The sequence below is a fragment of the Hyperoodon ampullatus genome (assembly GCF_949752795.1).
Source record: "Hyperoodon ampullatus genome assembly, chromosome: 12".
NCBI lineage: Eukaryota > Metazoa > Chordata > Mammalia > Artiodactyla > Ziphiidae > Hyperoodon > Hyperoodon ampullatus.
In genome coordinates this window covers 6,326,821-6,603,745 of record NC_136925.1, presented here as the reverse complement: position 1 = coordinate 6,603,745, position 276,925 = coordinate 6,326,821, and the positions used below count along the sequence as shown (strand labels likewise).

Genomic DNA, 276,925 nt, shown 5'->3' with positions numbered 1-276,925 from the left:
AAGTAGCACAGAGGACAGTGTGTTAAGATGACAGTCTAATAAGTTACCTTATTTCTAAGGTGGACTTTTTTTAAGGTGGACTTTTAAAAAATCACATTTGACCCTAAATTAAGGCTACATCTTATTAAGAACGAGTTTGCATTGGAATCACCTGCAAGGGTTGATAAGACATATTACTGGGCCCCACTCCCAATTCCTGATGCAGGACTGTCTTCATTCAGTGAGGCCTGCAAATTTTCATTTCTAACAACGCAGGCAAGAGCACACCTTGAGAAGCCCTAATGTATTTCTTACTAGCATTTCCAGCCAGGTATGCGAAAACCTGATGCAGGTAAGACCAAGAGAGCACCAAGCATAAAGCATCCTAGATTCAATGAAATACTGTATGAAATTATTTGATGATACCAGCTCAATAATACTTTATTTGTAATTACAATTAAATATGAATAACTCTGAGGCATGTGATCACACCACCCATCTTAGCTTTTATTTTTAAACTGTTACAGTCTAGATTTATCTTTCCTTTGTAGCCTCGTTGAACAACTTTGTATTTCTTCATATATTCTCCATATTCATATAATCTCTATATATAGTAATATATGTATAAAGATGTATTAATTGTTTTTCTTATAAAAACTGGGATAATATAAATGTTTTTAAGCATCTTTCTTTTGTCTTTCAGCAATATCTTGTGAAAATCAACCCAAGTCACCTGGTAGAATCAAGGTCAAGGTTAATTATATGATGGACCATAATTTAGCCATCGCCTTACTCTAGGAGTCCTGATAGGCTTGGTTATGCTATAGTAACAGTTCCAAAATCTCAGTGGCTTACCCTCTCCAAAAGTTTTCTTTCTTTGGTTATGTTACATGTCCAAAAGAGGAGGGCAAGTGAGTTCTGTTCCCCAGTTACTCGGCTGGCCAGACTGATAAAGCTCTAGGTTGATACAAACTTCCACAGCCACTACAGGGTAGGAAGGAAGCCTGGTGAGCAGCACATGGACCCAAAGCTTCCCCTAAGGAGGGGCACATCACTTCCACTCACAGCGCCCTGGCTCAAACTAGCTAGGTGACACTCCTAGTTTCAATAGGAACAAAGTTCACTTTTAACCATATTTCTAGAAAGGAATATTTTTAGCAGCTTATGTGACTACCACCCTACTAATGGGCATTCCCTTTGTTTCCATGAGCATGCAACCATGAGCATGTAGTATATTTCCTTGTTTTTATTTTTAATACATTGGTAGTTTTAGCTCTTTGGAATAGATTCCCAGGGATTGCTGGATCAAAGAACCCAGGTATTTTTATAAATATTATCTACTTATTTCCTAAAAGAATGCAAGAATTTATATTTCCTCCAGCAATTTATTAAAATACAATTTTTTCCTGCATCCCCAGCAACAATAGGTATTATCGCTCTTTTTAATTTTGCAAGTCTTGTGCATATAAATCTGCTTTCATTATTACTTTGATTTGCATTTCCCTGAGCTCTAGTTTAAATGTGAGCATTTTTTCATGACAGCTGTGCTTATCATTTGTCCATTTTTCCATTGGATTATTAGTTGTCTTTTTTTCTATTAATGTTTAAACCTTCTGCATATTACATTGTCATCTGTGTTATAAGTGTATCTTTTCATAATCTATTATTTGTAGACCTTGTTTACATATTTATTATATCAACATTTGTATGTATTTTCTGAGTTTTCAATCTTGGTTAAGAATCTCCTTCTCGACTCATGATAGTACATACAGTCACACGTTTCTCGCAAGATTTTTTGAAAATTTAAGTAATGAAACTGTGAAACTTATTTCTGTGTATGGCAAAAGATATGAATGTTATATTCTTAAATTCATATTCCTCAAAATAGCCATTTGTGCCAACATTTATTAATCTTTTTTGGCATTAAAATGAATTTCCATCTTTGTCATATTAAATTGCTATAACACTAATATTTATTTCTGAAATTTCAATTTTTTTCTTTAAGTGATCCCATTACTTCATTAATACCTAATAACTATAAGACACAGTGAAAGCTGTACCCAAAGAAAGTTTATAGACTTAAACACTTTCATTATGAAACAATGAAAAATAAGGATATTAAAACATGTTAGAAATTAGGAATCGAAAAATAAAATAACATTTTTTCAAAAAACTAAGGAAGAGGAAATTAAGGAAAATGAAAATTAATGAACTAGAACTTCCTCCATCACACTACCGTACCCTGGCACACGAATCTGGGTTTTTTGAAAAGATAATAAATTAGGTAAACTCTGAGCCTGATCAAGGTAAAAGGAGAAAATGAAAAAAGGAAAATAAAAAGGAAAAAGGAGCCATGTCGCAGATACAGAAAGAGACTTTAACTATGACCACAAATTTGAAAGCTTGAAGGAAACAGGTGAAGTCTTAAAGAGTTAGAAGATATCAGAACGGGTTCAAGAAATAGACAACTTGGGGCTTTCCTGGTGGCACAGTGGCTGAGTGCTGATGCAGGGGACAGGGGTTCGTGCCCCGGTCCGGGAAGATCCCACATGCCGCGGGGCGGCTGGGCCCGTGAGCCATGGCCGCTGAGCCTGCGCGTCCAGAGCCTGTGCTCCACAACGGGAGAGGCCACATCAGTGAGAGGCCTGCGTACCGCAAAAAAAGTAAAATAAAATAAATTAATTAATTAATTAAATAAAGAAAGAAAATCTGGTACATTGCCTGGATAAATACAAAATGAGAACCTAGAAAAGAAATTTGCGGGAAAATTATTCACAGTTATGACCAAGAACTATAAAATACTTAGGAATAAATTTAAGAAGAAAAGCATATGACCTGAATGAGAAAACTACACAATTCCATCAATGACCATTGAATAAGAGCTGCAGGAATGGAAAACACAGATAATCATGTTCTCAGACAGGAAGGCATAATACTGTAAAAAAGTCAGTTCTCTCCTAATAGTGTATAACTATAATTCAATTTTATATAATACCAGTAGTGTTGTTTTAGACTTAAAATCTCAAAGCTTATATAAAAGGAAAAATGCCTGAGAGAAGCCAGGAAAAGAGGTTTCAGAATGTATGACAATATCACTATAAATAATTTAATATGGAAACCGGGGGGGAAGATAGAATAAAATGAGTTGTGTTCAGAGAAACAGACTGAAGCAGAGGAAGACAGAAGAGACTACCTGCAAAAGAGATTGTCATACTGAGTGAAGTAAGACAGAGAAAGACAAATATCTTACGATATTGCTTATATGTAGAATCTAAAAAAAAGGGTACAAATGAACTTACCTGCAAAACAGAAATAGGCTCACAGATATAGGAAACAAACTTATGGTTACCAGTGGGGAAAGAGGGGAGGGACAAACTGGGAGAGTGGGATTGACATATACACACGACTATATATAAAATAAGTAAGTAATAAGGACCTACTGTACAGCACAGGGAACTCTACTCAGTACTCTGTAATGGTCTATATGGGAACAGAATCTAAAGAAAAGGTGGACCTGTGTATATGTAATATAACTGATTCACTTTGCTGTACCCACCTGAAAGTAACACAATATTGTAAATCAACTATACTCCAATAAAAATTTAAAAAATACATATATGTATTTCAAATCATCACATTATACACTTTAAACTTACACAATGTTAAAAAAAAGAAAAGAAACACCAACAACACACAGAGGGTGAAAGAACGTTGCAAATACTGAAGTGAGCCAGTCATCCAATTGTTCATTGTTGTCACCCCTCTACCTGCTGTTCATTTAGGCTGTGGGTTTTAGAATAAACTGCTGCTGTCATCAGCAGTGTTTGAAGTGCTAATTAGCATATTATAATAACAGTCCTTTAGTTGTTTTTACCCTTAAATCAATAGAGGCTTGTCCCTAAATAGGAGAACCACAGGACTCCTGGGGAGAAATTGTTCTCTAGACACAGCACTACTCATGATTTCTCCAAGTTGCCAAGTAACCTACAAAGCCCAGGGTAAGACTAGATTTATGAACTAGAGACTCCATCCCTTATGGGACAGGCAATGGCTGTCAGACTTTTCCTTCCTTTGCCAGGCTTTTTGACAGTGACATCACTGACAAATGTATTCTAGATTTTGCCCAGTTCCGTATACACTCCCTCCACTCCCCCCTTTGCCTGCCGCCTGCCTTTCTCACACATAACTGAAAAGTTTCAGGAGGAAACCATTCTTTTTTTTTATTTATTTATTTATTTATTTATTTATTTATTTATTTATTTATGGCTGCGTTGGGTCTTTGTTGATGCACGCGGGCTTTCTCTAGTTGCGGCGAGCGGCGGCTACTCTTTGTTGCGGTGTGCAGGCTTCTCATTGCAGTGGCTTCTCGTTGCGGAGCACGGGCTCTAGCTGCATGGGCTCAGTAGTTGTGGCTTGCAGGTTCAGTACTTGTGGCTGACGGGCTCTAGAGCACAGGCTCAGTAGTTGTGGCGCACAGGCTTAGTTGCTCCGCGGCACGTGGGATCTTCCCGGACCAGGGATCAAACCCGTGTGCCCTGCATTGACAGGCAGATTCTTAACCACTGCGCCACCAGGAAAGTCCTGGAAACAATTCTTATACTTTGTAAAGAGATGCATTCTGGTATTTTCTGTTTTACTCTTTTTAAAAACGCTCCTTAAAAGCCACTACATTGATACTATCATCAACAGTTTGAATAACACCAAGGTTTTAACCTTATGTGCTTCAAAAGATTTAAACACACAAGAGTAAAATTTTGTCTAGTGACAACTAGATAGATGTATCCTCGTTGCATACATTATGAAAACTAATTTTAAATTCTCAACTTTTGGTTTAAAAAATGTATCACTTATTTGAAGATGATATTGAACTTTGGAATTTGGGGGGTATATATTGAGGCAGACTGTTTTCTAATTCTTTTTATTATAATTGTTATTGGCATGATCATATTATTTTGGCATGACCAATACATTTGTCAACAGACTTTTTATTTTTTGAATGGGCAAAATATGCAAGGAATTTAATAAAATGTGAATGACAGGGACTTCCCTGGTGGTGTAGTGGTTAGGAGTCCGCCTGTCGATGCTGGGGACACGGGTTTGATCCCATATGCCGCAGAGCAACTAAGCCTGTGCGCCACAACTACTGAGCCCGTGTGCTGCAACTACTGAAGCCCATGTGCCTAGAGCCCGTGCTCTACAACAAGAGAAGCCACCGCAGTGAGAAGCCCTCACACTGCAAAGAAGAGTAGCCCCTGCTCACGGCAACTAGAGAAAGCCTGCGTGCAGCAAGGAAAACCCAACGCAGCCAAAATAAATAAACAAATAAATAAATGAAGCTTTAAAAAAATGTGAATGACAAACATGAAAAGATTTTCAACCTTATTAGTAATCGGAGAATACAAATTTAAACCACAATGATATTGGCAGATCAGTCTGACATATTTCTGGCAGTAATACAGAAAAAAGGAATACTTATGTCTTTCTTGTATGAGTATATATTAAAACAACCACTTGGGTAAACAATTTTGCATTTTCTAGGAAACCTGAATATTTACATAATCTAGGAAGCAGCAATTCTGCTCCCAGATTTACACTCTAGAAAAAATTTTATATAAAAATGGACTTGGAAACATGTAAACAATATTTGTAAGAGCAATATTCATAATAGCGTAGACAGGGAAAAGCCCAAATGTCCATTGACAGTGGAATGGATAAATAAATTATGGTTCATTCATACAAAGTTATTTTACACAACAGTGAAAATGAATTCCATCCACATGTAACAACATGGGTGAATCTTAAAAACAATATTGTGAGCTGAAAACAAGTATCAGAAGAATTTATAGTGTAAGATACCATTGATTTCATGTTCAAGAACATTCAAGTTAAAAATTATATTGTGTAGGGATGCATACATATGAAAACATATAAGAACATAGAAGTCAGAAAATACTAAACTAGAAATCCAGGTTAGTAGAAGCCTCTTGGGGGGAAAGTGGAAGTTGTGATTGCAGAGGGATACACAAGGTACAGACGTTTATTTTAAAATATCTGAAAGCAAAATTTAAAATTTTGATTGTACCCAGAAATGAGCTTAGACATTTTTCATGAATTTGCTTGAGTTAATTAACTTAGCCTGGTTATCTTCACATTATTAGTAAATACGCAAATATAATATATATTTCATCTCAGGAATACATATTATTTCTTTGGAAAGACATAAGTTTTCTCACAGCAATTTTTTAAAAAAGACTCCTATTCAAGAATCATGCCATTTATTTCAATCTGACTCTTCTAAGAGAAAGTAAAAATTCAGAAAACTAAAATAATACTGAAAATGTCTCAGAGTATTTTTTCTTTTTTAAAAGATATAAGCTCTATTTTAAGTATTACAGACTTACAGAAAAAGTACACAGATCATGAATGAATGAATGAATGAATGTATAACTCAAAGAACTATCACCCAGTGAACCCACCTGTGCAACCACCACCCACCCAGGTAAAAAACAGAACATTACCAGCATCGCAGAAGCATTCCACACGCCTCTTCTTAAACTACCAACCCTTTTTAATGTATCATTTTGAATAACTAGTAAGTACAATAGATTAGGTTATTTAGATTATTAGATTATTGTTCAGCAAACATTCACTACCTACACATCCATGTTAAGACCATTCATCCTACCCCACTGATGCTAGACTTGGTCATCTGATCTTCTTCATCTAATGGAACGGGGGCAGAAGGAGCAGTGTGCCAATTCTGAACCTAGGCTTTAGGAAATATAGCAGGTTTCTGACTTCTGAGACAAGGAGAACGTCCCTCCAGGTAGCCACTGTCCTTTCATCTTGACCCCCAGAATGAGACACATAGAACAGACCTGAATATACTAGCAGCCTGAATTAGAATTGTCCCAGGGGACCTACATACATGCCAGAGAGAAAAACGAATGTTTTTTGTTATACGCCATTAAGATTTTATTGGTTACACAGCAAAGGCTGACTGATATAATAAGCATTTGTTAAACTCAAAAAAGCATAAGTGAATGAACACAGGTTATTACTCTGTGAATCCATTTAAGGCTGTGTTCACTTCAAACTCACGTTTATTATTAACTGTAGGATAATATTTAACTCTGACACATATTTAATTAGATACTTCCTGGTCAGATATTACTTTTTTTTTATAATAGTTCTATTATTTGATTAGTGAATTTCTTTCTTGTTTTTCCTTTTTTTTTAAAAAAAGAAGATGTTGGGGATAGGAGTTTATTAATTAATTTATTTATTTTTGCTGTGTTGGGTCTTCGTTTCTGTGCGTGGGCTTTCTCTAGTTGCAGCAAGCTGGGGCCACTCTTCATCGCGGTGCGCGGGTCTCTCACTATCGCGGCCTCTCTTGTGGAGCACAAGCTCCAGAAGCGCAGGCTCAGTAGTTGTGGCTCACGGGCCTAGTTACTCCGCGGCATGAGGGATCTTCCCAGGCCAGGGCTCGAACCCGTGTCCCCTGCATTAGCAAGCAGATTTTCAACCACTGCGCCACCAGGGAAGTCCTCAGAGGTTACTTCATACTTCCTTGATCTGTTTCAAGATACTACTATTTTTAAGGCAAGAAAGCCAGCCACTACCAATCTTTTCATTTGTTTAACAAACATCATAGCAGCAACATGATGTTTAACCATCTGAATTTGAAGGAGAGTTGGTAAAAATAAAAATAAGTATTGTTACAACTCAATAAATATTTAATTATGTGTGTAATGGTGCTTTAAGTTTCAAGTACTATAACGCTTCTCTTCTATAACAAAGTTCTAAAATGTTTTTAAAATATTCATTTCTGAAGGATTTCTACCATCAAGACTATGGACCAAAGCTCAAGTGCATTCAGCTCAGTTCCATTCCACAAACATTTCTTCAGTGCATGCCTTTTATGTCCCAGCCAGCTCTAGATGTCCAAAGACAGGTAGGAGCTCTGTGATCTCACAGACTTGTAAATAAAACATCCTATATTATTAGGAAGTGTGTTAATGTGGAGATCTGCACAGGATATTCCAGTGGACATTAAATTCAACCTGAAGGCTGAAACATATTTATGATATTAACATCTAAATAAGGATCAATAAGTCATTGAAAATGATTAACTTGTAATCAAATTGGTATTAATATGTAAAAATACAATCTTGAAGATTTTAAACACCATTAATTTTTTGGTGTATTTTTCTGGACTATTTATGTAGGCTGTGGAGAACTGACCTTTCTGGATTGTGTCACTGAATACTTTAACAAATATATATTTACGGTTTCCTTTCTCAAAATTTAATTCAAGCTTGTTTTTATATTTTCTCAAACCTTCTTTAAACTGTACATTTTGTTTTTTAAATTAAATAATATCCATAAATGCAACTGTAATCATTTATTCATAATATGCAACAAAAATAGATAAATCAACTACTTTTCTCATTATATTCCTGGAAGTTGTATAGCTATAGCAGGAAGACTTCTCTAGAATGGGAAAATTTTTAGAAGTTATCTGTTTTATATACATATTTATGGATTTTTTTTAACATTCAGATTTCAGCAAAACTGGACCTAAAAGAAACTCCATAACTGACTTATACTAATTTCTAAATTTAATACAAAGCTAATTTCAAATAAATCTTAGCATTGGTTTTATTTTTAAAGATTTACGTTTTTCTTGATCAAATATATTTCAAACTTTTCTAGCATGTAACAAGTTCAAGATTATATGGGAATGTATTCTTACATTTATTATTGTTTACACGATCTATACTTCGGATTGCTATTATGCTGTTTGCAAACCTTTTAGTTTGCAAAATGCTTTCATTTTTGTATTATCTTATTCAGTCCTTTCCCTGAGGAGGAGGTATCATTATCATTGCTATTTTATTGATGAGTAAATTGAGTCTCAGTAAGATTAACTGTCTTTACAGGTCACAGGCCTGGACCCTGGCTCCTCTTCACGTTATTCACCTCGTGTTAAGTAAGTTTTAATATAAAACTGCACCTCCAGAATGGCCTTCACTCATTAAAAAAAAAAATTTCTACAAGTTGGTTAGGTTACATTTGACCCAATGAAGTCTGGAAAAAAAAAAAAATCGACTCTCCTCTGCCTTTCTTCAAATTACCCCACTCGAGCTGGAGATCACAGGATATGGCAAATTAGATGAAATATTATTTTTAAGACATTTGACAGTTCATTAAAGTGTTTGAGGTGATGATCTTTGGTTAGACTTGTGCTATGGTTTCAGTTTTAATGATAATGCCACTATGACAATTCAGGAAAAACTAGCTGGAAGTTTAAATGAGAGAAAAACTATAGTTACAGAAATTTCCGGGAGCTAGAATGATGAAATGTGTGTTGATCTGGTTAAGGAATTTTTTTTTTTAAGCATCTATTGATAAATGACATTTCAGCTTTACTTTTTGCCCTTTATATAGAAAATATTTCTAAGATATATTAGCCTACTTTCTTTCTAGAGAGTAAGTTCAGGAATGATGTTTAAAACATCATTTAATTTTTTTAAAGAAATGGTCTATGCTTTTATAGTGATTACATTAAGCATTCGTTTTTCCTGATAAAGTATGGGAGATATGGATGTTGATGGTGTCTGAGGATGGGCTAAAATATACCCTAAGGAAAAAAATCATAAGACTATCTTTTCAGGGACCTGCTTATTCTCTGTACTTTATTTCCCTATAAATTCCAGATGATTACCATTAGTGCAAACTTGCTAATAACTAAAGAAATGATCAAAACTTCTTTTAGAAGCTATAATGTAAATATCTCATTTATTCATTAAATAAACACTTGAACACCTACTCATTCCTCTTTTGTAAGAGGGGGATAATGACAGAATTTTCTGTATCAATTAGGGTTCTTTGTTGAGGGCAATAGAAATAAACTCTGGCTAACTTATCTAGAAAAAGAATGTACTGGAAGAAAATCATGTAGCTCACAGAATCCCCAGGGATGGTGAACTCAGTGTGTAAAATGGGCAGGCCTATCACTGTTGGCACTGTCACAACCAGAAGCCAGTCGCCACAATGATCCACACCACTGGGGATTATCTCTGCATCTTTGCATCGCTTTATGCAGATTCCAGGTTTCAGGTGAGGGCATCCAATTGACTTAACCTGGGTCCCATGCCATGACTACACCCTAGTTGCCAGAGAGTGGGGAGAAGGACTTTGGCCAAACTGTGAAGTGGGCCCTGTTCCCACCAAGACTCAAAATTAAGGCTTCTCCACACATAGGATGGGAGGTCAGAAATTAGGCAGGCACAAAGCCGGTGCTCATCGTATGACCTCACAGGGCTGTGAAGGTTTAGTGGGATGACCTGTGGTGCGGTGCTGGCACGCAGGAGGCACTCGATCAGTGTCGGCACTATTATTAGTATTAATCCAATGAGGCAGGCAATGTGCTAATCTCTAGGGATAGAAAAGTAATAGGGCACAATTTCTCATCAAAAAGCTCAACCTTCTGGAGAGCTGTTACAGTGAGAAACAAATATAAAAACATCATTATAATACCAGTTAATAAGTGCTACAGTATAGGTACCTATGAAGTGGGTGCTCTGGAAAACAGGGAGAAGAAAAACCAATTCTGCCCGAGTCAGGACAGAGAAAATAGTCAGACTGGGCTCTGAATATTGGGAGGAGCGTCATGAAAGGGCTTGGCGTGTTTGAATTCCTATGAGTAGGGTGGGCTCAGGATTGTGAAGGATTCTGTATACCATCTAAATGAGTTTTAACTGATCTGAAAGTCACCAGGACTTGGTGAAGGGGATGACATAGTCGATGACATAGTCAGATCTGGGGGTGGGGTAACCCTTTAAAGGACGAGAGTGAGCAGAGGCAATGTCAACAGTTCAGACAAGGGAAGATGATGGCCTGTTCTCGGGGAAGATGGAGAGTAAGACAACAGCTTAGAAATAATGTGTGACATAGAATGAACTGCATTCAGTGCCTCCACCACTAGGGGTGAGAAAGGGAAGGAGTCCGGGGTAACGTAAAAGACCACAACTTTTTGAGATGAGTGGATGGTAATGCCACGATTGTAATAGACTCGATTGGCAAGGGAATCACTTGAGGCAGCTGGGAGAGGAAAGAGAGTGAGTTCCTGTGTGGGTTTCAGCCTGCCTTACTTTAGGAGTTGGCAACAAAGATGCAAGCTGAAGCTATTAAAGTGGGTATCAGCCAGGGAAGGTGGAGAGAGACTTTAAATACCCACGATATTGACTCCTGTAAAAATGAAGGAACCAGATCATGAAATTTTGCATATGATTTCTGAGGGAGCTCTTGGAGCCCCCATCTATGATAGGAGGTCCGTGGATCTCGGTTTAGGAATCCATGGGCTAGCACAAGGAGACTGGGGAAAGAGTCTTACAAATATTTAGTGGGTGAGAGCAAAGTTGAAAAGCTTACAAACATAAATATGGAATAAATTGTTAAGATGAGTTTTGGCAGCAGATATGATACAGTTATATCCACCATGCTTAATGACATGGATGCAGTTTCCTAGAGTTGTCTATTCTCCTGCTGTTTGTTCATCCATCTATACCATTTATTCAATAACAATAATGGTAGGCACTGTTCAAATGAGATGTGAAAGCCACCATGCTTGGCACTAGGGACACAAAGACAAACGAGTCCCCTACCCTGCCCTCAGGGAGCTTACAGTCCAGGTGGGAGGTACTTGTAAGTACACTAAAATAGAGACAGTGAGATAAGTGTTGGAAGATATACGTGCAACGGGTGCTAAGAGAGAGATGGGAAAGCGCACCAAATCACACCTAAGGTTTGGAATAAGGGGCTTAGGGAAAACTTCTTGGAGGGGACCCATAGGCTTTGTTCTGAAGGATTAATTGGATCTAGCCTGGCGACACTCCAATGTAATAGATAGCATAGCTGTCTGTTCTGGAGAGCAAGCACTTCAGAATGGCTTGAATGTAAAGTACAAGAAATGGAAAACGGCAGTGGGTGGAAGTGAAATTGGACAGGTAAGCAGGGCTAAGACCAGTGGTCTAAAGTGCCAGTGATTCCCAAGAGAGGTAACACTGTGTGAGGAAGCCTGGTTTAGGACAGCTTTATGGAGTTTAGAATGGTAATGAACTGGGGAACAATGAAAAGGCATTCAACTTCAATGAAAAGAAAAAAACAAAAGAGATCTCCACTGTGCTAGCCAAACAAAAACGGCTGAAGGATCATGTAAGACATCTTAAGGAGTTTGGACTTTATACTAAGGATAGTGGAGTGCCACTGTAAGAGTTTAAAGAGAGGAGTACATAATCAGGCTTTCATTTTATAAAATATAAATCTGAAGGTATTGTAGACACTGGATTAGGAGGGGACAAGATTGCAGCCTGGGAAATTGGCTAGGCGGCTATAGCGGTATGCGAGACATGAAATGATGGTGGCCTGAAGCAAGACAGTAGTTGCTATGAACTGGATACATCAGACAGATGGGGAGCTAGAAGCAGAGTCTCAGTAATGAATTGGAAGTGGAGGAGGAAGGAGAGAGAGAGAGAGAAAAAAAATCACAAGTCGTTGCTCACAATAAGCTGTATGGGCTTCTATTGGTCTGACCAAGCCGTTTAATCTTAAATCCGAAATGAAGTCAAAGCAGTGAATTGAAATCCTCTCCTCGTTCTTATTTTTTTTTTTTTTCCGATCCGTTTTGAAATCTAGTTTTATATACTTAAGATTTACCTCCCGGTAATCTGGAATTACGTTTCTGAGATTGCTGTAAATTATTTCCTTTCTTGCTTTCTCTTCCTCTTTTTTTACTTCCCTACTTTATTCTTAATATTTTATTGTTTTAATTGTCTGCTAAAATACTTCATCATAACTTAGCTTTTCCTCCGAGAGAACTGTGGAACATCTGAATAACTGAAACTTGTCCCCTATCAGAATCTTGTAGATTTCCTGAAGTTTTCCCGTTGCTGCTTGGAATGTTTCCGGGGTAATGTTCTCAGGGTAATTTTCCTGTGTAGGTGCGGCTAGCTTTTTTCAGCGGAGACTTTTAGCATTTCTAGTCAATCACCATTTCATTTTCTTAAGAGAAGCTTCTTTTTGTCGTAAAGGCAGTATATGTTTTCATCATATTTCACTTTCAAATATGACTCACAGGTATGTCCCTTATAAAAACAGTAAAACTTAAATGACAAGAGAAGATCTGGGCTCTAATCAGTATATACGGCGGCGGCGGGAGGGCCGAAGAAATGCCAAATTTCCCGCTCAGACCCGCCCAGCCACCGCCCCCGACCCCCGCTCCCAAAGGCGGAACAGGGAGGTTACTACTCTGCTAGGGCAGCCCAGCCCGGGGCGCCTGCTCCCTCCCTCCGCAACGACGCCGCCTCGCCCCCTGCCCGAACAACATTCCCCCTCCCGGAACGGATTCCCGCGGCGGCCGGTTCACGCTGCCCGCACGCAGTCCACGGGGGTGCGCTGCAGGCGCCGGGAGGAATAACCCCCACGAAGGAGGCAGTTTCGCGGGGGGCCGGAACGACGGCTGTGGGCCAGGCCCGGGACGGCTCCTCCCCGCGCCGCCGCACGCCCTCCCGGTCCCGGAGGCTCGGCGCCGTGGGTCGGCGCGAGGACGGGCGGGGCGGCCCCGCGTCGAGCGCCCCCTCCCGGCGCGCCCGCGCCCCGCCCGCCGGACCGCGGCGCCCCCGCCCCCTCGGGCGCTCCGTAGCCGTGACGTGCGCGCGGCGGGGCTGGGGACTCGGCGGGTTGCCGGCCGGCGGGCGGAGACGGACCCGGGATCTGTCCGAGCAGGAAGCGAGCCGGAGACTGGTCACCGCCGCCGCCGCCCCGTCCCGGTGCTGGTCCGCGTCGTCGCCCTCTCTCCTCGCCCTCCGCATCCACCCCCCCCCGCCCCCGCCTCACCGGCGACAGGTAGCCCCGCCGCCGCGCACCTGCCCTCGCGTCCGCACCGGTGAGTGCCCCGGGACGCCCGCGGTGGGGCGTCGGCGCCGGGGCCCCGCTTCCCGGAGCCTCGCTCCCCCAGCCTGGCCTTGCTTCGGGGCCTCCTCCCGCCGCCCGGGGCAGACGAGCCGGCTTGGTTCATCTCCCGGGGACGCCGCGGGTGAAGCAGGTGATGAGTGGGCCCGGGCGGCGGCGGCGGCGGCGGCGGCTCCCGGTAGCGCAGGGTGGGTCTCATTTCCACAGGACAATGAGAGTCTCCTTTCAAGAGTCAGTTACCAGCAGGATGCCTTCGTGTATCTTCTTCTCTGGCTCCCAGGTAGAAGCTGAGCCCTCAGGTGTCCAGCTCTGACCTGGACGCCCCGTGATAGTTTTCTCTTTCGTAAACAGGCTTAAAATTCAGTGCAGGAATAGTGCTTTTTGTTCTGGGATGTGAGGATCAACTGCTGTCCCAATTAGTTTAATCTTGTAGGAGCCCAGGTTGGGACTGTATAAAGCCGTATTTTTCGTCTTTAATTGGTCTGGTGCTTTGGGTACGTTAATTTATATATCTGCTACTGAACAAGAGATTTTTACATTTTTTAATTTCCAGAACTCTTTAAAACGATTAAAATGCTCAAACTCTGGGGTAAGAAAATAGTTTGATAGGGTTATTACTAGAACATCCGTGTCAGAAATATTTCCATACAGCTTTAGAAAACGTGTTACATTTTATCTGGGGTGAAGTTTGTAGTGGAGGAATGCTAAATCCTAATCTACAGATACAAGGAGCTAGGAACACTGCCCCAATTTAATAGGCTGCTGTACATGGTAGATAAAAGTTTTCCTTGTTATGCTCTGGCGGTGTGGATGCAATATAGTTAAATGTCGTCAGGGTTTGAGAGTTTAAAAGATTAATATTCTTAAGATTTAGCTGAGCACTGTTCACACCATAAAATGTGAATCTTGAACTTGGGCTGGTAATGGTCATGGTACAAAGGTTGGCAGCAAAAGGACATTTCTGTACAAATTAACTAAACTTAGATGTCTTGGGTTGTGGTTTGCATTGGAAATTGTTTAGTGAAAAAATTACCTTGGTGTCTTTTACTATTAATTTTAGAAACACCACAAATTGGTTTATAGCCAGAGCTTGAAACAAAGCAGCCTTTTAAAATAACTCGTTGACTTTTAAATATCCATCTCATTTAGAGTATTTTCAGTTGTGCAGAATTACTTGCGTAGTGATAAACAGAAGTTATTTTAGTCTTATTCAGGTTTGCCTGTTGCATTTGTATGTTCTGTGTGACATGCTGTTTAATTGTTGGCTTTTTTTTTTTTTTTTTTTTTTTTTTTTTTTTTTGCGGTACGCGGGCCTCTCACTGTTGTGGCCTCTCCCGTTGCGGAGCACAGGCTCCGGATGCGCAGGCTCAGCGGCCATGGCTCACGGGCCCAGCCGCTCCGCGGCATGTGGGATCCTCCCAGACCGGGGCACGAACCCGTGTCCCCTGCATCGGCAGGTGGACTCCCAACCACTGCGCCACCAGGGAAGCCCTAATTGTTGGCTTTTTAAGTTACATTTTCGTTTTCAAAAACTAATTTTAAAAGGGAGTAATGGAAGTGATAAGCAACTTTAAGAAAAGGTTATGATTAAAAACTCACTATGTATGTAATATTTAAAAGTATATATACTATACATATATTCTTCATGAGTGCCTGGAAACATGGACAAGAAAAATGTAATAAGCTATTGCAATATTTAATGTAAATTCATGCAGGGTCTTAAAAGTATCATGAATCATAACCCATGAAACTCATCTGAAATGGATTTTTTTCTCTGTTTATGTTTGTGTGATCAAGTTTTAAAATAACAGTGGCCAGGAAATCTGAGAGAAGCTGAAGTCTCTTTTTTCATCCTGTTGTGACCTTGCCTGGAGACTGTGGTGTATTATGTAGCCCATTGTTTAGACAACGGGTTGTCTCAGGGTTCTAAAAATACAACTAAAATTTTTTAAAAATTTGACTATGTGAGGTTTGAATAAATATAAGCACCCCAGACATTAAAAAAAACCCCTGATTTTCAGTCTGCTGATAATTGAACCTCCATGTCTGTTATGTAAAATGTCAGCTTTATAAAGATGTTTAACCTTTGTGAATTTTTTATTTCTATATATTAAAACACTTTAAGTAAAAGATTGAAAAAAGTATGACAAGTGTAATAAATCTCATACAGTTTAATTTTGATCCTTACAATGAGATATTTGGTAGCAATGTGACTGGCCCTTTAGTAGGATAAGATCGTCACCCATTTATTAGGCATCTGCCATAATCAGAACACTAACTGAGGAACTTGATCTGCAAAATAATTTTCAAGGTTGGTGGTCTTGTCCTTTTTACACATGAGGAAATTTAGGCTCAGAGAATTGAATATTTGCTCAAGGTCATGAGGTCATGTAGCTCCAGGGAGAGTCTGGATTCACACCCAAGTCTTCTGACCATAAAACCTCAGTCCTTTCCACCAGAGCAGGTTGCCTTGATCTCAGTGCAATTGGTAGACTATTCTGGTAAACCTGCAGAACTGGTATTGTGTTAAAGAATGTAACTGGAGGTTTGAACAAGGTACAGAGGAGTGACATTAAGAAAGGCCAGGAATGGGGCTCGGAACTAATTTTGAATTCTGTGTCTGTTTCTTCATTCTTAAGTAGACAGCCTTGAGCAGTGATATGATGTTGCTTTATCATTGCTGGGGTCAATTCCAGAATATTATACATATTGTGCACTTTTAATTTTGATGGGCTGTAGGAACTAGAATTAGGCTGTAATGTAACACTGGTTTTCATTGTAGCTAAAGTGAATAATATAATGTACCTGTTAGGGTAGAACTTAAAAATGAGGTAGGTTATTGCCTATAAGTGCAGTAGCTGCCTTTTAAATATTACGTAATTAACTGTGTAATACTAAGGGGAACAGTGGTTTTCAGATTATGATTAAATTGTGACCTGTTAGATCAGGACAGTTTTTTTTTTTTTTTTTTAATGTCCTGTGTTTATTTCAGGAATGTCCCTTGAGCTGTAATAGACCCAAAGAACAAAGTGAGCACACAAAGTCCATCTTTTGTAGCAAATGAGGAGTCATTTCAGCAGTAGAATGTAGTTGGGTAAATGAACAGAAAAATGGTAGGAAGGCGGAGTTGGGTGACTTCTGTTACGGGTGTGTCTTTGTTTTGAACTATTAGGAAGGATACTCATATTCAACTGTAAATACAAAACCATCATCCAAGGGCTTAATGTAAATTATTAATGGATGATCTGTATCACATCTGCTTTCGTGTGTGTGTGTGTGTGTGTGTGTGTGTGTGTGTGTGTGTATAGATAATCAAGAACTAACTAAAGTGAAATAAGCTTAATTCTGTTTTTGAGGCATTATATAATGTTCAGAGGAACCAGGATGTTGTACATTTAAAACAGTTACGCTTTTATTTGACAGATTTAGTGGACTGTTAATAATCTTAAAATATAAGTATATGGTTTTCAAAAATAAGCTTTTTTTTCTCATTGAGTAGTGTAAGAATGACATAGTGGTTTGAGAAATGACCACAAGTCCAGCAAAAGTTCGCCCTGTGAGTATTGAAGTATGGGAAGTAAAGCCAGAAGAACGGATCTGGCATCTTTAGAAACCTTGCTAGTGTTGAAGAGAGGGGAAGTCCTTTTCTATTTATAAAGCGTGTCTCTTCCAGTGAAACCAAAATACTGAAGCACGTTCCTTAGGTGATACTCACATGCCTGCTGAGTAATGTGCACAAAGCAAGGTGGTGGTCCTGGCAAAACCACAGGCATCTTTTATGTACCTTACGTCACTTGTTATTTTATTTGAAGGTAACCTGCTGCTTAACCTTTACAAGGTAGGGTATTATATATCACAGAATTTAAAAATGTCGTTATATGTGGATGAGCATCTTTTTCAACAAATATTTATTGATGGTTCATTGTGTTTAAAATATAGCTGTTGATGGGAGCTGGTTCTTCCCTGTTCTGGCAGATCTTTGGATCTAGGAAATAGGAGTGGGACAGATGTGAAAAGAAAGATAAACAGAAACATCCATTTAAAACCTGAAGCTGTTTATGTCAGAAGTTAGCACCCCACATGAATGACACTTCACTCTTTTGGAAATCATTTTATGTACATTTGGTCCTAGAACAACTTGATGAAGTAGATGTGGTAAATCTGTTCTTACTCTGCACATGAGAAAATGGAGACAAAAAAAATGAGTACTTTGTTCAAGGTCACATGTGAGGCTGCTTAGAAGCATCACTGAGAATGGAACTGCTATCTGTGTGTTCCCATAGATCCCTCCCTCCCCCAGATCTCTAACTCCTAGATTTAGTAAGGGTTAACCTCTCAGCAATGACTTATTTCATTTTATGGACTTAATTCAGATGGTTCAGGAAATTCTGAATAGTCAGGATAACTAAAGTGATAATTATTAAATACGTAGTTACACTTTCTTCTTTTTTTTTAACGTAAGGTAGAAGATGAGCATGATGTAGTATTATGGAACTACTTTAACATTTTTAATAGATTAATGGAGTCGAGGTTGGTAATTAACTTTTCTAGTAGCAGTGTTTTTAAGGGAAAGCCAACAATTAGTTTTAAAAAAGGAGAAAAGTATTCTGGAGGAATTTTGAAAATAAGTTTTATTATTTGGCACGTTGAAATTGATCTGATTACTATGCTTGCGTTTGTAAAGACTCGCTAACGAGCTGAGGTGCGTCTCTGTGGGTACCTTCATGCCTTCATTCATTTCACAAATATTCGAGTGTCTGTCACGGGCCAGGCACTGTTTTGAGTGCCTACGATAAGGTGATAAAACCAAGTCCTTGTACTGAGTGACATTTTATTGTTGTTTTGAGTTAAGTTAATTATAGACTCATCATTCTAGTATGTGATTAACAGGGCTGACCCTAAAGTTGGGAAATAGTTGTCAAAGTGGTACAATTTGAGGGCTACTAAAAGCCTCATTTGCTCTAAAATATTCCACTCCTGGCCTTTAGTCCACTGAGTTACAGCACTGTTACCAATTGCTTCCTGATAAGTAAGAATATGTTCCATCTTTTATCACAGTTTCAGGAAGTAAGGCTGAGAGAAAGTAAATGGGACCCAGGACTGATAGGTTGGCTTTCGTAAGAGAGTGGGTTGGCAAAGTATAATTTTAGTAGCCGCTGTTGTCTATTGAGCTCTTGCTGTGTGTCAGGTACTATGTCAAGCAAGTACTTTATGTACATTAGCTCAGTTAATCACTATGTCAGACTTCCCTGGTGGCGCAGTGGTTGGGAATCTGCCTGCCAATGCAGGGGACACGGGATCGAGCCCTGGTCCGGGAAGATCCCACATGCCGCGGAGCAACTAAGCCCGTGCGCCACAACTACTGAGCCTGCCCTCTAGAGCCCGCAAGCCACAACTACTGAGCCCCTGTACCACAACTGCTGAAGCCGGCGCACCTAGAACCCGTGCTCCGCAACAAGAGAAGCCACCGCAATGAGAAGCCCGCGCACCACAACGAAGAGTAGCCCACGTGCAGCAACGAAGACCCAACGCAGCCAAAAATAAATAAATAGAAGGCATTAAAAAAAAAAATCACTATGTCACTTCAGTGCACCTGGCATTAAGACTCTCGTGTCTTAGGAGAGAGAGGCACAGGGATGTTAAACTCGCTCAAGCTCCCAGCCAGTACTTGGTGGAGCTGGGATTGGATCCCTTGTCGTCCTTAGCATGTGGCTGTAGATCCTCATGTGGGAAGAGTGCAGGTAGACTTGCGACGTGCCCCCAGTATGTCACGGCACACCATGTAGGTGGAAGGGCTTGGTGAGCGAGGGATGGGTGCGGTGGGAGTTGGGGGGATGGGGCGTTAGTGCTTGCCCAGCTACTGGCCCCTCAGGCTGAGCCTCTGTGTTCCAGCCCCCAGGTTCCAGAGCTGCATTTGTGCATAAGTGCTTGCTTGTCCACCTCCAGGGTAAGAGGCCAGGCAGAGGGGAGGGGATCCTGGTTTTGCCACTTATTACCTGGGTCAGCTTACTTAGTTTCTCTGGGCTTCAGTTAGTAAAATGGGGGCTACAATATTCCTTACCTGGTGTGGTTCTTGTGAGGACTGGATTAGACACTTAATACGTGGAAAGCACATATCACACTGGCACATAGCTAGTGTGCATTATTATTGTTACTGTTTTGGCTGTTTTTTCTTTTCCATGTTTAATGTGGAATGTTCATCCAAAAGGAAAAAAGCTATGTATTGGAGATTTGGGTGAAATCCTGAAGTTAACCAGTTTCAAGTAGTTCTGAAATTTAGGTGTGTACCAAGAATTATCTGGGGAACTAGTAAAAACACGTCAGAGAGGTGTGGGTGGGGCATGGGCAGTAGCATTTTAGCAAGCTTCTCAGTTGATTTATTTGTGTACCAACATTTGAGAACCACTGGTTGAAACCTTTTCTTCATCCTCTGTTTTGGGAGGGTGTTGGCAATAACAACAAAAAATTGCTCGGATTAACCAGGCAGCATATGGTAGAAGGAAGTGAAATATCGGTTACCAGAATCTCTTCATTGATTTGCTTTCTTCTTTTAAGCTTATTTGGAGCTCATAACATTTATCTTGAGATGACAATGCAGTGTTAAATTTCACACCTAAATTTAATTGTAGTGAGTATTTCAGCTTATTAACCAGCTTCATTTGGAAGTGAGCTACTTATATTTAATTTTTAAATGACTATACAAGTAGCAGTAATATAGAAGTAGTGCTCGGTTAGATCTTAAGACCTTTTTGAACTATTTGTTTGGTTGCTCTGGGTCTTAGTTGTGGCAGGCGGGCTCCTTAGTTGTGGCATGCAGTCTCCTTAGTTGTGGCATGTGAACTCTTGGTTGTGGCATGCATGGGGAATCTAGTTCCCCGACCAGGGATAGAACCCGCAACCTGCATTGGGAGTGCAGAGTCTTATCCACTGTGCCACCAGGGAAGTCCCCTTTTTTTTTTTTTTTTTTTTTTGCGGTATGCGGGCCTCTCACCGCTGTGGCTTCTCCCGCTGCGGGGCACAGGCTCTGGACGCGCAGGCTCAGCAGCCATGGCTCACGGGCCCAGCCGCTCCGCGGCATGTGGGATCTTCCCGGACCGGGGCACGAACCCGTGTCCCCTGCGTCGGCAGGCGGACTCAACCACTGCGCCACCAGGGAAGCCCTCACTTTCTCATTTAATCAAACAGTTATTTCAGGAAATTTGATGATCCATGTAACCCAATGAAAAACATAATCTAGGTCGGTTAACATAAAGCACTTTTATTAATATGTTGTTATGCCTTAATGAGGTTTTCTGAAACTTTCTTCATCAGGTAGTCTTGTTTTGATAGAATAAATGTTTTTCATTAAAAATATCTTTTAATAATTAAGTTTAAAATATTTTGGCAAAAAAAGTCCCTTGCCTTCTGGAAATTATACTTCCTGTTCACCTGGACTCCTGAGCGCAAGAACACCAGGACACAGTTCATAGAAGTTAGACTCTTATGACATAATTGTTCTTCCTCCCCAAGTCCTTTTAAAGACACATTAAATTTCTGTATAAATCTGTCGCAGTTTGCTGTTATTCAACTGTCTTCTGCTAATGCCAGTTTTACCTAGTTAATCTGATTTCTGGCTAAAAGTCTAAATCCATGCTCTTCATTTTGGATAGATTCCTGAGGATTACTAAAGAAAAACGTTTCTCTCCTTAAAGAGATGGTATGAAGGTCCCTAGTGTATGAGCATTACTACCCCCAAAACAATTAGAATAGTTTATATGTCTTCTCTTGAGGGTTCCAGGGAAAAAGAGTCCAAGATTTTACTCAGATTAAGCAGCAGCTAGACTGGGGCTTGTTCACAGTTTCCAGAAAAGGAGAGCAAATTAATCAATAACCAGCACCTGGCTGTGAGACTTGACCGTACAAATAAAGGCTGCAGGTAAATGTTATATTTGGGGTTTTTTTGTTTTGTTTTTTGGAACAAAGAAGCTTCTCAGCTTGTCTTTAAAAGAGTATGGTGGAAAACAGAAAAAGGTTCGGAGTAAGCAAAATATCACCTATGCTTGGAAATCATGCATTTAGATTTTATTCTTCTGTAAGTGGGCCTTTTTCTTTCTTTAAAAGGGGAGAGTTCAAACTTCTGTGGAATCTTTTAAAAACATATTGTTTATTTTGATTTGATGCTGATAGAATTAGTATCCCGCAGGAAAGAATTGAGGCTGTCGGTTTTTCCTTGTTATGCTCTTTGAATTTCCCTGATTTGAGGCTTGAGTTATTCCAGAGAGAACTTTTCTCTGGTTCCTTGTTATTTTTTTTCTAAAATTAGATGAAGCAGCTGTGTTTTGGTTTGTGGGCAAGATTTACTGTCTGTTATCCTTTTGGTATTTTGCGGAAGAGCAAAGTATACATGTGTATGTGTTTTGAAGAGGAATGAATTAGTTTCTCTGCTTTTCTGGTCTATCATTACTGAGATGAAGATGAGGACAGCAAGGCGGTTTATGTATCTGTTGTGCTTGAGGGGAGGGGAGGAGGAGAACTGAATGAATTTGAACATATGACCAGATTCACTTCAGATGTTTTAGAAGCCAGAGAAAAAAAGTGCAGTCAGAATTTTGTATTTTCTAGAGATAGATTCTACTGATAAGTTTGCTTTTTTGAAGGGGGGGGTGCAGCATAAGTTAGGAATTTATGAACTAGTTTAATTTGGTGATTTTAATGAGTTATTAGCAAAAATGGAGATAGTCTGACGGCTGCATACAAGAATGCTAGTGTGTCAGAAGGTGGTCTGTTATTTATTAAAAGTGTGCTTCTGGAACTGGTCCAGAATCTCATGCACTTTGGTCCTATTCTCTACGATTCTACTGTTTGGTAGCAACATGGACCTAGATTACTTTCGGGACATACAGACACCTGAGTACGTCAGCAAGCTTGAACAGTGGAAGGTGGCCATATATTATGACAATGTTTTGAAGGAGTGGCCCCAAACGACCCTAGAACAGCACAGTTCTAATAGTTCCTGAGGGCCAGTGATATGCCACCACTTTGGGGACTTCACAGTCCTTGTCTCATTTAATTCTAATTGGTGACCCGTGTGGTGGCTTTTCTTACCCCATTTTGCAGCTGAGAAAACTGAGGTCTAAGTAACTTGCCAAGGTGACACAAGTAGTGAGAGGCAGGTCTGAGGACCTTCAGGTGGTCTGGATCCAGAGCCTTTGCCCGATTGAGAATTTTAGGTTACCTTTTTCTGTGTGTTCTTTTAAAGAGTCAACAAACCCTTCCAGATTAAGCTGTTCTTCCTTCTCTGTCTAAATAAGGGCGGTAACACCCTGACACTCGGGCAGCAGTTGCTTGATTTCAAGTTCAGGGCGAATAGGTCCTCTGCAACAACCTTGGGTGTCCCCACCCGCTGGTTCTTGCTGTTCAGAGGGCTCCAGCCCCTCCTAGGACTGATGAGAGGGGGACTTTGTGGACAGGTAGAGTCTAAACCATTCTGGATGCGTTTTCAACCCCTGAACAACTACCCCTTTTACTTACATCATTAATTTGCTTTAAACAAATGTATTGCTGTAAAGTTTTGTGTAAATTAAATAACTAACTAAATTATATATATTTTTATTATCCTTGGAAAGCTTCTTGTTTAAAGGATCCCGATAGTGACTTCTTTTGTAAAGGGAAGAATCTTTTTGTAAAACAAATGATTGTTTTCTAGATTATACTAACAAGTATGGATCTTTCACATATTACCTTTGCATAAACATGGGTTTGGCTAAACACACATTTCCTATAAATATGCCTAAATTAAGTGTGACTTCATATTGTGCTTGCTACTGTTAATAAAGAGGGATTGGATAATGGTTTTCTTTTTTTTAAACCAATGCTATTTGTTGAATTTGTACTAAAATGTACTATAGTAGGCTTATCTCGACTAAGAAAAATGTTCTTATAAGCAGTAGATTGAGGTTCAATATATAGCACAGCAGTAAATTCTTTTTGTGTCATAAAATTTATTAGGTAAATGTTAATGTTCTGTTTAAATGCTAAAATTGGTGTTTTACGAGTCTGAACTACATTCTCTGAAAATAACAGGCAAAGTTTAGAGTGAGAGTTTTTAAAAAAAATTGTTACGGTTGGAAGGCAGACGAGCTGTTGTTTGGAAAACATAATTTCCATGTAGCCCTGGGTGAAATGTTTATTTCCTGTGCCTAATACCTTGCTAATGAGGCTGTGAACCCAGTTCCATTGTAACCTGTGTTCTATCCCTGAACGCTCAACAGAGACTACTCTGTAACCGCCTAATTAATAGACCCAGTGGCCTCATTTAGATCATTCTTCTTCTCCAACCTCTTCAGCTACTGAGCAACTAATCTTCCTTGAATTCTTTCTTCTGAGCGCCTGTGGTCATGCACTTCCCAGGTCTCCGGTTTTTCCTATTTGGTTTTTACTGTGTGATTTTGTCGGCCCATGTCTTTACTGTTCACGTCTCATAAAATCCTGTGCGTGGCACTTTGCTCTACTTGCTCTGTTCTTATTTCTGATAATTAGATCAGCTCCACGCTTCTGACGCTTATGCAGAATTCCCCCCCCCGATTTCTTTTTTTTTTTTTAATTAATTTATTTTTGGCTGCGTTGGGTCTTCGTGGCTGAGTGTGGGCTTCCTCTAGTTGCGGTGAGCAGGGGCTACTCTTTGTTGTGGTGCGCGGGCTTCTCATTGCGGTGGCTTTTTTTGTTGTGGAGCAGGGGCTCTAGGCACGCGGGCTTCAGTAGTTGTGGCGCATGGGTTCAGTAGTTGTGGCACGCGGGCTCTAGAGCTCAGGCTCAGTAGTTGTGGTGCATGGGCTCAGTAGTTGTAGCTCGTGGGCTTCGTTGCTCCGCGGCACGTGGGATCTTCCCGGACCAGGGCTCGAACCCGTGTCCCCTGCATTGGCAGGCGGATTCTTAATCACTGTGCCATCAGGGAAGCCCAGTTCCCCCCAAATTTCTTTCTGCATAATCTTGACTAGCATTTCCAAATTGATGCTCCATAGACATCTTAAAATTTCACATATTTCCTCGCAGAAACTCTCTCTCCTCCTGTTTCCCTTAGGATACCCTCATTACCCTAACCGTTCATGCTCAGAACTTTTACTCACGTTTTCCCGCCTCACTTGTCATGTTCTGTCAGTTGCCAGGCCCTGTCCCGCTTCCGGAAGGTGGGCCGTCACTTTCGCCCCCCTCTGACCGAGTGCAGGCCTCTCTCCGTTTTCTCTCTACGTAGTTCCCTATGCTTGACCCTTTCCCTGGTGTACGGTCTGTCCTGTGCATTGCCGTCAGCGTTCTATTTCAAAGTAGAGATCTGATTGTAATAATCCCTGGCTCAATAAGAATCCCTGTTAGCCCTTTATTAATACATTGGATAGTGCAGACTTGCACTGTGGGATCTGAAACCCTCTGAGGCCTGATCTCTTGGCCCACATTTCCACCTCAGTCCTCGTCACACTTCTGCCATTGTCCTGCGCTCTGGCCCCACTGACCCGTTCCGCAGACATGTCCCCGTTCTCCCACCTCCTTACTCGTGTTCAAACAGGCCCTTGTCTGGAAGACTTGCCTTTAGTCAGGCTTACCCATCTCTCAGGACCTGCTTGAATTAAATCTTTCAAAGTAGCTTTCCCCAGTTTACAGTTTGGAAGTACACCTGTATGATAGTATTCATCACCAGTTAGGTAATATATGTGTATCTTCTTTCATTCTCCACTGCTCATCCTAGATCGTGAATGACTGGAGAGTATGCACTGCCAGCAAATGATTTGGTGAAGTTTTATGTAGATCAGCAGAGGTCAGAGGTCTTCGGACTTCTTTACACTCTTAATTATTGAGGACTCTGTAAAGATTTTGCTTATCTACTTGGTTATACCTGTTGATATTTACTGTATTAGAAACTTTAAAAATATTTAGTCTTTAAAAATAATAATATATGCATTTTAACAGAAATGACATATTTTATGGAAAATGGTTATTTTCCAAAACAACAATTAGTGACAAGAGTGCCACTATTTTACACTTCTGTAAAACTCTTTCATGTCTGACTTAATAGAAGGTAGCTGGGTTGTCATATCTGCTCATGAGTTCAGTTTGTTGCATTATTTTTTTTTTGGTTGAACTGTGTATGAAGAAACTCTTCCCTGACATAGATATCTCATTGGGAAAGGAAATATTAACTTGACCTTTTCAGTTAATTGTGTGTATATTCTTCGATCCTTCACCACCACTAACCAAGTGGTAATTTCTTTAAGTTCCAAAGTGGAATTTTAAGCCATATCAGTGAATTTTCTGTACCCTGTTACATTAAAATCCATTGTTCAGTTTTGCACTTTGAATGGATCTTTTACCCATGTGTGATTTTATAATATGGTGTAATGATCATTTGGAACATACTGTTCCACTGAATTATGCAGATCTTCGAAATATATGTAATATATTTTGATCTCATCAGAAAAGTCTTTTAAGTATTTAAGCTTAAACAGTGTAAGCTGTTTTATGTTCAAGGTGGCAGATGTGGGTTTTCCCAGATTCTGCTTTCACTTGAATCTTATCATTGTCAACAAGTACTGGCAGTTGCTTTCCTTGATGTGGCAGGCTTCACTCAAAAAACAAACAAAACCTCCTTTGCCAAAAACTCAAGCTTGAATAACCAAGGTTTTGTTAGTCATTCTGTGCAGTGAAAATAGTGTTTCATGAAAAAGAGTCAGTTCCTGAAGGTTACAGCTCAAACACTCCCGGAAATATTTTCCTTGGGGCAACATCATACCTTGTTTTACAGTGAAAGTAGTTTATGCACAATCCCCATTTTGTCATATAGAGTATTAAAAAGATGTGTATTTGAGGATCAAAATGTAATAAAACCAATACATTTTACTGCTTTATCAGAGATATTCTTTTTCTTATTGAAGTATAGTTGACTTACAATGTTGTGTTAATTACTGCTGTACAGCAAAGAGATGCAGTTACACACACACACATATATATATCTATATATACACACACAGTCTTTTTTTAATATTCTTTTCCATTACGGTTTATCACAGGATATTGAATAGAGTTCCCTGTGCTCTACAGCAGGACCTTGTTGTTTATCCATCCCTTATATAATCGTTTGCATCTGCTCATCCCACACTCCCAATCCATCCCTCCCCCACTCCCCTTCCCCTTGGCAGCCACCAGTCTGTTCTCTCTGTACATGATTCTGTTTCATCGATAAGTTCATTTGCGTCATATTTTAGATTCCACATATAAGTGATATCATATGGTATTTGTCTTTCTCTGTCTGACTTACTTCACTAAGTATGATCATCTCTAGTTGCACATCAGAGGTATTCTTACATGAGGCAGCATCCTTTTTACTGTGACAGCAGTGACCACTGCTACAATTTGGTGCCCCTGCCTTGATTTTAGCTAAAGTGGTAGAAGTTTTACCCATCATTGGTTGTGCATTATTAGGGCAAATGTCTTAGTATTACTTTAAAAATAGTTTTGATCTTGTTGACTCTCTGCAAGGGTCTCAGGGATCTCCAGAGGTTCATTGGCCACACTTGGAGAACCGCTGGTCTAGATCATCCTCCACTGGAGTTGTGTGTTCAGGTTTTCTGTAGACCAGACCTAGAGCCTGGACAGTTAGAATTAGACATTACCCCACAGTTAATTTAATTCCAATTCCTATCAAGAAGTTGAGGAAGCTGAGGTTTTGAGAGGTTAAGAGACTTGCTAAGGTCATACAGCCAAATTAGTGGCAGAACTGGAAAGATAATTCCTCTTAATTCAGGAATACCTCTTAATTCAGAATTCATTTTTTCTATCAGTATTGTGCAGTTTAAAAATTTAGAGGTGATTTCAGAGATATTTTATATAAAGCTATGGCTAGAAAATAAGCATTTCTTTTTAAGCTATAGTGTGGATACTGTCCAATCGAATTCTTAGGGGATAGATTTTTGAACTTTGTGACCCAGAACTCTGGGATCAGATTGCATCTATTTTTTTCACCTCTTTTTTTCATCTAGTTGACTATGAAATTGCTTGCTGTGATCAGACGGAAGATTAAGTGAGAAATTGAGATAGTTCAGCAATTAGTGTATAATCATTTCTAAGAAAAAACTCAGTTATTTACCGTGGTAGAAATCAATATCATCAGTTTGACATTTGAGAGAGAGCAGGATATGATTATATAGAAAATTGAAAAGTAATTGAGCATCTTTTGGAGAGTATTTTATTTTTTATTTTATTTTTTACTTTTTAATAGATCTTTATTGGAGGATAATTGCTTCACAATACTGTGTTAGTTTCTGTTGCACGACAAAGCGAATCAGCCATATGCATACACATGTCCGCATATCCCCTCCCTCTTCAGCCTCCCTCCCACCCTCCCTATCCCACCCTTCTGGGTGGACACAAAGCACCGAGCTGATCTCCCTGTGCTATGTGGCTGCTTCCCACCAGCTATCTATTCTGCATTCGGTAGTGTATAGATGTCGATGCTACACTGGAGTTCCTAGGCTATTGGGTAGAGCTGGGTCTTGGTGCTGAGATGAGGAACTGCGTGAGACCTCGCTCTGATGAATATTCCCTGGAGTCTGAGGTTCTCTGTTAGTCCAGTGGTTCAGACTCAGAGCTCCCACCGCAGGAGCTTCAGGCCCGACCCCGGGCTCGTGAACCAAGTTCCTGCAAGCCGCCAGTTCGCTTTGGGGTTCCTCCCGTCTCCTTGGGCATCAGAGTCCCCTACCAGCGGCTGGCAGGCGCCCTAGTTGTGGGGAGACGCGAACTCCGCGTCTTCCCACACCGCCATCTTGACTCCGCCTCCTTGGAGAGTATTTCTTTTAGAAATCACTTTATTGTGGAAAGTTTTAAGCGTATTCAGAAAAGAAGAGCATGTGAACCACTGTGTACCATCACCCAGATTCAGCAGTTAACAACTCATGGCTAATCTTATTTTACTTTTTAAAAAAAAAATCTAATTATTCCCCCTCCCCCTGCATTATTTTGAATCAAATTCCAGATAGCATTTAATTCATCATCTATAAGCATTGCAGTTTGTAGGAGAGAGTACTTCCCAAAACTTGTAATCAGGGGACTTGGTATCTAAAATAAGTTTGAATTAACCTCTCAGAGGTCTTTTCCAGCCTAACCAGCAAAGCCAGAAACAGACAAAAACCTCCTCTTTATACCCTGTCATCTCCTTGTTCTTTTGCCTTATTTCTCTTTTCCTTACTATAAAAATGTCTACTAGCTGTTTCTGTTTTTCCTCTGTTTACTCTCTTATTCATTGCAGTATCATTTCTGCTTCAACTACCGTATACTGAAACTGCTCCGATATTGCCAGTGCCCTTCCATTTTCAAATCCATTAGCTTATTTTCAATTATCAGCCCCTTCTGAACCATTTGATGACGCTGACAACCTCCTCTTGTTCAGACTTCTTTCTCCTTTGGTAAAGTACTCTCTCCCAAGGTGCTTGCTACCTTTCTGTCTACTTTTCCGCATTGTTCCTTTCTTCCCTATTCTTCCTTTAAAATGTCAGGTTTCTGGCCTCAGTCCTGGTCTCTTTTACTTACACTAGTGATTCTCTATTCTGTCAGACTTGGGACCCCTTTTTCAAAGCAATTGTTTTGTAATACCCCATTTACTACACTGAAAGTAAACAATCTACTACACATACATGTATATACATATATACATGTATAATTAAGAATTAATATAGTGATGTAACTTAAAAGAAGTAATTATTATTTGTATTTATCACAAATGTAATATATTAATAAATATTAATAAACAATATACATATAACTTAAAAATATATTTTATATTAATTAGGTATTAATGCACGTATTTCAGTATGTGAAAGCTTAGATGCTCTTATACTGTAAGTCAGAACAAAGTAATCAGTCTCTAGCATCCGTTTGTAAAATAGTCATGAATGCAGCTACTGCAGATTAGACTACTGTAGAGGTATGTTATATTGGTGACTCAAGTACCACGATCAGCATTGCTCTGTAACATGGTTTTCTCTGAAATAATAAACATCTTTTGGTAAGGACCCAAATAAAAGACAGTCTTCTCTCAATTTATGTGATATTTTATTTCTGGAAAACAGTATATATTAAAACAGTGCAAAAATATTTTAGATTTGATTCTGGGCTCTACTATCTTCTCTAAGTTTGCTATGTATTTTGCCTTCTATATATCATTAATGGCATCGGAATAATTTGAAGTAAAATATAAAAAGCTCTTTATACCTTTTCCACAGGAGCCATATCAGTTTGAACTGTCCTTTTAGACACTTGTTTTGGCTGCATTAATTTTATTGGATCATCTTCTTTAATTCATTCTTGAATGATGTGTAACTGTCTTCAAGTGAGACACTGAAACTTTTAAATTGAGTAGAAAATACAAATAGTGAAATAATAAAAACATTCTGATGTAAATTAGAAAATATGATAGTTGTAAATAGTATATATGTAGTCCTTCCTTCCTTCCTTCCTTGAGCCTGCTTCTTCCATCTTTCAGATTTACAATTAAAAAAATTTTTTTTAAAATTATTTGGCTGCGTCAGGTCTTAGTTGTGGCACGTGGGATCTTCGTTGTGGCATGCGGGCTCTTCATTGCTCCACGCGGGCTTCTCTAGTTGCAGTGTGCGGGCTTCTTTCTAGTTGTAGTGCGTGGGCTCCGGAGGGCATGGGCTCTTCGTTGCAGCATGTGGGCTCTCTAGTTGTGGTGCACGGGCTTAGTTCCCCTGCGGCATGTGGGATCTTAGTTTCCCGACCAGGGATCGAACCTGCATCCCCTGCGTTCAAGGCGGATTCTTAACCACTGGACCACCAGGGAAGTCCCTGTGGTTCTTTTTAAAAATAGCACATGATTCACAGATTCCACTCAAATTAATAGCAGTTCATTGCACTTAATAATGAATTTATTGGGGACTTTTTAAAAGGCCGTATCTGTTGCAAAATGCATAAATAACTTTTTATATATACTTTTAGAATATTAAGTTGCCAATAATCTGCCCTATTTTGGATCTGAATTTAAATACAAGAATTTTTCTTTGTTTTACAAGAGAAATTTGCCCCAGATGTAGATAATCTATTTATTTATTTATTTTTTACCTTCAAGGGGATTGTGAGTCTGAGAATGAAGAAAGGTTAGAAGTAAATGATTGCCATAAAATATGTTAATTATTTTGCCATAAAGAGATACTAGAGAGAGAGATTGTCATAAAGATACATAAAGAGATTCCTATTTGAAAAGATGGCCAGAAATAATGTTATCATGTTTTTTATTATAATAAAGTATCTGTTGTGCTCTATTTAGTATTTGAATTTCTAAACTACTCCTTTTTATATACACTTAGTTTTATAGACATTTTCCGATGACTATTATTTGTGTAATTGAAAGCTAGATGTGTTTTAATTGATTTATCTTTCCTGATTTTTTTGATGTCAAATTGACAGTTTAGCTGAACCTTGACAGATAAAAATATAAAGAATCTTAGTGTTGTAAACAACGGTAGTGTAGATGGCTTTGCCCAAGAAATGTATAGAAATATAGACTTACAAGATACGCATATAAGTTAGCAATGCTTTTCCTTACAAAAGTTTTCTTTGAAAAAGGATTCTGCAAAGTGCCCTTTTACTGGCCTCTGCTAAGGTGTGTATATATTCCAAGAAATTGATTAATGAACAAAAGGGATATGAATGAATGTATATTTTTAATTCGATACGTTTATCTGTAATTGTTCCTCATCAAAGCCCCAGTATTTACATTTGGACACCAGATGCTAAATGTTTTCTCTGTGAATAAAATTTAAGGGGAAAAAAAATCAGATTTACAATCTGAACATTAAAAATTCTCCCGAACTTGTATAAGACAGTATGAAAATTTCCCCTTATTCCTCTCTGCAATATAAATGAGAATTGGGGGTGAATTTCCAAATAATTATTGTATCAACATGAAAGTGATTGAATTTCCATTTGTTTCTGTTAGAAATGAAAGAATAAACTGTATGGCTGTTCTCAAAATCCTGATGCCTGGGCCACAGCCTCGCCCCATTAAATCCCAGATCCCGGAGGGTGAGACCTAGGTGTCAGTACTTTTCCAAAGGTCCCCAGGTGACTACAATGTGCCGTTCAATTGTTTCTCTTTTTTATGTTGAATCTGTGTAAATAAAACTTCCTGTCAAAAACTGAAGGAACTCTTGGTGACCAAAGTGTTTTAAAAATTCAGTTTTTATACACTAATTAATAAAATGTTCAGTGTCTCATGGAGGACTTAAAAAATAGAGCACATTCTATGTTGAGACTTAAGAATTATTGAAAATTATTAAAATGGTATACTTGTTAGTCATTACAAAATTTGGAAGTAGAAGTTAATTCTTTCGAATCTAGTATTTTGTTTCCTGGCAGACCATATTTAAACCACCCTAAACAGGTCATTCACGGTTTTATCTTTAAGAGCTCCTGAGATGAAGTTTCCATCACCTCTTTTTGTCTCTGATTCTTCGCGAAGGTTCTTCATGTCTAACCTAAATCACTCTATTTTTATATTTTACCTTCTGGAGATGTAGGCCATTTGATCGTTGGGGTGTGTGTGTGTGTGTGTGTGTGTACAGACACATACACCTACATAAACACATTTTTAATCCTTATCATTCATATACTTGAAGACTGATATTACTATTTTTTTAGTCTAAATAGCCTAAGTTAGGTAAAGTTCCTTCATACCAATGAGAAGATTCTCCATTTTGACTGCTATTTTAGGTTTTAATGTAAAGGAAACATTCTACACTAGAAATCATTGTTTTTACTGATCTTGCTGATAAAGAGAAGGCAATGGTGAGGAAATGACTAAAACCAGTTCCGAAACAGTGTGGAGCCCCCAGATTCTGGAAGGGCTGGGAGCACACAGCATCACGAGCACATGTGGAGGAGTCAGCTCTGAGAAGAGTGGGGACGTGTTCAGGTGTGGGTGAAGTTACAGATGTATTTTTGGCTGGAGAGGCAGAATATTGAGTGATGTTATGCCTTATTGCCTGAAACAGGGAGACATTAGGTCATCACAGGTTTTTACAGGGTGGAGGTAATATTGGGGCCTTATTGAAACGCTAAAGTTTGGAGATGGTATGTGAACTGTGTCAGTGATCTTGTAATTTTAGTAAACATACAGATAACTAAAGCAGATTGTTCAATTACCTTGTTCAGAGATTTGGATTTTAATTTTATTTACTTGACTTTGCAGAAAACATTTAAATTGATTCTGTGAGGTTAGAAAGTGACTATACATTTATGTATATGTGTCTCTTAAAAACAGACTAAATAGTTGTCATAATTATGACATAGAATCTGTAAAAAGTAAAATAATACCGTTGGTGCAAATACTATGCTAGTGATGGTGGTGAAAGGGGAGAACGAAAGAGAGTCTTAGCAACTTGAGATTTCATATTCTGGGAGAGGAGGATGTTTACGTATGGAGGGTCTTATAAACACTTGATTGAATTTGCCCAAATTTATATAAAGTTATGCCTATTCCTCCAGTTATAATAAGTAGTAAATAAGAATTGAAATGTTTTGCTTATTAACCCTAAACTTCACAGCTGAACCATTGTGGAGAACTAGCGTTCAGAATAAGAGCCACATATTTGGGGAAAATTTTAGGGGACTGGAATTGATTAAGTCGAAAAAAGGACTGAGGTGATTCAGATATGTTTTCAAAGACAGAACACAGTGATCACTTATCAATCAGCATTTTTTAGTGAAGACAGAGGAAAGCTTGATCTTCAGTTGCATGATGAGGGATTTAGACCAGTTTGTTCACTGATTTACTTAAAGTCACCTGTCTGCCTACTATGTAGAGGCACTATGCCAAGTTCTAGAGATGCGTTTCTGATCAACATAGGCACGATCTTACCGTCATGAAGCTTGTGTTTTGGCAGGGATACAGACGTTAAACAACTGTTTATCCTATGGCTGGCTGGGCTTGAATGGACCAGCTCTGCGGGTGCTGTGAGAGCACTTGATGGGCAGGAAGAACGGTGCAAGGTGGTGCTGAAACGTTAGGATGGTTGTAGAATACCTTGTGGGCTAATCAGTCCTCTTTTCAGCTCCCTTCCTCCTATGAAATTAACTCATCATTGGTTCATTGTGCAGAATCCACATAACCTAAATGAAGTCAAGAAGAATCTTTGATCTTTCTACCATGTAGACAGTCACTATTGTTGGCATTTTGGTGGATGATATTTTAGGGGTTTTTTTTTGTGTGTGTGTGTGTATGTGTGTGCCTATATATATATATATATATATTTTGGCTGCGTTGGGTCTTTGTTGCTGCGTGCAGGCTTTCTCTAGTTGCAGCAAGCGGGGGCTATTCTTTGTTGCAGTGTACGGGCTTGTCCTTGTGGTGGCTTCTCTCGTTGCGGAGCACGGGCTCTAGGCACGCGGGCTTCAGCAGTTGTGGCACGCGGGCTCAGTAGTTGTGGCTCGCGGGCTCTAGAGCGCAGGCTCGGTAGTTGTGGTGCACGGGCTTAGTTGCTCCGCGGCATGTGGGATCTTCCCGGACCAGGGCTCGAACCCGTGTCCCCTGCATCAGCAGGCGGATTCTTAACCACTGCGCCACCAGGGAAGCCCAATTCTTTACGAAAATGAAATTAAAGTAACCCCTACGCCCTTTTCGGAAGGCCTTAAAAGTTAAATGCATTTTCATTTCCATAAGGTGATTTGGGAAACTTCATTTCTATACCTGGAATTTATGATTCTTGGGTTCTCTGACTACTGTTGCTGTATAAAGAACAGTAACTACCCTTAGATACCCAAGTGCCGTAATACTTTGCTATAGCCCCAGTTAATAACTACTTGATAACTTAAGTAGATGAATGTCCATTTATAGCCCAAGGCAAGTATGTTCTTATTGAGGTGTTGTAGATAACATGTAATATACATGTTTGGTGTTTTAATTTTTATATAACAAAATGGTTGTGAATTTTGTATTTATTTTTCTAAGGATATTTCAAAGCATGAAAATGCAATATTTTTGTACCAACTAGGATTAATGAATTTATATTAATTATAGCCCTGTACAAAGTTAAAGAATTGTCAATTTCCTTCCTGTAATCCAATAGTTTGAATAAACTTACCTTTTATTTTTGACATATTCTTTTTATATATTTGTGTGACTTTCTGCTACCAAATTGCTGATATCCCTTTATATTTTATGGATCTTTTTTTGCCAGTAGTAGAAAATGAATGTAATTTAGTGTTTTATGTTGCTATTGAGATCTTTAAATATTGAAATATACTGAAGCAGCATGGGTGTTTTTAGTTTTCTTCCTTTTAAAAAATGGCTTCTTAAGTAAGAATTAGAATTTTACAGTGTATTTTAGAGAGTTTTCCACTTAGCTTTTTTTTTTTTTTTTTTGGCCGTGCATCAGGGCTTGCAGGATCTTAGTTCCAAGACCAGGGACTGAACCCGCGCCCTTGGCAGTGAAAACGTGGAGTCCTAACCACTGGACCGCCAGGGAATTCCCTCCCCTTAGCTTTTTTTTTTTTTTTTTTTTTTGCGGTACGCGGGCCTCTCACTGTTGTGGCCTCTCCCGTTGCGGAGCACAGGCTCCGGACGCGCAGGCTCAACGGCCATGGCTCACAGGCCCAGCCGCTCCGTGGCATGTGGGATCCTCCCAGACCGTGGCACAAACCCGTGTCCCCTGCATCGGCAGGCGGACTCTCAACCGCTGCGCCACCAGGGAAGCCGTCCCCTTAGCTTTTAATATCACCCCTTCCCTGACTTTTGTGAGGTGGCGCTTAAAACCTTGGGGGATGATTTAGCTGTAAAGTGTGCAAGATTATGCTTTGATATTATCACTTATGCATTGTAACAAAGGTGCTGTTTCTGCAATCCTTAGTTCTGTCCCAAGAGACCAGTGTGCTGTTGCCAGTAAATATGATCCTTCTAGGACTTGGAGTTTGTGGTTGCTGGGTTGCCAGTGGTCAGGCTAGAGGCTGCACAGTTACTGGACTGAGCAAATTCCTGTCTGGCTATTAGCAGGCACGGAAGAATGCCTGCAGGTCAGCTCCGGGTTGGGAGTGCGAACAGAAAGTGCTGCCTTGGCTCCTGGCCTGGGGGGCTGGGCTGGCGTTTGTCCCTGGATACTTTGAATGAGACACGCTGGCAACTGTCCAGATTGGAAATATACCTTCTCAGGTTCCAGGCCTACCTTGGCTCATCTGCGGGCTGTATGGGGATAGCAGCAGCCAGTGGACGCCTGGCTCTGCCCGAGCTCAGTCTCCTGCCTTGAGAGCTGTGTTGCTTATCTGCGGACAGTCTGGGAGCAGCTTGCCAAATACAGGTCAGGAGGTGCATGTGACCTGAAAAAGGGTCCTCTCCTTTTCCAGTTAGGCTGTTCAAGGCTTGAGCTTTATTTGGTTGTTATTTGTTAATGTTATTTTGCTATTGGTTAACAGTTTTGATGTTTAGCTATACGTTTGTTTGAGGGAATATGGCTTGTGTCAGAAATTCGTAGTGCTACCCTTAGAGACCTGTGGAAAGTGGCTTTTTAATGGAGTTAACTCACGCATTCCTGGGAACAGTAATGAGTGATACTTACAAGTAGTTTGAACCCTGACATGTAGAGCACACTGGAGTTCTGTTTTATTTTCCTGGAATGTGGAGCACATCACTGCTTTAGGATTTCATTCTGCTCCTCTTTTAATACTCTGTTCAGAATGGGTCTCCTTTGTCCTGGTCCTTGTACTTCACTGTCCCTACCCCCCGCACACACACACCCCCCCCACCCCGGTCCCTACCCCTGGCAATTCTTTGAGCACTTTGTGTCGCTCTACAACACAGTTTGCCTGCCTTTCTCCTTCGGTAGGTTGTGAACACTCTGATCTTATTCTTGTGTGTTTAGGGCCTAGTACTTGGCCCCGTTGTAATATAGATGCTCAATAACTGTCTATTCAGTGAATAACTGAATCACAGACTTGAACTGTGAATATATTGTCTACTTCTTTTAAAAAGTTTTTTCTCCAAATATAAATTCTAGGTCCTCTCGTCAACATAAAACCTCTCAGAGGAGTTGAGATTAGGCTAGTCAAGGGGTTAATGAGCCCAGGTACCTAGAATATTGCTTACAAAGAAGCCCTGAAACTGGTAGCAGTGGTAATAAAGGACTTTTTAAGGAAGATGAAACTAGAGCTGAAAGAACCCTTTCTTTAATAATTACGGAGGATGATGTGATACGGGATACACTGGGGAGACAAGATCTGCTTGTTTGCATAACTGTTAGGGTTCGACCGATCATTTTGAAAAATTAGAAAGCTAAATGTATTTATTTGTGTGTATTCCCCTTTTTGACCTCCATCCTGAAGTTTTATGTACTACTTTTCCCAGCCTGAACAAGTCCAGCCATGGAAGAAAGACTGTTAAACTTGTTAACACATACACACTTGTAGCACCAATTAGAGTTTTCATATAATTTATGGTACTTTTGGATGAAAGTTACTTTAAAGATAACTTTTTTTCTGATTATAAAAGTGGTAGCTGTCCTTCAGAAAATTTGAAAACTGAAATGTGTAAAGGAGAAAAGAAAAATCATGTATAATGCCATCACTTAGAAACAATAAGTATTCCTATTTTAATATATATTTAAAAAACATTATTAATTAAATTCTTATTGTGAAATCAGAGAAGTGTTATGCTCTGCTTTCTTTTTTCCTAATTAACTAATTTATCTGGAATTTATTTTGGAGCACGGTTGAAAAATTATTTTAAAATTGTAATATTTAATCATCTGTCTTTTATCACTAAGAAAAATCTGATCTTTTGGATCGTTATTGGGGAATTTTATTTTTTAATTCCTCCACATTCCTTTTTTTTTTGCCGCGGCACGCGGGATCTTATTTCCTCAACCAGGGATCGAACCCGTGCCCCCCAGAGTGCAAGCTTGGAGTCTTAACCACTGGACCATCAGGGAAGTCCCACTTCCTCCATATTCTTTATTAAAGCCTCATAAAAATTTTTTGAGTAATATCTTTTACACTGTGTTCATTTTAATCAACTAATAAGTGATCTGCCGCAACCGATCAAAACAGTACAGTTGGAGTCCATATTCCCCTGGACACTACCTGGTCTCCATCTGGAAACTAAGCATTGTTTTCATTTTGGTGTGTATACATTTGTATCTTTTACTGTTATTTACAGCTTTAGGCTTGTAGAAGTATGTCGTTTTGTATGTGTGTCTTGACCTAAGAATACTCTGCAAAATGTTCCGCAGCTTCATTTTTTCATGTAAGGACAGGCCTTAGGTGGCCATGTTGAAAGGTTAAGATCTACTTTACTGCTTTTGATTGTGCATGGTTTTCCGTAGTCCAGATATTGCATAGCTGTTCAACCATTTTCTTTCTTGCTAGACCCTTAGATTGTTTGCAGTTTTCCCCTCTTATTTACAAGAGCTACAATAAATAGCCTTGGTGTGTCCTAAGAGAAGTGCTGGTTCAGAGAATTTACCACTCTGTAGTCTCACTAACAGAACAACTCGATGTTATTGGATTTTAATTTTTAATCACTGTGATGAGTGAAAAAAGTATCTCGTTGTTTAATTATATATAATAATATTTTTCTTAAGGGGAAATATCAGAATGTAATGATAAAGATGCAAAAAAATATGGTTTTCTGGTATAAGTCTTTACAGAGGCATGGCTGGCTGTTTGAAATAGAGACTTTGTGTTTGAAAAGTAAAAAATATTGTTTTGAATTTGTGATTGTGTATAAAGAAGCACTTAATCCCTCCCCCCAATTCATTTTAGTTAACTCCGTTTTCATTTCACTCAAGCTGTAACACAGGGAAAAAAGTATTCTTTGCTTTTCAATTTCTAGAATCAGATTTTTTAAAGTCTAAGACCTTGGGAAACATTCGCAAACTTGACAAAATGCAGCTTGTTTAATAAAATATGGAACCAAGATACCATATTATATTCTGATTTAGAGGAATGGAGAAATAAGAATATATTTTAGTAGTCTGGAAAAGTGGCAAGTAATGGATTATTATTAGAATTCAAATATTGTACTCAAGAGTGTAGCATTTGTAGTGTTAAATTTATTTAAGTATTTTGTACGTGTATCAGTGATTTTTGGTTAGTACTGGCATGATCTATATGATAAGTTAACTGAAACAAATATGAATATGGTATTAAAAGGACCTGATCATAAACTACGCAGCTAAGTTTGTAAATAGTTCCCTCTGGCATAAAGTTCACTTTTGTTAGTGCCTTTCTATCTCCATTTCGATTAAGTTACTTATTGTGATCAAAGTCTAAAGCACCTTACAAATATTGTACAATATAATATATTTTCTTCTGTATCTTATGGTCTCTTGAGAATTGAGCAGAAATGAATTGTTTTGTTTAATTCTTTTTAAGGTAATTTTATATGTCTTATATTGATTTAATGAAAATAAGTAACAGGAAATCTCTGCCTACACTTTTCTTATTTCCTGGTGTGAAAAAAAATGCTTTAAAAGTGAATCAGAATATAAGGTAATCACTCCCCTAACTATTTTTACAGCTGTTTAACTTTGTTAATTAAATTCTTTTTTTTAATTTAATTTTTATTGTATATTGGAGTATAGCTGATTTAGTTGTGTTAGTTTCAGGTGTACAGCAGTAACTTTGTTAATTAAATTCTTATCAAAAATGCTTTTTAAAAAAGATAAACACTTTTTTTTTTTTTTTTTTTCGGTACGCGGGCCTCCCACTGTTGTGGCCTCTCCGGCCGCGGAGCGCAGGCTCCGGACGCGCAGGCTCAGCGGCCATGGCTCACGGGCCCAGCGGCACGTGGGATCTCCCCGGACCAGGGCTCGAACCCGTGTCCCCTGCATCGGCAGGCAGGCGGACTCTCAACCCCTGCGCCACCAGGGAAGCCTGATTTGCTTGATTTTTGAAGCAGCGAGTAGAAATGCAGTACGTGAAGGATAGGGGAGAGGCCTTTCTGGCAGGAGGGAGTGCAAATTGTGTGCCTGGGAGGGCGACTCTTTCAGGGTGTTTGGGGCACAGAATATACGCGACGTGCAGAAGCTGCCCGGGGAGAAATTGACCCGGTCCGGCTGGTGAGAGGGAGCCCACCCGGGCGCCTTCGTCTCCAGGATGGAGTCAGCACATCGAACTGTGCTGGACGATAACTCAGCTTCCCAGCTTTGCAGGTCTGCATGTGCTTCTTCTCGTGTCACTTGGAGAAACTGTTTCTCTTCGAGATAAGATAAGACAAAGGCTCGGGAGGGTGGGGACGTCACCGAAACCGCACAGGAACAGGTGAGCAGCTGTGCTGGAGTTCAGAGCGAGACTAATTATTCTGAGTAACCCAACTCCGAGTATTCCAGGGAGGCGAGCCTTACAAAGTGCAGGCGATTGATGGAGATCGCTTCGCAGTGGGTTTCACAGCTCTCCGGCTTTAAGGGAATTTTCCTAAGCACATTTCCCTTGCCTTTAGAGCTGAGTTTGTGCTGGGCCTTTTGCTGCAAGTTAGAGACAGGTTGAAATACAATTAATATTCATTAATTACCTGAATTCGTATCAGTTTCAAATAGGTTTATGTTGTGGTTTTATCTTGGTTTCTGTCTCTTCCTTGCCCTTTTGTTCAAGATGATGGTATCTTACTGCTGCTTCTTGCACAAAGTCTTGTTGATCTTTTCTCTATAGCTGGTTAAAAAGAAAAGTGGAAAGATGCCTTGTGATTTATCATTTATATATGGTGATGATTCCAAATCCCTAATGTCCCCTTGCCTGCCGTTCATTGACTTTGGCGCGCTGAGTTGCTGTTTTCCTAACCAGTGAGTTGCCCTGGTTGTGCACCTTTCATCCTTGCTCTGATACCCCATCCCTAGATTCATGTTTCCTTTCTCTTCTTTCCTTTTTCCCTTTTCAGCCTGTTTTCCATCTGTCCTTGTTTCCTTGCCCTATATCTATTATTTCTGTGCTAACTATCTCTTAAGCTGAAAACAGATTCTCTAGTTGTCTGACCAGGGGTTCTGGCTGTCTTCATGAAACTCTCCCAAAGTGTGCTTGCTGCAAATTTACCTTTTCACAAAAAGATGAGCCATAGTGTCTTTGATGTCTTCTGAGGGCTTTTTAGTCTCTCTTTCCTCAAAGTGCCTCTAGTTTTCTCCCAAAGCTTTAGTTTTGCCTGCTGTCATAAGGTCTTGTTTTGATTTCAGATGAGAAATACTGCATGGATTACGTGATTGGGTGCACTGAACCGGTAACCCCGCTTGTGAAATTAGGACATCTAAATAGCCTTGGTCAGTGGGGCTTTCAGCACTCCTCCCTCTGTCTCTCCCTGTATTTTGGTGGAGCTCTTTTTCTTTCTTTTTTTTTTTTAACATCTTTATTGGAGTATAATTGCTTTACAATGTTGTGTTAGTTTCTGCTTTATAACAAAGTGAATCAACCCCTCCCTCTTGCGTCTCCCTCCCACCCTCCCTATCCCACCCCTCCAGGCGGTCACAAAGCACCGAGCTGATCTCCCTGTGCTATGCGGCTGCTTCCCACTAGCTATCTATTTTACATTTAGTAGTGTATATATGTCCATGCCACTCTCTCACTTTGTCCCAGCTTATGCTTCCCCCTCCCCGTGTCCTCAAGTCCACTCTCTACATCTGTGTCTTTATTCCTGTCCTGCCCCTAGGTTCCTCAGAACCATTTTTTTTTTTTTTTAAGATTCCGTATATATGTGTTAGCACATGGTATTTGTTCTTCTCCTTCTGACTTACTTCACTCTGTATGACTGACTATAGGTCCATCCACCTCACTACAAATAACTCAATTTCGTTTCTTTTTATGGCTGAGTAATATTCCATTGTATATATGTGCCACATCTTCTTTATCCATTCATCCGATGATGGACACTTAGGTTGTTTCCATCTCCTGGCTATTGTAAGTAGTGCTGCAATGAACATTTTGGTACATGACTCTTTTTGAATTATGGTTTTCTCAGGCTATATGCCCAGTAGTGAGATTGCTGGGTCGTATGGTAGTTCTATTTTTAGTTTTTTAAGGAACCTCCATACTGTTCTCCATAGTGGCTGTACAAATTTACATTCCCACCAAGAGTGCAAGAGGGTTCCCTTTTCTCCACACCTCTCCAGCATTTATTGTTTGTAGATTTTTTGATGATGGCCATTCTGACCGGTGTGAGGTGATAGCTCATTGTAGTTTTGATTTGCATTTCTCTAATGATAAGTGATGTTGAGCAACTTTTCATGTGTTTTGTGGCAATCTGTATTATCTTCTTTGATAAATGTCTATTTAGGTCTTCTGCCCACTTTTGGATTGGCTTGTTTGTTTTTTGGTTACTGAGCTGCATGAGCTGCTTGTAAATTTTGGAGATTAATCCTTTGTCAGTTGCTTCATTTGCAAATATTTTCTCCCATTCTGATGGTTGTCTTTTCATCTTGTTTATGGTTTCCTTTGCTGTGCAGAAGCTTTTAAGTTTCATTAGGTCCCATGTGTTTATTTTTGTTTTTATTTCCATTTCTCTAGGAGGGGGGTCAAAAGGGATCTTGCTGTGATTTATGTCATAGAGTGTTCTGCCTAGGTCTTTGTTTTAATAATGAAAGATTTTACAGAGGGGGTAGTTTCCACCTCTGAGATGGCATTTGATGCCTCTTTTGCTACTGCCATTGTAGCCATCCTCTTTGCCTCAGTAGTACTGGCACATGCCGTCATCAGAAGAGGCTTTGGGCTATGTCAAGAGGTCAGTAAAATCAATTATTTTGACGACAACAGCAAGGCTCCTCTACCAATGTCTAGGATCCACCCATCTGTGGTCAATTTTATTACCATTTAGTGTTCGCTAGCAGTTTTGAGAGAGTAAGAAATTTATCATCTAGATTGGAACACAGTTACATGAACTTTACTTATATTTGTGAATCTTCTAAGTGGGGGAGAGCAGAAAAGGCAGGCTGTGTTTAAGGGCAGAGTCCGATTTCCGCCGTAAGGTGAAAGGCTGGGCAGGAGAAGTTAGCATATGGTTCCTGTTCACCCCAGTTTGCCTTCAGTAGGACCGTGGTGGAAGGACCTTTTGTACGGATGGATTAAGAGATCCTGAAGGGGCGACTTTATTTGAAGGGTTGGGAGGGAAGTTTGAAATAACTAGTGTTGGGCACAGAGAATGTAGGTGAAGTTGAAAGCCAGAATTAGGTGTGTAATAAAATCAGGCTGGGGAAAACCAACAGACCACAGGGTGTGGCAGTAAGGAAGAGCGCAGGGTGAAAGAGAAGTTTGTTCTTTACGGAGGTAAAGAAAAAGAAGAGGATGGGGCAGAGGGATGAAGTACCAGCCTGCTTGAGGTGGAAGAGTGCTTCTGTGGTTTGAAACCATTGTGGAAAGAGTGAAAGCCACTTGCTGCTTAATTTGTTAATCCTTGGACCTGGTAGAAGAGGCACAAGTGTAACTATGTAGGAGTCCCTTTGTAATTCATTATGTGTGAGTACTCAGTGCATACTTCTCCAAATATGCGTTTGTCGTATGTATAACTTTTTCACTAAGTAAATGTAAATTTTCATTTATTTATCTAGTAGTTTACCCAATGACTATTTTTTTCAGGGCCAACCATGTGGTTTTTCCAAGTTAATCATTTGAAACCTTTCTCATATTGAAGAAGAAAGTCATAGCAGCATAATACAGCCATAAGAAATACTGGAAGTTCTGCTAAAGTGCCTTCTTTGGGGGAAAATAGTATTGTGTAGTAATTAAGATCACAAATTCTTAATTTGTCACATTTATGCATCTTTTTCTTTGCGGTTAATTTTTCCCCCTATTTAAAGTTCTTCCCTGTTCTGGGGTCATGAAGATAATCTCCTGTATAAACTTCCAGAAGCTTCATTGTTTGCTTTGCACATGTAGATTTATAATTCACCTGTGTATAATTTTTGTGTATGATGTAAGTCTCAAATTTCATTTTTTCCCAAATGTATTCCAGTTTTTCTGGTGGCATTTATTGAAAAGTTAATCTTTCCCCTGCACTGCTACTGTTACTCTGTATCGCTACTTTTGTTGTTAAGCAAGTATTCATTATACTTCATATGTGTATGAGTCTTCGTTGTGTTCCGTTGGTCAATTTGTCTGTTCATGCACCATTATCACACTGTCTCGTTGTAGCTTTATAGTAAGTCTTACCTTTCCATCTAGTTCTTCTTTGAGGATATCTTGGCTGTTCTTGGCCTTCACATTTCTGTATAAATTCTAGAATCAGCTTGTAGAGTTTTTAAAAATAAATAAGTAAATAAATAATTTATGTTTGGCTACATTGGGTCTTTGCTGGTGCACACGGGCTTTTCTCTAGTTGCGGCGAGCGGGGGCTACTCTTCATTGCGGTGTGTGGGCTTCTCATGGAGGTGTCTTGTTGCAGAGCACGGGGTCTAGGCACGTGGGCTCAGTAGTTGTGGCTTGCGGGCTCTAGAGCAAAGGCTCAGTAGTTGTGGTGCACAGGCTTAGTTGCTCTGTAGCATGTGGGAACTTCCAGAACCAGGGCTCAAACCCATGTCTCCTGCATTGGCAGGTGGATTCTTAACCACTGCGCCACGAGGGCAGTCCCTCAGCTTGTAGGGTTCTAAAAAAAAAGATCTGTTGGAATTTTCATTCGGATGCATTGAACCTACAGGTCACTTTGAAGAGAACTGACGTCTACTGTATTGAGTCTTCTCATCTAGGATCATAGTGGGTTGCTTAATTTATTTAGGTCTTTGTTAATTTCTCATAATGATATTTTAGAGTTTTCTATGTAGTAGTCTTACTTATATGTTTTTTTTTTTAACTTTAACTTTGCTCTTATCTCAGACTTTCAGAAAAGTTTTAAGAACAGTACTCTGCAAAAACTCCTGCGTACCCTCTACCGAGATTCCCTACATAAACACATTACCACATTTTCCTTCTTGCCCTCGTCATGCTTACAGACTTAAACCTGTTCCTTTACCCCTAAACACTCCAGTGTGTGTTTCCTAATAACCAAATGTTAGTTAAAATTTGCAGGTTATAATCAGAGCTCATGCATAGCAAAAGTAAATCCCAGATCATGCATTATGTTTGGTTGTCAAGCTGCTTTAGTTTCCTGTCACCTGTGACAGTTTCTCATCTTTCTTTGTTTCATGACTTTGAAATTTCTGAACAATTCAAGCTAGTTATTTTGTATAAAGGTTCTCAATTTGAGTGTGTCTAATGTTTCCTCATGGTGAGATTTAAGGTGTATGTACATTTTCGGCAGAAGTACCACAGAAGGGGTATGATGTACTGAGCAGAAGTTTGATCATTTGGTTAAGGTGGTGTCTGCCACTTTACATGTAAAGTTACTGTTTTCTGCTTTGTAATTAAGTATCTTTGGAGAGATGCATGTATTTTAAAATTAGATTTATTCTTAGGTATTTGATATTGTTTGGCGCTATTGTAAATGATATCTTTAAAATTTTTTTATTTTTAAACTATTACAGTGTATAAAAATGTAATTCACTCAGTACATTGATCTTATATTCCACATGTTTACTAAACTCACTTATTGTAATTTATCTGTAGATTGGAAAAATATTTTCTTTGTATACAGTCAGGTCTGTAAATAAGAGTTTTATTGCTTCCCTTCCAATCCTGCTATCTTTTGCTTTTCCTTGCCTTACTGAACCTACTAAGACCTCAGCTGAAGTGTTGAACAGAAGTGGTCGTAGCAGGTTTCCTTACATAGTGTCTGTTTTTAAAGGAGAAGCTTTCTGTGCTTAACTCATAAGTATCATTTTTCTTTTTTCATAGATTGTTAGATCAAATTAAGGAATTTACCTTTTTTTCTGAGTTCTCTGAGGGTCTTTTAAAAAAAATAACAACTGGCTGTTGAATTTTACTGAATGTTTGTAGTGTTAATGAATCCTAATAATTGATTTTAAGAAAAAATTCAAGTTTATGGAGGTATAGTTTACATACAATAAAATTCACTTTTTTAAGAGTACAGTTTGAGATTTAGAATAATTCTGTTTCCCGCCGAAGGTCCTTCATTCCCCGTTTTGTCAGTCCCATTGCCCTTCCTCAGCTCCTGATCCCCTCCCCAATCTGATTTCTGTTATTTTAGATTAGTTTTGCCTGTTCTGGCATTTCAGGTAAGTGGAATCTTACACTATATATTCCTGGTGTCTTGTGTCTTTCACTTAGCATAATTCATGTTGTTGTGTCTATCAGCACCTCAGTCCTATTTACTGCTGAGTAGTTTTCCATTATATGGATTTTTGTTTATGTGCTCATCTGTTGATGGAAGTTGTAATAGTTTCCCGTTTGGGGCAGTTACAAAAAAAAAAAAGCTGCTGTAAATATTTGGATATAATATTTTGTGTGGATATCTCTTTTGGGTAAATTCCTAGGATAGTAGGATTTCAGATAGTATGGTAAACAATATATGAGAGTGTCAATTGTTCTGCATCCTTGCTAACACTTGGTAGTGTCAGTTTTTAAAATTTTAGCCTTTCTAGTGGATGTGTAGTATTATCTTATTGGGGTTTTAAGGTGCATTTCTCTGATGATTACAGTGTTGAACATTATTTCCTGTGCTCCTTTGCCATCCATTATAATTTTGAGTATCTTTTCATAGATTGATTTTTTAAATGTTAAAACAAAGTTGCATTCTTGGAATAAACCAAATATGGTTGTGATATGTTGTACTTTTTACTTATTACTAGATTTGGTTTGCTGATATTTGTTTACGATTTTTGTATCTATGTTTTGTAAATTTTATTATCAAGGTTACTCTACCCTCAGGATGAATTGTGGAATTCTTTGCAGGATGGCTGTATAAAATATGCATCAGTTTAATTCCTTGACTATTTTCTTTTGAGAAAATATTGGGTGAATAAAGTATAGAGGAAAAGTTGAACTATGTTCATGTTTTGTCACATAAACATGTAGGACTAAAAATTTGCTTCTGATGCCAATTTAAATATTTCTGGAGTATCCAGGGTACAGTTAGTTCTTCAAGTTATGTATGGTGCACTCTGAACTCCTCTGTGTATGCAACATTTATAGAAGGTTTATTGTGTCCTTGGGTTGAGGGCTTGAGGGCTTGAGGATACACAATCAAACGCCCCCATTGTCAGTTACTTCAGTTTAGGGGGAAGAGCTTAAGTAAACACTAGTAATAACATTTTCTCATGCTCTATTTGGAAAATTGCATGCAGGATGAAGTGGGGCCAAAGACAAGAAAGAGTGGTGGGAGGAGATTGGGCCGAGGCAGGAGAAGCTTCAGAGAAAGGTGATGCCAGAGCTTTGGTTCTGGAATGATTTTGTCAGAGGAAGAAGCCATTTGAGCAAAGGCTTGGGGATCGGCTCAGCCTGGAGTACTTGGGTTGAAAATGGCCGCAGGAAGGAGATGAGAGAAAGTATTTACCCAAAGAAATAAGCATTTGCCATGCTATTAAACAAATGAAAACAATTAAGGTAATGTGATAGTCCTTCATATGCAGTGTATACTTCAACTAAAAACAATAACGGAAGTTCATCTGTATGTTATGTGAGGTACAGCTGGTGAGCTGAGGGAAGATGCAGGAATGTCTGCAGGCTCACTTGCTATCCAGATGACTGGTTCAGGTCACCAGTCTCACTGTGTGCTATGCCTTTCAAATTTGTGCCAGGCTCTGCGGTCCATTGCCAGGTTTCACTGAATCTAAATTCTGTCCTAATAACCATCAATTCTAAGGCACACAATTATTTTATGTACTTCTGAAAGAGAAAAAATAACACTGCCAATTAAGTCATGACACACCATTGATTGCTAAATGCATCTTAGTTCTAAACACATTAGCACATGAAAAAGGTACATATTAGAATTGTGGAGATATGTGGTATTTCGTTTCATCCTCACAATAACAGTGTTGGTAGGTATCACCCCCTTATAAATCACTGTCATGGTTTTTCAGAGTAGTTGTTATTGGGTATTCAAATCTGTGGTTTTGACTCCTCAGATGCTGAATTACACAGTACTATAATTTAGTTAATTGCCCTTTATTATTAAACATTTAGCTTATTTCTAAGATTTTTCTTTTTCTGTTTTCTTTTTCTCTTCCTTGTCTTTTTTTCCTTGTTTTTTTTTTTAAGTACCACTTCAGAGAATATCTCTGTAGCTAAGCTTCTGATTATTTTAAGTATAGATGGCTAGAAGTAAGAAAAGTCTAAACATTCTTAAGACTCAATATATGCATATAGCCATGTTGATTTTCAAAACTGTAATACCAGTTTATATTTTTCACAACAATGCTTGAAGGTGTAAGTTCCACCATAACTTCTTTAGCGTTGGTTATTACTATAAACTTTTTTTCTAATTCTGTAGGCAAGAATGGTATCTCATTTTCATTTGCATTTTTTGGATTATTAGATTGAAGACTTGTTCACATTAATTTTTATAGGAGTTTATCATTGATGTGTAAGTTTCTGGAATTTTTTTGTTGTTATAAGTAAATTATAAATAAAGTAGAGATGTAATTATGCAGCCATCATGACATTTTTAATTACTAGATTTATTTTTCCCCTACAGTAGCATAATAGCCAGATTTTTAATTTTAAAAAATAATTGGTGTAGTTAGAAAATTTTTGGAGTCCTGTTGAATTTCTTATTTTGATCTGTGGCTCAATTGTGAATTTTTCTAGGTAAGATTTCATATTTAGAAGAATTAATGAACTTAATATGTATAATGTTTATGATCCTGTTAATGGTGGGATAAAATTGTAATTGCTGTGAAACCTGATTAAGTCTCTGAAAAAATTTTAAATTGTAATGGTATATGTTTAAAATGTAATAAGATGTGCTACACTAGGTGGTAAAAAAAATTTGGGGCACTTAAGTAATAACACAAAGATTCTGTTAAAATCTTTTCCTCTTGATTTTATTCCATTAGTAACAGTACTTCATCAAGGAGACTGATTTTTCAGCTGATGTAAGAATGAAAAAAAATATTTTTCACCTTGATCTTTTATAAGGATCTGTTTGAATACTTGTGAAGTAGAAGCATTTGGGTTGAACATTTAAAAAGATTTCTCTTGAGCCACACTACCTGCTATTTCTAAATGGCTTTCAGCAATATATATTGACGTGCATACTTGAATCCTTTTTAGGGAACAAAAAATTGATTATTAAGTAATATATATTAAATTGCAGACTTTTCTTGTGGCATAATATTTCTATCAGTGGGCTCTGATAGAAATAGATTATTGAAAGAAAGTTGAAGGGTTGGCACAGTTTAATGGGAAGCAAATGGATAGACAAAGGGGAGCCTTGTCCAGTGCTCTTTGTTAGGCGGCTATGGATGAGTCACTTAACTTTTTTTTTTTTTTTTGTGGTACGCGGGCCTCTCACTGTTGGGGCCTCTCCCGCTGCGGAGCACAGGCTCCGGACACGCAGGCTCAGCGGCCATGGCTCACGGGCCCAGCTGCTCCGCGGCATGTGGGATCTTCCCGGACCGGGGCACGAACCCGTGTCTCCTGCATCGGCAGGCGGACTCTCAACCACTGTGCCACCAGGGAAGCCCGAGTCACTTAACTTTGCTCTGTCTTTGTTTTTGTATTTGGAAATTAACACAGTAACACAGGTCATTGATTGTTCATATTGTAGAAACAGTTAAATTCTGATATTCTGCTGAAGAGTTGGTCCACCAGTCACTATGGTTATTTCGTTCTTAGTTTTTAGTTTTGGGTTAAGATGAATTTATTTCATGGCTTGATCCAATCTAGCATGTTTTAAATGATTTTGCTCTATTGATATTAATGGGGTACCTTGGATGATGATATGGGCTATCAGTATCTTGTTAACAAGGTAAGAGTAGATTATTCTCTAGAAGATAGGTTGGACTGTATAATTATTTTTACAGAGTCAAAAAGGAGAATTTGTGCCACAGAAGTTAAGATCCCAAACGTGTATTTTTGTCTTGCCAAAAAATAACTAAAGTGTTTTCTCTCAAGCTTATTCACAGTGGTAGAGCTTCTCTGAAGCTTCCTGAATCTTTCTACATCTGTTTTATCCAGCTGTTGAATCTCAGAATGTAGCATTTGAGAATACTGAAATAAAGCAAAAATGCAAAAGTTGTAGGACTTTTATGGGATTGGTACCATGTGGTGGGTCCAGTAAGTGAAGAATGATGGGCGGGAGTTCTGCTAGCTTTGGGTACTTACATTTTTCCTTTATTGTGCTTTTTCATTTATTGTATACATTTGAGTATTTCTGCTAACATTTCTGCGAAACTTATTTGCTTTTCATGATTTTGAAATTGAAAAGATACTGTATGATTTTACTCTACCTGGAATTAAGCCTCTTTCCCCTTAGGGAACACATTCCCAGTTTTATAATGACAGTGAGAATACAAGTCAGCAAGACCACAATTCACTTACCTGAAATGCATTTAATGGCAGACTTTAAAAAATTAAGTTAAAAAACTCTTAAATAGGGCTTCCCTGGTGGCGCAGTGGTTGGGAGTCTGCCTGCCGATGCAGGGGGACATGGGTTCGTGCCCCGGTCCGGGAGGATCCCACGTGCCACGGAGCGGCTGGGCCCGTGAGCCATGGCCGCTGAGCCTGCGCGTCCGGAGCCTGTGCTCCTTAACGGGAGAGGCCGCAACAGTGAGAGGCCCGCGTACCGCAAAAAAAAAAAAAAAAAAAAAAAAAAAAAAAACTCTTAAAGAATGAATAATTGTGTTAATAAAGTATTGGGGCTTTTTAAAAAAACAATGATTAAAAGTTCAGATGTTGTGAAATTGTCAGATTAATAGGCTTTGTTAAACATTCCCGATTGCAGTGATGAAAATAATTAGCAGTGAGTTATTCTATAAAAATATTTTGTTTGTTAAACATGAATTTCTTGTTTGCATACATTTATCTCTTCTTTCTCTCCTGAGGCTTCATTAAAATGATAGCACAGGGATAAAAAAAAAGGTAGAAGTCTGTAGCAGAGAGATCAGAAGAAGGTAGTAGCAGATGAGGAATTTCAGCAAATTGGGATAAAGGAATATTATCTGACTTAGTTAACTAGAGGAATCTGTATTCTAAGTTCTTGCAGAGAAGAAAACCAACACGAACAGATCAGATCAAACTGAAGGCTCCCTGCAAGGCTTCGGGTTTGGGGGTTTCAGTTAGTACAGAAGGTGAGGGTGAAGACTTGGCAGAAAACCGGGGGGCTTGACTGAAAGGCTGTGTGTGAAGAGGTGAGGCCCCCAGTTCCGTGACTGTTTTGCCAGAGACCAGAGGCCTTGTTCTCTGGAAAATGGCCCTTTACCAGAGTAAGATGAACAGATACTACCAGTGGGAACACGCCCACAGAAAGGCTGAGTGCTGCCCGGGTACTTGAGAATGAAGACTGCCTACCAGATGATGGTCTTGCTCTACAGAACTGCTGGTCAGCTTTTACGTGCCTTGTGAATGTGAATGGAAAACAAATGTGTTGAGGAAAGCCTTTCCATGAAAGAGGAAGAGCAGAAACAATAGGAAAAAAAAAAAACAACAACAACAAGAAGGAAACAAAAACAGTGGAGGGAAATTAGAAATGTGATTGTAGAAGTAGAAATTTCAACAGGAGGATTAGAAAGTCAAGTGGGGACATTTCCAAGCAGGTGGAATAAGGAGGTAAAGGAATGCATTATAGAAACGAGGAGGATTCGAGCAAACTCAGGAGCAGCATCCAATTAGAGAGCTGGCAGGATGAGGACAAAACACGGGGAGGCATTTTAAAGAAATAACATCAGAACACTTGTCAGCTTTACGTGCCTCATGTCTCCAGAGTGGCTGTGCTCTCAGGGTGCGCAGCTCAGTGAAGCCAAGCACCGCATACCTCATGTGTCCTTGGGGAAGTTTAGATCCTTGACGCTTGCAGTTCAGAGGGGAGAAGAAAGAGGAGATAAAGGGATGGGGCATCTGAAAGGCAGAACAGTCGTGGATGCTAATTGTTACACCTTTAAAACCCTGAAGAAAAATGACTTTCATCCTGGAATTCAGTGTGTGTGTGTGCGTGTGTGTGTGTGCGCGCGCGCGCACATTGTCTATCAGTAGGTATGAAGGTGGACGTGAAAGGACTCCAGTGTGTACCCAGGAGGGAGGGTGAAGGGAGCCCAGGATGATGCTGGGTAGCGGGTCCAGAGGGCAGCTGGGCACGGGGGAGACGGGAAGGCAGGGCCCTGTGATGGTTATATAAGCCTTTTAAAATAGTATATCCGGCTTAAAAACAAACCCGTTCTTTTATCACTTTAATAAAAACGTTAATATAAAGTGCATCTTCTTGAAGTGCTGTCAGTATTGAATAGGACTGTGAGACTGTAATTCACACAACTTGAAGTGAACAACTAACTGGAAGGGAAAAAAGCAGAGTGAAATCAGGGTGAGAAGCAATTCTTTTCCTCATGAAGAGTACTCAGTAGTTCTAATGGATTCTATTCAAGGACAGTAATTCTTGTGAACTGAGACTAAATTGTAGCTGAGTTGAATTTTAATTGTTGAATAATTACTGTGTAATTATGTCCACAAGATGCATGCGATTATAAAAATAGTAACTGAGTTCAAGAACTACTTTGACTTAAAGTTTTTGGACTCAGTTGACCGCAGTAACTAGGGACTTGACAAATCAAGTTGTTGTTGTAAAAACTCAAGATTGAATTTTGGTGTAGGTGGAAAGCAGCAGCTTTAAAGGAAACCATTCATAGCTATGTTGGAGTAAAGGCAAAATGCCCAAAGTGCGGTGGAGGAGAGGGTTTTCACTGGGAGATCTAATGAAAAAACAAAACAGCTTGCTTACTTTTAACTCTGTTTAGGAAAACTGAAGCCCTTTAACCCTGTAAGTAGCATTTCTTTGAGATGATGTCATGTTTTATGAGCTGGGAAGCTGCACGAATCTTTGGATCATATAATCACTCTTTTACATTTTAGAGTGATTATTTTTGTTTGTGAAAAGTTAACTATTTGATTAACTTTTTAAGTGCCTTGACAAAACCATTGTAGTTTCATAACACATTTTGTATAAGGGATCACAGTAACATATAAATTGTGTTTGTCTCAAGTCTTGCTCTGAAAAATCAAAAATCCAGGTAGATTTTTCCACTCAGAGAAATCCCAGTTGGCCATGTATACTTTTTTAAAGTCAAAATCTACCTTTAAAAAAAAAACTAACTTTCACCTAAACTTTGCCAACTGGTAAATCTTTGTGTTTTTATCCATGTTTTGAGAATCTATTATGTTACCCTATTTCCTTAATTTTATTTATCCAGCACATTTGTGGGAAATGCTAAGTTGGATGGCCAGCAATGAATATATCTGATTGGAGGGGTATGTACAGTCCAACAGATTGTAACAATCAGTTTTCCTTTAATTTTGTTTGAAACACCCAGTTGGTTACTAACCCTCTTCCGTCTGTCTGTCTGTCCTTTCATGCCTTCACTAATTATTTACTGCTATCTCGTTTCTGTCCCATTTTGTCATTCTCTCTGATACTGCCCTAATTGGATGTTTTTTTCCTCATCACGTTGGATCCTTACACAGTCTTTTCTGCCAGAACACCGTGATCTTTCTAATATGCAAATCTAATTAGACGGCTCTCCATTGCCTGTGGACTAAAGAATCAGAGTTAAGGCCCTTTATGCTTTGGCATGGATCTGCCTTTCCAGCTTCTTTTTCCTTCTTCTCCTTTTCTATACACCCTCCAGCTTCAGTTTTGCATTTTTGAATTTCTCCTTTTGTTCTTTCATTGGTCTGGAATGCTCTTCCCTGATTCTCTATTTGTTGAAATCTTTGGACCTTCGAGACCCAGCTTACCTCACTTTCTCTCTGCAAAGTCGAGGCCCCCTTGGGTTGACATCAGTCAGGTAGCCAGAGTCATCCTGTCTTAATGTTCCCATATAAGAGTATTTTACTTTGGTCTCTTATTTGCGAAGGACAGCATGGCCAGGGAAGAGCAAAGGTGTTTGTAGATGGGAGAGGGACCAAGATGATAGATCCAGGAGAAGCAACCTGAACATCATGAATGTCACCAGTGTTGGAAATGTTCAAATTAATATTTCAAAAGAGTCTGAGCCCTAGGCAGTTAATAAGGCAGGCAAATGTAGACTTGTTTATAAAGCAAGGAAATCCTTGCTTTGGTTTATTCCCCTGTTTTACTTACTAACACGTAAGTTTGTGTAGCGTGGGGTTAGAATCTTCATCTCGAGGCATTAAGGTAGCCACTATGTTTTGATTTTTGCCTGTTTTGGGGCCTGCGTTAGTGTCCTCAGATGGGGAAAAGGTGAGGAAGGAGACGGTGGTGTAGACTAACCGTACCTACTTTATAGCACTTAGGGGCAGTGTTGCGGGGCTGGATTTCTGACCACCCTTCCCCGCCTTTATCACTTCAGTTATTCTCCCCTGACCCTGCCGTGAAATAATTAGTTTGAATCCTTTAAATGGCAATGGAGATAACTTTGTAATTTTCTGGAGTTTTTAGGATCTTATTTCTACCTGTGTTTTGTTTTTAAGAAAAAAATGTGCTTTTGTTTTTTGTTTAGGATGAGAACTACTAGTTTTTTTTTTTTTCTGGTGCTATGCCTGACACATAATAGGAATTCAGTAAATTCAGTAGAATGTGTTTGTAATCAGGCCACTTCATGATTTGAAGGCTCCTTCAGACTCACTCAAGAGCCGTGTGATGTTATGTGCTGAAGAGATTACATTTTGTAGGAAGCCATGTTTTTAAAGTATTTATACAGCCTCATCATCCTATGGCTACCTCGAATCGTTAACATTTAGGATAAGTATGGTTCCGCCCGTTATAAAAGTGAGACGAAGTGGAATTAGGTGAATCAGTCAGTGTTTTCTCTGGGGGCTGTTTCGGCATGGATTTGTCAGAGGCTTAACATCTTAGTGCTCTGATGGTCGCCTGTCCTACTAGTGGTTGGTAGTCGAGAAGGAGAAGTGGTTCCTGAAGTCCGTAAATAGTTTCCAGTTTGTCCTTCCAAAGCTGGTGAAATTCCTATTAGAAGATAATATCGAACAGTATGGTTGACTCGTAGGCTTACACCTAGAAATCCTAGGATACTTGGTTGAGGACTAATTTTGTGAAAAAGATTTACTGATTCTCTTACACTTGCTTGCTTGTTTTTTTTTTTTTTTTTTTTTAAACTCAAGTGTCCAAGGCGTATTTACTCTATGACTTTAATTAAAAGTTACAAACAGAATTCCTGCCCTGTTGACAAACTTCTTTCTGTAAGTCTTTGTGGTCGTCAGGAACATTCTGTTGTGACCCAGCTCAGTCAGTAATGAGCTCACCTATGTCAAATGATGCTTCCTATTCCCAGGGCCTGTGGAGAGGCGGGAGTGCCTTCTTCCTGGATTCTTGTTTGCTTTCTGTTGAGTCACATGAGACGCGTGACATCAGCCCTTAACTTTAACCAAAGAAAATTGGGAATTTTAGCATGAGGCCAAACAAGATGTGAACCGGTCAACACACCACACCGTTCAGAAACACATCCCATGAGGTGTGTTCCCTGATGAATCAGGAGGGGCAGGGACCTGGGAGCTGCTGAAAACGTGCTCAGGCTCCCGTCTCAAGGGCCCTCAGGCACCAGTGGATCTCCTTGGTCTGTCTTCCGTGTTTCAGGAAGCCTGGCGGCAGGTTTATATTTGCTGCGATGGCACTGGCGTAGGCTCACTGAAGTGTCCCGTTTCTTCGTTGTTGGTTTCTCCTCTCACGGCAGTAACACTGGCTATTTTTATAGGTGGCAGGACCGTAGAATTAGTCAGTTTAACAGATACCTGTTTTGTGCCAAGCATTGTTCTGGGCATGTAGATTCATAGCAGTAAATAAAATAAAGTCCCTGGACTGAAGAAACTTGTATTCTAAATAACTGAAACACATAGTAAGTTTGCCAGATGTTAAGTGCTATACGAGTAGCAAGGCTGGGGAGAGCCTTAAGCTGTGCTGGTTTCGGGGGGACGGGCGGGCTTTCTGTTTTCAGGAAGGTGATGCAGGAAGCCTTCCTGAGAAGGTGACAGTGGAGCCAGGTCCCGAAGAAGTTACGGAGAAAACCGTCTTGCGGGCAGAGGGATGGCCTCGGTCAGTACCAGAGGCCTGAAACACAAGCGTGCCTAGCGTGTTTAAAGAACAGCCCGGAGACCACCGCGAATGAAGTGAAGTGAGGGGGCACCGGTGGGGCGGCATCAGGGGGGTTGGGCAGCGGGGAGCGTCTGTGACGGGTCCGCGGGCCCCCGGGAAGACTCGGGCTTTTATGTGAGTGAGGAGGGCGCCAGTGGCTTAGCCTATGCCAGGCTCGGATTGACTGCTGTACCGGCCCTGACTGCGCGGGCCGAGGCGGGGGAAGGGAGGACAGCCAGAAGCTGTGCGGCCCACGGTTGGCTTCCCTGGTCGGGCCTCTTCAGGTTCTGCAAAGAATTTGAAGGTGGCGCCAAGAGGACTTGCTGGATGCAGACCGGGAGAGGGAGAGGAGACTGGAGGATGACGTCACAGGTTTGGGCGCGTACAGCGTGGGGACGAAGCTGTCGCTGGAGGACAGGGGGAGGACCCAGCGAGGAAGGCGCAGAAAGGGGGGCTTGGAGGCCGCCGCCGGGTGAGGCTGGAGGCGGCCGCTGTCTCCTGAGGGGTGGACTGGGGCAGCCCCTCGGCTCGAGGCAGCTGGAATTCAGGCCGGAGGAGGCAGCTGTGGGCAGCACCCGCCTGTGGGCCATGCTGAAAGCCGTAGGACTAGATGCCACAAGACTAGGTGGGGGAGGAGGGCGGGTGGAGAGAAGGCCCGAGGATGGATCCCCAGGAGTTTCTGATGTTGGAAAGATGAGGAGAACGCAGCCCGGGGAGCTGAGGCGATCCAGGGGACAGACCAGAAGAGTGAGGGATCCTGGGGTCCGCTGCTGCAGGGCAGAGCCCTCGCTCTGTCAGCTGAGGCTGCTTCCTGGGGTGAGACCTGCTCACGTGACTTAGCAGGGGGGAGGGTCGCCGGAGGCCCTGAAGGTGGGGATGCAGGTCCCGTGGGCATGGGTTCAAGAGAGGATGAGAAGGGAGGAAATGGAGGCAGTGAGTGTGGACAGTGAGTGGGAAGGGGGAAGTGGGTGATGAGAGGGAGGGAAGGAAGCCGAGATCCACGTTGCTGACGCGCTGTCTCTGCGTGGCCCGAGGGGGCAGGATCCGGTGGGTAAATACAGGGGTTGGTCTCAGGTATGAGGAAGGCTCGTGTGGCCTCAGTAGTAAACAGGAAAGCAGAATATATGGACACACGTACAGACCGGTAAGTTGACGTGGTGATGAAAGCTCGAGGAGCATTTGGTTATTTTAAAAAGTGAGAAAATTTGAATTTTTACGGATAGTTTGGTAGACACTTTGGTAGATACAGATAGTTTGGTCGACACTGTCATCAAAACACGTGGTAGAGTGGGGTTAAATAAATTTGAAAAGAAATTTGAAAAGACAGTTTGTTTCTCATTTTGTAGAATATCTGAACATTCTTACTGCATATTTTTATTGATAGGTCAGTTCAGAAAGAAACAACAATATAAAAATATCTCATAACCGCATCAGTAAAGTAAAAAATTCCAGCAACAGCCTCCAGTCCCTTTCGTTATCCCGGATTCTCAGCTGGTCATTTAAATGCAGTATTAACTGGAAGACAGAATTACCCACCATGTATCACCATGTTTACCTTGCAGCACAGACACCCAAGCCAGAAAGTTCTAGTTTGTGCTTCCCTGTAATCTACCCATGAAAGAATTTAAATCCAAGTTAAGGCTTTACAAATAAGAAATAATAAACATTTTAATGTTTATGAAAGAGGTGGTGAGACGGTTTTCATAAAGCCTTTACATATCTTTTAACCTTCATGTATTTCTTATGCCATTAAAACATAGTTTAGGACAGCAGAGTATTATACAGCTGGGGGTTTTTCCAGATCTGGTGACAAATACAAACCACTGTGTGCACAAGAAGCTTGAAGCAAAGCTGTGCAGTGCAGTGCAGTGATTATGAGTTTGGACTGGGGGTCACACAGGATTCATATCTCGCCTCTACACTCATTTCTCAGGTGTCCCTATTTGGGCAACTTCCCCAAACTTCCAAACCTCACTTTCAAAACGGGGATGGTAGCTGCCTCCCAGAGCTGTAAACATGAACTGAGGTAACATGTCGGAGTGTTCTAGTGCGACGCCTGTACATAGTGAAGGTCTGTGAAATGTTGTGAGTCTGTGGTTTCCCTTGACCACTTGAATGAACTCCATCCCAGCTGTGAGAAGAAAAGTCACTGTGTCTTCAGTTCCTGTTCTGAGTGATGTATGTGTGCACATACCCACACACACAACCCAAGTTAGTAGAGTTAAAAAACAAAACAAAACAAAACCGTAGTCTTATAAATTACATGAGAACTTCATTGAATATCCTGGACTGTATTGGCTCATTTATGAAGGAATGATAGAAATGACAATGGAGCCGCACCTTCTACCTTTCCTTTTTAATTAGTGTGTCTCTCCTGGTTTATTCCTCCTAATCATAGCATTTGAGAAGTTTGTTGGCTTGTCTAATGAGTTCCTACCTCAGGAGAACTGTGTGGCCTGAATTGGATTGGACTTGGGAACCCCTCTTAAAATGACCCTGCTGCTCAGAGGTGAAAATATTCAACTCCCTGCTTTGGGACATTTCAGGAGAGTTCAAATGCCAGAGATGTCACAGATGTGTTTAAAGGCCTAAGGATTGTCCAGACTTCTTATCACCTTGATTGATGATAGTGTACAGTCTAGACTGTGGTTTTGATCACACACAGACCTTTGCTTCCTGACAGATTTGAGTAAAATTGAACTGGGGCCTGCAGTTTAAGCTGCAGAATGTTTCAGTTTGAGCAGAGAAGGGCCATTTTACACAGGCAGGGTCATCCTAGAGAAAAGGCCTTTCTTTGGCTTGAAGACCAACGTGGTTTCTTGAAATTTGATTGCTCTTTTCATTAGCCACTTACTGGGAGGCTCACATGGTCCCTTGGTGGAGAAAATGAAGAAGGCTTCAGTCTTTTACAAACTCCTCTTTTGAAAGACCAACAAACATTTAAGAAGTAACTTTTAAATCTAGCACTAATTATCCAGGGAAGGTCTGGATGTAATCATTGGATGATAAATAAAATCTTATTATTAGTCACAGGATGTGGAAAATTTAAATCACCTGGCATAAATTAATATCTTGCTGCTATATTCTGGTATTTTAACATCTGTAGAAGAAATTTTGAGCTTCTGAAGTAAACTGGGATGTGCAGTCTCTGAATAATACAGAACTTTCTTTAGAATGATCTAAGCTGTGGCCAGGTTATCTTGGTATATAGGTTGTCTGCATGTACTATTTGAATTATGTCTAAATTCAAATCTGTTTTGTGATAGTAATTTATGTAGGAGTTTACAGCTTAAATATAGTCATGATTTCTTTTCTGTAAAACCTATAAGAAAATCATATAACCAATTCTCATAATTCAGATTATATGTATTTGGAGTAATCTGCCTGATTGTATCAGTTTTCAGATCATCTTATAAAATATCTTAAATATTTAATAACCATATAATAAACTTATTAATAAAATATTTGCCTTATTTTTTATCCTCTTTTTTTGTTAGCTAGTTCATCTTAGCTATACCAGTTAAGCTATTTAACCTTGGTGTTCTGAGGCTGTTTCGGAAGAGTCAGGTGGTAATGGGCTTAGCTTGAAACACCAGTGGATACACTGGGCTTTCTGAAGTTATATTTGGAAGTACAATATAACCTTTGTAAAAACGGTCACTCATTAGGATCACTCACTAGGCTGTGATTAGGTCACTCATTACGCTGTGATGAACTGGACCTAGTACCACCGAAATCTGAAGGAATGTCATAGCTGGTCTAGACATTGCTCCTTTTGTATGTCTTACACTAAAAAGCATTAGAGCTCCGTATTTTCTTGTCGATATCTAAGCCTAAATAACAGTAGCTAGCACTTAGTAGGTACTCGGTGAATACACATTGAAAAAGTCAGCGAGTGAATACCAAAATTACTTCTTAACTGAATTCAGGTAGTCAGGTTTTAGAACTTATCTTTAGATGTTTTCTTATTTTATTTCTTTGTCAGGAGTTTGTATTTAGTGGTAGATATTTTCTCCCCGTTGTTAGTGAATATTTATTGCTGATAAAATCAAGACAATCAATTTTAATATGAATGTGTTGCAGTGAATGCATAATACCGTATTATGGCAATTAAGTAATTCCCATACTTTATTACTAGCTGAACAAGGTTAACTGGGAAGTGTTTTCTAGGAAGGCCTTTCAAAAGGTAATTTAGTGACTAAAGGGAAACCTGCTGAAATATTTTTGAGAATTTTGGTCTACAAGTAAGTTCTTAGGGAACTGAAACGCTCAATGAAAGATTGTGCTAGGTAGGTACACACAAAATGCACCAGCCACTGGCCAGCGGTTACCTGGTGCCCAGTTTTCTCACAGTGTCTGGACACCAGGGAAGCTAATAGCCTTCAGGATACACTGATACAGATGAGAGAAGTTGCCAGTTTCAAGCTTGTGTGCCAAAGGTGCACATAACATTCTTTTGATCAACAGGGCCGGGGCCTGGCCAGATGAAAGAGTAGTCCTTTTAAAAGGCAAATTTGATACATCTACGCAGCTCCCTTACCCCCAGGTAGAATTTAAGATCCTGGAGGGCAGGGATTTTTGCCAGTTAGGTTTACTGCTCTATTCCAAGTGATTGTTTTCCTGTTGGAAGGCTCCGTGAGGCCAGCCCATGTCTTTTTTTTTTTTTTTTTTGGCCTATCGTTATATCTTTAGCAGCTAGCAGTATGTGTTATATACTAGGTGGTCAAATAAATAATAGTTTACAGAATGAATGACTGTGGAAGGCAGTCTTATAAGGGTTCTTCTTTCCCTGTTTAATGCTTCTTCCTTGCTTTTTTGGTATCTTATGCCAGCTCTTTCAGCTCAATTCTAAATTAACTTTAGCTAGTACTCAATTTCTAATACCCTAGCTAGTAAAAACAAGGCATTGTCATATATCACGATCACAATTTTAAAAGGGTAATCTTTGAAGGTGATGGCGGCATAGCAGGTGATGGCTCTTATTTGGTGGGCTGTGTCTACCTGTTCGGCTCCAGGTACATGGTTCCCATTGGGATCATCACTGGAGTTGCCGAGAAAAAAGAATATTGGATGTGTATGTATTTGTCACCCTGGCCTCCAGTACGTTTGCTCTCCAGGGAGCCTCTTGGTGATCTGCTTTTCTCTTTTCAACAAAGCCTATATGAAAGTTCGCATAGTACGTCTGACAGGCTACAGATTGCGTTTCTATCGATTGCTATAGTGCTTACTTTAAAAATGTCAGTTTTCAGTTAAGTGCTAAAAATGAGATAATTTTCAGTTGATGATAGCGTATTATAGAGCATTCCCTCTCTTCCTGAATAACTTAAGGAATTGCAAGAATTTTAAATTTGCTTAGCCAGCCCCAGTGCTTATCATTTTTTCTTTTGTATTCCTGCAGTGCATATGTATAGTACAGTAGCACCTGTTTAACTGCTCTTCCTGTGCAGACCTGCTTAATATGTATGAGTGTTGCTTGTATGGGTTTTCTGAATGCTTTTATGGGGACAAATAGTAATATGTCAAAAGAATTTTCTTTGGTGGAATGAATAAATCAGACTTCATTAATGAAGGGTAATTTATGTTATAAATAATTAGGATTCCAAAACTAATTAAATGAAGCCTTATTTTAAAAGAGGTTTTATTTTAGTGAAAGCCTTGCACTCAGTATAAGATAATCTTTAATTTAATAGAGGGGGGAGTGAGTGTCTACCGCTCCTCCAGGTACAAGTTACATCATCGACTCAGAGTTACAGAAAGATAAGTTCAGATCAGAATCTGGGCCAGACTGGCCTGGTCCAGAGGCAGTGGGTGTGTTTGATAATGGTGCTCACAGTGGCTCCTCTGGGGTCATACTGCTCCAGTTTGAACTGGTAATTTGCCTAAGTACTGAGTTCTAGGTTGGAGATCATTTTCCTTCAGAATTTTAAAGGCATTGCTTTATCGATTTCCTGCTTTCATTGTTGCTGAAGCCATTTTGCTTCATGATCCTTTGGATATGACTCATGTTTTTTCCCCCCTTTTTCTCTCATTTCTCTGAAAATGTGCAGCATCTTCTATTTCTGGTGTTCTGAAATGTGACATGTTGTCCTTTTGTCTGTCTTTTTCCAGTTATTGTGTTGAGGACTTAATTGGCATTTTGGCTAGACTCTAGAAAATCATGCCTTTCAGTTCTGGTGAATTTTCTTTAGATATTGGAAAGCTTTCTCCCCTCTATGTTTTGAAGGGAGCAGGATGTCTGTTTTACCTGGTATTTTGATGCTGAATCTTTTTACTTGTCTCATTTTTGTATCTGTTTTTCTTCTACTTTTTCTTTTTTGCCCTCCACTTTCTAGCTCTTTTTAAAATTTTTCTTGGCTTTCTGAAAAAGATTGTCTCAACTTTATTTTCTGTACCTTCTAGTGACTATTTCATTTCCGCTATTACGTTCTTAAAGAAAAATTATTCTGACACTTGTTAAAATGACAAAGACGACTTTATTCATGACTCTTGCAGTAGGAGTGTATTAGCCTGCTTGGGCTGCCATAATAAAATACCATAGACTGGGTGGCTTAAACAGCAGACATTTATTCTCTCACAGTTCTGGGGGCTGGAAGTCTGAGATCAGGTGCCAGCGTGGTCGGATTCTGGTGAGGACTCTCGTTCTGGGTTTCAGATGGCTGCCTTCTGCAGGCCACTCACGTGGCCTTTCCCTATAGTGTGTGCATTGAGGTGGAGAGATGTCTCTTTTCCTCTTTTGGTAAGGCTACCAATCCTATTGGATTAGGACCCCACCCTTATGATGTCACTAGCCGTGATTACCTCCTGTCTCCAAATACAGTCACGTGGGCGATTACAGCTTCAACATATGAATATTTGCGGGGGGACACAATTCAGTCCATAGCAGACACATACACTCAGCCTATAACAAAGGAGTATTACAGTAGGGAGAACGATTGGGCTCCACTTTGAATGCAGCAAAGACAGCTGGGGATTTATAGCCAGTGAGCAGAGTGCAGGGGTCAGTGGATGAAAAAGACTAAGTGGAAACAGCACAGGTAGGGGATTCTTGCTCAGCTGACTTAAAAGGATTCTTTTTGAAGGCAGATTAAGGATTTATATACCAAAGGTAGGGGATGAGGAACTTGATAAGCTATCAAGGGTGAGAGAATTTCTCTAAACCGGCTTAGCAGGATTCTTGCTAAAACTGGCCTCCGTAGGCCGAACAAGGACAGCACAGACTCGAAGGCCTAGTGGAGGCCTCGTCAAGAAGAGGGCTCAGAGGAGCCTAACTGAAGCTCGGTCAGGAAGAGAGTTTTGCCAGCACGTGGCAGTTCCGGTATGCACAGCCTCAGTCATCCCTGGTGTCTCTCTTTCCGGAGACCCTCTGTCTCCTTCAGAGAATAACCTCCAGGCTTCTCTTGGGGTGATGGTGGGAGGGAGGTGGCGTTTGCCCAGCTGTGTGCCGTGTGTACGGCTGGCGTTAGGAAGTCTTTTTCTCAAACAGCTTTCCCCTAGTCTCCCTGACGCTAGACCCCTCTTTTCACCCTTGCTTCGGTGGTGTAACTGGGTTCTCTTTCCTGTCTCCCCATCCCAGATTTGGGGTTTGGCTCTTAGGTTTGCTAATTCAGTTAGCACACCGGCCACTCGCTTCCCAGCTTCCAGAATCTCGTTGCTGTCGTCTCCTCTTGGGCTCTCCCCGTCCTTGTGCACTGATGTCTTTAATTTAAAGACTCTTTTTACTGTAGATTTAGGGGTTTGAAGAAGGAGCAGCGTTGGATGTGTAGCTTTAAATCTGTTTTCTTAACTGGGAAGCTGCAGCAAGTGGTTCAGAATGGGAAAACAGTTTAAATAATTCAAGGAAATTTGACATTCTTTTTTGATTTTGTGGGTTTTGCTTCACTGTGATTTTTTCTTCAGACACCTCATGATTCCTAAACAATCCCTCATGACTATTCTATAATTTCCCGTTGTATTTAGAACGATCACAAGACCGTTTACTTGAAATTTAGTGGTGGCTTCGAACAAGGGCTATGGGGGACTGTAAGGGAAGAGGTGTCGCTAGCATCTGTTGGGTGCCATTAGAATGGGGATCTCAATTTTACGTCACTTAATCCTCATAGCAATTCTGTAAGGTAAGTGATATTGTCACTTATGGGTAAGGATAAAGATAATGATCAGAGAGATTAAGTAACTTACTTAAGAGCTAGTCAGACAGCGGTGGAGCTTAATTTCAAGCCTAGGTTTTAAGACCTTTCAAGCCTTTCTAGGAGAGCATCTCCTTTTCCTCCTCGCAAGCTGCGTGAACAGTTCATTCAGTCACTCGGTGCAGGTTAGGTTGCCTGCTCCGTGCTGGGCCTTGGCGACACACGAGGGCTAGGCCGTGCCCTGATACAACAGGAATGTCACCGTCAGACTTACCGTCAGTAGGATTTCTGGTGGTCTGGCGGCTGAGTTAATTACAGGAGTCCTGGTGAAAGGCCATGTTGGTTCTGACCAGGAGGGCACAGCAGATCCAGAGAAGTGGGTGGATTTGAGATACCCTATTGGAGGTGGAGGCGACAGGACTAGGGGGTGATAGGGGTTGGGAAGGAGCTTTGGAAGGAAGAACTGAGCATGGCTCTGGGTGTGATTTGAAATGAATGGCGTTGGTGCCTTTAGTGATATAATGAATAAATGAATCATTATATCCCATTATATGTGATATAATACATGTGACATATTATATCCCGCTGAGGTGCTGAAACTAGGACGTCTGGGATCACTCACTGTGTGATTCATTATAACACGTTAGTCTCACAGAATCCAAGCTCATTAAAATTAAATATTTTATGTGTTATGGACCCTTTGGGATACTCTCAAAAGACAGAATTGTAAATGTTAGGTCTGAGAATGTCAAGCATGAAAGCAGCTTTCTAGGAATGCTTGAAAAACTAGCCTCGAATTCAAAATAGGCAAAACCTGGAAACAATATAAACGTTCATGTCCAGGACAGCAGGTAGACAACTGTGGCATGTGATTCAGCGGGTTAGTGTACACAGCAGCTTGGCTGAACGTGAGAACGTTTTGTTGAATAAAATAAGCCATACACGGAAGCATGCGTACTGGACAGTGGGTGCCTCGGGAGGTAGGGATTGACCAGAAGGAGGCACAAGGGAACTTTCTGGCGAGATGGAAATGTTCTGTCTGTTGATTGGGGTGTTTGTTGAACGGGAAGGTCCACATGTGGAAACTCATCAGCTTGTATCCTTAGAATTTGTACATTTCACTGTATGTAAGTTTTATTACCTCAGTAAAAAAGTAAGAAGACAACGGAGCAGTATGCTCAGTGGTTCTGTGGGTATCCCTCTAGGGAGCACAGGGGTGGGGCATCCGTGTAGTCTCAGCTTGTCAGGGAAAGTCTCCCAGAGGAAGTAGCCTCTCCTGTGTCTCGTTTTTATCCCTTAGGTCTAAGATAGACTTATTGTTCAAGTCTCAGCCAACTCCACACAATAACATCTCCTCTTCGGATGACTGTTTAATTTATTGTGCGATCGGGAATACTTCAGGCAGTAGAAAGGAGCGCTAGTATAAATTACAGTGGGCAAGACGCAAAAACTGGGACCGCTGGCTCTCTCTTTCTGCGCTGCTCAAAGTGTAGCTGGTTCTCACTGCAGGCACCACCGAAGGAAGACGGTGGCAAAGCAGGCGTTCCGGGCAGGTAGAGCAGCCTCTGCTTGGTCCCCCTGTACAGGCGGTACAGGGGGGTGGGTGCAGCGGGGTGGCAGGGGGCGGGGATCACCCCTGCAGGGGTGCTCGTGTGTTTCTAAGAATCGCGATTTACATGTTAACTGAAAAAAAGATTGTTATCTTTTTTCATCTCCAGAGTTACTCACGTTGCTTTGTTCATTCCTTTGAAACAGGAGACAGTGGATAGCTCCCTTCAGAAATGGAGGACGGGAAGCCCGTTTGGGCGCCGCACCCTACGGATGGGTTTCAGATGGGCAATATCGTGGATATTGGCCCTGACAGCTTAACGATTGAACCCTTGAACCAAAAAGGCAAGGTAAGAAGTTTCTCAGAAAGATTTCAAAATTTGATTTGTGTCTGTAGGTATCTCCCTTTTTCAATGAAGTAGGTATTTTTTTAGCACAGTATAGGGGAAAGCAGTTTTCTGGTCAGTGAATCCTAGTCTTCTCCTGAGTTGTGTGATTAAATCAGAAGTGCATACCCTAGGGGGAAAATGGTGTCCCATCGTAAAATCAGACAGTAATTTAGTGAGCCTTTCATTAGCATATTCGTAAGAAGAAATAGCTATATAACAAAATATAAACAATAACATTTTTTATTCCTTAAGCCATATAACTAAAGTTATGAATATATCTGTGATGTATTCAACATGTTACCAAGTAAAAATATAAAAAGTGAATGGGATTATGTTATGAAATTTTGCTTTTTGCTTTTTAGCTTCTGGATAATTCTTTTTTTAATCTTTTTTTATTGAAGTATAGTTGATTTACAATGTTGTGTTAATTTCTGTTGTACAGCAAAGTGATTCAGCTATACACATATACACACTTTTTTTTAATATTCTTTTCCATTATGGTTGATCACAGGATATTGAATATAGTTCTCTGTGCTGTACAGTAGGACCTTGTTTATTTATTTATTTATTTTAAAGTTTATTTTATTTTTGGCTGCGTTGGGCCTTCGTTGCTGCGTGCGGGCTTTCTCTAGTTGCAGCGAGCGGGGGCTACTGTTTGTCGTGGTGCACGGGCTTCTCATTGCGGTGGCTTCTCTTGTTGCGTGTGGAGCACGGGCTCTAGGTGCACGGGCTTCAGTAGTTGTGGCTCGTGGGCTCTGGAGCGCAGGCTCAGTAGTTGTGGCGTACGGGCTCAGTTGCTCTGTGGCATTTGGGATCTTTGCGGACCAGGGATCGAACCCATGTCCCCTGCATTGGCAGGTGGATTCTTAACCACTGCGGCCACCAGGGAATCCCGGACCTTGTTGTTTATCCATTCTCTATATAATAGCTTACATCTGCTGTTAATTATTTTTTAAAAAGCTTTTTTATTTACTTAAATTTATTATCATGTGATTGTAGTAAAAATATTTCTAAATAAATAAATAATAAAATAAATATATTTAAGTCTTAAGCATAACCGTCTGTTATTATTTTTGTTTTAATGGTACTTTTTAAAACATAAAAGCATACTTTAATTTTGTACACATGGTGTCTATTTCCTTTTAGGCTTAGACATAGACTAGACAATATAACAAAATGAAAGTATGGGGGAAAAGTGACCTGGAGTCTTTTCAGCCTTCATGGGGACTGTAGGGCCTACCTATTTTGTGGGAGAGCTTAACACTTTTCACTTTAATAAATGTTCCCGTTAAGCAGGACTTCTGACTAAATTAAATTTGTTGATGTCATTTCTGTTTACTTTAGACTCTGCCAGTGTTCATGAATAATTTATGTTCTACTGATACAGGGTTAACTAGTGCCATATGACTGCCATCCTTCTGGGAACCTTAGAAAAACAAGGTGGATCTCTCATGAGGTCTGTTCACAGAGAAAACTATTCTGTTACTGTAAACAACCCAGGAACCTAAATGCATAATATATAATGTGCCATGTTAGCGACGGCCAATTAAAGATACCCTCAGGAAAGAAAAGACAAAGTGTTTCTAGTTTTTCCTCTTATTAACAAGTACCTATTTGTACTTACAATGCAGTACATGTTCTAAAAAAAGAAAGAAAAAAAACCACCTCAATTATTTTTATATGTTTGAAGTTGTAGGGGAGGAAAATTTTTCCTCTACCCTTTTGGGTCTCTGGCTGGGCCTGAAAGTTAAATTGACATAAGACACATTCACAGTGGGAAAGTGTACAACTTTTATCAGATTTTTACACGTACATAGCAACCTTCACAAGAGAATGAAGAGTTGAAGTGACCAGAGCAGGAAGCTTTTATATCTTTTAGACAAAGAAACAATACATTTGTGAAGAATTGATAAGGCAAAGGGGTCTGGGCTAGGGTGGTAAATGGTGGAGAAGTGGTTAGGAGGGTAAGGGTTAGTCTGACAAGACAAGGTTTGTTTGCACAGATTTCTCTTGGTCTCCATTCCCTCCGCTGGTGATAAGAATGTCTTCTTTCCTCCTGGTAGAGGGAGGGCACCTTGCACGTGGGAGTTTTATCTCCTGCTCTCAGGACTAAAAAGGGTCAGAGTGCCCTTCTTACAGCTGTTGTTTCTCAAGTGCCTTTAACTCAAGATAATCAGTCCGCCAAAGTAGCATGTTTTGGGGTGACAGAAATTTAGTGAGCCTTTCATTATCTTTCAAAGTCTTTTTTCATTTTTGTTTAACATATCTTATAAGCACAGTAAATCAGAAGCCCCAAATGAAATGAAAAGTATATTTCCTAGTTATATTTCGTTCTATGTATTCTCTTATATCCATAAGTAACAAAATAATTCAGTTCAGGGATAGAAGAAACCTTATTTACGGGTATATGCTTTTTTATAGTTTAAGTATTTTGTGCTTTCGGCTGTGCCTTATTAGTATTAATCAGCTGCACACATAGAACCAATAAAAACACTTAAAATTCAAATTGTGGCGTCATGAAAACTTTATGGATCCTAGATTATAAACTAAAGTTGAAGCTTCTTTTCACAAAATCTTTTTGAAAGTTAACAAGTTCTCAGGGATTTCTTTTCATCTTAATCCCCTCCCTGCCCCCACTTTCTGATCAGGGTCTTAATAAATTGTAAAGTGTCCTAACAACCGTGTGGTTAAAAAGATCCATAAGAGAAGCAGTCTTTTGTGTAGATTCATGCAGTAGAGGTCATCAGCATTTAAAAATGAAGGAAGTGCGTAAAGCAACGGACAAGTCAAGTAGATCCGTTTGCTGATACAGTAGAAGCATAGAAGAGGGAGTGATGAGCTCTGGTGGGGAACCTGTCTTTGTTGATAGCAGTGCCTTTTAAAGTTTTTCAGTTGTGGCCCGTCGTAAGAAATAGATTTGAAATCGCATTAGGTATACATATTATTCATGCGTGTGTTCGTGCGTACTGACGACAAATAGATTTTACATGTCAACAAGTCTATGTATCGTGTGTGTGTATTCAAATGCAACATCCTTACCGTCTGTGATGCGTTCTGATATTTTCTGATATCTTTTATTCTGTTAAAAATGCCATCTTGAACCTCTCAGTTGATTTCATGTTGCATATTTGCAGCTGACTGGCCTGCAGGCTACAGCCCTAAACACATGGCATTTAAGGGTCTACATTTCCTTCTCCCTGTCTGTGTTGCCCGTCTTGTCTTTTGTCGACCAGCAGTCTCCCCCTCACTCTCCTGCCCTTATGCTTAGCCTTATGTGTCCTTTTCCTCCCCTCCCAGCCTTCCTCCCAGGGTCTGCCAGGTCCTCAGGGAGCCAGGTGGTGCTGGGCTCTGTGTGTGGCCACTCACAGTACTCCTTTTGCCTGGAATGCCGCTCTCCGCAGCTCTGTGCTTATTTAGCAAATACTCACTCCTCTCTCAGGAGCGACTGAGGTCAGCTCCTTTATGAAAGTTTCCCACAGATGCCCTGTGGCGTCCTCCTCCTCCCGCGCAGTAGAGCTTACCGCTGATTACTCTTTGCTTTGAGGAGTGGTATACCTTCTTCGCCTCCCGTACCGTGACTGGAGACATTCGTTTACATTTCTCCCCTCCCTGCTAGACTGTAATCGTCTCAAGTGCAGGCGCTGTTTTCTTTGTCCATGTGGTCACGGAGCTGGGTGCACTGCGTTGGCTGGGTGGTAGGTGTTTACTGTGATCTCTTGATAGGAGAAAAAGCCTCCTTCCTCTAAGAGAAAACAGTTGCCTTAATGAAACAGATGTCCTCCTTCTCACTGAGTAGGTAGTAGAGGGGAGAAGAAGATGGGGGCTGATGATCATTGGGGGGGTGAAAAAGGATCGAGAGAAACAGTTTTTTAGACTCATTACAGGCCTTTCAGCCCCAAGATGATTAACCTTCCCATTCTAGGAACTCTGTGTCCTGCACCCCATTTATGGAGCCAACACCTGGGGTCTGGGGAGGCTTTAGCCCCATTGCTGAGGCTGTGAAAGTGGCACGTAGATCTGTGACATTAGCGGTGATTTCTGAACGTGTTTTTTCCTGTAGAATCATTGTTATAAATTGTGGATTGTTTTATAGTACCATAATATACTTAATGTACATTATGGATTAGTTCTGAATTTGTGATTTATCCTTTAAACCTTTCTTCATTTATAACATTAAGAACATGTGTAGTGGGTTCCAACCAATTAACTCCTAGAGTTTTCAGGGCATAACAGTTTTCTAATTTGGGTATGACTTTGAATTGAGGTAGCACTAGCAGCCTGGATTTTCCTCTGTAAACTATAGCAGTAGCCTTGTCTTATACTCTTGCATTTATATACATATACAGACCTACAAATATTCTAAAATAATTAACAGGTTTTCCTTAGAGATTGGTTTGATATGGATGGAAACTTCAACCACAGGAGTAATTGTAATTGTTTGAGAAATAGAAATGTATAGGTAACTATTAGAATGGCATGGAGAAAATTTAATTCTCTTTAGATGTAATTTGAGATCATTTCTTCTCTCTTACAAGATACTATCTTAATTCTAGAGTTTCTACCATAGTATTTAAATGATATAATAAACACCAACTTATTAATGGATATCTGTAATGTTATGGACCTAATAGTTTTGGATACTGTTTATATTTTTGCCACATTTCTGTATAGGAATTTGTGTCTAATGTGTTTTACTCAGACAATAGCATTAATTAAATTATGGTCTGTTGGTATATCTGATTGATTGATTGGATGCTACTTTTTTCCTTTTTTAAAACAATAAAATTGCCGTATACATAAACATTAAAATTTTTACTTTTTAAAAAAGTTGTTAAATAACATACCTATGTAAATGTAATATACTTCTTGTTTTGTCCCACTCTAGGTGTTACAACACAGGTTTTGTTTCTGTTTTATTGATTTCCATGATTGATTTCATGTTCATAGTAATAATGGATGATATATTTGAGTAATGACTTGTTAAGTAGTAGGATCTTGTATTGCATTTTAACTAAGAGCATATTATCGCCATTATTTTCAACGTATGCAGTCAGTTAAGCTCCTTTATCTTTCTTATTATTTGTAAGCTTCTAGTTTAATGAGCTCTTGTTTTGTTTTTCAGACATTTCTGGCTCTCATAAACCAAGTGTTCCCTGCAGAAGAGGACAGTAAAAAGGATGTGGAAGATAACTGTAAGTATCAATTTAAAAAACAGCTCTCATCCTAGAAAAGGAAACTGTTCCTTCAAAAAATATATGAGTGATTACATTACAGGGCACACTGTCCTTGTCCGGAAGAAATGTTGCCTTTTGACCTGAAGGTTCCTGTGAATGGAGGAGCCCCACAGTCCTAGATGCATTGTTCGCTCACATTTGCACTTTGGTGAAGGGGTCTCCTGAATATCTTTTTAGTGTTATCTCAGTTGTGTAAATACAGGGAATGGTAATCATTTACTAACTATGAAGCCTGAACTAAAGATCTCTTGGTTTTATGGGTTTTTCTGTTTTTTGAACCTCTGAGTCATCTGGAATCAGATGATTTTTATAGCACTATATGTGGTTCAATAATTTGGAAGTTGAGCCAGGAGGACCCATTTAGTGTCACCCTTTAAAGGAAACAAACATTAAAAAAATACTATGTAATAAGTACTAATTGAAAACTGATTTCAGAACATTGGATTAAATTGCAACATTAATTTGACTTACAACTATCTTAGAATTTTTGGTGAAAAAATACTGTATCCAGAGCAATAGGCCATGTTTATTCTTACATTTTCAAGATATAGTGGTAATCATGTTTCATTTTTTATGTGGCGATATTTAAGAATCATGTCCAGTCGTCATGGGTTTCGTTCAATGTATCTGGCATTAAAAACTCTGCAATTAAATAAGAGAGGTAGGAGAAAGGAATATATTTTGTCCTTATTGGTTTTCTCAGGAGTTCGCATTTGAGTAAGCCTGTAAGATCCCCCCTGTGTGACGTGGAATACAGGAGTAATGGGGGAGCCCCCAGTTCAGATTCTCACTGTGCCATTAGGAAGCTGTGTGCCCGTAGGCAGTTTCTCTCTCCCCTTTGAGCTTCTGGTCTGGAAAACAGGAGTAATGATTTTTATGTTTCATGCTTAGAGATGATACATTTAAAATGCTTGGTGCAGTGCCTGACCTCTAACAGCCTCTCAGTAGATGGTATCTGTTGTTGTCAGGTGTAAGAGACTGGGAGAAACAACGTGGCGCTCCCTTCCTGTCCAAACTTGCTAGAGAGCTTGTCTGATGGGATAATATTTTTCTGAACAGCAATCAGAACAACAACAAAAAGGAACGAGACTCTATCGTATCTAAAATAAGAGAAAATTCTTTTCTGTTAAAACTTGAGAGGGTATTCAGGATTGGAATCAATCCTTTTCATATTTCAAAATAATGTTTTCTGGTTTATATATCCACGTAGAGCTAAACATAATAAATGATGTTGAATTACTTTTAATCCATTTCTTAAATATTTTAAAGCAGTCTCCCTCTGATTGTTTCATGGTGGTGGACTTGTCTAACCGTTTAGTTTTCCTGGTCTTAGTGGAGATTTGCCGCTTCTTGCAGGTGTTGACTCTGGTGATGCCAGACGGCAGGAATGTTGCTGAGGATGTCACCTGTCCTCACCACACAGTAGTCCAGCCCTACTTGATGTCCCCTTTCTGAAGCCACATCATGAATGCAGCTCTAACTGTTGAGTTTAGAATGCAGGTTTTCCAGCGAAAGTGGTTCCATCACTTACTAGTTTAGTCCTTTTGCCTGAGGCTTGGTTGCCCACTACACCACTGTCCTCCGCCAAGTGACGCATGGCGTTGTTTGTTTGGGTCTCACGTGCATATTTCTTTTTTTTTTTTTTTTGTGGTACGCGGGCCTCTCACTGTTGTGGCCTCTCCCGTTGCAGAGCACAGGCTCCGGACGCGCAGGCTCAGCGGCCATGGCTCACAGGCCCAGCTGCTCCGCAGCACGTGGGATCTTCCCGGACCGGGGCATGAACCCGTGTCCCCTGCATCAGCAGGCGGACTCTCAACCACTGCGCCACCTGGGAAGCCCTCACGTGCATATTTCTAAAATCCTTTCCTCTTCTCTGTATCGCGGTAATAATGTGATGATTAAGAGCTTGATGTCTGTAGAGCATCCTGAACTATGTGATAAAGGTTCTGTTGAAACAGACACACGAGTGGACTTCTGATAGTGCCCTCATAATATAGCAAAATTGATTACCTAGCTTTAGCTCCAGGTTTTCTATGTGAAGGGTTTTATGTGTGGAGTTTAGTATGTTAACTTTGCCTTTTTACTTGACCCTTGAGGATTAATGCCAGAATAGGAAAAGAGTTCAGGAATGTGAGGTTGGTAATTAAAATAAGCATTTTTTGGTGCTAATTTTTAAGCTACTGTTACTTACATGGCATATAATAATCTTCATGAATGATCACTGTTAGAAGTCGAGAATAATAAAGTATAAACTATAGTATTGGAAAGAATCCCCGAAGTTGCCTGGTTCAGTCTCTTTTTCAGTAACGGAATGACTTCTACAACAATGTAACGATAGAATTGATTGACTTCTACTGCGTTGAAGTTGTTTGTGGGTTCTTTTTTTCTCTCTCAGTGAACCAGAACTGTAACAAATAAGCAGAATCTTAAATGCTTAGATAACTCCCTAGTCAGATTCCTAAATTTAAGAATTGAGTGATATCTAGTCTTCATTAGAAACTTTTAGTGTCCTCAGTATATATTAATTATACCAAAATTCTTCTTATGGAGTTTATAAAGAAACAAAGACGTTCATTCTTTTATTATGTCTTATTTAAAAACTTTTAATATTGAGTGTATAGTTAAATCTATGAATAATTAGGCATAAAAGGCAAACAGTTCACCTAAAGTATTGCATGTCAGTAGCCAAACCAAGTAGTCCTGGGGTGGCCACTAGGAGAGGAGGGGAGGAGGGAATTTGGTGGAGCGGGAAGTGATGTCCAAGACCCTCTGAGCATCCCTAGGTCGTGCCTTCAGGGATGCAGAGGCCACTGAGACTTACCATTTCCCATTCTGGCAAGCTGAGGGTCGTACATGTTCCTTTCTGTCTTTCCTTTTCTGTGTCTTTATTTAAATGGAGTAGTCTGAGTAGCATAATTTAAGAGGAAGACCCTCTGGTCCAAATTTTTATTATCATTGGCAAATATTTCAGCAGTGAGGGATTTTTTTTCCACAACTTTATTGGAGTATAATTGCATTACAATAGTGAGTTAGTTTCTGCTGTATAACATAGTGAATCAGCTATACATTTACAAATATCCCTATATCTCTTCCCTCTTGCGTCTCCCTCCCTCCCACCCTCCCTATCCCACCCCTCTAGGTGGTCACAAAGCACCGAGCTGATCTCCCTGTGCTATGCGGCTGCTTCCCACTAGCTATCTATTTTACGTTTGGTAGTGTATATCTGTCCAGGCCACTCTCGCACTTCGTTCCAGCTTACCCTTCCCCCTCCCCGTGTCTTCAAGTCCATTATCTACGTCTGCGTCTTTATCCCTGTCCTGCCCCTAGGTTCTTCAGAATCATCTTTTTTTTTTTAGATTCCATATATATGTGTTAGCATACAGTATTTGTTTTTCTCTTTCTGACTTACTTCACTCTGTATGACAGACTCTAGGTCCATCCACCTCACTACAAATAACTCAATTTGGTTTCCTTTTATGGCTGAGTCATATTCCATTGTATCTATGTGCCACATCTTTATCCATTCATGTGTCGATGGACAACAGTGAGGGATTTATTTAGTTGAATTACCAGATATCCCTGAGAAGGCTGGTGGTCAGTATGGGAGGAGGTAAAGAAAGAAGGGCAAGCAGCCATCCACATGCCGTGTAGGTTTATATGATTAGCTTTTCTAGGGGAGCCGTATCGTGGGATCAGGCATTCTTACTTACAGGAAGCAGAGAGAGTAGCAGAGAGAGCATCATGCAGCCAGGCAGTTTCAGAGGAAGCTGAGCCATGGGCGAGTGGTTCGATGTTGTAAGGCAGCGTGTAGATCAAGCTTCTGGGGACGGGGGTGGAAGAAGTGCAGGGGTGTAGAAAGCAGGGGACCGAACCCACACGAGACACCCTCTGCTGCCTGCCTTCTCTACACCTTTCCTCAGCTGAAAGGAGGGCTGCCGTTCTACTGTTAGGGGCCTCCACCCACTTCTTGCTCTGTATTTTTCTGCTGTAAGTGGCATTAGAAAACAGTGAGGCCTGTGTCCTTGCAGTGTGACCTGGCTGCATCGTGTGAGTGTAGAAGCATGGGCAGTCTGTTGAGACAGGTAGAGCAGCGGGCTCTTGTTCGACAGAATTGGTCGGGTGTTGAATTGTAGGTTATGTATACATACAGTGTAGGCATATATACAGCTTCAGTGAGGGATCAAGCAAACAAGCAAATGAATCAGGCAGGGCCCTGCCCTCAGGGATCTGGTATAGAAGCCAAAACCAGATATACAAAATTGTCATCACAAGACTGGCATTCTGTGGTACGCACCATAACGCAAGTACACAGGAGCAAGTAGTCCTAGTGGTGGTGGGGTCGTGAAAATGGGGAGGTGTCATTTGAGGGATAGTCTTTGAACTGACTTTAAAGGATAGGTAGATTTTTGATACCTAGAAATAGAGAGGTGCAGCCCAGTGCATGCATGATAGTTGAGTTTGGTAAATGGTTTAGTCTGCCTGCAGGTTAGACCATATTAAAGGGAGTTATGGAAAATTATATGGAAAGGTCAGTTGAATGCAGGTTTACTAAGGGGCTTGAATATCAGACTTGAACATGGATTTGGTAGTTGACGGAGACCCACTGATGAGTTTTGAGGAAGAGAGAGATTTAGTCAGGGCTCTAGTGTGGTTAGATTAATGCACTGAGCATTCTGGGTTAGAGAGGAGAGAGACTGCGGCGGTAGACAAGTGAGAGGCTGCTGTGATTACAGAAGAGGTGACGACGCCTAAACTGGGATTGGGGCTGTGGAAATGGAAAGAAAGGGGAGACACTTCAGAGACTCAGATTGTGCTAATTCTGAGTGCCTACCATGAAGCTGGTGCTGTGTATAAAGACTTGGAAATGGGCTTAGAGCAAGGAGGGGGGAGAGAGGATGGTCCTAGTATTGACTAAGGCTTGCAGAATAGATGAGTGAGAAACGGTGGTGCTGATAATGGAAACAGAGTGGTTGGGGGAAGAGTGGGCTTGTCTGCTCAAGTGCGTGGTGGAAACGTGGAAATGGAGCTCAGGGGACTGACTGAGGGCCGGGGCAGTAGATCAGGCTGGGAGAACAGGATGTGTCAGAGCGTTAGGAGAACAGACGTTAGGAAAACAAGATTCTACCCTGATGCTGCTGTTAGTTAGCTGCATATCCTGGTTTAAGCCGTATAGATTTCTTCAGGATTCTTGTTTAGTCTATCACTTATGAGGCACTGCCTGAATGACACGATCCCTTCCCGTTCTAAAATTTTATCTTTTGTGTTTTTCCTGTAAAATTCTGAGCATCAGATGGGATTAGTGTCGCCTACTAATCTTTTTTGTGTCAAAATGTATTAAAATCAGCACCATCTAAAGTAGTTCTTTTTTTCCACTTGAATTGTACTCGGTTTTTTGTACTCACCTGGTACTAACTAGAGGCACTCACCTCACTGGAAATTCATTGTTTAAAAATATCACTGTAACACATATGTAAACTAGATCCATTTTACATCAGCCTCTGGGGTTTATAAGTACCAGGAAAAAGATGGAATTAAATCTAACGTAACAGGTGAATTTTAGCTTTGGATCAGAGTGATTCAGATTAAGATGGCATGGTTTTATTTTACTTTCTTTCTTCAAATAGCTAATGATTTACAAATTTTCCATCTCAGGTTCATTAATGTATTTGAATGAAGCCACACTGCTGCATAATATCAAAGTTCGATACAGTAAAGACAGAATTTACGTAAGTATTTTACCTGTAGGTTAAGTTTTTGTGGGAATAATTATTTTACGTGCTACTGTTTGATTTTGTTGAGCTTGAAATTTTCTAACAGGAAATCACACTTGATTTGAGCCTACTGAACGGAGTGTGAGCTCCATGAGGATAAGGATTCTTTTCTGATTTATTGCTCTAACACCAGGGCTTAGACCACACATGGTACAAATATTAATAGATATTTGCAGAATGAAATAATGAATGCAGAGCATCATCTAATATCATTCAGACTTAAAACTATCCAATTTGGATATTTTAAAAAAAACACTAATTATTTTGAGTTTTGATTTTTTAACTTTTGGCATATATCTGTAGATCTGTTTAATTGATGCAGTTTCCACATTGTTCTGCAAAACGTTTAAGGCAGACTATAAGGCATAAGTATGGAAATTAAAAACTTGGAAGACAAAACGATGTGGATTAGAATAGAAGGCAGTACGTGAGGAAATATCGAGAACACTGAAGTGCTGATCATAGAGCCTGAATAGTTGCAAGATTTCATTCCAAATAGATAACTTACCCTAAAAACCCAGGATACTTAAAAATGAAAGACAATGCTTTTAATGGAAATAGGGTTTGTACCACATCATTCAGATGGATACTTAACTAGTCTGTTTTAATTATAATGATTCACTGGGCACGTATGAGTTCTGTATATCCCTTTGTTGGCTGGAGGTAAATTACCGCACTGTAGCCCTCCTATTATAAAGATGGGACTCTTCATTATTTTTGAACGAAGAAAACACATGGCTTCTTTGACACTTCCTAGATCGAATGACATTCTTAATCTTTTATATCACTATCAATTTACCTAATTGTACTTACTTAATTCTGACTAAATTACCTTTAGTCTTTGCCATCTGTCCAAGTAATGACAGCTGGGAAATAGAGCTAATCTAGTCTTTTCCAAAAGAGTTTACTTGCTGTTTTTTGGTTATACATAGTTATTAAGTCTTTACTTTCCTCCTTGATTTTTCTCAAAATCAACTAAATAGTGTATTTCGGTTAATATATATATATATATATATATATATAATACACACACATATATATATGGCTATTCTTATTTAAAAATATATTTAGAAGCAAAAGTCACTTAATCAGCATATTAATATTGAGTATCTAATGTGTGCTAAATGTTGTTTTAGATACTAAAATAATACAAATTTAAAAAATTTGTTTGTTAATGCAGCTTAACTTGTAATAAGTCAGTAAAAGTTGATTTAGATGTAACCATCTTTCAAGAAGAACTGGCCGCTGTTTTTTCTTTACATGTCTAATATCACTTGGTGGTAGTGAAACAGTCTTATTTATTTGAGCAAGTTTTAATTGTTTTGATATCTTTTTCTTGAAGTTTACAAATTTTAAATTACCTTTACAGAATGATCTTATTCAAAGAAATTGAGATACTTTGTTTTTATTTAGGGTGTTTATAGGAAAGCTTCACACCCATGGGATTTTCGTTGGTCTTTTAAAGCTTCCTGTGCTGCAGTGGTGCTACATTTGCTGGCTGTGATCATTGATAGCTGAAGGTTTACGTGCAGAATTCATTGTACTTTCAAAAAAATTAGTTGTCTTTTTTTCACGTTATGTTTAGTTGACCTACAAGTCTTTGCTAAATCACATGCTTGATAGAAATAATTACCTAATCATAATTTGTGAAATTTAAGTTTTTGTTTCTCATGTATAATGTCTGCATCACTCTGGAGAATTTTAAGGTTATTCCTAGCTGTTATTGCCTTCTTTTCCTAAGATGTGTATGCGGTTGGGCATATGACCTCTGTGTTAGATAGTGGCTGTTTAGCATCGTCAGCTCCTCTTTGGAAAACCAGTATTTTCAAAGTTAATGAAAGCCATGACTGGTGGGTTTTTGCCTAGCCAGTTATGCCTTTTAGTTATAAAACCATTAAGTATCAGCAATACACAAATAGAGTTATTGTTATCATAATATATGTAAGAGACGGGAGCAGTTCAGAATAGTTTAAATTGGATATTTTTATACGTCTCAACCAACCAGAATTGCCACCATTCTCCCTTAGATTTGAGTAGAACAGTAGCTAGCTCACATTTAACATTTCCCTTGGTTACTAAAGTCTCTATTACTTTCCTTTTGTTTCCCATAGAAACATTATTATCGGGAATTTCTTTTTTTTTTTTTTTGCGGTACGCGTGCCTCTCACTGCTGTGGCCTCTCCCGTTGCGGAGCACAGGCTCCGGACGCACAGGCTCAGTGGCCATGGCTCACGGGCCCAGCCGCTCCGCGGCATGTGGGATCCTCCCGGACTGGGGCACGAACCCCTGTCCCCTGCATCGGCAGGCGGACTCTCAACCACTGCGCCACCAGGGAAGCCCGGGAATTTCTTATTTTTTACCCAACTCCAGGGAACATCTTTGGGAACATTCGCGGAATTTTAGATGCGTAGGCTGAGAGTTCGGGGTTTCTGCATGATTTCCCTTCCACAACTAGAAGCAGAAAAGAGAAAAACATGGTCTTGTGTGCCCTAGTTTGGCCAGTAAACCACAACAAATTGCTAAACCACAACTCTCTTTCTACACACGAGGAATTTTATAAATCCTGCTGGTGGCATTTTTCTGGTCTTTTGAAGCCACAGTGAAATTTCAGATTTAAAAGCAAGCTTCACTTGCTCATTAAACATTTAGCCCGTCAGTATTCTAGGCAATGGTTAGCGCATATGCTGTTTTGCAAAAATCTGGGACCAAGTGGTCACCACCGAGCTAAACCAGTCCTTGGCTTTCAGTGTTGGGCATAGGCCTAGAGGGTCCTGTGAGCTATGTTAAAGTCTTCAGGGCCTAGAGGATCCTGTGAGCTATGTTAACCTGTTTAGTAGCAGGGTGAGGAAAGTCTAGGCGAGGAATACAAATAAACAAAACTCAGGCTGTAGGCATAGAGTAGATGTCATAAGTGGAGTCAACAGGAGGTGTCTGAGATAGAGGTGTAGACTCAGCTCTGCCCACGCAGACCTGGTGGTGGTGAACCTGGGAGGGGGGATGCGGGAGGAGCATGTTTCCTTTGAGGCAAAGGGAGGTCAAGAGAGATGATTTTGATTTTGGATGTGCTGAGTTTTAGATGGCTGTGGGTTAAGAAAATGTAAATATTTTTTAAGAGTTAGAGAAATATGGGTCCTATAGAGATCAGGGAATATTTAGGTCTAGAAATGCAGATTTAGGAGTTCTACTTATAGAGAGAACTGGGGGTGTCTATTTGCTGTGTGTTCTTTCTCCCATGACCCTTGTTTGGTTTTAAATGAAAACAGTAGTTGGAAAATTTTATGTTTATGTCTTTCCCACTTAGACATATGTGGCCAACATTCTGATAGCAGTGAACCCCTACTTTGACATACCTAAAATATATTCTTCGGAAACCATAAAGTCGTACCAAGGAAAATCTCTGGGGACGATGCCACCTCATGTCTTCGCGATTGGTAAGTAACTTAATTGTATCTTAATATTTATTTATCTTTAAACTGTACAGATTTACTCAGTTTTTCTTTTGGATTAATCAGAGATACCATGAATCGAATACGTATTTTGGAGGGCTTGTGTGCCTTCTGAGTGTATCACCATGTCAGGAGCATGTATTCACACAGGGTGGGGAAGATACTTTTGCGGCCAGCTCATGGGGCGGTTGTACCTCATTACCTTTGTTAAAGGCCCGTGTCATCTTAAGCGTGTCCACCCAGTTGAAAGTAGGTTATATAATAAAAGCTGACCTATTGTTTTCTTCTGACCCCACCTGAAAAGTGTCCTCCTTCCACAACTAGGAAGGAGGCCCGGGCTGTCTGCCTCCTGATGACCCAGGTCATCACTAGTGAGCGCGTTCCCTGGGCTGGAAAGGAGCTGTGGGAGCAGACGTCTTCCATGCTTCGCCCCGCATCAGGGCTCTGTCAGATGTAAAGGATCGACAGTGATACATGCTTCACATCTCTGGGGAACCCACGTGGGAAGGCAGCAACATCTGTCTTTGTCTTTCTCAGGCACTCTCTCATCTCAAAGCACTTTAGCTCTGGGGAGCAGAGAGGGAGTTATTTGACAGGCATCCCCCATAGCTGCTGACTGCAGGTACAGAGATGTTAGCTAAGCCTTGGGATTCAGACATAGCTGGCAGTTAAATGATGACACGTTCTGGTTCTGGTTCTTAGTGCAGTTAGTTTCTCTTTGGGCTTTCTCTTTGTACCTGTATTATGGCCTAACTGGGCTTCACCTCTAGATTTGGCTGACCCTGTACTGTGTGCCACTAGGCAAGCTTGAATGTGTACACCAAGTCCAGTGCAGCTGCACATTGACTTCTGGTTCTGTGACGCTCTGATGGGCATGGGTATGTGTTCTGTCAGCTGGCTAAATGGTGCAACATCCTTAGAACCTCAATGTGAGCAGGTTACGTGCTTAAAATGTAAATAAACCAGCTTTTATTTTTAGTTGTTTACTGCTAAAAAAGTTTTTACAAGGATTCCACAAAAGCGAGTGGAACAGATTGCTGATAAATTGGTCAAAGGGATGTGTGAATACTCTTGTGTGTAGTTTGCATTTGGCCCTTAGAGTAAAAGCCATTAGTAGAGCTTTCTTCACTGGTATGGGTAGCACATGCCTGAGGTGAGAAATAGTTGCCTTATAGGGCTAAGTTTGTCAGGACCTAATTTTTAATCAAGATTGTTTTAATTTGAGCCCACTTTAATAGAATTGAATTGTGCTCATCTTGTCCGGGGAGTCTTAAAGACATTTTATACTCTAAATTGTTGGAGTGTAATGAAGATAGTTAAAAATTGTATATATAAATAATCACAAATCTAAAAAATTTAAAGCAGTTAATTTTGCCTATTTTTGAAATGCTGAAAAATTCTACACGATGTTTAAATTTAATAGTAGTATTACAGAAAAAAACCCACAGATTTATTGTGCAGTTATGTATTTTTTTTTCTCCAGCAGAAATTTTGGCTGCCAGATTTCTTAATTGGTAGCTTGTTAACTTCTTGCTTTTTTCTCCGGGGATGTCATTAGTTATGCATAGTGAGCGTTTTTCATCTCTCTGCAGGTCTGCTCTAGTATTAGGAAAAGCTGAGCCACAGCTCATAATATGGAGACATTCTAGTACAAACATAAGAGTTGTTTATTTGATTTCATATTACTTAGCTGTCAGGATAACTAGAGAGAACATTTAACGTATACACCTTTAGAGATGTTTTGAACACTTTTCAATGATTTTATTTAAAAATTTTGGTAACTGTAAACACACATTATAATTTCTTTAGGAGCAAGTGCTTTTTGATAGTAAATGGACTTTCTATCATTTGGAAAATTTTGTATTTAATACACTGTTCATCGTTAATGTATTATTTTGACCCCAGCTGATAAGGCTTTTCGAGACATGAAGGTGCTCAAGATGAGTCAGTCTGTCATTGTATCTGGAGAATCAGGAGCTGGCAAAACGGAAAATACAAAATTTGTTCTAAGGTGAGGAGTGTTTAGCTGACCTAGAATATTTTGAGCAGGTTGATTTTTCTTAATTGTGGTAAAAAATATATATAACATAAAATTTACCATCTTAACCACTTCTAAGTGTACAGTTCAGTAGTGCTAAGTATATTCACATTGTTGTTCAGCCAGTCTCCAGAACCTTTCACCTTATGAAACTAAAACTCTGTACCCGTTAAACAACTCCCCGTTTCCCCTGACCCCACCCCCTGGCAACCACCATTCTACTTCCTGCCTCTATGATTTTGACTACTCTAGATACCTTCTATATATAAGTGGATCATATACTTTTTGTTTTTCTGTGGTTGGCTTATCCCCCATAGCGCGTTGTCCTCGAGGTTCATCCATGTTGTGACATGTGTCAGAATTTTCCTCCTTTTTTAAGGCTGAGTAATATTCCCTCGTGTGTTATGTATCACATTTCGTTTACCCATTCATTCCTCAGTGGGCACTTGGGCACTTGGGTTGCTTCCATCTCTTGGCTCTTGTGAATAGTGTTGCCATGAACATGTTATGAGCAAAGAGTTACAAAGATCCCCTTGAGATTTGAACCCGTTGACTCTGAATACTCTTGCACGCTTTATGACATAGTTTGAAATGGTGGGTTCTATCCCTTTTACAAAAACAGACATGTGGAAGCTAAGCTGCAGATTGTTGAAATCTAGCTCTGGTATGCTCTTCTCATGAGGATCCTGGGGAAGACCAGTGCTGGTTAGGCAAAGGGAAATCTTGAAATGTTCCTTCAAAATCCAGCCTTTACGTTCTTTTTTTTTTTTTTTTTTTTTTTGCGGTAGGCGGGCCTCTCACTGTTGTGGCCTCTCCCCTTGCGGAGCACAGGCTCCGGAGCACAGGCTCAGTGGCCATGGCTCACGGGCCCAGCCGCTCCGCGGCATGTGGGATCTTCCCAGACCGGGGCACGAACCCGTGTCCCCTGCATCGGCAGGCGGACTCTCAACCACTGCGCCACCAGGGAAGCCCTACGTTCTTTTTTCAATAGTTCTGCCATTAGAGTGGTTGAAGCCTTTTTTTTTTTTTTTTGCGGTACGCGGGCCTCTCACTGTTGTGGCCTCTCCCGCTGCGGAGCACAGGCTCTGGACGCACAGGCTCAGCGGCCATGGCTCACAGGCCCAGCTGCTCCGCAGCATGTGGGATCTTCCTGGACCGGGGCGCGAACCCGTGTCCCCTGCATCGGCAGGCGGACTCTCAATTGAAACCATTTTTTACCTTAAGTTTATGATGACTGGCCTTCTTATTTCTACCTCCCCACAACCCTCCTCCCAGTGTCAAAGGTGAATATTTCTGTGTGCAATGTGTGGCATATTTACAACTAAACAGTTGGTTAAAATCAGAATATTCCCAAAAAGTTTTTAAAATAATGCTGATTTAGACGTTAAAGGCCATCCAAATAGAATTTTAAATGTTTAAAAGCTATAACAGAATAGTAGTTGCATCTAAATATAAATTTGTAATTTTTAAATAAGCCATTCCAGTGCATGATTTAAATTTTAGATGTATTAAATAATATTCAAATTAGAAAGATAATGCATGCAATATCATTCTCATCCAGCATTTTTTTCATCCTGTATTTTAAACAGATATCTGACTGAATCGTATGGTACCGGTCAAGACATTGATGATAGAATTGTCGAAGGTATTGTTAATTTTTAAAATTCTTATTTTCCATTGTTAGATATGTACTGAAATTAACTTAGAAGAATCCTCTAAGTGGTCTGGCGTGTTCTCCAACAGATCCAAAAGACTCTGCCATCTCCTACAAATCTTTGCTCAGATGTTATCTTCTCATTTACTTATTGTCTGTTGTCCTCCCCTCCGCCACCCCCCGACCCCATGTCCGTGCTAAGAGGGCAGGGATTTTATATATTCCAAACTCCTGGAATAGTGCCTGATACATAGTATATGCTTCATAAATGTCTGTCGGATGAATGAGAGGAATATAGGAAGCCCTCCTGCCTCCTGTTTATTTTGTTGACCTTGTTTTTGTAAAGGAGAAAGGGAGACGGTTATTTGGAAATGAGGTGCTGGGGGAAATCATTTTAATGAAAGCATACATACACTTGGAAAGCAGGAGTCTGTAAGTTGACTCCCCCGGGCTGTCCGTGCTTGCTCACCGCTTAGAGACTTCTCGGATCCTGTTTGGTCTCCGCTGCCGTCACGCTGAGTCTGCAGCATAGGTTCCTATCTGGTCTCCCCTCTTATGGTCTTGCTGCCCTTTAACCTGTTCTCTGTGTGGAAGTTGGAATGACCTCTTTGGCTCTGAGCGCTTTATTGGCTTCGTATTTCTCTCAAGCTAAAACCCCAGATTCATACCATCACCTCCAGTGCTCTGGGTGGCGTGCCCCGCCTCCTCTGGTCTGTTTGAGCCGTCGTTCCTCTGCAGCCTTATGCTTTAGTCACACTGGCCTCCTTTTAGTTCTCTGAGGTGTTTCAGGCCTCTTTGGACACTCTTCTCACCCCTTCAGTAAGTATTTAATAATGACGATGATACTGACATGTGTGGGATGTGTTAGGTGTTGTCTGATTTGCTTAAAATCTGTTACCTAACTTAAATCTCCATAGAATATGAGGTAAGTACTATTTTATCCCTGCTTCACAGATGAGAAGCTAAGGGAGAAAGAGTTTTAGTAACTTTCTGAAGAGTAAATAACCTCATTAGTTGTGGAAATGGGACATAAACCCAGGCATCTTAACTATATGCTCTACTAAGTGCATATTTTAATATTCTTGACATTTTTTTATTATTATTTTTTTTTTGTGGTACGCGGGCCTCTCACTGTTGTGGCCTCTCCCATTGTGGAGCACAGGCTCTGGACGCACAGGCCCAGCGGCCATGGCTCACGGGCCCAGCTGCTCCACGGCATGTGGGATCTTCCCAGACCGGGGCACGAACCCTCATCCCCTGCACTGGCAGGCGGACTCTCAACCACTGCGCCACCAGGGAAGCCCTATTCTTGACATTTTAAAGAAAAATTCCAGTTGAACAAAAATTTATCAGGGGCCTTTTATGTTCATGCATTTCTCTATATCATGGCAGGCAAATGTTACATACTTTTTTTTCACAATTATGTAAAATATGCATGTAGATGAATATAAATTTGAGTCTAATAAACATTTTTAAAGTTTGCATCCGTAAGGTTTTTCATATTTTTTGATATAAATAATTTTCTAATTTTTATCTACAGTTCTCACTGTGGTACTGTGACACACACCTAGGTAGAGTCACAGTAAAGTGCCTTTAGTGAGGGAATTGCCCTTTAAAATTGAATAAATAAATAAAAAACAAATAATGGGTTAATTTAATAAAATACTAATTAATACTCGGACTTGTTTACTTGAGGTACAGATTTGCTTTGAAACCAGATAAGCCTGGTTTCTTCCATGAGAACGTACTGTGCAATGTGTAACGTGCTGTAGTTGAGGACAGTTGGAAAGTGTTATTCCAAATGTCTCTACAGCCCCTTACTGGAGAATAGTTTATGTTAACTGGCAGGGCCATAGAAATCTTTAGGTGGGAATACATGCTAATATTTCTTTTAGTTTTAATACTTTTTTATTTTAGCAAGTGAAACAACCTGGGAGTGATCTTTAAAAGGGTTTTGTGACTAGTTAAGCTTTCTACTGTGGATAGAATAAGAGAAATGAACTTTAAAAGATTTCATAAGAGATACTCTAGCAGTAAACATATGAAGCAATTTATGAGGTTATTGAAGGAATATGTGAGTAAGATTGACACTAATCTGGTATGCTTATAGTTAAGACTGGTGAGTACCAGAATAGACTCTAGGAGCTCTTTTCCAGTCAGGTAGAGAGAGAGAGAGAGAGAGAGAGAGAAAGAAAGAAAGAATGTGTGAAATTATAAAATGAAGACAGTTAAAATTTTACATTTGTTCATTGGGATTTCAAGAACTATTGTTCTGAGAAGCTTTTGTAGGTAATTCTGTAAACACTCATTTGTTAGATTTTGTTGGATGTGCATGTAAAAATGTTAAATCTGGAGGTTTTATTAATATATATTTTTAAATGTAAGTCAACTAAGAACTTCTTCCCTGTATTTCATCACAGAAAGCTTGCTGTTTTCTTTACTATCATCACTGCTCTTGTAGGGCTGATGTGAAAACCATAAAATTTTTAGGGAGTAATTTTTAAGGTTGAGTTATAAATTTTGTAACCTAGTGACTTTTGAAAATTTAGTCTTTCTCATAACACTTACTTTTTTTTTTTTTAATAAATTTTGAGTAACTTTTCCATCTCTTGCACTTTAATAAGGCCCGAACATAGTGGGAGTCAATAAATATTTGTGGGATTTGACATTACAAGTGAATTCATTCATGTTAATGTTTCTGAGAATATTTTTCTAGTTATTTATGTTTATTAATAAATGAAACATACTATGCATATTGCTTTGTAATTTTCTTTCATGCTAACTTTCTGATGGCGTATTTTCATTTCTTTTTCAATAGCTAACCCACTCTTAGAAGCCTTTGGAAATGCAAAGACTGTTCGCAACAATAATAGCAGTCGATTTGGGAAATTTGTAGAAATACATTTCAATGAAAAGGTAAGTGAGAGTGAGTTTCGGGGTAATATATTTGGGGAGTGTTTTTGGAAATACAGGGTCTTGATAGAATATTGGTGCTGCACTTGAACTCATGGCAAATATATTTAAATTTTCCTCTTTTACTTTTAAACAGTTAGGATAATATATACGTTCACTGTGATCTCTATAAATACTATAAACTTACATTTAGTTATCTGTTTTTTCCCCTTTATTTCATAAATTACAACCTCTTTGATAGACAACTGATTATTAGAAAAGATAATTTAACATTGATAGGTTATACTTTAAGACTTGAAATGCAAAAACGTAATTTCTCTGTTTTGTTTTTTAGAGTTCAGTTGTTGGAGGATTTGTTTCACATTATCTTCTAGAGAAATCTAGGATCTGTGTTCAAGGCAAAGAGGAAAGGAATTATCATATCTTTTATAGGTTGTGTGCCGGTGCTTCTGAAGATACTAGGGAAACACTTCATTTGAGCTCCCCAGATAATTTTCGGGTAGGTTGGATGAAAAGAAATTTCATACAATTTTTGCAAATTGAGTTGCCTTCTATTCTAAAACTTATTTCAGTGGATTTGATGTCTAGTTGCATATAACTTACATTAAATTCAGTGTAATATGATAGAATGACTTTCGTACTAAGTAGATCTGTATTGAGATTTACTGCTGAGTTTATAACACTACAGGAGGAGGTACATAATGGGATAGGTAAAAGGATAGATGCTAAACCCCTTAAACTCAATAAGAAGTTTATAGTAGTTCTGTAATGCTAGCTTTAGTGTTACCTTTGACTTATTTGTAAAAAAAAGTTTGACCACTGAATTAATAAAGGACCCCTACTTAATTCAGTTCAACAAATATTTATTCCTTACCCATTGGGTACCAGGCATTGTGCCAGAGTTAAAAAGATAAATGAGACACAGTTCCTGCTTCTGAGTAACTTAAATTGGTGATTGGTGGGAAACACACACACACACACACACACACACACACACACACACACAGTCTGACTGATATGTCAAATGATAAGTGAGAGAGATGCATAGGGTGCTAGTGATTTTGGAAAAACTTTACTGGAACAGTTGATGCTTGGTCAGAATCCTGAAGGATTTTCAAGTGTTAACTATAACTAGAGGGAGAAACATGCAGAGGTATTCCTGGTAGATGCAAAAAGATGAACAAAGAAAGGCAGGAAATAGCTTAAATGGTAGGACAGGAAGGGGTGGGAGGTGAGGCTAGAGAGTTTGGTCTTACTTCTGTGGTGAGTAAGGAGCTGATCGAAGGGCATTAAGTAGAAAGTTGGCTATCAGGTCTGTACTTACCTCTGGGTTTAATATGGAAGATAGCTTTAAGAGGGTAGGGCAGGGGATGGATAGAAATTGCAGCCGTGGGTGAATGGGTTGGGAACCTGTGGCTTTAGGTGATGTAGCAGTTACTCAGTGCCTGAATTTGTTTTAGCGATGGCAGGGTTACTGAGGAGGGGATGTGTGAAATAGGAGGAGGTAAAATTGACAGGACTTGGAGACTGAATTAGGTAAGGAGAAGGGGGAGTCTGGAATGATTTTCCAAAACACGATTAGGGTAACTGGGTGGCTGTAAATACCATGTTGGGGCCAGATGGAAGATTGATAGCGTGTAGGTTGAGTCCAGTTTTGGAGCCTGTGGGTCATCTGAGTGGAGCCGTTTGGAAGACTCTTGGGTGGACTAAGATCCGGTCGGTGCTGCAGGGACAGGTTTGGGAGATGTCAGTACCCTGGTGGTAGTTAGAACTATGACAGTGAGTAGTTGAGGTTGTCCAGAGAGATTGCATAATGTAGAAAAGCATGTGCCAGGATCCAGACTCTGGAGTTGAAGAGGATGGGCAATGAAGAGTTGCCCAGAAAGAAAACACAAGTGGAGTTGTGAGAGAAGTACAAGGAGATCAGGAGTGCCAAGGATCACAAGTCAGTATTGAGTTTCAGGAAGTGGTGACTGGGGGATGGCTAGCGTAATGACAGATTCTCAGCTAGAAAGTAGTGTCCCTGTGTGGGATATGGGAATCACGGGGTGCGGGTAGGAAATGCCGTTTGTGTGAAGTTCTCGAGGCGATTCTCATAGTCCTCTTTGGCCAGAAGTCCTCCATTTGAGAATCGTGACACGCATTTATACTTAATTATTGTTCTGTGTGTGAGTGTGTGTGTGTGTGTTTGCAACCGGCTTCTTCTTAATTACGTCAATCAATTTCTTTTAATGTATATTTGGAAATTTAAAAACTCTGTTGTTTTAAAATGCTTTATAACTGCATCTATTTATATAATTCTGAAATGTTTAACCTTCTCTAGAACTCACCAAGTTAATTGGAATTTGAAGTTAGTTGCCCACATTATCTTCATGACAGTGGAAGAGGCATTTCTCTACAATGATTTTTAGAAAAGGAATATAAATTAATATGAATCATATAAAATTTAATAATGATGATGTGGCTTTGTCAGCACTGAGTTAATGATAAAGTGATGTGACTATTCTTGTCTTAATATAGCATTTCTTTCTACCTGGGGGCTTGAGAACATAGTTTCTGTGTCTCAGAATGTACAGTCTTTCCTGGCACAAGGACAGCCATCCTAAGGGGGGCAGCCACTGTAATGCTTTATCAGGTCAGAGAGTTTCTTGTGTCTGTGGCATGAACTGGGAGAGTCCTTTAGGTGGTAAGAGGAAACTCGTGGAACAGCATTACCTTTCACCCAAAAACACCTGCCATCTTGGATATTCCTCTCAGGCAGGTGTACACACACCTCTGTATTCCTTCCCCCAAATGATTCTGCCTTAGAGTGACTTAAAAGTGTGTTGGTCATTTCAACAGGTTTTTCTCGGGTTTAGTTTAGGCCTCCAGTTATAACTCAGGGGTAAAGTTGTAAAGACAAAGGAGAAACTCTACAGCAGGGTGAACGCTTTCCCCCACGTTTTTTTGGTCACTATTCTATCCAACTTAGTATGTAAAGAATTGTAGAGATACATCTGTTTGAAAACACCCATATCAACTCCACATGTACTTTAGAAAATAAAAAGTTTAAAATGCTTGCATTATTCAAAAATTTGAAATATTTTTGCACATGTTCCATGGAAACATTAGTTATAGTCATGCAAGAATCCTTGAATATAAATAAAGCTTGGATAGAATGAGAATGGGTGACAAGAATATTTATAGCTTTCTAGTTACAGAAAAGTTAGAAGAAACAAGTATTTTTCTTAGGTTTTAATATTAAGTCCAGCTGTCCAAATGCCAAGTATTTGATAAAACAGTTGGGGTGGGTGGATAAAACTCTTGCTAGCAAAGAAAACATTTGTTTTGGCTCTATATAGTTAAGCTACTATTATCCTACTAAATAAAAGAGCTCTGTTTTGAAATAGTCAATTGAAAATGCTTATCAGTATTATTCCCTCTCCCTTCTATTTTATTCTTTCCTCCAAGATTCTAGGCTACAAAGAAAAATTCATTGCATATTCTTTTCTGGTTTTAACTGTATTTTAATATTTCACTGTAATGGGGGGAGATAAATGCATTGATCATCTAAAGTATTAATTTATCCCTAAATCATTCAAAATTTACTGTAAATTTTTTCTTGGTATATAATATGTTATCGATATATTTAACCTTGGCATTGATGCCAGGGGACAGTGGAATCCTAGTGACCTGATTTAAGAAAAGCTGAGATGTTTAAAATATTTTCTCATCCTGTTCCCTGTGCATGTCCTTCCTGAACGACCCCCACCCCTTAAGTGGGGGTAAAAGATTCTCTTCAAGACCAGTATATTATTTTCTTCTCAGCTGCTTCTCTTATTCTGTGTTTTCAAAGCACTTAGCCTTTAAAGGCTTCTGGGCAGAAAAGTAAATCATTGAGATAAAAGCTGAAATGGTTATTTGAATACCTGTGAAGGTTCATAAAGCAAGTGTTGTAATTTATGTACAGTTAGTGTTAACTGTCAGTCCGTATGAAAGGCATGTTTTGAAGGACTGATTGTAAAAATCAAAAATTAAGAAACTCAAGAATATTATTTGTTAATTATTCAGATTTGAAATAGTACTCAAAACATTAAACCACAGTGTGGGTCCTTATTTGAGACTTTTTACATATTTAGTTCATATCTTATGAACTGTATTTTCAACAAGATTTAACCCTGAGAAGATTTAAAATTGCTACCTTTGAGGTGTAAATTAGGGGCCTCAGACGTAAAACCGGGGTCACTGACGTAAATCTGGGGCTCGGACATGAATCCGGGGTGCAGACGCCTGTCAAGCCTAGGCAGAGTCCCTGGTGCCCTGGGCGGCGTGGGCGGCGTACATGGCCCAGTTCTGACCCCAAGGACACCAAGCCGCCCTGTGTGCCTCAGGCCACCACCCTGCCCCTCCGGTGACTCCAGGTCCCCATCACCGTGCCCCAGCCAAGCAGTTCCAGGGATTTGGATGTCCGTGTCTTTGGAGGACCATGACTTCGCCTGCCACATGCTTGCAGGATCATGGTCCCCAGGCCACAGGTTGGGCCTGAGCTCCTGGGGTGGGAACTCCGAGTTGAAACCGCTGAATTAACAGAGAACCTCAGACGCCAGGGAATATCAGTCGGAATGTGGCCTCCTGGAGGTCCTCATCTCAGCATCAAGACCCAGCTGTATCCAACTGCCTGCAAACTCCAGTGCTGGATGTCTCAGGCCATACAACCAGTAAGACAAGAATACAGCACCACCCATCAAAAAAAAAGTGAGGGGGCTTCCCTGGTGGCGCAGTGGTTGAGAGTCAGCCTGCTGATGCAGGGGACACGGGTTCGTGCCCCAGTCCGGGAGGATCCCATGTGCCACAGAGCGGCTAGGCCCGTGAGCCATGGCCGCTGAGCCTGCGAGTCCCAAGCCTGTGCTCCGCAATGGGAGAGGCCACAACAGTGAGAGGCCTGTGTACCACACACACACAAAAAAAAGTGAAACACCAGAAACATATGTTACAGATGAAGGAGCAAAGTAAAAACCTACAAGACCAAATAAATGAAGATGAAATAGGCAACCTACCTGAAAATGAATTCAGAGTAATGATAGTAAAGATGATCCAAAATTTCGGAAATAGAATGGAGAAAATACAGAAAACATTTAACAAGGATCTAGAAGAACTAAAGACCAAACAAACAGGTATGAACAACACAATTACTGAAATTAAAAATACTCTAGAAGGAACCAATAACAGAGTAGCTGAGGCAGAAGAATGGATAAGTGAGCTGGAAGATAAAATGGTGGAAATAACAGCCAGGGAGCAGAATAAAGAAAAAAGAATCAAAAGCATTGAGGACAGTCTCAGAGACCTCTGGGACAACATTAAACACACCAACATTTGAATTATAGGGATCCCAGAAGAAGAAGAGAAAAACAAAGGGTCTGAGAAAATATTTGAAGAGATTATAGTCAAAAACTTGCCTAACATGGGAAACGAAACAGTCAATCAAGTCCAGGAAGCACAGAGAGTCCCATACAGGATAAATACAAGGAGAAACACACCAAGACACATATTAATCAAACTATCAAAAATTAAATATAAAGAAAAAATATTAAAAGCAGCAAGTGAAAAGCAACAAATAACATACAAGGGAATCCCCATAAGGTTAACACCTGATCTTTCAGTAGAAACTCTGCAAGCTAGAAGGGAGTGGCAGGATATATTAGAAGTGATGAAAGGGAAGAACCTACAACCAAGATTACTCTACCTGACAAGGAGCTCATTATTCAGATTCGATGAAGAAATTAAAACCTTTACAGGTAAGCAAAAGTTAAGAGAATTCAACACCACCAAACCAGCTTTACAAAAAATGCTAAAGGAACTTCTCTAGGCAGGAAACAAAAGAGAAGGAAAAGACCTGTAAAAACAAACCCAGCCATGGAAGTTAATTTACAACTGTATAGATATTGAAAACTCTATAGAGATTTACCTAACTACAGAGGTACCTTTTCACACTTGAAGAAAAAATAAGTCATCTTTGGATTGTAAAGCTTTAGGCAATGGTCTTATATTTTCCCTGGAGAGGATTATTTAAATTCCAACATATTAGAGTAGAAATTTTCAAAAAGATTATGATGAGTACAGAGAGTTGACTTCTTATTTTTTCTGTATGTAAGTACAGAAAATTCATTTTCTATATCCCTTGTCTACAAGACAGACTTTGTATTTGTAGGATATTTGACCTGGCTCTCATTATGTTGGTGTAAGTGTAAGAACTGAGACACAAGGGCACAACACACTTGTTATTAGCTATAAGGTAAATAAAAAGAAATCTGCTCTGATTCAGAAACATCATGTATACATTCAGGGCAAAATAATAAAGACAAATAATAAAACTTCACATTCTGTCAAAAAATTTCTTGTGGAAATTTTCATTAAAATTTTATTATCCTGTAAAACAAACAAACAAAAAAACAAACCCGAAACTATTAAGAAAACAGTAGTAGGAAAATACATATCAATAATTACCTTAAATATAAATGGATTAAATGCTCCAACCAGAAGACATAGACTGGCTGAATGGATACAAAAACAAGACCCGTACATATGCTGTCTACAAGACCCACTTCAGACCTAGGGACACATACAGACTGAAAGTGAGGGGTTGGAAAAAGATATTCCATGCAAATGGAAATCACAAGAAAGCTGGAGTAGCAATAGTCATATCAGACAAAATAGACTTTAAAGTAAAGAATGTTACAAGAGACAAGGAAGGACACTGAAATGATCAAGGGATCAATCCAAGAAGAAGAAATAACAATTATAAATATTTATGCACCCAACGTAGGAACACCTCAATACATAAGGCAAATGCTAACACATAAAAGGGGAAATCAAAAGTAACACAATCATAGTAGGGGCTTTAACACCCCACTTTCACCAATGGTCAGATCATCCAAAATGAAAATTAATAAGGAAACACAAGATTTAAATGACACATTAAACAAAATGGACTTAATTGTTATTTATAGGACATTCCATCCAAAAACAACAGAATACACTTTCTTCTCAAGTGTTCATGGAACATTCTCCAGGATAGACCATATCTTTGGTCACAAATCAAGCCTTGGTAAATTTAAGAATACTGAAATCGTATCAAGTACCTTTTCCTACCACAACACTATGAGACTAGATATCAATTACAGGAAAAGATCTGTAAAAAATACAAACACAGGGAGGCTAAACAATATACTACTTAATAACGAAGTGATCACTGAAGAAATCAAAGAGGAAATAAAAAAATACCTAGAAACAAATGACAATGAAAACACGACCCCAAACCTGTGGGATGTAGCAAAAGCAGTTCTAAGAGGGAAGTTTATAGCAATACAATCCTACCTCAAGAAACAGAAAAATCTCAAACACCTAACCTTACACCTAAAGCAATTAGAGCAAGAAGAACAAAAAAACCCCAAAGTTAGCAGAAGGAAAGAAATCATAAAGATCAGATCAGAAATAAATGAAAAAGAAATGAAGGAAACAGTAGCAAAGATCAGTAAAACTAAAAGCTGCTTCTTTGAGAAGATAAAATTGATAAACAATTAGCCAGACTCATGAAGAAAAAAAGGGAGAAGACTCAAATCAACAGAATTAGAAATGAAAAAGGAGAAGTAACAACTGACACTGCAGAAATACAAAGGATCATGAGAGATTACTACAAGCAACTATATGCCAATAAAATGGACAACCTGGAAGAAATGGACAAATGCTAGAAAGGTACAACCTTCTGAGACTGAAACAGGAAGAAATAGAAAATATAAACAGACCAATCACAAGCACTGAAATTGAGACTGTGATTAAAAACCTGCTAACAAACAAAAGTCCAGGACCAGATGGCTGCAAAGGTGAATTCTGTCAAACATTTAGAGAAGAGCTAACACCTATCCTTCTCAAACTCTTCCAAAATATAGCAGAGGGAGGAACACTCCCAAACTCATTCTATGAGGCCACCATCACCCTGATACCAAAACCAGACAAAGATGTCACAAAAAAAGGAAGCTACAGGCCAGAATCTCTGATGAACTTAGATGCAAAAATCCTCAACAGAATACTAGCCAACAGAATCCAACAGCACATTAAAAGGATCATACACCATGATAAAGTGGGGTTTATTCCAGGAATGCAAGGATTCTTCAATATATGCAAATCGGGCTTCCCTGGTGGCACAGTGGTTGAGAATCTGCCTGCTAGTGCAGGGGACACGGGTTCGAGCCCTGGTCTGGGAGGATCCCACATGCTGCAGAGCAACTGGGCCTGTGAGCCACAACTACTGAGCCTGCGCATCTGGAGCCTGTGCTCCACAACAGGAGAGGCCGCGATAGTGAGAGGCCCGCGCACTGCAATGAAGAGTGGCCCCTGCTTGCCACAACTAGAGAAAGCCCTCGCACAGAAACGAAGACCCAACACAGCAAAAATTAATTAATTAATTAATTAATAAACTCCTACCCCCAACATCTTCTAAAGAAACAAACAAACAAACAAAAAACTTCTTTCTCTTCCTAGGAGCATACTAAAAATCACCCAGTTTTGTAAAATACACCCTAGGGAACAATTACAAGATGGAATAGAGCTCTCCTTACCCATTTAAAAAAAATATATATATATATGCAAATCAATCAGTGTGATACACCATATTAACAAATCGAAAAATGAAAACCATATGATCATCTCAATAGATGCAGAAAAAGCTTTTGACAAAATTCAACACCCATGTATGATAAAAACTCTCCAGAAGGTAGGCATAGAGGGAACCTAACTCAACATAATAAAGGCCATACATGACCCAAAGTCAACATCATTCTCAATGGTGAAAAACTGTAACCATTTCCTCTAAGACCAGGAACAAGACAAGGTTGCCTACTCTCACCACCATTATTCAACATAGTTTTGGAGGCTTTAGCCACGGCAATCAGAGAAGAAAAAGAAATAAAAAGGAATCCAAATCAGAAAAGAAGAAGTAAAACTGTCACTATTTGCAGATGACATGATACTATATATAGAGAATCCTAAAGATGCTACCAAAAAACTACTAGAGCTAATCAATGAATTTGGTAATGTAGCAGAATAAAAAGTTAATGCACAGAAATATCTTGCTTTCCTGTACACTAATGATGAAATATCTGAAAGAGAAATTAAGGAAACACTCCCATTTACCATTGCAACAAAAAGAATAAAATACCTAGGAATAAACCTACCTAGGGAGACAAAAGACCTGTATGCAGAAAACTATAAGACACTGCTGAAAGAAATTAAAGATGATACAAACAGAGGGAGAGATATACCATGTTCTTGGATTGGAAGAATCAACATTGTGAAAATGACTATACTACCCAAAGCAATCTACAGATTCACTGCAATCCCCATCAAACTACCAATGGCATTTTTCACAGAACTAGAACAAAAAATTGCACAATTTGTTTGGAATCACAAAAGACCCCGAATAGCCAAAGCAATCTTGAGAAGGAAAAATGGAGCTGGAGGAATCAGGCTCCCGGACTTCAGATTATACTACAAAGCTACAGTAATGAAGACAGTATGGTACTGGCACAAAAACAGAAATATAGATCAATGGAACAGGATTGAAAGCCCAGAGATAAACCCATGCACATGTGGTCACCTTATTTTTGATAAAGGAGGTAAGAATATACAGTGGAGAAAAGCCAGCCTCTTCAGTAAGTGGTGCTGGGAAAACTGGACAGCTACATGTAAAAGAATGAAATTAGAACACTTCCTAACACCATACACAAAAATAAACTCCAAATGGATTAAAGACCTAAATGTAAGACCAGACACTATAAAACTCTTAGAGGAAAACATAGGCAGAATGCTCTATGACATAAATCACAGCAAGATCCTTTTTGACCCACCTCCTAGAGAAATGGAAGTAGAAACAAAAATAAACAAATGGGACCTAATGAAACTTAAAAGCTTTTGCACAGCAAAGGAAACCATAAAAAGATGAAAAGACAATCCTCAGAATGGGAGAAAATATTTGCAAATGAAGCAACTGACAAAGGATTAATCTCCAAAATATACAAGCAGCTCATGCAGCTCAATATCAAAAAAACAACCCAATCCAAAAATGGGTAGAAGACCCAAATAGACATTTCTCCAAAGAAGATACTACAGATTGCCAACAAACACAGGAAAGGATGCTCAACATCACTAATCATTAGAGAAATGCAAATCAAAACTACAATGAAGTATCACCTCACACCAGTCAGAATGGCCATCATCAAAAAATCTACAAACAATAAATCCTGGCGAGGGTGTGGAGAAAAGAGAACGCTTTGCACTGTTAGTGGGAATGTAAGTTGATACAGCCACTATGGCGAACAGTATGGAGGTTCCTTAAAAAACTAAAAATAGAACTACCATATGACCCAGCAATCCGACTACTGGGCATATACCCTGATAAAACCACAATTCAAAAAGAGTCATGTACCACAATGTTCATTGTATCAATATTTACAAGAGCCAGTACATGGAAGCAAGCTAAGTGTCCATCGACAGATGAATGGATAAAGAAGATGTGACACATATATACAATGTAATATTACTCAGCCATAAAAAGAAACAAAATTGAGTTATTTGTAGTGAGGTGGATGGACCTAGAGTCTGTCATACAGAGTGAAGTAAGTCAGAAAGAGAAAAACAAATACCGTATGGTAACACATATATATGGAATCTAAAAAAAAAAAATGGTTCTGATGAACCTAGGGGCAGGACAAGAATAAAGACGCAGACATAGAGAATGGACTTGAGGACACGAGAGGAGGAAGAGTTAACTGGGAGGAAGTGAGAGAGTAGCATGGACATATATACACTACCAAATGTAAAATAGCTAGTGAGAAGCAGCTGCATAGCACAGGGAGATCAGCTCGGTGCTTTGTGACCACTTAGAGAGGTGGGATAGGGAGGATGGGAGGGAGACACAAGAGGGAGGGGATATGGAGATACACATATGCATATAGCTGATTCACTTAGTTACACAGCAGAAACTGACACAACACTGTAAAGCAATTATACTCCAATAAAGATGTTAAAAATGAATAAATAAACTGGAGATACATATTTTTTAAAAATTGCTACCTTTGAAAAATAGGAAAGCTTTATGGTATTGGTTTTTATGTTAATCATGTAATTTAATCTATTTTCAGGTTAGGATTTTCACCATCCCTGCTGTGATTAGTAGGAATGAAATGTTTATGATATATAGAAGTATTGATTTTAATTGAGATATTAAATGATACTCAGGTTATGTTTAGAAATTCTTTAGAGTTAGCACTATTTGATAAGTTGTGTTTTCCTTTGTATTATTTTCCTGTGGTTCATATTTGTTAATTATATTTTAAATTTCTTTGTCATAGTATTTAAACCGAGGCTGCACTAGATACTTTGCTAACAGAGAAACTGACAAACACATTTTGCAGAACCGAAGAAGTCCTGAGGTAAAGTAGCCTTTTAAAAAAAATTATAATCTTCAATACAAAAAAACTGTGCTGAAAGATGTATTCTATTTTTTATTTTGGAAACCAAGGAAGATCTCTTACTTTTAGGCTTATGCTTAAAAAACCTAAATATTCATCCACACCTCTCGCCGAGAACACCTCTTTTGGTATCTGCAGAAGCCACAGGTTCTGGGTCTTCTTGGTGGGACCTCAGTGCACTGCTCTCCTCTTGTTATTTTCCCTGCATGAGGGCATCAGATTGCCTAAGAATCATCCTTTGCTGACGTTTTTGAAACTTACTTTCATATTACCCATTTGTGATTAAGTATAAAATATGTCCTTTATAATTTATTGTGTGTCAAGGCTGAAGTAAGCTTTGATGTAGACAATAAGTAGAGTGAGCATTCTTATGAACTAATGCTTATGTATTATTTAATATTTCTCTTTAAAATATCATGTTTCTGTAATATATTATGAAAAGTTTTATGTATAGGTCTTACTAAATCATTGTTAAACATCATGTTTCTGTAATATATTATGAAAAGTTTTATGTATAGGTCTTACTAAATCATTGTTAAAACATCATGTTTCTGTAATATATTATGAAAAGTTTTATGTATAGGTCTTACTAAATCATTGTATTTCTAAGAGTAAGTAGATATAATTATACCATTAAGTATTATTTTAAAAACATTGTCCTTAATCTAAAAATCTACTGCAACTTTTATAAATTTTAATATGCATTGTTTAAGTAGTAAGTGGGATTAAGTTGTATCTACTCAGGGAGCTTAAATTATGAAATACTAAGTCAGGATTAATTATAGGGAATAGTTCATATTGTCTTTATTTTATTAAAAGATTTATATTTAAGTGAACAAGGTTTTATTATACTCAGTTTTTAATTCCCCTGCATTTGTGAGTCAGATGTTTTTGACTACCTTCAAAATGGTGAGGTGAATTATATCTTTAATGTATTCATAGAAAAGAACAGAAAGCAACTAAAAATTCCCATTAATTTGAATTCTAAGCAGATGAGTCTGCAGTTAATTTTTAAGTTGACATTTTATTTATCATTTTAGACACAGATGTCTGTAAACTTTATATTACATCCATGGTTGGAACTTTAAGAAGTGACATTAATATTTATTATGGTATCTTCCTTTGTTATGATAACCTATATTTTTATAAGGCATCATTGAAATATAGAAATTGTATTATTTCCACTAAGATAATGGGGACATTTCCTTGTGGGATACTGCAGCTATCCCAAAGGAAAAAATATAAACATATCTAAATTTGATCTTTTACCATGGAAAAAACTGAGTGGAGAGGAAAGAAAACTGGATTTTACTCTCCAAAGAGTAGCATTCTTTGTACTGTCTTAGGAAGAAAATGTACACTTTCTGATTTTAGAGTCAACATAGTTTGTTAGGAATCATACTCATATTACTGGGTTTATATATAAAAATATATAAGTGAATAATGGATTTAATATGTTTAAATTACTTTTTATTGTCTTCTTTATCAGGAGGATGAGGTGATCATTTTGACTATTTAGAATCCTTTGCCTAGTTCCACTGGCATGTCTTTAAGCGGTGTGTTATTTTTAGGAAAATGCAGTATTTTTAGTCTGCCGTGATAGCAATATATTCATTGACATTTGATTAGAAACAGTTTTTAAATGAAGTTAACGGTTCAATTGCAAGACTAAAAATTCTGCACGATATGTGCTTTGTTTTAAATTTGGCTGCATGTGATTGTTTTCTTTAAGAATAAAATTAAATTTCTTTGTCTAGACATTTTCCAGAAATTTTACACATGCATAATTAAACATTTTAAAGACTTATGTGGAAAGGTAATTACAAATTTAGCTGGGAAGCAGTTGGCAACCTGGAGGAAAAAAAAACATCTCCTAGGGGCGTCTTTAATGACCAGTTAATTCTGATGCTGTTACCTAATGTTTAATTTTACTTCTCATTCATTCTCAAGTTCTGGAAAATTGCTAGTCCAATCTTTCTGTGTCCAGTAATTTTTTTTCCCTCCTTCTAGTTTCTGCAGGGCTGACTTTTCTTCTTTCTTTTTCTGAGTTTGTTATAGGTTCTAGTAAATGAATACTTTAGATGCACATTCTTTTAGGAGAGAAAGCAAATTTTCTCTTCATTTTTTCAGAAATGTTTTCAGTCATTGCATAAATTCTTAGCATAAGCATAATGCTTACTAATACACTTTACCTCATATATACTAATACAGAAAGGTTTAAAAATTAATTCCCAGGCCGTGAACATTGTTGTTAGCCTGTCCACTGGTTACTGCTGTTGAATATTGGTGCAGTTGATGGCAGTTAACCTGAAGGAGTGTAATGCTAAGTGTCATTTAAATTTTTATTACAGTTTTTTAAAACCTCAGTTCTTTTTGACCTATGGTTTCATGTTGATTCATTTCAACCACTGATATTCCCTTCATTTTCACTCAATTTATATTTTTATATAATATCCTAGTTTTAGAGTTAAAATTGTAATTGGAAAACATCTCATTCCATTTTTGACTGAAATTTTTATTGAGATAGTTGCAGATTCACATGTCATTGAAAGAAATAACACATAAATCCTGGGTACACTTTGCCCAGTCGTTCAGTTTTTGAATGTTTTGGAACACTAAAGTTTTATGATTGACACATTTTATTTTTGCATGTTATATAGTGAATAGACGTTGTGTAGTTGTGTTAGTATACTTAAATAATGTAAACCACAATTAATTGATGTCTTCTTGTTTTGTAGTATCTTAAGGCAGGTTCCTTGAAAGATCCTTTGTTAGATGACCATGGAGATTTTATTAGAATGTGCACAGCCATGAAAAAGATTGGTTTGGATGATGAAGAAAAGCTTGATCTGTTCCGGGTAGTAGCTGGTGTCCTGCACCTTGGAAATATTGATTTTGAGGAAGCCGGCAGCACTTCAGGTTTTTTTTTTTTTTTCTTGTGGTCTTTTTGCTTTGCTTTATTTTAAAAAGGAGTAAAATTAGAAGTTTTGTCATTTAATTGTCATATGAAAATTTACTCTGTGTGCAGGCTTGTTAATACCCTACATTTCTAGAATATACTGTATTATGTGATGAATCTTGCAACTGCTGGATGCTGCGTTATTAGTTATTATGAGCTCTTTTTGAATAAATCAGTGATACTGATGAGGAATAAACTCGTCCTGTGAAGGATAAATAATCCTGACTACCAGGGTCATATTTGGTTAAATTTTTCAACTGATATTAATCTTTTCCAATAAGTGAACATAATAATTCTCTCTACCATCTTTTAAGGTATTTTGACATTTTTCTGGTTCATTGATCTAAACTTGGAATGGTTAATTAGGATAATTGAATACATGAAAGCCCATATACATTGTTACTGGGAAATGAAAACAGGTTAAACTTTTTTTTTTTTTTTTTTTTTTTTTTTTTTTTGCGGTACTCAGGCCTCTCACTGTTGTGGCCTCTCCCGTTGCGGAGCACAGGCTCCGGACGCGCAGGCTCAGCGACCAGGGCTCGCGGGCCCAGCCGCTCCGCAGCATGTGGGATCTTCCCGGACCGGGGCACGAACCCGTGTCCCCTGCATCGGCAGGCGGACTCTCAACCACTGTGCCACCAGGGAAGCCCGAAAACAGGTTAAACTTGATGCAGATTGAACAGATCATTTAAATGCCTGCACTATAGTAACTTTTCAACTGTATTGTTTCAGTCTCTACGTAAATAGTAAGGCTTTTTATATGATCTTAAGTTTGATCCATGAATGCGGGAGTTGGCAGGCTGTGGCTCATGGTCAAATCTGACTCGCTGCCTGTTTTTGTAAATAAAGTATTGTTAGAACACAGCCACACACATTTATTTATGTCTTGCCTAGGCCAGCTTTCGTAGTGGCAGAGTTGGGGTTGTGACAGAGACTGGATGGCCAGCAAAGCCTAAAACCTCACTCTTTAGAGAAAAAGATTGTTGACTCCTGCATAAATACATTGTTTAAAAGAGTTTTAAAACAATCGAAAGCATCATTTAATATAGTAGTCAATAATATGGGCTTTAGTGTCAGATCCCGGAAGCTCTCTAAGCCTTGGATTTTTCATTTGTAAAATAATGAAGAAATAATCCATGAGAAGTGTTTTCTCCTAGCAGTAGTTTGCATATAAGGAAAAGGGCACAAGAGGAAGGCAAAAGAACATTAAAAAAAAACGCTACGTGCAAGACCCTTCATATACTGTATTTCATCATAAACATCATAATCATAATCTGAGCTTAATAAAGATAATGAGGTAGAGGATATTATCTCCATTTTACAGAAGTAGGACCTGTGCAGAAGTTTCAGTAACATGGTCATCAGTGAAGTTGTAGGTGTGAGAGCCGGTTGTACCCATGTCTGACTAACTCCAGTACGGGTGATAACTGCCCTCATTGCCCCCGTCACTGAACCTTCTGAGCAGATGGAAGTCAACAGTCTGAGTGGCTTTCAGACTGCGTGTCCGCGGTGCTGTGACGTCAGAGTGTGGTGCGTAAGAGCACGTGGTCTTGGGCCAGGCTTTTCACCGTGTGTTACCTGCCTGTGTGACCTTGGGCCAGGAACTTAACCTCTCTGTGTCTCAGTTTTCCTCACCAGTAAACTAGGAATAATAAATAACAGGCCTTACCTCATGTTATAAAGAGGAATAAATGAGTTAAATATTTGTAGAATAATGTGAATACTTATGTCTGGCATGTAGTAATCACTCTAAGTGTTTTTTAATGAATAAGAAAAATAAAAATGCAGATTACTCCCAGATTAAAATAAAAGAAACAAAAAGAAAAACCAAGCAGAATCAGGTATGTTCTTAGTATGCATTAAAATTGTTACTAGTTTTTTTTGAGGGATTTGAAAAGGTAATGAATGTTAGAATACACTTTCGTTTGCTCTGTAGCATCGTTATACCAAGGGAGCATGTAGGAGTTCTAAGTAATATCCAAAAAAAGTTTAGAAAAATTAATGCACAGTTTGGACATGTTGTTAGAAGTGATAGGTGGCATTTTCACACACCTCATGTTATTACCGTGTGGTAAACATGCAGATGTACACAGAGGATCATAAATGTGGCATGATCTAGTTAGTTGAAAAGCACTTAAATGGTCAAAAGGCACATAGCAGATATTCACATTATCGTTTATTTTTCTTCTCAAACTTCCTTCTGTTGAAGGGAAAATGAGCAGAAAGCAGAGCAGATTGGAATGAGGCAATGAATCCAGAGAATTAATAAACTGGGCTATTTTTATTTTAATAGCTAAGATTTTATTATATAATCTTCATCCTTTCTATAGATTCAGATGGTTTCTTTCTAATCAGAATTGATTTTTCCTGCCCTAGAGAGCTCAATTTTGGCATGACCTTGCAATTTGAAAAAGCTCTGGATATTCATAATTATTTTATCAGAAACTTTATTCTTCAGTAAATGTTTAGACAGCTCCCACTGCTATTTAAAAGTTTTTTCATGATGGAAATGCAAAGAATGCCTCTAGGGACTTCCTATGTTTTTAAAATTCCACATAACAAAAAGATACATTATGGGGCTTCCCTGGTGGTGCAGTGGTTGAGAGTTGGCCTGCCGATGCAGGGGACACAGGTTCGTGCCCCGGTCAGGGAGGATCCCACATGCCGCGGAGCGGCTGGGCCCATGAGCCATGGCCGCTGAGCCTGCGCGTCTGGAGCCTGTGCTCCGCAACAGGAGAGGCCACAACAGTGAGAGGCCCGCGTAACACACACACAAAAAAAACAAAACATTATTATAACAACTAAAGTAAAAAGTGTTCAGAGAAGTTCTTTTTTGGAAGGGGAGTGACATGAAAAGCCTTGCGTTATTTCACAGTATTTTGCCCTTTTGAAACTTTTAAAATAAATCTTTTCTATGCTAGCCTTACATAATTCCTGGAAGTGTGTAAGAAACTTTGCAGAATAGTCAAAAAAAAAAAAAAGAGAAGTATTTAAATGAATTAATTATCGTTGGTCAACTTTTTGAGTTATATAATTTTAGATAATGTGTGTGTGTATAAACTAGAAATTAGTAGTAATCTTACTTTCATAGAATTAAAGGTTTAATATATCTTCTAAGTATTCCTCTCCCCTTATTCTTTTTTTCAGCTTTATTGAAATATAATTTATATTGAGTTGTGCAACAATCACTATATTCAGTTTTAGAATATTTTCATCACTCCAGATACAAACCCCATACCCTTACCCCCCGCCCCATTTCCTCCCAAATCCCTAGCCTTTAGGCAACCACTGTTCTACTTTGTCTCTATCAATTTGCCTATCATGGGCATTTCATATAAATGGAATCATACAATATGTGCTCTCTGTGACTGGCTTCTTTCAGTTAGCATAATGTTTTCAAGGTTCATCCATGTTTTGACATGTGTCAGTACATCATTTCTTTTCATTGCTGAGTAATATTCCATTGTATGGATATACCACATTTGTTTATCCATTTGTTATTTGGTGAACTTTTAGGCTGCTTCCACCTTTGGCTATTATGAATTATACTACTATAAACATTTGTGTGCAAGTTTTTGTGTGGACATACGTTTTCATTTCTCTTGGGTATATGCCTAGGAGTAGAATTGCTGAGTCATATGGTAATTCTATATTTAACCTTGTGAGGAATTGACTTTCAAAGTAACTGAAGGGCTTTACATTCTTACCACCCTAGTGCCTGCGAAGTGCTACCTCATTGTGGTTTTTATGTGCATTTCCTGATGGCTCAACTGTATTGGCCATTTGTATATCTTTCTTTGAGAAATGACTACTTATGTTCTTTACTCACTTATTAATTAGATTGCCTTTTTATTATTGAGTGGTAAGAGTTCTTTAATATGTTCTAAATACAAGTTCCTTATCCGATGTATAATTTGCAAATATTTTCTCTCATTCTGCGGGTTGTGTTTTTCATTTTTGGATAATGTTCTTTGAAGCACAAAAGTTTTTCGTTTTGATGAAGTCCAGTTTGTCTGTTTTTTCTTTTGTTGCTTATGGTGCCATATCTAGGAAGCCATTACCTGGTCCAAGATCACAAGGATTTATGTCTGTATTCTTCTAAGAGTTTAATAGTGTTACTCTTACCTTTAGGTCTTTTATTGATTTTGAGTTAATTTCTGTGTATGGTGTGAAGTAGGGGTCCAACTTCATTCTTTTACACGTGGATGTCCAGTTGCCCAGTGCCATTTGTTTGAAAAGCTGTTCTTTTCCCCAGTGAATTGTCTTGACAACCCCTTATTCATATAAGATCTCACGGTTTATTTCTCCTGAGAGCAGTCTGTTAAATAGTTTATTAATTTGTCATGATAAAATTCTCATTATGATTTCATACGTTCTTTGTAATTTTGAAATTAGTCTTCAAATGACTCATTTATAAGCACTAAACCATAAAAATGTTAATAAAATGTTTATTATTTTTAATATTAGTAGTAATAAGATAATAATTGGTACCTTCATAGAGTGCTTATTATGTACCAGACACTGTTCCAGGCATTTCACGTATATAACCTTATTAATCTTCATAACAACCTTATTAGGCTAATCTTCATAACAACCTCATTAGGCTAGTTATTATCCTCATTATATGGGTGAGGAAACTGAGTACAGAAAGAATAAGTAACTCGTTCAAGGTCACACAACTAGTAAGCTGTAGAGCCGTCACAGCCCTGAGTCTAAGCACTGTCGTATTCTGTCTTTCTAGAAAAAACTTTTTGAAGCAAGCTCCATAAATAGAAATCTATAGATATGATGTACAGGAAATAGCCGTGGCCGCCTCACCCTCGCCCTTTGTCCCCGAGCCTCACGAGCACATGCATGTGCACACACACACCCCCACACACATAGACAAACGTCCACACCCACACTGACTTACTACAGTGCCTCACAACATCTACCACTGAAATGACTCCTTGATGTTTTCTGCAGTCGTATGATTTTAGTGATAAGGCACTCTGTTATTCCAGAGATTTATTTTAATACATTAACAAGGATTATAATCTATCATTAGTATATTTTGCTTGCAGGGTCATAAAAAATGAAACTGTGACAGGCTAAATTGATGGGCTGAAAGGATTGTATCATGGGCCGCCCTGAGTGAGTGTCTCCCACTGACCTTGGCAGTGTGAGTGTCTGACAAGGGCGGGGAACAAGCGAGGTGAAATTAAAAGTCACAGCTAAGCCTTGTCTAGTCCATAGTTTTATGTAAGTGAAGTGTACTTCTAAGAAATGCATCTTGAAAATCTGGTTTACATAATGTTTATTAATTTCAAATTGAAATATGTGTTCATTAGGTGGCTGTAATCTGAAGAATAAATCTACTCAGTCATTGGAGTATTGTGCTGAATTACTGGGTTTGGATCAAGATGATCTTCGCGTAAGTTTAACTACAAGAGTCATGCTAACGACAGCAGGGGGCACCAAAGGAACAGTGATAAAGTAAGTTCCCTAACTCGTGGCTCTGTAAAAATCCTGCCTTATGGGGAAAAAAGCCAGGTCCTCTATCGCTTGCTGAATAAGGCAGGCAGTGAGTTCTAGTGACATATTTCAAAAAATTTTCAACAAATTAAAAAAAATAAGGTTAAAAAGATCTTTTAGCCACTCAGAAAATTCGGTAACTCTTACTTTGGGAAATATTAGCGAAGTATGCTTAGCCTGATTCTTTGCTAAGTCAACTCCAAATTATTATTATGAAGAAAATCTCAGTGAGGAGGATGTATATTAGTGCCCTACAGTTGCGTGGTTCCTTGGAGAGATTTCTGGAACCCAAGGGAAGGCTGGTAAAAGCACAGGTGGGTGGTCCTCAGCAATCATGTCCTCCGTTTCCCCTGTGTTCCAAAGCAGTTCTTTTTCGTGTCTTAAGTATGGCGTGTCCACATAAGAGTCCCTTTAGGAAAGGGTTCTATTACAAGAAATATAAGTTGGAAAATCACCGTTTAGAAGAGATTCAAGTATTGGTCTGACCTGAATGACTTTTAAGGTTACTTCCAAATTTTGATAATTTTTTCTGGTATTCCCACAGGGCCTCACGCTTTATGACAGCATTTAGCACAGTGTTTGGAAATTCTTTCCTGTGGCAGCCTCTCTTCATCGGACTGTGTATATGTATCTGCAGCGTCTAACACTGTTATACCATGTAGTTATTTCTATGAAAGAGTAGAGTTGGACAGTTTGGATTTTAAGATGTAAACATTTTTTTCCTTCAACAGTGTTAACCGAGTTTCTGACCTTTAAAGTGGTCTTGAATTAAACACAGTTTCTTTTGCATTTAAGAAAGTCACATGGAAGATTATTCCTCTGAATAATTTTTTTATATATTCAGCATGTACAGTGACGTATAAATTAAGGTTAAAAAGATTTTTTGAGCCTAATGTTCTTTTACTCAGTGATCAATTTTAATCTAATTATCTTGTAGATAATTCTCTTGTATTCTACTTAGCCCCGTTTATCTGTCTCTATTCACGAATGACATTTTGTAACTATTTATTTTGTTCTTCACAGTGAATATGTACTTAGTTCTTGGGAATATGGCATTATTTCCACAACATATTACTATGAAGAATTTCTGTTGGTATGGTCTTCTTTTACAGGGTACCCCTGAAAGTGGAACAAGCCAACAATGCCCGGGATGCCTTGGCAAAGACTGTCTACAGCCATCTTTTCGATCACGTGGTCAACAGAGTAAATCAGTGTTTTCCTTTTGAAACATCAGCCTATTTTATTGGAGTCCTAGATATTGCTGGATTTGGTAAGTATAGTTTTGTTTGTGAGTTTGTATCTGTTTGATATTTTCACACATACTTAAAATAAAATTTTAAAAACTTCTTTTCCCTTGTAATACCTTTCACTTGATGTATTTCCAGTTATATGTCCATACCACTATTTCATTTCATAATACGATTTAAGTAGGAAGCTAATGCTTCAAAAAAAAAAAAAAAAAAAGGAAAGGAAAGACTCATGGATTTTGGTCACACTAATGCTTAAATTAAAACATGTTGATTGGGGCTTCCCTGGTGCCGCAGTGGTTGAGAGTCCGCCTGCCGATGCAGGGGACACGGGTTCGTGCCCCAGTCTGGGAAGATCCCACATGCCGCGGAGCGGCTGGGCCCGTGAGCCATGGCTGCTGAGCCTGCGCATTCGGAGCCTGTGCTCCGCAACGGGAGAGGCCACAACAGTGAGAGGCCCGCGTACCACAAAATTAAAAAAAAAAAAAGTTGATTGAAACTACTATAGGTAGAGATGTCTGTATACTCTTAAATGAATACAGCTGATAAAGGTGAAGTCTTGAGTGCTGCTGATAAAGAGAATTCAGTCATTAAAACCATTGGCTCCAGCCAATGGACCTGGGTACAGGTTGACCTAGCACACAAGCCAAACTTATTACTATGTGTAAAAATTCATCATTAGTGTTAGTTGTCAACAGGTAGCTATTTCCAATTAATTTCCACCAAATGAGTAAGCTATCAAGATAAATATTTGAGAACAACTGTGGAGGTGTATAACCAGAAATGAAATGAGTCACTGATATCTGAATGTTGCTTTGTTCGGAATTACCGTGTTGTAAAAACCTCAAAGTAAGTTTGACCGTTTTTACATTGGACTTTATCAGTGTGGGCGTTCCCTCTGTGCAGAAGTGGTGTCCTTCGTAATTTGTTTGCCTTTGTCAAGGGAAGATATGAGTGTTTACATTTGGGAGGGGCAGAGTTTTGTTTTCGCTGTAATACATATTTTAAAATTTACAATAAAGCATTACCTTATGATCAAAGGTAGAGAAACACTCGTCACTGACTTAAGATTTCGTAATCTTTAGACATTTGTTTCCTGGTCTGCACCGTTTTAGCATAACACTCACATACACAGAGTCATAACATTTTAGAGCTACAGGGATCGTAGAAATAATGTAATACAATCCCTTAATTTTAGAAATGCATTAGTATCCATAATATTTTTTCTAACTATAATTTTACAGATTATATAGAAAAATATATAGTACTTACATTTTAAGTCATTTTTCTTCTTTGATTTAGATTGCTTTAACACCTGTGCTTTAAAAATCTTTACAAGTGACTTATGTTTTCCATCTTTTACTATATGACATGTATCTTATCTGACAAACACCTTTTTGTCAAGCGAAGGTATTTTTAATACTTAATTTTAATGCATATAAAAATTTAAGTCTTGAAATAAGAGCATTTGGGGAGTATGGAAAAATTATATGTATATTTTTAACCTAATGTTAAATTAAACATTGATACAATAAAATTTTATCCTTAGTTAAATGTATTAATGTGAAGATCTGATGATGACTCTTGATTCTGGTTTTGTTTTCAGAGTACTTTGAACGTAACAGTTTTGAACAATTTTGCATCAACTATTGCAATGAAAAACTTCAACAGTTTTTTAATGAAAGGATTCTGAAGGAGGTAATTGCCATACAATTTAGATTTAAGAACTGCATTAAGCTATTTTAAATTTCAAGGTACAGAGACATACTGCATGGGGTGTGATGTAAGGTGGCCCAGGGAATCAGAGATGCCCAGTGCAGGTCCCAGTGGCACATCAGAAGTGTTAATGGTACAGCTGAGGCTTAGGGACCCAGTGAAAACTCTAATAGGCACCTCCTCAGAAGTGACTGTCTCTTTGCTTCTTACTAGTGACTTTTACTAGACTTGAAATTCTGCTTGTTCCTTTTCCTGATCCTGCTGTCTCTACTCCTGCCACAGCTAAACAGTAGTCTGCTCTCGGCCCTGACCTGGGCACCTCCCCCTGTTCCTCTGTGTCTCTGCTTCTGTCCACTGTGCTACCTGCTCGCTCTCTCTCCGTATGGCAGGAAAGCCACCAGGCCAGGAGATTCCCTGGGGCCGCTGGCCTGGCCCACCTCCGGGCAGCTCTTTCCCTGCCAGGATACCTTGTGCACTGCCAGTGGCCTGTCAGTGGGGTGCTTTTATCTGGACACCATCTCTGGTCCAGTAAGGACTTCCTACCCCTGCTTGTAGTAGCTGACTGGTGGCCTACACTCACGGTCTCAAGTCTAGGAAAGTTCCTTTGTAACACCTCAGAGTGCACAGTGAGTAAAAGTAGCTTTGGATCAGTGGATTTGTGATTAGGCTAACCATTTTTTGCCTTGTATCTTGAATTCTCCACCTACTGATCCCCTTGTCTTTCCTTCCTTTGAGCCGTTGGAGATATGTCTTACTGAATGAAGAAAGCAGAGTTAAAGGGAACTCAGAATTAATCTGTTAATCTAGTGCAGCCCTTTGTTTTACAGAGGAAGAAACTGCAGAAGTTCAGTGACTCCTGCAGGTCTGAACCCTCCTTCCCGGTTGCTGGCTCACAGCACGGTTCCCTTCCTATTAGCACTGCTGCGTTCTGAGTTCCCCACTGTCTCTGGACTTGAAATGTGAAATATCTTCTTTCCTGTTCCCATCCCATTCATCTTTCCCCCATTTTTATTGTGTTTTGTCTTTATGGGTTTCCTAGTACATTCCAACTTTTATACCTTATCTTATAATATCTTATATATTATACCAATTCTGGCATAAATAAAGCAGGTTAAAACAAGTACCTGTCAGTTAAGATAGTTTCTCTGAAAAGTTTCATCTGGCAGCCTTAGTCCTTTCATTACTGTGTGAAGTTTTGCATGTATGCTTCTCACTTAATCAGCCTTAGTTCTTCCCTTCCACACCAGCCCAGCAAGCTTTATGTAGAAACTACATGAAGAGGAGACAGTGCCTTGATTCATGTTTATTTTTATAATAATTCTTTAAAGTAAATGTGCGAATTTCAAATTCAGATTGAGTTCAAGGAGACAGTGCCTTAAAGAATGACAGAAACCTTTTCTAAATGGTACGTCTCATGGGAGGAAATATTTAAACATTCAGGGGAAAAAAAGGTTGAAATATACATCACCCTAAGCTCATTGCGTTGCTCACCCATCTGTGATAAAATCCCTCCCTCCTCTTTTTTCTTTTTTTTTTTAATTTTAAGAAGATACCAGAATTACATCCAGGAACTTAACTTTGATTTGTAAATTATTCTTCTAAATTATGTTTATTTTCCCCAATGATATACTCCTCATATATATCACTGTGTGGGTATTAGAGCCCATTTGCAGGTAAGTGCTCTTTCCTTGATGTTCGTGCTTGTCTATAATGTTATAAATCTGCCCCACCTCTCCTTAGACGACGATTGAGGGCTGTTGAGGATATATAATAGGAGAGACAAATTCCATGTCAGCAGGGAGCTTGTTTGTTCAGCTGTTTTCTAAGCTTTTTAAAATTATCAAAGCAAGTTATGTTCCTTTGTGTATTCCAGGGGTAAACTGTGGCCTTCAGGACAAACCCAGCATGCCGCCTAATTTTACAAATGAAATTTTATTGGAAGACAGCCATGCTTCTTCCTTTACTGTTATCTGTGGCTGCTTTGGCCCTGCAGTGGCATAATTGCACCGTTGTGACAAAGACACTATGGCCCACAGCTGAAAATATTTACTATCTGGCCCTTCCAGAAAAGTTTGCTGATCCCTGGTCTATTCTGCTGGGAAGTTTGACTTTAGAATTGCTAAAAAATGTTTCAAAGCCCTGGTCTTGTCTTGGGTTTGAATGGTTATAAACAGATCCCTGTGTCTGTGCCTGGCTGCCCAGCGTATTTCGGGAAAAGCGTGCTTATCTGCAGGAGGGAACATTTCCACATAATGTGAATCATGTTATGTTGGCCATGTAAGTTTTGATTTCACCTTGCTTTAGGGGCAAGGGTTTTTCTTCCCCAATGTTTGGTAAGACTTCTCAGTCCCCGAATCAGCTGGTGTGAACCCTGTACACTGACTAATCAATAAATGTTATGATTGGATATGGCACAGTGAATCCATTTCCTATCACACAGTAGCTCCATATCTATGATTATGATTATTTCATTTTAGGAACAAGAACTCTATCAAAAGGAAGGTTTAGGTGTGAATGAAGTACATTACGTGGATAACCAGGACTGTATAGGTATGTATTTTTTTTTTGCTCTACTTTTGGGAAATATGGGAAGATACAGTGAATGATTTCACTAGTAATTTTTCTGTGCTCTGCTGGTTATGGGGCTTGAAATTGTGGCACTTGAGAGAGGTTTTACTTCTCTAGTACTGCTAGGAAGTTATTTTTCCTATGAAGGCATCGAATTCAGCTATACTGAAAGTTTTCGTAAAATTCCTTCTATCTACTGTGAGGGATATTTTCTTTCTTAAACAGTTAACGTGAATAAGTTAAGGAGGAAACAAAATTGCTTAAGCAGTGAAGGGATTTCTTCTCTCGTGTGAGGAGGCCTGAGGCGTCTGCCAGGATTTGGCTTTGCTCCGTCTGCAGTTCTTTGTTTCTATTCTCTGCACCCGCACCCTCTGGCGGCAAGTTGGCATCACAAGTTCCACGTGTCCCATCCAGATAGCACCCTGCAGCAGAACAGGGTCTCTGTTTTCCTTGTCTGTTTTTATCGGTAAAGAAGCCTTTCCCTGTCCCACCCAGGGAGTGCTCAGTCTGCCTTTTCTTTCCCACCCACCTCTGAAATCAGCTGTGGGGCAAGCCTTGCTTTGAAAATGGAATCTGACAGTTGAGTCAGTGACTCATGTGCTAGGTTTGGACAAGATAGTGTAATAATAACAACAACAACAATAATAACAGTACTTTCCATTCGTGGTACTTCTCCAAGCACCTTCACATCCTACGTGGTCCACTCAGCGTATCCCTGCACACACCATATCCTTTCGCAGGGATATCTGGGCTGGAACTCCTCCTCTTCCATTTCCCCTTCAGCCCACTTGGGTCGTGCATCTGTCAGAGCAGTCTCAGTTATAGCTCCGTTAGCGCGTCCCCCTCCACCTCCGTTAATTGCCCAAGACGCATCATTCTCTGACCAGTGCAGTCAGAGAATCTTGATTTCTCTTCCTGTGTCCTGCGGCTTTTAGAGTCTGTCTCATTTAGCACTGCTTATGTATTTAAGCAGCTTACATTTTATAGTTATTTTGGACAGGCAGGAAATTCAAAAACATGAATGGAAGGAGCATAAATATGTGCTGTTACTGACGTTTTGCTGGAAAGTTTTTGAATCCATAGCTATAAACAGTTTCAAAAAGCTAAGCCTGCAAAAACGTCTGTAGTTTTACTTCAATTTGAATATAGTTGTCATGTGGGAGAGGAGGTATTTCGGGCTCTTTAGCCTCAGTCCTAACTTACAGATGGAATGGTTATTATGTTAGTTGCTTTCTTTATGGAGTGGTTTTTCTAAAACCTATATTAAATATATGATGTTATTTTCTAATAAATTGCGGATGTGAAAAAATTCATTTGCTCTCTGTTGCTTGTGAGAGAATACAATACTTACAGAATCATGTTACATTGTTTCTGATCTGTCCTCAAAATTTGTGATCAGTAAGTTTAAAATGTTATGTTTTTTATCCTGTCATATTCTGATTTTTTGAAATAGATTTAATTGAAGCAAAATTAGCGGGAATACTGGATATTTTGGATGAAGAAAATCGCCTTCCCCAGCCAAGTGATCAACACTTCACATCTGAAGTTCACCAGAAGCACAAAGACCATTTCCGGCTCTCTGTGAGTTAGCTACTTCAAAATTGAGCCTCTGGTGGGAAGAAAAACTTTTAGAAAGATGTACTAGACATTAGGTATTAGGTAATTAGACTCATAAGTTATGTAAGGCTTTGAACATCTATAAGCATCTTCTGTAATTCAGCACAGTATCTTCTATAGATGACCATTTAATTTGTATCTATATATTTTTGCTGCTACTGATCTATGTAATCAAGGCGATTTTAGCTGGATATAAAGTACATTTCACCTATCTAAAACATATAAAAAGGTTTACCTGTTTTTATGTTCTCCCTTCTGAGTTAAGTGGCCATGAGTTGCTCTGTTTTGTATCATGTGACCTTGATCACTTCCCAGGGGTTAGCACCTCGAGTCACAAGCAGCTACCTGTCTGCACATCTGTAAGACCAGCAAAGCTTGTGGCTAAGAGTCTGACTGGTGGAAGCAATTCATTTAGTGATCGGTAAATTGATTTTGATGCTCTTTCCTTGGGAGTTTTGAATGGAAAAATGTACTCAGAGAGGGTCATAGAAGCTGCAGCAATAGAAGAATTAGCTAAAGGGAAAAACAGGTACAGAAGGCAATAGAAATAAATGAGAAGTAAACTTCTGAAAGGGTCAGAAGACCTGGTTCCCTAAACTGCTGTGCTTGACTACCTGCTTGCAGCAGTGAATGGTAGGGCCATTCTCCGTAAGGCTGGAGTGTGCGGCTGTTGCGGTGTTTTCCATGTTCACCTAGCTCTGGGTTTATCTTTACACTCAACCACCATCACCTGAGGTAATGCAAGCACAGCGTCATCCGTGCACCCAGAAAGAGCTGACTAGCACAGAGAAATGTGGATGTTAATTTCACCCACGAAGATAGGTGCTGCCTCAACAAAGAAAGGAAGGAAGGAAGAAGAGAAAAGCTGCTTGGAGTGGCAGCTGCCTCCTGTACTGTTTATTGTTTTGAGCCTGTAGCATAGTATAACATTCGCTGCCTTGTTGGGTCCAGGATTTTAAGTGAATGAAAGCAAATATTCTTGTTTCCGTACTCATTAACTAAATCAAGAACGTGAATAGGTTGAAGGCATTAAAAAGCTGATATAAGTATGATAACCTTCTCTGGGGACTGCATCTCACAACTACCTGCTCCATTGACTTGGAGTTCTTCCGTATCCTTAAATAAGTCTTATGATGTGGAGGCTGCCTCTCTCACTTCAGTGGAGATAGAAAAAAGCAGTCTGCGTCCCCAACAAAACTTGCTGCTAGGATTAAAGACGTACATCTAGTCCTGTTTATTCACTGCTCTCTGTGAAGACCAGTCTGTGGATGCATGGTTACCTTTACCAAGAGTACTCACTGCTAGCCAACAAATCATGACCAGGGTTTCAGAGACATGTAGCTCCAAGGACAGCAAACTAAAGCATCAGGAATGGACTATGGCCACTTTCCTCAAAAGAGAACAAGAGCAAGACAGAAAATTCTGAGTTGTACAGATCATTACTTTTATTGTATGTCTTTGACAATAAAATTATTAATAACCATTTATTGAACCTTTAGCACATGCCAGGCACATTCTAAGAGTTTTGCTTGAATTACTTTATTTGGTCCTCATGATAATCCTTTGGGGTAGCTCCTGCTTGCATCCCCCGTGCTAGAGATGAGGTGATGGGCATGGAGAGCTCAGGTGACCTCCCTGTTTAGCATAGAGAGAAAGTGTTGGATTTGGGCATCGGGCTGGCGTCTTGACTGCAGGGTCGCCCTCTGAATCGTGCTGGCCTGCTGCCATGCAGAGGGGGGCTCTGTGATCTGCTAGCTCTCTCACCCAGCAAAAGCCTGGGAAGGTTCTGATGTCTTAGCTTGTTCATTTATTTTTTTTGTGGTATGCGGGCCTCCCACTGTTGTGGCCTCTGCCGTTGTGGAGCACAGGCTCCGGACGCTCAGGCCCAGTGACCATGGCTCACGGGCCCAGCCGCTCCGCGGCACGTGGGATCTTCCCAGACCGGGGCATGAACCCGCGTCCCCTGCATCGGCAGGCGAACTCCCAACCACTGCGCCACCAGAGAGGCCCTGTGTAGTATATTTTTGATAATTTAATAACTGGTGTGTGTATTATTTTTCAGATTCCTAGAAAGTCTAAGCTGGCAGTTCACAGGAACATCAGAGATGACGAAGGCTTCATCATCAGGCATTTCGCAGGGGCGGTGTGCTATGAAACAGTGAGTATAACTTTTACCGGGAGAAAACCGTTTGATGTTGAAGCTGCGCTGTGCAGTATGGTAACATCTAGCCACATCTGGCTATTTAAAGTTAAATAAAATTTAAAATTCAGTTCCTCAGTACACCGGCCACCTTTCATGTGCTCGATGTCCCCACTGCCTGGTGGTGGCGATATTGGACAGCACAGCTACAGAACATGTCCGCTACCTCAAAAAAGTTCTATTGGACAACACCATGTTAAGGAATATTATCACAGGATGGACCGAATCATTCCTGTTTGCTTTATTTTTCAGACTCAATTTGTGGAAAAAAATAATGATGCTTTACATATGTCTCTTGAGTCCTTAATATGTGAATCCAGGGATAAATTTATCCGGGAATTATTTGAATCATCCACAAATAACAACAAAGACACTAAACAAAAAGCAGGAAAACTTAGCTTCATCAGTGTGGGAAACAAGTTTAAGGTATTTGTGCTAAATGTATTACTTGAATTTTTTTCTTACTGCATTAAAATTGTAATTGTTTTATACTCTACAGTGGATAGTGTAAATCACTCTGAGAAATCCCACGAGTGAGATTCAAGAGCAGACCCTGAACTGTCGATGTCTGTATGCAAAGTAACACAAAGTAGGCATAGTAATTGACCATACCGAAACCCTGTAATTTTACGAACATGCTCTTTCTCGGTGCTTAACATGTCTGATTGCTTCTCCTCATGTTCTTGCTTCTGCTTACTGTCTGGTTGACCTTCAAACCTTCTCTTTCCCATGTGTTTTCTGTTTCCTTCCTCATTCAGCAGTTTTGTTTTAGCTGGAGTAGTCCAGCTCCAGATGGCTAGAGAGGACTAGTTGAGTTGAGAGAGGAAAAGCAGGCACTGCCAGGGGCTTCAGGTAAATGATCACCTTCGTGGACTCCTACTTACAGCGTGGCTGCCGTGTTAAAAAGAGCCCAGCTCGAGTTAATGATTTCATTTTGTAATTCATTTTTAACGTGTTTTCTCTCATAGTGCATTTTGGGTGTGCATATTACACTAAAATTTGATTAAAGCTTTTAAGAACTTCTGTAAAAGATAAATGCTTTGTGTGGCAAACCCTTCAAATTGCTTATTCGACATTGAAGAACACTTCATTTGTTTCATTAATTTTGGATCAGGAATTTATTCTTTGAGGTCTGATAAGGAAGTGTCACATGATGTGCCTTAGAAATGCAACACTGCTATTTGGTTCTAACTGCTGAGTATTTCGCATAGAAAAAGATAATTTAAAAACTTTGTGTCACGTTTAATGAATAAAAAATTATAATAAATAGATCAAAGAAATAGAATTAATTTCTCTTTTATACATTTCCACAAAGTCTTTTTGTCCTGTTTACAAGAAAACTACATATGCCTTTCATTATGTGCACTTCAAATATTAAAAATGATGTAATTAGGAACAATATTTAAGACTCAGAATACTAGGATACTAACAGTGTAAGCTTCCTGAAATCCCTTGTGGATTGAAATGGGCTCTAAATAACTAACTTGATAAAATCATGTTTATAAAACAAAAGCTGAAACATAGATATAGGAGAATTCCGCTTATAACACATTTTTTCAGGTAACTGAATAAAAAGTCTTAAACTTTATTGTAAGTTATATTCATTAATTATGAGTTTCTTCTTCTCTTGACAATACTCTTTCTCTTATTTGGATATTCTTAGATTCTTAAATAGACATAATGGTAACAGATTGGTTTAAAATAGTACATTAGCCTGTATGAAACGGATATCATTTATTAAGTATTTTCCTACTGTGATATAGTAGTATTGCTGGCAAGAACATACTTGAAATTTTAGACAATATAAATAAAACAAAAAACATTCTTAAAATTCTTTGGACTAAGGTATTTTATGTTGAGACTTTAAGTGCCTTAAAATTGCTTATATGCAATATAATGTATTTTTCACATCAAACTGCTTGAAAACTGTAACTGAAAGATGTAACATTGTTAATAATAAAATTTCAAAATGTTTTTATTGAGATACTTTGAAATGAAATATTAGTAGTAATTCTTGTTTTTAAATATAGTAGAATAGCTCATTAAATTCAAATTCAAATTCAAGTTATGGGAGGCAATAAAACAACACAGGCTAGCATTTACAGTAATACTTCAGTTATCAAACATGACCGAGAATCAGAAGTTTTCCACTGAAAAGTGACATTTTCAGGTTATTGAAATAGAACTCTTTTACTATTAGTGTTTTAGAAAAAGTAATTCTTTTTGATGAAAATCATATTCTTTTATTATATACATGAATAATTGTACGCTTCAAAATAAAAATAAAATAAAAGTAAAGCATGCGTTGCATCAGGCTATTATGCCTTTTGGTCTTTGACCGCTGTTCTTTGGTAATTGACGTTCTTCCCTCTTCTCTCAGATGCTATAGTTTATTTTTACTGCTTCTACTGACTTAACTTTATGTCCATTTTTTGGGCGAATACTGTGCTATGGATTAGGAAGCATGGGCTTTGTCACAGTTGTTTTCTTTCCAAATTAGTGGCTCTTACACTTGCTTTTCATTTGTGTGCTGGTCTAGACTGGTTGAGGTTGTCAGAACTCTGTCAAGCAGATCAGTGGGGTGTGACTGTATTTTTTTAATCCAGTGAGAAATTCACTCCGTTTTTATAACTTATGCCTATAATGTCTGAAGTGTAGTGTAGTATCACGCTTAAGAGAATGAGCCTTGGTGTTAGGTCCTTGTTGGAATCTTGGTTTTGCCATTACTAGCTCCCTGATCTTGGCAAGTGATTTATCTCTCTGGGCCTCAATGTTTTCACCTGTAAAATGAGACTACTAATATATCCTTAATTAGAGTTGTGGTGCGGATTAAACATGATAATGCCCGTGAAAAGCTTTGAGCAGTGTCTGACTCATAGAAAGCATTCAGTAAAGTATACCTATTATTATTATTAAGTATAGCTGTGATTGAATAAGTATGTTAATTGAAGAATTAACATCTTAATTTCTCTTTTGTTAACTAGTACAATAAGCATCCCAATATAAAATCAGTATAACAAGTTAAATTTACTTTGCAGAGAAGTAAAGCAAATGCATGATTTTAATGTACTGAACCAGAGTACATTAAAATCACTTAATATTATTAAGAAAAGGAAAGGACAGTAACTACTTGTACTGTCCGTTGTGAAACTTTTTCTTGAGAAAACTGTCCTAGCCTTTAAAAATAATTGAAATGTGAAGTTTTAAAATAGTAGAGAGGGTTTCTACAGGTAGGCAGTTCAGTTTCATTTATGAAAGGTGTTATATAAAACAATCCTAATACATAGCATTCGTGTATATTTTAAACACGTTTTCATTCTTAATGGAGCGTGACACAAGCTACACCCAGCTTGCCACGAGTTCACATACTGCTCCGTTGATCCCTTATTGAATGCATCCCCAGCATTTTCGTTTACTTCTTGCATTGCCTGTATTCTTTTTCCTCATTCACCCCACCTGCAAGTGTGCATGGATGTTTTCTAGTATTGCTAATTTTCAGTCTTTTAATTGTATAAGTTCTGTATAAGTAAAATAAGTTATTGTCCTTGGCATCATATATTAGCCATACATTTCTGCATGTTACTGTCTGTTAAAGAGATTGTGTACCAGAAGCTGTTAAATTGTAATGTGTTATACATATCAGTGTTATTGCATGTTATTTTATTCTAATGTTGAAAAGCTAATATTTACTTATGGCATTACATACTTTTGCTCTTTGAAATAATGAAGTGATTTCCTTTCTTCTACAGACACAGTTAAATTTGCTTCTGGATAAACTTCGAAGTACTGTGAGTACACGTAAAAAAAAAAAACCACAGGGATTTTTGTTTGTTTGTTGTTGTTGTTTTTTCCGGCTGTGCCGCAAGGCACATGGGATCTCAGTTCCCCAACCAGGGATTGAACCTGTGCCCCCTGCACTGGAAGTGCCGAGTCTTAAGCACTGGACTGCCAAGGAAGTCTTCAAAAACAGGGTTTTTAAATGGTCCTCTTAAACTATTATTAGTAATTACTCAAATAAGCACAGTAAACCTGGAATAATTAGAAATTCATTTAAAACCAAATTTCATCATTAAAAAAAATCAGTTTTTAAAATGGTTGTCATTTTGGTTAGGTTTTTTCTGAAGAAGGGTCAAATATGTATGTGCAGTCAAATTGGTTTATAAATGTATAGAATTCTCTGAGTGTTATTAAGATTATCCTGTAGCTTCAGGAAAGTGAAAATAATTAGTTATCATAGGGAAGGAAAATGTATTTTTTAGGATTAAAGATAACACATATAATTCATTTTCATTTTATTACTCTGGTGGTAACATTCTCTAACATGACAGTGCTGATATGGAAAAAAATGGACATAATATTTTTATGCCCTATTATAGTGGCAGTATTTCCTAGGAGCCTTTTTTTTAACTAGACATTTTAATTCTCTCTGTTTTTTAAAGAAAAATTCACCATAGAAAGAAATTTCGTACGTGGGTTATATAAATGAGGCATGCTTTCACGAGAAGACTTATTTTTTAAGCAAATCCACAGAACTTAACTGATTACTCTTTTCATGTAGTCATTTGAAAGCCAAATATTTAGTCTCTGTGCTATTATTGCTTAACTTATTGTTAGATTTGCTTTTGAAACCATTAAGAAATTCTTTTAACCATCCTCATTGTTTGCAAATATTTCTCTCTTAAGGACAGACCTTCTTTAAAAACTAAGTCTGATGAGGTATTTTATTTTTGTCACCCAAATATAATGCTACTGTAAAATGATTAGATTATATTTGTGATTTTTAAAAAAGGCATTTCTAAAAAGTGTTCTAAAAGTGTTTGCAGTGAGCATCATTGTTGACATTAAGTATCCAGTTTTGCAAGGTGGCTACTTGGAAGCAAAGCTGTTATTTGGATGTATTAGCTTCAGTTCCCAACAGTTTCACTGTGTACTTAGCAGTATTCTCTCTCTCTCGTTCAGCAAAAATCTGATAACGGATTGTAAATGAATGCCTTTAAGCTTTTTAAAATACATATCATTTAACAAACAAAACTTTAAAATGTGCAGTGGTGCAGCTCAGGGACCTACTGTATGTGTTTTTTTGGGGTTTTTTTTTTGCGGCACGCGGGCCTCTCACTGCTGTGACCTCTGCCGTTGTGGAGCACAGGCTCCGGATGCGCAGGCTCAGTAGTTGTGGCTCACGGGCCCAGTTGCTCCGCGGCATGTGGGATCCTCCTGGACCGGGGCACGAACCCGTGTCCCCTGCATCGGCAGGTGGACTCTCAACCACTGCGCCACCAGGGAAGCCCACCTACTGTATGTTTTTAAAATAGAATGATGAGAAAGGTTGACTTTTTTTTTTTACTTTTTTTTTTTTAGCACTTTGGCTTAAATTTTAAGAGACATAATTTTATGCCATCTTGTCATAGGGCAATTTTCTTATCACAGAAACACAGCATATAAGTATATTTAAATGTAGAATAAAATCACATGTATGTCATGCTGTGAAATGTATTGTTTAAATATGTTAAAATATTTTACTAGGAGAGACTTTTCTTTTTACAATAACACAGTTTTTTGGCACTCAAATCTAAAATGTATTTTTCTAATATTAGTATATAAATGCTTTACATTATAAAAGTATGCTAATGGTCTTAAGTTCCTTAGTGATTATTTTAAAAGAGGTTCAGGGCTTCCTTGGTGGCGCAGTGGTTGGGAATCTGCCTGCCAATGCACGGGACACGGGTTCAAGCCCTGGTCTGGGAAGATCCCACGTGCCGCAGAGCAACTGGGCCTGTGAGCCACAACTACTGAGCCTGCGCGTCTGGAACCTGTGCTCCGCAACAAGAGACGCCCGTGCACCACGATGAAGAGTGGCCCCAGCTCGCCACAACTAGAGAAAGCCCTCACATAGAAACGAAGACCCAACACAGCCAAGGATATATTAATTAATTAATTATTTTTTTTAAAAAAGAGGTTCAGAAGTTAATGATAATATGCTCTGAAAGTAGCTGGTATTCATAGAAATAGAAAAATAAGAATGCCATATGGATCATTTTTAAAAGTACCTTTATTATTCTAGGGAGCAAGCTTTATTCGTTGTATCAAGCCTAATTTAAAGATGACAAGCCACGACTTTGAAGGAGCTCAAATTTTGTCTCAACTTCAGTGTTCAGGTATTTCTCTATTTTTGTAATCTGTATCAGGGTGTGTCGAGAGTTTTAGTTCAAATAAAATTTAATATATGCAGTGTTTTCAAATAACTCACATCTATCTTGATTATGTTTAAGTGCGGTAAGACTTTTATATTTCCTTTCTTTATAAGAAAAGAAGGGCTAACAAATTATTTGAGCAGTATTGGGGTAGATGTTTTACATCATTGAAGTAAAATTTATAAAAACTCTTCAGCTGTGAACCCAGGTCTCCCTTCGTGGGTGCTTTCTGTGGCCTTCTCAGTCCTGCAGCGGTTCGTTCCCCACATAACTGGGTCAGGCGGTGGGTTTTGGTGTCCTTTTTTTTTTTTTTAATTTATTTATTTAATTTGTTTTTACTTTTGGCCGTGTTGGGTCTTCGTTGCTGTGCGCAGGCTTTCTCTAGTTGTTGCGGTGAGCGGGCCTCTCATTGCAGTGGCTTCTCTTGTAGCGGAGCACGGGCTCTAGGCATGCGGGCTTCAGTAGTTGCAGCACTGGGGCTCAGTAGTTGTGACTCGTGAGCTCTAGAGTGCAGGCTCAGTAGTTGTGGCGCACGGGCTTAGTTGCTCTGTGGCATGTGGGATCTTCCCGGACCAGGGCTTGAACCCGTGTCCCCTGCATTGGCAGGCGGATTCTTAACCACTGTGCCACCAGGGAAGCCCGGTTTTGATGTCCTTCCTTCCCACTCCACTACTTGTAAAAAAAAAAAAAAAAAAAAAAAAAGAAAAAGAAAACAGCACAGTACCCTCGGCGTCTGTGGAACTTTTCTGCACTTGGTTAAACTATCACCTTCTACCCCTCACCCGGCCACATTCTGCCTGTGCTTAGTCACCCAAGTCTTGGGCCCTGGACTCCCTGTTTTCCTTCCCCGTGCCCATCCTCCATCCCTCCCACACCACCCCTGCCTCTCCCGCTGATTCGGGCCTGGGACACTTCCGGAAACTCTCTTGCCTCCCTGACTCCTTATCTTGCTCCTCTTAGAGGCGGATTTATTAGAAAGCTACGGTCGCTTGAGCTTCAGGGTGCCTTATTTAAATGAGCTCCTATCAAAACCCTGAACCTGATTTTGTATGCTTTTGTAATTTGTAATTTCATACTATTTTTCTTAAAGTGCCCTCCCCTGATTATATAAGCCTCGGGCTCCCCACAGCTGCGTCTACCCTTGACCCTTCTCACAAAGCCTTAGCTGCTTGTGAATCTAATTTTGTCCTTTGTCCTCATCTGCACAGAGGAAGTGGGCACGATAGATGGGCACTGTTACAAATTCACGATCACTAACCTTCAGAGGGCTCTCATGACCCGCCCCACCAAGTTTCCCCGGCCAGCAGCCTCTGTTTCTCCCCGGACCCGGCAGACCCACCCTGCTCTCCTCAAGTCTCTGGGCCTCTGCTAACAGGCAGCCTCACCTCTTTTTACTAAAAAGCTGAAAGCCAGGTTTACCTGTGTGCTACCAAGCACTTCTTCTACCTGCACAGCCGCCCTCCTGGTAGAAAGGAGGAAGTGCCTCTCTTCCTCATCGAGACTGTCGTTCTTTGGACCCATCCCTTCCTGCCTTTTCACTAATCTTCGGTGTTGATGATCTGTATTGAAGCTCTGAGATGGTTTCTCCCATCGAAACCTCATCTTCACCCTCTCACCGACATTCCCGTCCAGCTGCCTCCCTGTCTCTGGCCTCACTTTCTTTTCTCCAGTTTTTGCTTTTCTCTCCAAGAATATTCTCTTCTTGCTTTCTCAGTTTCCTGCCTTCCACTTGCTCTTTAGCCCGAGGGAATTCAGTTTCCAACAAAATAATTCTTGATAAGGTTTCCGGTGATTCCCTTGACCCTGAATCACATGTTTCCTCAGACCTCATCTCAGTGGAGTCCGGCAGCATTTGCCTCCATCCCCATCCCCATAACATAGCCTTTCCTCAGCGCCTAAAGCAGCGTGTGTCCCTGCGTCTCCTTTGAATTCTCTGGCCATTCCTGCCTCCTCTGCAGGGTCATCTTCTACCTAGATATTATTTGTTAGAGTTTTTTAAGCTCTGGGTTAGGCCTGTTCTCCTCGCTCTTGATCAGTGCTGTTCCGTATAACTTTCCATGGAGGTGGACATATTCTATACCTGTGTTGTCCAGTATGGTAGCCACTAGACACTTGTGGCTACTGAGCTCTTGAGATGTGACTAGTATGACTTAGGTACTGAATTTTTAATTTGTATTTGATTTTAATTTAAAAAATTTAGATATAAATAGTCACATGTGGCTAGTGCAACTACAGAGCATGTGCCTAGCAACTGTCACACTGGACCACCTAGCTACATCTTCTCAATCTAAGTCTCCATGTCACACTGGACCACCTAGCTACATATTCTCAATCTAAGTCTCCCCAAGGCCCTTTTATATGACCTGAAGAGTGTGTCTTTTACTCCTCCAGATTTACTGAGATATAATTGACATATAACATTGTGTAGGTGCAAGCTGTGCAATGTGTTGATTTGATACACTAACATTGTAAAAGGATTGCCACCGTCGTGTTAGCTAAGAGTCCCATGAGGTAATATAATTACCATTGCTTGCTTGTTGTGAGAACATTTAAGGTCTACTCTCCTAGTAGACAGTGAGCCTTAGTACTCCCTAATCCAAGCTGTCACCATCTTTCACCTGGCTTTTTGCTGAAGTTTCCTAAGTATCCTCCTCACACCTGCTCGGTCTGTTCTTCACATACATCCAGAATTACTGCTTTACAGCTCAAATCTGAGCATGTCTTTTTATTGCTTAAAATGCTGCAGTGGCTTCTGATTATGATTAGGGTAAAGAGCAGAATCCTCATAGCTTATGAGGCCCCATCTGGTCTGGCCCGTGTGTCTATAGCCTCCTCTGTTTTCTCTCTCTCCTCTCCATTCTCCAGCCACCCCAGCCTTTGCTTTAGTTCCTTAAATGCTCCGTATTCCCTCTGTTCACGGGGCCTGTGCACACGCTGCTTCCTGTTTCAGAAGCTCTTATCTCCCCTTTGTCTTATTTTTCACGTTTGCGCTTGGTTGTCATTTCTTTATGAAAGCCCCCAACTAGGAAGGGGGCCTGAGTAAAGGGTGCCTAGCACCATCATTTCACAGTCATAAATTTTATTTATTGTCTCCTTTCTCTAATCTATAAACCTCTCGAGGGCAGAAACTGTGTCTGTTTTGGTTTGTATGCATGTTCCTGCTTCCTGGCAATGCAAAGCACGTACTAGACTTAGAAAATATTTGTTGAATGAAATGCACAGTCTAGGAAATAAAAAGATTTATTTGTGACTAATTTTAACAAATAGTAGAAAGTTAAATAAGTGATGTCTGTTTTATTCCTACATATGTATAGATGTATTTTTGTAATATTTTCTTCAGATCATTTTTACTTTGACTATTTTTCTCATTTAAATTTCTCTTTACGATTTCTTTAGCCTAATATAATGTCATTTATTTTCTAAGTGAGCATCCAGTGTCCTGGCAAGTCAAGTGTGTTTAGATTTAGCTATATATACTATTAGATTAGCAGAGTGTGGGCTCACTGATGCTTTAGCTGGGATTCCTCTTTCAGTAAGCAGTATATTTTAACATGTTAAGATCTGTTGGCAGCTTAATAGATGCCACCAACTCATAATAGTTTGATTTTTTTTAATAGTACTTATAATAGTAAAATGGCATAGAGTTGGTTCCAGTTATGTGGCTAGGTAATGAGGAAAAGCAAAAAATACCAATAACTGGTGGAAAGAAAAATAATGATGAAGTTTTCTAAAAAAAACGACATTTAAGATTTGATTTCCATAATACCTTGCCTTTCCATTTCTGTTTTTTTTTCCAATTTAAGGAGAATTAATTAATTGAGGACAGCTTTTACTAAAGTGACTATCTTCTGATCAGCCAACCCCAGGGCAAAGTAGGGGGGAAGGTGAGAGAAGGCAGGTCTTCTTTCTTTAACCTCGGGGCTCTGCTGCCCGTCTGTGGTAGCAAAGAGGGGTTCTGAGGATGACCAGCTGGGACTGCAAACCTGGCTCTTCACCAAACTCCCCGAGAAAGAGCCAGGTCATGGGAATCTCTAGAAGGGAGAGTGATTGGTGATTTTTACTTTTTTTAAGCATCAAAAGATCTTTAGAGTAAATTAGCTTCAAGTTTGGAGAAAGCAGCGTAGACTTGGTAATTTGTTAAGCTCCATGAAATTCTTGATTTACTTCTGTGAGCCTAGTTGTCTGCAGCTACAGGGCAAGCCAAGGGACTCAGAGGTTGGGATGCACACATTTCTAAGGGTACTTGTTTTTTTGATATAAATAAAATGGGCAACAATTGTGACAATATCAACCAAACCTTACTTTTATTTCTCCAAGCAGAGCCAAAAACTAAATCTAGATCTGAACTCTCCATAGGAATAATTGCGTTTATATGTTCCATTATATTATATTAAATTTAATTTAATATTATGTTTAATTTAATACTAAACTTTGTTTAATTATAATACATAATATGTTATACATTATAGTATTATATATAAATTATCTATTGCATATAATATATATTTATTATATTTAAGTTATAATAGCTATATATGTTCACTGTAACAAAAATGACATGGTACAGAATAATATAAGTAAAAAGAAGTCTCACTTCTCAGGGGTGACCACTTAACTCTGTGTCTTGGACATATTTTTCATACTTGTTAAACCTCTGCCCTGTTATTTTTAATAAATATATCATATTCTATCATACGGTTATAACATAATTTAATTAATATTTAAGTGATTTCTGTGTTTTCTATTACCACCAGTGACCCAGTGAACACGTAGACCTTCTCTGTGCCCACATATGTGACAAGTTGTAGGATAGATTCATCAAAGTTGAAAATAGTCAAAAGGATAGATATCTATTATTAACACTTAATATTAATTTAATAATATAAATAAATATTCCAAACTGCCGTCTAAAACTGTTGCACTGGTTTACTCTCCCACTAAGAATGTATGTGCATGTTTTCCTATACTGTCATCGTCCCCAAGTACTATTGGGGTTTTACATCTTTGCCAGTCAGACAGGTTAAAATTCAATCTGATTGCCTAGAGAGGCTCTCTTTCCAATGAGATTACTTTAAAATAAAAATCCACTCATTTAAAAATATTTTATAATTTTATTTTGCTAGTTTAACTTTTTGACCAGCAGAAATTTATTTTGGTATAAGGAGTGAGGGAAGGATCTGATGTTATTTTTGTTCTCTAAATGTCTAGCCATTTGTCCCTAACACTTTTTATTGAATAATCTTATTTTCTTCACTGATTTAAATAGTCCTGTAGACTGAAATCCAGGTCTTTCTATAAACAAAAGTCCTGGCATTATCTATAGTAGTTGAGCCTTTTCCTATTTTATGCTTTTCCTGACGTGAAAAGCTCACACTGACTCAAGGCTCAAATTAATCACTTAGTAGAGTTATACTGAATATAGATAGTCATCCTATAGACTCTTTACCCCAGTCGACTAGTTCCTTTGAGAGGTGAGTGAAAGAGGGTCTTTATAGTGAGAAAGTGTGCTCTCCTATCTTCTCCGTTTGCTTGAAGCACTGGTGAGAATCGGGGAATGTAGTTTGACTTTGTCTTGGAGACTCTTACCAGGAATCTTGTTCCAAAAGCAGCCTCAGGACTTGGAAAATAGCCTAATGCAGGTCTTTGCCTTGTATACCATGATTGTGACACAAAGGCTTCCAGCAGAAAAAAAAGATACAAACTACATTTGAATTTTTTAGAGACCAGTCATTCGTCTGTAGAAAATAGTTCGTCAAGCTAGTTTTAGATGAAATTTGATTACAGTAGTTTTTAGGTAGTGGGTAAGCTGGGACATATTGAGTATAAGTATGATATTTTCTATGTGATATTTCATTGCTGATAATTTCTGTAAATTACCCCTTTTAATTTATAAAATTCTTTGATCATTTGCAAGTTATCCTTGGACTTCTGCACAGTGATTGGCAGTAAAACTTCTGTTTGTTTATGAATGTAGGTATGGTGTCTGTTTTGGACTTGATGCAGGGCGGTTTCCCATCGCGAGCTTCGTTTCATGAACTCTACAACATGTATAAAAAGTATATGCCAGATAAACTCGCAAGATTAGATCCAAGACTATTTTGTAAGGTACAAATACTACCTAAATTGAGATATCTTAGCTATAAACTATCTTTCTTATTAATTCCTAATTGGCATTTAAATTTTATTTTTCAGGCTCTTTTTAAAGCTTTGGGCTTAAATGAAATCGACTACAAGTTTGGGTTAACAAAAGTATTTTTTAGACCTGGCAAGGTAAATACATTTTTATTTTAAACTTTAACATAATTAGTATGGATAGTCGGAGTCAGTGAATATTTTTAAGTGTTCAGTGATTTATATTATTCTTAAAGGACATGCATATGTGTGTGACACACATACACACAATTTTCCCACTGGTGAGAAGTTTACAATGTATAGTACTCTGTACAGGGTTTTTTTTTTTTTTTTTTTTTCCCAGCTTTGGAAGTATTGGAATCAGAGGATTGTTTAGTTGAATTTTTTACTTAAATAAGGGTTAACCTGAGATACTTCTGTTTTAAACAAGTTGAAAGCTTTTCTAAAACATATTCAGTCTTCAACAATTAAAAAATTCACAGTACTTTTGAGTCTTCATTGTGAGAATGAGATCTATTAGAGCTTGGTAGATGTGTAACATACAGAAAATTGGACTGGAGTCTGTGCTGACTTCCGTCAAATCGTAGAAGGAATGACTGTATAAATACTTTCGTATGTAACATAATTTTCTTAGGCTACCCATAGCTTTAGTATTTACAGATTCTTGTACTAGTCCTGTACTAGGATACAAAATTGAGTTATAGAATATTTCATAACTAAATATATACAATACAGAAATACTTAAATGCTCTTCACAATCTGTTCATAATATTTTCACCATTCCTGACTTCTTTAATATTGATTGAATATTGCATTCTCATAATTTTAAACACAATTATTATTATATGATAGACAACTATACTTGTTTGACTTAGCAAAATCATTAATAAATATCTCTAGTTCCTTGAAGCCTAAATTAATCATAATAAATAAATCTGATTTCACATCTTGGGGCATGAAATGAAATCTGTGTAATGCATTACCAAATGTATGCACTTTCCTGTGAATATTTTTACTGCAGAGAACTTATATGATCTCTTATAAAAGAAAAAAAGTTAAGAATATAAGTATTCATAGTTGGCTTAGCTGTAATCACACATATTTATCATAAACTCAACATTTCTCATTTCAGGACTGTAGTAATTATTTTAGAATTAAGAGCTTGGTAGAGAAAGCACTTGGTCTTATTTGCGTCCAGAAAAATTAATCAGTCAGGATACAGTGAAAGCGCAAGGCAGATTTTCAAAGATCTTTAATCTAATTATATTACCTTTAATTTAATTTCAATTATAAGAAGCTGTTATTTTGATAGATGTGTGACATCTTCAATATATTGTAGTGAGATATTTGGTAAAGGATAGAAATCAATATGTAATTTGGTGGTAAATTGTGGAAATAATGCATTTTCTTATTTAATAACTTAGTAGATGTTTTGTTTTGTGTGTCTCTTAGTAGCAGTTTCTTATCTCTGACCAGAATAAAGGTGGGGATTGGGAGAGACACAGTAGTTTTGGTGGTACCTGATTTTGTAGAGCTGACCTTTACTTCTCCAGTGATCTGAGAATATGGATGAGCCAGTTCAGAGAGATAGTAGACCTTTTTTCATTCTTTTTTCCATAAAACCTTTTTGCTAACCATCTGCAGTGGTCATTTAAGATTCTTTTTCTACTTTTCCTATTGAGTCTGCTAACTAGCAGTGAGTAACCCCCCAGCCCAACCACTGCAAAAACGATCCTGGAGGAAGGAAGAGAAAGGCAGCAAAATTCAACCAAGTGTGCTTGGGTTTGCTGTGTACCCCACTGAGACATGTCTGTGTAATAGGCTTGTGACCACTTCCAGAAAGCTAGATTTTGGATTTGAGTTCCAGTTATTTTGTATCTCTCTGTATGTTTAAACACATCTGTCTTTTGATACTGTTAGCCAATGATTTTATCTCCTAGTTTGCAGAATTTGATCAGATTATGAAGTCCGACCCTGACCACTTAGCAGAGCTGGTCAAGAGGGTCAATCACTGGCTCATCTGCAGTCGCTGGAAGAAGGTTCAGTGGTGCTCACTGTCCGTCATCAAACGTAGGTGTTTCCTTCCACTCCGAGATGCGCAATTATTTTGGAAATGACCTGGTTTGTGGAATGTTATACCTTTGTCTCAGTGGTGAGCGCTAGACAACAGGGACTGTGTCGCTTCTTCATGCTGTGTCCCTGGTTCCTCCCCTAACGCCTTACATGTAGTATGTAATAAATTAGTACCTGTGGGCTTTTTTTTTAAAGTGTTTTGAGTGTATGATACTTACGTTCTTTAATCGCATGCATTATATGATAATTAATTTCATCACGACCTAAACCCCCCCCCAGAACTCACTACCTTGATTCTTCCCCCCTCCTTTCCTCTCCCTTTCTCCCCTGATCCCCACACCGCACCCCAGCCTCTCAGACTAAAACCAGAACTTTTCTTTCCACCCCCATGGCATCACCAGAATACACACGCTAAAAGTGTCACAGTCGTAACTGTCTCTTCTTGTCCCTGAAATCATGCCAGTCAGCAAGCTCTGTTGATTCCCCCTCCAGACAATGTACATTCTTTGCTCTTTATTTATTGCCACCGCCTTACTGAAGTCCCTCTCCCCAGCCTGCAGAGTAACTTCAGTGGCTCCCAAACTGGTTTTCCTGGCTTCCCAGACTTACCTTCCCAGAGTCTCTAACTAAAAGCCTTTGATTATAGCTTCCTTTAATAAAGGGCAAAGTCTAAAGTCTTAAAATATTGTAGCAACTACTTATCTCTGACCCAAAGCAAGGATGAGGGACAGAATAGTTTTGGGTTACCGGATGGTCTATAGCAAACCTTTAGCTGTAGGGAGTATTGTTAGTAACTTGATTACATTTATAATCCCCCGCCCCCGCCATACTCTCCACAGTACCTGGAACAGTGCTAGGCACATGAAGAGGATTCAGTACATTGCTGCTTATTAATAAAAAAAAATTCCTTTGACCTAATGAAAAGGAATCGTGCAAGCAACGTGCATGCTATCATGAGGTCTTTTGTTAGTCAATTGTGATATAAATAAAAACAAAACTATAATAATAAAAAGACAACAGAAGCTCTTTTCCCATCACTTTCCAAGTGAAATATGAACATACTTGTCACTATAGTTAAATGCCTTCAGCTTTAAACATTGCATTATGATGGAAAACATACTACAATTATTTCTGCTGTACTGTTCATTTGTGGACTGTGTTGTGCAGTGGTCAAGTCAGTAAGTAGACAGGATCTTTGCAGCATGTTAATGGGGAACCTCTGAAAAAAATGTCTCCAGGTCAGATCAGTCTAGGATATCGAGTAACTGAAGTTAAGTAGAGTCCTTTACTGTAGGATTCTTAGAGGCCTCACTCAGTATGTTCATCGTGACTCTCCAGAAGGAGGGGTAGCGCATAGCTTTTCCTGAGTCCATTTGACAGGTGGATTTTTTTTCAAGACACACCTGTTAACATTTCCTAGACCATTATTACCTAGGACAATTTGGCATGCATTAATGTAGCATAACAAGGAGATAATATATTTAAAACGTCCACCTAGCCATATACATGATATGCTTTTTATTTTAAGAAGTATAAAGAACTAAAGAAATGTTAAACTTGCCAGTTTTGATGTCTAATATAATATGTTCATCAAGATTTTGTGTTTCTTGAGAATTGCTTTGTAGAAATGAATGTTTTTAAAAACCCTGTATGTCTGATTTAAACTAAATAATTATTTCTGTCATTATATTTTCCTCTTACACATAGTGAAAAACAAAATAAAATATCGAGCTGAAGCCTGCATTAAAATGCAGAAAACGGTTCGAATGTGGCTTTGCAAAAGACGACACAAACCTCGGTAAGATGAATAGAGCCTAAAGAATCCAAAAAACCTATTTACCCTAATATAAAATGGCATAAAGTCATACTGAAGAGCAGTTTGCATACTCACAGAGTTTCCTTTTTTCTCATGTTCTTTGTAAAAGATGTATTAGTCTATTATTCATGTTATTTATTGGACATTAGTTAATTAATTGCTTCATTAATTCATTACTTGCCTCATTCTATAAAAGGATTTGAAGTAGCTTAGAAAAATGTAAACGCTGTAAAAGGTTGAAAGAAGCTGTTTTATTCTGATTATTTTAGTGACTTGAGTTTATTGATAAATATCAAATTGACATTGTTTTTAAAAATATCTCATTAATATTTTGACCATAATTTTCAAGATTACCTGTAGGAGTTATATTGTCTCACTGTCAGTTTAGTCTTTATTTCTTATTTGATTCTACTCTTTTAAGTTTTTCTGTAATTTGAATTCTCAAATTTTTCAGTGCAAGTATAGAAGGCTTAAATCTTGCTGACACATATTAATGTCATTCACATCCATATTTGATGAATCCTTTTACCCCCAACAAAAGATCTAAAAAAAGAGACTATTGAATAACATGAAAACAGAAGTGAAATACTCTGTTTAACAATATGTTTGGTATTTTATTAAAATGAAAAATCTGTCTGCAGCATTCAATGGTGAAATTAAACTCTGATGAAGTGTTGTTATCTTTACAGCATTGATGGCCTGGTTAAGGTGGGCACACTGAAAAAACGGCTTGATAAATTTAACGAAGTAGTAAGTGCATTGAAAGATGGAAAACCAGAGATGAATAAACAGGTCAAGGACCTTGAAATTTCTATTGATGCTTTAATGGCCAAAATTAAGGTATGTAATTTTAATCCAAATGACTTTGACCTTTAAAAATAATTTTTAATACCTTTTGTTATTGGTATTGTCCTTTTTTTAAAGATACAAAACGTTACAGACATTGAGTCTCAGGGATAAGTGATGCTCAACATATTATTTACTCTATATTTGAAATTTTTCATAGTAAAAAAATTAAAAAGAAGACAATTTTTGTGCAGTTCATCTGTTGCTAGGAAAGATTTTTCCAAAATACTAAAATACTATACTCTGTTGGTAAGCTTTTGCAGAATCATTACTGAGAGAGGATTAATGCATGTTAATTTTGTTTCATCTTTTTCTACTTTCAGAAACTAATTTTTAAATTATAAAAGTAATGTAATATTATTGAAAATCTGGAGAAAATCACCCCCAAATCCTTACCCCCCCCACACTAACACATTCAACTATTATACTGTTGCATATTCCTCTCAATCTTAGTTTATATGTACATATTTTTGCATAGTTCTTATCATGTACATTTAATTTTGTATCCCTATCCTTATGTTAGTGCCTCGTTCCTGTTATTCTGTTAGCTTCATATAGGCTATATCATAAATTACTTAACTGTTATGAAGTAACAGTTTTCCTCCATATTTTGTAGCAGAGAAAAGGGGGCCTCTTTTTTTTGGTTTTGATTTTCATTTGATTACTAGTGGGACTGAAAATTGTTTCTATGTGCTTGTCTGTTAGTTATATTCCATCTGTCCATATCTTTTTCTGTTGTACTTTAGGGTCTTGATGTTTTTCTCATCTACTTTCATAATTCAGTGCAATTTTGTGGGATATAATACCTCAAAGCGAGGCTTTTACGATGTTTTCTACAGATATTTTATGTAGACAATGATGAATCTTGGAGGAAGAATGGAGAAAGAAGTCAAGAGAAAAATGAAAATGCTTTGGATAGCCTTATCTGATTTTGCAAATCTGTCAAGAGCCATCCCCATTTATGTGGTATTAAATCAATTAAAATCAACCCAGCCACATTTAAGAAAATCATCCATCAGTTTTGGGTGTAGTTGATAATTTCTTAAATATTTCTGAGGTATTATTTGAACATTATTGTTAAAGAGTAGTAAACTCTGGCAAAATTAGCTAATCATTCCTTAAAAAATAACTTTGAACTACAGTGTATTAGTCTGTGCACAGTACACCCTTAGATATTTGATTACTTGATTGATAGGAAATAGACTCAAATATTTGTGCAAAGAGATAACTTAAAAATTTTTTTTGAATATTTAATATTTAAACAGTATGAAAAGATAATGGGCTTACTGCTTACCAGCTTTTCCAGTCTTTGTATATGTGCGTGTTGGTTTTTTTTCATCGTGGTGAAAACACATACCATTAAACTTACCATCTTAACCATTTGTTAAATGTACAATTCAGTAGTGTTTAGTATATTCACATCGTTGTGCAACAGAAGAGATAACTTTTTAAGTACACGTCCATTGTTTTGTTTCTTTAAGTCCACCATGATGACAAGGGAACAAATACAGAAAGAATATGATGCGCTAGTTAAAAGCTCAGAGGTCCTCCTCAGTGCATTACAGAAAAAAAAGCAGCAGGAAGAGGAAGCAGAAAGGCTGAGGCGTATCCAAGAAGAAATGGAAAAAGAAAGGAAAAGACGTGAAGAAGATGAACAACGTCGAAGAACAGAGGAGGAGGAAAGGCGGATGTAAGGGTTTATGTTGTCGCCTTGAATTAGAAGCTGACAGGACAGTGATTCTTTGTGTTGATGGTAGTCAATGAATATTCTTATTTTTGAAAGTCATATTCTTATTTTTAAATACTAGTTTTAGAATAAGGTTGAAAATGGAGAAAGTAAGCTCGTTTTACAATCATAACATAAAATGATTCTAACTATAATCTGAATTTTGGTTAAACTCTTACCCCTGAGGATTACTTGAGTTCTTTTTAAAACTATGACTTTCATATTATTTTATAATCTAGGAAGAAGGTACTTCTTTTCTGCAGTTTAAAAACTGATGGCATTTTGGAAGATTGCCATAGTAGGGCAGACGGAAGGAAGCTAAGATTGTCTAATTGGAGAAAGAGTAGAGAGAAGCAGTGTGATCAGGACCTTACGAGTAGCTTGGTAACCGAGTTAATCCAAAGATGTTAAAGGTTATGGAATATAATTGTATTTGTTTTGTTTCTGAAGAGCTGCTGTCAGTAAAGTTAGATTTTATTTTATTTTTCAAAATAAGTTGATAATGTATATAGCCAGGTGGTTAATTTGACTTTCCATTTTGTAACCTTTGTTTATTAATAGTTAAACTTTCTTCTGAAGGATTTCTTGTTTTATATTAAATTTTTGAAGAGTATTCTGCTTTTTGTTAGGAAACTTGAGATGGAAGCCAAGAGAAAGCAAGAAGAAGAAGAGAGAAAGAAAAGGGAAGATGATGAAAAACGTATTCAGGTCTGTACTCAGTAGGCAATCAGACTGAATTTCTATCAAAATGAAATCTACAAAATTACAAAACAAGATCTTGATTTACTAGGTATAAATTGTCATTGTTTTATTCTAGAGATGGAAGGCAGTTTCTCAAGTGGTTATGGGACGGGACTTTGGAGTTAGGGAAGTGGGTTCAAATCCAGCCCCTCCCTGACAGAAATTGTGACATTGCACAAGTCACGATGTGGGCCACAGTTTTCTCTCTCTGGAATGGAGATAAATAGTGATTGTGAGCATTAAATGAGTTAACACGTGTTAAGGCATTTAGAACAGTGCCTTGTTCAATAAGTATAGGTGGTTGTTATTCATAGGGGGAAAGTCAGATGCATATTCAGTTACATTATATAATGTTTTAAAATTGTTATTTTATAACTTTGTACATACTGATATTAATAGGTTAGGATTAAGATAGTCTCCTTACCCCCATCTTTTATAAAGTCCATGTCTGAGAATAATTGATTCCCTATTTGAGTGTCTGTCTGTCTCAGCTTTCTGATTCATCCCGAGCACAACCAACACTTTAAATTCCTGACCTCTGCTGTGTAGGTGTTGGTGTTAAGGTGACACCTAGGATACGATGTCTGGGAGACTCATACTCTAGTGATAGAATGGTGGACTCTTGGTTTGGGGAACGAGGTAGCATTAATCATAATATAGAAGAGACTTCTGGTTAAACAGTAGGTATTTCTTAGTAAAAAAAAAAATGTGTATGGAACAGTTTTACGTGGTGAGGGGAATGATCAGGTAAACAAGTGGAGAGGCCCGGGTGCCATGGCCTTCTGTGCCGGCAGGCGGAGGTGGAGGCGCAGCTGGCCCGCCAGCGGGAGGAGGAGTCCCAGCAGCAGGCCGTCCTGGAGCAGGAGCGCCGAGACCGGGAGCTGGCGCTGCGGATCGCGCAGAGCGAGGCGGAGCTCATCAGCGATGAGGCGCAGGTGGACCCGGGGCTGCGCAGGTACCGCGCGGGGCGTGGCGGGGGCGGAGGGGGCGTGGCTCTCCGCGGCGGAGGGGGCGGGGCTTTGCCGCTGGACCTCCCTGCCTGCCTCTTTGCAGCGTTAGGGTAGGTGAGAGCCATCGTGTTCCTTAGGTCCTGGTACAGTTGCCATTTAAAAATGATTTATATTCACTTTTACGCCACCCAAGTGAATGAAGCTACTGATTTCATCAAACTGTTAAACTATTGAAAGTTAAAGCTGATATTTCAGTTCTTGAGTAGTTTAAGAAAATATCTTAAGTTTTACTCTGAAATTATCAGAGTATTGTATAAAGGGTAGACAAATAATTTCTAAGTATCTGCTGTTCAACACTGGCATAAAAATCAGTGAATATGTTATAATCCAGTTTAATATTTTTGAGGTTGGAATTCATTACTTTCCTAATGCAAATTTTAAAAATATGTCATATACCCTAACACTTTAGAAATTTTACACGTACACACACGCTCCCTCCAGCTTCCCCATGATTTAGAATAAACAGATTTCCCTTTCCAAGAAGAAAGCTTAATCACATTGAAGTATTTTGACTCCTCACGTTTCTGAATTAGCTCAAAATACTATGGAGTGTGGAGGAACGCGGAAGCCCTTATTAAAAGTTGCAGGAAGGTTTTTTTGTTCTTTTCGGTACGCAGGCCTCTCACTGTTGTGGTCTCTCCCACTGCGGAGCACAGGCTCCGGACGTGCAGGCTCAGCGGCCATGGCTCACGGGCCCAGGCGCTCTGCAGCATGTGGGATCTTCCCAGACCGGGGCACAAACCCGCGTCCCCTGCATCGGCAGGCGGACTCTGAACCACTGCGCCACCAGGGAAGCCCGCAGGAAAGTTTTACTATAACAGATTCATCCTCTAAAAATACAGAATGTAGAAACAGTAGTTACTATTATTATTTATTTGTAAAAACAAAGTAAACTAGTTTGTAGTGTTCCTTTATGTGTAGGTATATTGTGTATATATTGAGAGGCACATAGATGGGTGTAACCATGCTTTTCAGAATGTCAGAGCACTGTTTATGACAAAATAATTAAAATACAACCACTACATGTTGCTATTTCCTTGTGAAAGAAAAAAAATACTTGGCCCACCACATTGTAAGGTGGTGATTAGGTTTTATTTAGCTTAAAACAAAGATAGGGAAGGAAAAGAGTATGTTAAGTTGCCTTCACACTTTTTCTAGTAAATGATTATGTCGGGGAGCTCTGGAGTCTGAATTGCATATGAAAGTTATATTTAAATAAACTGAATATGCCTATGTGTTATAATAATTGTTGTCTTTGGTTTGGGTTCACTGTTTGGGTTCTTTATTAACATTTCACTATAATTAAGATATTTTTGCTCGCCTGTGGCTTTTGTAACTGCAGACTTCGCTCAGCTGCTGTTCGGTTCCTTCCACCTGTGTTTGGGTGGCTTGGCGGAGCCTTTGTGGAAAACTGACTAGTGGCCTAGGCCAGGCTCCTAATGAACCGAGCAGTGGCCCTGATGTGTGTGAGGAAGTCCTGCACTTGACCGAGCTGACTTTGTTATGGTTGAAGCTTGTTAGGGAGAGACTCATTAATGGAGTCATTGTTGGTGTTTATGGCTTAACTCTATGTTTAAGCATTTGAAATATTTAGCTCTGTCCAGTGTCATTCCAGCTCATATGTGGGCTTCTTCTCATCCTCAAAAAGATGCACTTCTTCCAATGTGAGTGGACCATTTAGGACCTTTAGGACCTTTAACTTAAGGGGGGAGTTACCTATGATTTAAGTTAAAGAGAATTAACTAGGGAATGGGACCACTCCCAAGTAATTAGGAGATACTCAAGCAGTTATGTCTTGAACCGCAGAAGAGTTAGTTTAGTTCTCCTGTGGGACAGCCTTAGGAATGGTGTCCCTCCCTGGACTGTCCCTTCAGGTCCTGCCTGCCAGCTGTCTTCCAGGAAGAGAGCTGACCCTCAGGTCCCCATGAGCTCCTTCCCTTCTGAACTGCCAGGTTATTTTTTTATACACTGTCCTAAAAGCATTAGCACTTCCATTGTGGATATGATGTTCTCTATAGATTTTCCGAGTTCGATAATTTTATCTTACTCCATGGGCTACATCTAAATGTTTTTGAATGTTTATGTTACCTTTGTTAGCACTGAATTCTTTCTAACATATTTATGAGTAAGAACCTCTGTTCTTAATATATGGCATGAAAATGTTCTTGGGTTCTGTGATACATTAAAAAACAATTTCAAGTTACTTTTCCAGCTTGGATTCCCATCCAGTAACTTCTAAGTAAGAATTGTTTCCTGCATACGTAACATATTTTAAAATATCTCAATCAATGACACATATGATCCTGATGCAAAGTAATGATTTCACACTACCTTAAATTATAAAGTAATATCTAGATTCTACTAAAAACAAACACACAAACCTCACATGAATAGTTTTTTAATCTAGATGTAATATATTCACTCTTTAATTTTCACAGAATGCCTTCAGTTTATTTTTTTCTAATCATTTGTAATGAAGATTTAAAAACATTAAAATTCTGAGTGTTCTCATACATAGATTAAATAGAGATAATGGAGTTTTTAAAATCAATTTGCAAAGTCACTGAAATACAAATTTGGCACAATCCAGATTTTCACAGTTCAGAATTGGTTATGGTATTGACTAAAATATACACATTCTTTTCACAGGATTAACGGAGCAGGACCCAAAATGACACCGTATGTCATTTCCCTTTTAAAACCGATTTAATCATATAACCTTTTTTTTTTCTTCTTCTTTATTAGGTTGTGGATACTTTTTAGGAGAAACATTTTCCTCATTGAAGTAAATTTTACATCATTATCATCATAATTATTATTTTGCCCAGGAAAAATGTTTAATGCTCCTGTTCGGTGCTCAATCACAGTAGTTTATGATTTGGTTTCTTTCTTTGTGTTTGCTCACTTTGTTTAAACTTTAATACCCATCTTGTTTTATGTGTTTTTAATTATCCCTTACTTATATCATTATAAAAGTAGATGTAGAGATATAAATAAGATTAAATAAAATATTTAAAGTATTTGAGTCATGGCAGATAGCTTAGTTTTCCGTATATATAATAGTTCATTCTGCTAATATCTAAAATAGCTCATAATCTAAAGTTATATATGTAATGCTAATATTGGTGCTCGTGTATCTTTTTGTTATGAAAATCTCCCCACAGAGAGAGAATCTAAGTAGCAATAGGGATATATGTATAAATTATACTTTATATGCATAAAATATATTTTTGCATATATTTTTAAATATGTGCCATATGTATATAATTTTGAAATATATTTAAAATCTGAATTTTAATAGCTTTTAGGACTCCAACTGTACCCCTTATAGTGATGGTTCTTAACTCTGTCAGACCCCAGTACCAATAACAAATGCTTTATGAATGATGCAACCTACATTAATAATTCTCTCTAAACAATACATGTAAAAGAGAAATAAAAGGACAGTAATTTATAATTATTTATTTTATTATATTTACTTTAATATGAAAGTGCTTGCTCACAACTACAGGAAAACGTAGTCAGGTACTCAGATGTTTTCACATATGCATAGAATCACCATGAGGGCAGCAGCTACAAATGCAAATTGATATAAGACAGTTGTATCAGTCAGTTAAATGCCACGAAATTGTGAACAGTCCTTTGTAAAGTTCTGAACAGTGTTAAACACAGTGTCCTCTCCATTATACAATAGTGGAGAAATTCCTAGAGAAATTCTGTGAATATTAAAACCATGCAAAAAAAAGGGTTGTTTTACATGTAGAACTTTATGTATAACTATGTGTATATAGTTTACATGTAACTATATGTATATGTGCGTTTCACCTCTATATGTCTGGTGGACATGTTAAAGTCATAGGGAGCATGGAACAGTTCATCTTATGCAGGACATTTGGCATCCCTGACCCCTCACCTCATCACATGCCAGCAGTGGACTCTCATAGCATCATTGCTCCCACAACGCACCACAAATTTTGAAACTTATCTCTGAGCGGGTGCCGTTGCATCCACTGCTTCATAGTTACCCTTTGAGCTCGAATTAAATAAGCCTAGCAACCAACTGATGTCTGAGGTGAAACTGTGAGCATTTGCATATAGGTTGGAAAAATCAGAAGGAAAAAAAACACCTGGATGCAGGAGCCGTTTCTATCCAGCATATATGGTGCAGCTCCTAGAGCAGGAACATGCTCAGGTGGGATGTTGAATCAGTAGAGATTGCCCGTCCAGCGTGGGTGGTGTGAGGGCATCTGCGTATGAAACCTCCATATGATGAACAGACTACGGAGTAAAGAGCTTTGAAAGGCCGTGCATTCCCTTGAAATCTGCTGTGGGAAAAGAAATGTGAAGTTAGACAGTTCTTATTAGCTTGATTTTATTTGATGATATTTGTGGTTTTTTACTTTGCGTTTGTTGCCCTTGGTCTTCAGTTTTGAAAGATGACTTCTTCTCTGACTGTGCTGGCTTGGCTAGACCTCTGTCAGCGCTGAACCTCAGCCAGTGTTTCTCACAAGGATGGGGAGACCTCTGCTCCTGTATAATCAGGGGCCCAGCTCTTGGCCGGCATCCGGGAAACTGAGCCCTGAGGCCAACATAGCCACCTTCTTTTCTTTTGATTTTTGCTGACTTATAAGATTTTGAGGTTACCAGAGTCTGATGAATAGAATGAATGAGAAAATGATCAATTATGAAGGAAGAGCACAGAGGACAGGAAAATAAAATACTAATGAAGTTGATGAACATGATGACATGAACATTCCATTTCACAGAATCAAGCAAATTTTGAGAAAAGTTACGCTCTTTTGGGTAATAAAAGAAAAGCAAGTTTTCGCCATTGGGAAATGTTTATCCTTGAAAGGTCAGAACACTGCAGATCTTTAACCAGTGCTTGAGGCATTTGGATTTTCTTAGGCATGCTTTGATTCAGAATTTTAGAGCTTTGAGTATATCAGACTCTTATTTAAACTCTGGCACTGTAACATAGATCAGTTCGGTTTACCACTATTATACCTTGTCTAATTAATATTTACTAAGCAACCCCGGTGCAAAAATCCTTGTATAGAATCTGTATCCTGCCAAGTTACCTGTATGCATTTAGAACATGCTGGTTATATTCTATCCATAAAAATATCACAGAAGCATGGCTCTCATGAGATTTTATCTAAAAGTTTCTACTGCAAAAATGAAGTGCAAGTAACTTTAACTGGGTTTAAACAAAAATTTTGCTGTATTGTATGGCTATATATATTGAAAAGTATATTATCGACTTTTACGAAGTAAAATAATAGTGTATGGTTAATAAAGCAACAATCCTGTTGAAAATATAAATTTTAATTATACTTTTAGATCTTTTAAGTCATTTGTATAGTGGTCTTTTATCTAATTATGTTGTATTATCATTTTTCTTATAGGGAACAAATGGCGAAAGAAATGTCAGAAATTTTGAGTAGGTTAGTGCAGTGTAATTTGGGGAAATGAGCGTCACCTCCAAATCGTATTTTTTAAATTACTTTTCGTTATTTGGACCAGAACCTGTTATATGAGTAGCCTGTCCTTTCCATGTACATTTTTGGTACAAGAAACGTGACTCTGCCCTCAGGCCACACTAACATAGAAAAAGGTTAAAAAAAAAACAGTGTTCTTCTAAATTGGCATTTTTCAGTGGGGATACCACTGGCATTTTGGTTGAGGCCATTCCTTGTTGGTTGTACTGTCGGGCTTACCATGAGCCCCTACCAGCTCAGTCTCGGTAGGGAGCCCTTCCTGTCCTTGGGCCCACTGCGCCTGGTTATAGGGGACGTGAGGAAGAGGGGTGCTCCAGGCAGCCCCTGTCCCCCACAGCACAGAGGTGGAACACCACCGGTGTAGAAGTCGAGCCACCAAGGAATATATCTTCCCAGCAGGATCTGGTCCATTATCAAGTGGATATGAATCAATAACATTTTAACTTTCAACTCTGAAGTTGCAGAGTTAATTGAAAGTGTTAAAATTAATATATTTTTTAAAATCAAAAGTCAGTTCTGCTACTACCTTCCTCTGTATTTCACATGACTGTCTTTCTCACAAGTCTAAATAATCAGTAAATGAAGGTGTACCTTCATTTTACTATTTTAATAACGCCAAAGATTGGGGGGGAAGCATTTAAATGAATTTGATTTGTGCACTTCTTACGATGCTGAATATGCTTTTTTTTAGCAGGTGTATTTTTGTTTGACGTAATACGAATGAAAAGTTAGTAATAGTAAAAACATATTTTAAGCAAAAATAGTTTGAATTCAGTGTGATTTTTAAAAGTATCAAAACACCTTATGTATATCAACATCTCGTATATATTCTGAGAGTCCATAAGAAAGAGGAAAGAAAACAATAACAAAACCCCATACTTTTAGCTGCTCTTCTAGAAAAGACTGGTAGAAGAGCTAGGAAGAAAAAATAATTTTTTTGTTAGTTCATTGAACGGTGGTTTCAGGATGTAGGAAAAAAAGAGAATATTTGAATAATGTTAAAAGCATAACTTACTGTTAAGGGTAATAGAGAAACCTTGCTGACACACAGCTGGCTCTTTTTGAGCAAAGCGATTAATAAAAAGCTCCATGGAGAATGGCCAGTCACACAGCTTATGAAAAGAAGAGGTTTTGCAGTAAACTTGAAACAGATTTTAACCATGAAAATGCAGGAAGGACTAAATGGGCACACATTATTCTTTAGCCAAGCTTGGAAGTGACTAAAAATCATCATGTCTAACAGTTTTTAAGTATGTAGGGGGAAGTATGCTATTTTTATTCTCTAAAAGGAAAGCACAAATAGGCCTTTTAAAGAGGCAAAATTACCGTATTTGTTTCATTGTTAAGCTTAATGCTGAAGGAATAATTTTCCTTATTTCAGGAAGGAGGGTACATATTTTCAAGCATCACTTTTAAATAACATCAGTCTCATCAAGTGTCTGTGTCTTGATTGTTTGCCAAGATCGCTGTTGTCTTTCAAAATGTAGAATGCTGAGAAAAATATGAGCTCATTTTCAGTGTTATACTATGATCATCCCTCTTTAAGAGGAAGGTTTTCCAGGTAGTAGATCACAAAGTGGAAATGCTTTGTGTGATACCTGAGAAGCAATATTTTAATTCTTTAATATTTAGTTCTTTTAATATTGTGCCATCTTCTTTTCATGTCTTGAAATATGATGTATTTAAATTCTTCCTTTGTTACATTGAGCTTAAAAGTTCACTTGCAGCTTATTCTGAGTGTCTGCTATGTGGCAAGTGTAATCTTTTGCGGAAAAATAATGTTCATTTTTACAGAAAAGAAATTTTTCCTGTATTTTTAGAATAATTATTTCAAATTATATGTATAGAAACAAATCTTAAGTGCTCAGTAGCACTGCTATGAAAAAGCTTATCCCATTTAACTTTTAAATTATTTATTTTATTTTTTATATTTTAAATATATGTATTTTATTTTTTATTTCTTTCCTCTTTTCCCACTCAAATGTTCCTCCTACATGGGGCAAGATAAAGCACTTGTGCCCTTTGAAATCTCTGTTATCTGTCTCATGACCTTCAGCCTTTTCCTTTAATTTACTAGTTGTCATATTATTACTCACTAAATACGAGGGTGTGGTTTTATCTGCTTACAGAACTTTTCTAAGTATTTTTAACACGGAAGCTCAAAAGTCACGGGAGTGTCCAGGCTCCAGCAGCTCTTTTAGCATGTGTCTAAAGACTCGGGCAGAGGGTGGTAGTTTGGCTACTCCCCTGGGGACCTCTAAACATCCAGATGTCCAGGGAGAGTCTGAGCCATTAGGAGTGGCGGGGCTTGGCCATCTGCAGGTTCCAGTAGTCTGCAGGTGAGTGGCTCATAAACCCTTCATGTGCCTCTAATGATCTTAAAGTATGTTGAGGAGTTCACTTTTGATTTAAAAAAAAAATTTCAATTGAAGTATAGTTGATTTACAATATCACGTAAGTTTCAGGTGTACAGCACAGCGATTCAGTTATATATACACACACATACACACACACACATACATACACACATATACTTTTTCTCATTCTTTTCCCTTATTACATAATACTGCGTTTAGTTCTGTGCTATATAGTCGGTCCTTGTTGGTTATCTAGTCTATACATAGTAGTGTGTATGTTAATTCCACCCTCCCAGTTTATCCCTCCCCACCCTCTTTCCCCTTTGTTAACCATAAATTTGTTTTCTGTGTCCGTGATCTCTTTCTGTTTTGGAAATAAGTTCATTTGTGTCTTTTTATTTCGTTTAGATTCCACATATAAGCAATATCATATGATATTTGTCTTTCTCTGTCTGACTTACTTCACTTAGTATGATAATCTTTAGGTCCATCCATGTCGCTGCAAATGGCATTATTTCCTTCTTTTTTTATGGCTGAGTAATATTCCATTGTATATATGGACCACATCTTCTTTATCCATTCATCTGTTGATGGACACTTAGGTTGCTTCCTTGTCTTGGCTATTGTAAATAGTGCTGCTATGCACATTGGGGTGCATGTATCTTTTCAAATTATGGTTTTCTCAGAATATATGCCCAGGGGTGGGATTGCAGGATCATATGGTAGCTGTATTTTTAGTTTTTTAAGGAGCTTCCATACTGTTCTCCATAGTGGCTGCACCAATTTACATTCCTACCAACAGTGCAAGAGGGTTCCCTTTACTCCACACCCTCTCCAGCATTTATTATTTGTAGACTTTTTTGATGATGGCCATTCTGACTTGGGTGAGGTGATACCTCACTGTAGTTTTTTTTTTTATTTATTTATTTTTGCGCTATGCGGGCCTCTCACTGCTGTGGCCTCTCCCGTTGCGGAGCACAGGCTCCAGACGCGCAGGCTCAGTGGCCATGGCTCACGGGCCTAGCTGCTCTGCAGCATGTGGGATCTTCCCGGACCGGGGCACGAACCCGTGTCCCCTGCATCGGCAGGCGGACTCTCAACCACTGCGCCACCAGGGAAGCCCCTCACTGTAGTTTTGATTTTGAGAAATATATGTAAATGTATTGTCTCGATGTTCATATATCCGTGAGATAGAAGATTTAAACTGAAGACTGGGGGAAGTCCATGGCACTAGAACATTGGAATCAGAATTTCTGATTGAAAATCTAATATAGCTGTTGAATGATGCACTGGAAAATTTTAATTCACCTGGGCATCCCATAGTACACCATTCTTAATCTCGTCTGTCAAAGATACAAAAATTATTATATGTTTTTCCAGTAATTATTTCCAGTTCTCAAACTTATGTTCACTTCCTTGCCTGTTTAGTCAACATTTCATTCGTGTTTCTAAGTTTAAATATGCAAAAATGTGTAATAATTACAGAGGCCCTGCTGTACAAGCCACCAAGGCGGCTGCTGGTACCAAGAAACATGATCTTAGTAAATGGAAATATGCAGAACTACGTGATACCATCAATACCTCTTGCGGTAAGTATATAGGGAGGATGAAAAGTGGGAAGACTCCATCGCTGTCAGGTAATATAAAGTAAATGCCTAGATGGGGATGGGGATTTTTTTCATATAAATTAGTTTAAGTCATTCTCTTTGTTACTCTCACCTTGAAATGAAGGTGAATTTTATTGTGAATTTTATTTTCACAATAAATAGCTTTGTGAATTTTATTCACAAAGCTAAAAGAAAGACATACTTATTAAGTTAAATTCATTTTGCCCGTCTCTTGAATAGGCCAGAGAGGAAAAAAAAAAGCATAGAGGAATTATGGTTTGGGCTATATTAATGACTGACCCTCCTAACGTTATTCATAATAGTCAAATACCTACATATCAGACTATTTTGGTCTATGAATGCAAAGTAAAAAATGGCAGTGGAGTCCTTCCCTTTTCAAGCTATTTTTCTTCCAGCAGAACAGAGTGAAAGGCTGTATCCAGAGAATCCCACAGTTGTGTTCACGTATAAATCACAGTGTTTGACTTCAGGGCACTGTAACTGGGGCTTCAAGTGTCATAGTCGTACAGGACGCCTCACTATGTTCTTTCCCTCTTCACTGAGTTTATCTGCATAATTACAAATGTAAAAAATGTGGTACATGTAAATCTAGCTTGTGTTTGAACACGGTGACTTCTTATTCTATTGTCGTGGTCTGTGACCTTGGACACATGACTTAACCTTCCTTTTTCAAGTTCTTCATCTATAAAAGCCCTATTTAGTCCAGGGTTCTTGCGTGGAGGAAAGATATAACATAGTAATAATGTTTAAGAAAATGCTCTGTAAGTGTAAAAGGTAGTATTACAATGAAGTGCTCATCTTTATCAGTAATTAGTGTACTTTTGATTTTGTACTGTTAATTTAAAAATGAAATCTTCATTTAAAAATATATATGTTAAAAAGAAACGGAACTGAGTTATTTGTAGTGAGGTGGATGGACCTAGAGTCTGTCATACAGAGTGAAGTAAGTCAGAAAGAGAAAAACAAATACCGTATGGTAACACATATATATGGAACCTAAAAAAAAAAAAAAAAAAAAAAAAAAGGTTCTGACGAACCTAGGGGCAGGACGAGAATAAAGATGCAGAAGTAGAGAATGGATTTGAGGACACGGGGAGGGGGAAGGGTAAACTGGGACGGAGTGAGAGAGTGGCATGGACATATATACACTACCAAATGTAAAATAGATAGCTAGTGGGAAGCAGCCGCGTAGCACAGGGAGATCACCTCGGTGCTTTGTGACCACCTAGAGGGGTGGGATAGGGAGGGTGGGAGGGAGACGCAAGAGGGAGGAGCTATGGGGATATATGTATATGTATAACTGATTCACTTTGTTATACAGCAGAAACTAACACAACATTGTAAAGCAGTTATACTCCAATAAAGATGTTAAAAAAATATATATTTATGCCACAGGATAATTATGCTAGACAACTAAATTACGATGTTAATTGCTGTTTGTTTTTTTTTTAACTCTCTCTGTGTAATTGATAGATATTGAGCTCCTGGCAGCTTGCAGAGAAGAATTTCATAGGAGACTAAAAGTGTATCATGCTTGGAAATCCAAGAACAAGAAGAGAAATACTGAAACAGAGCAACGTGCTCCAAAGTCTGTTACTGATTATGGTAAAAACAAATCTGTACTTCTGAATGTTCCAAAGTATATGTATATAAAAAGTATATGTATATAATTACATATAACTATACATAAGACATTTGAGTAAAATTTATACACAAGGCATTTGAGTAAAATTGTCCAATATAAATTTGCTCTTACTTTAGAACTATGGGTCCGCTGAATCTAACACAACCATGATGGCTTATCTTTCAAAGTATTATTTCTGTTAGATACATCTTTAAAGTCATATTTGTTTAAAAGTATTGAATTTACTTGTTAAGATAAATTCTGGAGGTAAGAATAATCTTGTCCATACTGAGGAAGTTGTATGATAATGCTGTAAATACGTATTCTTTCCACATACACATATATACACGTATGTAAAGATTATGTGTGGAAATGTAAAGATTACTATGAAAAAAAGAATATTTACTGCAAATATTATAAAGCTGTGAAAATATGAGTGAGAAATAATACCTTGGTTTAGACCAGAGTTTTACCTAGACCAGAATTTGCTTTTTTTGACTGAGATCCTAAAAATGAATTTTGTTTACTTTGTTACACAAAAGAAAAAGCTATATACCTGAAATTGGAAAATAGACCAGAATAGACATAACCTAGTAAAAGCAAGTACTAGCTTTAACATTAATTAAGAATACCTGTGATATGAGTTGTAATTTCAGTCTTAAAAGCAATAATTGGAATTTCATTTATTTAACTTGCTACTGGCACAATTTGTTAGGTTAATTCTGGCTAATGTCAAGGTGACAGCATATTTAATATCTTTTTTTAGAACGAGGTATATTCCCGACACTTGGTGGTATAGCTTAGCCATGTGTGACCCCAGCTGACTTAGAAAAGGAGCTCACAGTTATATTTTGCCTCCCTTACCGCCTTCCTAGCAAATGAAACAGTGTTTGATGAAAGTCAATTAAATGGTGAAATTTTAGTGTTTCTAAGATGTTGCAAAGATTAGATTGAGGAAGGGAAGTATTATTAGTAGTAAGAGAGATGTTAGTGCTAATGACGGCTCACCGGTGTCCTCAGTCAGGATATACCTCTCTTGCAAGAGCAGTGAGCTTGCCTGCAGCTAAGAAATGGCAGGAGGAAGGCCCTCTCAACCCTGATCTTCTGTGACCACCACTCTCTTCTCCAGTTTAAAAATTTGTCTCTGGGAAATGAAGATGACAGGATGATTCCATTATCTGTTCACTGTCTGTACCAAGTTTCTACCACAGTTGCTTTGTTTTGTAAAAATGGCAAAGGGCTATTTTTTGTTTTGTTTTTTTTTGCGGTACGCGGGCCTCTCACTGCTGTGGCCTCTCCCGTTGCGGAGCACAGGCTCCGGACGCGCAGGCTCAGCGGCCATGGCTCACGGGCCCAGCTGCTCCGCGGCAGGTGGGATCTTCCCGGACCGGGGCACGAACCTGTGTCCCCTGCATCGGCAGGCAGACTCTCAACCACTGCGCCACCAGGGAAGCCCAGGGCTATTCTTTTTAGCTATAATCTTTAGCTGTAATGTTCTAATCATGACCTTGAACTGATTGGGTTTCATTATGTTCTATTTCAGAATTTATACATCTGCATGATTGCACTTCTTAAAACAAAGGGTACTTCCCTGGTGGTGCGGTGGTTGAGAATCCGTCTGCTAGTGCAGGGGACACGGGTTTGATCCCTGGTCTGGGAAGATCCCACATGCCACAGAGCAGCTAAGCCCGTGTGCCACAACTACTGAGCCTGCGCTCTAGAGCTCGGGAGCCACAACTCCTGAAGCCCACACGCCTAGAGCCCGTGCTCCACAAGAGAAGCTACCGCAATGAGAAGCCCACATGCTGCTACTAGGGAAAGCCCGCACACAGCAACGAAGCCGAAAATAAATGAATGAATGAATGAATGAATGTTGTAATATTTGGCACACACATTTTTTAAAATTAATTAATTTATTTTTGTCTGTGTCAGGTCTTAGTTGCGACATGTGGGATCTTTCGTTGCAGTGTGTGGGCTTCTCTCTAGTTGTGGCATGCGGGCTCCAGAGCACATGGACTCTGTATTTGCTGCACACAGGCTTGGGCTTAGTTGCCCCATGGCATGTGGGATCTTAGTTCCTCCACCAGGGATTGAACCCGTGTCCCCTGCATTGGAAGGTGGATTCTTAACCACTGGACCACCAGGGAAGTCCCCGGTACACACATTTTTAATGAATATATAAATATTTCATGTATTATTGTAGCAAACCAAACCTTTGGTACCTTAGTCATCCAACTTTGCCCCCAAAAGAGCAAATAACATGCAGCTTACCTTACTGGTTCCTATACTGTTTCCACTCATAAAGTACTTTTTGGAAGAACAACAGAGTAGATTAAGAAAATTTCTCAAGGGTCCCATCCAGGTAGATGAACAAAATTATGAATTGTGTAGGAACACACTCCCGCATATATGTAGCCTTCAGGGAATTTGAATGTCGGTCATTTTCAGCATAAAATGTAACTTCTGCCCTGAAAGGTACTTTTTTTCCTCTTCATTTTTCTGTCATGTAAAATTCACTCTGACACAGGAGTACAGTTAACAGGAAAGGTAAAGGGCACCAAGGTGCTTAACAGCTCACCTGAGAAAATTCTGTACTTTAGGTGGTTTCCTAATGGTGCAGCTGCTTGACCTTTAAAAGGAACTGCTCTGTAGTTTAAAATTTAGAAGGATTAGAATTCATTAATTTGAGAAAATAAAATGATGACAACTTACGATAAACAAAAATATAACTTGGTATTATTGCCTTTAAGAGTAAGACATTGACAAATTATGGTAAATTCTTAAGAGTTAAGAGTTGGGTGGCTCAGAGCCCTCTCCTGTGTGCTATACTGGGTGAGCACACTCTCATCGCATTTACCCCGGAAAGAGGCTTTCAGAAATAATTTTTGGGGACAGTGGCAAATTACCCAGTAAAAGATTTACATTTACTTGCTTAAAACAATGACTTTGGAGAGGAGTTTTATTTCATAGTTCCTAAATAAAAATGTTGTGAGTTTAATATTTAAGACAATGTGAAGAAATTAAAACATGCTGAGTATATGTAAGTGTGGCAATGCTTCTTCTCTATATAAAAAACATTTTTTTAATGAATTTATGAGTTATTCTCTTTTTTTCCCCCTATACAAATTCTAGTAGTGCTTTAAAGGTACTTTCATCTTGATTATTAAGTCACTGTTTTGGATTCTTGTTTGGACATTACTGTGTTCGAAAATTAAAATTTTTTGGTCCTCTTTGTATGTCCATCAAGCAGGATGTCCTAAAAACATAATCAAAATAGCTTTAAAAAAATTGGAAAGCAGCATCTACTTGTAGGTAGTTCTGGGAGTATTTGGCCATGGATAGGGTATTTATTTGTTAGTCACCACCTCCATTGATGGGAAGGCATTATAAATTAGAAGAATGCTCATTTAACAGTTTTGGCATTTTTATCTTTTCTTCAACATAAAATATTTGTTCACAGATTTTGCACCATTTTTGAACAATTCACGTAAGTCAATGGGTGGTAACTCATGAGCTAACTGGAAGATGGGTTAAAAATACTTTATAAAGTACTAACTTCTTCTAAACATTGTTTTGCTACAATTTTAAGGTGAATTTGTGGTACACTAATGTTGGTTTATCTGTACTAAGATACCTCATTTGAGATGGTACTTTCATTTGGATCACTCCAAAATATACATGCAGAACAAAATTTAATTAATCTGTTATTTCATCAAATTACTTCCTTTTTAAACTGAGTATACCCAGTTCTTATTGTAGCAAAACTCTATCTTAATAAGCAGCTGATCTTTTAGAGTAAAGACTAACTTTAGGTGCTGGTTTCAAATACTGTGATGGTGTAAGCATTTCTGTCCGAAGAGATTTGAGTTTCGTATGATAATGTACACAAGCTTAATAGAATACCTCTTAATAGGAAGAGGAGATTATTCTGTTACTTTTACAGCTTCCTATGGTGCACATTTTTTGATCATCTAAAAGCTCTGAGTCATCTTAGTGTACAGTAAATTTCTTCTAGAATCAGTTCAGCAGTAATGATTTGAATATAATGCCATATTTATTTGCCAACTGGTTGGACATGATTTTTTTTAGTGCTTCCAGTAATTTACAGACTTACAAATTTGAAACTTATTCACACTTTTGAAGATAACAATTGGATGTGAAAGAAAGAGTTGTTTAGAAGATTAGTTTCAAGCTTTTAACGTCTGTATCTTTGTACTTTTCCAGGTGAATATTCATTTCCAGGCTTCCCAAATACAATTTCATTTCTCACATTAGTAGAAAAAAGCCATCCAAGACTTTCCATCGGGTTTCTAAATTTTACCCAATATATTAAGTTACAGGGGATTGTTATTTTGAAAGAAAAAAAGTAGGTTATACTAATGGGTGGCCATCAGTACCATAGTAAGTTTCTGTCAACAGGACATTGAGTTCTAATTCACTGCTGAAGATGGAGGGAAGGGTTTTTTTTTTTTAATCCTTTTATAAAATGTCTTAGTTTTGAGTTAGTGTATTTTCTGCAAAGTAGGTAGTTTTTAAAACTCGAAATGGAAACACTGAACTGTAAGTTGCTTTGAGGGAACAGGAACGAGAGAATAAATAAGCTTATCTCTGGTAACATGCTAAAGGTGATACGGCTTTTTAAAGTCACTAACAAAACTGGGTCTCTTTCTTTCATAGGCATATACAGCTTTGCTAACTGCTTTTTGCTTTCTCTTGTTTGCACGAAAATAAATTGAGCTGCTATAAAGCTTTTTGCTATTGGTGCAAAAAGTGGAATAAGAGTAATTTCATCCTTTCAATACTTGGGAAGTCTTACAAAAGCCACATGACTGTCCTTGACTTGTACATATTATATAATTTTTCATTGACATACTTAGCTTTTCAGTGAGATTCTTAACTGAGCTGCAGTAAATGATTGGTCTACCTTTAAAGTTATGAGTATAGAGCATATTAAACAGATTTACCAGAATTACGCTCCTGAAGATGTAAAGTCATTGCCTCAGAGAACTGAATATTTTCAGGAAAAAAACCCAAAACTCAACCGTTTAGTAATGGAAATTGAGAAAAGAGATGATATGAGCTCAATGCCCAGTGTTAGCAGAAAAGCAAGGATTTCTCTTTTCTATTGGCAAAGGAAACCAAATATTATACACGTTCCACTTATTGCAGTGGATTTTATTCCAAGAGAAGTCTGGTTTCAGAGTAAGTAAATCTCTCTGAGTGAAAGTTCATGCTTACTGTTACAGTTTTGTTGTTGTTGTCACTAAGTTGTCTAAATCTTATTAGTAAAATATCTGGGTTATCTTGGCCATTTTAAATCCCAGAATCAGTTGGCAAAGGAGAAAGCTTTTATGTCTTTCACTCTTTTGAGAAACTGTGATTAAATCGACAAATATCTAGAATCCCTCAGATTTGTGAAACTACTGTTTATTTGTTTCATCATAAATAGTCCTGCAAAAGTTATTCTGCAGCCTTCATTTGAACTCTTTGGAGGAAAAAATATAAATCTCGTAAATAATACTAGTTTGCTTTCCTGCTGAGTGAGTTCATTTTGTGTGCAGATGCAGTCATTTGTGGGAATCTGCTAGGGGCTGGTTGTTGTTATTGCTGCTGCAGCTGATGGTGTGTGTGTGTGTGTGTGTCTGTGTGTGTGTGTCTGTGTGTTTACAATGCCCAGGAACATCTTCAGGGGAAGAAACTTCTAAGAAATCACCCTTTGAATTGTATTCATCTGTAGGCAGTTCCAATTTACATTTTGTTTTAAATTCACTCTTGGGAGGAGCCCCTCTTTTTGCTTTTGTAAAAATTCGTGGTGCATTTTAGGATTAAAGGCTGCTCTCCTTATCCCTTGGGCTGCTGGCGTGACTCTGCTTGTTCTCTGTGACAGCTCAGCAGAACCCGGCAGCTCAGCTGCCTGCCACGCAGCAGGGGATCGAGATGAACCGACAACAGCGCTTCTTCCGCATCCCGTTCATCCGCCCTGCGGACCAGTACAAAGACCCGCAGAATAAGAAAAAAGGCTGGTGGTATGCTCATTTTGATGGACCGTGGATTGCCCGGCAGATGGAGCTTCATCCTGACAAGCCACCCATCCTCCTGGTGGCTGGTGTGTACGATTTACATGAAAAAAAATTTATAAAGCAGAAAAGGATTGTGTACCCTCTGAATGAAATGGTGTGATGTACAGTGTAATAATTCATTAAATTTCAGGGTTGAGGCGTGGAGCTTTGCAGTTAAGTCACATCAGTTGAGGATAACTTCTTTAAAATATGGAATTGCTTGGATTAATTATGTCCTTGTAGAGCTCATAGGAACTTGTCTGTGTCCTAGGAACCTTTTCATTGGTGTCTGATTATATCATTTGCTTTGTAATGGTTATTTAAGGAAATGTAGCATTTTTAATAACCCTGGTAACTTGTTTTTTCAACTGCATCGTTAGTACATTTTGAAATGGAACTTGGTGGAGGACACATTTGTTTCTGGTGAATTTATGAAGCAGATTTCAATCTTAGAGGAAGGAAATGGTTTTAAAAGTCCTCAAATCTATGAGAATTGGTAGACATCTCAGGAATAAAGTTTACACTAAATGGTTCTGAAAGGAGGTATAGTAATTCTCTGACGTCTCATCTGTGCAGGTAAGGATGACATGGAGATGTGTGAGCTGAATCTTGAAGAGACAGGCCTGACTCGAAAGCGTGGTGCTGAGATTTTGCCAAGACAGTTCGAAGAAATTTGGGAACGCTGTGGAGGCATCCAGTATCTTCAGAAAGCAATTGAGAGCAGACAGGCCAGGCCCACCTATGCCACGGCCATGCTGCAGAATCTGTTGAAGTAGAAATTGCACTAGCCTTGCAGCTGGGAGCCCTTGCCATGGCACTCGGTAGGGAGTGTGTCCCAGAGATTTAACCATTCCAAGATCAAGTTAGAATTACTTATACAAAGTGAACAGATTTTATTAATCATGGATTTTTGTTAATTTAAGGTTAATTATGGTAGTGAATTTGGGACCTAAAATTTATTTTCCTGTATCCAGCTGTAACTGTTAGACCTCTCATTATTGTAATACTTGCTACACTTGGACAGACTCTTGACATTTCTCCTTCTTTGCCAACAGACTACCTTAAATCCATCTTAAATGTTCTTTAGGAAAAGAAGTTTTTAAAAAATGCAGAATTCTTGCTTTTTAAGGATGGCACAGTACCATATGACTGGAATAAAGAAAACTTAGCTTCAATTTTCATACAAAAATTAAGGCACTTAAAATGATCAAGGCACTGATATTTTGATCTGAAAGCTGTGTACTTTCTATACTAACTTTTTCAGAAATTCATGGAAATTTCCGTCAAAGGTGGAAATTTTAATTTTTTCCCCCTCTTTTGCAGTGTCTTAGTTTGAGTAAAGCAGTTTACCTGAAGTTCTAGAATTCTGGAGAGAGCCTTGATGTATTTGATGCAATCTGTGATAAAGAAGGTACATAGTATCCTGCACAGATTTGTTTTGCTTTTCTGTCACATTGTGTTGCTATAAGAATATGTTCATATATTCCATGGACAAATAAAGGAAATTTAGATCGTTTAAATGCTTGAAAGTTTTGAGATAACTTTGTTTCATTTAGAAAAGGAAATAGGTTTTAGGTGGCAGTTTGGCTTAACTGGACTGAATTCAAATATTCTTTCAATTTCATCTCAGTTGTGATTTTGTGTCAGAATCTTGTCCAAGTTGTTTCATGTGATTTAAACTAATGTTCTGCTTCAAAACACCTTTGTTTTTTTAAAAAAAATTCCTGTTGTCTTTTTTGGCCTTCGAGATTTTGGTAATTGTAGAGCTCTTTTATAAGCCTTATAATTCAAAAACCCTGCACTGAGGAATTGCTTGTTTCATGTAACTGATAATTAAAACAAAAGTTTTGTGTGCTGTTTAGTTTTGATCAAATGTCAGCAGTTTCAAGCCTAATATTTATGACTTTCATATTAGGAATTTGGAAACAAACATACATCAAGGAGTTATGTTGACATAATCCTAAGGAGTCTTGTTTGTGTTTTAGAATAAAATTAGAAAATAAAATTACTCTCTGTACTTTTTTTCCCCTGATGTTTAAAGACCCTAACCTTTGAAATGAATTTCCTGTGATTTTTTTTTTTTTTTTTCCCCTAGAAAGAGTACCTCAGTTAGGAAAGTATTTCCCAGCTGACTGGATTAGTGCTTGTGAGCTGGACACTGTTTTCAGAATTGCTTCTCTCATTATATGTTTTAGTATAGAGATATTTATTTATTATGATACTGTGCAAACGCTCATCTTCTGTTAAAGAAAGTAAATGGTCCTGTCTGTACTGTTGAGAATGTGACTGTGATTCTCTGTTTAAGGCTGTATTACTGCATAGACTCACCCACCCTTGGGTCATTTGGTCCCTGTGATTTGGTGACAGAAGGTCTGGTTACTGAAAATAAATGTCCTGTTCTCCCTCTTCTTATCACTCGCCTTTAACTGCTGTTTTTATTTGTACAGGATAGTGAATGATAAGCTTTTTTCTTAACTGGTAACAAGTAGAGTCCTGGAAGAAAATTTAGTAACCCAATAGATTTTTAATGACTTGTGCCCTTAGCGCTGCTTCCAGAAACAGTTTTACTGTGTCCTAGATACATGTAGGTACTTGATGGAAAACTAATCACACAGGTTAAATTATCGTAATGAGAGAACTTAAAGTTTTGAAGAATTTGTGAGAAATATATCACAGCAAGGCATTGTTACAGGTCTTTAATTTTTTACTTTAAGAGCTGATAAAATTATAGTCAGTCTTAAGCCATTTTGTTGCTAATTATGTCACACAGCTGTCCTAGAACATGTCTATTTTTAAGTAATCTCCTGAGTTAATTGTGGCTCCAGGAGACTTGCCCTAATTCAGATAGACTTACAGTCACCTACATAACAACAGCTCTGCACACACAGAAGCCCCTTTGCTGGAGAAGCTTGGGACCTCCATCATCCTTTAAGGGAAATAGCAGAGAGAGTGTTGTGAAAAATGGAGATGCAGCTTCTTTACAGTGTTCACAGTCAAACCCAGAAACACTAGGTGAAAACGGTATGAATCAAACGTCAATTTATATTTTAATCAGTCATTTTAATTGAGATGTAAAATTAGAAGTTAAAACGAGCACACTGTACATTAAGAACTAATTCTTCCCAATGCTTGTCTCACTCAGTACCAGTTCCTTCCTTAGTGTGTATGCTTTGCAAAGGTAGATGTACATAAAATATTAAAACTGAGAAAACAAAATGTTTTCACATTTAATTATGGTGTAATTCTTAATCTCATTCACACGTGTGAGGTACGTATTGTGAGCTATGGGTAGGCACTGAGATAAAATTTCTCTAATACATACATATATTAAGAGAACAGTGAGTTTTCTTAGTTCTAAGGTTGACTAGATGGCACCTTCTTTGCCCATTCCCTACCTCAGGACATTTTTTTTTTTTTCGGTATGCGGGCCTCTCACTGCTGTGGCTTCTCCCGTTGCGGAGCACAGGCTCTGGACGCGCAGGCTCAGCGGCCATGGCTCACGGGCCCAGCCGCTCCGTGGCATGTGGGGTCTTCCCGGACCGGGGCACGAACCCGTGTCCCCTGCATCGTCAGGCGGACTCTCAACCACTGCGCCACCAGGGAAGCCCGATGGCACCTTCTTAAAGGATTATATGAGGAAGAAGTAAAATAGTACACTTGGGAGCACAAGCCCACACAAAAGACATCCTATTGTAACTCACATTCTGCTTCCTATGGGGACTTTCTATAGGTCATTCTTTCCAGTAACATAGCGAACACTTTTGTTTTGCAAACACCAAAACAAAAGATCATATCAGATCACAGAAGAAAAGATCATCTTAAGTGGAACACAGGTGGTATTTGTGGAAACAGAGAGTAGAAACTCACAGGCACAAGAAATAATGAGGATTTTGTAGTTTTATTAATTGGATTTTTAAAAAGATATTTTCATTCACAGGTTATTACAGTGGTTCTCAGGGGATCCAAACAGGTAGATCTTTGGTTTCTTCACCTAAACTACCTTAAGAGTACCTGAATCAGTAGAATAAATATTATTGAATGAATCAGTGATTTACTGCAGTGTTAGTGGTACACCTAACTCCTCTTACAGAAGTGGTAAACAGAGATGCAGAGAGCTCAAGTGATTTAATTCTAGACCATGAAAGAGAGAGAAATGCCTTTGCTCCACTCATGTGGGGCACAAAGAATCACAACAAGCAGACTTCTTTGAGTAGCCCCTGGGGGTTTATGAAGGGTTGCTGTCCTGTCACTCTCCATCTTCAGAAGATCTGATGGCCTTTGTCTGTTTAGCGTTACCAGCAGTAACAATTATTGAGCATTTTTATTTCTTCCAGTATATAAACAAAAGGGAGGGGAGAACAGAGGATATCTAAACATTAGAAGGACAGGGAAGTGGGAAGGTTGTAACAATAAGGAAAGAGAAGAGTGGATGGATGCACCCCTGAAGACGCTACACCCCAGGCTGAAAACAGTGCGGCGTTTTAGGTGACCAAGCACTCCTAGATCTTTGCTAAGTTGTAGAGTGAATTGTATGTAACATAAGAGCAAAACCCATGGACCTATTAAACTTGGACCAAGATAGGCCCGGTGTGTAAATTCTTAGCATACAGAAATGACACTGCCACGCTGGAGAAGGCCAGTAGACATTCTGTGTGTAGGCCCTGTGGAGGGGTGAAGTGGTGATACTTTATGAGGTCGAGCCTACCCGTGCCGGGGCCAGATCTTTGAGTACAGTGAAGTTCAGGTCAAATCAATGTATTCTTCCTTCCCCATGACTAACCTAATATGTGAAGTAAGGTTGGTTGTCATATACTTCTCAAAAAGTTTTTCAAGAGATAATCAGGGAAAAATGCACACCGAGAAGAAAATCTTTAATCCTAATGTGTACCTGTGCAGACTCTTACCTTCAAACCCCAAATAGGTTTATTAATTGGCCATTTTCTTTTCACTTTTGAAAATTCATCTAATTGCATCTGTTACTTAATTTTTCCTCATTCCCTAAAAACGTGTATCTGATACTTTCCTAAAATACTGATGTACTGGAAATACACATAATAAATGCTTCTATGTAGAACTTGCTTCTTGTGCTTTTAATACAGTTACAGGGTATTATAAACAAAAAAATTTGTAAATGTTACACTTGTTGTCTCCTGTTTCCAATGGAATAAATTGGAGAAGCTGGGATTCTGAAGTTCGTCCAGTCACCAGACCTGGAAACCCTGTGCCTGGTGGCGGAGGAACAGGCAAGGAGCCTGGGTGATTGAAGCGTCCTTGAGCTTTGACCCCAAACTCCTGCAGGTTTTCCATCCAGGGAAAAAGCAGGAGCCACTTTGCCTAGATGAGAGAAAATCCAAATCGTGGCTGCCTTTCCTCAGGCCCTTACCAGTTTGTTTGTGAGGTGACACAGGATGTAAAAACTGGGGATCCAAAGAAGAGTCCTCGTCCCTAGGACTTCAAACACCGCTGGTGTATATAGGCTACTTCGTGTGGAACCTACCATGATCCAGATGGGTCTTCTGGGTGCAAGCAGATGCGGGCCATCTTAACCTCAACAGCTCTTCTCTGGTTGGTTGGAAAAGACCAATCCCAAAAGCGGGTGATCCAAAGAGTGAGAGACACTTGCTTCCAAAGGGGACCTTCCCCACACAAGATGAAGTGTTTGCCTCCTCCCTCCTCATCAAAAGCTACATTCTCTGCAGCAATTAGAGCACAACTGAAATGTAGGTGACAGAGGGCACCTTCTGGGGAGGTGATAGCATTAGATTTTCATTTTCTCTCAATGGAATTTTTCTCATACGCTTCTGGCTGGCCTGTCATGCCTCTAACAAGGGTGTTCTCCTCTGGGGAGTCCCAAGGACACGGAAGTGAGCAGGTACGCCTCTTGCCACCCTCCTTTGCTTTGTGGCACTTTATCACAAAGTCCTTGTCCCATATCATAGCTCCTCACTCTGGGGACAGTTGGGCTGGGAATAGAGATGAAAGCTATGCATTTGGGAGGCCAACGTAAGTGCTTTTTTCATTTAAAATCATCATAATTCTAGTAAGCACTCACATTATAAATCTATAGATATAGTGCTTATCATATTGAAATTAAGGTATATTTGAAAGAGATATGGAACATTTGAAAGAGATATGGAGGAATTCGTTTTTCATTAAATAGCACATTCAAAACTGACTGAACTGGAGTACCTTGATGCCAGTCTACCTATGTACACACCACAGTGAATGTCAAGGAGTATTCAATGAAGCTATCAAATTGGAAGAAGACATAGTTCATCCATGGTGGGAAACAGGAATTGGTTATGTCACAAAGTACAACCTCACTTCCCCCCCCCCAATATAGTATCTTTCTTTAAAATAGCTTTATGCAGTAACAAGAAAAGTAAGATTTTCCATGGTATGTATATCCCAGTTCTTTTCTATAAAGGAACAACTTAGAAATTATTGGCAACAAAATTATCCACCATGTAAGCAGGAATTTTGTATACAACTAGTGGGCCTAAGAACTGAAGGGGCATGTGAGTTACAGACACCGAAGTGTGGAGCATCTATAGACTCACCACAATTTACATACTATATGCATTCATCCTGTACCTCCTTGCATATGTAATCATCTTTTATGTACATTCTAACATATGAAGAGCTTTATTTCCCAGTTTATCCCACCCCTCCCCCAAATAATAAGTTACACTTGTTGTAAATGACCTGTGAACAATATTTTAAGGGCAGCTGGACACAAAGCTAGTTTGCCATCACCTTGATTATCACTGAGGAATAACCAAAATACATTTTACTGGTGGTGTTTCTGGTTTTGATAATAAGCTGCTTTTTTTTCAGAATTTATTGGTCTTCAAGTACATGACTCTTCTGTACTTGAAATGTGATATGTCCTGGTTCTCAGTGTTGACTACATGCCTGGATATCAATGACCAGTGGATATGCCTGCCTATGTCTTCAGAATTTTGACAGAGTGGATATAATTTCCCTTGAGAAAGCAAGCCATCTCTCTTGCGATAGATTAAATGATAATTTGTACATTTTCAGTTTTTAATTTCCTTCCCAATCTTGATGGTTAAATTCTTCATATCCTACAGTCAGTAATTCAGAATTTCTTTTCCTGGTTACCTGGAGGAGAAATAGTTTTAAGAGATTAAAAAATGTCACCCAAGGTCAAACCAATGGTTCATTCCAATATTACCTCTGCTGGTAGATGACATAATATGCTTGCCATTTAGGATATATTCTTTGAAAGGTGGGAAAGATTCCTAACTTTACAACCTACTAAGAATTCTTAAACCTACTATTCTTCTTAAATCTTCTCAGACTGAATCAATCTCTTGAAGCAGGGATGGCAAATAATTTGTGAATCAAAGTCAGCATGTTCCCTTCCAACCATAGCAGACATCATTACTCTAAGCTGCTTCCTTATTTGAAATGTGGCTCCTAATTCTACCTGGTACTTCCAGATTCAGTTGGTGTATACTTCATCCTGGGCATTTTATTAATATCAGATCCTGTGTCCTATTGTCATTTTATGGCCCAAGTCTGAACCTTTTCTGTCTTCTCAATTTTCTTTGTTTCAGGAAGTCAAAATGGCACACATTATTCCTTGTGTGCACTTGGACACATGAACTTATGATTAGCGTTTGGTGTAATGGCCTCAGTATCCTTCTGGAGTGTATGTTGACCGTAATGACTAGTTTCAATTGCAAACTTTGCCATGTTTGTTTCCATCTAGCACTATATATAGAGAGAGACCTCAGGTAGAGTGGACACTGGCTGATTATCACTCTTTTTTACCATCAAAGACTAGTTACAATTTTTGAAACTAGGTAATTTTAGGCTAAAAATTATCGAAGGTATTTTCCAAAAGTTATTTAAAAAGCTCTATGTAGGCTATATTTAACCTACTTATTAGATAAGTTATTTCCCTTTGTAAAATAAAATTTAGTCAAAAAAATTGATTGAATGGACGAGTATTTTGAAAGACATCTAGGACACTGGAAGGAACACTTATCTGAGGATGAACTTTTAGGAATTTTTGAGGTTACTCATTGTTCACAAATCATGTTTCTTCATATTTTTGCTTTAGCTGATTATTTGAAATAAAAATACTTTATAAGAATATATACATATATACATACATAATATACATATACATGTATATATATATAATATATATACATGTATATAGATAATTACACATACACATATATTATATATATATGTCTATATCTCTAATTACTCAGTTCCAGGAATATAAATCATTATGAGAAATTCAGTGTTGGTCAAATGCATTTGATAAATTGCATGTATATTTTTAAAGAAAAGGTTAGGAATATTATAAAATACTTGGATTTTTTTCTGTTATTTTATTGTTTTGTCTACACATTTCAGTTAATGCCAGCCCCTGTCTCTATACTTTTTATACCAGGAAATGCCTTTTTCCCTCTTAAAATACTAAATAAAAAAGCTTGGCAAATAAAGGAAAACTGCTTTTTCTTATCTCTATTTAAGAGTCAGGCCCAGAAATGTTTTTAATTTCCTTCAAAATTTATATTCAGTAATTAAAACCAACATATAAAAATGGGATTTTACCTTGTTATTTTGCTGATTTTGGAACTTTTTAACACTATTTTCATACACTTGGTTTTTAGATTGATCTGGTGACCTGCAAAAGAAAGCAAAAAGAAGATATCCTGTTTCCTGGGCTTATCAACATTAAGAGCAACCACGGCTTTCTATTATTTTAGTTCTAAAATTATTATGACAAATGAAAGTAGCGTATTTTTGCAAGTGCCTTCCATTAGAGTTGGAGAAGATATGCTTTGTGCACCAGCCCACCTCTGCCCCGAGTTTTGCCTTCCAGTTGGCTTTACTGTTTCATAGGCAGTGGTCTTAGAAGGATTGAACAAAGCTCACGGGAAAGATGAGTGATAACTTTATCTTGCAAGAAGTGGCGTTTTTTTGTTTTTTTGGTTTTTTTGTGGTACGCGGGCCTCTCACTGCTGTGGCCTCTCCCGTTGCGGAGCACAGGCTCCGGACGCGCAGGCTCAGCGGCCATGGCTCACGGGCCCAGCCGCTCCGCGGCAGGTGGGATCTTCCCGGACCGGGGCACGAACCCGTGTCCCCTGCATTGGCAGGCGGACTCTCAACCACTGCGCCACCAGGGAAGCCCCGGAGTTATTTTTAAAGTCAAATTCTGAGTTATGGCTACTGAAAAACAACTCTGTAATAATATTTTGTTCATACAGTTAAAAAAAACTTTTAAAAAGTTTATTTTAAAATTTGATGTATATAATTCCAGGCTTTTCTACGTACATATAATTTCTGACGATACTGTATAAACATTTTGCACCTTGCTTTTTCACTCTTTACATTATAAAATGGGTGTAATATTTGTGAGATATTTTGTGATATATGTTCCCTCATCAGTAAACGCAGTAAACTCTTCTCTTTCTCTCAACATTCTGTCCATTATAATATCAAGGAAAGGGGGAAGGAAGGTATCATTGTAGGAAGGAGGGAAACCCTGTCCAGCCCTAGTTCTCGATGGGAAGAAGGCAGAAGAGTGAGGAGAGACGTGGTTTGAAGACGCTGAGTAACAAGTTCCTCCTACCACCAGCTAAGGTAGGTAGCATTTTGGGTTCCTACTTGCCCTGGTTGGGCAAATTGGAGGCTCCAAGAATACCAGGGGCCGGGACTTCCCTGGTGGCGCAGTGGTTAAGAATCCACCTGCCCATGCAGGGGACACGGTTCAATTCCTGGTCCGGGAAGATCCCACATGCCGCGGAGCAACTAAGCCCCTGAGCCACAACTACTGAGACCGCGTGCCTAGAGCCCGTGCTCCACAACAAGAGAAGCCACCGTGGCGCAGTGGTTGGGAGTCCGCCTGCCGATGCAGGGGACGCGGGTTCGTGCCCCGGTCTGGGAGGATCCCACGTGCCGCGGAGCGGCTGGACCCGTGAGCCATGGCCGCTGAGCCTGCACGTCCGGAGCCTGTGCTCCGCAACGGGAGAGGCCACTACAGTGAGAGGCCCGCGTACCGCAAAAAAAAAAAAAAAAAAATAGAGAAGCCACCGCAATGAGAAGCCCGCGCACCGCAATGGAGAGTAGCCCCCGCTCACCGCAACTAGAGAAAGCCCGCGCAGCAACAAAGGACGACCCAATGCAGCCAAAAAAACCCAAAAAACAAAAAACTAAAAAACCCTGGAGGCAGGACTAAGAGATCACAGGTGAGGGGACAATGGAAATGGAAACTTTTCACAGGATCTTGTAAGACAAAGAGGGCCAACGCCGCTCTGCCACACGTCCAGATACCACCTTGGAGAAGAGAGGGGAATGGGGGAGGACCTTTGAGCCTAAATATCCTAAGGGAATTGAGTTGCCTAAAGTGATTGCTTGAACTATTAATCACATGGGGTTCTTAAAAACTGGATTGGGTTATATTAAACTCCAAGCTCTCCTTCTCTTATTTCTCCCTCCCCTACTATCCAGTGGAGAACGGGCTCAAAAAGGGAAATATGAATAGATTCTAGAGGCAAAAAAAATGGACCTCCCCCTACCCTGCCCCATCTGAGGTGTACAATGTGAACAAATTTGGGATCTTGCTGTGGTTAAAACAAGTACCTCCATATTATTAAAACCTCCTTATAAATGTCACTTTTTATCATCATTTACTTAATCTGGCCCCTATATTTGAAATGACTTTCATTATTATAAATAGTGTCACAGAGGACACATTAGCCCTATTAAGTTAAAGGACAAAGTGAAAATTTTTAGTTCTGAAGAGGAGAAATTGTGAATAATTTACTCTGTTAGATGTAGCTTTGCATTTTCTGTGTATTTATAATGGTAATTGTGATTAATAAAAGTCAAACTCATCAAGCCTAAAAAGAGACCGTTGAAAATGAAAATTTTGTTTATTCTTGGGAGAATCTTGCCAAGTAAGTTCCTAGTACAACTGATTCTATGTATAGAACATTGAAAATTGAGGGAAATGAAAAACGTAGGGTGTATGTTCATAAATATTGAGTGGAGGAAAAGAAGAGAAGGAAAAATAAAGGTGAAAATGCAGTGAATGACAATGACTTGGCCCCAGAATGAAGAACTGAACCAGCTGCAAATGCCCACTGTGTGTCGATGGCCTCACCTTCTCAGTAGGGCACTTACTCTCAGTGTACCTTCCCCATCTCTTCCTTCACTTTCAGGTGGACTAACAGAAATGCAACCAAGTTCGTAATTCATTAGAAAATGCTGCTTTTTGAATGTCCTCAACTGATTCCCTTCTGAGTTTAGTTTTAAGTGCCAGGTAGGGAATCAGTTTTTCCTTACAGGGCTGCCTTTTGTTTACAATTGTCACACAGCTATAATAATGCTAGCAGCTGAGCAGGTGACACCAAGGAACATCTATGTATTTCTTACCTAAATTTATTCCTGTTATCCCCATTGTATAGATGAGAATTTGAGGTTTAAAGGGGGAGAAATGTAGCTTAAGGTTACAACTAGTTTGGGATAGAGCTCAAGTTTGAACTTGGGACTAACTTTAAAGCCTCTAATCTTTTTTTCCCTTCCAGTTTCATTGAGATGTAATTGACATACAGCACTGTATAAGTTTAAGGTGTCCAGCATAATGATTTGACTCACATACATCATGAAATGATTATCACCATAAGTTTAGTGAACATCTATCACCTCATATAGATGCAAAGTTAAAGACATAGAAAAAAATTTTTTTTCCTTGTGGTGAGAGCTCTTAGGGTTTATTCTCTTCACAGCTTTCATGTATACCGAACAGCAGTGGTGATTCTATTTATCATGTTGTACATTACATCCATAGTACTCACCTATCTTATAACTGGAAGCTTGTACCTACTCCCTTTCTCTCTCCTTCCCTTCCTATCTATTATCCAGCATCTAACATGGCAATGAGCGCGGAAAAATGTTTGTTGAATTGAACTGGTGTAAGGGGCACCTTATTTCTGTGTATTTGAATACCAGAAGTCCGTGTCAGCCCCCAGAGGCAGGCACAGGTGGAGGGATTAGATACAGCAAAACTTCGTGAGAGCCGCTCATTTCCAGATCACCTTATGCTTTGCTCTGTTGACCTCATTTATGACAACCCAGAACTAAAGTGGTCTTTCTTACTCAAGAAGGAGGATGATTAAAATTACAAATTGTATAGCCATCTGAAGCAGGAAATAGGGTGATTAAAATAAAAATTGAGGGCTTCCCTGGTGGCGCAGTGGTTGAGAGTCCGCCTGCCGATGCAGGGGACACGGGTTCGTGCCCCGGTCCGGGAAGATCCCACATGCCGCAGAGCGGCTGGGCCCGTGAGCCACGGCCGCTGAGCCTGCGCATCCGGAGCCTGAGCCCCGCAACGGGAGAGGCCACAACAGTGAGAGGCCCGCGTACCGCAAAAAAAAAAAAATAAATAAAATAAAAAAACTAAATAAAAATTGAATTTCATTGTTCATAAAAGCCACATGCAGCCCCCTTCTCCTTTTTCATCTTATTAGGGCCTTACTCATCGATCCTTTCTTCCTTCCCTCCCCCCTTTCTTTTAAGTTATGTATGTGATACATGACATATTCTCATTTTTAACATTTTGGACCCCAAATCTGCTCCTTTCCATTGTTAACTGGAATGATAGCGAAATGTACTTATTATTCCATATATTTGCTATGCTTTTACTTACATATTACATTGAATCATACTACATTGTCAATATTTGATGATTTCTAACTGGCAAAATGGCAATGCCATATGGTTGAAACTAATATACTTATAAGTACATATTTTTGTTATTGATATATTATGTAAACAGGATTTTTATCCTGAAATTTACTTTTCTCATTTAATGAAATGTCCTGGTATTTTCCTATGGCAGTTCCAGTAGACTATATTACCGCTTTTAACTACCATGTTCCACGGTGAATAATACACCACACTATGTACTTAACTGTTCCCCTATTGATGGGCTGTGCAATTATTTCATAATTCAAAGCAATGGTACTGTGAACATTGCAAAGTGCAATGATTTTTGTAGGAATGATTGTCTAAACAATTATTTACCCAGTAGAGTATCTGTGTCAAATTTAAAATTTTATAGATATTGACAAATTTCTCTTGAAAAAATGTTTTTCCAATTACTACACCCAACAGCAATGCCTGATAGAACTAGTTTTCCCTGATGTTACCCACACTGGATATTTTTGACCTTCTCTTGCCAAACTCATGAGTAGCTAATGATATATCCTCATTGTTTTTAGATTTCCCTAATTACTGTGAGATTGAATACTTTTTCCTATGTTTCACGGGTCATTTGGATTTCTTCTATGAACTTGCCTCTATATTCTTTACTCATTTTAATATTAGTATGTTTGCCTTTTATTGATGTGTAGGAGCTCTTATTAGTATGGATGTTCATCCTTTGTCTATAAGTTGTAAATATTTTTCTCCCACCTTGTTGTTTATCTGTTAATTTTATTTATGGTTTCTTTTCCCCTATGGGGAAAATGTCTTCTTGGATTGAGGTCTTATTAGGGAAGCCTTTTTTAGCCTAATTTATAGAAATATAAAAGAACTTCTTCATATTTTCATAGTTTCAATCCTAGGTTTGAATCTTTGATTTGAATTGATTTGTGTGTGGTAAGAAACTAATATTTTATTTTTCCAAATGGAAGGCCAGTTGTACTCTAATCATTATTGACAAGTCTATACTTTCCCTACTGATTTGAAATGCTTGTTAAAATAAATTCTTTGATATATAGGGCTTTGTTTGGGGCTTATATATGTTCTGTTGATCTGTCATCTAGGTCTGTGTCTATCTTAGTGGTTTAAGTATTATTATTTTATGTATTTCTATCTTATAGAGCAGCCTCTCCACCATTGTACTTCAAGATATTCTCTTGTACATTTTTATTTCCAGAGGAACTTTAGAACCAGAATGTCAAATTCCATAAAGAATTCTGTCAGGATTGAGATTAACTCAGAGAAAACTGACAGCATCATCATAATCTTCCCTTACCTGAACGTATACTCTGTGTTTTATGTTATTTGTTAAGAAGCTTTGTAAATGTAATTTCATATACCCCCTGCAGCAACCCAACAGGGTTTTTTTTTTATTGGTCTCACTATCCAATGAAAAAAATGGAGGTTTAGAGAAGTTAGGGAATTTGTTGAAAGTCACCTGATTAGTAAATTGCTAAGCCAACATTTTAATCACAATTTGTCTGACTCCAGAATATTGCTTCTTAACTCTTATTGGATAATGGTCTTTAAAATGTTAATACATTAAAGGAACAGGGTATGTTTCATCAAGAAAAGGGCTCAGTCTCTCTTGTTTCTTGTCGATTGTGGAAGCAGCTTGCCACAAGTCGCCCTGGTGGGAAATTAGGGACAGCAGCCACGAGAATGAATGAGAGGACAGTGACAAAAACAGGATGATCTAATAAAGACATGGGTCAAGGTGGTCCTCGCGGAAGAAATGTTCAAGAGTGTGTGCTTGGAAGCTCAGGACTGGGGAAGCTCGGGACAGGCTCGGGAGAAGACTTCTGAGGACAGAGGCCCCCCCAGGCAGAGCTTCACTGGGTGACACAGGACTTGGAGAAGAATTAGGACCCATTGGGCTCCCTGTTTGTTCATAAGGCAACCTATGCCCTAAAGTCTAGTTTGTGAATAGAAGGCCAATTACATCTTACTTCCTTTTCCTCCTTCTAAAGAGCTTCAGAAATGAAGGGCTGATTCAACGTATAACATATCTAGAGAATGGCTTACCATGTAAACATTAAAAATGATGCTACAGGGACTTCCTTGGTGGCGCAGTGGTTGAGAATCTGCCTGCCAATGCAGGGGACACGGGTTTGAGCCCTGGTCTGGGAAGATCCCACATGCCGCGGAGCAACTAAGCCCATGTGCCACAACTACTGAGCCTGTGTGCCACAACTACTGAAACCTGCGTGCCTAGAGCCTGGGCTCTGCAACAAGAGAAGCCACCAGGATGAGAAGCCCACACACCGCAACAAAGAGTAGTCCCCGCTTGCTGCAACTAGAGAAACCCCGTGCACAGCAACGAAGACCCAACACAGCCAAAAATAAATTTAAAAAAAATGATGCTACAGAAAATATTTAATGACATGGGAGAACGTTCTAAGTAAAAAAAGCTGACTCTAAAATAAGAAGCCAGTCTAATTCCATTTTGCTTTGGAAAATTCTATGTAAAGAAGTACATCAATTAACGTGATGAATTATACAGGCTTTTAATCTTCCTTCTCATCATTTTCTATATTTTTCAGCTTTCTTATGATGACAGCTAATGTGTTTGCAACCAGGGAAAAACTCAAATATTAGACACATAGAAACCGATTAAGATAGTAGGTCACGTGGTGTTCTGTCTTAAAGCTGATGCAGGCTCTTTTTTCTTCCCTTATTGGCCTTAATGAAATCCTGCAGAAAGGCTTAGGGCCAATGGTTCTCAAAGTGTGGTCCTGGGACCAGTAGTAGCAGCAGTCGTACCTGGGCCCTCACAGACCTACCGAATCACAAACAGCCTCGCAGGGCCCAGCCATGTGTGCTTTCACAAGTTCTCTGAGAGATTCTGGTGTTCACTGAAGTTTGAGAACCATGGGTTTATGGGATTGCATGAATTCATGCTAATGATGGGCGTCTCAGAAGCCTGAGTGACTAATTATTGGGTCTGACTGTCGCGGTGCTAGACCCACCTGCACAGTGCTCCCTTCCCTGGAGTGTTGTCACAGTCCTCTCCGGGGGCACAGGGCCCAGGGTACCCCACTCGGCAGCGACACTCAGCTTCCTCGGTCCACTCATTCCTCACACACTGGGCGAATTCCCCACAGGCCAGGAATTTGCAGGGGTCTGCTTGATCAGCTGTAAAAAACAGGGCAGATTTTATTGGTGCAGGGACGCCTGAGCAGTGGATCCTGCAGAAGTCAGAGATGAGGGACCACATAGATTTGCCATCACCCCACTTCGGAGTGAACTGTACAAGAGTGAGAAAAGAGTGGAGAGAAAAGGGAACTACACATTTCTGTATCTTTGATAAATGAGTTTATAGACACACGTGATAACATATTTAGCTCCAAACATAATTATGCACAAACTGGTGTGCATCAGAATCATCTAGAGGCCTTGTTAAAACAGACTCCTGGGCACCCCCCTCACAGTTTCTGATGCAGGAAGTTTGAGGACGGAGAATTTGTACTTCTAAGGCACTAACAAAGGGAACATTAAAAAAATTCTCTAACGCAGATGATGTTGATGTATCTGACCTGGGGAGCACATTTTGATAACTAGTGTATTAGAGAATTAAATTTTTTTCCTGGGCATACATCTGGAAAAGACGAAAACTCTAATGCAAAAAGATACTCGCACCCCAACGTTCATAGCAGCACTACTTACAATAGCCAAGACATGAAAGCAACCTAAGTGTCCATCGACAGATGAATGGATAAAGAAGATGTGGTACATGTATACAATGGAATATTACTCAGCCATAAAAAAAGAAGGAAATAATGCCATTTGCAGCAACATGGATGGACTTAGAGATGATCATACTAAGTGAAGTAAGTCAGACAGAGAAAGACAAATATCATATGATATCGCTTGTATGTGGAATCTAAAAAAATGATACAAAAGAATTTATTTACAAAACAGAAATAGACTCACAGCCATAGAAAATAAACTACGGTTACCAGAGGGGAAGGGGGGTGGGGAGGGATGACCTGGGAATTAGGATTAAGAGATACACACGACTGTATATAAAATAGATAAACAACAAGGTCCTACTGTACAGCACAGGGAACTATATCCAGTACCGTGTAATAACCTGTAATGGAAAAGAATCTGAAAAAATATATACGTATATAACTGAATCACTTTGCTGTACACCTGAAAACATGGTAAATCAAATATACTTCAAAAAAATTTTTTTTTGTTCATTAGGTTTTTTTAAAGGCAAGCATTTTCTGCAGAGATGAATTGGTGATCTTATATATTTAAGATGAGGGATACCTTAGAAGTAATAAAATAGTCAGTCGTTTTTATGGACAGTTTTGAGAACTCAGGATGATTACTTGATTTTAAAAAATCTCTTTTTCTCAGTCTCTTGTGATCCCTAAGGCCCCATTTGGAAAATTCAAATAGACCTCAGGTCTCTGTTCTTTTTTTGTCATCAATTGTTCTCTTTCACTCTATTCTTAATTCTGTAGGATTGCCTCAAGTTCTTTGTAAGGTGGAGTATAAATCAAGAGAATCTCAGACAATTTAGCTCTGGAAGGCCTGTGGCCCCTGCCAGCCCCTTCCCCGTCTTTCTACAGCTGAGCATACCGAGCTCTCGGGCGGAGAAGCAAAAGGCCCACGTCCCCACATGCTGATGGCAGAACCAGAACAGGCCTCTGGCCCCCAGACCACTGTTCTTTTCTGCCCGGAAGGTTTCCTGTTGAATCACATCCGCCATTTACCCTTCAGATTATTTCGATAAGCACCTATTATGTGTTAGGAGCTAGAGGACAGGCAGTTGGGTATGAAGCCACTCTTTCAAGAACCCTAGGGGACAATAAGACATATACACAGATGTTTCTACACAAGAAGCCCAGTGTCTTGTCTAGTATAAGGGCTCTAACTGTGAGGGTATGTTAGAGAAGAGCTATCTGAGAGGGGACTGTTGAACTGTGTGCCTAAAGTGGGTTGCATTTGATGTGCAACGACTAGGAAAGGCACTCCGACTGGGCCCAGCATGAACAGAGGCACAGAGGTGAGAAAGCAACGGCCATGTGAAGAGGGTGCAGGGGAAGCCCAGCAACGGGGAGAGCAGAGACTCGTGCACAGGGAGGAAGGGACTTGAGACTGGAGAGGTACGTTCAGGCCAAGCTCCGCTGGGTCTTGAATGTCGTGCTAAGGAATTTGGGCAAATACCATATGCTAACACATATATATGGAATTTAAAAAAAATGGTCATGAAGAACCTAGGGGTAAGACAGGAATAAAGACACAGACCTACTTGAGAATGGACTTGAGGATACGGGGAGGGGGAAGGGTAAGCTGGGACGAAGTGAGAGAGTGGCATGGACATATATACACTACCAAACGTAAAATAGATAGCTAGTGGGAAGCAGCCGCATAGCACAGGGAGATCAGCTCGGTGCTTTGTGACCACCGAGAGGGGTGGGATAGGGAGGGTGGGAGGGAGGGAGACGCAAGAGGGAAGAGATATGGGAACATATGTATATGTATAACTGATTCACTTTGTTATATAGCAGCAACTAATACACCATTGTAAAGCAATTATACTCCAATAAAAAAAAAAAAAGGAATTTGGACCTTACAGGCAGGTGGGAGCCATGGAGGATTTGGGGGCAGGGGAGGGCTGTGATCAGACTTGTGCTTTAGAAAATATGTAAATAGATCTTAGAAGGTTCAGAATTAGGATTGCTTCAGTGATCGTCTGGTATAGTATCTCCCAAGCGGGAACATTTGCAGAACTCGAATTGAGCAGGATGTAGTTAAGTTTTATGTTAAAAATAGGTTTGGTGGCTAAATAAGTTTTTTTTAAATGCTGCGTGAAATAAACATAACCGGTTTCTCTCTCTTTCCCCTGGACTCTCTCTCCCTCCAGCTGCACCTCCTTCTCTTTTTACTTTTAAACCTCTTAGAGTCGCTAATAAGCGAATATCTATTGCGCATCTTCAAGTGAAGGCTGGCGTCAGCCGCTTTGCCAAGTTTACTGACCACAGAAGCCGTGCAGGTGGGTGGGGTGCAGCTTGTGGGGCGAGAATTCCACGGACTCTCGTGTTCACTGTCCCGATCTAGCGCCTCCTCGTGGTGGAAAAGGAGAGCGAGGGGGTTAGCTAGACCAGCCCACGCGGAGGGAAAACACTTTGGGGTCTCCCAGCAAAGTAGACCTGCTACGTTTTTACGTAAAGTTGTATTTCTCTGCAACTTGAGGGTCCATACGGCTAATGCGAACGGGTTTCCCTGCCTCACAGTCCTAAAGCTGGCCAGGCAAAGGGATCCTTGTCACTGTTTAGAAAATGACTCAGATTTACCCTGACAACCCAGGTGTTTCATGTCCAGGGCCTGGTTTAATAAATAACAGCTGTCAGCAATTTGACAGCCAGGCCTGCAGTCCTGAAAGCAGAGGCCAGGAGGGAATAGTCAGCGTCTGCACTGCCCTCTTTCTGCAGTGGAGAAATAGATTTAACTGGGAAAGCAGACTGAATGCAACGAGCCTACCCCTCTGAAGAGTAATAGGAAATGTGTGATAACCACGTGAGTTTCCTGTTTAAAAAAATGTTTCTGTTTTTTTTTGCAGTACGCGGGCCTCTCACTGTTGTGGCCTCTCCCGTTGCGGAGCACAGGCTCCGGACGCGCAGGCTCAGCGGCCATGGCTCACGGGCCCAGCCGCTCCGCGGCATGTGGATCTTCCCAGACCGGGGCACGAACCCGTGTCCCCTGCATCGGTAGGCGAACTCTCAACCACTGCGCCACTAGGGAAGCCCAGCGTTTCTGTTTTACCAATATCTCCTTCAGCCCAGCCAGGCGTAGTCCATGTCTCTGTACCAGTAAAGCTGAACAGAACACAGTAAGGCAACACTGCAGAAATGAATTTATCCAAATCTGGGGGCCATCAATCGGGTATATTTGACAAATAAATGCACCTAGGTTATAGATTACTTGCTTCTCCCATGTTATTTATTTGGGACCAGCCTACAGAACAGTACAAGACTTCACGTCACCTAGTTCAGTTTTGGTTTGCTGTGTACGTCTTCCTGGGTCCTAAGATACTCAGTCATTCAACGAATACCAAATGGGCCCTTCAAACTCTTTAGTATTAAGAATTCCAGTCCAGCTAATTGCTTTAGGTTTTTATTTTATCCATATTTAAAACCTTACATTTGAGGCAGAATTTGAGAGCTAGAAGGTATTTTGGAGACCTTCTCCACTAATTTGCTCACTTTGCAGATGAGGAAGCCAAGACTCAGGGAGGTTGAATGTTGCCAAGGTCAAGGCTGTTTGCGCTCAAGTCCTCCCCCTTCCCCCCGGCCCCCCATCTTGTGGACTGTGTGAGGACAGCTTCCAGGGAAGGAAAGAGTCCCAGGGGGAGCTGTTGGCCATGGCTGGTAAAGGCAACCTCAGTTAATTAGAATCGTAACAGAAGAGACGAATATTTACATTAATTTGTGAGGCAACTCTTACTGCGTCCCCTCCTATTACCTTAAAAATTTATGAAAAAATTTTTTCATAAATAAAAATGACCCTCTTTACTTACATATCATTCTTTGAGGGACACCTACAACTTTGGGATTTAGGCTTTAGGCTTTAGGCTGATTCTGCAGAGGCAGGGCCGTAGGAGAGGAGAGGTGGTTCTACGATGAATGAAAATTTAACTAGTAGAAGTTTCTTAAGCAAAGCTTTCCCTATGTTGTTATTTTCTTTCTTTTTCATTCTTCATTCTCCTTAGAATGATGGTTAGCTGCCATTTTCTAGAAGAATATTTTCAAGTCACTATCAGGTTGTGTGTGGATTTGAGGAAGTGAGGGCCTCATGATGCCTTAGCTTCCTGGGTTTACTGAAATCCCCTTTAAATAGATTGTTTTGATGGTGCGTACTCCCAAGAGGTTTCTCTATAAGCCTGTACCACACCCAGCAAACACCTAGTATGATTTGGGACATCCTCTGGGCTTATCATAATTGCTTGCTAGCAAAATGTCTTAATATTCTATCCTTAATCCACATGGATAGCTCTTCTGCAGAGCAAATTTGACAATCTCTCCGTAGAGGCGGCCCAGAGCACTCAGTGAGTTGACTGTGTTAGTAGCTCCTCGTTTGCAGCAGGTGGGAAAGGTCCAGGTTCATCCTGGCACTTGGTCCTTGGCTTCCCATGTGGTTTCGACCATAGTCAGAGCACTGGTGTCATTTCACTTCAGGCCTTGTCCCTGACTTGGCCCCAGAAATCATGATCCTGAACCTCCAGCTTCGCCAGGAGCACAATGGCAATTATTTATATGAACAGGGAACGCACACGTAACGAGGGTTACTGTTTGGTTAGCACTGTGCTGGGCACTTTAAACATGTGTCTTCATTAATAGTCACAATAATCTTCCAAAGTAGACAGTGCTGACCTCATTTTCCCAGGTAAGGAAATTGAAGCCCATTTTAGGTAGTAAGTATGACCCAAGATTGACATCCGTATGTTACGGTGTTCAGCTTTTGACATCATTTTAGTGGTTTCAAATATGGGGTTTCCAGGAGGCCCTTCAGGGCTTGGAGGGGTGAATAGGGATGAGGGAGAGAGGGTAGGGAGGCGAAACTCGCCAGCATCTCCGGTCTCATTGGTTCACACATCAGATGTCCAGGAATGCTTTCCTCCGAACCATAATCTCCTAACTAAAGCAAGCTCAAAACCCGCATCTGCCACTGCTCCTTCATGAGGCAGAAAGCTTCCCTTATAGAAAGCACAGTCTGACAGACGGTGGCTCCACATTTCTTTCTGTTGTTCAAATGTGACAGCAATGAACATGACTTGCAGTAATGGAGCTGCCATGTGGGGCTTGGATCATTTTGAGATTTCCAGTGCATGCACATTTTATGTATCATTTTCTACCCTGGATTTGCTTCTATCATGTCTTTGGTGTGCATTTCAAAGGTCTTGAAAAGTGTTCCCAGCTGCTGACGGAGGAAGGTGGTCTCTCAGCCCTACATCATGTGATCAAAACGCATTTAAGTGAATACCCCCTGCCTGCAGAGGACACCTGAAAGCACTTTACAGTTATAGTTAAAAAGATTACGATCCAGGTCATCAAGCAGCTTATAAATCCATAGGTTCCTGATGGTCCAAGACGGTCTTTTTTCCAACCCTCTGTTTCTGGTCCCAAGTGCACTCATGCCTGAAAATAGACTCTTGTTTCCCGCCAGCGCTCTGAGGGTCTCAGGCCCACCTGTCACTAACTCCGGTTCATTGCACCCACTCCTCCCCCCAGATCGTCCTGTCACTTGCCCCGCATCCTTGGGGCTGAGTATTGATTGCCTTTCTGCCCTGTTCTTCATCATTCTTTACCATTTCATTATCCCCTTCCCTTGCGCGGTCCTAACACTCTCGTGCTAGACCGGAAGTGAGGCATCTCCTTTAATCGGGTCCCGTCCTAGGGCAGGATTTCAGTTCAGTATGGCTGGAACTCAGGCTTCGTTTGGTCTGGCTGGGGCTGAGGGCCTGTTAGGACTCTTCTGTGGACTTCTTTTTTTTTTTTTTTTTTTTCCTGTTTGTTTTTTAACATTTTAATGCGATGAAACCTAGTGATCGCTAGATGGCGCTCAATAGCAAAAGAAGTAGGAATAGATTCAGGGGATGAAATGATAAGAGCCCGGACTGATTTTTGTCTGCTTAAAAGCCGCTTTGCGGAGCGCACCGGTGGAGGGAGGCGAGGTCCGCCTGGAATTGGCGCGGTGGCAGAATCAGCTTCGGGGGACCGCTGATAGAGCCCTTAGGACGCCGTGATCACCGCGGCAGATCGGGCCTGGCCGGCTGGGGCATGTGGTGCAAACTCCTGGATCATCTTTTCCCATTTCAAAAAGGCAGAGACAGGGCCCCGGGGTTCCAAGGAGGCCGCGACCCAGCCTCACGTCTGAGAGAAGTGGGGAGCTGGGGCCCCCTAACCCCAGAACAACCTAGGCTTTGCGGTTCCGGCTTTGTTGGTGGGGAGGAGGGCGTGTCATTCCTTTCCTTGGGGCATCGGGGAATGACAACCCCACACATCCGGATCGAAGGTAATCTGCAGGGCAAGGGACGCACTAGCCCACCACACTTTTAGGGGCTCGCGAACGTGTTTTAAATTCTTTAAAATCAGAAGAAAAAAATTAATAGAATCCAATCTGCGTTATATCTGTCTCTATACCACCGCAGACATAAAATATAATATAAAGATTTCTATTAATATTAATGTTTAAAATTAATATTCATGAAGGCAAAGGGTCTAGAGCCCAGGAAATCCTAATGCAGCGCTGGTCGTCTGACTGCTCCCTTCTTAAGGCGTGACTATCATTTTAATTCAGTGCTTGGTGCTGAGTGCTTAGTCATTGACTAAATGTGGCGCCCTTCTGGGGGTTCGTGCGGGAACCTCACCTTCCACACAGGCCCATCGGGCTTGTTTTCCTAAGTCCTGAGAACGTTCTGGACTTGGCTGCACCTGCTGCAGAGTGAACCTGCTAATCCCTGGTGTCAGTGCTGAAGCCTCCACGAAGGCACCCTGGGCGAGAAGAGCTGGTTCTTAGCAATTATCTGTGGCCTTGGGAATGCAGCTTAGCATCTTTGTGTCTCATTTCTCCCTTCTATAAAAAGGGGTAATGAAAGCAGGTGATCACTAACGTTCCTCCAGCTCAAATAGAAATCTCCCATTCTAGGCGTCCTACTGGAACAAAGGCATCCGGAGCTTTAGCCGGGCTCCAGAACTGTTGTGCAATTCAGTGATGAAAAGAACTTAAAAAAAACTACATTTATTTATTTTATTACTGGCCAAAAATATTTTGCTTATGACTTATTGCCAAAGGGTAGGATTAGAGTGAGAATAACTATTCAATGATATGTAACACACAGCATAGTGCTATGCATGTGGTTGCAGCTTAATACACGTTTGTGGAATTGAGTAAGTTATTAATGGGACTTCTTTCTGGCTTGAAGGGGCATGCAATGAAGCAACTTAGGGTTTCATTTCAATCCTCCACCATTCTCAAGAAAACCACCACAAACTCTTTATAGGAGGCTCTCAGTAACATTTCCAGGGCAAACACACATGTCTTACCCTGGACAGAGGGTTGAAGAATTCTCCCTCAGTCATTTTTGTATCAGCTAAACTGAGGTGTTCTGGGTGCACTGATCTTAGGGCCTGAGTGTCCCAGGATGTGGAGGGGGACGCCTGACAGCAGGGGCTGTGGGAGGTGACCTTGCAGCTGGGCTGAGTCCCAGGCTTGTGTGGAGGGTTTGCATTAAGGGGTTGGATGAAGGGCTCTGGGAGTGTCTTAAGGAAGCTCCATTGGGTGGTTCGGGTGTGAGATGAGGGCACAGGTTGAAACTCTGGAGAGGGGTGAAAGGTATGTGGCAGTCCAGATGGTAACGGAAGCAGACATTAACAGAAAATCCCTGTGATGGCACCCCGGGAGGCACGGGGCAGCAGCAGTGTAACCCCAGGAGACTGGCCAGAGACCTAGGAGACAGGATGGGGGAGCTGGGGAGAGTCTCCGGGAAAGAGGATTCGTGTGGCTGCCCCAGCTCGGAAGGGACACTCCTAGCAGAGCCAATAACCAGTACATGGAAAGGGGACATTTGCAAGTTTGGGACTTTTGTTTCTGAGAGAACGATTTTTTGTGTTTTTGGCATTCTAGAATATGACAAAATATTGTAGGAAATTTCACTTGGTGAAATGTAGAACCTAACAGTTCATTTAGGATTAATTAGACTGAACTGTGTTGTCACTTTTTCTAAGTAGATTAAACAGCCTCTGTATACCCAGTAGGAGGGTTAAGACTCTTTTTCGTTTTTTGCGTTACATGGGCCTCTCACTGCTGTGGCCTCTCCCGTTGCAGAGCACAGGCTCCGGACGCACAGGCTCAGCGGCCATGGCTCACGGGCCCAGCCGCTCCGCGGCATGTGGGATCTTCCCAGACCGGGGCACGAACCCGTGTTCCCTGAATCGGCAGGCGGACCCTCAACCACTGCGCCACCAGGGAAGCCCAAGCCTTCTTTTTATAAAGAGGCAATAAGTAGAGCTGAAGGAAGCACACAAAGCTGCCTTTGAATTCCAGCTCCGGCCCTTGGTGACTCTGTGACCAGTAAAAGGTAAGTTACTTATAGTTTTAGGAAACAGTTTCTCCAACTGTGTAATGGGGGGAAATAATAACTTTGTGTAGTTACTTATTAAGATTAAAAACTAGTGTCAATCAACAGTAGCTGTTATTTTTATTGTCATAAATGGGATGAGTGACATCTACCATCTTCTCAGAGCTGGTGACTAAGTGCGAATCTTACAAATTATGCACTTTCCAGAGAAAATGAGTTTGTTGATCCACAGTCTGGCTGGAAGCATCTAGGATGCCAGACTGTAGTTAATTTCAATGTTTACCATTTACCAGCCTTGAGGTCTGCCTGTTTTTGAGGAGGAATTTTAGGAATTCAAGGAGAGAATAAGTCAGAATAAGTTATATGTGGTTTTGCATTTTTGAAATCTTCAACCTGCACACCTAACTGGCATAAAAGCTCTACATGCTTCTGAAGAATTTTCACAGCAGCTTAAATGAAAGACAACTCTAGTTGCTGGGGATGCCAGCAGAATACTGAGCAGGCCGTGATTTTTTTTTTTTTTTTGGTTGATAAATCAGATAGTTCTAACATTGGTTTATACTTTTTATATCAGAGATTCATTTATTCAGGGAGTTTCAAAAGGTGAAAGGCAAACCACACACAGTACAAACAGCGTGTGTGGCTTCTCCTACCTGTCTATGCCTCTGCAGATGCCATCTGGCCTGAGAAAGTGCTGACCCTCCTTTAGAGGATACAGCCAGACGGCTCAATGCTGATCTGAATGTGGGGTGAAATTCACCTGGAAATCTCATGAGGGTTTTCAGAGTCTATCTTCTTTCTTCTCTTTAGTCCCAAAGTAGTAAAGGAATAATAACCCCCCACTCCCGGCGTTGCTACCACAAACTACTTTTCCACCCTGACGTTAGGCCAAAAGAAAAGAAAAGCACTTGATTGGGTTTTGTTTCAAATTTTCAAATGGAACTAAATAATTGGTCTGTCTGGACATTGCCTATAAATATAATAAAACTGGGGCATAGAAAAGAAATGCTACATCCTCTGACCAAGAGGGCTTTAACAGTCCCCTCAGCTCAACTAAACTTTACAATGGCTTCTTTCTTCAACCTCCCTTTCCTTACAGTGTAACTCAGTGGGACCCTTGTGGCTCCTGGGCATGGAAATATTTCTGTGTCCCCCATTTCTTGTAGGTAAGACTCTAGCCTCCATGACCTTCCCTGAGTTCCAAAGGGCAGATTCGAACAGTTGCTAATCAGGGAAGGGAGGGAATGCAGAGGCAGGGGAGGAGCAGCCAAGAAACAATAGTGCAGCCTTGGGGCAGGGCCCTGGTTCCCCCTCAAGGGATACACATAACAATATCTTTGAGCTCTTTACAAAACTAAAACCCCCAACAAATGGAAGATGTTAGCATTCTTCATTCCAAAGAAGGCCACCTGAGGCCAGATTAAAGGAACAAGAGAAGCTACAAGAAACTATATGAGGGCTTCCCTGGTGGCGCAGTGGTTGAGAGTCTGCCTGCTGATGTAGAGGACACGGGTTCGTGCCCCGGTCTGGGAATATCCCACATGCCACGGAGTGGCTGGACCTGTGAGCCATGGCCATGGAGACTGTGCATCATAAAAATCTTTTATAATTTAAATAATTTAAAATTCTTTTAATTTACATGCAAAGATTTCCTAAATGGGGCTTCCCTGGTGGTGCAGTAGTTGAGAGTCCGCCTGCCAATGCAGGGGACATGGGTTCGTGCCCTGGTCTGGGAAGATCCCACATGCCACAGAGCGGCTGGGCCCGTGAGCCATGGCTGCTGAGCCTGCGCGTCCGGAGCCTGTGTTCTGCAATGGGAGAGGCCACAACAGTGACAGGCCCGCGTACTGCAAAAAAAAAAAAAAAAAAAAAGAAAAAAAAAGATTTCCTAAATGATTATTCCTTAACATTTTTAAATAGATTTTTACATTTTCAAATGGTTATATACGCACCAACATAATATCCTCAATTTTGCCTTTTGTCTCCTAAGGCCTAAAATATTCACTGTCTGGCCTTTTAAGAAATACTTTGCTGACTCCTAGAAGGAGGTAACTTGGTTTGACCTACCATTTACTATTGATTATGGCATTTTACAACTCTATAAAGTTAGAAACTATCATAGAGAAAGTGGATAAGATACAATGATTGTATTTTCTGTTTTGTGTTTAGATTTCATCATTTGCTTTTGTTCTCTGTTTATATAAGATCCCTGTTTCCATATCCTCTTTAAACCAGATTTGTCATCTAACAATTTCCTTATTAATGAGTCAAATAAGACTGTGGCATATGCTCACTATCTATTCGTATGACATTCATGCTTTTCACATTTTGGGGTTTGGAGGAGGCAGGCTGGCGGCTCCCGGGCTGGGGGACAGTGCACCTGAGGCGGGAGACCCTCCAGTGTTGTGTAGCCCTAGTTTTAGTCTGTTTCTTCCAAGAAAGTGGTAAGAAAAGTGCAAAGAGGTAAGACAACCCATAACTTAGTTTTGCTGTATTTGGCCATCCTGGTTGGGAAAAGGTTGAAATGATAGGACACAGTCCCTATTTTCCAAGGAAAGATTCTTGGGCTTCTCTCCCGTAGACAAACTAGGTATTTATTCCGGATGTACAGTATTTCCAGAGCTGACCTTTTTCTCTCTCAAGAGTTCCCTTTCTGATCCTCTTTCAAGGAGAGTTTTCTCCAGTAAGTTCAAGCAAATACTTGCATGAACAAACCCGAATCAGCGAGGCTTCTTGTATTGGCTAAAATGGCCTTCGGGTGTTATCTGGGATTTTGATGGTCAGTGCCCTGACACTGTGACCTCTCTTACTACATGCTGGGGGAGTGGGGTGGGCACTGCTGAGCATCAGCTGAGCCTTAGACACTAGAAAAGACCATGCTGGCAACAGAGCCAGAGGCCACGTGTATTGGAATTTGAGTCCTTTTTCTCTAGGAAGCTGAAGTAATTATCATCACTTGGGGTCCAGGGACCTGAGAGGCAGCGTGAGCAGTTGGGTGCACTGGTTGGACGTACTAGGAGATGTTTTAATCAGCTTGCCTGTCAATCACCATGACAGCTTACACTTAAACACACCACCATGAGGAGAAAGTCTGGACCAGCCAGTCATGCAGAAAAACTAGAAGCAAAGTAGCTGTCATCTTCTAGATTAAAGGAATAAGAAGAAAACTACTGAAAATCATATGCATATTTTCCCTTAATTTGTTTTAAAATCCAGACACCCATTTCTTCTATAATCAAAATACTAATTTTGTACATATTTCCCCAAACTAAAATTGTACAGGAGAACTGAGGCTAGAAACACTTTACTATACTCTAAGTATACAGGTTTTTTTTTTTATGATTGGCATTTTACGTTTCAAGAAGTTTTATAAGATATGCAGATTCATAGAAGTAAGAACTTAATGAACTCTGTGAAGAAGCAATGGTTGTAGCAGGCTGTGAACAGGGAAGGGTTGTGAATAATGTGAGAATGAAGGTGGGAGCATTTGTGAGTCTGTGTCTGGGTGGGTCCCCAAGTACCTCTCTGTCTTGGGTGGCCACTCCCCTCTCTTTGGCAGCCACCACCCTCCAAAGGTAGCTTGGGCCACTGCCACCCAAACTTTTGTGGCTGGTGTCCTGCCTCTACGGCTCTGGTGCTGACAAAGATTTTCTCCTTGACCAGACCCTAACTCAGGCTCCCCTAAAATTTTCAACTCGGCCTCAACTCTTGGGCTTCTGTGTTTGTCTCTTTTTGTCCAATTTTAGCACGAAAGCTGTTAAGTAGGTTTGGCCAGAATCTCCCACCCTCCATATATCTGATCATCAGGTTCTTCACCCTCTGCTCTCTCCCAGGTGGTGTCTGATCACCTGGCCTGCCTCCAGCAAGAATCCTTTTAGGTCATTTTAGCCAGAATCCCCTCTTACCCCGGATGTTCCTTAGTAATATTCCATCCACTGACCCATTCTGCTCCTTGGTTATAAATTCCCGCTTGCGTGTGCTGTGCCCAGAGCTGAGTCCAATCTCTCTCCTCCACTGTGAGACTCCATTGCCGTAGTCCCTACATCCACCGAGATGGGCCCCCGGAATAAAGTCTCCCTTGGCATCTTTAACAAATATCACTGAGTAATTGTTTATTTAACGATGCTGGTTGTCTTCATGGCGGCTGCAGCAGCCCAGCCGTCATACCACCAACCACCACAGGCCTCCTCACTGCCTGAGATCAGCCAGGGGGACCAGAATTCTCTACATTCATCTCTATCCCCATATTTTCTCTGTACTATTCAGGCCTCAGGCTTCAATGAAATGGGACTTAAAGGAAAACTCAGTGCTTTCTTCTTTATGGGATTCCTCTCTGGGGATTCCCAAATGCACAGAAATTTGCAACTAAGGGTAGCCTATCAGAAAGTGCTCATTAGAAGGTCTTTGAAGGAAAAAGGCATAGCTTTGATCCCAGCATCATTGTAAGGTGACTGCCCTTGGCCACAGGGCAAGTTCCTTTGGGCAGGGACTTACATATGTTCGCCGGTTATTACCGTGGTGGATGAATGCTGACTCTTTTGGGTTACACATGTAGAAGATGGAAAGCTTCAATCCATCATCAGCCACTTGCTGGCTACATAGGTGAATCTTCCCTTTGCCTTTTGTGAAATAACTAAACCAGCCATGAGGGAGGAAGCCCTGCCTCCTCCCACCTTCTCCAGCTCCCTCTCCATCAGAAGATGGCACAGTGTCTTCTCACTATAACTAGGAGCCCTTTTGGATATTAGATTTGTCCATTTTGATTTATATAGAGGAATCCATAAAGTTTTTTGCTATTTATTTTTAACTTTTATAAAATCCATATTTGGCTTTCTAATTCTGCTGTCCTCCAACCCTCCCGTTTAGGCATTACTCATGTCCTGGCTGGCTCATGACAGCCATTCTTGGCAGACCTCGTCCATCTATCCATCCATCCATCCACCCAGTCATTCAATACTTCTATGAGTTCCAGCGTATTAAAAATTCAGACTTTTCGGAATTCACCAAGTATCAAGAAAGAAGTAGAGTAAGGTAATGTCCCAGGTTGCCCAGTGCTCTCTGGCCTCCCCTCTTGCTCTACCATTAATCAGTGTAAATTTGGCTCCAGTAGGGACTGGAACCCATGTTAGCACCATCTCATTTCTATTGCTATTGGCTTCTTAGAGGAAAAGCTACATAGCCAAACTGGTTGTGAGAAATTAGTGAAATAATTTCAGTTGAACCTCCACACAAATACCTTGTCATGGCACTTGTCATTGTTCCCACTGGTACCCTCCTCAGATCACAGATTAGTAGTCAAGTCGCTAATGATGATGTTACAATATTACCCACTAACTTTTGTTAGTCAGCTACAGTGTGTTGAATGTTATGCTAAGTGTTGGTTAATCCTCACAACTATTACTATCTCCATTTTCCAGTTGTGGAGATGGAGTGCTGCTGTTAGTGAAACTGAACAGGACCCTGTAAGCCTCCTGGGTATGGAAGCCTTTCTGTGCCCCTGTTTCTTGTTTGTAGGGAATACACTCCAGCCTCCATGACCTTCCCTGAGTTCCAAAGGGCAGGTTCAAACAGACGCTAATCAGGGAAGGTAGGGGATGGTGAGACAAGGGAAGAATAGTCAAGAAACAACAGTGCAGCCTTGGGGCAGGGTCCTGGTTCCGCCTCAAGGGATACACATAACAATATCTTTCAGCTCTTCTGCAGAACTGAAACCCCCAACAAATGGAAGATGTTAGCATTCTTCCTTCTGGGGAAGATCACAGTTGATAACCTCGAGAAACTCATCAAGGGACCACCTGAGGCCAGATTAAAGGAATGCAGGCCCTGTACACACCTCAGTCCTTATCAGCAACCCTGCCCTTGAACCATTTCTATAAAACTCCTCACCAAATACCACCACCACCGCCACCAGATTGGGCCACACAGTTTTGAGAGGCACGAGCCTGCTGTGTCCCCCTTTGTCTGGCAAAGCAATAAAACTATTCTTTTCTACTTCACCTAAAGCCCTGTCTCTGAGATTCGATTCCGCACTGGTGCACAGAGGCAGAGTTTTTGGCATCATTAGAACACAGGATTCATGTTCAGGACCATAGCCCTCCAAGGTCATGGTTTTCTGCTGTGCTTCCTTCCAGCGTCCCCAGGGTCCCTTACACATCCCTGGCAAATACATTACCAGCTTCCTGCCCTCTATCTAAGAGGCGCCCAGTTTTCCCCTGCCTCAACTTGGCTCCTTACTTTACCTTCTCCTATTGTTGGATGGGTCTCTAAGTAGCCTGTCAGCTCCCTGGGGAGGAAAAAAGGGAGGGGGTCGGGGCCTTGTCTCTCTTATGCTAAGTTCTCCCTATATATGCTCCTGTTTTCAATTGACTGAAAAGAATTGGTCTTCTTACTTTAACTGGAAGGGATCCCCTGGTAGTTTTCAGGGGAAGAGGCAGTATCTTACTAGCATTTAGGAGGTCTTTGATTTCTTGGGGGTCGGGAGGGCTTGCTCAGCTGCTTGTGTTCAAAGGTAAGCACTCCCAGGCTCAGTGCCTTCAGGCTCTCTGTCTTTTTAATAATCCTGTTTACTGAGGTAGGAGGCAATTTTCTTAAATTTGCTCAAGGCTCCGCTCCATCAAAGAGAAGTGTCTCCCAACTGAGCCTTTTTGTTTGCATTTTGCCCAAGGCCTTCCCCTATGCCTTCATTGTTAGTCCCCAGGAAGCCAGGGAGGATGTTAAAGATCCACCTCACTAATTCATAGCCAATTAGGAAGTTTGTTCTGAACGCAGGTCGCTTTTCCAGTAGATTTGGAGCCTTGCCCCCTTGCGCTCCAGGGAATTAAAAAATTGTCTTCAATTGGTTAGAAAACAGAATTTTGAAGCTAACGGTGGAAACAGTTCCCAATTTGGGCATAGCTGGTTATATTGGTACATACACTATGCTTTATTATCAGAACAAATGTTTGCTTTCTATTTTGTAGCTTCAGGCTCAGCCGCTGTATCTTTAAGTTTTTTTTCACATCTAACTACTTTGTTTTAACCTGCACAAGTGGAAGCTGATCTAGGGTATAAAAATGGGAAGGGACATGATTTTCCTCTTGGGTGATGGTGAAGTGGCTTTCTTCCAAGTTTGAGTTTTGGTCTAATGATTATTTTTCTTTCCTCGGGAAACTGTCTTATTTTTATCCCGAGAAAGTGCTTTTGACTTCCGGCAAGATGTAAATTAGCTTGGCTGTGGGTTATGTTAAAAAAAAATCTCTTAAGCACAGCAAAAGTTTTGTTCTGTGGGGAAACTAAAGAGCCCAGATTGTGAAGCAAGAGGTGTATACTTGCTCTTTGCTTTTTTGATGTAGGAAAACTTTAACCTGCGTGTCTTAGGACCCTACCTTTCTACTACATTGATTCATAGCTTCTGAAAAGTTATCTTGTCAAGTGCAGTTTTAAACTGATTTTTGTGGCCTCAAAGTTGACCTGTATGCTTAAGCAAACAAACAAAACCAAAACACTCCCACAGTTTTCTGGGTTGGATTCTTTTACCTGGTTCAACATCGAGAGAGTAGCTATCTATTTCCAGATCAAGCTGTTGTGCTGCCGCAGAACGAAACTCCTCCAAGACCCCTCGCACAGCCTTGGTGAGGTTATATGGCACTGATTTAGCGAACTTCATTTTGCTATTCACGATCACACTCCCATTTCTGAAGTTAAGTATTTCAAGTTGCTTAAAACCTGTGAGATTGGATCGTAGATATGGAACCAGCTGCAAAAATAAAAGATGGTTTACTCTTAACGGTGTTCTAAGTGCTCAGCTGCTGCTAATTCCATTTGTACTCACATTTCATTATCTGAGGCATAAATTTCAGTTCCTTTTTTATGTTTGTGTTTGGATTGAACATGAGACCAGAACACCACTATTTAATGATCTATTTGCAGTGATTATGTCCCATATTTCCACTTTCCTGGGTATTGAGATGGATGGGCAGTGATTTTCTTCATGATGAATGGTGAGAACAGAGGATTGAAAAAAAATCCAGGTCAGTGCTATCAGCCAAGAAGGGATGCCAGGCTGAGTTATTAAAAAAAAATCCAAGTAAATAAAAACGTGTTCCAAACTGAGCCCAGGAGCAGACTGACCTATGCCTGGTAAAAAGGACATCCATTTAGAAGCAACCAATTTGAAATGATGTATTGAAACAAACAACAGCTGAAACATCAGCTCGTCTGTCTGTGCAGGATGCTTCATATCAACACAAATGTGGTGAAGTGGAAGGAGCAGAGAACTTGGCTGTCAGGAGACTAGGTGTCAGTCCTGTGACTGTCGCTAGCCAGCGGTGTGACCTCATCAAGCCACTTCACTACTGTTGTACCTCAGTGCTCTCACCTGAATTGTGAGGGAGAAGAAAAGTTGTTCCCTAAGGACCTTTCCCAAGTTATAATTTAATAATCTCAAAATGATGCCCCAGAGGACCAGAGGGTTGTGTTTCATGTTCTCACACCTGTCTCTTGTAAGCCACAGCCATCCTTTTTTTTTGGCTGTGCTGCATGGCATGTGGGATCTTAGTTCCGCGACCAGGGAACCTGTGCCCCGTGAAGTGGAAGTGCGGAGTCTTAACCACTGGACCACCAGGGAGGTCCCCACGACCATCCTTGGGATCACTTTTCAGAAATGTCTGAAACTCAGCGATGTCTGCTTTGTTTCCGGCCTTGAAAGTGAGCCCTCTCCTTCATGAACCAACACCCACGAACCCAGAAAGGGCACAGATGCAAACTACAATCTCCCAGGCTTGGCACAGATCTGCTTTTCCTTTGCCCCTGTCCCCACCCCACCAGAATTTTGACTCTGACCCAGACCCACATGTTGGTACCCCTTCCAGTAACCGCCCCGCCCCCCCGCACAAGGTCATTGTGAAAATAAAAGGAAATTTTATACAAAGTGTGGAACCGCTCTCTCCTGTTTTCTCCCACCTACTTTGACTAGGCTCATCCTCTATGTCTTAACATTGCTTTGGCCTCTGGTGGGAATTCCCTGTCCTCAGCTAGTGTGCAGACAACTTCCCTTCTCCCAAATCATTCTCCTCTTCTTCACGGGAAGGAGGCTGCCCAGCTAGAGACCACATTTCCCAGCCTCCCTTGCAGCAAGCTGTGGTCACGTGACCAGTTCCTACCAATGGAATATGAGTGTAAGAGATGTGGGCAACTTTGGCATCACTTGCTTAGGAAATTGCTTGCCCTGGGCTTCCTCTCTTTCCCCTTCTCACAGTGGAAACAGGGATGTATTGGTGACCCAGCTTTGGCTGCATGAATGAGGAAACATCCTTGGGGTTGGCAGAGTTATAAGATGAAGGGATTGTGAGTCCCTGGATGACATCATAGAGCAGAGCTGTTGCACCCACCCAGTGAAAGAGAAATACACTTGTACTCTATTTAAGTTACTGTATTCTTGATCTTTTCATTATGGCAGCCCAGCATGTACCCTAGTTAATACACCTGGGTTCGGTGCCCTGGGACTCTGTTCCTGAGATTGTCCCAATATCTACTCACCTCATTTGGGGGAGGAGGGAATAGCACAAAGTCTTACTTTAAAGTTCATCTGAAGCATTGGTGTTTATGTGGTTTTAATTTGCATAATGATTTAACTTATATGAAGCTTACAAATATCTTTCCTCTTATTTTCAGAACTTCTGTAATCTTTGTGCTATGCATTGTGTACTTGAATTTCATTAGCCGTGACTGTGTAGAGGTTCATAGTTCAGCAGTTTTCACTGTGTATGTATTTCTACAAGAGTACATGTGAGTTTGGGGGGTGTTTCATAAATCAGGGTTATATGCCACCATGATTGTCTTCTCACTTTCTTTGTTAGGGCTTGGGATGCTAAGCCATTTAGTCAGTTTTTCTTTTTTTTTTTTTTAGTTTTATGAGAATTTAAGGGGAACTAAAATTTAAAAAATTCTTACACTTGAACTCTCGGCCTCATTTGTGCTGGACTTTTCTAGCCTTGAACCTTTTAGTCAGATGGCTGGAAAACAGCATGTGACATTATAAATTAGGAAAAGTCTGCTCATATTGTTTAGAAATTCCAAGTTCAGTACATGAGTGGCTATGTATTATTCCTGGGAAAACTAAATCAGGAGGAACTATAATGAAAAGGTCTTAAAAATTAGTTTGTTCCCAGGAAGCTGGGCGGCAGTGGCCCATTGGATCTGTATCCATCTCAACGCTCTAGCTGAATGCCATCGGCAACAGCTATCTCAGAGGCTTGGCTCTTCCACCTTGCATTGCTCAAGACAGCCAGGGATTATATTATAAAATGACAGCCAAAAAAAAAAAAAAAAAAAGAAAGGAGACACACAGATAGCTGTATGTGGTGTCCACTCACCAGCTGTGTGAATCGCTGCTCCAGAGCTTGGTACTCCAGCGAGCTCTTGTTGAACAGGTCAGTGGAGAAGGGCATGTTGGCCACACGCAGACTGAAGAACACCACCAGCTCTCGGGCCCTGGCGGCGACGGTCATGGCGCTGGTGGTGATGTACTGCAAAGCTGGGCCAGGAGTGATGTTCTCCAAGAAATGATCCTGGGTGGAAACATACCCACTGAATCCCAGTACCTCAGAGGATGCGTGAGTGCTGGCGAGATCCGTTCCGTCTAAGTCTCCGACTGTATCTTGACTGCTGATACTCAACCTGCTGTCTTCTGAAGATGCAGGTGAACGTGAAATTTCCTGAGCCAATTGGCTGATGGCAGAATAATCATCAGTGGGGATGGTTAGCCGTGGGATTAGTACTGTCTGGTCAAGGGAAATTATGTCTGTGGCACTTTGATCAGTCTGAGAAAAGACGCTCGATGCAGTAAAAAAAGGTAGAGTTTCTGATAGGGAGGTAGAGGCCACAGCAGGTGGAGACCAAGAACTGTCCATGGAGGAAGCTCCTGAGACCAATTCATTATGTCCAAGCATCCCTGCAAAGAATAGAAAGCAAAAAAGAAAATCCAAAGTTAAAATTAATTTTGGAAAAATAGCATTTGACTATCTTAATGTCATATTTTATTTTTAAATTTCTTTGATTTTATTCCAGTTTTATTGAGATATAATTGACATACCTCACTGCATAAATTTAAGATGTACAGCATGTTTTGACTTACTTATGTAGTGAAATAATTACCATATTTACTATCATATTTTAAAAAGCAAATTGGTGGTAATTCCCTGGTGGTCCAGTGGTTAGGACCCCGTGATTTCACTGATGAGGGCACAGGTTCAATCCCTGGTCAGGGAACTAAGATCCTGCAAGCCACATGGCATGGCCAAAAAACAAAAAAGACAAATTGGTACAGAAAGGGCAGGCAGCCCTGTGTCCACACCTAGGGAGACAGAGGGTGGGTCTCTATAACGATTTTATTCAGGCCCAATACTTCTGGATATGTGAGACTAAAAGAGCACCAATTGCCTAGAATTACAGGAATTACTTACTGCCCAGTGAGACACAGCACATCTAGGGACCAGGTGGTAAAAAAGGACTAGGTCAGCAGGTGGTGGCACACCACAGATGGCTTTGGGGTAGACTTGGATCCCACATCCCCATCTGGACCTCCCAGACAATTAGCTGTGCTCTTCAGGCCCGTAGTTTTATTCACCTTCCAATCATGAAAACCTGAATTTTATGTAATTGGATTTTTGGGGGGATCTCAGTTATCACATTTTGGTAGTTTCATCTATTAAAATTTAAATTATGCTTTTCCAAAATTGGATAATCTGACTGAATAACTTGCCTATTTGCAAAATGATATGGAGAGCGTGAAGATGTGGGTTACACATATAATTTGAACTTTGTATTGGCCATACAACTAAATATTGGGTAATACTTAAAGGTTTTTTTCATTCCTACATGATTATACCTTGATAATACCACCACTTTGCATTGCTTTCTTGAGTAAGTACATATTGAACTACTGAAGTCCATTCCCTTTTTGGTGCAAAATTAAAATCAATAAGTATTTATGAACTAAGAAAGTGGTTATATGAAGCTTTCAGATAAAGATATTGGTGGGTTATTAAAATATTCCAATAAACCTAAATCTAGAGCCACTGATAGATATTATTTAAGGCATTAGGTAGATCAAAACAGGGAGCTTTCGGTGAATACTTTGGTGGTATTTTGGCAAATATGTGGGAAAGCTGTGTTAAAGTCCAAATGCTAAGCATGATGGATGGACTGTCTGGATGCAGATATAATCTTTGTACCCTTAGTCAGCTAATTTACTAGAGTGTAATCACCCAAACTGAAAATCTAAGTGATAAACAGCTCTGAAAGGTAGAATCATATTACTTTTATTAGTTTCTTAAAATAAAACCTGTCTGTGGAGAATTTAACCAGATTTCAAAGAAGCACCCCCTTTTCTTCCACCTGGGGCGGATGCCTGGGTGTGTCTACCCATAATTCACTCAACTACAAAGAAAGATCTTTGTAACATCCAAGATCTTTCTAGATATACACTCGCAGTTTTATTCAAATCTCTATTGCCATGGACTGAATGTTTGCATTCTCCCAAAATTTATATGTTGAAATCCTCATCTCCAATGTGACAGTATTTGGAGGTAGGGTCTTTGGGAGGTAATTAGGTCAGGAGGGTGGAGCCCTCATGAATGGGATTAGTGTCTTTATAAATAAAAAGAGACATAAGAGAGATGATCTCTCTCTCTCTCTCTCTCTCTGCCATGTGAGGATACAGAAAGAAGGCATCTGTGTGCTAACAAGAAAAAGCCCCTCACCAGGAACTGAATCAGCCAGCAATTTGACCTTGGACTTCCCAGACTCCAGAACTGTGAGGAAGAAATTTCTGTCATTTAAGCCACCCAGTCTATGATGTTCTGTTATAGCAGCCCAAGCTGACTAAGACAATTGCCCTTAAATCTGTGCCTCACTCACTACACCCTAAACCTGGCCCTGCTGGGGTGCTACCTGTCACACATGCACAAAGGGTGTGCTGAGATTAGGTTGAGAGGAAGAAAGAAGAAAGAGAAAAGGGCCAGGCTGTCTATGCAGGAATTCATGAAAGGAGGATGCTATGGAATTGAGAGAAAATATCCCAAAGTGGACTCGTGGTCTTAAGAATTATTATGGTGAAGTCTGAGGAAAAAAAACAAGGTCCACTGAATCCTGGGCAAATTGGCTTTGAATTGGTGGTGAGGCCCTTGAAGACACAGATCCAGATGGGAATCAGCATAAAGATACTTTATTGTAGATCATGGGTTTGCCAAGAAAACTTGAAATTGGGAAAATGGCCTTAGAGTAGAAAAGAATGACACCTGTAATATAACTTGTCCTGATCAAGCATAGTAGATATCAATAAAGAGGACTGAAATATACCATTTCAGGGTTATTGCTATAAACTGCATAACATGTCAAAGTGGATCTCTGGCCCAGCCTGTGCTTCATAAGAGGAAATGTTTTCAATGAGGAGAGAAAAGGAGACTGCCCTGGGGAGAAAGGAATTGAGAAATTCATTAATTTGGGTATGAAGGCTGCACACTTAAAAAACAAACACGAAACAAACAAAACAAGCCTACAAACCAACAAAGCCTCAGATGAGTCTCATGAAAACAGGAAGAGTTTCATATCTTTCGTATATGATGAAACAATGAATTAAATTGCTCCAGAAACGAGCCTTCTAATGTAGTATTTGATCTCAGGGAAATCAAATACATTTTTTTTCTTTTTTAGCCAGGAATTAAGGGCACCCATCAACCAGTCATGCAAAGCGGCAGCTTCCATTTTCCATAGTGAATAGTAAGGCAGTTGGGGCCCAGTACTGCAGTGTTCGTTTCCTCTTTTTCTTTGCTTACACTTAACTTCCTCCTTGCCTCAGAAGAAGCTTCCTTGGGAGGAGCGTTGGCGAAAGGGTTCAGCTGGGCTGAAGCAGAGCCCTCAGTGAGGACCTCCCACAGGTCTTCCCGCATCCTCCGTCCCCCAGGAGGATGCGGAGGTCCTCTTTCTGGATTTCGGTCCGACATTAAAGCCTTGCCGAGTATTCTCACTCTCATTTGCCTGGGCAGTCATTCCACATATTCAGCTCTTAGAGCCATGCAGGGATGATGAGTAAAGTTTATAAGAAAGTTAGCAAATTGCAGGTACACAGCCCAGCAGCAGTGTGGCTTTGTCCAACTTATAAGGTGACTCTACATCCTTGAATCAGTTCAACTTTTCTCCTTTCCTGAGTGAATAGCTGCTCCTTCCCACCCCTGGGCCTTGATCAGCAGTTCCTCTTTTAAATTGGTTCTCCTGGGAACCATCTGGTCCAGAAGCAGCCCCAGCTCCCTTTCCAGAAGGGAGAAGCCCCTGCCCCCCAGCACTGATGCGACCCCCGTCTTGCCCAACACCTCTCGCCACTGTTCTATTTCCAAGGTCTCTATCCTCGTGCAGCTACTCTTTGGCTGCTCTCCAGATCCCATGGTTAAAACAAATATTTCCCACAATTAAAAGGCCTTTTAAGCTATTTTGGTTGTATTCTTTCTATCTCATTTTCCTTCTTCTGGCCTCCTTCCTCCTCTCTACTGCCCAGTTCTCCCAGCTGTAATATTTCTTACTCTGTTTCTTTTTCTTCTTCTTCTTCTTTTTTTTTTCTTCACGAGGCATGTGGGATCTTAGTTCCCTGACCAGGGACCAAACCCGTGCCCCCTCCAGTGGCAGCACGGAGTCTTAACCACGGGACCACCAGGGAAGTCAGGCTTGCTCTGTTTCTTGAATATTTCTTCTCAGTTTCCTGTCCAACTACCTCTACTTAAATTTCTTATACAAAAGATACAGCAAAAAGTGGTGCACCTCACTTATGTAGTACCCTGAGTCACTCCTGCTTTCAAAGTTGAAGAAATTTACTGGAAGATCATTCAAGAATGTCACAAATAAATAGATGAAGGGCCTGACTAAAATGATTGCAAACTCCCATGGAAAGACTCACATCAATGGGGAGTTTGTCATCCTGCAGAATGAAGGTTTGGATAGAGAATCTAAAGAGATACATTTTCCTAAATTCTAAACATGCTCATTCAAAGCAAATAAACAAATACAAATAGAGGTATTCATTTACCTGTCTTCAAATGCTTTCATTTGTTCCATCTATAAATGAAGTTTGGTAAGTTTTGTAAATGCTGTCTTTGGATGACATTTTGTGAGCGTTTTATTAAAATTCTGTGGACTAGCACTTGTTTCAACATTCCAAATAGAATAAAGCTAATACACATGCTCTGGCAAGGATTTTACCTAACTTGACAATACAGAGAACTTGCCACGTGGCACGGGAGAGTTGTTATTTTTCCATCTCATTCATTGCCAAGCAAAAAAAAAATAGAGACAGAAGAAATTGAAAATCGTCTTATCTTTTGGCTTACTCAGTGGCCCAAAGACATTAAATTTTCTCTGAGTTTATAGAATCTAAAGACAAAGGTCCCATTTTCCTGACACTTACATTTTTAAGGTCAGATGAATGATGTGACCTGTCTCTTTGAGCAGAAGTGTATGACAATGACTGGCTTGCTCAGTTGCCTATGCAGACTTCCTTCTAGAAACTGACCACTGCATGCAACTTGTTATTTCCTGATGCCTTTAGGAATGCAGTTTCATCTTCTTAAAACTTAAAAACGAAAGGAATTCATGGGAGTTTCTATCCATGTAAATGGATAGAATTCCCTTGTAAATGCTTTTGCTATTTCTACCTTAAGGACTGCTAAAATATCACTTTCCCTCAATGCAAGAGTTGCTTCTTTGATTACAGTGCTGATCGTATTGTAAACTCCTGAGTCTTCATAGCAGGACCCAAGGTGACAATTCCTTCCCCACAGTCTCAGAGATGACCTTGTCAGCTCCTGGTTGCTCACTGGCCTCAGACCATTTGCACAACTGGTGCCTTATACTCTCTGTAAAAATGGGCAAAAGAGAGTCAGAAATATTTGCCTTCCCACCCTAATTGTGATGTTACCTCATGTGGGTCAAGATAAGAGGACACGAGACAGCAATCCTGTAGCTTTGAATACGCCATGTCCCAGTTGCTTGAGAAGTGATACAGGTGGGAACGGGTGACTATGGGATTGACTAGATGTCACTTTGACTGCCTCGCCCATGTCACCCTGGTGCCTCTCTCTCCGTGGCTTTCTTCTGCACAATGTTCTGTCTACTGTGTATTTCCTGCCCTCTTTTCTACCGTGGGCTTCTTCCAACTCCACAAATACCACCTATGATCACTGATGACAAACACACCTTCACATTATGACTAAGGGCGTTCCATCAGGCAACGCTGCTTTCTCTCTGCACCAGCTGAATTGTCAAATTATGACCTGATTCTGCCCATTCTAGTCCTGGCTTTGCATCTTTTCCTGCTGACTAATGTGTAAAGCACTCTCTGTTTTTTACCTACTATGCTGAGCTCATTCAAGACATACTATTATGATTAATTTTATGTTAGTTAGGCCATGATACCCAGATATTTGGTCAAACATTATTCTAGCTGCTTCTGTGAAAGTATTTTTTAGATGAAAATAATGTTTAAATCAGTTGACTTTGTGTAAAACAAATTACCTTCTATAGTGTGGGAGGGCCTCATCAGTTGAAGGCCTCAACTGAAAAAAAAAGAAACCTGACCTCCCCAGAGGAAATGGAAATTCTGTCAGCAGACTCCTCCCTGGGTCTCTGGCCTGCCAGCCTACCTTGCAGATTTTGAACTTGCTAGCCTTCACAGTTGCATGGGTCAAGTCATTAAAATCATTATGTTGACCTATTTATGTGGCACAGTTTTCTGTATTTATCAACCTCTTCTTTTCTCCTCACTCTAAAATACTCAACAGATCGAAAGCATTGCTAATAATGGATACTTATCAATCTTCCTCATTATGTAAATATGAACCAACAAAAATGGATGAAAGTGACCATGTCAAGGGTCTGAGAACAAGCTAAGGCTGGCATCTCCTGGAATGTGCTCACTGGTCGTATGACCATAAAGTGGCAACAGGAAGACAATATTTGGACATCTGGGAGTGTGACCCAGACCAGCTCACTTGCATATAGTACAGACACTGCAGACACATAGATTACCACCACCCACTATTGAGCCCATAACAGACGCTGCTCATTAACCAGGCCAAGCTTTCTTGCTGAAGCCATTCATGGCTTCAGAATTCTTCATGATGGTTTTACCTCTTAACTACCACACAAATCAGTTCAGTTTTGTCCAACTCCCATTCTATCACCCAAGTCCAGGCCATCAACATTTCCAGCATGGATTGCTGCTAACAATCTTCTAATTGATGGCTTGCTTTTGCCCACCTCCAGCCAATTCCTCACAACGCAGTCAGAAGATCTATTTAAACTCAGATTTGCTGTGTCATTCCCAAGCTTCAGACCCTTTCAATGTTCTTAACAGGGCTCATAAAACTCGATGCTTCTGTTCATTAAAATGTTGAAAAGAGAGTAAAGGGACCACTACTCTGCATAAAAAATTGGATCATAACTTGAGGACGGAATTGGGAAGAGCTGGAAAAAGGGTGGTCATGGAGGAGAGGTTTGAGAGAATGAGGGCTAAAGAGCACTGCAGCAGGGAGAGGGCATCAGGTCAGTTCAACTGGTGGCAGAAAGTCAGAAAACACATTTTCTTGGCAATTGCCACAATTTGGGGCAGGGCATTGAATTTCCCAAATATAAAATTTGGAGGACAGTACTATCTCAGCTTTGATCCAATTTGAGAGTTGGAAGGCCTTCACTTTTCAGTTTTCTCTGGGCATTGTGAAGATGGTATCTAGGGATGGGGCATAACTGCAAGCCCCTGTTGAATGGCCGTCCCTTCCTTCTTTGAGATGAGATTTTCCCTATGGACCTCTGAACTATTTTTATTAGTGGCATATTCCTGCTGGGAAAATTGACTGTTTGGTCCTCAATTTAGAAATACAAGGAAGAGGAGGCAAACATGTTGACCTTAGTGGTGTAAAGTTCAGCTGAGTTTTTCTTACAAATCTTTCCAAGTCTTAATTATTATCTTTTCATCTTGAAGTGGAGCAAATTAAATAACATCTTGGCCAGGCTCTTCTGGTTGAGAGTTAGGAAGTAAACTGTTTTGGCTGGGAGAGTGGCTTATTGCATATTTCCTCCACTTCATGCCTCCACATGAATCCTTGTGGTATTAATACATCCCATGCGGTGGAGCTCATTAAAGTTGTTCAACACTCTCTCTCTTTTTTTTTTTTTTTTTTGCGGTGCTCTGGACGCGCAGGCTCAGTGGCCATGGCTCACGGGCCCAGCCGCTCCGTGGCATGTGGGATCTTCCCGGACCGGGGCACGAACCCGTGTCCCCTGCATCGGCAGGCGGAGTCTCAACCACTGCGCCACCAGGGAAGCCCTTAGCGCTCTCATTTTGACAAAAGTATTTACCGATGAGGAATATCACCTTTCATGTGAGACTGTCTCTGGAGATGCATGAGGACTGATATAGAGAGGCATATCCTCCAGGAGTTTGCCATCTGACACCAGAAACACTGATGGACCCAATAAAGTTGACAACAGTAACAAATAGTTATGAACCACCAAGCATGTGCCAGACACTGTGCTCAGTGCAGGAGTTTTTTTTTTAAAAAGGGATAAGAACACATTCTTTCACTTCAGGAAGTCATTCTTGGAGGGACCCCAGAGATGCATACCAATCATTTCAATACTGAGTGGTAAATGTTTGATGGAGGTATATATACTTTTTTGTTTTAGAGTCAGGGAATAAATGGTAATTATGAGTCTTTTCAGGTAGCAGTTGGTAAAAGCTTCACAGAGGAGGTGGCATGTTGGCTGGAACTTAAAGTATGAGTAGGAGGTCATCAGGCTAGAAGGATGGATGGGTATTATGAGCACAAGAGAAAATAATTTGTGCAAAGCCACAAAGGCATGACTATGGATGACATATTATGGCAATGGTGAGCAGAATGACCAGAATAGATAGCTGACCACTGTTTCTGTACCACTTAATTGGCACTCTCTGAGCTGCTTTTTTAGGTAGAGCAAAAAGGGAAATAATCAAATTAACCCATCAACTCTTACTTTCATGGAGGTATTATGCTATAAATTCATTCATTTACTCCTTTAACTCATGTAATATATATTAATTGCCTGTCTAGATGTTCCACGCATCTGGCTTGACACTGAAGATGATGCAATGAATAGAGATAGACCGAGTCCTTGACCTCATGGAATATGAGCACCCGGGTTCTCTAATGGGTTCATTCAGTTTAGCTCATATCACTGATTCCTTTCAATGGAGTCAAAGGCTGAAGCCAGATTAAGAAAAGTCAGAAACGTGTGGTGTTTTAACCTATTACCTAGATGGGGGTTGTGATGGCTAATTTGACTGGGCCATGGAACGCCCAGATATTTGGGTAAACACTATTCTGCGTGTGTCTGTGAGGGTGTCTCAGGATGAGATTAAGATCTGAATTGGTAGACTGAGTAGAGCAGGTTCCTCCCTAACGTGGGTGGGCCTCATCCAATCTGTTGGAAGCCTGAATAAGACAAAAGGCGAAGTAAGGTGGAATTCACTCTCTCTGCCTGTCTTTGAGCTGGAACACTGGTCTTCTTTTGCTTTTGGACTTGGACTCAGACTGGGACTTACACCACTGATGCTCCTGGGTCTCCAGCTTGCTGACTGCAGATCTGGGATGTCTCAGCCTCCATAAGCATGGGAGCCAATTCCTTATAGTGAATCTATCTCTATCTCTATATCTCTATCATCTCTATCTCTCTCTCTATCTCTAATCTCCTGTTGGTTCTGTTTCTCTGGAGAATCCAGATTAATGCAGGGAATTAAAGGCAAAACAATGTCCAATAGCAGAATAGCTCTGCCTAAAGTTTGCTTTTTCACCATTTAAGATATTGCAATTTAGGGCTTCCCTGGTGGTGCAGTGGTTGAGAGTCCGCCTGCCGATGCAGGGGACACGGGTTCGTGCCCCGGTCCGGGAAGATCCCACATGCCGCGGAGCGGCTGGGCCCGTGAGCCATGGCCACTGAGCCTGCGCGTCCGGAGCCTGTGCTCCGCAATGGGAGAGGCCACAGCAGTGAGAGGCCCGCGTACCGCAGAAGGAAAAAAAAAAAAGATATTGCAATTTATTGAGAGATCTGGCTTACATCTTAAATGGAATGTCTAGCAAGTGAAAAACTAATTTGGGAGGGAGAACACTAAAGAGCTTCTTTTTTGATAGGTCAGACCATCATTCTAATGAATGAAAAGGAAAATGTATTGCTGCCTATGCACGTGTAAACCAAACAAAACCAAACCACACAAAATTTCTATCCTAATGATATGATACCACTTTTGAACGAGTTGGATGCATGTTATGTGGAGAACAGAATGTTGAGTTTGTCCTATAGGTTTATGACTCATTTCTATGAAATAGGAATAATCTTAACAGATAATTGGCTCTGCAAGAAAGAATGGGATCAACTCACCTAAAAAAATAAAAATAGAAGACCTCAGAATTCGAGACCAGATAGACACCAATTCATTTAATGTTCTAGAGGCACATTTTGCAAGTACTTTATCTCAGGGGATTAACCACTACATTAGACTACTTAAGCTGAGAGATTTCTATGAGTACTTGACTGAGATTTTAATGGTTTAGTGGGCCTTTGGTGACACTAACCTTAAAAATTTTCCAGGCTAGAATTATCTCAGTGATGCCAAGGTGCACAGCTTTGGAGTCCTGGTTGTAATCTATCTGTGCTGCGGAGAGACCCAGAATTTTTTGAGGGAGGGAAGCCTTGGTCCTGCTCAGAGCTGCTCTTTGTTTTCCTTCCCCTTTCTACATATATGAGTGGGATGCCTTTTTATCAGGGATGTTTCCTAGTGGGGGTCTTCATTGGTCGTTGAGATATGTCCTTTCTATCTCTGGTTGGGCTGATTATGAAAACGTATGGATCTGCCTTTCATTGGCAATATAGCATATTTGCTGTCTAAGCCCAGGCCAACAAATATAGTGCTTCTTGGTCAATACTAGTCAAAAGCTCAGTTATGAGTGTAATTTTTATTTATGGGGCATTGACTGAAGGTTATACCGCAGTCATTCCCCTGGATACCCTAAAATCAATCCTTGAGTTAAGGCAGACGGTCAGCACCTGTCCCTCATGGAACCACTGTAATGACCTGGGTTCAGGCATTTGTCATGCGTCTCCAGGGAGGGCCTTCTAGGAAACACCTGACACTGAGTTTATGCTGTAGGGACGCTGAGGCAGACAGAACGTGGTTCACCGTAACCCAGATGCTCCTTCTTAGGAGGACTCATAGGAGAAATTTTTTTCTCCTAAGCAGTTACCATGCTCTAAGCATGCAGGTTCCAAATTATGTGACAAATTGCATTGTCCTCACTGCACAGTCTGCTGAGAAGCTCAAAGCCAAATTCATGAACCACCTAAAGCAAACAAATAATGTTCTGATGTTTACTTTCTAAACAATTTTCCCTATGGAGTCATTTGATTTTTAAACAAATATTATTACGGTGAAACATAACATAAAATTAGACATTTTAAAGTGAATGGTTTAAATCATAAAATGCCAAATATAGAAAAGGAGTGATGGCAATATTCAGTTCAATATCACCTTAATTCTGTTCTTCTAAAATTATTTATTAGTTATAAATCTCTGATGACCTCAGAAAAAGTGAATGATTCAGTAATTGTGTTAGGAAAATTCACAGCGTTGCATAACCACCACCTCTATCTAGGTCCCAAACATTTTCATTACTCCAAGAGTCATCTGACCTATCTTTGTTTCATCTTTTCTTCCATTTTTCTTTCAGTTCTTTAAAATAAAATCTTATTGTATTTCACACAAGCCTGTAAACCATCATCACCTTTTTTGGGGAATGAGGCAGGATTTTAATAACCAAATTATTAAAAAAAACTTAAGAACCAAGAATGACTCATCTTGCGGAAGCTAAATGAAGGAGTGTAAAGAAGGGAGCATCAATAGGAGCCCTGTGCCAGCAGTGTAGTAAAACAAAGATGGAAGTGAGACTGCTAAATTGAAAAAAGATCTGTGATTTTTGTGAAAATTGTATCCCTGTAACGTGTGAAACCGTGTGAAAACTGTGGTGATTAGGAGGTGAGATTGTGAAGACTCAGAAGGCTAGACTATTAAAAAAATGACAAGGTAGTGAAATAGAGAAAGAAGAGGCTGTGGGTTGAGGGAAAACAAGTTTGGGGCACTATATATTTTTTAAAATGATGGGGCTACTAAGCCAAACATAGTGTAATAGGTGGAAGAAACTTGAATGATGGTCTTGGCTTTGCCACCAGCTACATGGTGTGACCTTGAGCAAGGCACTTCCCATCTCTAGCCTTGGTTTTCTTACCTGTGAAACATACAGCTTAACTAGAGTATGTCTAAGAGCCCTTCCAGCTTTAGTGTTCTATGGTATATTTATGCATGGGAGGAATGTATACAAAAAATGAAAACAGTAAAGCAATTTTGAAAACACAATAATACTTTCATCATAGATGTACTATCATTTTTATTAATATACCCAAAATGCTGATCTTATAACAAGGTTTTTTGATATCATAATGAAAGAAAGGAATGCAGTGAGCATTTAATATCATTCATGTCACCAAAAGGTGGTCTGTTTTATCCAACCAACTTTTAAGTGATTTAAAAGTCAAAATAGTGGTTGTTGTGAATTGTGGTTGATTATCAATGGCCATAAATGCTTTGCTACTTCTTCCATCAAGAGATAAGGTCTATGTTCCCTCCTCTTTAATCAAGATGGACGCTATGACTGCCTAACCATTAGTATGTGAGGAAGTGACACTGTTTCTGGGCCCTGAGGAGATTGGGGCCTTCCACTTTTTTCTCTTGTGATAATGACTCCTTGAACCCAGCTGCCATGCTGAGAGGAAGCTCAAGCAGCCCCTCAGAGCGGCTGCACAGTGGAGAAATGAGGCCTCCAGCCAACAGTTCTGGCTGACCACTGATTTGTCAGCTGTGTGAGTGAGCCCTCTTGAAAAAAGATCTTCAATACCAGTTGAGACACTCTAGTTGTCACAACATGGGGCAGAGAAGAGCTGTCCCTACTGATCCCTGTCCAAATTTCAGATTTATGGGCAAAATAAGTGATTGTTGTTTTAAGGCACTAGCTTTAAGGGTGATTTGTAATGCAGAAATAGATAACTGTATCATGCGGTTAATATTTAGTCACTGGTAATCATGTAAACCAAATATACTCTGTATAGGTGGTTCTGCTATCATGCCATACATGTTTTTGTGAAAAACCTTGTACTCAGTAAAGTACAGTAAAGTAAATTGCCTACTAATTTCACACAAGGTTTATGAGGAAAATAGGAATGAGGTAGACCACCAAAACCCGTAGAACTTTGTAAAGAGCCCTAACTAAAACAGAAACAATTTTATTAAAAATATCAGCCACAAAAAATCTTCCCTGGCATTTCCACTTAGAATCACAGAGCATCCTTATCAGCCTTATATCCTGGGGTTCACGCTTCCTTAAAGACATTTTTACTTATAGTTTCACCAGGGAGCTGTATAAAGTGGGAAGCACAGAGGTGCCTAAAGCCACTATATCTACTACTTCTTGCACTAAAAAAAGACTCTTCTGCAGAATATTTGCTTTTTTTTTCATAAGGTCTTCATATATTGATAAAGATTTCCTTTTTAACTGTGAGAAAGTTTGACCCTATTGCCTCAAAAGTAAACATTCTTGAAAATTCAGAAGTGAAGCAGGAACCTCAAAAAACTAAAAATAAGATTACCAAATGATCCAGCAATCCCACTCCTGGATATATATCCAGACAAAGCTATAATTTGAAAAGATACATCTACCCCTATGTTCATAGCAGCACTGTTCACAGTAGCTAAGACATGGAAACAACCTAAATGTCCATCGACAGATGAATGGATAAAGAAAATGTGGTATATATACACAATGGAATACAACTCAGCCATAAAAAAGAATGAAGTAATGCCATTTGCAGCAACATGGATGGACTTAGAGATTATCATAATAAGTGAAGTAAGTCAGACAGAGAAAGACAAATATATGATATCACTTATATGTGGTATCTAAAATATGACGCAAATGAAACTATGTATGAAACAGAAATGGACTCACAGATAGAGAGAACAGACTTGTGGTTGCCAAGGGAGAAGGGGGTCAGGGAGGGATGGGTTGGGAGTTTGGGGTTAGCAGATGCAAACTAGTATATATAGAATGGATAAAAACAAGGTCCTACTGTAGAGCACAGGGAACTATATTTAATATCCTGTGATAAACCACAATGGAAAAGAATATGAGAAAGAGAGTATATATATGTATAACTGAATCACTTTGCTGTACAGCAGAAATTAACACAACATTGTAAATCAACTATACATCAATTTAAAAAAATAAGTTACTTATTTAAAAAGTAAAAAGAAAATAAAAAAGTGAACTAGGAGGATTTCAATGTTTACTGACATCCTTATTGACCAATTACACGTGTGCTCGTTGGCACTAAAGAGACACACATAGCAGAACAGACAGTATCCAGGGTCAGCCTGTATATGGCGAATAGGAATACAAACACTGATTGTAAGAGCCCAATCCTCTGTTGCCATAGCCCCTTGTCATGGACGTGGGCCTTAGGACCTACCTTGTCCTGACAGACTCTCAGGTTTGATGGCTGTTCTGGGTGGGCAGTGGTTGGTGCTGCTTTGTTTTCAGCTTCTTTCACCAGATCCATCAGGAAAGGGCTGTCAGTGCTCTCTGTGGGACTGGGGATGAGAGCTGAGGAAAAGATGCTGAGGGTGACCACCTCTTTAGAAGAAGGTGGTTCAGTGGACAGCTCTTCTGTTGGAAACAGTGGTGGGACCCAACCTTCTCCTGGGTGGAGGATGACCTTATCACTGGTCTTTGAGATAGTGTCATAGATGGATTCCTCAAAGAGGATGTTGTCATCTAACACAGACTCTGTGGGAAGTAACTCACCAGGTAGACTCTGTCCTGCTCTGTCCACTGGCTCCAGCATGGGTTGACCAAGAGGAAGTTCTGGACTCAGAGTAGCAACCTGAAGAAGGAATTTAGGACAGATGTTGACAAGGGACCTTTCTCTGTATATGAGAAGGGTTATACTCTGTATTTTTTCTTTTCATTTAAATTTAAGCAAATCATTTTGTAGTTGACTTGAATCTATTGTGGATTCTGATGTAGGTTCTGATACAGAAACATGTCGTGAAAGGAAAACATGCATTGATACGGTAGTAAAATACAATCTCTTGGCTGAGTCAGCCTGTATAGGGTTAACTGATATGCAAAATACTTTGAAACGTGTGTCAATCATATTTGAACTTATGAATTTTTTTATTTAAAAAGGGAATAAATCTTAGTGCTTCCATTTACGAACACCGTAGTGACAACTTTTGGCATAAATTAAATGGACATAGCTTTAAATGAAATACAAAAGTTATTACTGAATTCATTATTTTTTACTTCCTAAGATATTAATTTATCCTTACAACCCCCATAAATAAATATATAGATAAGACCTTAAGACTTAAGAACAAACTTATAAAGTATCTTTATGTTATATTTATTTCAGAAAGTCAAAGTTAAATAATATATTCTGCTTTAAGTATTTTTTCAGTTCACGAACATGTATTTCTTTTATCAAAAAAGGCAATTCCTGACTCTAATTGAAACAGAGCTCTAACTATGTTGAAGGAAATTTTGAATTTAAGGATATTTGAAAAGCAAGTTGTATTATATTTTATTAATACAGATAGTGGAAGTGGGTAAGCAAGTACTGCCTGTAAAAAACAGAAAAGAATTTTATTTATTTATTTCTTGAGTGTAGTTGATTTACAATGTTGTGTTAGTTTCAGGTGTACAGCAAAGTGAATCAGTTCTACATATACATATATTCATTCTTTTTTAGATTCAGAGAAGAATTATATTTAGCATTGCAGAGGGGCTCTTGCTCTGTTCAGTCCTTAAGCTGATTTTTTCTGATGGAAGATTTCGAGGCTTTGTTCCTATTTGAAGAACACAAGGACAACAAACTCACCTTTGTGATATCAGTGAGGAGAGTGGGCGGCTCCGATTGGGTGTCAGGATGAAGAGCTGGCAAAGACCCAACAATTTCTGTGGGTGAAAAATCACAAGGTTTGAGTGTTTCTTTTTTTCTTTTGTGGTTGGAGCAGTGAAACAGTGAAGGTTGGGAAATGTGGCGATCATCAGTTCTTAAGGAGTGGTACAACGAATCATCAAGAAATCAGCATCAGATGCACTAGTGGTCATTGATCTGAGTGATCTGCTGAAGGATGGATGCAAGGGGTGCATCTTGCAAGTCCATGGGATAAGAACAGTTATTAGGGTGGATTTTTAGGGTGTTTAGTTTTGTTGTACACATTTGGACCAAGCAGGCCAACTGATTGGCTAGGCCAGTGGGGACAAAAATATAACTAAGTTGACAAAGAAAGAAATGGCTAGAAGAAATACTGGAACCAAGGACCGAATGTGAGTCCTTGCGAGTCCTACTTCTACCCTGAAGCCCAATTCTCAGATTATCCCAAAGGGTTCAACCAAGAGACCAACCCAGAGTACCAGATGCTCTCAGAGATGAGTCTGAAGTTTTCACTGAACTTTCCTTGTCTAGACATTCAAAAGTGAACCAAGAGGATTTTAATGTTTACTGACAACTTTAGTGACACACCGTACATCTCATCCCAAGGGATCTTTGTAAAGTTTTCCAGAGTTGAGTTTGACTCTCTAAACTACAGAAACAGAACTGACAGAGAATGCCAGTTTCGTGCCATGTCACATTAAAATGGCATTTCTAGTGCTCATCTATTATGCCAAGAGTATTGGGTGAAGAGTTCTAGGCTCCTGGGTCCCTCAGGCCCCCTCTGAGGACCCTGAGTGAGCCTGATTATCTGTTGATTTCTTTAGATCCACGCTCTTCTCTCCCCACTACTCCCTGCCCTGGGAGGTTGACTTATATGGACCATATCAGTGGTTCCTTGCTCCCTGTCTTTGGGATGGCTTAGATCATTAGGCATCCCTTCAGGCCTGGAGGTACTAGTGGGGACTTGGTGCTTCTAGCCCCAGGGAACTGTCCTAGTCCTCTGGGCATTAGGGGAACCTCTATAAATAGTCCCTTTATGAAACTCTTTGCAAATTATCCTAATTCAAATGTGCCATCTGGAACCTGACCCATTTACAAGATGAGGGAATCTGGGCTGTGCCAGGGGAACAGAACTCTCCTCGGGTTCTTCTCTCCACCTGGGTTCCACTGGGTGACTGTGGTCGCGCTGGGCTGAGCTGAGCCTCTTGGCTTCCCTAGAGCTATTTTTGGTGTGAAGTGGTCACGAATGGCTCCTTGAATGAGACCCAGGGGGCAGTGAGGAAAGACAGAAATGATAACCATCCGTGATTGGCCTGTCACCGAAATGATTGACTCTACAGGACCCAAGTTAAAATGACAGTGACTAGGAGACAGTCACACCTCCTCATCTCTCTGTCAGATTGAGGATAAACTCAGACCTATGAAATCACCCACTGACCATCAGTGAACTGAATTGACCCCATATCCAAGGACTGGTCTTCCTCCAGTGCTTTGCTGATCAGCTTTCTGAGGTCTAAAGCTGTGGGGTAGATTTCCATTTGCTTGTCTTCCTCCGTCGTTCCATGAAGGTCTCCTTCACTTTCAATTTTGTTGGAATCAAAAGACAGGAGGTCACCTGCAGGGCTTTTTGCTTCTGCCTTGTCTCTCTGAAAGATGGCTGTAAGTTGCATCTCTGTTGAGCTTGACCTGTAGATCGCAGAGGACACATCACATCCAAAGCCATTGTTACATGCCTTATAAGGAGAATCACTACGTTGCTACAAAGCTTTAGGACAGCTTCAACCTCTTTCCTGACGGACTTTTAATGAATATCATACACTTGAAACTAATTTCAGTGTTTGTCAGAAATTTGAAAGGTAGAAAAAGAATTGACATATATTTCAGCTCTGAAATAGAATGTATGATGGGACTGAAATCCAGCTTGAAGAGAGACTATTAACTGGATCAAGTGACCATAAATTTTCACTTCAGGTCATTGTGAAAAAGTTAATTGTCAAGAGTTGCTGGTATTGATCAGTGTTTTCATGGTCTTATAAGTGCCAATCAGCAAGAAGGATGAATTGTCTTTTTTTTTTTTTTCCTACAAGTAGCCTCCTGTAGGATATAGCAGGGGGACAACAATATGTACGTGTTTTAGCCAAGTCAAAGCTTCAGTTCTCAAGGCTATTTCTTTTCTACTTTTTTGAAGAAGTATTTTTTAATTAAAAAATACAACACTATATTAAACATAATCTCTTCTTCCCTCAAGTTGCTTTTAAAATAACATCTTAGAAGGAAGATGTGAGAAAAGAGAAAGGGAAGTAGTTCATGATTAACTGTATTTGTCATCATATTCATTGAATCAGCGCCTTTACTCATGTAAACATGAAATAGGATCCTCTCTAGCTCTGTCCTCTAGGACCAGGTTTTACCTCTTAGTTTATGCCATAAATCCACACAAAGGGATACAAAAATGTTTTAAAGGCCACAGGAACCGATAATGTGTATTCTCGGCAGTTCTTCGGGTCACACGAGCAGTCAGAGTCTACAGTTGGTTATTTCCCCAATTACAGGAGCCAAGCTAGATACAGTAGGCCCTTTCCCCATTCACACTGACCTGGGAACCAAGTGGCAGATTAGTTCCTCTGCTTTATTACAGACTTAGGCGGCTTGCATGCACAGTGTGCATCCAGACTGACAACTTCCCAGCACAAATGACATTTAAGAAATTGTTGAAACATACTTGTATCACAGATATGTGTTTTTATGTTTTTCTTTTGAAAAGCTTTTGAGTTTTATAGAACACACTTCCGCTGATCAGGTCACTGTTTACCTGCTTCTCCATGTAGTGATTTTGATTTGAGTGTTCTTTTCTACTACTGAGCAATTGATCAAATACTCCCATTTAAATAAGACACCAATAAAAAGACACTGGCTTATCCCAGACTTTATATGTAAAAATAATCTGCAAGAGTTTAGAACATAAATGTGTGTGTGGGGGGAAATGTACTATATTTCAAAACATTAAAAAAAAGTTCAAATTACCCATCTCTTTCTTTCTTCGGTCTTCGTTTCATCATACACAACAGGAACATGCAAGGGAGAAAGAATTTTCATGAAATTTTTGAGACATTTGATGAATCAATCACATACAAAAAAAAAGTTTCATTGTCTCACATGTTGGTTCAGAGCTTTGAAGGAAACATATAAACTGCCATCAGACTTTGGATAGAAGTTCTGAGACCCATATGAATCTCAGGAAGTAAACATTATTCTATGATGTTCCTTATTAGGATTTGAGCCTTAGTTCAAAGATTTTAGGTACTTAAAGTCTTTGATTTCCTTATATTCCTTTTACAGAGGCTTCAAATATATCCTATACATCTTAGGTTTTCAGTGGGGTGCTGGTGCCAGGAAGTTGTTTTAAAAAGTATTTTATAAATGGGTTTCTCATCCCCTTAGTTTATTCCTGAAGGTAATTTATCTGAGACCAGATGCTGGAACTGGAGTTTTGTTGACTGTTTTTGGAAGTGCTTTAGTCAGTAAGCCTTGAGGGGATGGAACAATTCACCATGCAACAGGTTGCAGGAAAAGCAAACACCTGTTTACCGAGTGGGTGGTCTGTTGCAGGCAGTTTACATGCTTCTTCATTTAATCTTTTCAACAACACGATCACCATTTTATAGATAAGGGAAGATGCAGAGAGAGGGAAAGCTGTCAGTGGGAAAGTAGCAGAACCGAGATTCCAACCCTGGCCTGGAAGACCATAAACCTGGACTCATTTTGCCACGCCACCACCTGTTTGTGCCAGAAAAAAAGGCCATTTGGTCACCAGACTGATGACAACATTTTGGACATCTCTGGTCATATAACGTGGATTTAGTTTAGAAGCTCATCTGTCTTCACTCACTGTAGATTAGTTTGCATTGTCGAGAGTTAAATGCAAATGGAACTATATCATACTCCTTTTTTGGGGGCATCTTTCACTCAACATAATTATTCTGAGATGAATCTATGTTGTTGTGTATTCCAGTAGTTCATTCTTTTGCTGAGTAGCAGTCTATGGTAAGAATATACCACAATTTGTTTATCTATGACTCTGCTGATGGCTATTTGGGTTGTTTCCAGTTCTTGGCTAATACAAATTAAGCTGCTGTGGAGATCTGTGTACACGTTTTTTGAAGGAATATACCCTCCAACTAGATTGAATGATTGTTAATAGTTTCTCATACTTGCTTTAAGAGATAAAGCAATATTTAAAGTGGAACTTTTAATGTTCCTCATAACTGTGTTAATAATAGATGTTCTAACTTCTTCCCAGTTGTGTTACAGGAATCAAATGAGTTCACTGATATAAAAGCATTTGTTTAATCATAGATCGGATTTTATAAGAGTGAGCTCATAGAAAGAGGGTATCTTGAGACTCCTGGGATTTTAGGTCTTCTGTGGGAGGATCTGGCTCCATGAGAAAGCAATTTCCTTCATAACATGTTTACCTTACAATATTCTGAGCATTGTTTTTCATGATTAAAAGTTTGCCACACTCATAAGCATATTATTTATTGTATTCGGGGGTCAAAACGTTTTCTGGGAGACTAAGTCTATGTAACATAATGGAAATCACTGGGAAAATGTGATCAGATATACTTTAGAAGCATCCTTGACAGAAAGAAGGATAAACTCTTACAGAGAAAAACACACGGAAAGATGCAGTTTTAGAGGATATAATAACTTTAAAATATTTACCTTGCAAAATTTCATCACCTAACATTTTGGTTTTCTTCTGAATCAGATTTTTTTTTTTATTATTAGTTTTTCATTTATTTGAAGGGAGGCGGTAATGAGCATTTGAACATTCACCGAGAGAACTGTTCCTATCATTTCCTTCAGGTTTAAATTAAAAATTTATTCTTTCACTGCAGTGGTCTATCCAGAAGACCTTGCATCTATGCAGAGTGTTCTCCTATCACCTTTTATTTCTCTCTAATCCATCTGAGTTCACATGGAGTACTGTGGAGCAGCATCTCGAAATAAAGAAAAATGAGTCTGCTTTGGTAAATGTTAAGGGTTTCATCTGTTGTGACTTTCATGTTCCACATGCCCTTCCTCTGGAGTTACACAAATCAGAGGGGCCTGATAGCTTCGAGATAAATAAATGGGTGGAGCCCCCCACCTACACAACTGTTCTTTGTGAGCATGTGGGACCCACCCTGTGGACCTTCTTGCTTTAAGACAACAGATGGTGACAGGCCAGGAAGAACTTCGAGAGAGGCCTGTCCTCTCGTTTTACAAATCCCCCTCAGTGCAAGGGATCTCATTCTGCTCACACCAGGGCTGATATACGCCCTGTGGCACAGTTAAAAAAATACCACGTTATGATCCTCCTTGTAGATGTTTTGAATAGTGAGAACTTAAAAGAAAGATGCAAAAGTCTTGCCAAAACTCCTGAACCCACATTGGAATATTGAGATGCTACTGGATATAGGCCTGCTTATGGGAAAGCTGTGGGAACACAATGGAACCCTGCTTTAGCATGGCACTATTTTATTTCATGTCTTCTATTTAAATATTCAATTTTATCAATTTTGCATGGTAATACATTACTAGGGACCAGACATCAGAATGGTCTAAAAGTACGGTCAGACATCAAAGTGATAAAACAGGTATTCATAGTTCCATCCCCATCCCTGTCTACCCAATTCTCTTACCCCTATAGGTACCACTTTTGATTAGTTTCCCCTGTCTCCCTAGGATCAGCTTGATTTGCTTAAATAATGACGGTATTTAGCATTGGATAGGAAACCAGGCAATTGACGTCAAGGTAACGAATTGCTACTTTTTGGGATCTGTCTCTGCTGAGGGATTTTCCTAAGAGGTTCGGTAAATGACATTGCCAAGGACAGCGATGAGCTCTCTGCAGAAAGCCGCATTTCTGAATCCGGAGGAAGGGAGGAGGTTGGCTCCTGTGTTCCTCCTGAAAAATCACCTAGAATCATGTTCTAGTTAGACAACTCCTTCATCTGAAATGTATTCAGCTTTCAGGATTTGGCGGAGCTAAACAATTGGGGTAAAAGTGACCTTAAAATCCTCATGACATTGCTTTAAAAAGGGGATAGCGAGAAAGAAAGTTAAAAATTGAGACGAGTCCGATTCTCTTACCGAAATCCTGACACATGGATTTCTTTGAACCCTGGAAGTTTCTTAAATACCTTTTGCATCTGCAGAGAGAAAGAAATATATGAAATACTCTTTGGTTCTACTGGGTCAGACCTTATCTAACTGAAAAAGCCTAAACACTTTTGATGAGTTAGGGGAAAAAAGTGAAAATGGAAAATTGAAGTAACGATGGAGGCCAAACTTTTTGTTCTCATTTATTTCTGAAACCAAGAGGAAAGTGTTTTGCTATTTATTTAAAAGCTGTAATTGGTAGTTCGGACCTGCTTTACTGGTTACTTTACATAAAATATGAAATAATTTTAAGGTGGTATTTGGAAGAAACATTTTTGGCTACAGTATTTTTATTTATACACACAGAGTAATGATCATATTTTCTGAATTGAATTATATGATTTGGAAAATATCTGTAATGTTAAAGGGATTATTAAAGTCAAACTGGCTGCTGTACCTACATAAAATGGTAGAAGCATACATCAAACTAGTGAATACAACAAACAGGAAGCAGACTCACAGATGGAACACACTAGTGGTTACCACTGGGGAGAGGGAAGGGGGAGAGGCAATGCAGGGGTAAGGGGTTAAGTACAAACTATTAGGTATAAAACAAGCTACAAGGATCCATTGTACAACGCAGGGAATATAGCCAATATTTTATAATAACTATAAATGGAGTAAAACCTTAAAACATTGTGAATCACTGTATTGTCCACCGGTAACATACCATATTATATAGCAACCATATTTCAATTGAAAAAAAAAAAGAATGTGTAAAAGAAATGGTAGAAGCAAACGCTAATCTTATCAGTTTTGCTCTCAGATTTATGTGGACTTTACTTTTTCTCGATTTCACCTTGCTCACGAGGTGCGTGGTCAGAACAGTTTACAATTGCAGAACTCAATGTCTCCCAGATCCACGGCGGCCTGGCTTCTGCCTCTGGGCTCCCCCAGCAAGGACGGTCCTCTCCAAACCCGGGGGCGCTTTCCACTCCTTTGCCACAGAGTGCCTGCTCTTCTCGGGTTCTTTTTCCATCTCTCTGGCCACTTTCTCAGTCTCCTTCACTCCACCCTATTTCGGACTTCACCCTCTCCCTCAGCTGTAAGGATCCTGCAGGTCTGCATTCTCAGCCCCTCACCGCACACACGCTCCTATGTATGCAGGGAGCTCTGCTGGGGGTTCTGTGCCAGGCTCTCAGGACACATGACCATGGAAACGGGCTCTGCCCTATCCAGTTCACTCGTGGGCGGCAGGGAGGCAAGAGAGACCACGAGGAAGTGACAGCAGTTAGTAGTAAAGCGCTGAAGGCAGGGGCCGCCCTGGCCCCCTTTCTCTGCACCCACTCCCCTCCGCCTCTCGTTGGGGGATCTTCCACAGTCACCTGAGATGCAGCTTGGAGTTCTTCACGTGAAAATCCCAACTTTGCCACCAACTAAATACGTCCAGACCAGAGTGAATCTCTTCCTTCCAGATCTGCCTTTCCATCCCAGGCTCCCTATCTCGGTCAGGGTCACGAACACCCATGGTCTTCCATCCAGAGAGCCCAGCAACCCTACACACCTTCCCTCTGTGCTCCCGCTGTCCAGTCACCAATGCCTGCTAGTCTGAATTCCACATGACTTTTGTTTCTACCACGTTCTTCCTATCCCCATGGCAGGCACACCCTCCCTGTCTCCCCTCTGACACTGCTGAATGGTTCTCTGGATGTGTGTAGGGGGAGGGAAGGGAAATGGGTTTTGGGGGTGTGCTGGGGCGGGCGAAGGAAGATGTCCCCTTGACCACACTTTCTTCCCAAGTTAATCATTCCCTATCTGTTGCTCTTCACTAAAAATCCCGTGATGGGCTGCAGTGCCTACTGAATAAGGTCCAATTCTGTAGAATGACATTTAAGACCCTCCACAACCTACCCCTCCATGTACCTTTCCATTTGCACTTCCTGCCATCCTTACCCCCTCGGCCAATGTCGTGTCCTCTGGTCACACTAAACTAACTCCTGTGTCTCCCCAAATATGACACGTACTTCCTCTGGGCTTCTGTGACCTTGTTTTCCCTTTAGCCCCAAATGCAACTTCTCCTACCTTCTGCTCATTGACTGCCTCCCCCACGCCATCATTCAAAGGCAGCTCAAGCATCTTCTCTATTGAAAAGCATTTGTAGCTCCCCCAAGTCAGGCTCCACTATTTCTTCTCCCTACTGTTCTAGAACTTACTGCCATACGTCCTGTAAAGCAGTCCTTGAGGGGCAGGCTGTCTCTTCACTGAGATTATGCTTCCTGGGCTCAGGGATTGTGTACTATTTACTCATCTTTTTCTCCTTTCCTCCCAGTCTGCAGCAGGTCGTCATCCATGTAGTAGGGACTCAGCAAACTTTGCTTAAGCGAGTTGAGAGCATCTTTTCTTTCTCTAAACTCATCAATATGCCACTGCATTGTCACTGTATCTAAAATTACTGCTGAGTCTACATTATCTGTGCCAAGGACTAGAGCAGTGATGCACAAATAATCCCCAAATCACTTACATTGGACTTTGGAGTGTATCGTGGATTTATTTTTTCCAGTAGACTGATTTACCATCTAAATTATATATATATTAAAAAAAATTTTTACATCTTTATTGGAGTATAATTGCTTTACAATGGTGTGTTAGTTTCTCCTTTATAACAAAGTGAATCAGTTATACACATACATATGTTCCCATATCTCTTCCCTCTTGTGTCTCCCTCCCTCCCACCCTCCCTATCCCACCCCTCCAGGCGGTCACAAAGCACCAAGCTGATCTCCCTGTGCTATGCGGCTGCTTCCCACTAGCTATCTGTTTTACGTTTGGTAGTGTGTATATGTCCATGCCACTCTCTTGCTCCGTCACAGCTTACCCTTCCCCCTCCCCATATCCTCAAGTCCATTCTCTAGTAGGTCTGTGTCTTTATTCCTGTTTTACCCCTAGGTTCTTCATGACATTTTTTTTCTTCTTAAATTCCATATATATGTGTTAGCATATGGTATTTGTCTTTCTCTTTCTGACTTACTTCACTCTGTATGACAGACTCTAGGTCTATCCACCTCATTACAAATAGCTCAATTTCGTTTCTTTTTATGGCTGAGTAATATTCCATTGTACCAGTATTAAAAGTAGGTTTGTTCCCTGAGTGTGTAACAACTGTAGTGATGAAGGTAGCTCAGCTTTTGGGTGATGAGGAGATGGCTGTACACACCTGAGTTTAAATATCGGTTCTGCTACTTTCTAGCTGCAAGACCTTGAGTTTATTGCTCAATCTCTCTGAATCTTGGTCTTCTTAGCCAAAATGGGATAACAATACGTATATCATAAGGTTGTCATAAGGAATAACTAGTAAGTGCCTGACACGCTGAGCAGAGAGCTGGTAATATTGTTTTATTTATTTACTTAGTCTTTGCCACCTTTACTGGATTCCCAGTTCCTTAAAGCTCGATTTACTTTTACTTCCTCAGTGGGCACATAGCATGGAGGCTGGCAAGGCAGAGCAAGCCTTCCGTCGGTTGTTTTTGACAGACTTCAGGAGGGAAGGACAGGATGAAGGTCCTCATAGTGGTGAGGGGCAGGGGACCTGGGTAATAAGTTTCCGTGCGTCCACTCCCACCTCACGGTGGGCTTAAGAGAGGTGAGAGAGGAGGCCAGTGTCCGCAGAGCTGATCTTTATTACGGGAGCAGGTGGGAAAGCTCCGTGGATGCCTTGTGACAAATGGCTTTGGGGCCACAAGGCATTTGTGCCCCCAACTGCCATTCCAGTGACAGCACCTGGCGTGGACTGTTTTAAGTGTAAGCTGCAGGTTCTGGAGCTCAAGGTTCAGACCCTTGACTTGTCCATCTTTCTGGTCCAGGACACCAGTGATGCCGTTACACATCTGAAAACAATCCATCACACACAGAACTGCTTCCAGAGAAGCCCCGGCTGCAACGTGCGCAGCAGGGAGCCTCGCAGGGAGAGCGACCCCTAAGCCCCTGCTCCTGTGGATGGGATTGATTGCTCGTGTCCGTGTCCTCTCTGTGAACCTGGCTGTGACTGATTGAGAATCAGCTTTGATTAGGAGGGTGCAGAAGGCATCTAAGGAGGCGATGACAAGGGCCCTCAGTTAATTCTGCTAACTTATCTTCTGGAGACCGTCTGATCATGGAGTGGCTAACCACTAAATTGCTAATTAAGTGCCCAGTTAACCTTATTAATAATGTGAAATGCACAGAGGCCTTCCTGATTCTGCTGGAATGTATGTTAAAAAAAAAAAGGCAGCCGTGTCGAGTTCTCCTGGATGTTTGCACAGGCGAAAGCATTCAGACAACAACTAAGCATTCCTTTTGACATTTGTATTAAATTGGTCATTAAGTTTATTGTGGAAATTAAATTACTGCAAAGCACTGGCCATTAATTCCTGATTAGGCCTGAATGGCTGAGCTAATGCAAATGTTGGGCTTTGGTGAGGCTGGCTGGTTATCTCATGGCAGCTGCTGGGTGGTTGGACGGCTCAGGTGCCTGGAAGGGGAACAGATGTGCTGAGAAGAGGGGCTCCAGTGACCATGTAAATGCAACCAGCAAGACTGATGTGATGGTCTCTGGAACAAGATCCAGCAAGACATACTCCTCTTTGGTTGATCAATTTTTCAGAGGCTAGAAGAGGCATGTGCATTTGCTGATACAAAAATCCTTTCCCCATGCATATTTATTTGGGAAAAATAGAAAGTATAGCATAGGGGTTCTGGTGCCAGGCTGCCTGGGTCTGAATCTTGCCTCTGCCAGTTAATAGGTATTACACTGTTGGGTGTATTAATTAATCTCCCTGCACCTCAGTATCCTCACTTGTCAAAAAGAGAAATGATTTTACTTTAAGTAGAGAATCCCATAAAAAATCCCGTTAATATATATAAGGCGTTAAGAACAGTGCTACTATTTCGATACAGAGCATTTTGGATTTGGAAAGGCACTTCGAGGTCATCTTTAGTTTCTAAATGAGGAATAAAGGTCAGGGAAGTGATCCCCAAATTCTCATGGCTAATTCTTGGGCAGAAACAAGACTAAAACTCAGATTTAAAAAAGTTATGATTTCTTTGCATTATTTTACATCAGGCTGTTTTAGGTGCTTAGAAAATTAACAACAGGTCAGTGAAGACAGTCTATGGTCAATTATCCCATTTTAAGATATTCTGACTAGTCTAAGGATTTGTTGAAAAGAATATTTCAAAGAACAAATAGAAAAGTTAACAGGCAATTCTTTAATTCATTCTATCTACTAATCCATGTCTAAGTACTTCTCTGGTTCATAAATATCCCACGCTGATGCTTTCTCTTTGAATTTCACAGAAAAGATTCTTTACATGTTATTGACTGAATGCTGATGCAGGGAGAGGTGGGGGTTGAGAAGGTTTCTGTTATTCATCTCCTCTCCAGCTGCGAGGAGGAAAGCATTGAATTTTCCAAGTATGAGAACTAGGCGACTGTTCCCTGGCCCCGCTGAGATGCTTGGGCACCCAGGCTGTTCATAAATGTGGTTCATGGTTACATCATCTCATGGATGCTTCTAATTTCAATTGCATTTCTACAAACAGTTACTGAGTAGTTAACTGCATCCCAAGCTCTGCATTAGGAGGTAAGCAGCAGAGATGAAAGAAGCAGTTCCTGCCCTTAAGGGGAAGCTCATGCCCTCATGGCAGTGAGTGCGGCCAGAGAGCAGAGAGGAGTGGAGACAATGAAACCATAGACGTGTAAACAAACAATCTCAAGACAAGGTGATAAGTGCTGTGACAACAGTGGGCACTGGGTGTTAGCCCAGAGGAGAGGCACTGAACCCAGAATGCAGAATGTAGAGAGAACATTTCATGATGAAGTTTGTAAAATGCAACTCAGGGAAGGGTATTCCAGACAGAGAAGGCAGCGCATGTAACGACTAAAGGTAAGAAAAGATTTGCAAGCCGTTCGCATTTCTGGAAAGTAGAGTGTAAAGAGGGGGATGGTAAAGTACTGGTGTGAAGCGGAGGCTGAAAAGGAAGGCAGGAGTCTTATCATGGCATGTAAATGCCAAGTTCAGCATGACAGTTTGGATTTATCCTGCAGGGAATGAAGAGCTTTTTAAATTAACCAGGAACAGGCAGCTGCGATGATGGTCAGAGATGGAAGAGCCATCTTGGGATAGTGTCTTGATCTAGTGACGGATGATGTGGACCATATAGCTTCTTCCACTTATCACCCATGAAGAATGCCATGCCTTTAAAAAATAACAAGTGCTGGAGAGGGTGTGGAGAGAAGGGAGCCCTTGTGCACTGTTGGCGGGAATGTAAATGGTGCAGCTACTATCAAAACAGTGCGGAGATTCTTCCAAAAATTAAAAATAGAACTATCATGTCATCCAGCAATTCCACTTCATTCCAGTTCTGGGGGTTTATCTGAAGAAAATGCAAACACTAATTTGAAAAGATTCATGGTCATTGTAGCATTATTTACAATAACCAGGATATGGAGACAACCTGAGTGTCCACCAATGGATGAATTGATAAAGAAGATGGAATACATCATACACAATGCAATATTATTCAGCCATAAAAAGAATGAAGTCTTGTCACTTCTGACAACATGGATGGATCTCGAGGGCATCATGCTAGGTGAAATAAGTTAGAGAGAGAAAGACAAATACTGAATGATCTCACATATATGTGGAACCTAAAAACAAACCAAACCCCCCCCCGAAACCAAGCTCATAGATACAAAAAACAGATTGGTGACTGTCAGAGGTAGAGATGGGTGGAAGATAGGAGAAATGGGTAAAGGGGGTCAAAAGGTAAAAAAAAAATAAAAAATAAATAATAAAAAAATGAAAAGAATGCCTGGTCACAGGAAGATAAGCCAAGAGGATTTCTGTGCTGTTGACTCCCAGATCTGAGTCCTGACTTGGGCTCTGGTTGTGTGAGGTGGGTTCACTCACCTGAAGCTGAGACTTGGCTGCAACCTCCTGGTAATACGGGGACTGGGAGTCGGTGAGCTCTTCCTTGAACTTCTGCTTTGCCAGAGAGATGCTTAGCTCCACCTTCTGCTCTAGCGCATCCTCAGCAGCATCAGTGAATTCTACTTCCCTTTCCTGGGTTAGAGTTAAAAAAGAAAAAAAAAAGAAGGGATTCTGTTCATATAAATCACAAGCAGATGGTTACATTGTATAATATATGTTGATACTGTCTCAGGAAGTGGGTTATGAAGCCTTAAGTGCTTCTAGAATAAAAGTCCTATTCACTAGCAGTGGCCTCTGAATTTCACGGAGTATCAAAGCTCCGATGAGTTAATTATGTAGGATCCTTGAGAACTCCATCATTTTATGACTGTGTGCTCTTCCTGAAAGCATTTACAGACACACACACTTATTTACCTTTTACCAATATCCTTTGGTTCATTTAAAAAGCATCTCCTCTACCATCTAGGGTAGAAATCTTTGCCTTCTCTGAACCTTTGCACTAGCAAATGGCATCTGGATTGTTCAGATCCAGATACACTCACAGTGTATCCTATGATACACTCACATAGAAGTGTTTTTTTAATATGGTAATCTTGTCACCCCATATAAAATCTCCTTGAATCCAGTGTGATTCTCGCACTTCATTGAGTCCCTCAAAGCAAAAAACATGAGACCATTTCTGCACAAAATCTCAGTGAATATCCATGACAAGGCAGGTCACACCCTCAGCAACCTGTCCTAGCCTATTATTTTGTCTATACATCTGCCGTCTTCAATCATAGCACTTAGGCTACTTTGTTGCCCTTATTTGCACTATAAATTCCTTGAAGGACCGGACTGTGCTCATCTTAGTATCTTTAGTTCATGGTCCATTGTTTGCTGAATGAAAGAATAAATAGAGATGTAGGTGGTGAAAATGATGTTAACGGGAGGATATGATGAATGTGAAATAAAATATTCAGGGGATATTTACAGGAGAAGGAGGGACCTATATCAGACTTTGAAGGAGATGGGACACAGGTAATGTGAGAAAAGAGAGAAGGCAGACTGGGGTTGTCTTAGAAATTTTGCAGTGAATATGCTTAATCTCAATAATTTTTTCCAACAGCAGTTTTCACTGTTGATGAAACAGTATTTTTGAGAAAAACAAAACGTTTAAATTCTTTGTTCATAGCAATAGTTCCATCAGGTCTACAGTCATCCAGCCTAAAGCCCAGAGAGAATGGCCAGCAGGGTTCTCATCTCTGAATTTCCATGTAGAGATGGTGAGACTGAGCTTCCTGTCTTCACCTTCTGGCTTTGATCTGTGCCTTGGAGGGAGGGTCACAGGAAGAGGAAAGGACCAGAGAAGCCTCACAGACGACAGGGAATGGTAGACCTGTGGCAGTGACAGCATAAGGATAAGATCCAGCTTCTGATTTGGGGTCCTTTCCTTATATTACTGCTCTCTTCTGGGTCTGCTGCCTGATTTGTGCTGCCACAATTCTATCACTGGAGCAAAGGGAGTGGTGTTTGCCTGCTTCTGCACTGAGGGTCTGCGCTCAAAGCTTTTGGAGAGGTTAAGCATGTCTCCCTTTTGATTAGGAGACGCAAACTACCATGTATCAAATAAATAAACAAGGATCTATTGTACAGCATGGGGGATATAGCCATTATTTTGTCATAACTTTAAATGGAGTATATAAAACCATTGAACCACTTTGCTGTACACCTGAAACTAATAAAATATTGTAAATCAACTCTACTTCAATTAAAAAGTCCCCTTTTAGCGATAACCAACATTCAATCCCCTAACAATCCTCATGCCCTTTCACTCAGAGTGGTGGCCAGGGTTGCTTTTTGCCAGAAAACACTGTGTTTATTTTTCCCCAGCTTGACATGCAGGATTTCGGTCATTTGGATATTTATCTGGTCTATTCGTGCTGGACATGACTGGGAAGAAGACCTCTGCCCTTGCTGACTTCATTGATGGGTTGACTGATGTATTCATTCATTCATTCACCCATCATGTATTCACTCTAACGCTTGGTGAGCACCTGTAGGCGCTGAGGGGAGAAGGGCCCCTGCCCTCCTGGGGTTAATAACTAAGTTGCAACTTCTCTCACTTTATCCTAGTGTCCAATCTATTTTCTTTTCCTTTCAGTCCCTCCCTCGGAGGAAGTGAGAACAGTGAATAGAAGGAAGTCACCGACTCTTACTTGGGGTCATAGAAATGCAGCACTAATAACAGTGAATGGCCAGTCCATCCCTTGTCTTTCCCTGTTTTACTAATGAAACCAAACAGACATTTGAAGAGCTAGATTGAGAACTTCTTACTATTGTAGGCATCTTGGTGTCCGGGAGGGTGTCGTTGAGGATTTCGTTGAAGAGTGTGTCATCAGGAGGGGGAGGCAGGGACCCGGATGAGACACTGGCAACGTCTGTGGAAATGTTAAAAAGTACAGGCACGAAAATGAGACTGGAGGAGTTTAAATTAGAATGAGGTCACCATGTCACATGCTTTTCCTGTCACTCTGGAAATTACAGATGTTAGGTGCATTCTGAACTCATTTTCTTTCAAGATCACACAAATATGTGTGTGAGCAAAATATAATTCATACTTTTTTTTTTTTTGCTGTATGCGGGCTTCTCACTGCTGTGGCCTCTCTCATTGCGGAGCACAGGCTCTGGACGCGCAGGCTCAGCGGCCATGGCTCACGGGCCCAGCTGCTCCGCGGCATGTGGGATCTTCCCGGACCGGGGCACGAACCCGTGTCCCCTGCATCGGCAGGCGGACTCTCAACCACTGCGCCACCAGGGAGGGTCTAACCCATACTCTTGATCCCACTTAAATACCTCATTATTCCTTTCCAGAACGCAAGTTTGGAGCTCCCCAGATGTGTTACAGTTAAATGGTTTTGCCTAATGAGATCTGGTTACTTTTTCATTTTGCGACTATGTAAAGGACACATGAATACATTATCTTGAATTTGTTTGTTGGAAAATATTGATGATTGCCTCCACGTTGCAGGATAATGGGTGATTAGGTTTTGTTTTTATTCCTTTCTGTATTTTCCAAGGCGTATGCTATGAATTTAAATTATTTTGTAAGGCTAGTAATACAAGTTAGTTTTGAGAAAGTGCATTATAAACTGAGTCAACTTCAATTAACCATTGCTTTTCAAATAACATGCTTTCATGATAGTTTGAATTAAGATTCAGTAGCAGATGAAACGAGGAGTTCTAAGCTTACCTGTTGAAAACACAGGGGTTTCGCCAGGCTCTCCTAATGTCTCCTTTGTGGATATTTCATCTTTTCTATTAGCACAATAGGAAACAAAAAAGAGATGGTGAAAAGGAGCTTGATGACAATAGAGGAAATGCATTTAAATTTGCTTATACTGAATAGACCTAAAAATTAGAGAGAAAGTATATTTTAAAACTAGGTTTATCTATATTTTCATTACTGAAGTAATCTTCTAATATATTTTCTTTGAAGAAAAATTCAAACAACCCGAAAACAATTATGTTTAACTCCAGGGTTTTTCATAAGCATCTTGGCTTTTTGCCATTCTGGGGAGCATTTTCATAGTAGGCAAAGATGGTTCTGGGGGTCCGATGTTTTATAGTCTCCATTGTGCTTCAACTGTGTCCTTGACATCAAAGATAATTGATCACATGATCTATGACTGAAATATTCTTGCTAAAATCTCAGACCCTCAAACCTGTAAATTCAGAGAGGCATTAAGTTTATCTGATAAAGTAACTCTTGTGGTTACGATAATGAGAGAGAGAGAAAGATTTCTGGATAATGAAGGTGTCTTGAATCCCTATTCTGGACATAATCATTGCCTGCGATGGTAACCTGCCAGGGAGTTGTGGGTAGGTTTGCAGTGCCAGGGAGCATCATCCAAGGTCATGGTTATAGAGCTGTCTGCATATCCCATTAGCCCGTTCTAGCAAGCTTTATTTAGAAAGGAGTAGCAGTAGTGATAGCCATTGAAGCTCACTGAAAGATTTCTTACTCTAAGCTATTAGGTCTCAGAGGATCGTGTCTGTGCTTATACAATATAGTCATGGTTGACTGTTTGATCTAAAGAGTGGCTCGCACTGATGGAAGACCAGAGGGAATGGCTAGGTCCTCTGTTGTCGTAGGGGACTAGGGGTCTTGAGAGGAGAGCAGGATTTCGGTGGGTGGGGTGGAGAAGACAGGTTCTTCAGGCAGAGGGGAAGGCTGTGGTCAGAGCCCAGGATGAGCAGGGTGTGGACTGGACGTGGTGAAGAAGTGTCATGGTGGCAGTGGTGGGATCCTGGCTCACGGAGGGCAAAGTTGGAAAGGTCAGGGGGTGAAGCCCTTGATGAATTAGCTTGGCCTCTGCCTCAGTGGAGGTCCTGAGAGGGAACAAATGGCTCACTCAGAGTTGGGTAATTTGAGCAAAGTCTAAGAAAGGCCTTGCTTACTAAGTCATGGGAAGAGTATACGAGCAACCACAAGGGCGAGTGCAGAGCCCGTGGGTGATAACAGCGAGGTACCAAGAGCTCGCCTCTCCAGCAGGGGTGAGATAATGCAGCAGTTACCACCAATCAGAGACAGAGAAGGCTCTGTGGCAAGAGAGGGCTGCCTGACACGAGCTGAGCTGCTGCTGAAAGAGGTCTGTAGCCCTGGAAGACTTTGTAGGTCGGGGGCGTGGGGAGGTGGGAAACTCGCTCACCTCACTCCGCTCCTCCCTCTGGTTTCCTGATCCACATTGGCTGGTCCTTCCCAGAAGTCAGAGGCCAAGGGAGGCCAGTGAGTCAGTCCCTCCCGCTCAGCCCTCTGCACACAGAGCACGTGGAGAAGGGTGGCAGTGGATATTCAGAAGGGCAAGAGGAAGATGCGGGAGTATTTTTGAACAGCCTTTGAACAAAGCTCAGTGTAAAAAAAAGGAATATCTCAGATGTATTAACCCAGGAGCAGTTATGCAAGTTAAGGAGGGTAAGAGGTTAGAGGCAAGGATTTGGCATTTTGCACAGCGTAAATTAATAAGGTCCTGGGCCAGGTTGTGACAAAGGGAACAGAAACCAAGGAACAAATGTGAAAAGCGTTATAAAGAATTGTAATTCATACAGCCCAATTTGTGGCTCTCTCTGCGGTATTATTATCTTCAGCTTTAGATTTCTAGCTGTTATGAGTGTAATTTGTGAGTTTAGAGTTTGGCAACAGCATCTCTCTTCTTTAATCATTTTTATCGGATGTACTTTGCTTTTTGATTTTCTTATTTGATACTCGGTTCTTGTAGAAGACACAGCTCGGTGCTTCAGTTTAGTTTGAGAAATACTAACACCTTACAGAATACCAAATGAGAGTTCAAACTTCAGGTGGCTCTCTGATTGCATTCAACATGTTCCTGATGTAAGGAATATTTTTCATCAGTTCTAAAAATTAAGCTATTTTAATTGCTCTCTCTAATAAGTAAAAAACATGTTAGATAATTATCTTAATCTATAAGATCTATCCATTTCCTTTTAATATACTCATTTATCTTCAGCAAAATATATGCATAAAGGGTCTGTCAGAATAACCTACTCTGATCTCAGTAGCTGAAATAATATAAAGGCACAATAGCTCAGTCTCACTCCTCATGTGATCGTTCAAAATTCAAGAGCATGCTGCACTGTATTTTGGGTACTCACCTCTCAAGGAAGCTTCTCTGTTTTATCCTCTGTAGGAAGATAAAAAGTAATTTTATCAAGAGACAATGCCAACTGAAGAGCCAAAGTCTATTTTCATTCCCTTTCCCCTTTAACTCCACTTCAATCAGCCTGTAAAATGTTATTTTGCAGGAATAAAATTTCTGTTGGCCTTCTCAGATCTCTCTAAGCATTTCTTCAGCCAACCCTTATGCTGGGGGAGCCAGGTCAAAAGGGGCAGGGTGTGGAGGCCTGGGAGCTATTTGGACCGGGTTCTCAACACTCCGTGTTTAAACTCACCTGCTGAAGAAGATCCAGGTGTTCCTGGGAGTTGCTGAAATTTCTCCCGATGTCAAAGAGGCAGAAAGTCTCCTGCTGGCAGATGCTGACCCAGTCCTGGTATTCCCCTGGGTCGGGGATGCGATCCAGAAAGATCCGATATGCTTCCCACACTGCTTCCTGGCACACTGCAAGGTGGCGCCATGAGGAGGGAAAAACGGCCACATCCTGAGAAGATGCCCTTCTCCCAACCCAAGCCCAATCTTAAACATGGCAAGCTCCATCATGGCTTATGCTGATGCAATAGCCTATAGCCCATAGAGATGAATTCATTTAACAAATATTTATTGAGCCCCTATATGCACCATGGAGAAAAATAAAAGAAGGGAGATAGAAATACAGGCTTGTGTGTGTGTGTGTGTGTGTGTGTGTGTGTGTGTGTGTGTGTAAGACTGCTATTTATAATAGGGTGGTTGAGGAAGGCCTCATGATCAAGGTGACTTTTGAACAGTTTGGGAAGAGGCCCCAAGGCTGGAGAATGCTGGGCACATTGAAAAAACAGTCAAAAGGTCACTGTGGCCAGAGCAAGGCTGAGAGTCATAGAGGATGGACATGAAAGTATGTGGTGAGAGGCACAGAGATGGCGCAGGTCTTGCAGCCCAGTCATCTTCAACTGGGGCACAGGTTCCCCGCTGTATCTGCAGACTTTCCAAGGGGGAAACAGGCACACAGACGTTTAAAGAGACTCAGTTTCTAGATCTCAGCTTCCCTGTCATGCTTTCCTAAGTTGGTTTGCCCAACAACACATGTTTCCTTCCTCACTTTCCCTTTGGCCGTCATCCTTCCCCCATCTCCCCATCCGTAGTCTTCCTGTGATGGCCCAGGGCCCCTAGGTTGCCACACAAAGGGTATTTGAAATAACTGTGTTTGAGATTAAGACAGGGAGTGAACTTAGTCAAGGGCAAACACACAGTTTTTGCAAGTAGGGCAGTTTCTGATGCTTTGCCTTCAACACCTTAGAAGACGTCCTAATGAAGTCGACAGCTGATAGATCATTAAAAATAATGATGGCAGATCATGATGTGATTGTTAGCATAAAATGCCGGAGGAACTTAAGAAAAAGGATGCTACTGTAACAAAACTCCATCTGTTCCCGTCTACTTATTTATGTAACACGTCTTCTCAGCATTTAAGTGAAACTAAGGAAAAGAATAGGGATAAAATGGATGTTAAATCCTGTCTACTGTTAGCAATACATAATAGGAATAATAAATAATGGCACATGAACTAATAGAGGGACAGCACCAAAGCAACCCCATCTATCCAGAGGCAGAAGCTAGTGGAGCTTAAGCTATAGGCCCTTCATTTAAATTGGCCCCTTCCAAAGCTTTGTTCCTAATTTTGTATCTATAAACATTAGTTAGCCCAAACCAATATCTGAGCTTATATCCATCAATAAAAAATTAAAAGCTTTTGTCAAACTTATATCTACTTCCTTTAATCAATTATATATTAAAAATAATTATAAATGCAACTGAATCCAGAAGAAATTTCTGGAAATAAGTAAAATAAGTTATTTACTTAGGAAATAAGTAAAAACTGTAATTTCAATTTATGTACATTTTCGTTACTGAGAAGTATTTTAGAGCAACCCATAACAGACTTTCAAGTATGACCTAAATTACTTTAAGATAAGACTCTGCAGTGAGAGGTGGGATGGAAACGTGAGTGTGTGGAGGAAAAGGGACCATGTGACATTGCCTGCTGTTTGGAAGGGTTTGTTCATGCATTTGTAGAATACTTGATGGTAAGTATTGAGTATCTATGACAGATTCCACTGTATATACGAGAATGCTTTAATTCCTATCTTATTTTCAATATCAATATCTACAGCTCACCAAAAGTTACATCCTATCCAATTATTTAAGCTTATGATGAAAACTTTAGATGTCAACAGAAAAGCTCTCAAGAGGGCACCTAATTTAAAAATTATTTTAGGGGATTAAGTTAGAAATAAAAGATAGAAGACTTTGGTCCTAAGCAATTGTAATATGTTGATCTTTAACTCTGGAGGGATGAGGAGCAAGGCGGTGCTTTGGAGTAGAAGCTGACATCATCTGACTTTCTAAAGAAACCCTCTGACTGCCATGCAGAGAAAAGGGGTTATGGGTTATGGGGAGGAACAAGGTATGAGAAGCCCAGTCTGGAGACTCTTACTCCAGTGCTGTACCTTCCCTCACTCCCCACTTGGTCCACATCTGGGTTTCTCTTAGCTTTCTGTTTTAAGAGGCAAAGAGAATTCCAGACCAACAGAAGCTCAGGTCATTTACTAGCAGCAACCTGACCAGAACCCACAGACCCTGGTCGGGGGGGGGTGGTTTGCAGCGCCCACCACCTCAAAAGTGCCATCGAGTTTTCCACTTTTGAGGTGTGTGTTGCCTGGGGTTTTTCTTACATCATCAAACAGGCTAGGCTGAGACATTAAGCAGAAAGGCTGAGGTTCTGTGGTCAGATCTCAAGCAACTGTGGGGATACTGGAGAGGCAAGGCTCTGACTTTCTCCAAAATCCTTGTGGCAATCCTTCTCCATAGAGTCAGACAAAGATGGTGCAGAAAGGTAAACCGAGAGGTTAGAAAAATCCAACTTTTCAGAGGTTTTCAGACTCCTCCCAGCCCTGAGGTCCTTTGATGCCTCAACTTTCAAGGTTTTAATTTGAGGCTCCCTTAGCAAGGATGGATGACTCTGCCAGTGAGTCATGGGCTGGTGCTCCTGTGCTCTTGATCACAGAAGGATTCTGTGCCTCCTGATTTGTGCTGAGCTTCCAGGATGCCAGAAAAATGACATCGGAGGAGTCACCGAAATCCTGCCCCTCAAAAATCGTCTAAAGAAAAGATACTGGTCTCTGTTTCATCCCGACATTTTGATCACTGTAGACGACAGTGCCCCAGGGAAATAACTCTTCAAGCAGCTCCAGGCATTTGTGCTTCAGGGAGGATGTTCTCTCAGAGCCTTTGGGAAAAGTAGGTTTTAATAGGGACGAGGGCTTTCTGTGTCCCTGAGGTGGGAGAAAGTGCCGCAGGTGGAGGAACGGGATGACCTGGGCATCTTATCAATATGAGAATATGCAGATTATGAAGTAGGTCTGGTGAGCCACCTGGACATCTGCGTTTCTTACAAGCTCTCAGGTGACGTGATGCTGCTGGTCTGTGGACAGCAGTTTGAGTAGCAAGAACTAGGATTCCCTTCACCTTTAACTTTCTCCGAGTCACACATGAACGTGAAAGAAAGATCTAGCTTTTAATATTGGGGTTGGGAGAAAGAGAGAGTGGAGAGAGATAGAGGAAGGGAGGGAGGGAGAGAGAGGGAGAGACATGGGGAGGGGTGAAGTCACAAGGGACTCACAGAAGACTTTGAAGGGGGGCGGTCACAGAGGAGAGAGTTTGCGTGGTGAGAGCAGAGGTTCTGCCTGGGAAACTACCAGAAACAACCTTGACCCTTGTGTCTGTGCTTTCTGAGGAAATCTTGGCGATTCTATCAGGAAGCTCAGAACATTTTCCCTTGTGCTGCTTTAAGCATTGGGAAGAGAAATAGCTCAGTATTCCATTTGATTTGAGGAATGTGGGAGCTGTCTCCTCTAAGTTTGAAGAATGTCAACAGATAGTCTCATAAAAGCAGCTATGAGAACAATAACTGGGTTACTCTGTCAAAGAAACACTGCTTTATAGCTGGGTCTTATTTCTAGTTTCTTTGTGAACCAACTTGTTAGACTTAAGAAACCCATGCTGGTGAACAGTAAAATTTCATATCACCCAGGGGCAGCCATAAAGATAATAGGCTGTCATTGCTGTGGGGAGAAAAACAGTGGTTTGTTTCATCCAGGGAAGCAAGAAGGAAAGAGGCAAACCTAATCAAGAATAAAGAGCTAAGAATAAAATTCAGAGCGAAAAATCTGGTGGCAGCAATAAATAGTCTATTCTACAAATACCTGTGATGAATCCTATTTGTGAACATCGTAAAGGATTAGAAGTTACGGGAAAATAGTTAGCAACAGCTATGTTCCTAGTCAATGTGATGCATATCCCATGTATTTATGCTTCTGCCCATTAACAAGTAACATGAAATTTACCAGTGTCATTGTCTGATCAATGTGGAGGTACATCCAAAATGAATGCTTTACATATGGCACTGTCTTTTCTTTTCATTCCCAATGACCTCTTTGCTTCTGCATCCATATGCAGAGGTGCTGTGCTAGGACCTCAGAATTTTAATACAGTGCACTTGATTTTCTGTAATTAGAGCCCTCCTTCTGACTCTGATCCAGTAGCTGTCATTTCTCTGCAGGTGTGGCTTCTGTCAGAAAGCAAGTATCTTTTTACTTCCACATAAAATGAGACATATGAGGAACATAGGGCTTGATTTTTTTAAATTTAATTTTATTTATTTTTGGCTGCATTGGGTCTTCGTTACTGCGTGCGGGCTTTCTCTAGATGCGGTGAGCAAGGGCTACTCTTCATTGCGGTGCGCGGGCTTCTCATTGTCGTGGCTTCTCTTGTTGTGGAGCACGGGGTCTAGGTGCGCAGACCTCAGTAGTTGTGGAACATGGGCTCAGTAGTTGTGGTTTGCGGGCTCTAGAGGTCAGGCTCTGTAGTTGTGGCGCACAGGCTTAGTTGCTCTGCGGCATGTGAGATCTTCCCCGGCTGGGGCTCGAACCCGTGTCCCCTGCATTGGCAGGCAGATTCTTAACCACTGCGCCACCAGGGAAGCCCAAGGCTTGATATTTTTGAGACTGTTAGTTAATTATGCTTCTGAAACCCAATAAGGACACCCAGATTAATTCAACTTTTGCACATCTTATAGATGTAAATACTTAAGAACTTGGTGGGAAGTTAGTTGATGGCATAGTTTTCCGTTGTCAGAATGTGCAACACATCACAGGCTAGAATTGAACCAGCTTGCTCTAGTCAATAGCCTTGAAATAGAACAGGGTGACTGTGCTCTTTGGAGTGGAAGCAAACATCTATTATGATCAAGGTGGAAATCAGTAAACGTCCTCAATTTTCACATGTAAGGTGACTTGCGTTTAGGATGCAGCCAGACAAGCTACCTGGGGAGTTTAATAGCAGTTACCAAAGATTCTTTTCTTTCATTTAAAGAAGAAGCCATGGGATTTTTTTCATCCACGATAAGTGAATGGCAAGGACAGCTACTGCTGGCTGTGGTGTGATTGAACTCCATCATGATTTCCGGGAATGCTGTAAGAGCCCTGTAATGTTGTCTTGGGGTAAAAACTGCACTGTAACTCTGATGGAAATCACGGTAATTGTGCTGTAAATCCCATTAACACCCCTGTTTATTTATCTTGGTAACCACTGCTAATTTGTGCCTCCAGGTTTCCCAGCTTCAGACATTTTTACTGGATCAGCAGTAAACAACTGAAACTTACCAAGAAGGGAGGGAGGACTGGGATTGTAATGTGGTTTTTGAAAAGTGAAACCTTAAGTCATAAATCAACTTGCACAGATTCCTGACACTGCAATCATCCTGTGCTTCTTACAACATTAGGAGTTAATAGTGGGCTTTGGCAAAAATAAAACAAAGAGGTAAAACGCAGAGGCCAAGGCTTTCTGGTGGCTTGTTAAATGCTCTCATGGTTCTGTGTTGCACAGGACATGGTTTTAAAACATACAAGCACAGATCTACCATAGTTTCGAAGGCTTATTATTCATAACTCTCAAAGCAGTTGGCTGATTTTTATAACTCCTGTGACTGAATGAGAGACTGGAAGTTCTGTGCTGAACACAACCTTGGGATGGATGAAAGGGAAGGGATGAAGAGAGGGAAAGTCTGAACAGGCTGCGCCTCTTTCCTTACCTCTCAATCTATAATAAGCTTGAAGACTTGCTAAAATCTGTTTCATGGATTCCTGTGGACAGACTTTAAGCCCAGCTGGGAAAAATGCTGATCTTTTGGTTCGATGCTTTGCCAAATCGAATATTCGTCTCATTGTTGACACTTTGTAACTTTTTCCAGTATTTTCAGTTGTTTCAATTCTTGCAGCATTGTCTATGTCTTTAATTTCAGAACTGTATATTTTAATGGAGAGATCTGTAAAAGAAAGATTGATTTCCTGGTAATACCACTCAGCCATAAAAAAGAATGAAATAATGCCATTTGCAGCCACATGGATGGACCTAGAGATTATCAGACTAAGTGAAGTAAGTCAGACAGAGAAAGACAAATATCATGATATCGCTTATGTGTGGAAGCTAAAAATATGATACAAGTGAACCTATTTACAAAACAGAAACAGACTCACAGACATAGAAAACAAACTTATGGTTATCAAAGGGGAAAGGAGCAAGGAAGGATAGATTAGAAGTTTGGGATTAACAGATACACAGTTCTGTATATAAAATAAACAACAAGGACCGACTGTGTAGCACAGGGAGCTATATTCAATATCTTGTAATAACCCATAGTGGAAAAAATCTGCAAAAGAATATACACATGTATAACTGAATCACTTTGTTGTACACCTAAAACATGGTAACTCAACTATATTTCAATTTAAAAAAGATTGATTTCCTGATGAATATATACATTTGTGTGCTGTAAGTGAAGCATATAATAAATGGATGGAAAAAACTAAAAATTTGATCCTGAGGGTTACGGAAGTTCTCTGTTTTGCTGCAACTGCCACATGTGATATTTCAATGACGACATTTTCAGAAATCAGGGAATAGCATAATGGGCTGATCAAGCATAGTTAAAAAAAAGAAAAACAAAAACAACATTTCGAATCATCTTGCCCTTAGGAACTGCCAAATATTGAAACCTTTTCCCACACATCTCTCTAAAAATCACTCCCCACTTAGCACTCAAGCCTCCCGAGAGATGCCTCTTTAGATAGACATTATAATTCAAGTGGGGAATGATATAGCATTGTGGTACCCAGAGGTGTACTCTTGATGAGGAAGTGGAGTGCTTCTATAAACCTAGGGGAAAAAATGCAACAAAACAACCCCCCTGCCTATTAGCAGCAGCTCTAGGATTTCTCTGAGGGCAGGGCTCTGGGGGTGGCAATCTGGTTGAAAGTGATTTGGGGCCTTGGATTTTCATTTACAAAGCAAGCTTGATCTTTTATGTGAGATGATGAGAGAAGGGATGGAGGGGAGGTCAAAGAGAGGGTGTTGGCAGAAGATTAACCTCCCGGAGCCATTCATCTGCTGGCACTGAGGTGTCTGGTAGGGTTAGGTCTGGATTTCATTTTTAGCTTTGTAGACCTCTCATAAAAATAACTTACATTCACTGAGTACTATTTTATTTTGAATTTTTTCCATCGGTATTATTTTATATCACTCTCAGAAAAGCTCTAGTGTATAGATGAAACAGATACCATTTTTCTCAGTTTGCCACTCAGTAAGGTACCGAGGCCTAGAGGTGTCAGAGCATGTTAACAGTGTGGTCAGATCTCCACTCTTCCTCTCCCACTCCGTCTCTTTCCTTTCAGCCGTTCTACCGTTTAAGAAAGGAATTACTGATGCACAGTTGGGACCACTCACTCTGGCCCCTGGAGACCACCAGCATGTGGCTTATAGAGATTTAAGTTCCCATTTTGTTAAAGAAGGCTCTCCAAATTCCTTTGTGAATGAAAACCAAAAGAACAGAAAGGAGATGGTTTATACACAAAGTAGAATTTAGTAAAATCAGCATCCCCAGAATCTTTCAATTTATCCAAGAGTAAACCAATGAAAAAATACTAAATGGAGCCAATTACAAACATAGGTATCAATAGGAAAGAGTATTAATATTGCCTGGTTCTTTAGGAGGTCGAGTCCTCCACTGTCTTGCCCCCATTACTGTACCTGACAGGCAAAACCATAACCAGGGTTAAATACCACTCTTTGCCTTCTCCTCACAGGCAGCCTAGTGGCTGAACATGGCTGGAGAAAAACAACCATTAGGACTCACTTTAAATTTATGATCCTTCAACAATATCACACTACATTTCTCTGGTCCATTGAATTTCTCTCTCTCTCTTGGAGAACTACACACAACTTTTCTCAGATTTCCTGCACTTCCTGCCAATTCTCACTCTCAGCTGATGACCTTGCTTCACATTTTATTGAGATCAGGAGGAACCAGAAGATAACTTTTCAGATTCCCAGCACTGCATCCACTCGCTGGCTGCATCTGTGCTCAAATACTCTGCTTTTCTTCCTGTGGCTATTTGATGACTGACTGGTCCGTGCTCCTGTATAAGCCCAATTCCTTTACTTATGCACTGGATCCCAGCGTTTTCACCTCGCAAGGGTGTTCTTCCAGAAACCCTCCTTTCATTCACCTACTGAATCATTTTTCTCTCTTTCTACTGGATCGTTCCTATCAGCCTGAAAACATTCTATTATTTTCTCCTTCTACCTAAAAGATTCTTTCTTGATAGCACTTTCCCTCTAGCCATTGACCCATTTTTCTATTTGCACTTAGAGCAAAACTCTTTGAAAGATCTGTTTTTACTTCCTTTCCTGAAACAAAGCAAGGTCTTGTATGAGTGAGGGAGGATTCCCCTGACACCACATGCAAAGCTATCAACATTTCCTCTCTTCATTCCCTCCTCTTTTTTCCTTCCTTCTTTTCATTTATTTATTATTTTTATTTTTTATTTTGATGTTTGCAGTGTGCTTGTAGAGCCTGGTGTATTCAACGTGCTATTGTGACACTTCACCAGAAGGTGTCGCTATCGAACACATAATATAATGAGAGCTGAAGGTTGGAAAACGGAACCCTGATAATCGGTTCTTTGACTTTGGGATTGTGCGTGTTCAGTACTGACATTTGTTGATTAGTGTGGTGGTGAAGGTTGTGATTTTGAAGCAAAACAGACCATTTGAGGAAGGGCTGAGACGTAGCATGGTGGGATGGACTCCCACTGAGCTGGGAGGTTCTCCTGAAAGGCCTGGCAGATGGGAAATATCAGTATTTATGTGGCGGGAAGAGGACTGCAGGTCCACAGGCAGGCAACTTCCAGCAGACTGAGGAAGGTGGTCAACACCGAAGGTTTAAACTGGGGTTTAAATTAAATTTCTTTAACCGCTCAATCCTGGAGCTGATGCAGTTCCCGCCACCCAGGGTAGCTGTGACAAGTTTGGAAATGTCCAAATGTACAGAAAGGGAAATTAATGAACAACGATTCGATTCAAACACTGAATTCAAACATTACATTATCCTAAGAAAAAGTCAGATCTCGCTGGGGTGGAGAGGCAGCTCTGAAATACTGGGCTTTGGTCCCTTCATGTATTGTGTTAAAATTAGATTGTCTAAGCATTGCCTAAACATGTCCACTAGTTCACGTGAAGGTCAGCCCTTCAGTCAAAAGTATATTTTCCACTCTAGGTTCTAGGCTGCTAGGGCTCGATGTTGACTGGCATCCTGGGAAACCTCCCTATTACCTCCCTATTACATCACTGAAGTGTTTCTTTTTTTCCTTCCTGTACCAAAGTTGGCCTCCAATCATAGATTGCTTACAAAGTTTCCATTTCAGGGCTCAGCCTTGCCCGCCAGGCAGCCTCTTTCTTGGTTATGTATTCAAGGGGCTCCTTACCAGCCTGTTTGGACCAATTCTCACCAGACTCTCTCCTCTAGAGGAATGTTTTCTCACCATCTAACCCTGCAGGCTTACAATCTAGGATTACTGTACACATATAGTGACAGTAAAGACAACAGAAAAAGGAGAATGGGGCGTTCGCGGCAGCATTGTGGTGAGAGTGACAGCCACTGGTAAAAGCACTTAGTGAACCCACTATATTTTCCTAAGGGAAAAGGCTGCGATGTCCTAATGAATGAATTAACAGGAGAGGAGACAAAAGTTACTGGAATTCCTCCAGAATAAAAATCTCCATTTGAAGAACAGAACTCCACAGAGAGAAAGTGGGTAACCCTCCAGGACCAAATCAATAACTGGAAGTCTTAAAACATAAAAATTTAATCTTGCATATGCTTTCCAGACCTTACCAAAAAAGAATAAACAGTTCTGGCTTTTTTGCAAACGCTCAGCTTGCTTGTGATCTGTTACATCCCAGTCCCGGCCCCTCTGTTAGTGGAAATGCTCAATTACCCACCTGAAATTTTTTTCTTCCAAAGAGCAAGGGAACTAAACGTACATTGTGTTTAACATACCTGAACACGCCTCAGAAATTAGGCAGTTGTACTGAACACTTGCTTAATGCTGTTCCAGAAAATTGCATGGATTTTAAGCACACTGTCTTCTGCATGATCAAGTGGAGATGACAAGAGCCCCTACATCTTGCTTTCTCCTCTATCTTCCTACGTGTGGCTCCCAGTGAAATTCCATTCTGACAAGCCTGCTGCAAGCAAGTAAATGGTGGAAAAGAGGACCATAGAAATCAGGGAAAATTTCAGTGATTTTCTGTAATGAGATACGGAGCCAATGCAGTCCCACGATAGTCAGCCTACAGACTGATTATCAGTGATGCGGGGTGGATGCCACACCGTTGCCCTCCCTGAAGCTTTGGAAACTTGGGTGCCACGGCAGCCTTCCTTGTCTCCACACCACTACCCCCTGCTGAGGGTGAAAATCAGTGCCCCCTTCTCTCAAAGCATTAGGGCGGTTGCACTGTTTTTCTTCACATTGCAAAAATAGGTTTGGCCATTGCATTTCTACGTCAGAAGGAAAGGGTTAGGACCCTGGAAAACCACTGTAAGAAGTAAAGCTTGCTATCTTCTATTCTATTATGTATTTGCATGGATACATATGTATTGATAAGTCCATCTCACTGCACTAAGAAAAAGAGGAAGAACCAAATCTATAGGTGAGATGCCAAGCAATTTTGCTGAGGGCGTATGTGGCTTGGTGAGAGGGCAGGGACTGAACGGAAGTTGAAGGGAGAAGTAGAAAAGAGAAAGGGGAACAATAGGGTCCTACTGTAGAGCACAGGGAACTATGTTGAATATCCTGGGATGAACCATAATGGAAAAGAATATGAAAAAGAATGTATATATACGTGTAACTGAATCACTTTGCTATACAGCAGAAATTAACACAACATTGTAAATCAACTATACTTCAATGAAAAATAAATAAACAACAACAACGAAAAATACCTACCAAGTTAAAAAAAAAGAGTTCATTAGAATTCTGGACAAGCATTAAAGATAATGGCATGAAAATATATTTTGTTGATCCAATTTTTATAAAATAATGATCTGTTCATATACATGGAAAACTCTAAAAAGATCTATAAAAATGTTAATTATAGATTTCCAAAAAAGGAAAGAGAGAGAGGGTGGTCTCTTTTGTGCTCTGGGGGGATGACCTTTGAGCAAGTGGGGTCCTGAGCTCTTCATGTCTGGTAGGTGTCAGGAAGTGGACAGGCAGGGGCCCAGCAGGGCAGGGTCTTGGATCCAGAACAAAAATGGGTGCTCACTCCCCAGCCCTTTCGTGGGGAGACAGAGGAGGATGTTGAGTAAGGGTAGAAGCAAAAGACCGGCCTTCTGTGTCCTCAGAAAGGAGAGCAACGCAACTGAGGCACTTGTCCTGGGGTAGCTTGAAGGGCTCACAGCCTGCCTTCATCTATGGCGAGGAATCCTTCGCAACAAGCCTCTTGGCCAAGGCCCGTTCACAGCCACCTGCTGGTTCCAGAGGCACTGTTCCTGCTGCAATTCAGGACCATGGGATGCCCTTGACTCTCAAGTGCCCTCAAGGTCTGCATTCGTGTGTCAGAGGTTGTGAGAAACCACAGTATCAACACTTAGCTTCTTCATGCGGTGCTAAATTTACTTGAGCATTTTAGCAGTGAAGTTTAAAATGTGAAGGATTGTAAATGATTTTCACATGAATACATAAGCAAAATCAGCAAAATCCTTTCTCCCCCAAATAAGCCAGTCTTGAAAGTTAGAAGAGTAGGATATTTCTATAAGCTGTGACTAACGGTAAAGTATATTTCTTTGGAAAACAGTGAGTGGAGTTGGTTTAGTGCTGAGGTCAGGTTGAAGTAAACAGCATGTGAAACAGAGGTGAGAACAATTATGTTGCAGTTGCTGGCTAGCCTAGCTAAGGCTTGTTTTCAGGAGTTGACAGAGAGAAACAGTGTTTTCCCCAGCAGCTGGATGTTTTAGTACCCCTCAAATCACCCTGGATAGGCAGATACCTTCTCCGTATCTGTGTAGGACCAACCCTGTTAAGCCACTTTTAATCATCTCTTCCTTACATTAACTTAACTTCTACTAACCTTTTTCTGCTTCCCAATTTTTAACCCATCATGTAAATTTTCGGGGCACCATCTCCATTGGTTTCAGAATGTGGAGTTTAAATAAATACACAGGTTATGAATAAGAGAATCAGAATGGAATTTTACAAGCTAATCTGAGACCTGCAGATGATGAGTTGTATCTCACAAATGTATGGGATGTGATAGTTTTCAGAGCATTTTTCTAGCCTGGCTTGACAGAAAGTTTGAATGATATGGAAACCAAAGGGTTTCACTGGAACAACAGTACCAGGTCATTCACAAGCTGGAGGCAGAGTCTGTCCACCATCTGCTTGGAAGTGGGTGGAGATGACAAGTAGCAGGAAATCACAAAGACCTACCAAGAGCCTAGAAAAAAATCCCCCAAATTAGGAGGAAGATAACTTCAGAAGCTGGGAGTGCACTGAGGAAGTAGCAGAGGGCAGGAAGATAGATCTGCTTATGGGACACATTAACCACTCTCCTCTGGTTCCAGCTGTGCTGGTGTCTTTCTCCCTGTGATTCCTAGGGGTGTTATATATTTGGAGCATATTTATCTCATTAGATTCTAACCATGTCTGAAGTACTCATATCAGAATCAGCTAATTTAGCCCAGCATCTTTGTTTTCTGAATCTCTTTGTTGCTGACAATTCTAATATTACAAACTATGAAACAGCTACTCTTAAGTTTTAGCGTTCTCATGTAAACCTGGTCTTGGAGTGTATTGGGAATTTTGAGTAAAGAGAATTGCATGTACAGTGTTCTTGAATATATTGCCACAAAAGAATGATATTGTAGCTGCTCAAGGAGAGCAGAATTGGAACAGATTAAACAGGTTAAACAGCTATACATCTCTGCCTTTCTTATGCATGAGAAACTATCACAGTTTTTGCAGAGAATAAAGATGAACTTCATCTTGAGTACCCGTGGGGCTGAAGTTACAGTAAGATAGCTCTGCCTTCCTGAGCCACTTCCTGAACTTGGGCAAATAATCTCGATGTGCTTCAACTTTCTGACCTACAAAAGGTATAACAATAATTCCAACACCATAGATTTGGATTAACGTTTGCGTGTTATATAGTTCTGTTTTGTTTTGAAGATTAAATGAGAAAATAGGGGTCACGATTTTGCAGAAGGCCTGGCACATTGTTAGCTCTTACTATGATGTGGTACCATTTTACTTTGAGGTTTAGGGCTAGGAATAAGATAGGAATAGGACTGCCTGATTTAGCAAATAAAATATAGGACACCCAGTCAAACTTGAATTTCCAATAAACAACTATGTACATTTTTTAATTTTTAGTATAAGTATGTCCCATGCAATATTTGGGACACATTAAATATAAATGGACAAAATGTTTCTGTTAAAAGAGAAAGATTGTCAGACTACATTAAAAAAATTCTACTATATGCTGTTTTAACAGACACATTTAATGAAAAGACATAGGGAAGTTGAAATTAAAAGGATGGAAAAAAGTTATATTATGCAAACACAATCAAAGGAAAGTTGATATAGCTATATTAATATCTAATGAGGTCAGAGGTCTGCTGTTAAATGTTCCATAACCAGCTCTTAGGGTTGGATGAGAAGGCCTGATTTGCAACACTTGACAAATTTTCTGTTTTATAACTCTCCCATGGCTGATTTCAAGCCACCAATGTGCTATTATTGAACACAGATTTGGGAAGAGATGTGAGCAACTGGCTCCTGTATGTCAGTATGGGCCAGTTCCAGCACATCAGTGGACAAATTTCCTTATTTGGCTGAAAGCATTACAAAGATGATGATAGTCATATCATAATGGTAAAAATTTAAAAGTCATCAGAAAGATGTAACAAGTTATAATTTTATGTACTTAATAATATTACCTTAAAATATATAAAGGAAACTTTGACAGAACAATAAAGAAAGTAAAATCAACAATAATAGCAGGTGGACTTTAAGAGATCTTTCTTGGTAACTGATAGAACAAGCAGAAAAAAATCGATAAAGGTACAGAGGATTGAAAACATCACTAAAATTGACTTAATGAACATTATAAAACAAAAATATAATATAGTATATATTTATATTATATATAAAATATACTTTATTTTCAAGCACAGTGAGAACATACAAATATTGACTGTATATTGGACTGTAATGCACGTACATTATGTTCTCAGACCAACAAAGAAGTAAGCTAAAAATCAGTTTTAAAAAACAACTGGAAAATTCCCTATATGTTTGGAAACCGAAAAAAAAAACTTACAAATAACCCATAAGTCAGTGAAGAAATCATGCTGGTTATTAGAAATATCTTTATCAAATGACAAACTTTTACATAATAAAACTTGTGGGATACAGCTAAATCAGTACTTGAAAGGTAAATTTATCTCATTAAAAATGCCTATTTTAGAAAAAGAAGAAAGCTAAATATTAATGAGCTAAGCATCTATCTCAAGAGGTTAACAAAAGAAAAAAAATAAAAGAAAATACAAGAAAAGAAGATGAGTAGAGATCAATAAAATATAAAAGAGAAGATAACATAAAAGAGAAGAAAAAGACATAAAAGCCAAAAACTTTTCCTTTGAAAATACTAATTACAGAAACAATATACATAAGAAGGAGAAGATACACTTAATTACTATCAGGATTGAAAAGGGGGACATCTTTATATTTTCCATAGACATGAAAAACTTAACAAGAGGGTATGAATAATGTTTTGTCAATAAATTTGAAATTTTATATGAAATGGATAAATTCTAGAAATATACAAATTACCAAAATGGATATAGGAAGAGACAGGAAACCTAATTATTATCACCTTTAAAAAATTGACTCAGTAATCAAATATCCTTTCATAAATATAACTCTTTAGCTTCATCAGAGAGTTCTATCAACTATTCATGGAAAAAATAACTTTATTTTCATACAAACTTGTACAACACCTGACAAGGAAACTATGTGAAAAAAATCATAATCCAATCTTGCTTATGAATATTAATGTAACAATTTGAAATAAAATATTAGAAAATGGAATCCAGCAGCATGTGAATAAAGGTCATGACCAAGTTGAAGTTATCTCAGGAATGTAGGGTTGGTTTAATATTTGAAAATTTATTAAGGTAATTTTTCACATTAATGAATTAAAAGAGAAAAACCATTTGGTAATCTCCATAGAAATAGAAGAAGTACACAATACATTTCTATATTTATCCATGATTAAAACTCTTAGGAATAGCAAGGAACATTTTTTTACAACCTAATATAGGGAATTTTCAAAGACAGAACAAACACAAAATCTAAAACAAACATCATACTTAATGGTGAACTATGAAAGAATTCTCTTCAAGATCACTAACAAGGAAAGGATGCATGCAATCAGCATTTCTCTTTAACATTATCCTGGCTGGCCTATGAAGGGCAGTAAGAAAATATAGAGAAAGAAAAGATACAAAGACTGAATAGAAAGAACCCAAATTCTCTTTATTCACAAATGATAATGGAGAAAACTCCAAAGGATTGCTAGTGAATTTTCAGCATAAAGATTGTTCAGCAAAGCTCTGGAATATAAAACCAATTACTTTTTTACATAGAAATGTAATAAGGCCAGACACTATCAAACCCTTAGAGGAAAACATAGGCAGAACACTCTATGACATAAATCACAGCAAGATCCTTTTTGACCCACCTCCTAGAGAAATGGAAATAAAAACAAAAATAAACAAATGGGACCTAATGAAACTTCAAAGCTTTTGCACAGCAAAGGAAACCATAAACAAGACAAAAAAACAACCGTCATAATGGGAGAAAATATTTTCAAATGAAGCAACTGACAAAGGATTATTCTCCAAAATTTACAAGCAGCTTATGCAGCTCAATATCGAAAAATTAAATAACCCAGTGCAAAAATGGGCCAAAGACCTAAACAGACATTTCTCCATAGACGATATACAGATTGCCAACAAACACATGAAAGGATGCTCAACATCACTAATCATTAGAGAAATGCAAATCAAAACTACAATGAGGTAGCACCTCACACCAGTCAGAATGGCCATCATCAAAAAATTTACAAACAATAAATGCTGGAGAGGGTGTGGAGAAAAGGGAACCCTCTTGCACTGTTGGTGGGAATGTAAATTGATACAGCCTCTATGGAGAATAGTATGGAGTTTCCTTTAAAAACTAAAAATAGAACTGCCATGCAACCCAGCAATCCCACTACTGGGCATATACCCTGAGAAAACCATAATTCAAAGAGAGTCATGTACCACAATGTTCATTGCAGCTGTATTTACAATAGCCAGGACATGGAAGCAACCTAAGTGTCCATCAACAGATGAATGGATAAAGAAGATGTGGCACGTATATACAATGGAATATAACTCAGCCATAAAAAGAAACGAAATTGAGTTATTTGTAGCGAGGTGGATGGACCTAGAGTTGGTCATACAGAGTGAAGTAAGTCAGAAAGAGAAGAACAAATTCCATATGCTAACACATATATATGGAATCTAAGAAAAAAGAAAAAAATGGTTCTGATGAACCTAGTGGCAGGACAGGAATAAAGACACAGATGTAGAGATTGGACTTGAGGACACAGCGAGGGGGAAGGATAAGCTGAGATGAAGTGAGAGAGTAGCATTGACATATATACGCTACCAAATGTAAAATCGATAGCTAGTGGGAAGCAGCCACGTTACATGGGGAGATCAGCTCAGTGCTTTGTGACCACTTAGAGGGGTGGGATAGGGAGAGTGGGAGGGAGGGAGATGCAAGAGGGAGGAGATATGGGTATATATGTAATGTATAGCAGATTCACTTTGTTATACAGCAGAAACTAAGACAACATTGTAAGGCAACTATACTCCAATAAAGATGTTAAAAAATGTAATAAGGATGCCGTTTACATGATCACAATTAATATCAAGTGGCTAGGGATAAGTCCATGATATGGAGCCCTTTAAAAAGTCATTATGCAACTTAATTGTAAGGTACTAATAAAAGGAGAGATAATCCATGTTCTTGGTAGAAAGACTTAATGCTCTAAAAGTGTCAATTTTCCCCAAATTCATCTATGGATCCAACACAATTCCAGTTCAACCTCCATAGGATTTTTGTGGAACTTGGGGAGCTAATTTTAGAATGTATTAGGGAAGAGTGGAGAGTCAAGAATAGCTTAGACACTCCTGTAGAAAGAGAACCAAGCCAGGGAAACATGGTTACAAGATTTCAAGATTATTATAAATTTGAAATAATTGAAGCAATGTGGTGTTAGCTCAGGGATAAAAAAATGAACAAACCCATGTCCATGGCAGAAGAGGCATCACAGAGCAGAGAGAAAAGGAGAAACTATTCACTGAGTGGTGCTAAAACAATTGATTATCAGTATTTAAAAAAAAACGAAATAGTTTCCCTGCTTCACACACACATACACACACAATAAATTGTCATGAATTAAGTATGAAAAACAAAACGTCTTTTATAAGACAATATAGGAGACTATGAAGTTACTAAGGCTAATTCAACAACACTGAAATTAAGAATGTGTGTTCATCAAAGGCTATACCATTAAGAGAGTAAGAAGGCAAGGCTACAAACTGACAGAAGGTTTTTTAAAGGGAACATAATTGCAAAAGGGTTGGTGTCTGTAACTTAAAAGGAACTGCTCCAAATCAGTAAGAAAAGACATATATCTCAATGAAAAAATTGGTCAAAATACTTGTCCAAGGATTTTCTAGAAGAGGAAGCACAAAAGACCCCAAAATACAGGAAAAGATACTTAACTTCATTAGTAATCAGAGAAATGCAAATTAAAACCACATTGAGACACTATTTCACCCCCAATGCAGAGTGACAAAAAATAAAAAGTCAGGCAATAACAAGTGTGGATGAGGATTTGGAGCAAAAGTGATTCTCACTCCAAATGGCACAAACACTTAGGGAGACAGTTCAGTATCACCTGGTAAAACTGAAAACATGCATTCCTCATGACACAGTGATTTCTCTCCTATTCAGAAGAGAGAGAGAGAGAGAGAGAGAGAGAGAGAGAGAGAGAGAGAGCTAGAGGCTGGAGAGATTCCTGGAGAGCACCGGGGGACAATTGGGAATGTCTGTACCAGTGTTGTATGTAATGCAAAGTCCATCAACAGAAGAATGAATACACGGTGTATCCATACCAGGCAGCAGTATGTCCCAGACACCTCTCAAGCATCATCTCAGGCCCTCTTAGCCTCACCTGTCTCTCAGACCAGCTGTTCATAAGCTCTGACCCATTATGGGAGACACAAGCCCACAGTTCCTTGCCTCTTGCTGTGTCATGGTGTCTGTTTCTCCTGCCCCAGGATTTTCTGTTGCTGCTGAGGTGTGAGAAGCACCAAGACCCACCCGTGGCCCATGGACGGGTACACTGGAAGTGCAGGGAAGTTAATGTCCTTTGAGGTGAACTTTTGAGGAGATCTCTTACGAATTTTTCTCCATTTACCCCTAGGCTCCTAACCTCATGGACAATCTGGAGATCCTGTAGTCTCTAAAGACGGTCCCTTGAAATCAGCAATTGGTTGCACTTGACACCAAGTGCTGGCCAGTTGGTGAGGCATCTTTATGTTGGTTTTCCCTCTTTCACTGCTTCATCTCTCATTTTCTTCTCCTCCTGTTTCCCTGAAAATGCACTCCCTAGTGAAGAGTAGCAGGTAAGCTCTTGCCTTAGGGTCTGATGTATGCAACAGTGTGCATGACTCTTAAAAATGTAATGTTGAGCCAAAGAACTAAGTCATAGGAGAACACATACAACATGAGATTACTTACATGAATACACAAACAAAATGAAGAAATAGTAATATACTATTTAGAGAATACATCTGTAGGTGGAAACACTAATGTTAAGCAATGACATGATTAACACAAGATTTATGACAGTAAAGGGGATGAGATCCTGGCAGAGCAGACAGGGGACTTCTAAGGTACTATTAATGTTTTATTATTTAACCTGGGAAGCGAGCATGTTATTATTATTCTCTAAATACCACATATATGTTTTGTACACTCTTGGTGTATATTTCCCAAGTAAGGAGATCTGCGGAAAGCAATGTGTCTAGCCATGGCATGGACTCATGTAGGTTCTACAAGTAAGGCTGGAAAGGAAGGTAGGGGCAGATTGTAAGGATCCTCAAATGAAATGATTGGACTTGATTCTGAAGGCAACGGGGAGACTTTGGAAGTTCTTCTCTTTCCTTGACTTTTGGCTCAGTTTCCTTTAACCCTTTTCCTAGGGGAGCAATTATGAAAACAGATGTGGGCCGTGGTGAGTGAGGGGTCTAAAGATGGCTGGATGGAGAAACCCAAGTTGGAATGAAAGAAGATGCCTTTCTAAAGGCACGCAGAAAGACACAGTTTCCTCAAGAATGGCTGAATGTAAATGGGAGAATATTTATCTACTGAATACAACCATATGCTTAGAAGTATTTATCATGGTTCTGTAGCGCTTTCATATTCTTCCCACATTCACTGGGGCCAGAAGAGAGGGGCGGCAGTGGGAGTACATTCTCAATAAATAACCATAATGATGCACGCTGTAGGTCAGACTTGGCAGTGGCATTTCCATAGATGAATTCTCATCACCACGGTTCTGCCAGTCAACCATATCAATTCTCGGTAGGATAAGCTTCAGCGTGCAGACTGCCTTGGATGCAGAGCAAAAAGTACAATCCCTCCCTTATTAAAATAGTTCCATCTGACATGGTGCTCTTGATTAGTGAGACTAAAACACCAGTGAGACTGTTTCTCAGTCTCAGACAGGGAACTCAGACCCAATGGTTGCTGAAAACCAGACTTTGACTATGGCCATTTCCAAATATCTACTGAATTATAATATAAACCTAGAGACTATTGTGAAAAACAAACTGGATTTTTGGTTTGCCTCAAATGGATTATTTTAAAACAGCATAAGGTCTGTGAACAAGGCTGAGGCACCAAAGGTATACAGGATCTGAATTTGCATACAGGATTAGCATGCAAATATGGTTGATATTTAAGGTGGTGGCTCGCTCATGATTGATGGAAATGGCCACAAAAGCAATAGGTCCTGTCAACGCTGCCTAGTTAGCTCACACATATAATAGTCCTTCAGTGTGATCAGCAAAATAAGCCTGGAAGGGTCACAAGGCAGCAATCGTCTTTTCTTTTTAAAGCATATGATCTAATAAATGGTCTGAGTGAGGTGTGCTGCCGTGGTTTGTTCAATTGGACGTAAAGTGTCTTCAATTTACATGACTGATTTTAAGGACATCTTTTCAGGTATAATTGAAGAAAAAATCTGCCTTCAACCTTTTGGATTACACTGTTCTGAGACTGTAGCAGAGATGATAAAATATAGGAGCTGCAAAGTTAACCTGACTGTCATTGGGCAGCTATCTCAGGCATATAAATAAAGCTTTGTTCTCTGTTCATGGAGCCGCAGTGAGGAAAAATAACTTCTTGGGTAATCTTATGGAACGAGAACATATCCCAGTAGTAAAGAATTAGCAAGAACTGGAGTGTCTTCAAATGCAAATTTCCTGACATTTCACAGTTACTAAAATAAATTACCCTACCTTGGTGAGCTAATAATAACTTAGTTAAGGTTTCATTTAGTATAACCAAATATAATGCAAAAAGCCCATACTCTGATAAACACCATTTCCATTTTAGGGTTTGCTAAGGGTGGCTTTTCTCTCTTCTCTTTCTCCCACACCTCAGAATGTCACAAGCAATTAGATGAAATTGTTTATGTGAAATGGAAAGGTAAGCGAATAAAGCAGTGCAGTACACATAGGATAAAACTGGCATCCGCATTATGAAAACCGAAGAGAGGTGCCTGTATCTTGATGAAGTAATTGTTCTTTGAAACTATTGAACTGTCTTTTGTTGCACTAAACGATTTATTTAATGAATGTTTTGAAATTGAAACCATTTCATTTTTATGTATCAATGGAAAAACTACATTTGAAATCTTCAAAGCTTAAAGGAAACCTTTTGAAATATCAACATATCTCTGAATCTGTTAATATTCTGTGTTGGGTACATAGCAAACACTCCACTTGTGGAATCAAATTGGGAAAAATTACCTACCGGCATAGGAAATCTTTTGAGAAGAAATTTGGCAATATGAATCAAATACCATGAAACTGTTTATATTGCTTTGACCCAATAACTTTACTTTAGTGAATTCATGCTAGGAATCTTAAATACTGAGAGAGCTTATGTGCAAAGATATTCATTGCAATGAATATCTTAATATCATAACAACAAAACAATTAGAAACAATTCTTTCTCTTTCGTTGAGTATTTAGATAAAGCAAATCATGATATCAACTGAAAGGCACATTATGCAGCCAATAAAATGATGCTTGTCAAAGCAAGATAGCAATGTAGACCATTCATCTGATGCAAAAGATGTGCAAAAAGCCTCATATAAAATTGTGTGTGCAGTAGAACTGCAATCATGTAAAGATTGAATAAGCATAGAAAAAAGACTGAGGGAACATATGAAGGTGCCAGCATAGGTTGTGTTTGGATAGGTGTACTATGGGTAATTTTCCATATCTTTCGATTTTTCAAATAATCTATAACTTTTTAAAAAGAAATTCTTTTTTTTTTTTTTTTTTTTTTTGCGATACACGGGCCTCTCACTGCTGTGGCCTCTCCCATTGCGGAGCACAGGCTCCGGACGCGCAGGCTCAGCGGCCATGGCTCACGGGCCCAGCCGCTCCGCGGCATGTGGGATCTTCCCAGACCGGGGTACGAACCCGTGCCCCCTGCATCGGCAGGCGGACTCTCAACCACTGCGCCACCAGGGAAGCCCTAAAAAGAAATTCTTGACTTTAAATACCCAGTTTTTATGCTCAACAGCTAGTTGTATTGAGTTGAACTCTTCTCTCTTCCAAAAGCATTTTCTATGTAAATACACTCATAATGGTTAATTAGTCACAAATGGGAAACCAGTCCGGCTGAAGTACATAAACTCTAATTACCCGTGTACCTCACTAATTAAAGATTAACATAAATTCACAGATCTGAGGTTCTTATGGAATAAAAAGCCCCAAACAAGTAACCATGTAAAGATTTTTTATTATGCAGTTATAATAGTTTGTTTCATAGATATTGGCCTATAGCAAATGGTAGTTTTTTGGTGAGCTTCTTTCATTTAACTTTCTGAATGTAATTATGCTATTTGTAATTGTAATAGCTGATACATAATATATGAAAATAGAGAAAATAGCTAAATTAGTTAACATAATTAATTAAACAAACAAAACCAAAGCTGATTTGACTGGTCAAGTTTCTGAAACTGACAAATTGGTGTGCTTCAGCAGATTAAGCTCAGAATATGCTGGAGTCCCATCATTTGTTTATAATTAAAATGTTTTTATAAATGTAAACATTTATATATAATCGACAAATTGAAAGGCAAGTAAGTAAGCTTTTTCTCCATCCATTATCATTTATAGGTAGCAAACCATAAAGGGAATTTTCATATAATCTTTTCCAGAAATTTTCTTCTCTCTCCAGATGCAACCACTAAAATGTTACATATAAAATAACTGACAGGTCTGTTATTTTTGTGACTTAACAAATGCAATCAACAATGTGTTTTACTTTTCTATGGGCACTTTAAAACCAATACTTCAATTAAAAGGTTGATTGTCCAAAGCTACGTCATCCTTAAAGAAGAACTGAACATTATTGATTTTGAATGTCTTAAACATTATGTTATAATGGTCAGCCTTATACTTAAAAAAAAAGTGAAGCTTTATTCAACAAGTTATTTTTAGTACATTATTTTTCTTAAATATGCCTGTTTCGTGGCTTGCTTTAATTTTAGATTCACTTGAAGATTTGCTGTAAAAACTTACAGTGCTTGTTCTTTTACGCATACAACTTTACAAGCAACCGAGTTTCTGAGTTGGTCCTCATCATGGACTCTGAAGATGAAGCACACTTGCTATTTTCTAAGGGAAAATAACTAATGATTTAACTATGAGAGGGTAAGGAATACATTTTTTGTTTGATCATAATTGACAAAGTATTAATTTCATTTTTTTCACAGACCTACTAATTTTATTGACATTAATGTTATGAATTTGTATTCAATGTTTTATAAGAGTAAATAGGATGCATTCATCTCTCTTATTTTGTTAACATAAATTGCACTTAAGATGCAAAAATAAAATATATATAAAAATACATATATTATGCAAATATAAAATAAATATTCAGCAAGTGAAAACCGTTTCTGACAATCATTCAATCAATCAATCAATATTTATTCAAGGCCTACCATATACAAGCCCTCTGAGTTACAGTGGTGACCTTGATTTTGAATGTTCAAATTTGTAAATAGATTTTATATATAAGCAATTAAAAAATAAACAAATATTTAAATAACTTACCTTTGATTCCGTGAACTTGGAGAAAAATCCAAAGAACAAAAATAGCCCTTCTAGTTTCCAAATACATTCTGGCTTTTGTGCATTGGTATTTCTGGTAATAATCATAGAACAGTCCCAAGTCTCATTAAAAAAATAAAATGACAGAAATATGAAAAACGGTGAAATATTGATATTAGCTGAGTGAGAATAACCTTCTTGGTTTACCTTTATGAGGGCTAATTTATGAAGAACATGAGGCAGTGCCTGCTTCTGGAATAATCTCATTATCTTCCCCTTAGGTGTAATCTCTGCTTAAGGACCAGCTGGAGGAAACTTTATCTCATTAACCTTCTGGAGGAGCATCTGTCAGCCCAGCTAGGGGACCCTGAATGCCATTATAAACAAGTGTCCACAGACAGAAGGAATGCTTTTCTTCCTTAGTTATTCACCTGTTACAGGGACACAGAGAACCAGGGGAAGTCCGGCCAAATGCAGAAGAAGGTTGACAGTTAGGGTCAAATATTTTCCAAAATGACATGCACAAGGAACATCCACTGAAAGAACTTAATTGCCACCCCTGGAAGTCTGTGATTTGTCGACATGTCTGTCTCCAGAGGTAACAAAGCTGTCTCCATTCTCATAGAAATGGCCTGCTTTGTATATTGCTTTCTTTCTGGCATTACACACAGATGACCTTTCTGGTTTAAGTCTGGTTTACATTTTTAAAATTTGTTATTCATGCACAGAGTGTATAGAGTCAAACAGTTCTACAAGGTTTGTGAAAGATAATGGTGCCATACCTCCCTCCGTTCAAAGGCAACCACTTTTAATTCCTTAAGCTAATTCTTCTAGTGGCCTCATTTGCACCTCTAAATAGTATGCTTCTATGACTATTTTTTTGTTTTTCACTTTCAGGTGTTATCAAATAATGAATATTAAGAATATCTTCTCCCCCTACCCCACACAAACCCTCCCCACACTCATGAACATGTACTAGTCCCATCCTTCCATCTGCCTCAGTTTCATTGTATTTTCAGTTTATTGAAAGTTCAATCTTATATTATTGTGACTGTATACATGCTACATATAGCTGAGTGTGGAATATACTGTAATTACTAACATGCATTGAACTCTTATGTTGTGATAGACACTGTTCTAGAGATTTCTGTAGATTACCCATATATTCCTCAGTATACCATTATGAGGTAAGTAATATTGTCTCTGTTTTATATTTGAGGAAACCAAGTATATGTGGCAGAGCCAGGTTTTGAACCCAGGAGCCTATGCTCTTAACCAGTAACCTCTAATGACTTTTGCAACTATCTCATTTTTCCCCTAAGTTTCCTACATATAAAACAATCAGTTAATCCCAAATGTTACCCCAGATGTGTAAATTTCCTCCTCATATGGTCAATCACCTCAGATTGTCCATGTTTCCTAGAGCTTTCTAACCTCCTCCAGGCTGTAGTGTTCCATTTCTTGTTATTGTTCACAGCAGCAATCTGGGGATCTCCTTTCACAAGCATCCTGGGGATTCCTTCACCTCTCTTGTTTTCCGAACCCCAGGTTGCCTTCTTTCTTAACCTAATCTCTTGTTTTTGCAGAGCACATGCTCTGGTAGATTATTGAAAGAAAGTTCACAGTAGATAAATTTGAGGTCTTATATGTTTGAACATGGCTTCCATCTATCCTGATACTTGACTGATAATTTGGCCAGTGCTATAGATGAAATGTTTGTGTCCTCCCAAAATTCATGTGCTGAAAACTAACCCCAATGTGATGGTATTTGGAAGTGGGGCCTTTGGGAGATGATTGGGGTCAGAAGGTGAAGCCCTCATGAACGGGATTAGTGCCCTAGAAAAGAGACCCCAGAGAGCCCTCTTGCTCCTTCTGCCATGTGAGGACACAGCAGGAAGACCGCTTTCTGTGCACCAGCAAGCAGGCTCTCATCAGATACTGAATATGTCTGCCCCTTGACCTTGGACTTCCCAGCCTCTAGAACTGTCAGAAATAAATTTCTGTTGTTTATAAGACACTCGGTCTATGGTACTCTGTTATAGCAGCCCAAAAGAACTAAGACAACTGGATATAGAATTCTAGGTTGGAAATAGCATCTACTTAGAATATTGAAGACATTAATTAATCCATCATCTTCTAGCTTCCTGTGCTACTAAAATCTGAACTCCGAATTGTTCTTGATTCTTTGTATGGGATCTTTTCCTCTCCAGAAACTTCTAGAATCTTTTCTCTGTCTGCAATATTCTGATATTGCATGATAATCTGTCTGGTTGTGGGTCTCTTTTAATCTATTGTATGGGGCACTTAGAGAACCTTTAATCTAGGTATTCATGTCCTTTATTTATTGAAAACCTCTTTTAGGGATCTGATTTCATATTTTAATTTCTGTATTTTCTCTTTCTGGAATCCATATTATTTGGATGGCAGCATGCTTGAACTGGTTCTTTAACTTTTAAAATTCATGCTTTCTTTTATTTCCCTCTTACTCTTTATACTCCCGTTTCTAGCACATTTTCTCAAGTTAATCTTTTAACCTTTATTTGGTTTTTAAATTTTTACTGTCATTTGTAATTTCTGGGGAATTGCTTTTGGTGGTTTTTGTCTTAAATTTTTTTTCTTTTTAAAAAATTTTAATAAGATACTGTTTCAGGATTTCGGGGATACAATTTCTTTTATTTCTTTAAAGATATTAATAACAGTTTCAGAAATTATTTTCTTCTTTTGTAGCCTCTGTTTCATCCAAGCTGAATTTTAAATTCTTTTCTTTTTGCTTTTTTTTTTTTTTTCGGTACGCAGGCCTCTCACTGTTGTGGCCTCTCCCGTTGTGGAGCACAGGCTCCGGACACGCAGGCTCAGTGGCCATGGCTCACAGGCCTAGCCACTCCGCGGCATATGGGATCTTCCCGGACTGGGGCATGAACCCGTGTCCCCTGCATCAGCAGGCGGACTCTCAACAACTGTGCCACCAGGGAAGCCCTCTTTTAATCTTTTTTACTTGAAGTTTTTCTCAAATATCTGGTAATCCTTGGCTGACCACTCACTTATTTTCAAGTCTGTAAATAGCTGACTGAAAGTTCTGTGCATAAGATTGGAACTTGTGAACTGTGGTCTTCAGTATAGATTTATCTGGCTAGGATACTTCCTTTTTAGTGTTGCCTGATAAAATATAGTTATATAAAATTATAAAATATAACTAAGGATACTCAGTTAAACTTAAGATAAAAAAATAATTTTTTTAGTATTAATATGTCACAAGTATTATGTGTGACATACTATAAAATTTTTTGTTTATCTAAGATCCAAATTTAACTGGGCATTCTATATTTTTATTTTCTACATCTGGTAACCCTTTTTCCAGAACATCTGAAGTCAGCATCTTTAAGTATTTCCTCTCCAGGTGGTCAGATCTTCCAGAAAAGACTGCTCATCTCTTGAATTTAGGATATAGCCTAGCTCCCAATATATCAGTACACGAGTGGAGAAAACGGTCTGGGGCTTGAGTCTTAATATTCTCATGATATTTTACTTTAATTTTCTTGTTTTCAGAGAAGTACCCTTATTCCCAAATCTGCCAAATATTTAATAGTCCAGAGAATGTTTTACGCTGTCCAGAAAACAAAACTTCAGCCTTCTGTTGGGTGGCAAAAAGGCAGTTACACAAATGAATGGAATGGGGGAGGGGTGTTGGAACTCTAAGGGATTATTAGATATTTCAATTTATTCTTCTATTTTTAACCCAATCCTTCTATTAGGTTACCTCCAATTTCAGAAGTACCCGGTATGTCTTTAAATATATTTATGTAAATTAGATTGTTTCTGAGCTTTCTCTGCTGTCAGTTTAAGATTTGTATTTCTAAGCCTGCTACCATTTATCCATGTTTTAAAACTTGGCTTAAACCTACATGTTCAGCTTAATAAAATTATTATGAAGTGAACACGCTGGTAATATACAAGTAAAACCAGAGAATATTAATAGCACCCCAGAAGGACCCATGGTCTTACAAACACAAACATTTCTTCTCCATGAAATATAATCACTAATTCTGATTTCTACGGTAACCACTTACTTGCTTTTCTTAATTTATTTTGCAGCTTAACTACACATTTATAAGCACCGTTGCTTACTTCTGCTTGTCCCACCACCATTTATTGAAAGGATCATCATTTTCCATACTGTTCTGAATTTCCACCTTTGTCATAAAATCTGTGTCTCATATACTCATTTTTCCCACCCTTTACCTCCCTCTTGCTTTCATTATATTGACATCTTTTATTTCACTATTTTTTCTTCAGCTGGATATAATTTATTTTTCTTAATTTTAGTTACTGTATTTTTCAGTTCTGGGATTTCCATTTGGTTCTTCTTCAAGTCTGCTTCATCATTTAAAAAAAAATAGTTTATGCGTCTGGGTTAAAAATTTTAACCTTGTGTTTTATCTCATTAAGTATAGAAAGAATAGTTTGATAACTCCAAAGTCTGGAGCTCTGGGTGTTATTTCTGTTGTCTTGCTTTTCTTACTTTTTTATTTGTAACTATCTTATCTCCTTGTACAAGTGGTTATTTTTTCTTTTCGTATGCTAGACATTATATTTTAAGAGTTGTAGTACAGTGAGCAAGACATTATGGTATTGGTGAAAGAGTAGACCAAAAGGTTAATGCAACAGAATAAAGAGCCCAGAAGGGCCCACACAAATATAGTTGATTGATTTTGGACAAAGGTGCAAAAACAATTCAATGGATGAAGGATTGTCTTTTCAACAAATGGTGCCATATGAACCTGCCACCAAAAATTCCTATAAAAAACAAACAAAAAAATGAACCCAGACACAAACATTACACCTTACACAGAAATGAAGTAAAAATGAATCATACACATAAATGAAAAATGCATATAAAAATTCTATAAGAAAATATAGAAGAAAATCTTGGTCTTAGGCTTGGTGATAAGATTTTAGAGACAAGATAAAAGCACGATCCATGAAACAAAAAAAATGGTAAGTTGGATTTTATTAAAGTGAAAATTTTCTGCTCTGCTAAAGAGACTGTAAACAAAATTAAAAGATAAGCCACAGGGACTTTCTTGGTGGCACAGTTGTTGGGAATCGCTTGCCAGTGCAGGGGACATGGGTTTGATCCCTGGTCTGGGAAGATCCCACATGCCGCAGAGCAACTGAGCCTGTGTGCCACAACTACTGAGCCTGCGCTCTAGAGCCTGCAAGCCACAACTACTGAAGCCCGCACACCTAGAGCCTGTGCTCCACAACAAGAGAAGCCACCACAATGAGAAGCCCGTGCACCACAATGAAGAGTAGCCCCCGCTCACTGCAACTAGAGAGAAAGCCTGCACACAGCAACGAAGACCCAGTGCAGCCAATAATAAATAAATAAATAAATAAATAAATAAAATTAAAAAAAAAAAGGTAAGCCACAAACTGGGAGAAAATTTTTGCAAAACACATTTCTGATAAAAGACATGTATCCAAAACATACAAAGGAAGCTTAAAACTCAACGATAAGGAAACCTAACACTCAGTTAAAAATGAGCCAAATATCTGAACAAGACACCTCACCAAAGAAAATATACAGATGGCAAATAAGCACATGAAAATTTGTTCAACATCATTTGTCATTATTACAATAAATGCAAATTGAAACATCAATGAGATACCACTACATAGTTATTAGGAGAACTAAAATTTTTTTAAAAATTGACACTACCAACTGCTGACAAAGATGTGGAGCAACAGGAACTCTCATTCATTACTGGTGGGAATGCAAATTGGCACAGGCACTTTAGAAGACAGTTTGGTAAGTTTTTGCAAAGCTAAACATAGTCTTACCATACAATCCAGCAATCACACTCTCAGGTATTTACCCAACTGAACTGAAAATGCATGTCCATGCAAAAACCTGCACTTGACTATCTATAGCAGCTTTGTTCATAATCGCCAAAACCCAGAAGCAACAAGATGTTCTTTGGTAGGTGAATTAATAAACAAACTGTGCATACTCAAGAGAATACTGTTAGTAATAAGAAGGTATGAATTATGCCATGCAAAGACACAGATGAATCTTAAATGCACATTGTTAGGTTAAGGAAGCCAGTCTGAAAAGACAACATACTGTGTCATTCCATTTATATGACACTCTGGAAGGGACAAACAGGTGGAACAGTTGTAGGCATTTTGGGGTGTGTGCACTTTGAATAGATGAGCATAGAGTAATTATGGATGTAATTATGTAATGGGATCCTGGAACAGTATACTATATTAAAGTCAAAAAAAAAACCCTAGGAAAAATCTGAATAAAGTATGGGCTTCAGTTAATAGGTTCAGGTATCAATATTGATTCATTAAATGTAACATATATAATACTAGAAGATATTAATATGCTAGGGGAAACTGAGTTGCCATAGGGGTATATGGGAACTCTCTAATATCTTCACAAGTTTTCTGTAAGTCTAAATTTATTATAATATAAAAAGTTTATTAAAAATACAAAAAATAATTTTAAAGAAAGAATTGAAGTCAAAGATATTTCCTTCCAGAGAGAATTTTCCTTTGCTTCTTCTAAGCTCTGGGGATTACTAACAATCCAAGATCAGTTTAATAAAATTTTTGAGTTGGAGATTTTCTAGACTACACAAGAGCTGGGCTGTATTTGGTGGAGGCCTGGACACCTTTCTCTTTCGGCTCACGTGGTTGCTTTGTCTCTGCAATTCAGGCAGGCAAAGGGGATTCTTGAGGTATTTCCATCACCATCAAGATGAGTAACTAACCAGGAGTGGCTGAACCACTCCAAGAAGGGACCAGTCCTAGTGAGGCAGGAAAGACAGGGCCATGCCCAAGGACAGCCTCCTCATGCATAGGCATCAGGCAGAGGGCAAAGTCACCTCCTTGTTTTGCACTTAATGAGGCCATGATGCACAGAGGAATAGCATCTAAAATAGAAACTTTGTAGCATCTGAACAAGAAACTCTGGCCATGAGCAACGTGGAGCATGCACAATAAAAATGCATGGGTTGCTGGTGAACGCTGTATGACCTTCCACGTGTGGCGCTGGACTAATAAGGGAAAATTTAAGGGAAAACAGCTCTTAGAGCCAGTGCACGGAGGCTGTAGGAGACAAATGGGCAAGACTGGGGGCTGACGCAGCCGGGTGCCATCCAGGCCACACCTCAACCCGCTCCTCAGTGAGTATTCCACCCTTAATCAAAAGACCCCCGCCCACTCAAAGGGCTAAAAGTAAAATAAAAGTGGGATCAACAACCCGGCCGTGAGCCCCTCACTCCTGAGGACACCCGCGCTCTTCTCTGTGCGTGTAACTTCTGTTTCTGCCCTAGATAACCTGCTTCTTTGTTCTCTTTGCCCCTCAGTGTGTGTGTGTGTGTGTGTGTGTGTGTGTGTGTGTGTGTGTGTTTTCCTTTGTTTTGTGTTCCTCGCCCAAATTCTTTTGGATGAGTTGAAGAAGAGCCTGGAGTTCTGATAAAGCTTTTCCAAGCTTTTCCGGTATCACCAGGAGGGGCAGGTAGGCAGTGCCATGAGTATTAAATCCATGATGTGGGGAGAACAGGTTCTGTGACCTCTGATAAAAGCCTGTGCGTCCGGAGCCTGTGCTCTGCAACGGGAGAGGCCACAACAGTGAGAGGCCCGCGTACCGCAAAACAAACAAACAAACAAGCAAACAAACCCAGTGACTTCCTCTGCACTGCTGGGTGTCTTGAATAAGTGTTTTTCTTGTTAATACATGATTCACCCTGTGCAGCTCCAAGAGTTTCCCCTGCATTATCACCCAGGTGTTAGGGAGGAGGGATAAAGCGCCTGGACTGATGGGAATGTCATCTAAGGGGGGGCGCCTATCTTTTGCATTTACCCTCCGGATCATCTCACATTGGCCATCAGGATTAAACAAAAGGGCAGCCTCGGGCCTAATGAGGGAAGGAGCAGCACCTGGAATCTGACAAAAGCTGCACCTGGGCAGGGATGCAGGGAGGAAATTGCAGGGCTGCGGGATGACAGTTTGAAGGACGACATGAATGAGAGCAACCCAGGGATGGTGGCCCTGAATCCTCATCCACCTTCACTATATTCTCAGAGACGTGACGATGAATTCTGGGGTGGGAGGACTTGGATGACGCCGTGCTCTCCTGGAAACTGAGCAGCCCAGGCTTCCCCCCAGGGCTCCCAGCACAGAGTTCTTCCCTGTCTCTCCTCCTTGCTCCTTCCAAGTCCTTGGTAATAATTAGAGTGATGCAGAATAAATGGAACTAGTCTCTCTTTGGGAAAAATAATTATAAGCAGAACACTAGAGAAGCTTTTTGCCTCTCACCGTTGTGGCCTCTCCCGTTGCAGAGCACAGGCTCCGGACACGCAGGCTTAGTGGCCATGGCTCACGGGCCCAGCCGCTCTGCAGCATGTGGGACCTTCCTGGACCGGGGCATGAACCCCTGTCCCCTGCATCGACAGGCGGACCCCCAACCACTGCGCCACCAGGGAAGCCTGAGAAGCAGGTAACTTTGAAAAATATCTTAAAGGTGTCAATCCGCATGCATTTTATTTAATATTTTTTCACAGGCTGTGCAGCTTTTATTTTTATTTTTTTGCAGTACTAGGGCCTCTCACTGTTGTGGCCTCTCCCGTTTGATTAATATATGCCTTGGCATGTTTCTCCTTGGATTTATCCTGTATGGGACTCTCTGTTCTTCCTGGACTTGATTAACTATTTCCTTATCCATATTAGGAAAGTTTTCAACCATAATCTCTTCAAATACTTTCTCAGTCCGTTTCTTTTTCTCTTCTTCTTCTGGAACCCCTATAATTCGAATGTTGGTACGTTTAATGTTGTCCCAGAGGTCTCTGAGACTGTCCTCAGTTCTTTTCATTCTTTTTTCTTTATTCTGCTCTGCAGTAGTTATTTCCACTATTTTATCCTCCAGGTCACTTATCCGTTCTTCTGCCTCAGTTATTCTGCTACTGATCCCTTCTAGAGTATTTTTAATTTCATTTATTGTGTTGTTCATCACTGTTTGTTTCATCTTTAGTTCTTCTAGGTCCTTGTTAAATGTTTCTTGCATTTTCCCTATTCTATTTCCAAGATTTTGGATCATCTTTACTATCATTATTCTGAATTCTTTTTCAGGTAGACTGCCTATTTCCTCTTCATTTGTTAGGTCTCGTGGGTTTTTATCTTGCTCCTTCATCTGCTGTGTGTTTCTCTGTCTTCTCAGTTTGCTTATCTTACTGTGTTTGGGGTCTCCTTTTTCAGGCTGCACGTTCGTAATTCCCGTTGATTTTGGTGTCTGTCCCCAGTGGCTAAAGTTGGTTCAGTGGGTGTTGTAGGCTTCCTGGTGGAGGGGACTAGTGCCTGTGTTCCGGTGGATGAGTCTGGATCTTGTCTTTCTGGTGGGCAGATCCACATTTGGTGGTGTGTTTTGGGGTGTCTCTGGCCTTATTATGATTTTAGGCAGCCTCTCTGCTAATGGGTGGGGTTGTGCTCCTGTCTTGCTAGTTTTTTGGCATAGGGTGTCCATAGCTTGGCATAGCTTGCTGGTCGTTGAGTGAAGCTGGGTGTTGGTGTTAAGATGGAGATCTCTGGGAGATTTTTGCCATTTGATATTATGTAGAGCTGGGAGGTCTCTTGTGGACCAGTGTCCTGAAGTTGGCTCTCCCACCTCAGAGGCACAGCACTGACTCCTGGCTGGAGCACCAAGAGCCTTTCATCCACATGGCTCAGAATAAAAGGGAGAAAAAGTAGAAAGAAAGAAAGAAAGAGGATAAAATAAAATAAAGATAAAGATAAAATAAAATAAAGTTATTAAAATAAAAAATAATTATTAAGAAAAAAATTTTTAAAGTAAAAAAAACGAAAACAAACAAACAAAAAAACGGACGGACAGAACCCTAGGACAGATGGTGAAAGCAAAGCTATACAGACAAAATCTCACACAGAAGCATACACATACACACTCACAAAGAGAGGAAAAGGGGAAAAATAATATATCTTGCTCTCAAAGTCCACCTCCTCAATTTGGGATGATTCGTTGTCTATTCAGGTAGTCCAGATGCAGGTACATCAAGTTGATAGTGGAGCTTTAATCCGCTGCTTCTGAGGCTGCTGGGAGAGGTTTCCCTTTCTCTTCTTTGTTCGCACAGCTGCCGGGGCTCAGCTTTGGATTTGGCCCCGCCTCTCCGTGTAGGTCGCCGGAGGGCGTCTGTTCTTCTCTCAGACAGGATGGGGTTAAAGGAGCAGCTGCTTCGGGGACTCTGGCTCACTCAGGCCGGGGGGAGGGAGGGGTACGGAGTGCGGGGCGAGCCTGCGGCGGCAGAGGCCGGCGTGACGTTGCACCAGCCCGAGGCGCGCTGTGCGTTCTCCCGGGTAAGTTGTCCCTGGATCCCAGGACCCTGGCAGTGGCGGGCTGCACAGGCTCCAGGGAGGGGCGGTGTGGATAGTGACCTGTGCTCGCACACAGGCTTCTTGGTGGTGGCAGCAGCAGCCTTAGCATCTCACACCCGTCTCTGGGGTCTGCGCTTTTAGCCGCGGCTCGTGCCCGTCTCTGGAGCTCGTTTAGGCGGCGCTCTGAATCCCCTCTCCTCGCGCACCAGGGAACAGAGAGGGAAGAAAAAGTCTCTTGCCTCTTCGGCAGCTCCAGACCGTTTGCCGGACTCCCTCCCGGCCAGCCGTGGCGCACTAGCCCCTGCAGGCTGTGTTCACGCCGCCAACCCGAGTCCTCTCCCTGCGCTCCGACCGAAGCCCGAGCCTCAGCTCCCAGCCCCGCCCGCCCCAGCGGGCGAGCCGACAAGCCTCTCGGGCTGGTGAGTGCCGGTCGGCCCCGATCCTCTGTGCGGGAATCTCTCCGTTTTGCCCTCCGCACCCCTGTGGCTGCGCTCTCCTCCGCGGCTCCGAAGCTTCCCCCTCCGCCACCTGCAGTCTCCGCCCGCGAAGGGGCTCCTAGTGTGTGGAAACCTTTCCTCCTTCACGGCTCCCTCCCACTGGTGCAGGTCCCGTCCATATCCTTTTGTCTCTGTTTATTCTTTTTTCTTTTGTCCTACCCAGGTACGTGGGGACTTTCTTGCCTTTTGGGGGGTCTGAGGTCTTCTGCCAGCGTTCAGTAGGTGTTCTGTAGGAGTTGTTCCACGTGTAGCTGTATTTCTGGTGTATCTGTGGGGAGGAAGCTGATCTCCGCGTCTTACTGCTCTGCCATCTTCCCCCTCTCTCCTTTGTGGTATCTTTGTCTGGTTTTGGTATCAGAGTGAAGCTGGCCTTATAGAGTGAGTTCAGAAACATTTCTTCCTCTTCAGTAGTTTGGAATAGTTTGGTTCCATCCTGCTGGTGGGTGGGGCTGGCCCCCATGTGGCTGGCTGTGGGTCCCTGTTGTTCCTGGGACTGGTGCCATTTTGCTGGTGGGGAGATAAACCCTTCATGTTAATGGGCTAGAGGAAGGACTCCAAAATATGCTTGCCACGACCAGTGTCCTCATAGTAGAACACGCTCCCCAAAAATGGCTGCTGCAAGTGTATATGTCCTCAAGGGGACTCCAAGTTGCCTCCTGCCTCTCTGGGAGGCTCTCCATGATCAGTAAGTGGATCTTACTGATCCACTTACTAGGCACCTTTCAGATTACTGCCTCTGCACTGGAACTTGGAGCATGTGAAATTTTGCAGGTACCCTTTAAGAATGTAGTCGCTGTTTCCTCCAGCCCCCTGGTTCTCTTGTATGCAAGTCCTGCTGGCCTTCAAAGCCAGATGTTCTGGGGGCTCATCTTCCCAGTGCAGTATCCCTGGGCTAGGGAGCCCAGTGTGGGGCTTGGAACACTAGCTTCTTGGGGAGAATCTTTGCAATTGTGTTTATCCTCCTGTTTGTGGGTTGCCTGCCCAGGAGCGTGGGTCTTAACTGTACCATGTCTCTGCCCTACCACCCATCTCGTGGTTCCTTCTTTATGTCTTTAGTTGTGGAAAATCTTTTCTATTAGTCTTCAGGGGATTCTCATAGGTGGTTGCTTTGTCAGTAGTTCTAATTCTGGTGTGCCCTTGGGAGGTGAGCTCAGAATCTTCCTACTCTGGCATCTTGGCCACACCACCACCAAATAAAACTTTATTTAGGATTACTGCAATTAAAAATGTATATAATTTTTACGTCATAAAATATTATTTTTCTTCTAGTTTTTTCTAACTGTTTAAAGTTGTAAAAACCATTTTTAACTCACAGGCCATAGAAAATGTGGCAGACCATATGTGACCCCTGAACAGCAGTTTGTAGGGTCTTGAGATGCACAGAAATGTGTTGTAATTACAATAGTAAAGAACATAACTGTATGTATATTAAACTACTTGAGAGACTTGAGGTTGCTGTAGGAAACCTATAACTGGAAATGTCAGCAACACATTTGTTGCAAAATAATCTAAGCTAAGTTGGCTGTATACAATCAATGGATAGGTTTTACTTGGTAGAGCCATTGTTATTTTGATGTAGGTGAGGGCTATAGGTCTCCCCTAATCTCACATCCATATCTGATCAGCAGGTTACAGGGAAAGCAAGTCTCACATCAGATTTTGCATATATATAAACATCAATTAGCAAAGGCACCAATGTAGTTAACACACACTGCTCCTATAATCTCAGTGCAGTCCTGCTGTTAGGCACCTAAAACCTTGCATGAAATGTACATTGGTGAAAGACAATATTCTACAGACAGGATTCAGATAACTTAGGAACAGGGTGACAGAATTCTCTGTTATGGCAAAACCCAGGACATAAGAGAAACCTAGCCAAAGAATGTCATTCCAAGGGTATAAGCTATGTGGTGACCATATTTATACACAGGTAATGCCAAAGTACTCATGATATTGCTAGAAAAATCTTTATGTTTTGAAATATCTCTCATTTCGCCAATGAAAAGTTATTCCTAATATCTCTTACGCTAATTAACACAACAATCTAGTGCTGATTGGATATTAAAACAGTTAAAAATGCTGTGGTAACTGCCTCTAGAATAGCCTTCTAATTAGCATCATTCAAATAGTAACTCACCCGTTGAGTGAGCTGATTAGGGACCATCAAATATGAATTAATATTTAGGTGTAGATCAAAACTAACACACATACACACCACAATTTCTATGCTCAAGTATTTTAAAATAAATTACAAACAATATAATATTCTAGGGGACATATAGCACAGGGAAATCACTAATTCCTTTTCCCCTCCCCAGTCTAATCCCTGCAAACTGTGAAGATGGTTTGGTTGTCCATTGGAAGGTGCAAGGAAAGGACTGGGTAGGAACAAAGAGAGCCGTTTTAAGGAACTGGAGCTGTGAAAACTTTGAGGACAGGGGACTTCTGTAAGTAGATACCTATGAGGGTTCCAGTTCAAGGTGGTGATGTAAGAGGATCCTGAACTCACCTCCTCCCATGAACACACAGAATCTATGGCTATATATGGAAACACTTCCTCTGAAAGAAAACTGGAAACTGGCTGAACAACTGCTACACATTAGGTGAACGAGAGAGGTGACCACGTTGAAGTAGGTAGGAGAGGCTGAGACACTCTCCCGCCATAACTACCCTCCCCACTCCCCGTGCTGTGACTGTGTTGGGAGGAAACTCAAAACCTGGAGCTTCAGCAAAAAATAAAAATAAAAAAAAAAAAAAAAAAAAAAAAAAAAAAAAAAAACCTGGAGCTTCTCGCTGAGGTTTGGACCCCGCATGGGGCACTCCCAGCTTTAAGACCTGCACCTGATAGACAACCCTCCCAAACATCTAGCTTTGAAAACCAACACCACTCACATCCATGAGACCTACAAGGTTATAATGAACAGAGAAATGGCTCTTAAAGGGCCTGCACACTCAAACTTATCTGCCCAAGGGGCCCTCCCAAAGCAGCCGATGGAGGGATGCCGGGGACTGGTGGGCACCATCTTTGCAGCTCTCCTTCATGCTTTGCTTCAGTAGGCAACTACCATTAAATAAACAAACAAACCTCTAACTCCCCCTTCTTTTTTTTTTCTTTCTTTCTTTCTTTCTTTAAAAAAAAATCTCCCAGTGGGTGCCATCTTTGTGCTCTCCCTCTGCCATGCTCCAGAGCACCAGGACTTCCTGCAGGGAGCTTTTACACACGTCTGGTGCCCTGGCTTTTGTGGCATGTGCCAGGTGACATCACCGAACTCTGCTGGTCACTGGGTCTTATAGGACTCTAACCAATGGACTTAAAGCGTCGAGTGGACCAGCGTTCACATTATAGAGGTTTTACTTTATATTGGTCTTTACTCCTTTCCTAACCCTGAAACACTACTGAGATTTGGGGAAAAAAAAAATTTAAAGCTTTGTAAAGTGGAAAAGAGACCGTGGCTGAAACTGATAACCAAAACTAGTATTGCTAAATCACAATAACACTGACTCTGTGATGGAATTGTGGATGTTTTTTTCTCCCTTTCTGTGTTTTTACAGTTTTGGTTTTTTCCGTATGGCATTAATAAGAACGTGAGCAGACTGTGATCCGTCTTTGTTCTTCCTTTCTCTATCACGACATCTTTACAATTTCTTTATTTTTAAACGTATGGCATATGTGAAACATCCAGAACTAGAACAACTTTATGTCTCATCTCGTTCCAGCTCTGCCTCCATGTCCTTGCTCTGCTTCCGTATTATTTTGAAGAAAATCTCATGTGTTTTCATTCATAAATATGTTAGTGTGTATTTCTAGAAGATACAAACTCTTAAAAAATAACCAGAATTCCAATAGCACACCAAAAAAAGTAACAGTAACTCTGTAATGTCATCCAATATCCAGTCAGTGGTCATAATTCTGTCATAAGATCCACACACGGCAACTGTCTGATATGTCATTTAATCTAGTTTAACCTGTAACCTCTCTCCTTTCCTCTTTTCTCTCTACCTTGTAATTTTTCAAAGTGAAGATACTTTTATATTTTTAGGAGTTTTCCCGTAATCTGGGTGTTGCTGTTTCATATTTGATTCCAAGAATTCTCCTTTGTTTCTTAATATTTTCATTATATTCCTGTGTATACTCATTGTGCTTCACGTTGCAGGTTTTTTTTTTTTTTTGGTATGTGGGCCTCTCACTGTGGTGGCCTCTCCTGTTGCGGAGCACAGGCTCCGGACGCACAGGCTCAGCGGCCATGGCTCACGGGCCCAGCCGCTCCGCGGCATGTGGGATCTTCCCGGACCGGGGCACGAACCCGTGTCCCCTGCACCCGCAGGCGGACTCTCAACCACTGCACCACCAGGGAAGCCCTGCAGGTTATTTTTAAATATAGAGAAGTATAGAAAGAAAAGTTTAGCTCCTCTTCCAAAGTTAGAATATTCCTGCCACTGGATCTTCAGTTGTCAGGCTAATGCCTTGTGTTCTCTTCGAAATGAAACTGTGTCCCAACAAGTGTCTTCCCTCTTTCTATCCGTCTGTCATTCATTAACCCAGTGGTTCTTGATGGGATAGTATTGTCCCCAAGGGCTGTTTTGGAAATTTGTTGGCTTGTTTCAGTTGTTAGATGATTGAGGGGGTGGGAGAGCTAATGGACTCAGCAAGCAAGGCTGGGGAGGTTAACTGTCCTACACTGTGTCCTTCACAGTGAAGAACTGTCCCACGATTGCATTGCTTTTGAATGTTAACCACACGTTCATGTAGGTGAAAAACTTTATAATTATCCGAGACTAGATCTCAGTTCTGTTTTCCGTATAACCACAAAGTAATTTTTCCATGGTTTTTACTAGTCATGGAATTTTCTATAAATACAATTACTGAATAATTTGAGAGAAGATGGAAATCTATTTTGTTTGGCTCTTTCTGTTTTAGAAAAACTACGAGTACCATTACCACCCACAGTATTTAATTCACGAACACAGCACAGCTCCATTAATATGCTTTTTGGCTGTTGCCGTCACATGGCTACCTTGTCAATACAAGTATATGATGATTACTTCATTGTTTTCTCATTCAGGGCTGTTCCTCCCAAACTTTAATGTGAGGATGGTATTGTAGTCTGCCCAAGCATTTATAATGTGAAATAATATTATTTTATTTTAATTTTTTATATCTCCTACTTTTTATAGTTGGGACATTATATGAATTATATTGAAATTATGTGCATAGGTAGGTTATATTATCTATGGATGTAATTGTGGGACTATAGCATATTTGTATTAAATGGAGAATTGGGTCTGATGGGATTGAGCCCCACAGATTTAGGCTGCTGGGGAGAATCAGGACTGCACTGACCAGTCAGGTATCATTGAATATGTGAAACATTTTAACAGTGGAGTTTACATAATAAAAGCTGACACTTTATGTCGTGCTTGCTTAATATGCCAGGAACTCTTCTAAGTGCTTTACCTAAGTTAACTTCTTCGATGCTCAAAACATCCTCAGGAGGTCAATAGGAGCTGTCACTCTCCCCATCTCATAAATGTGGAAATGGGGACCCAGAAGTGATTTATCCAAGGTCATAAAACTAATAAGTGCCAGAGCTGGAGTTCAAAGCTGGCAATGAGGCTGCAAAGTCTATTCTCTGAACCACTGCATTTGGTTGCTTTTCTTTTGAAGCCTAATTCACTGAGCACAAAGAAAGGCAAATCAAGCATATTGGCAGAAAATATACAGGTGATAGATTTAAAGGGAGAATGGGTTTGCAAACTGTGCCTTTTAGAGACTGGGTAAGCTGAGCTAGTGGTAGGGTGCAAAGTAAAACTTAAAGCACATACTAGCACCCTGGAGGGGCTCGTTAAATATTCATTGAGTGAGTGAATGAAGTACTTTCCAGGTTAGTGGAGAGCACAGTGATGGAAGAATCTCAAAGTTAACAAAGAAAGCAGGACAAAATTTGGGCATCTATGCTACACAAGAGACTAGACCAGGTGCTTCTGTGAAGTGGACACACTTGGACAGGAGGCCTTAACAAGAATTCCATATGGGAGTTGCTTAATTTGCCCACTCAGGACCACAGAACTTTACCTACAATTGTTAAGTATCAAATATCCATCTTGACGCTATCTGAATGGGGCTAGGGTGGAAGGGGAGTAGTTTTTAACAGAAACATTTAAATAAATTGCCAGAATTTACATTATATTAAAGAGCCATATACTTATACTTAAACAGTTGACTTAAATTTACTCCCATTTCTCTTTGAATAAGGAGTTGGCAGAACTGTTAATTAGCAACAGCTCTAGGAATCATCTTTGTCCTAGTCTTATTGGGAATTCTTTTTGGTTCACCCCTTGAACCTCTGCAGTGTCCTTCACAAGTCTGGGTCCCATGCCAGCTTTATCTGAATGACCATTACCCTTTGCTTGCTTCTGTCTGCAACTGGACAGTGTTGCAAAGTTCAGACTAATTGTAGGTTTTTATCAACTGAATTTCTATAGCTCTAGCTAGTGCATAGATTGGAATAAAGGAGGAACTTCTGCAGGTTTACTTCCTTCATTTTCCTTGTTTTTTCAATGCAATGTATTCCCAGGTTAGCAGATCTGCTTAATATGCTGGCCAGCTTTAATTGCAGTGTGAAATGGTACAAATAGAAGATTTTGACATTTGGCCATGTCATTGGGATTCCACTTCTTAAGTCACAGAATAAAGAAAATCATCAGTGATTATTCTCAATTCTTCCCAGGATGGCATATCAACAAATAACACGTTAGATACAAAATAGAGACATTCATTTATTACATACAATAAATGACTTAGGAGGGCATTAGGATTTAATAATTTCATGGAACTTGTTGAGGGCAGCTCTAAAAGCCCACCCTGGGACAGCAATGCTCACTAAACAACCATCTTGGGTGTTGCTCCATGGTTACTATGGAATCAGTTTTAGAACTGCGCCATTGGGCACATTTGAACATCATTTCATTTCTAAGTCTCCTGATGGCTGATGTGGAGCACGTGATCTGCCAAGTCAGTACTTTGATGTCACTTTTAGTTAAATTCCTGCTTCATTTTTTTATTGCCAGTATACCCTTTTGCCATTTGAGGCTAATAATGAGTAATGATCTTCATCTTTGACACATCTCTGTACCCTTTTATAACAATGTACTAAAACTCGTGGGGAGCTCATACAAGGTGTGGCTCTGACACAGGATTGGTCTTACCTAGAAAAGTCTTCTTGATGCAGCCAACCGCTATGGCTCTAAGTTACTTCCTATTAACAATGACTCCCTAGATTGCTTTTAGAAAACCTTTCTTTCTTTACACTCTTTATAAATCCTTTTTTGTTTTTCTTTCTTTATTTAATTTTCTTTCTTTATTTTTTGGCTGCATTGGGTCTTAGTTGCAGCACGCAGGATCTTTCATTGTGGCGTGCAGGCTCTTTTTTGTGGTGTGCGGGCTTCTCTCCAGTTGTGGTGCACAGGCTTCTCACTACTTGTGGCGTGTGGGCTCCAGAGCTCTCAGGCTCAGTAGATGTGGCATGCGGGTTCTCTAGTTGTGGCATGTGGTTTCTGCAGTTTCTCTTGCCTGGAAGGCCTTCTCTCCTCCTTCTTACATCTCTGCCTATGCAGACTACACCAGTCTCCCAGTATCTACCCAGGACTTTGAGAACATTGTGGACTTTTACTGAGCTGAGTAATCTATCCCCTGCCTTTGCACCCCTCAGTGTTTATAATTTTCATGACATTCACCACCTTCATTGACCTTTCATTGTAGTCATTTGTGTGCTTTTCTGTTCCCTTCTTTGGAATGCAAATAGAACCTAACCCCCATGGTTAAGAATGCTGTCTTCTGCTTTTAAACATCATAACACTTAAGACAACTCTCTGATGGACTTCCCTAGTGGTGCAGTGGTAAAGAATCTGCTTTCCAATGCAGGGGACACGGGTTCAATCCCTGGTTGGAGAACTAAGATCCCACATGCCATGGGGCATCTATGCCCACATGCCACAACTATTGAGCTCGCGCACCTCAATGAGAGAGAGAAAACCTGCACGCTACAACTAGAGAGGAGCCTGCAAGCCACAACTAGAAAGAAACCTGAGCACCACAATGAAGATGCTGCGTGCCTCAACGAAGATTCCGTGTGTCGCAACTAAGACCTGATGCAGCCAAAAAAATAAGGAAAAGAAAAACAAAGACAGTTCTCTGACTATATCAGATGCTCAACAAAGGTTGGTTGAGTTTAAAAAGCATCTTCTTTTAAAATGAACATATGTTTAGAAATGTTTAGAGGAAAACATTTGAGCATTCATACCTCTGTTTTGTGGTTCTTGACTGGGGTTCCTAGGAGTCTGTGAAGATGGCAAGTGTGGTTCTTGAGCTACTTTAAGTATTTTAGTAAGTGTAATGGAAATCATACACTTACCTGTAATGAGGCTAACTAAAATGTCAAATTTACTTATTTTTGTTTGTAATTATATTAACTCTGTAAGAATAGTATTAATCTCTTAGTCTAGTATTGTTTGGTAGAAAGTAACAGAATACACTCAAATTATTTTAAGGAAAAGGGGAAAGTGAATATAATGATATGGGTACCTTGTAAATACAAGCCAAAAGTAGGAAGTACAGCTAGGTCTCACAAAAGATTGAAACCAGGGGGAGGGAAATTACCAAAAACGAAGCAGCTGTCTTAAGAGTTGTCCCCTTGCAGCCTCAGGTGTCACCTCTCTGCTTCCTTGTTGGCACAAGTTTCATCCACTTCTTTGCAGACTGGGCACTTAGGCTCTGCCAGCAAATGGCTGTTATAATATTTATATTTATTTAAAACACTTCAATGAAGATCGCATATCTATTTCTATGTCTTCTACACAGATGTATTACACACACACACATGCATGTATGTATGTGTATACATACATCTGTATATACATCCTTAATCTATACCTCAGGGGTTATTAGTTAAATTTTGAAGTACTCAGTCAGGTACTGCTTCTGGGGAGGAGGTAGTTGGCAACATACACTAGTTAGCTAACATTTGAAAGAACTTACACGGAAATCCAAAGACAGTTACAAGTTTCAAATATATTTACCTCAACTTAGCTCTAGACGGTTTTAAAATTAGCACATAGGGCATTAGAAATGACTTTGCACGAGTGAAAATGCATGCAAATGACTTTGCATGAGTGTGATGTTCAAGGTATAGGGATTGGTTAGAAGCATTATATGTGTAAGTTTTCTTTATATGCATGGGTATAAGTTTACATTTTTTGAGAGGCATTTCTTTTTTTTTTGTCTTAAGACTCAGTTTGGTTCTGCTTCTGGATTCTGTTGTCCGGTTGTGGTGAGAAATTCAGCTCACCTGATGCTAAAGTGTTCTTGCCTCTGCCTTCAGTGAAAGAACCTACTAGTTATAAATGGCCAACTTATTTTAGGTCCGTTCGCAGTGAAGACGTATCATCATTACTTCAACACTGATCCTGTCTCAGCCTTTAGGTCTACATAAGCATATAGACCTTTAGATTCCAGATGACTGGAATCTCTCAGTTCCACTGCCAGTTTCTCTGGAAAGAGAATAGATTGGCTCAGTTTGGGTAAAGTGTCCTGGCCCAATTGTTGCTGAACCAGATTTGTTTGACTGACATTCAGCAGGGCAAATGCTGAGACACTGAGGTGAGAAAAGTTTATTTACAAGGCAGCTAAGAGAGGAGACAGGGGACCAAACCTCAAATCCACTTGCCCCAAAGATAGGATTTAGGGATAGTTATGGGATTAAGAGGCGGGGTGGTTTGAGGCATGGGGAACGGTGATGGGAGGTAAGAAAAGTGAGGTAATCAGTGGTCTGCAAAAGCATAGTCAAGCTACATCACTCTTTATAGGATGTATGTTCAGAAAATGGTGGCGTTAGGATGTTCTGAGGGTGAAATTTTTTGCCCTCTGACGTCATATGGTCATCCATCCACTCATGCAGGCCCAGTTGAATGGTCAGTGATCTCAACCGCTCTGAACGGGGCAAGAACTAGCTCCAAGTTCCTGAAAAACAGTTTACACCACTGTTACTCTAGTCACCCATACATCAGAGATGTTACTTCTAAAAAGGCTAGGAAGAGTTTAGTTGAGATAGGGTAGGTTTGGGGAGCCAAACCAACTTGGCCCTCGCGTTCACAATCATCAGTGGCCAAGGAAATCTGTTGGCTGTTTAAAAGCCAACAGAGCTAAAGAAAGCCTCTCACCAGGAGCTGGGAGGTGCACCCTTTGAAAAGGGGCTCCAGGCTGGGTTGTGGGTAGGGGCATATTTCATAGAAAGGAGTATTGACAATGTAAGTGCTTTGGTAAGTGCTTTGAGACCCCAAGTTGATCTGATTCAAAGCTATATGTGTCTTTTGATCCAAAATAGGATATAAAATTCTTAAAAATTCAGCAGATATTTTTAAAGAAGCCAAATTTTACATATAACAGTGTTGACTGGTAAAATAATGAAAGGATCCTTGATAGGCAACACTCTTCCTTTTTTTTTTTCACTTTTTTTTTTGACATCTTTATTGGAGTATAATTGCTTCACAATGGTGTGTTAGTTTCTGCTTTATAACAAAGTGAATCAGTTATACATATACATCTGTTCCCATATCCCTTCCCTCTTGCATCTCCCTCCCTCCCACCCTCCCTATCCCACCCCTCTAGGTGGTCACAAAGCACCGAGCTGATCTCCCTGTGCTATGTGGCTGCTTCCCACTAGCTATCTACCTTACGTTTGGTAGTGTATACACTCTTCCTTTTAATAGCTTCGTTAGTGCGATACATTTTCCAGTGGAACGGGGACTGATCCTCGGGAGAAGGAGGCACTTCCATGGCAGGCAGGGAAATAGACCATTTGCTTATGGTGCGATAGAAGAAGGCAGAAGGGGGAGAAGAGGTGCAAGCAGGACCTAGCTGACAAAACTAGACTATTTTCATATTTATATCTAAGGCCAGCTCTGCCTGCTTCTAATGCAAACAGCAAACAATACCCAATTAAATGTTTTTCCTCCAGGGAGAATGACTCTGACAAGGCATATGAATATGACAGGGCCATGGAACCGCAAGTGTTTGTTGTGCAAAATTTATTTTGACTAGACCAGCAAGGCTGTTTCTACAGGCCATCTGCTGGGACATATAGCTTTGTTAGAATCTTTGTTTAACCTGCATCTCGGAAAAGGGGGTTGCTAAGTAAATTAATAGAGTAAACAAGGGGAATCATGTTGATTGAGAGTGAAGGCCTTCAGCTGAAACATTTGTATTCAAACAATGGGTGTGCTAATTATAAATATGTTATCGGTTCAAGTGCTTTCACAGCTTGCCTTCCTGTGACAGCGCTTTCATTGCTTTGTCCTGGAATATTTTGAAACCTAGTTTCTTTAAGAAAAGTTCTCTTCCTCAAAGTTTCCATTAAGTTAAATAACCTCCCAATTATGATGAATTACAGAGATTTTACTGTATTAAAAAGCCTTGAGGGCTTCCCTGGTGGCGCAGTGGTTGAGAATCTGCCTGCTAATGCAGGGGACACAGGTTCGAGCCCTGGTCTGGGAAGATCCCACATGCTGCGGAGCAACTAGGCCCGTGAGCCACAACTACTGAGCCTGCACGTCTGGAGCCTGTGCTCTGCAACAAGAGAGGCCACGACAGTGAGACGCCTGCACACGGTGATGAAGAGTGGCCCCCACTTGCCACAACTAGAGAAAGCCCTTGCACAGAAACGAAGACCCAACACAGCCAAAAATAAAAATAAATAAATTAAAAGAAGGCTTAACATTTAAAAAAAACAAAAAAGACAACAAAAAAACAAACCTTGAATCCAAATGTCAGCAGTTTTTCAGAGAATCAATATGGTGAGTTGAAGGGAAAGGAGAAAGGAGGTTAAGGTAGGATGGAATGAAGGAAGGAACTTGGCAAAAGGAGTTCAAAGTAGGGAAAGATAGATGGAGAGAGAGAAGAGGAAAATTAGAAAAAATAATGAGCAGAAAGAACATGGGTTAAAGAGAAGCAAGGATGAAAGAACTGTGGAGGGGCTAAGAAGACGGAAGACGAAGAGTGGCTAGACGGGGAGGAAAGGGAGCAGTGGCAGGGCATGTGGTTTGTGAAAATGATGGGCTTGTAATATTTATTAATCCTATGAAAGTTAAGTAGTGTCGCCTGAAAAAAATGCACAACCTAAAAGTTGGGAATTGTGTTTTATTTGGTGGACAAAGATGAGGACTTGGGCCTGGGACACAGAAGCTCAGATAACTCTGAGAGATTGCTCTGAAGAGGCAAGGGGGAAGCCAGGATACATCGGAGTTTTTGCAACAAAGACCAGCTAGTTGGAACATCAAAAGATTACTGTTAATAAAAGAAAACCAGACATCTCAAGTTGAGGAATTTAGCACTTTTCTGTATACGGGAAGATACAAGAGTCTGGGCTCACTGAAATCATTCCTTTGATATGCATCTCAGCTATCTGGGGCCAGTATCCTGTGCTTTCTCATCCTGAGTCTCCTCAGGGTGCACTGTCGGGGCGCCTGTAATGTGATGGCTTGATGGCTGCAACAACCTTTGTTTACGGATATGGCAGGAAATATTTTTCATTCACAGTAGAAATAGAATTAGCAGTGAACTCAAGGAAGAATTGTCTTTCAAACTTGCTCTCTTTGTATTACTATAGGAAGCATCAGAATGATATTGAAAGGTAGTACAAACAAAGAAGAACAAAATAGCTCTGCTCACTACCCCGTTCTGCAAGGGTTAAGTCATAACCCACTGCAGTTGCCCACCCACAGTGCAACCTAGAGAAATTCAGGATGGAAAACAGGCTGAGGCACTCTGCTTTGGATAAACAGGCCCTTACATAGTTAGATGCATATCTCAGGAAGAATTTCAATGACCCTAGCTTCTTGTATCTTCCCATAGGTAGAAAAGCACTAAAATTGTTAACTGGAGGTATTTGTTCTTTGTGACTAGCATTTTACCAAGATGTCTGTTTGACTGCATGTATTTCCCAGCCAAAAAAGTTCATATATAAACTGGCCTCTCCCCTACCTCTTTGGAGTAGTTCCTCGGACCTGAGGCGCTGTCTCCTGGGCACTAGTCTTCAGTAAGACCCTGAATAAAACAGACTCACAACTCATACACTGTGTGTTTTTCTTTAAGTTGACAATAGGCACCTGAAAAAGGCTACTCTTTGTTCTCTCCTTTCCAGCTAACTGGGTTGACTATCTCTACTCAGACCTAGAGTTCCAGCACAGACCTCTTTAACCAGAACTCCTGTGGGCAAGGTGGTTGGTACTGGCAGATTTGGGATGTAAAGGAAATGATGCAACCTTGGGGAAAGGGTACCCATTTAGGAGCTACTCTCCTTATGCCCTTCCCTCATTCTGTACGCTGCTTCTCTTTCTGTCTCTCTGACTTTCTCTATCTCTGTCTCTCTGTTGATCTTTCTGTCTCTTTGTCTCTCTTCCTGTCTCTCCCCCAACCCCACACAATAATACACACACAGAATGGATGCAGAGAGTACAGAGTTGCTTTAGGAGAAGGCTGTGCTTAGTGGGAGGAGGACGTCTCTACAGTTTATACAGATTATGAAAAAACTCTCAGACTCAAACCAGAACATTGCATATTCCTTAATCTCTGTCATATCTGTGCAATTCTTGGTGGTTGTAACATAAATATCAGAAATTATTTTCCTCTTAAAGTAAGTGTGCTTTGAGAGTCAAAGGCAGATTTCATGCCACGTTTTCTCTTTTTCCAAACTGAGTCTGCCTGGGGCAATTTCTCCCCCAAAGTTGAGGTCTAGGCAGAGGGCACATTCTCTTTGCCCATTGAGATTGCTTTCCTGGTTGTAAGTTTTCCAGGGAAATTTCTAGGCTTGAAGAGGTCATTTGGAAGCAGATTAATGATAATTTCTTTTATTTTTCTTGGCAACTCTGGGAGGCCAGACTTTTTGGGGGGTTGGAGGTATATTAGCGGCTCCTTTTAAATCTACTGTACATTCTGGACTCATTACATTGTACCTGGACTCTGAGACCCATCATGTTAATGGATGCTTATTTTCTTGCCTCACTTCCTTGTCAACAATTTTCCCTGAAGCTGGTTTCATCATAATTTAAAAAATACCATCTATCTGTCTAAGAGCAGACAAATCTCTCCTCTGGACAGATTTGTATCTGATTTCTTTCACCTGGTTCTATTGAATTTCTCCAGGTGCATAGAGTAGCCACTGTACAGCTTCTGTCCAAAGTCATCTTTTTTTTCACATTATTGCTGGGCAACAGTTGGGGGAGTTTGTCACTGTTAACCTTGGGCTTTTGCTGCAGAGATGAAGCTCCTTTATCAGTTTATCCAGCATGACACCACATAATTTAAATCACATCCTCATCTATGTACGGCTCATTGCTTTCACCCCTATATCTGCAGGATAGTTTATGAGTTTTTCTCCCCTCATTGTACCTTGGAGAGATATTCTTGGGTCTTTTGTAGTTTGCATCTGTTTTCCTGCCTGCGGTGTTCTTTTTTTTTTTTTTTTTTTTTTTTGCGGTACGTGGGCCTCTCACTGCTGTGGCCTCTCCCGTTGCGGAGCACAGGCTTCGGATGTGCAGGCCCAGTGGCCATGGCTCATGGGCCCAGCCACTCCACAGCATGTGGGATCTTCCCAGACCGGGGCATGAACCCGCGTCTCCTGCATCGGCAGACGGACTCTCGACCACTGCACCACCAGGGAAGCCCTGGTGTTCTTCTTTACTTGCATGTTACATGCACTCCAATGACCTATGCACATTGTGCTGGTTTAGCCAGTGCTCACAAAGGCTCCAGGTGTCTTGTTTAATTGACTTTTTAGCTACGAACATTTTTGGAAATGAAACACAAGAAAAATGTGGCAGTTTTCTGGATGAGCACTTTTATTTTGGCTTTCTTTGGTTATTTCCTCTGAAGATTTCCCCTTCTCTGCAGTCTTTTTTAAAATATAATTTGCTTCCTTCTAATAATTTCAATCATTCCCATATCCTTGATGCTCTTTGCCTTTCCCATAATTTTCAACTCATAAAGTGTGTTTTATGGGATGTTTTTATGTTTCTTTTTTTAAAGTTAAAATCACGTACTTTAGGTTTTATTTTATCTTCTTGCTCTGCCCTTTCATTATTCTGATTTTAGCAGTCAGAATATCTGTAGCCCAACTTATAGACAAACCCATTTCTTTTCATGCTTTAGACAAAGCAAAGTCAATGCCAATGATATTCGTGGATGGATGACTATCCAGACTTCATAATGTAGAGGGTGAATCACCATCATTCACTCTCCAAAATTTTCTTTTTGTATATCCCACAACATCTGTCCCCAAAATCATAAACAAGACTTCCTTGTTTATACATCTGTTGCAGGAAGAAGCCCATCACACCTAGTTCCTTAACCTGAAAAAATGTGCCTATTTCTTTGGTACCTGAAGATAGCCAGTATCGCCTCCACAATTTTGCTTTATGGTCAGCAGGGGAGATGCCACCTTCATGGCCCTTAAGTAGGTAAGATGATATATCAAGATGCTTAGCGGGCGGTGGGGGAGGATGCTAAGTGGACCTTGTAGTCCCATGATACTTCAAAAAGGCTCTTTGACAGCATTTGATGGCAACATTGGAAAAGGTCACTAGCGTTTGTCCAGTAAGATATTTAGGATCTTTAAAGAGGTTATAACATTTGTCAAGAGGAGTAAGACATGAAATTTTCTTGTTCGTTGAGATCTTTACTTTTGGAAGATATGATATGAGCTTCTTTTATTATGAAGGGGGAGGTTGATTTCTCACCACATTATGCTAGGTGCTGGGAGTATAATGGTGAACAGAATTCTTGTCTCAGCCCTCATGAGCTTTACATCATGGAATAAAATGTAAAACTATAAAATAAAAATAAACTGCTATTGTACCCTTAAAAGTTAATGCATTAAATCTGGGACAGGGAGGGTGGGAGGGAGGGAGAAGCAAGAGGGAAGAGATATGGGAACATATGTTATATGTACAACTGATTCACTTTGTTACAAAGCAGAAACTAACACACCACTGTAAAGCAATTATACTCCAATAAAGATGTTAAACATAAATAAATCTGGGACAGTTTTAAAATCACATATTACCTTTACTTAGTTATCTTTACTTAGTTATCTTTCTACTTACTGAATATCCTAAAAACATCTGACAAAATAGAATGTTCTAGACATTTTCCACCTCTTGGTTCTTCTGTCTATCACCCTTCTTCTTGTACATGTTTCCTGGTTTCAATACTTTCCACTGGTGCTGAATGCAACCCCTGCCCAGGGCTTTGTGTTAGCTTCTCTTTTTCTATTTTAATCTGGATTCCCCACTGACCACCAAAATTCTGGTGACAATTTTGTATTTTTTTTTAGAAAACACATCTTATTTTCTTCCTTTAATTTCAGTGCTTACTGCCATTTTTGTGAATGATTGAAGCATTCTCCCAGTTGGCTGTTTTTCTTCATATTTTCCCACCCCAGACCAAAAGGCAAAAATTTGTCAAACAAGCCTTCAGAGAAAAACCACCCATGTTACTTTATTCTCTTGCTCAAGAATCTACCTAGGTTTTCTATTACCCACCCTTTGAAGTCCTGCTTTCAAATATCCCTGGAAGTTTCCTCTTTCATTCAGTCGCCATCCAACCACATTCTTGGTGCTGCTCCATACACACCCTTGCACTGCACTTGACCTTAGCACATGCCCTGCCAACTCTGGCTCTCTTGCTTGGAAAAACTTCTTTATTCTCCATATCAACATATTCTCTCTATAAACCCCACATTCACCCATGTAAACAAAGAGGATGTCAAAACCTAACTGTTCCTTGGCATTCCCCCGACTACTCTAGACCTTCTTTTGTGGAAACTCTGAGAGTTTCCTTAGCTGAGACGTTAAAAGCATAAAGTGAGAACAGATGAAAGGGCTTACAAGCCGAGAAGACTTTGCCCTGCTTGTGAGATACATGGGACGGCTGATTTTCTTCTTGTTTCGAATCTCTTAGGATAATTCAATTGTTGATGTGAATTGATTCTTATCTTCTTCTCTGTGATTTTATTTGAATTCTGTTTGGAAGCTTCCTGCCAAGTCTCCTGAATTGGAATTCCAGTGAATGTGAGGACTACATGACCATGACCCTCTTAAGCAGGACCAACTACTTAACTCGTGGAGCTCAAGGCAAAACGAAAATGCAGGGCCACTTGTTCAAAAATTATTAAGAATTTCAAGGCAGTGATACCAGAGCGTTAAAGCAAGCACAAGGCCCTATGAGCTGCGTTGGTCACAGGTCCATGAACTTGCCCCTCTCTCAGATCTGAAGATATTTGACTAGTTCATGCCTTATCAGTGGACTTTATCTTTCTCACGGTAAGAAGCTCCAACTCAAGGCATACATTAAATATATTTATTTTGTTAAGTTCCTAAACCCATAACTAAGCTACTGAACAACTTGTGATATGAGAATTTTAAACTCCGTAGGTGATTGTGAGATATCATAAAGTCTTAGAGGGCAGAGGTCAAATGGACCATATCACTGAAACTCTAATAGCAAGCTCGACCTTTCACATGATGAGGCAAAATGAATATTTGTGGAGGAGCAACAATCTTGAGTGTCTTTCTGGGCTCCACACTGTAGGCCAGGGGCTTCTAGAGGAAATCAGCTGGAGATACTGAGTAGCTATTAAAAACTTTCGGCTGAAAGAAGCCACCCCAACTGAGGGATAAAAGGGCAGGGGAGGGGTGGGAGGTACAAGCCAGGTAGGCATCTGGGGTGATGGCTGAGAGAGGTGGGATTCAGCATCGGAGGCCAGGGACTTGGATCGTTGGTTAGCCCAAGGGGGTGAGGGATCTCAGGAGGACAAGGCTGGAGACTCTGTGATAACAGCGCCATGCTGCCACTAGTTTATTTATGGACGGGGAATGAGAAATGGGCATGTGAAGGGCACAGATAGGATGAGCTCACTTGTCTCAAAGAATATACATGTGGAGGGTGTTTTTATTCCTATTAATCCATCCCAGAACTCCTTGCTGGCTCTGAAGACTGATATCCTCATCTTAATCTCTATAAGCATAGCAAGTGTTTCTCCAGCACCAAGGTTCGATAGAGTCACAATACCAGCTCAGCCGTGCCAGCTTCCTGGAAGGCCCGTTCTCCATCAGTACTTTCTGCTCTCAAAAAAGATCGTGAGGGCTTCCCTG

At 39.9% G+C, this 276,925-nt stretch overlaps 2 protein-coding genes across 2 annotated transcripts; one reads left to right on the top strand and one right to left on the bottom strand.

Moving 5' to 3' along the window:
• Window positions 1-65,945: 65,945 nt before the first annotated feature.
• MYO6 (myosin VI) lies at window positions 65,946-156,592 on the top strand (the record flags this gene model as incomplete). Its single annotated transcript, XM_079716448.1, has 36 exons — window positions 65,946-66,062; window positions 71,224-71,293; window positions 76,988-77,061; window positions 80,408-80,537; window positions 82,458-82,563; window positions 84,180-84,235; window positions 87,063-87,160; window positions 87,492-87,656; window positions 98,542-98,622; window positions 101,400-101,580; window positions 106,951-107,095; window positions 108,247-108,404; window positions 109,988-110,079; window positions 112,575-112,647; window positions 114,119-114,246; window positions 116,345-116,440; window positions 116,735-116,908; window positions 120,232-120,270; window positions 122,544-122,637; window positions 128,648-128,778; window positions 128,866-128,943; window positions 130,746-130,875; window positions 132,586-132,676; window positions 133,384-133,534; window positions 135,022-135,230; window positions 135,896-135,974; window positions 136,802-136,962; window positions 139,230-139,256; window positions 139,667-139,696; window positions 142,426-142,464; window positions 146,361-146,464; window positions 147,977-148,108; window positions 151,588-151,614; window positions 154,015-154,233; window positions 154,763-155,007; window positions 156,282-156,592. 35 exons carry the CDS (start codon window positions 65,946-65,948, stop codon window positions 154,960-154,962), a joined length of 3,885 nt encoding a protein of 1,294 aa, XP_079572574.1. The 3' UTR covers window positions 154,963-155,007; window positions 156,282-156,592.
• A 4,641-nt stretch (window positions 156,593-161,233) lies between these two features.
• On the bottom strand, window positions 161,234-247,904 carry IMPG1 (interphotoreceptor matrix proteoglycan 1; the record flags this gene model as incomplete). The annotated part of the gene is made up of 17 exons (XM_079716349.1): window positions 161,234-161,311; window positions 162,785-162,857; window positions 169,909-170,074; window positions 186,549-186,768; window positions 189,386-189,914; window positions 203,995-204,077; window positions 205,074-205,150; window positions 206,572-206,819; window positions 208,158-208,178; window positions 211,272-211,330; window positions 218,228-218,380; window positions 220,565-220,668; window positions 221,481-221,545; window positions 223,901-223,929; window positions 224,198-224,364; window positions 230,048-230,281; window positions 247,838-247,904. 17 exons carry the CDS (start codon window positions 247,902-247,904, stop codon window positions 161,234-161,236), a joined length of 2,373 nt encoding a protein of 790 aa, XP_079572475.1.
• Between the last annotated feature and the right edge of the window lie 29,021 nt (window positions 247,905-276,925).